At 41.3% G+C, this 288,358-nt stretch overlaps 4 protein-coding genes and 1 long non-coding RNA gene across 10 annotated transcripts in view; 4 read left to right on the top strand and 1 right to left on the bottom strand.

Annotated features, from left to right (window-relative positions):
* Positions 1 to 394: 394 nt before the first annotated feature.
* Positions 395 to 136,863, top strand: kcnab1a (potassium voltage-gated channel, shaker-related subfamily, beta member 1 a). Of its 3 annotated transcripts, none has more exons than XM_012874811.3 (14): positions 395 to 960; positions 88,109 to 88,152; positions 105,456 to 105,493; positions 118,186 to 118,265; positions 119,936 to 119,980; positions 122,155 to 122,199; positions 123,232 to 123,275; positions 123,398 to 123,484; positions 128,702 to 128,787; positions 131,905 to 132,025; positions 133,232 to 133,326; positions 133,692 to 133,812; positions 134,664 to 134,752; positions 135,035 to 135,124. In XM_012874811.3, the coding sequence occupies exons 1-14, from the start codon at positions 680 to 682 to the stop codon at positions 135,122 to 135,124; spliced, it is 1,266 nt and encodes a 421-aa protein (XP_012730265.1). In that variant the 5' UTR covers positions 395 to 679. The 3 variants fall into 3 exon arrangements, with proteins under 3 accessions (XP_012730265.1, XP_012730264.2, XP_012730266.1); XM_012874810.3 differs by lacking the exon at positions 395 to 960 and adding an exon at positions 7,620 to 8,456 and having other exon boundaries at positions 135,035 to 136,863; XM_012874812.3 differs by lacking the exon at positions 395 to 960 and adding an exon at positions 40,477 to 41,318.
* A 4,321-nt stretch (positions 136,864 to 141,184) lies between these two features.
* Positions 141,185 to 144,099, bottom strand: ssr3 (signal sequence receptor, gamma). The gene is made up of 5 exons (XM_012874814.3): positions 143,865 to 144,099; positions 142,203 to 142,329; positions 141,951 to 142,049; positions 141,700 to 141,831; positions 141,185 to 141,449 (listed from the first exon to the last, which is right to left on the bottom strand). Exons 1-5 carry the CDS (start codon positions 143,995 to 143,997, stop codon positions 141,383 to 141,385), a joined length of 558 nt encoding a protein of 185 aa, XP_012730268.1. The 5' UTR covers positions 143,998 to 144,099; the 3' UTR covers positions 141,185 to 141,382.
* Positions 144,100 to 189,177: 45,078 nt separating this feature from the next.
* Positions 189,178 to 211,613, top strand: LOC105934707 (TCDD-inducible poly(ADP-ribose) polymerase). Of its 3 annotated transcripts, none has more exons than XM_036149520.1 (7): positions 189,178 to 189,379; positions 190,483 to 191,466; positions 200,264 to 200,453; positions 200,639 to 200,826; positions 204,909 to 205,202; positions 207,894 to 208,151; positions 211,078 to 211,613. In XM_036149520.1, the coding sequence occupies exons 2-7, from the start codon at positions 190,508 to 190,510 to the stop codon at positions 211,265 to 211,267; spliced, it is 2,079 nt and encodes a 692-aa protein (XP_036005413.1). In that variant the 5' UTR covers positions 189,178 to 189,379; positions 190,483 to 190,507; the 3' UTR covers positions 211,268 to 211,613. The 3 variants fall into 3 exon arrangements, with proteins under 3 accessions (XP_036005413.1, XP_036005412.1, XP_012730277.2); XM_036149519.1 differs by having other exon boundaries at positions 189,179 to 189,513; XM_012874823.3 differs by lacking the exon at positions 189,178 to 189,379 and adding an exon at positions 190,119 to 190,143.
* Positions 211,614 to 216,840: 5,227 nt separating this feature from the next.
* The window catches only part of lekr1 (leucine, glutamate and lysine rich 1), a 157,977-nt gene continuing 86,459 nt past the window's right edge, over positions 216,841 to 288,358 (top strand). Inside the window, exons 1-3 of one of the 2 annotated variants that reach the window (XM_036149971.1) lie at positions 216,841 to 216,971; positions 255,645 to 255,748; positions 279,669 to 280,198. In XM_036149971.1, the coding sequence (XP_036005864.1) occupies positions 216,929 to 216,971; positions 255,645 to 255,748; positions 279,669 to 280,198 (677 nt within the window). In that variant the 5' untranslated portion in view covers positions 216,841 to 216,928. Of the gene's footprint in view, positions 216,972 to 250,193; positions 250,444 to 255,644; positions 255,749 to 279,668; positions 280,199 to 288,358 lie in introns of those variants that run through there. The other variant, XM_036149972.1, reaches the window with a different exon arrangement.
* LOC118566727 lies at positions 229,148 to 230,012 on the top strand. Its single transcript, XR_004933251.1, has 2 exons — positions 229,148 to 229,392; positions 229,602 to 230,012. It is a non-coding gene; the product is annotated as an uncharacterized LOC118566727 (long non-coding RNA).

The following is a 288,358-nucleotide window of genomic DNA, read 5'->3' on the forward strand; positions in this document are numbered from 1 at the left end:
TACAGATGCTGATGAAATGTGTGTGTGCACCTCTGCTACGTTTGTGTGTCTTAATTATATTAAGTATCTAAGCTTCTGCTCCCACAGTTTTAATCACGTATTTAAATAAAAATGACTTTATTTGCACTTTTTACTGTTGTGCTTGTCAGAATCCTCTTGAGTTCATGCCGTTTATTTGTAGTAATAATGCCTGCTCTTATGTTTCAGTGTCATTTTAGCACTTGTGGCTGTTGTGCACAGGTATCATGTATGCAGCGTGTGTGTGTGTGGGAGCGAGCGAGTGAGTGAGTGAGTGCATGAATTGTTGACACCCTGGCATGTTTGGCTGCCTCCTTTTAGGTCTGAGCAGGCTGTGACGAGACAAGGAAACCAGGATCTAGTTTCAGGCTGGATGAGGCTATAAGAGAGCAGAGACAACGCTGCGCAGACAAAAAGACAGACAGTCAAAAGGCACTGGGAAGAATTCAGATCCAACAGACTTCAAATATAGGACAGCTCTGAAGACGGTAGCTGACAGACCACAGGATAGTCTAAAAGCTGTCAGACGGAGAACACAGCCCGAAACAAAAGTAGAACTCCGTCAGAAGACGACCGAGGTGAAACCCACCCCTGGAAATCTAGAGTTTCTTTTTGCTCACCTGAACCCCGCTTTTGAAGGGAAGGGTCAGCCTCTCGGGTCATGCTTGCTGCCCGGAGCAGCGGTGGGGGCGTCGGGGGCCCCGGCGGTGGACACCAGCCCCCAAACGTGCACCGAAAACAGTCGGTGGCCTCCCTCAGTGGGTCCAAAGCCCACCGAAGCAACTCCCAGGATGCGAAGCGCAATTCCTTCTCAGGGAAGAAGGTGGCGCAGCAGAGGCATAAAGCAGCGCTGATCAGAGAACTGGAGACCGGCTGGTACCTGCGAATGTTCGGACTGGGCAAAGAGGAAACGGTTGCACATAAGACTGGCATGCCCTACAGGTCAGTTAAAGACCCACTGAGTTTCTGTTTTCCATCTCTCGACAGCACTGATACCGCAATCAGTCAGATTCTGTGTGCAACTAACACGATTTTGGGCTGGGGACACGGTGTTATTTATAATGACACGTGCATCGCCTCCCCCCCTCTGTCCAATCATCCATGTTGGTGTTGTAAAAGTCATGCTGGTCATAATGACCTCCAGATTGCTCTGATGTCACCTGATCTGGCTATAATGTTATTAGCCTGCATCTGTCCTGCTGCATTTGGCTGTGTTGACATCTTGGACCACCATGGTGACAAAACATGTTGCGGCTGAAGTGACTGTTTTGATTCTTGCGTGTGTGTGACTGACCAAGATGAGTTGCTTTTCATAGTGTTTCCTCTCCATTCCTCATGGTGTCTGGTCTAAAATAGTTTTTTATACAAACAGTTTTAGTTTTTTGTTCCCCTTGTCTGACCCTCTGGTTTTGGCACATCTTTTTTTTGCCTATTCAAGTGCTTCATTTGTTTTTGTCCAATAATTCAAGCCTAAAACCCAGAAGTCATCCATTTATCGCCCTGCCTGTTCCCCTTTCTCTTCCTCGTTCCTCTTTGTTTACTCCTCTCTCTTAGTTTTGGCTTTTCCACTTTAAGTAAAAACAGGAACTGGTCTAGCAGTTCCAGGATACACAAGACTAATAAAGTGTCTCAAGTAGGCTATCATCCAATTAAAAAAAATCATCAGTTCTGTTACTGGAGTAAAAGATGTCCATTTTACTGTTTCTAAAAACTAGAGTTGCCTCAACAAGCGGTGAGTCCCTTTGGGAAGAAATTAACAACTTGTAGAAGATTGGATTCTCTAATAAACGGTGAATATTGTCCAACAATGCCATTACTTTAGAGCTGAAGAAAAATTTTATACTCAATTTAGGAGACACTTCATGATTGCTAGTTCTCCATCCATCCATCCATCCATCCATCCATCCATCCATCCATCCATCCTCCATCCATCCATCCATCCATCCATCCATCCATCCATCCATCCATCCATCCATCCATCCATCCATCCATCCACCTTCTCTGGGCTCATTCTGAAGCACTTCAGGCATCCCTTGGTCGATCTGATGTTCTTGCAGGCCGCTGTTCATGAAAAAACCTCCAAAGTGTTTGAACTTCCTGCACTCACTCCTCTTGTTCTTTTTTTAATAAAAGGAGATCCAAGAGTTCATTTTAAATTAAATTTTAATATAACTGAAAGAAAGCTAAGCTACTCCTTCTTTACACAAGGCTTTCAACATCATCCAAGAGCCCTGCTGACATGTTTGCGGCTACACGGCTCTCATAACCTTCATTTACAGGCTCATAAAAGGCTTAAGAGCTTCTCATGACAGGTGCAGGAGGAGGGTGAAGATGGTGTGATTATGTTTAGTATCTACGCTCTGGATGTGATGAGATTAATGGACCACCAATAAAAGGGACTACACAATGTGAACCCCTATCAGATTAGCAAGACCTTTGCGTTCCTGTCTGTACTGTATTACACACAGAAAACAGTCAGTTCTGATTACATTATTTCAGCTCAACCCCATTGTTCTGGTAAAGATTCAAGCTTCTTACAGTGAAACGTCTGATAACAGGTCATAAAACCTCTGCCCTTGTTTAACCACAACACATACCCACACTACCACAACCCCCCCCTCCCCACCACTCCAAACAGCACACCCTAACCCTACCTAACCTAAACCTAATTGACACTTTAGCACTAAACCTAACTCCTAGGCCAGAAAAAGTGAGGACCAAAAAAAAGAAGGTCCCCACTTTGCAAGTAAAATAAGCAAAACATGTTCTCACTTAGCCTCAAGTACAAGAACACACACACACACACACACACACACACACACACACACACACACACACACACACACACACACACACACACACACACACACACACACACACACACGCTGCCAGCTCTCCTCTCTGAGACCCTGACAGGGAAGCCAGACAGCACACGATGGCTGGATATCTTCCATCATCTGAATCAGAGCAATCGCTACAATCTTTGGTTAACCAGTGATTCTGCATAAAAACTGGAGCAGAACCATAGTGTCACCCAGGATTGTGTAACCCCCCCCAAGAATAACTCTCTCCCCCCCATTTAAATGCATCCCCCAACCCCCTGTAAAAGTGAACTTATGAACTGTCCCTGATTCTTGCTGTTGTTGACATTTAGGAAATATGAATAACATAGTCTGAGTGTTATATTTTCTCGTGCAGTGCACGTTTTGGATGTTCAGTAGCAGATTGTTGTTTTACACTGTAATTTATTCTTCTGAGGTTTAGTAATAGTTCTCCTACCCATAGCAAAAAAAAAAAAATGTCACATCCCAGCCAGCTTGTTGAAAAAAATTTAAATAAACTTTGAGCGTGTCGGAAAGTAACAGCTAGTCAGATGCACACTGTCTGTTTTGGACTGTCAGCATTTTGAAACAATGCAAACTGAACTCGTTCAGACCAATGGGATGGAAAACTATGGACATAAACAATCAACGATTTCATAGAAGACCATTGTTACATTTGGTGCATTTTTTTTTTCAGGCCAATAAAGTTTGGCTTTCTTTGTGGCATGCGTTAGTTTAGCTCAACTATTACAATTTTCAACAAAGTAGGAACTATTTCAAAAACCTCATGTTGATTTTTGAGCCGGTGCTCCTTCCTTAGCCGACTCCCTCTCTGTCGATGTGATTGTAAAACTTCCTTCACTGAGACAGGTTAGCTTTGTGGTTCCCATCATGGCTCGACTTTATGAGGGGATTATTTGTCAAGAATGAATGTTTGAAAAAAATCTTTGCTTTTTGTAAATTTTGTAAGAAGTTCCAGCACATATCGCGGTGAACGGAAGCTATTTGAAAACCAGCAACACGGCACCATGTCTAAGCCTGGGCCCCGAACATTTAGGATTTATTGACAGCAAGCTTTCAGCACTCGCTTCAAACCTTTGTATGAGTATTTTTCTGTGACTGCAATCCATCACCTCCTACTGGCCTGATATGGTTTCGATTATGGGTATGGGCGTCATGGTACGGTTCAATGCGTTTCTGGAAATGCAGAGATTACATGGCTATTTTTTTTAAAAGTACAAATCCAAAAGCATTTGTGGAAAAACTCTATTTCTGCTGATCTAAAAACATTAAAGTTCACGAGGACTCAGCTTTTAAATGTTGGACGCATCAAAAAATTTGTGTGGGTTGGGAAACCTAAACTAGTTGTGGCCCGGTGGCCCAGGCCGTACTAAAGCTGTCCATGGTTCCCAGGTTAGTTTTACCCATCCTAACCAATTTTGTTTCCTCCGAGAAGAGCATGTTTGGTAAGATGGTTGAACTTGGATCCTATTGTTTGTTACAACAGCATTATGATCCCAAACACACATCCAAATTGGTCTTGGAAGGCTAACATTATACCTCCTAAAAGACCTCATCGAACCGACCAACCTGAGTGTTAAAAACTAGAGGACTACTGAAAGGAGGGTCTGTGCTCTAAGCATGTGGTTTGCTCATGACTCGCGAAGGTATATTTAACCAAATAGATTAATTTGAGCTACAGTAAACCTGATTAAAATGAATCCCAAAAGCTGTACCCTACCCCGTGTCTTCAAAAGAAAGAATGTCCCTCACGCCCATGGGTGTATGTAAACCTCTGAGCAGAACTGCATGCTGGTGTTTTTTAGCTTTTATTTTGTTGACGCATGTTCTCAGTGGTTAAAATAGGCTGCTGCTAGTTGCACTTTCTGGCATCTGTCCAATTTCAACTTGGCCAGTCTGTCAGTGCAGCCAACAATATCGCTCGTCTACAAGGCAGCGGGATTAGGTTTCCTAATACCTTTGGCACCAGGTGTGACAATGCTGTGGAAACACGACTCTGCTCTACAGAGAATAGCAGCACATGTTCCTGTGGAACCTGTAGAAAGCGTGGAGTTGGTGCCAAGATTGGCACGTTTGACTCGTGTAGCAGCCCACGCTTTTAGACTTCTGTGTGCTAAATCCACCTGTCCAACAGTGAGTGAAATAATAGGATTTTTTAACCAAAGATTAACGTGATTTTTGTTCAAATTATTGCTGAGAGGTTCCTCAGCACCTCCTAAATGAAAATCAAATAAATCCTGTACTCAGTGTTTGGTTCCCAAGCCGTTTTTAGCTTGATATTTCTGCCTTTTTCTCTGCTCTCACTCCTCTTCATTAAGACTTTGACTGTTAATAAACAATGGGATTTAGCGGATAATGTAGGCCAACGCACTGGTGTTAAACAGGAGCAGGACGGTCCCTCAGGGCTGGAGACCGATCGGCTGCATAATTATTGAAGCCACCGAGTCATATGCCGTGGAGCAAAGCCTTGTTGTTCAAGTAGACAATGTGGAAACACATTTTCCTGACACGAAGTTAACAAAAGGCTCCTGTATCGCATCATACGTTTAATTTCTTCCACTATAAGGATGTCAAGAGGAACGGTTTGCTGTTCTATTTCCATCTCACTGTGGACACGAGATAATTGTCATGGAGTACAACGATTATAACAGGGATTCACTTGGGGGTGGGGGGTGGGGGGTGTGGGGGTTTTGAAAGATAGAAAGCGACAGCTAATTAGTCTCAAGGAGCGTGAAGCTGATTGTAAAAGCTCAGGGATGAAACGTGCGGAACAATAAGCGAAGACGGAGACAAACGGGACAGAAACCTGGCTGATCTAGGGCTGTAAAGCAGGGTTCAGTTTGTTGCTGGATAGTCCTCTTCATGGCCTCCCCCCACACAGCCTCTCTGCTCTGCCTTTTTTGGTGCTCTTGTCAGCAGCTCACCTATACATATGAGCTGCCCGAAGCCAAACACCGGCAGTCATAACAAAAAGTGAGGCAAAAAAAAGCATCGAATGGGACAGAGAGAGAGAGAGAGAGAGAGAGCACCAGGACATCAGCGTCCAGCAAATTCAATTCCTTTTTCTAATAATAAAGACTTTAGTTTTTGTTATCGAGCGCCCGAATGTGCACAGCCTCCACGTGTATGGATCCCACGTCTATAAATACATGCTAAACACACTTAGGCGTTGCATAAACTCAGCTGACATCGCTGACGCCTGGCTGGATCAGTTTTTCCATCGAACCCTGCTGGACAACAGACGCAGCCGCCCCTCCCTGCTACCTCCACCCGACCTCTCTGCCTAATTCTGCGTGCTCAGATGTGCATGCACACGCTTTCACCTTGGCAATGCCAAAAAAAACCTTTTGTAGTTTATAAATATCTGTGGTGCATGAAAAAAAAAAAACAAAAAAAAAAAAGGAAGCTTGGAGGCATAATGGGGGTCATGACTGAATAAATGCAAACTACTTTTATAACTGAGAAGGTTATAAAGACCTGAAATGTGAAACATTTTGGGTCCCAGTGACAGGGGACCTACACAGCTTTCATTGCTTTTCTAACACTGAATATACATTTAGAACAGATATCACGTCAACAGTAGTTTTACTTTATGGATGGATGGATGGATGATAAATGTACAGTATATGGGTGGAAGGGTTGATGTATAATTGATTAATGAATGGATGGCTGTTGGCAGGTTGGTTGGAATTATGGATGGACAAAAGTACAATAGATGGACAGAATGATGGAAGGATAAATAGATAGATGGATGATTGACGGCGTTGGAACCCTGTATTTTGGTCCTAAGAGTCAACTGTGTTTTCAGTTTTTAGATAATAAGTTTTGAGGCTGGATATAAACCTCTAGATATCCCGTGGAAAGCCATCGGCCTCTGAAACCAAAGCAGAAACATTGATTTAAACCGAAACAGACCACAAGTGAAGGCATCCATCATCTGCCTGTACGAGGGGATTTGTAGAGAGAGTGACAGAGTGTGTCCTAACGCAGATTTCCAGATATGGGAGAATGGCATTCATCTGCATTCCTGCAATCCACTGGAGGACCAGACGTGATGTCACTGGACGTTCTCAGGAGAGGACCAATAGTGTGTGTGTGTGTTTGCGTGAGTGTGTCTGCAAGCAAAGAGAAAGAAGGGGGGGGAAGCTCCCCCCGTTTTTATTTTGGTAGTTCACATTGTTAAAAAACATGTCCTCCAACAGGGTGAGACTGCATAACATGCTGCTGGCTGTGTGCAGCTGTGTGTGTTGGAGAGTTTATTTCAGGTGTTTATTATGGACAAAACTCTGGTACAGTTTGTTTAGGAGCTGGACAGAGAAGCAGAAAGAACGGCAGGGAATAAATGCGAGAAATGAATCAAATGGAATTTATTTATGCTGATGAAAAAAAACTTTTTAGACTCCCTGCACGGCATTTCCAAAGTTTGAAAAAAAGCAAATGGTACGAGAGAAACGTTGAGAGAGGAAGAGAGAGACGAGAGAGACGAGAAAGGAAACCAGGAGATGGGAATAAGAGCTTGTGACGTCGGGAATTCTGAGGGACAAAGGAAGGATGATGAGGAAAATGAGAATGGGAGAACGGATAAGAGGGAGATGGAGGAAAAACGGCTAAGAGGAGCGGGAGAGTAAAAGAAACCAATGGTGAGAGAGAGAACGGGGGGGAGAGATGGAGGGGGTAGGTGGAGGGAGGGGAGAAAAGTAACGTCCCAGATTCCCAGGGCCATTTAACAGCGAGCAAAAACCAAGCTGGGCTTATAATGTAGTCTGGCTGAGCAGGGGGCAAAGTGACAGCATGAGTGCATGTTTTGTGTGTGTGTGAGAGCGATGAGGGGGGGGGGGAGACGGGGTTATCTGCGAGTGCATGTTGCCACTCTGTGTCTACATGTGGGGTTTGTATGCAGACAACATATGTGGCCCAGTGCATGGAGATGTATAAGTAAGGAGAAAAAAAAAACTGTTTTCCCTGAGTGGACACGCTGCAGCCTGCACATTGACTGGACTCCATTCATTTTGTTGACTTTTTTCCCCCGATTTGGATTAATCTCGACTACTTTTTTTTTTTTACTTTCATTAAATTAGAAAATTCAAAAAAAAATTTCAGTTATTTTTATTTTTTATTTTTTTTTGGGATAGAAATCGTCTTCTGTTATGTTTTCATCCAAAGCTGATGCTCACCCCCCTCTTGGCTCCACGTAGCGCTGAGTGGGCGAGGGGCCTTCCTGGATTTACCGGCAGCTTAGATGCTTGTGGGCCACACTCGCAGCAGAAGGGAGAGACTGGGAGAGCAGACGAAGTGACAGAGCGCTGGGAAGATGTACCTGTACAAAGCCACGTGCCCGGACATCCCCAACCCCAAGCAGAAGAACTCCAGGGGTCAAGGTGGCGTCGGGGTCCTGGCTCAGGGGCTGGGTCAGGGGAGGCTGATCAAGCAGGTGTCCGTGGGGCCGGGCTCACGGTCTTATGCCCCTGTGATGCTGTGGACTACTGCGAACAAAGCCAACAACGCAGCGCAGCTCAAACAGCTGGAGGAGTTCCTTAACTTCCACTCGTTGTCTCTGCTCGACACGGTGAGGAGTCAGACCGGCATGGTCTACAGGTAACCCGCTCTTTTGCTGTCTGTTGTACCTGGATTTAACTGTGTGTAGGGTGGGGCCAGAGGATGTATAAGATTTACTATCTCCAACCAAAACACATCAGATATTAATAAGTTTGAAGGAAACGTGTGCAGAGAGAGAATCGGCCGTCGTCGCTGCATTTGTTTCACGTACTGTAATGACCTTTCAACACTTACAGTATGTATGCAGCCACAACACGACACGCTGACCGATGATTTCCCTCTAAAACCTGACCGCTGTGTCTGCATCAGTACTTTAATCTTATTTTGCATGATGGTTATTAATAGTTAGAATTAGAGAGAACATAGTTTTGTATTGTTTTTCTGCTGCAAACACTCACATTGACACAAACTTAAACTTAAATCAAAATGCAAATCAAACATTAAAGTACTTAAAATGCTTTTCTCTATTATATACATAGAAATTCATACTACATTGCATCAAACATCCCCTGCCTTTTCTTTTTTCACATCAGGTTCAGCTGCCCTGTGTTGTCGATACTCCACAGAAGCATGCCTTTAAACATAATACCTACGCTGTGGCTCAAATCTTGCATTTTAAGAGCCAGAGGTTGCATAATGGGCGTCATAATCGACTGTAATCAGAATGAGAGTTCGTCGTGTCTGTGAGCAGACGCCATGGTGCTAGTGAGCCGTTTGAGTGAGTGTGACTGGGACGCTGCGGATCGCTGCTCGGCCCCTCAGGCGAGGAGGCAGCATGCAGCCGCCTTGCACACGCCGAATTGTCTTTGGTAGGATGGAAAGGAAGAGTGATTTCCTCTTTTATGACTCGCCCCTTATACTTAATTCACTCTACATCACAATGAACAGAAAAAGTTAGAAAAAAATTTAAGTTTTCTTTTAAATCTACCCGTGGAAACAGTGCGCTTGCGTTTGCAGGGGTTCTGTGCTCTGTGGTTTTAAAAATGTACCGGTGTTTTCTATTTGGAGAGGCTGCCGGCTTAACTTTTCCATAAATGACCGAATGTTTTGGTCATTTGAACAGTCCGTTCATCCCCCAGGGCTTTCTCTCAATTCTCTGCCTAATTCTGCCGACATACTTGAACGTGCTACAGCGGGTGTAATAATAACTCTGTGATTCTGTAGTTGTGCTGGCCTAAAAAAACTGGCAGCTGTTTCCATTAATGAGCAAAGAAAGGAAGGACATCTCACGCTGGATCACCCTGGTTATGGGAGCCCATGCATTGCAGATTTTCCTGCAAGAACTATGAACTGTGTGCCTTAACATTTGGGTTTATTACCATATCAGACTAACAAAACTGTCATAAATAAGTGAGGATCATTGCGAAAGACCACTGTGCGACAGAAAGAGTCCCACTGAACAGGAACGTTACATAATATACAACTCAATTACTTTTTTCTTCAGAGATACATAACAAAATATAAGATTAGCATCAACGTGTCAACATTTCTTAACCAAGAACAGAACATTTGATATAGTTTCCTTGTGTCTTTTTTTTATTTTTATTTTTTTACATGTTGGTATAATAAGAAAACTCTTCATTCTGCTATGATTTGTGGTTTCGTTGTCATATCCCAGGAGCATTTGTCGTCACCATCTGTCCTTTCAGATCCTTCTGAATGTGGCCCTGGATGCCAGCTATTTGATTGGTCGGCCTGTCAGCTCAGGTCACTAGCCTGCAGTCAGCTGCTTAACGCACATGTTGCTACTAGCTATGCAACTGTGGTTTTAAAACACATTATTTCAAAAATAGCAATGGTTGACACTCCACTCCACTCCACCCACTCCACGGCCTTCGCTCTGCTTGCCCCTTCGTCTTATTAAAGAGCTTGTCTCAGGTGCAACGGGTCCATGAGGGAAACCTAGATATCCTTTTGTACGTGGCTCTCCTCCTAGTCAGACTTACCCAGAAGAACGTCCAAAGGCACTGCAAAAACTGAACTAAAAATTTAAAACTGACTTGAAATGAGTGTATTTATCTGTGATTTGAGCAGGTAAATAAGATGAGTTGCCAATGGAATGAGATTTTTGCACTTAAAATAGGAACAACTCATCTCTATCATCTTATTTCAAGTGCAGTATATCTAATTATCTTATTTTAGCGGTCAAAGTACTCACTCCATCAGCAGATAATCTTATTTACCTGCTCAAATCAAGGACAAACGCACTAATTTCAAGACGTTTTTTTTTACTTATTTTTAGTTCTGTTTTTGCAGTGGGGTGGTGTCTATTTTGTTGCATGGAGAAACATTTCTATCCAAATGTGTCTTTCTTCTAAGCGAGGGGAAAAGGTTTAACTTTCTTTCAGCCGGTTGCTGGCAGTGCCCAGCAACAGAGATGGTGACGTGGCACTTGTCTTCAAATACTCAGATAAAACTCCGGTTTGACACTTTTTTCCTGCCATCTCCAGATGGTAGAAACGGTATAAAACGGTAACTTTTAAAAACCAGACACTTTCACCTCTCTACTTATATTTATACCCAAACTTCACCGGAAAAGCCTCCATATACCAAAAACCTTTCTTCCAGATGTGACGCGCTTCGCTTTTTGCTTTCTTAACTTATTTCTTTTGCGGAAACAGAACAACATAAGAGCAAGCAAAGCAATCATAATCAAGATTTGTGCCCTTTTGTCCCATTTTTTTTTTAAATCCCCTAAAAATGACGTACTTGCTCCCTTTTCTAGGTGTTACAGGTGTGAAAGAGCCTTCTCGCACGTTCACTTTGCTGTCAGCGGCCACGCTGCGAGCCGTGAAGACAGTTGGCTGTTGCTCAGTTCAGAGCCCATGCATTAAACATTTCCTCGAGGCTGACTTGGCCCGTGTTAATACTAATTATCTAATGATGAGGACCAGATACTGTTGCTGTGTGCAATCCTTAGTGAAGCGTTTTTTTTTTTTACCAGAGAGCGCATATTAAAATAAAAGCTCCAGAAATCGATTCTGACAGCCAGCCGGCCCGTGTACGTGTCGTTCCTGAACACCCAGCAAGGGCTCACTCTGCTCCTTCACTTTGTCTGGATTCTCATTTTCTCCCTCTGCAGGAAATAAGATGCAGCTCTTACGGTTTCCTGTGACATTTCGTTACAATATGTCCGTTATTTTTATTAACTTGTAGAACATAGTGCAGTGCCTGATATGCCTTGTTTTGTAAAACAACTAAGCAAAGAAAAAAAAAGCAGACTTTCTAGTAAAACACACACAAAAAGCAGAAACCTTGCACATCCCCTTTTAACCTAAATGCCAGTGAGGCAAAAGCACTCTGCAGATTTTTGATTACTCTCACTGAATTAAAGGGCATCAATACAATCAGCCAAGTGGAAAGATTAATCAAAAGGCCATGATATTGTTGGATAATGAGAGGAGTGCAGGGCGGGATGAGGAAGTCAAGAGGCACACAGGCCTCTAGGGGGCAGGCAGACATATTTTCAGACATATGCTTTGTGTGCTTTTGTGTGTATGTATCAACGAGCACTTAGGTTACTGAGGTTGTGGGAGCTGTGCACACACACGGCGAGGGGGTCATCATAAAATGATGTGTTTAAATCTTTAGATTGTACTGCCAAAACCTGATTTGATTGGAATTGACTGAAATCCAACGAAACGTCCTCTGTGAAGTGATATAGTGTGTGTGTGTGTGTGTGTGTGTGTGTGTGTGTGTGTGATTCTCCGACCTTCTGAATCCTTCTCAATCCCTGTGATTAAATGAGCTAAGCCTGCTTCTAGACAGCAATTTAGAGGTGACGGAGTTGATGCCCCAACAGTTGCTTCCTCCCTCGCCTGTCACTCATCCACATGCCTGTCTTTGCTGAAACATGCAGCGTTACTGCGCCGGCAACTATTCTTGTCGTCAGAATTTATCTTGCTGAAAAGTAAACGTTAAGCTATAATGAGAATTTCCAATAAAATACCGTCGGCGTGTCTTTTTGTTCCTCAGCTGTCAGATTTAGTCTTTGTTTCTTTACCTCTTTTAATGAAAAAGCTTCTGATGTCACTTTGAATCACAGACCTCTGGGAAACTTATTCTCTCTCGCTAAAAGTTAACATGAGCCTGTTGCCCTCCAGTAAACCGGGTGGCGTTAAAACTATAGTTGACAGGATGATCTGACGGATGTCAGAGGAAGTAAATCCAAAAATTAAACTAAAACCACATTTTCTGGCTCAGCGACGTGGATTTGTAACTGCAGTAAATCAGAAACACTTGTTTTAGCAGGAAAAACTGGATCAGCTTAGTCAAGGAGTCTTTTTTTGACACCCTAAACTGACAAAAAAGTCTGTCAGAGATATTAAAGGGTTAGGCTTCAGATGTGTTAAATTATTTTTTTTACAGCTAAAACCGTGAGCACATCAGTGGCTGTAAGGAGAACCCACCCGTTCTTACCAATGCCGTAACCCTTTGTTAGGAATTAACCGTACCGTGTTCCCGTCCTCCCAGGTTCTTTAGTTGTAAAAAGTGGTCTTCTCTATTGTAGACTTATTTAGTAATAAAGAGACTCTTGAAAGTCTCGTTATTACTACATAATAATAATACATAATGCAGAGGCATGTTTACACAGTACTGGACTTTCATACATAAAACCATGCCGGCAGGTCAAGATCCGGAAGCGAGAGAGTGCCAAACTCTGTTACATCAGCTTATATAGATCAGCAAATACCTGCTCCAGGATTGGTTGATTCTTTTGGGATAGGTGTCACTGTTAGCCTGGATCCAGGGATACCCACGTGTCCATTCTGCCCTGAGATAATTGTCCATTTGTTTATGCATGCCCCATGTGTGACGTCCTTGGCATCGTGAGTTCTCTGCTGCTTCCCTGTTAGCTGCCTTCTGCAGCTCCTGCCTCTGTGATCAAGCAATTCAACACAGCTTTTCACAATATTCACATGTTCTGAGACGCTGACTTTAAGGTTTCCATTGTCTGTAAGCCTTAATCATCCTAACTACAAGGAATAAAGGCTTGAAATATTTCACTTCATATCTAATAAAGTCTAATAGAGTTTCACTTTCTGAGATGAGTGACTAAAAGTGTTTAGTGCTTTTTCACCATATCTTTTTAGGTGTATCTGTACAGTGTCCCGTAAACAACCTGAGTGCTAAAAGCCTGATTTGTTGTACCTGCTAATGGTTCTGTAATGTTGTTTTTTGTTTTGTTTTTCTTCAAGCTGATAGTACTTATACAGGAAATAAGCAGAGAAAGAAGGGACAAGACACATTCAGAGATTCATTTTTTAAAACCTTGATTATTTTAATGTTCCATCCATTTTCCAACACGCTTATCCCTATTGCCGTCGCGAGGGGTGCTGGTGTCTATCTCCAGCTGTCAATGGGTGAGAGGCGGGGTTCACCCTGGACAGGTCGCCAGTCTATCGCAATTTTAATGTATATGTTATGTTAAATAAAGGTAGAGCAAAATGGGGGAAATATACAGTACCTAATTATGCCTACTCCCAATTGCCTAACAGAAAAAGAGCATAAAAACAATACAACAAGCTCTAGTATTGTATATTTGGGTTTTTGTAAATTTGCCCCTGGTGTCAAACAGAGCACACAAAAAAACTTGCTTCTGTTACTTATTATATGCGTAGACCATTATAGCTTTTCCAGTTTCTTGGTGGCTGCTTCATGTTGAACTTTAGTATAGGAGAACTTGAGCTCAATCCCTGAAAAAAAAATCTAAATTTTCTCCCAGTTTAAACTTGGATATAGAGTGTGTGATTTAATTAGCCTGTTTTAAAGAGTTTACAGTTAGGTTCAGCTAAGAAAACTTTACTAGGATGCTCTTTCTACAAATGCGTCAGTGCCTGCGGCTGCATGTGTTTGACATTCTGCTGCAGATCACTACACTGGTAGGCAATGCCACCACACAGGTCTGTGCAAACTCTCTGCTTCATATTAATCAACTTTTCCTCTCCATGGCTGTCTGACTGGACAGATCGTGTTGAGATGAAGCAATTTTGATTTCCCAATCATGGGATTGGTTTGCCGTTCAGTCCCTAACCCTCAGAGGTGAAGGAAGATGCGACTAAATCTTGTAGCTATTATCAATGTCTATATTTGCTTCTCTAGTTGGAAAAAGCATAGTATAAATTAAAGGTGACTTTATATATTACTCAGAATGCAGTTAAAAAGTGGGAAAGCAGTTGCTCCACTCACTCCAATGCCCAGGCGCTCATTGTGATGTATATATAAAGTGTGTGTAATGTTCTTAATATATCCTTGTTATGCGTGTTGAATGAGTATTGGGACGAAGGAAATTCCTTGTTAATGTCAGTTCAAGCGCTTCCATGTCATGAGCGTCGTTTTCTTTTCTTGTTTAAAGATGTGATTTGTTCTTACACATGACCTGATCTTTGTGCAGCTGTTGCATTCAGGTTGGCATAAAGGACGGGTTCTGCACTGCCTTTGATGCTACTCTTCCCAGACGCAAAACTTAAACAACCCAAACCCATGCAATGCACCAACATCATGAGAGAAAAAAATTTATTCAGATCCAACAAGGGCGAGTCCACAAGCCAGCGGCAGCATGTAAGGCACCGTCGGACAGCAGTGGAGGCAGAGGAAGTGACAGAGGACGAGGCCGAGTCTCCTGCTAAGTCAGCCACTTCTGGCATTCAGCAGGGATTAGCGGAGACAGAGTGTTTGCATTGCATAGTATGGGATCGTGACGCGTTGCAGGCGCATCACTGCTCTGTAGCATTCATAGCAGTAAGGAAACTGCTGCTGTTATTTTTTTTAACACAGCCAATAGAAATACAGACAAGGCAGATATGAGAATGTGTAATGTGTTAGAATTGTAAACCCTTTATTGGCAAATACATAGCTGTATCTGACTTTCGGTGTTCAGGAAAATAATATGCAGCTTGAGTCGTACGAGTTCCTATGTCTATTTTTTGCCACAGACAGCTGCAAGCTTTTCCTCGCTGCACTGTGTACGGTTAAAGGTTTCGTGCTCAGCTCCCCGTGTACATTAGGGGAAGCTGATGTATCTTCATTTATCACTCTGCCAGACAGACGGAAAACCCCAAACAACAAAGTCTAAAGGGTCGATTGCTTCACCTAGCTGTGGTGTGGAGGAACTTGACTGGCCTGCACAGAGCCGTGACCTCAACCCAAGAGAGCAGCTTTGGGATAAATTAGAGTGGAGACCGTGAGCCAGGCTTTGGAGTCTAACATCAGTGTCTGACCTCACAAACGTGCTTCCTTGTGGTGCCTCCCAGAACGCCTTCCCTGAAAGGTAGAGACATCATATTAAGAGTATAAGGTCACTCAATTTCCTGTATTTGAAGTTAGAGGAGGAAATGCATTTGGTTGTATAGCGTGTATATATATATATATATATATATATATATATATATATATATATATATATATATATATATATATATATATATATATATATATATATATACCATATTTTTGGCCAGTCTATAATTTGTGACCAGCAGCAGATATAATCTTGTCTACTATGTTCTGTTGCATCTCAGTTTCATTTCCTTTGCTGTCCTATTATAGGTGTTGTGAGCAGCTTTTTTTTTTTATTATTGTTCCTTGAAGGCTATCATGGGTGCCAGATCATAGTTGGCAGGCTTCTGAGGGAGGGAGAAAGAGCATGAGTGAGCACACACTAAGAGCGACACTTGAAGCTTGGACGCACAAACGTCCACATCATCCTTTATTCATCTTGGAAAACGAGTGAATATTTAACAGAAGTACTGGCGTCCTTTTTGAATACTTAATTGCTCAGACAGACACAGAAACCTACATTTGAGTGGCACACGTGTGTGCAGGTTGGCTTCTAGTTGCATGTGCACATTACATACGCTTGAGTCACTAATTCAAAACACATTTAACTGTTTTTGGTCAACCAAGGCAAATAAAAAAACAACAACAAAAAACGTAGATGTGTGTATTTTTGTCTGAGTCCAAACGACAGAAATGTAAAGAAGCAGATTGCACTGTAAGTAAACCAGTGTAGGGTGATGTCTTGTATAAATACAGGTGGGTGTGTTAAAGCGTGAAGGGCTTTACACAAAGGCCATAAGATCAACCTGGATCCTGTGACACCTGTCGCTTGAATACAAGTGATAAATTACCCTGGACTAAGAGACAGAGAGCACCACCTTCTGCTTTGTAACTGGAAAAATTGTTATTTAAAATCTCTATTAACCATTATCATGCTATTCCTTCATCAAAATCATGCCAAAGTGGCCTTTTGCTTAATTCATGCATGCTTGAGTAATCCTCATGATTACGTCTACGTAGAGTGGTCATTACCCAAACCCCTCTAGGAAGCCCCTACCTTGACCGCGCCGCTCACCCAACGACTGGTGATGTGAGGCAGAGCGCAATCTTTCTTTCTACATTATTTGAAACATTTGTTACAAATAAGTGCGGTGAGCAAAAGAGTTCAGCCCCCTTTTCTCTGAGTGCAACCCATTGCCTTCAGTCGTTGCCTGATGATTGCTGATGATGACTGAACAGAGTCCACCTGTGTGTGTGATCTAGTCTCAGTGCAGATGCAGCTGCTCTGTGATGGCCTCAAAGTTGGTTCAGAAAATATTGGGGAGGAAACGGCATCATGAAGTCCAAGGAACACACCAGGCAGCTTCTGATTTACAACTTAGCTTTAAATTAGCTTTTTAAATTCATATATGTGTAGCTCTGGTGTATCCTGTCTGTTATTTGTCCACAGTTGCACCCAGATTTCCCCATTAGGACAATAAAAGTATATTTATTCTATGATGAGGAAGAAAAAAGGTGGTCCAAATCAAAATAAGTCAGCCTTTTTTTTAACAGCAATAAGGTGCATAGCTAACTCTATTCTGAAATCAATCACTCGAGTAGCGAAAATGGAGGTGCCTGCAGCATTTAGCCCGCCACAAATGCAGTGCGAGTATTTACAGACAAAAACACGTGACAACACAGCAGTACTGTTATCAGAAGAGACAGCCATTTGCAAGCTGGGTCTCCTCCAGGTGTGCTTCTATGCTTCATTCAGTTAAACACACTGAGCTGGGATTTTTGTGTACCGTTTACCTCCTAATAATCAGTTTGAAATTGAGAACCGTTGATCTAGTACAAGAACAATTCCTGTCTAAGAGAGACTAAAACTAGCAGTGTTTCTAAGTCTAAGTAGACCAGGTAATAAGAAAAAACAGGAATATTTAACTTCCAACAAAAAAGACAAAAGGAATCAGCTATGAATCTCTGTGAATGTGAAAAAAAAACCATCAATAGTGCTGTCATAATATAAATGTGACTGTGGTTAGATGCTTTCATTTTGCCACCAAGACAAAGTCACAATATGTCACATATGTGCCCTTACATCTTATGAGCACAAGATTTAAAAATGTAAGATTTTGTCAGTAAAAGTAATACAAAAAAAAAATGGAATATAAAACAAATTAGGGATAATACTGGGTTACTGTATGGGAGGTGAAGTTTTAAATGAGAGGGATTCACTTTTTGGATCAAAGTGTATAACATTGTTGAAATGTTACCTCAAGGTAGGTTTTTTTGACCAACAAGGTCTAGGGAGGCTTATGATATTAAAATGCAAGTTAAAAAAAGCATCTCTCACTACTCGACTGAGATGAAAACTGCTGTTTTCATTGTATTTGGGATTTAATGTTAGATTTTTGTTTAAAAAAAGAAGAAAGTAGTGTCTTAATAGGACATAAAGATCAGTTTCTACAGCACTGCAGAAGTCAGTCAAAGGTCTCTGGTTCATTGCATATGAAGTGGGCTAATTCACCTTCTTTACAGAACTCCAGTAGTCAATAAATCAGCTTTGCGCTTTAAACAAAATACGGTCAAACCCTCAGCACAGCTACCAGTCCAGAAAATGCACATAGCTTTGGTGCTTCACATGGCGGCAGCGCGAGCTGACTGCTTGAATCAATAGGGCATCAGCGTGCCTTATTGACACGTTCATTCAGGAATAGTGCCAGGCAGCTGTCACTGTGGATCACTGCCTGGATGACCAGTCTCCGATGCTCTCACAGCGTACAGAGGGTCTTCTCTCTAAAAGCGTGAGCGACCTACTCTAAGACTCGGATGATCAGAGTGTGATTTCCTAAGTAAACAAGACAACATTGTCAACGCGGTTCAGCTTGATCCAGTGTCTTTTTAGGCTCCTTTAGGTTCTTTCTTCCTGCCCAGGTCTCAGGATATCACTACTTGCTCCTCCCGTTCTAGTATTTGTCCATTATTGATGAGCACAGATAACGTGTTCTTCAGAAGGCCGATCTCTCCTTGAGTCTCAATGAGGTTGTATAAGGATAACACCCCTGCAGAGCTTCATCTTACCCTCCCACATGTAGCAGGAGACGGCGCCTGGCCACGCTCTGCTTTGTGATCATTACTCTCTCAGACACACACACACACACACACACACACACACACACACACACACACACACACACACACACACACACACACACACACACACACACTCTAAGTCTATTAAGTGCTGTTCAAGGTGACTGTCGTTTCTGGCGGAGCTGAAGCACCACGGCTCTAAACGACATCCTGTGATGTCTGAGGCTATAGGAAACATCCCTATCTATAAGTGTGTGTTTAAAATGTAAGGCCTACCTCTGTTCTGTTTCATTATTGTTTTACACCATGGCTTTACTGTGATAAGTGCATGAAGGCCTTCGGGGGGGCTTGAGATTCTCTGGATCAGTGAGGTACAATTACAGGAAAACGAAGGAAGCAAACGAGGGTCCTGAGAGACTAGAAAGGAGATCAAAAGAGAGAAGCAAAGTGAAAAAAGCCAGAAGGTGTGTTTATAATGTACTTTGTAGTGTTCAACCTTCCTGTTGCCACAAGGGGGCGCTGTGGACCCACTTAATTTGCCGAAATTGGACCTATTTGTGTGTGTAAAGGATAATTTTTTTCCCCTGTAGTTTGAAAATGTGAGCCTTTTACTCCTGACGCCTCAGTGTGAACCGATGAAACTGGAGCTTCACATCTTTATGGGGGCTGCAGCATCATGTACTTCTCCGCTCTTTTATTTATGTGTGTCATAATAGCAGGCTCCGTCAGAAATGCTTAAAGTCAGTTATTCTTACTATGACACAGCCCTCTTCTCTGTGCGTTGTTTGCCAGGAGGAGAAGGGATGTTTGACCAAAGCCAGATGTGCTCCTGTAAGGTTGGAATCGGGTGAAGAGTCGAAACAAATACTTTGAAAAGTGACCTTGGAGAACTTTAATATTATTTCCAACAAAGCACCTCTGGAAAAGTTTCTTTCCACTGCAATGTTCCCGTGTTGCCCTTATTTCAACTAAACTCACTTCTTCTCCCCCTGCTCCTCAACTTCCCGCTGTTGTCTCTTTGCTTTAATATTACCTTACCCCTGATACCTGCTTATTCTTTTGTCCTTCCTCCTTCTTTCGCTCTTTTAAGATTGTTCCTTTAGTGCATTCAGTAATTTTACCAATTTATTCATGTTTTTTGGGCAGTCCTGCCCATAAGGAATAGGTTCTGCTGACTTCATTCCTCTTATTCACAGCTCTAAGCCAATACAGCAATGCAATTGTTTAAAGTTGTTTTTCTTCCAGATCAGCAATTTTCTTCACTGGCTTTTGTGTCCATGATTGTTTCTTCTTAGATTTTTGTATTGAATTAGAAGAGCCTGGACCATAGAGAGAGGGCGTGAGAATACACAGGGTAAAATGCTGACCTTGCTATAAGGGCAACCTTCACTTCTGATCAGAGGCTTAGATCCTGTCATCTTTGGAAAGAATGTGATAATATTTCAAGCTTTGGGCATTTCTAATATTTTTTCCTAGGTGGAATTACTGTAGAATAATAATAAAAAAAAACTTCAAGGATATTTAAAAACAGCATTTAAGAGCACATTTAAATTTATTGTTTATGTTCTCTGATCCTCAAGGGTCAAACTTTAACATAACGTTGAAATAAAATGCAGTTAAATGTCCATTAGCAAACTGCAGAGTAACGAGACATTTTTTGTGGTCATCAACAAGGTTCTTTCATACGTCTGGCTTGATATTTGACCAGTCTTGTTAAGAAAAAAGAAGTTAGAGCTCATTTAAACATGTTAGTTTCCTAGAACAGACTTGTCTTTTATGCTAAGTCCTTGAATTTTAAATAGGGTTCAGATCTGACCCATCACCCAGAAACTTAATATTAAGCTTTGTTCCTGTTGCAGACAGAATTAGGAAATTCGGATTTCTGATCAGAAGAATCAACCAGAACGGACGCTAAAGTTGGACTTCCCCCTCGGAAAGTCAAAGACATTTTTTTTAAGGCTGATCCAACATGGCAAGCTTCTCGCATCAACAACAGTACGCCGTGATGAAAACCCGTTTACCTTGCAAGACACAGTTGTAAGAGCGGTGTCACATGCAGCAGCTGCAACTCTTAACCGAACAAATTAAAAGTGGCGTTTGTATGCGGAAAGAACAGCTTTAAATGCCGTTCGTAAGAGGTGCTACGAACCAAACATCTGCTTTCCTGGCCGTCGCCATATTGGAATCCCGGCTTCTCTGTTTGCTTTGCTTTTACACAATTTCCAGCTCTTTGTTTTGGTTTCTGAAGGAAATGGAACGCAGCGTTAGCCTGCTTTGTCATTTCCAGAACCAGTCTAGAAGTGTGCTCTCAGGACAGTCAACTATATCCATATAACCACCCATCTAGCTGTTGATTTTTTAAAGTTGAATAATCTGGTGGCAGTTCTTGTTTTTAATTATTCGGTTTACTTTGTGCCCACAGCATAACCCTGCCACCACCGTGCTTAACAGCTGGTACAGTATTCTGTGGTACAAAAGAATCGTCCTGACTCCTTCAAAGAAATCATTGTGTCCAGACAGCTCCGTCCCTGTCTCTTGGGCCATGTGGGCTGCTACAGATTTCAGTCAGGACTTTCACCCATTTGGGTGACCCAACAGGGCAACTATGCCGCCACATATCAAAATAATGAAAATGAAATAGACAAAGCAGACTATTGATGATGCTTTTGGGGTAGGCCTTGATGAGGTGCAGACCATAAACCTGTTAAAAAAGTGTCTGGACCATGTGCCATGTTTGCTGAGGAAAGTGGTGAAATACGTGGACAAAACTATGCCAGATAAATAAAATCTATATATAAAAAACAGGTTGAGGTGCAACTTTGAAGAGACCAAGCGTTAAATGAGGGTGTATGTATATCTTTAGGCCTATATGAATAATTATAACCCTGCTATAACATAATTTAAAAGAATTTAAACACTTTATGAAAATCTTTTACGTGAATATAGAGTGGACTGTTTCATGCTTTCTGAGTTTTCTAACATTATATAAAATGATTATTTCGCTGTCAAAACATGCGCTAATGAAAGCAATCTATGTGGTTTCCAAACAGACTCGTTCGATAATTCCTGCGGGGTCAGTTGCTCGTTGCACAGAAAATTAATTGTTTAGGATGCGGTGCAGAAATTCCTTGTCAGCAAAAGAAAGTGATGAAATCCCTCATATATGAGCATGCAGGCATGAGCATACGCTAGCAAAATGCAATCATTTTGAAGGATTTAGACTAAAGCATTTTATTAAAAACCCAAACACTAAACAGAATTATAGTTTTTGTATCATATGACAAGCACAGAAAGAAACATTTGTGACTGACACATAATTTGGTTTTATTTGGACTTACAAATAATAAAAGAACATTTAATTTTAGATCTCAAAAGGTATGTTAGTGTTAAACTCAATACAACAATTACCCTTTTATGCCCTGTGCCAAAATGTCTAAACAATACCAACGGGAAGTGTCATCAAAATGTCCCGAGCCAGCCGACTATAAGCAAGACTGCAATAGATGATTACCGCTTTATTTGTAGCATTATAGCTTAGTGCAGCAGTTACTTTTATTAAACTAAAACATCAGTTAAAGTACAACCCAAAACTATTCATACTTCTTTTAGATTTAGGTAAAATTTTATATTTTAATTTTGTCCAACATTATTGGTTTGGAGTGGCATGAATCCAAATGAGAGTTTTTGGAGGAAGTTCAGGGTGATGGCAAGGAGTCCCTCCAACCTCAAAGACTTGGAGCTCATCACCAAACATGAATCGTAGAAAATGCCAGCGGAAACATGGAAACACTCCCAAGTCCACACTATAATACGAGTGAACGTTTTTCCATTCGTTATTGATGAGGGTAACAATTATTTGTGAAGACATCTTTACTCAAATGTCAATAAAAACGGTTAAAATACGTTTTTCAAAACTGCTACTCTTATCACATTTATATCTCGTTTACATTATCTTTTGAGAAATACCTGTCCCATTTCCTATCAGAAATTAATTTTTTGTTGTTGAATGAAAATCCTTTGAAATCTAAATCTGCCACGGCGTATAAGTCATTATGGGCACGAGGGTAAGTACAGTCTCTATATTGACATTTATACCACACACTTTCATTTTAGCAATTGTTATAGCCACAGTGAAGTCCCCATTAGAAGAGTTAAGTGGTTTGTAGAGATGTTAGGCCTCTCCCCCTCCTCATTACTTTCCCCCCTTTCCATTATTATCAAGTGTATTCTTATTAACACATCATGATTTCATTAGTAAAGCTAATTTTTTTTTTTCCTGCAAAGAGTGCTGGGGAATTAATTAAAACTGCAGGATGATTATTTCAAAAAGGCCTGTCACCAAAAAGTGTACTACAAAACAGATAGGTCAGTACGGCATTGTGATGCTTTAAATTTAGAGTGCTAAATATAGATATCTTTATAATTTTCCCTCTCACCGTGAATGAGAGATGTAACACAGCTGTCATTTAACTGTAGAATAAACACATTTTGATTAAAGAGAAATTAATCTTCACCATAAAATGCTTTTTTGGCAGGTTTGCGGACAATAAAAGTAAGCCCAGCAAATATAGACAGCAATGTACACATATTTAGCTCTTTTAAATATTTCCATGTTAGATAAACAGAAAAACATTAAGTAGATCCAATTGTCTGTAATAAATGCAGTTAATACTTTGTTCAACCCAACAGCTGCCTCCAACAGCTTTGCATCTCCTTGGTGTTCGTCTCTATGCCACTTGTTATTAGAGACTGAAACTAATTTTTCTTTGCTCGATCTCAGTCAGATTGGATGGAGAGCAGCCATTTTCAAGTCCTGTGACAGATTTCCAATAAGGTTCAGTTCTGGACTTTAACAGGTCCATTCTGTCACATGAATAATTTGATGTGAACCACTCCATAGCTGTTTTTAATGTATGTTTAGGGTTGTTGTCATCTAGCAGGTTTTCTTTTCAGTTTAGCATGTTTCTAGCTTATCCATCTTCCCGTTAACTCTCCTCAGATTCCCTGTCTTTGCTGAAGAATTGCCGTCCTAATGCCAAAGACAGCCCAACAGTTTTTACTTTCAAAAGTGGAGCATTACTGTTTTTGCCATAGTGCTCTGCTTCAGGGGCGGTTCTAGACAGGGGCCAACAGGGGCCCATGCCCCTGTAGAAATGGTCCTGGCCCCTGTTATGGCCCCTGTACTAAAGACATAAGATTAAATACACTTCTCATAATTATTTGCAATGGCAAAGAAACCATAACTGATTGGTTAATTTGTCCAATTTAATTTTTTTACCTATACAGTTTTACTCTAAGAAGGGTTTAAAAATTAAGATGTTTCACGTTTAGCTTTAGCCGTAATGAGTTGGGGGCAAGTTTTCAACTGCTAGATCAGGGGTCTGAAATCTGCAGTTCCAAAACCACAAGTAGCTCACTTAATATTATTACACAGTTAAATATTGCCATTTTATTGTTTCATTTTTTGTTCTGTGCCCCTGTGAAAAAAACACTGGCCCCACCTTGGCCCCCCTGGTAAATTTGGTCTAGAACCGCCACTGCTCTGCTTGATTTATATATTCAAAAAGCTTTACTAGATTTTATTTACTCGTATTTCATGCTCAATGGACACAAAAATGGCATGGCAGAAGAATGAAAAAGAGAAAGAGTTGAGACAAAATGCTGAAAAGGAGAAAAGGTGAAAAATAGAGGAGAGGAAAAGGAGAGAGCAAGATTGCAGCCTCGAACTCTGCTTCTACACCTGCAAAGACAGATATAAAAAGAACAGCAAAAACAAAACCAATAAAGTTTTACAGGTACAAACAATCAATGCCTTTATAACATCACTGAAGAATACGCAATATTATACAATACAGGATGTAAAAAGTGACAGCTAAAGCTATTGATGGGGGTTTTCTGTATAGAAGTGAATCTGTAAGCACCTGAAACCAAGCCCTGTAGGTGTTTGCGAGAGTACGCTTGTGTATTTATGGTTTATCCATAAACAAAATGCTCAATCGTGGTTGTAAAGAGCCAAAGACCAGCCCCCCCAGAGCGCTGAGGCAGGCACCGGGGAAAGCAGAACCCCAGATGCCTGAAAGAGACCCCCGGTTCAAAGGTGTCCAAGAGGGACCACAACCCGACCTACCCGGTCCATACCCGACCCCAGCCTAGATGAGCCACGGGCCCCTCCACCCGGAGATGGGGCCAACATGAGCCGAACAGTACAGACCCGACCAGCTGGCCCGCTCCTCCTCTAAGCCTCGGACTCCGGATGGCAATCGGAGAACAGGGGTGTGAGAAAGACCCCGAGCCTGCCTCCGCCTGCTCAAATGTTGTGTTGTTGCATGTTGTTCTCAAGTGCGTTTAAGGGTGGGAGGGCAAAAAGGGGGCCTCTGGGTTTTATTTAGAGGATTTGCAGTGAAGAGGGTTCAACACATCCATGCTGCACTTTTAAGATTCTTAAACCCAAAACCATGGACCCTTTTCCTTTTCACAATCATGAAATTGTTTTGGTCTGCCACGCCAATGAATGCTCTAGTTCAACGGGTGTGAATGCATTGTCCCAGCATTGCATGTCTCTTGACTAAAATATAATTTGGGTCATCTTGATTTCAGAAGCAAGCGTTCGGTGAAACTGCAGTTCAGATGTGGCGGCTTCAGACAAAGGCAAACACTCTGTGTGGCGAAAGTATGAAGCTCACAAACAAAATGTAAAAGGAGATTAAGGCAGAGGCAGTTTTTGCCTTTCTCAGTGCCAGTGCTGGATAAAAGCCGCTGCCTCCTCCCGCTCTGAGATTTTCTTGGCTTTCTGTGATTGTCTTTTCTTTTAGCTCCTCAGCCGTACAAAAACTTATTGTGGACAAAGGAAACGAAAAACATATTTTAATGTAAGTGCTTTGAACGGTCCGTATGTTTTAAATCTATTACCTTTAAATTTGAACTGCTAACTGAATCACTCATATATATATAAAAAAGCTTAAAATCAGCTAATTCTCTCTTGGATCCTCTGTTTTTACCCTGTTTCTAAAAACCTTCATCTCCACAGTAACCGCTGTGTATCCTTTTATTTCTACAGATGCTGCCTGGTTGCATTCTGGCACCTTTATTCTTTCCCCAAGTTTTTTTTTTTCATTTTTTATTGCTGCTTTTTCCCACACACATAACGCCTCCATACTGTTTCCATAGCAATGCTATTATCGAGATGACGACTTTCTCTCGTTGTTACCACTCTTGACTATCAAGTGTCCGTATCTGGAGACTCTCTGGCAGTCAGGAATGCATCCCTCGGCCACAAACAGGTAATTGTGTCGCAGGTGTGGGCGTTTGGGCCAATAGGGTGCAAGGTGTCGTCCGTCATGGCGCAGCGGACAACTTTCCAAAGAACTTCTGTCTTTCACCTGCTGCGGTGAGAAATATGCCTAAATTGCACCCTGCTAACCTCTATGATTTCAAACCAGACCGTGTTATTTCTCACCGCATCCTCTCAGCATATTCACAGCCGCGAACCTGAATGGATGCGGCCCTGATCCGAGACCAAGTGAGAGGAAGTGTTAATAAACGTTTGCACACACACACACAGACGGGGAGGGAAATGTTTCACCGCTGAAGCTCACCTACAGGAGAGGTGTGTGTGTGTAACCAGAGACGGTCCGTTTGTCATCTGTGGAAACGCATAATCTCATTCAGGTTAGTCATGTGGCTCCTGCGTCACCATGGTGACCAACTTGAGAATGTGAAACATTACGACCATTAAAGCTCATGTGCCACCGATCGTCGAACATGTTGTTCAGGGGACACTGGTATGGTACATGAACAATCCGTACCGATTATACAGGCAAATTCAGCTTTGTTTTAGCTTGTTATCTGTTTTGTTTTATTCTACCTTTTACTCCAGTTTGTTATTATTGCCACTTCCAAATAAGTTCTTGGCTAATTAGATATTTAATTTCACTTTAATAAAGTATTTCTGAATTTGAATTGAATCTAAACCCAGCTCCTGGTTCCTGTGGTTTTGTATTTTCTGTGATCTTATGCACGAGTCACCACTCAGCGAACTGTGCAGCTTAAATATTTATGCAGCCAAATTTTAGAAATACCCAATCTATTTAATGTGTAGTGGTTTCAAAGTGGTATCATAGGCCTGGCATGTTTCCTAATGAATCTGGCTTTTCCTCAATGATCTTTTCCCCCCACTTTACAACGTTGTTGACGGTGAAAGAAGTGGCTTTCCTCTCTCTGCGACATGCTCTGCAGGCTGTGCCAATAGTGCTGCTAAAGTGGTGCCAGCTGAAACTTTACATTGCCAAATTTATCGGACAAGAGAGGACTATAAAACACGCAAATGACTGAAATATGTTATGCGCAGAGTTATTAGCGAGTCATATCAAAAGCAGTACCAAGGTAGCAAACTGCTCTGCACGAAAACATCACCAGCCAGAGCAAGGTGTGAGTTTCCTGGAGAGTAGCTGTACGTTTTTGGGGCAGATTTCTCTTTAGAAACGTGAGCCTGGCCTGCAGAGGCTTCTCTAGAGACAAAAGATCTGTCACTGTCCAAAATGAGGGATAGGAGACACTGCAGCATCTGCAAGGTCATTGGGGAGGGGCTGAAGTGGGACACGATCGCAACGCCTCCTCGTTCTGATAAAAAACGGGATCAGTTATTTTACGAACTTTCAACCTATATGGTTTTCATGCACATACAGCTGAAACTTGACATTTACATACGATATAAAAACACCGTCTGGTGATATATCAGAAATGAGCTTTTTTAGGGTAGTTAGGTTTACCGATTTTCTACAAGTTCTTAAATACTAAAATCATGAGATTGGAGATTTTATTCAAATTTCTTCAAATTCAGAAATTTACATACGTTTCCTTAAAACATATTTGGTAGCACTGGATTTAAACTGCACTGCTGTCTCAAACATCCTTCACTGCAAAAAGAGAACTAATAGTAATAAGACATTTGTCCTTGATTTGAGCACGCAAGTTTAAATGATCTGCCAATGGAATACGATTTTTGCACTTAAAATGGGAACAACTCATCTCTATCATCTTATTTCATCTGTAGTATATCTCATTTTCTTATTTTAGGGGTCAAAATACTCTTTCCATTGCCAGATAATCTTATTTACCTGCTCAAATCAAGGACAAATACACTCCTTTCAAGACATTTTTACTTGCTTTTTGTTCCTTTTTTGCAAGCTTCTCACTGTCGTTTGCCAGAGTTTTAGCCCTTTCCTCCAGACAGGGCTGGTATAACTGGGTCAGGTTTGAAATCTTTCTCACACCTTTCTTAGCTCTGTGAACAATGGGACTGAGGTCAGAGCTATTAGACCGCCACCCCAAAACACTGACAATGCTTTCCTCGTGTCCCTGTTTAACTGATTGAGCAAAAACACTAAGGGGTAGACCCAGGTGTGTCTGTTCTGGTGCTGATTCCATGGTTTCAGATCCTCCGGATGGGGGAAACCTATCATTTCATGTGCAACATACTATAAAGCAATTAAAAGTTGGCACTTTTGCTTTTTCAAGATTTTATATTGCATCCAAGCGTTCGATCAACATAAACATTAACTTTACTGTGCAATGTACTTGGAAATTTCATGAACCTTATCGTGGCCCATACAATCTTTACTGGAATCACATCACGGCCAACAGTATCTGGAGATCGACGTGTCTAAGCTGCGAGCACAGCTCTGGCAGGCGGACCAGACTGAGGAGCGCATGCGACCGAGGCCTTTTGACACAAGTATAGCCTGGAGTTGACATGTTGTTGATCCCGAGGCCGAGACGTATCACTATGATACGCTTACAGATGTAGTTTCATGGGCCTGTGGTCCCCCCTAATGCAGTGCTACTCGTGCTCTGATGTCACAAGCGATCATGTCACAAATCACCAGGAGTAATGAGTGACATTCAGCTGCTTTCTTGGACTTATTTCCCACAATGCCCCGCTCATTCTGAACGTAAAACCCTCTCAGCTAGTGACAAACAGGCTCTCCAACAAAAAAAAAAAAAATAACGACCCTGTACTTATTCATAGTTTAACATCATAAAAGTAAATGAACTGATATTATCTTGGTAAAATTATTCATGTATGATAACATGGCCTACAGCAAACACACACACACATATAAGAAAGTTTGAAGTATAACTTGTCCAAGTGTAGACACGGATCATGTTCTTGTTGTGTTGTGAGGCAGGATTTTAATGCCCGAGGCTTTTTTTTAGCAGCTGATTTAAGACGCAGGATTTAGAGTATGCTTTCTACTGCAAACCCCCCCTGCAGCAATTTTTTTTGCAATATTACAAAGTGCACCGTTATAGTGGAGGAACTCTCTGACATCAGGAAAATGTGCATAACACACCAGTAAGGCACAGGATTATGGCCACCTACCTAACAGTGGGGTTGATCGCTCGTCTGGTGCAAAAGCAGCGCTGACCTGATGGACTCATGATGGCACGGATGTTGAGCCGGTTTTCCAAAAACATTTGGGACAAAATGTTCACATGCAGCCTGATATCTCCCCCCCACTTCACCTGTCAGCTGTCTTTATGTTAGGCCTGACCAGGACGTGTTGCCGTAGTCTGGAGGCGTGGCGGTAGTACGTGTAGGGAAGAGATCCATGGCGAAGGATAAAAACTCACGTTGGGCCGAGCTGCTCCAGGAAAAGCTGCTGGCTCAGCATCGCATTGCCTATTCTGGTTGTTCTCTGTAGGGTTGGGTCACCCGTTGTTTCTGAACTGCATTACCCCCCTGCCACTGACTCACATGTCTTGGTGGACATTAACGGCGGTGTACTGGAAATATCCTGCAGGTCCTGCTGTTTTTTTTTTTTTGTTTTTTTTTTTAAGAAATGTGTCAATCTTTACTTCTTTCAGCATCTCAGCTTCAAGAGTAGACGCCTCAGGGCTGCAGGAATAATCTGTGAAATTCCCTTTACTTGTCTGTGGGTTAATTCTGGAGTTTATTCAGATATTTATTAAACTTTTCAAATATACTGGAAAGGTGGCATTTGTTTTGGAGTAAAAGCAAAACAACTAGGTTTTGTTTTGACATTACCAATGAATCTAGTAATTAAATCCCCATTGTGTTTTCTTGGCAGCAGCGCTTACATAGGTATTACTGCTTCACGGCGCATTCAGCGAAGGGAACGAGATCTGTCACAGGATGAGATGATGATTTTATAATTCTCTGGAATGGTTTTGCTGTTCATTCCCTTACGTTCTGTCCTTTAATCTGTGGGCTGTTACACGCCCCGAAGGAACTCCAGAACCTTTACTGACAACAAACAAGACTTTGTGTTTACACGCTAAACGTGTGCGTATGTGTCTGTGTTTGATTCGACGTGTTGGGTCGACGCTGCATTTTCATAGTTGCAACAAATGTAGGGCGGCACTAGACAGGTGGCCAGTCTATCACAGAGACACGCAGGACAAACATGGGGCAATTTGAAGAGACCATTTAACCTAAGAGTCATGTTTCAGGACTGTGGTAGGAAGCCAGAGTACCCAGACTTAACCAAGGCGTGCACAGACACCCCAGGTCAGACCCGGAGTTCAAACCCGGGATCTGCATCCTTTAAGGCAATAGTGCTGTTGTAAAATTAGAATTTCTGTTTTTTTTTAATGTAATTTATAAGGCTGTATTAATATCTTATGTGTGGACATTTTGTTTTTAAATTGCATCACAATATAGAACTATAACCAGAGACACAGATCATGCATGGGTTTAAACATGACCTCTGTTTGAACTTGCAGACGTGCGCGTGTGGGACTCAGTCCTTTGGTAGGTCTCATATTTTTGGAGACAGTTCTGCAAGAGACAAACTTTAAGGGCTTCACTCTGTAATAGTAGTTCAAAGTATAGTGAAAGAATTACTCACAGCAAAGTTCACAAAGGAACTTGGCTTTTTTTTTTTGTTTCCTTCCAGCCTCTCTAAACTATGCATGCATAATGCAGAAAAGCCTGTGCCCTCCAGCCAAAAAAAAAAAAAAAAAAAAAAGGAGCTTGGCTCTTGAACATCTGCAAAATTGAGCTCAACTCAAAGGCAGCCAAGGATTTTAGCCAGCAAAGCAATTTCTCTCCAATTATCTGGGTGTTTTTCACTTAGCTTTACCCTGTTTTAGAGGGAATTGGTATAAGACATAATGGAGCAATCAAATGCAGAAGATAAATAGAAATAAAACCTTTTAAAACAAACTCTATTTATAAAATCGGGTCAGATCGGCCAGGAAGTAAGCTCTGGCGACGAATCCGTGTTTCGACATTTCAGGCACAGTGAAACACGGTCATAACGATAAGGTTCTTACATTAGTTGAATGAGTATTGTTTGGTTTTATTGCAATGTTATTTTTTTTTTCTTTTGCATTTGTCAGCAGGAGCGGCAGTCAGAGCACCGGGTAGGTGTCGTTTGCACATTTCAAATATCGGCTGGGTCATAGCCTGGGTGCCAAGTTCAGCGTCACCGTGTAACCGTGACAGAGTTGTCTGGGCAATGTTATAAATAATAAATAAAGTCAGCAAATCTGAATAATATGATGAATTTCTGGCTGAGCATCACCAGATGTGCATCCCTGCTGGTTTACATGTCGGTGCTGCTCATTTATTATGAGCTCAGTCAGATAATAAAGTGAGATCGCTCCGACAGGTTTTTATTCTAACCAGCAAATCCTGTCAGGTCATAATGTTCAATGAAAAGGCGCCGTGGAGAAAATCAGATTGCTGTCGTATCATTTAAAGTCAGTGTTAGGAAGATACTGCTGACTGAAAACCATTTTCACACCAAAACTGTGTAGTCACTGTATAGCTACAATTCAGTTCACCAGCATAGATTTAGGCATACAATCTGGTGTATCATGCTGATGTTTACTTGTGCAACAACTTATTGGGAACACCTACATGGTTATATAGTACCGCAGTGCTCAAGTAAAATTCAGAATGCAAAAAAGCTCCTTCCCTATCCACCTCTGTACTGACGGTGACATGGTGAGAGAAGGAAGTAGTCTTCAGGTGTCTGCTGGTCCTGGTAGACGGCATTGTTAGCACTGATCTGGCTTTTCCTGGGAACTTTGAGCTCTGCTCTCTCCTACAGAACAGCAAACTCCCCCAGGCAGCAGTTCTGATTGTCAACCAGAAGCTAATTTGTTCCTGATTAGTACATATAGGTCTTCCCTTTCGCCTTTAATATAAACATGTTAACGCCGTAATCCTCCATTTCCAGTCGTGTATAGCGTGTCTTGTCTCCCTTACTGGTTCTCTATTGTTTGTCCCGTGTTGCACTTCCTTTTATGATGGGTATTTTTTTCCACAGCACAGGCAGCCTCTGCATTATTTTATTTTAAACCATTGCACAATGTTTCACTGTTTCATATAAAAATATATCTAGAACATGGAGGAAAGAATACCATAACATTATATTTTTAGAGGGAGCCTTGGGACTCTTCTACTTTGGGCATTTTGCAACTTTCCTTTCTCTACACTGTGAAAAAGTGTTTTGAGTGTTTTTACAACACTTGGAGAACCTTTTTTTATGAAACCTTGACAATATTACCTGTGACCATTTAATTCTTTTCGAATATAGCTTCATCATTTTAAAAAAAAATACAAACAAACAAGAATGTGTTTGCATGCTGCAGAAGTATAACCCCAATGAGGGTTACATTTTCTGAATCCAGGCAAAAAATACTTACGTTTTGATGTATAATTTATGTGGAAAGAGTATAAATTGAGCGAGTAAGAAGAAATAGACTAGACTTAGACTTAACTTTATTTATCCCTTGGGATTGCTCCTTCAGGGAAATTTTAGTTTGCTGCACTGTTGTTGTCACCTTTAGCAGCCACAGTGCTTCAGTCCGTGATACGAGGAACAACTCTGTCCTTCAGGCAGGAGGAAAACTCCGATGCTGTCGTTTTAGCTTACGTCATTACATTTAGAGCGCTACTGTAAACAAAGGCCAACAAATAAATAAAATAATACTGCGTGACACAGACCAGTCAGCTCACATTGCCTCATACTCAACCTTTCCATCAGCAGCAACAGGGGAAAGCATCATTGTTAAAAATAACAACAAACAGGAATAAAAACTGTCACCACAGTAACAACCTTGTAAAAAGAGTCATTATCCGTGTTTTTTCCCTCTCTGATGTCCAAATTGTTCAGAATTTGGTTACAGACGTTAACGATCCAAACGTTGATGTGTCAGCTGAAAATGTTTCAGGTCGTCGGAACAAATTGCAATATCAGACAAAAATGACAAAAAGCAGTTTTCAAATGATAATTTCATTTACTGAAGGAAATAAGTGAACCAAAAATGCACAGAAGTCATTCCTTTGGAAGTCTTGATTATGTTGGTTTTTTCTGTTTGTTTGTTTTTTTTGGACCCGTTCAGTGGGTAACGTTCTGCTAATTGTCCTGTTGTATGACCATATTATGTCCTTTAGATTAAGGTCACAAACTGAAATACGGATATTCTCCCTCAGGATTTACTATTGGACAGCAAAATTCAAGTCTGCATTATTTATAGCAGATTATCCAAGTCCTAAGTGAGTTTTTCTTTTCTTTTCGATCTCCTGGATGTGTCGTTGATGCACTCATGGAGTAGTTTTGGTCTGGTGGCCACTCCTGAGAAGATCCTGCACTGTTGCATGTTTTCTCCGTGTGTGTGTGTAATAGCTCTCACTGTGGTTACTATGAGTGCCAAGCCTTAGGCTTTGTGAGCCTTTCCCGACAGATTGGTCTCAATCTCTTCACTCCACATCTGTCCTTGAATTTCTTTAGCTCGGGGCATGATGTGTTGCTTTTCTAAGACCCTTTAGCCCGCTTCATGTTGAAAGTCAGGTTTTATTCAACATGTGATCATGGGATTTCTTGATTTTACTAGACTAGGGAAATTAAAATCACCTGTTTAACACATGAGGTTAAGCACAGTTTGTGCATTTTGTGTTTTCACACGTTATCTATGATATTATGTTAGTTTGACGGTCGGAGACACTTTGGTATGACAATAAGCTGAAGCAGAGGAGATTCGTAAGGGAGCAGATAGAGTTGCACAGCTCTGTAAATGAGGGGACTTTTAGAGTCTTGGACACCCATGAAACGGTCAACAAGATATTTGACAAGCTTTTGAAATCTGTTTTTTTTTCTTGTAGAGACTTTTCTCCTTTCTACCCCCCCCCTTCTGTTTCTTGCTCTTCTTTAGGTTGTAATTGACGACATGCAAAGCTAGAACATATACAAATGCTCTTTTGTAGTTCCCACTGACAGTCTGTCCCTGAAATATGAATGATCTTGACTCCACCAAGCCATTAAAATAGCTAACTTGTGCCACCAAGACTCAAACCTTGCAGAAGGCGTCTCAATGGGAATTCACTGAGTTGTAAGTAGACTTTATGCTGACCAAGCTCAGCATAAAAGTCAGCGTACGCACGCAGCTGCTAAAGTAGGACACAGGCAGAGCTTTGCACTCAGAATTAGGAGCCTTCTCACTTGCTGGATACAGGTCAGATGCAGCTGAACAAAAACAAAACAGAGACGGCAATCAGGAAGAGGGGGGAAGACGGCGAGAGGCAAGAGCTGAACTGGAATAGAAGACCGTAGAGATAAACATGTATTTTACCCTCAAATGTGATGTTTTAGCAACCACAAGCAGTAACTGATGAACATCCGTTATCGTGCATCTGGTTGGTTCAAACACATTTTTGTACAAACATACAGCGCATAAACTGCGATGAGACACAGCTGCACGACTCCTCGACGCTGACCGATGAATCAGTTTGGGTTCAACTCAACTGGAAGAGCAGAGGCGAACATCACAAGCTGCAGTGAGTCAGTTTGCTGCAGTACAGACGTCCAGAATCCCACTACGTATTTTATTATATTTTTTTTCACGTTACATCTGAAGCAGACTCGCACGAACACGCAAAGGGAGCAAAGACGGCACACGTTGGCACGTTGAAGCAGCGTTACCAAAGCTGTCTGGGAAGAATTTGCTACACTGATCATTTCAGGAGGTGAGAGCTGCAGCGATCTGCAGGAAGATGAGTCATTTCCCCAAGTTTAATATTTCTCATTGTTGGTGTTGATCCAGCAAGTCGGCATTAATATTGCAACAAGTGGATCTTGGATTGATTGGGTATGAAGTTGAAGTGCAATAAATTAGAACATGATTAAAAGGTCTTGAAATTAGCTTTCACTATTTCAAGCCAAAAAATAACTCAAAGCAATATGTACATGTTTGACAGTCATGCATTTACATTGGGTAACTTTGCTTATTATAGGTTATAGGTAATAAAACCCACAGATTCTATTTACAAATTAGAACAATTATTATGATTATAATTGTTTTAATTTAGAAATGCTGGCTTCCTGAATGTGGGTGCATGTACAGCACAGTTTATATTCAGAATACTTCATCTGGGCTCCTTTTGCATTAATTCCTACATCAATGCAGCGTCTCTGGGAAGTGATAAAGGAATGCTGCAAAGCCATGGACAATGCAGACGACTCTCCCTGTGGCTCTACGCTCCTTCAGGAGTGAATGCTGCTTGTCGGGACTTTGAAGCAATCAACTGGTTCCCTTATATTGGAAATTTTTGACCAATCTGTATAATCTGACTCATTCTGACTTTGTAAAGTGCCTTGAGATGACATGTTTCATGAATTGGCGCTATATAAATAAAATTGAATTGAATTGAATTGATTTCCACGAAGTGGCAAGGAGGTCAAGCTTGCTTTAATTTCAACTTCTCTGCATTTTTGGTTCTGGTGTCTCTTATCTGCCTCTTGATAATATTCTATAGATTGTCTGTGGAGTTTAGGTCAGGCTAGTTCCCAGGCCAATCAGTGATACCAGGCATAGTGAAGCATGGATCAGGGCTTTTGGCAGTGTGGGAAGGTACCAAGTCCTGCTGGGAAATGTAAGCAGCATCTCAATAAATCTTGTCAGCTAGAGTAAGCATGAAGTGCTCTAACATTTCCTGGTGGTACGGCAACACCACCAGATGACAAAGCTCTCCAAATCATCTCTGAGTCTGGAAATTTCACACTGGACTTTAAGCAACCTGGATTCTGGGATGGTCAGCTTTTTCTCCAGAATCTCGCACCTTGATTTCCAAATAAAAAAACAAAGTTTACTTTCACTTGGAAAGAGGACTTTGAACCACTTTTCTCTTTTAGAATAGGCGAGTTGCTTTTAACACTTTCTCTGGTTCAGGAGAGGTTTAACAAAAGGGATGAGACAGATGTAGGCAATGTTCTTCAAGTTTCTATTTTTAAGGATCTTTTTAAGGATCGTCTCCCAAAGTCTGGGAATGAATGTCTGTTGGATCGCTGTCAAGTAATCAGTCTAGATATGTCAAACTTACACTTTCTAAAAAAACCTAATTTTGGGTTTTAGTCAGCCATGATCATGAAAATGAACTGAAACATCTCCTTGAAACAAACCATGATAAAGTTATAGAATATAAGTGTCACCTTCTTTAATTGAATTACTGAAATAAACTCATTTTTGGATGATAGGCACATGCATTTCCAGGGGTCTAAAGTTAAACCTCAATTCTGAGACGTTTCACAAGAAATCACAATTTTAGCATACTTTTTGGAATCACAAAGATTTTCCAATATTTGCTTTCCCAACTTGGGTAAAAGTTTCAGAATCAGTCTGTAGTTAATCTAATATATTCCAGCGCAGGTTTATCTTGTCATATATAGCTGGTTCTATAATTGTCTCATTCCAGGTTGTCGTAAAAAGAAAAACATTGGAAACGCTAATTATTTTTGTGTTTTTCACAGAAAGTATAAAGGTTTCAGAAATCACAGACTTTCAAGAATCTCCATTGAATGTGCATTAATACCGTTTAGGTTTGATCTGTATCCATTAAGTATTGACTGATGTGATGGAGTTCATTTTAAGTAGTTCAGTGACTGTGTTTTTCTACACCTGCTTGTTTTGGAAATGTATTTACAGCCACAGTCCTTTAATCGCTCAGTACGTTTCACTCCTCATTAAAGAAAGAAGCCCGCTCTGCTTTCTTGTCTGGATCTGTTTGGAGATCTGTGGAGCCATCCTCCTCGGAGAGAACAGATATTGATTTTAAATGAGCCTTTTTTTCCGTTTAGTGCAAGACTGGTCTCGAGCTGTAAGTAAAGAGCAGCAGGGCGAGGGATGCTGCAGAGGTGCAGATAGTATGAAACGTGCAGAATGTGAGAGCGTCTCTTTCCTTGTGTGTCTCAGGGTTAAACTGCTCCTCCAATGCAGCGATTTCAGGAGAAATAGCTCAGCAGAAGCAAAAGCTCATGAAGCCTCCAACAGAATCTGATACTGTCAGCTCCACAATTTGAAATATCAGGGGCTCATAAACCAGGGATCCCTAAACTTTTCAGTTTGGGGTGGGATAAAGTCTTAAAATTATGAGAATAAAGTAGTTTTTTTGTTGACAAAAAAGGTCTACCCCTTATGTTAAAATGAGAAATGTTGATCACCTTGTGAAGTTGGTTTGCTACCAGTTTCACAAATAAAGAAATACAAAACCTTTTTAGCACATCAGCATTAAATGATCTCATGTCCCCCAAGAGGTGTCTCGTGTCTCCTTGAACTTTTTGGCTCTGTTCATCATCTTGTTTATGCAATAGACCAAGACAGAGAGGTGCAATATGTCAAGAGGATTAAAAATTATAATGCATGGTTTTCAAAATGGTTAACTTAAAGTGTGGCGGGTCTCTGTTGTCCGTATGGATTTTACATCTGCTGAGAACCAATCCTCAATATAACCCTTGTTCTGTCTGCCTTCCTGATGCTGTTTGTTCGCTAATGTTTGTTAAACTCCTGAGACAGACACATTCGGGTGGACCCTCTCAATCAGTCTGGTCACCTCAGAAAGTGAATGGTTGTACAGCAGAGGAAAAAGGCTGATGACAACTGTAACTAACACATTTTAGAGTTTTTATCTTTATGATCATCTGCAAATCGGTATTGTTTACCTTCCACTTTACAATTATGTGCTAAAAAGGATAAAAAAAAAACAATGAAGCTTGTGGCAGCAATAAAACGTGAGAAAGTGCAAGAGGTATCGGTATCAGGGAGGGGATATAAAAGGTGTTAAACCACCCCCACACAAAAAAATAAATAAATAATAAACAATTACACAGTTGCTGAATTTGGGTACAATGCTTTCCCTCAAAGATTAGCAGAAAGCATAAATGAAATCTGTGGAGTGTTTCATTTTAGCTCATAATACATCACTTGGTGAACACGATGTCAAGAGGGGAGCTAGACAGCAGGGGAAGCTTACAACAAACAGGAGGGAAATGGTTTATACACCTGACAACAATCATCAGAGCACTAGCAACGGCCACAGCGAGTAAAGCAACTTGATGCTTAGAATAACCTACATACATTCTCACTGAGTAAAACAATTTCAGCGGTGCTTTTTATTCACAACGCAGCATCATCTGAGTATTGCTCCTCCTCATATTGCATTTTGCTCCGTTCATTCCAAGCTCTTGCGTATGGAAACCCAGCGGTGTTGGTATTTACCTAACATTGCTTTATCTACGACATGCAAACATGGATGAGCATACGGCCGGCCAGGCAGAAATAAAGAAAAGTCCACAGAGACCTTGCACCTTAATGCCCCAGTTATCTCAAATTGACACCCTTGCAGAATTACAAGAAAGCAAATTCCCGCCAAAGCATCTGTACCATGCATAGCCATTCGCTGTTGGAAGTTTAATCAAACACACAGATGCAGAAAACCCCTCTTCTCTCGGCTCTGCATTGCCTCAGTCCATATTTTTTTGCTGTCTTTTGATACCCCCCATCTGGACCATCCTTCCATCTCTCTATGTCTGATAGCTGCCTTTGGGGGGGGGGACGCAGGAGCAGTGTCCTATGTGGTTTTGTGAAAAGTGATTAATCACCGTCAGGACATATTTCTCTTACTCCAATATTACGTAACTTCAGTAGCCTTTGCATGTATGTCAGGGAGCAGAAATCGCAGACAACATACTGGTGACTGGGGAAGACAAACTCTGGTGATCAGAACATAAACCAGTGGTGCACATAAAAGATCTTTATGGCTAATTTGGGATCCATGGAATCAGACATTCAGATGTTTACATACACAGTATAAAAGGATCCCAAAACCTTCTTTCGTCATCTCTGACATTTGATCAGACTAAAACTTGCTAAATGCCAGAGTAATGAAGGGAAAAATGTTTTTAACTGTCTTCAAATTCATAAATTTACATAATCTTCCATTTAGCGGAAGTGCCTTTATAATTTCTATCAAATGTTTTGGGTTTCTTTCCACAAGCCGTCTGGCATTTAATTTTGGTGCATTCCTTTAAGGCAGCTTTGCTCACAAACATCTTTGCGGCTCCGCCCACAAATCATGTGTGGGACCGTGATGCTGCTGTCCACAAGCCACTTCGTCAATAGTTAGGCTCTCTGCTTTATTAAGGGTTACTGTCCATTTGGAAGACCAATTTGTGCACAAGCTTGAGTGTCCTGGTTGATGTCTGTCAAGAATACCAGAACAAACACCCAAAATTCAAGACACCGAGTTGCGTTTAAAAGGTTTACTAAAGGAGAAACCGTGATGCAGGCAGGGAACCTCTGCAGGAGGAAGTCGGTTTCAGAACCAGACTTTATTCGTCAAGTTTGTGGGTACAAACAAGGAATTTTACTTTGGATTTGTCCTTTTATTCTTCTGTGCGTACATAGCTCCTTGGTTTCTTTTGATCCTAATTTTGCTCAGTAGTTTAATTCAGTTAAACAGCATTCTATAGTGATGTTTTCTGGATATTCATTTTTATTTCTCTTTTATACATTTTTATACTTGAAGACAACTTGCCAGTCATTTATTCTATATGTGTGCAGAGTTTGCTGTTTGCTCAAATCATCCCTTTAAACTATTGTCCTGACCGTTTGAACTGATATTCACCGGGCAATACCTAACAGACCGAGAGTTATTTATTATTATTTAAGCATTAAATAACTAAAAACATTCGTAATGGTGCAACATTTTTAAACAGAAGAACGTGTCCCCTTCAGGCATCTGCAAACTGTAAAAGGTAAAAAGAAAATGAATAATGAGATTAATTTGCAATCTCACAAACGTCCTAAAACGTTTTACTGGATCTAAGGGAAAGGAGTAAGATGTAGGAACAGCAAGTAAAGCACGCTGTTTAGCGTTGAAATAAGAGAAAAGGTTTGCTGTGTGGGAATAAAAGGAGAGAATAGGAAGGAACCTGTCAAACGGCGACCGGGTACGTAACAACGAGAGGAGGAGAGAGACAGGTAGAGTGGCAGCTAAACACCCCGGCAGAGCGAGTAGGAGGGAGTTATGTAGAGGAACAATGTGTTGCTCCACGTCTCTCCTCCCTGCTGCCTGTGATGGAGCTGCCCTGCTGAAAGCATCGACCACAGAGGTGGGCCGTCAGAAAGCGCCGAGCACCCAAACGCCGAGTGGCGTTCAAGCAGAGAGAGTCTGAGGGGCCAAACGTGGCGAAACATGGGGCAAATTCAGGAAGCATGTGAGAAGTAGGAAGACGGATAAAACTGCTGATGCCAGAAGTGTGCGGGTTCACCATCCCAGGACCTGAGCGTGCCCCCCCGCCCCCATCCATCACTCCACCGCCTCCTTGCCTCATGCTTCATCTGTGCCCTGTCTCCCTCTCCATGCTCTGACCCCGTCCCCTCCTCCTTCACCCTCCTCTCCCTTTTCTCTCACATGCCACAGCTCTCGCACTCTTTCCCACAGTCAGACCAGGGAGAGCGCAGCGCCAGGATCGCGTCTCTGCCTCTCTCCGCTTCAATTTTCCTCCCTCTGCCAACCCTCTGCAAGCACTCTCTCTCTCTCTCTCTCTCTCTCTGATTTTCTCTCTGCAGCTAAAATCCCTCAGCTCGGTATCAGAGGCAAGACGCAAGAGAAGGAAAACACCAATGATGGACTAAACTGAGAATCCGGCAAAGGACCGAGGAGTCCTTGTTCTTGTCAGCTTTTTGATGACTGACCTGCTCTGCAGTCTGTCTTCTGTGGGGAGAGAATGGAAATGGGAAGCTCAGTCTGAGCCCAGAAGGATGGAGACAATTGTTGTTTTTACCTAAAAGAACAAAGTGATGAAGACGAAGCTTCTCCGAACAAACGAAGACCTAATCCACGCGCAGTGAAAACTGTCCAGAACTTCAAAAGTAAGAGGACCAGAGGACTGAATCTGAACCAAAAAGCGAGGAGACTCCAGATCCAGAGGGTTTTAAAGGTCTCTGCCAGAGACAATTAAGACTCCCGCTGCCGGTTTTCCTGCTTTCTCTTCACCCGTGTCTCCACAACTTCCCCTGAAGCGCAGCCATGCAGGTGTCCATCGCCTGCACGGACCACAACCTGAAGAGGGGCAACGGGGATCACGGCAAGCAGAATGCCACCAGCCCCAACGTGGTGAACCAGGCCAGGGCCAAGTTCCGCACCGTGGCCATCATCGCCCGCAGCTTCGGCTCCTTCACCCCCCGACACATCTCCCTGAAGGAGTCGACCGGCAAACTCACGGGCATGAAGTACAGGTGTGTGTGTGAGTCGGGGATGTGAGAGTGGGCGCTGGATTCAGTGGCTTGGAAAACATGTTTACTAGTCTACATTTTTCTTCTTTGTTTCTGTGCTCCGTTTTTTTTTTTTTTTTAATCATAAAGGCCATAACGAGTTTACACTTGAAACTTTAGCATGGAGTGTAAGGGTTTAAGAAAGTTTAGGGAACTAAAAGAAAAATCTGACGTCTCATTTTTAGGGTTTTTTTTCTATCCAAAGTTTTATTGTGTTATCATTTTATTTACAGGCTTTCGGTTGAATTTTAAAAGAAGACGATACAACAAACTGAGATCCACGTGTGCTTTTTGTAATGCCAGTCAATGAAGATCATGGGCAATAAATCTAAAATCAGTTTTCTCATGATTAAGGCTTTTGTAACCAAAATCTATACCTAAATAACATTTTTATTAAAATCTTTGCCTTTCTTGACAATCAGTTTACAAATTGTCAGATTTTCAACTCCATCTTTCTGCCTTAAAACAAAAATGTTTCCTTAGACAAAAAAAAAAAAATCCTTTTTGCGCCATTGCTTCAAACTTTTTCCAACGCCCTTTTCTGACTCTTAAACATTTTAAACGTAATCCACAGTCCTTGCTCTTACGTTTGTTACGTATTAGGAGGTATCAGATGTTTTATTAAACCTGGCCTTTGTTCAGTGCTTGTTGCCCTGCACAAGCCTGAAACCTCTCCTTCTGCCCCTAAGAACGAAAAACAGACAATATATTTTCAGAATGGAGGAGCGCTCTGCTTCTCTCCCACACACCTAAGCACTCCTCTGCATGTGTGGCTCGGAGAGACGGCTCCGCAGTGTGGGCAGAGCGTCTGAGCGTGATCTGACCTCCGCAGTGCTGGGACCTCAGCTGAGTCCTGCTTTTTGCTACTCAAGACTTACAATCTATAAACTTTTTCCACACTCCAAATGGAGCCATCAAATCAGACTTGAGTGTGAAAGCAGCCTCACACCACTATCATTAAGTGTGCTTTATAAGTGTGTTTTCTTTTTAGAATGATTGATGTTAATCAAAAATCTAGAAGCGATTAAATGTCGGCATCACAAGATGCATCCGTTAGTCAATTTCTTACCAAAAAGTTGGCCAAACAAATATATCATAATATCTATCATGTTTTTTTCATCCGGAACATGTTATTTAGAAAGCAGTAAACTTCTTCTTAATGAGTGACTTTAATCAACAAGAAGCATATTGTTGGTTCCCTCCTGGCAACAAAGCAAATGAAGACAAACGTGAATAATTTCACAGTGCTTTTCCAAGAATCCTGTGATGAACCGTATTGTGCCTACCTGGACTGGGCCTGGCGTGTCACTGTTAAAGGCTGGACTTATATTACACATTGTCTGGACTCTGAGGCCCTCCAGACAGACAGGGTGTAACGTGAGTGAGCTGCGATTCTGCCTCAGGTATAATGAGAGCAGGCAGGCAACGGCGTGCTGACCCCGGCTGCAGCTCGGTCTCTTTATATCGGTAATAACACATCCATACCATGAGAACAGCATGTTGACTCCAGCCTCAGCTTTTTATCAAAACAACACAAGCGGCACCAAATTAATCAGATTGCTAAATGCGGGATGTAACGTTCACGGTGTTGCTCTGATTGTAATAGACAAAACATTTACTGTGCTTAAAATGACAAATAGTAACAAACAAATTACAGAGTCCTCTCAGCTATTAGGAGTTTTGCTCATTAATGATGCACTGGTCCAGGTTTATTGGGCTCGGATGTGATCCTAATGTGTGTTTTTACATTTTAATAATTAAATAACTAATAATGATTAGCCAGCTAAACAGTCTTAATCTAACAAATGTCAGTCTGAGGGATGAATTCTTTAACTTTCCAACACACAATCTTTAATATACATGGAAAGATGAATCAGGAGATAGCTGCATTTTTCTCAGCTTTAAAGGAAAACTTAACAACTAATCAAAAGTATCAATTTTCCAGCAATATCTATTCATGAATCATTTACTAACCAAAAGAAAGTCAGAAACAGACAAATATAAAGATAAAAAAAATGCTAATTAGTCCATCAATACTTACTAAAGGGGAACATGTTAAAATTAGGAAACAAAGTGTTGAAATTATATTATTTAAATCGACAAGCACCTTAAATTCACCAAGCATTTATCAGTTTCTCCAAATTACAAAGGAAAGATTTCATGGCCTTGTTCATTACAGTAAATTAACTTCATTTCAGGATGGACCTTTGAGTAAAAATCATTTTAAAACATTCCTGGACAAAGTCAGAGGAGTGGGAGCTTTAGATTGTAGTCAGATATACAGCATGACAGTGTTCAAAAGGCTGAAGGACGCTTTGTAAAAGCGGTTTAAAGAGCAAATCAAAACCAAGTCCAGCCTATGCTGACTTTATGATGATGATGATGATGATGATGATGATGATGATGATGATGATGATGATGATAGGAGGGTGACTGCAGTTACAAACTTTAATCTAAATGCAGCACCATTCCTTCTGATTGTCAGAGTTGTTTTGTTTTCTGACAACGAAAGGCAAGAAATGTGCGAATGAGAGCAGCTGTTCTGGCAATCCAGCTGTTATAAAATACAGTTTGTGTGAGCAAAGGCAACAGGAGAAAGTAAAACGGATGCCAGGCAATCGGGTAATCTAACGGCATTTTTAAACTTCATGACAGACGAAAAAAAAAATGAGCAATGACTGAGAACAAGTTTGTGCTGGAGCTGTGAACTCTGCTCAGAATATCGGAGGTGAAATAGGAACAGGAGTGAACTCATTTTAACCTGGCTGGACTGAATTTAGGAGGAGCACTTGTTATTTACTATCGGATATCGTTGCCAACTATATGCTGGCTCAGTTGTCCTCTCAAACTCTCATTAAAAGTTTAGTGAGAACTGAAGACGGCGCTGAAAACGGCTCGTGATGATGGATGATGATAGGCTGGAGGCTTTGCTCTGTGTTGTGTGTGCGTAACTAAAAGCAACAAAATAAAGACAGACGGGACAGAAAGAGACAATACTACAGAGTGCACTAACGTTTCTCTGCTGCCAGGAACGCTCTGAGAAACACTCTGAGACGAGTCCCTACCGTCCCGTCCTCCGTCACTCTCTTCTCTCTTTCCCCATGTCAGTCTTTCCTTTTAGTCTCAGGACATGAACCCAGATTTGCATGACGTCTGCCTATCACAAAGGTACATGGATATTATAAGGAAGGGCTCAGGTTGAACGTCGGTGTTCTGTAACATGTCAGGATGGAGGACACCTGCACTGCTTGTGTCTGTCTCTTTAAACAGAAGCCTCCCTCCAGACGATAAATACTGGCAGACGTCTGTAACGACAAAGTGCTGACACGCTGGAATCTGACGTCCTCTACAGGACATGTCCAACAGCATGGACAGCGCTCTACTGGTCATCTGTTTTCATTCGTCGTCCCACTGTTATATATGTTGTTGCAGTGGTCAACATTTGGATAAGACCAGAGCTTCTGTTCTAACAGACTGCAGCAGAGTAGTAAACTTAATTTGTTTCTGTGTGATTTTACTGGACGACTTACTTTACATCTTCCAGAATTGTTTTATTTGCATATTTCTTTTTTAAAAACATCATATGAACAAATGTTTTCAATGGTATAAACCATCCTTAATTTCATCCAGTATTTGAAACACAATACGTTTCAGCTTTAACAGTATCTTGTAAATGTAACAGACACAAAAAATAGTATATAGTAACCCATCTAAAAGTATCATCTTGATTTATCGCACTAAGGAGGACAAAAATATTATATTTCCAAATTTTAAACCGTCTGGGATGTTATTGAATGTCTCAAATGAAGTAAAATATCTTGGCCATGTGCTGACAGACCGTCTGTCTGATGATGAAGACGTTTACCGAGAGGTTCGAATGTTATATGCTCCGGCAAATATCCTTGTCCGTAAGTTTGGATTCTGTTCTCACTGCAAAAAGGGACCTCAAAGTAAGTAAAATCTTCTTGAATTTGTCCTTGATTTATGCAGCTAAATAAGACTATTTGCCAATAGAGTGAGATATTTGCACTTAAAATAAGAACAACTCATCTTCATCATCTTATTTTAAGTGCAGGATATCTAATTATCTTATTTTAGGGGTAAAAATGCTCATCCCATTGGCAAATAGTCTTATTTAGCTGCTCAAATCAAAGCAAAAATATACCCATTTCAAGAATATTTTATTTAAATTTAGTTCCCTTTTTGCAGTGCTGATGCAGTGAAACTGAAGTTGTTTAGGTCATATTGTACATCTCTGTATACTGCACATTTGTGGGGCAACTTTAAAAAAGCCAGTCTTCAAAGATTGAAGGTGGCCTATAAGACTTTTGTTAAACAAACCCGGATTTGTGCTAGTGAACCGTATCTGCTTGTGTCAGCACTTTACCGGCTGTTTTAAGAAAGCTTATGTATAAATTTGTTTGTCGTTTAAACGAGTCCAATAATAGTATTATCCAACTGTTGCCTAATGTTAAATATAGTGCAGTAAAATACTCATCTGTACTCTGGAGACATTGGTATGATTGGCTTTTGAAAGGCTAGGAGTTTTCTTTTTCTTTTTATTGTACTTTTAATCTTTTATTCGTTTTTTGTAATTTGGACCTTGAGTCTGTAATAAAATCTATCTATCTAGTATTTATTTTACAGCAGCTATCTTTTATTCACACAGAGTTGGGTTTGGTAATGACAAAACAGCGATGGCAGTGGGAATGTATAAATAGCAAATGCATTTGCACAGCTCGTTTAAATTAACTCTTTATACGTCTCCCAACATAACACGTCTGGCAACGTTCAGTTTCAATGCACTGTATTTATATTGCACTGTAATAATCCTGAACGGAACCCAAATAGCTTAACACATCTCAGTACAACATGTACAACCGTTTGTCTAAACAAATTCAGCTTTGTACAAAACTCTGCAAAGTGGTGCAGACGCTGCCGTACGCTCTGCAGAGCTCATGCAGTCGATGTTGGGTGGTTTCTAACTTCTCTAGCTCAGATTTACTTACACGGGCGAAAGTGTCACAAAAAAAAGGAGAGTTAACGTGTGATTCCAGTGTGAGCAGTCAGAGGGGTGCCAGCGTGCCGACTGCTTCATGCAACCTCCTTCCTCAGTCGCCCCGTGTCGTGAAAACGAGCTCCGGATCAGCGTGGAGCTCAGCAGCATTTAGGAGCCATCGGAGCTGCCGAGGGACTGCAGGGGATCTTGTTGTTGCTGTTGTTCAAGGTCAGGGCTTAAAAAAAATGTAGAGGCTTGGAGGCTGGCTCGACAATTTGATCAATGATTAAATATGTACAAGAAAATTAAAACTCTTACTCAATCATGATATGTCTGTGTACTGCTGCTCACATATTCATGTCAGAGATCATAGATGTCATTTGCCTGTTGTGGCACTTTTATTGCTGATGCTGTTCTGATTGGTCAAATAGTTAGAGGTTTTGTTCAGATGTTTCAGGCTTCTTGACACATTGGGACCGCCTTCAGCAACTCCCACTTAAAACCAGAAATCTTCCTAAACATTGCGACTGAACAGTTTGGTTTGTGAATGGAACTAATAGAGGTGTGTAATTAATTTGGATTTTGATTAGCAAAAATCAAGTATTGCTTTAATAAATGCATAGTCTCGTATATGAAGACGTGCTGTCGGTGGAGGGGGAGTAGAAAACAAGCAAAGACGGCCGTAGATCTTTCTATTTGACATTTTCTGTTGTGATGGAGTACCACCCATACTCTTTGCCCAGTGAGAGGGGAGAGAAAGTAACCGAGAAAAGAAAAGGAAGTAACAACCCGGGAGAAAATGAGTCTATATCAGCTTAGCTATTATTACCAGGTGGAGTGGAGATAATTCATGAAGGGGCATGGACTCTAAACTGATGCCGATGTTGCAGGCTTTCTGTTGGACAGGGGGTAAGTTAATTCAATATAACAGTGAAGTTTGTTTTTTACGTCATGTTAGAGACAGGGCTGTGTGGTCCAGCAACTATTGGTCCTCCCGGTAGAGACGGCCCGTTTGTTCGTCTCCATCTCCCTCTCAGCAAGCATGTGGGAGGGAGGCGGAGGGACACCAGCTGGCCGGTTCACTGTCTGTAGTGCAGCATCCAGACTAGGTCTCTTTAATCATGTTTATAGTCGCTTATATGAGACCCCAAATAAGTGACTGCACGTTCAGAAACAAGCCCAAAAAAAAAAACCACGACTCACAGAATTTACAAGCGACTTTAGAAGAAAACAAGCGTTTTCACACGATGATCGTAGCTATTAGCTGTTAGCAGTAGCTAATTCATGGAGGACCCATGTTTACATTGTCACATTTATGATACTCCACGGCTTTCGTAGTGGGTATTACATGGTTAACAGCGAGGTTGTTTGTAATTAATTTCGCGCACCACTAGATGGTCCACCAGTGTGAAACTCTTACACACTGGGGCTTTAAGTCTAAATGTGTTCCTTTGCACAATTTACAAGTGGTCTAAAGTACTTCCTTTAGGTAGGTCTCTCCCACGTGTGCTCTTTAGAAAGTTTCATCATTTTCTTAGAATATATCAATTCTCTTTGTTCTCTATGTCAAAAGTATTAGTTTTTTTAAATTTAAAGCCTCAATAGGCATGTTCCTCTTAAAAATGGTTCTAACAACTAAACTGTCACACCTGGGTGTTGCAGCAACATTGCATATTTTTGACGTTCAGTCCAAATCATAAAATGTTCTGATATTTGTGCTTTAGTCCTAAGAGAGCCTTAAAATCGGTTTTACGCCCATATCCACATTACACCTCTTGAAGTTTCCTACATTTTCTCCTGTTACAACTGCAGGTTTGACTGTATTACATTGGGAGTTTTATGTAAAACTAATTGGTGGATAATTCTGAAAAGGAAGAAATATGATGCATAGTTTTGCATCAGATTTTTCAAAACAAATAACCTGAAAAGCATGCTGTGTATTTGTATTCATCCTCACATTACTCTCATGCCACCAGTTAAAATCGAGTCAAAGCAATTACCTTCAGACATCACCCAGTTAGTGAATAAATTTGAACCTGACTATGAAATTTAGTCCTGAATGAACAAAGGTATCTTGTGAATGCCTCAGAGGTTTGTAAAAGGACACAAGGAAACCAAAAGCATCATGAATATAAAGAAATGCAGCAAACATGTCAGGGCTGGCATTATGAGCAATAAGAGAAATCGCAAACAGACCCATGGTAACTCTGGAGGAGGTGCAGAGCTCCCCTACTCAGGTAGAAGAATGTTTGGACAGGGCAGCTAATCTACAAATCTGACCATTACGAGTGGCAAGATTACAGCAGAAAAGTTTTAAGAAGTGCCAATTAAGGTTTGTACTAAGCCATGGAGGGGATCCAGCAAACAAGAAGATAAGAGGAAGTTTCAGATTTAGTCAGAGCTTTACCATCCAGCAGGCCAACAACCCTAAAGATGCAGCCAAAAAAATCCAAATTAAATTGTTTAAATGATTCAAGACAAAGGATATTCATTATTTGCAGTAACCTATGGTCTACACCTAATATGTGGCAAGTCTTGAGATCTTCACCATCGGTCTCCATGGCTGAGGCTGAGCTGTTTTGCAAAGAGGAATGGGTCAAATTTCATCGTGTTTAAATCTGCAAAGCTGGCGGAAACATGGCCCAAAGACCTGCAGCTGTAATTCCAGGGTGTGGTGAGCTGCTCCACATCTAAAGTATTGTCTCAGTGAGGCTGCATACAAATGCACACACAATTTACAGATTTGTGGAAATTGTTGAAAACCTTGCATCTTTTCCTCGTCAATGTCATAATTATTAGCTGGTCTATCACATCAGATGTAGGTAAAATACACTGAAATTTGTATTTGTAATGTGACAAAGTGCAGTTTCAGTATAGATGGTTAAAAGCTGCAGAAATCCCCTAAAATTCACGCCATCTTCACTTTATACCTTTGCTCTGCAGTTTGCTGACAAACACCATTGCTCTGCTGCTTTTAACAGACTGGCAGACTCTACTTTCAACATTAAGCTCACTGTTGCGTTAAATGAATTATAAATCCTGTAGAATTTTTTTGTACTTAGACTTTCTTTGAATCTATTCTAAATATGCTATTTTTAATAACTATGCCGTATATATTTCTGATGTTGTAAGTTTGCCTTCACTGTACTGTCTCCTATTCTTATTTTTATTGTTTTTCTATAGATATTTTCTTGTACCTTTGTGTGAATCTCCATGTTTCCCATTGCCTTTAACTTTGCTGATGGTATATCTGAATGTCCCTACTAAAGGGACATTAAGGGATATTTCTATTCCATTCTATAAGACATTTGCTGCATAAAAAGGATATTAGGCTGTGAGTAAAAATAACTAAGTTAGATTTTCTTTAATTGAGAAACACCCCATCAAATGTTAAGAAAGGCTTTCCTGACTTTTCCACAGACTCCGTAAAGGTTCTAGGTCCACCTTGCTTCTTTAGATGCTCCCTCTTCAGGCGGTGCTACTTTCTAAACTCTCAAGCAGATGCTGTGATTTGGTCTTTGCTTTTGCATTAACAAGGTTTTAATGTGGTTCTGCAGTGTGCAGATACTCTAGGTGCATGTGGCCCTTTCACAGCAGCTGGCAGTGTTTTCTCAGGTCACTGCACACGTTGGCAACATGATTGCTCTCTGCTGTGTTTTAAAAGGTAGACTGCCACCCACCTGAATGGTAAATGCACTCCTGTAAATGCTGATTTGTGTAAAACATACAAACATGTACTCAATCAAAGTGTCCCTCACTTTAATATTTTTGCCAAAGTAGTCAAACTCCTTAAACCTTTTCAGACGATACGGGCAGCTTCCCAGGGCGGTATCAGAGAGGGACAAGTGGGGGTGGGGCTCATGATCACTGGTTACAAATGCATACCAAATTTCTTCCCACTCCAAAATTTATTTCAGCTTCTGCTTTTTGATTGGTTAAGGGGCAGCAGAAGGAGGGGCTCGCCCAGGGCACCATTCATGCACAAATGCAAAGGTAGGTTTTTTTCTTGCAAATATGTCAAACTAAAACATTTTTTGTGGAAATGTACTCCTCCATGGCCAATAATTTGTCTTCTTTAATCTACAATCACTGTAATCCAAATTTAAATTTTGTGGAAATTACAAAAATAAAGTCATAATATTAGGTGTACAAGATAACAAACATTAAAGGAATAAAGTCACACAGTTGTTTGCATGATCTTTTCAAAGTTCTGACACTGATAATAATTTGATGCTACTTTGCTAAAAAGATTTAATATTTCTCCATGTTGAAACCGATACTTTACAATAACTTTACAAGATGCTCAACATTCCCCATTTTAACACAGATGGAAAAGTTTTCATAAAATTACTACTTTACTCTCACAATTTTGTGACTATATTCTCATAATTTCCAAAAAGACAAAAACACAACGCCCAGCTCATCCATTGAGGGAATAATTCACTGAATCTAAAGCCCAGGAAAGCCATCCAAGCTGAAGAACATATTTGATTTACGACACTGTATTTCAGCTAAGAAACAAAATAGTGGCGAGGCAAAAACAAACAAACAAAAACAAGTTGAGTAAAACCCCAGAGAAGGAGTTTTCCTCTTATCGTTTCATGAACCCTGACGTAAAAAAACAGTTTCGCCAAGACTTTGAGCCCTGCCGGAGCCTCAGCATGTGCTGAGATGTAAAACCCCCGACTGCTTGGTGAAAACTGGACGAGCTTTTGGATGAACTAATTCACACACGGTTTATTTTGGCAGATGCCTGTTGGTGTTGTCTCTGTACGCCGCCCGCTGAGAGCTCTCGCTGCACAGTGATGTGAAAGGCCAGATAAGCAACTGCTGCCTCTGTTTCTAGAAAAAACGTGCCACACGTCGGAGGAGCTGTGAAATGAGAGAGACGATAATGAATAAAAGAGGAAATCATTGCTGCTGGTGGCGCTCCAAAACGCCAAACAACAAACGCTCCATAATGGCCCAGACCGACACATTAAAATATGCTTGTTGCCATGGTAATCACGCGCTTGGCTTTTTGAGTATTTTTACTGCGACCTACGCAGACGCCTGTTTCAGTATCTTTATGGGGACCTTTGTGAGAGTCCCTTAAAATAAAAACTATCTAAACGGAAAGCCTAACCCAAAACTTTACATGAAACACACTTTTAATCCTAATAGAATCGTTTGTCAGCGCACACATACGGAAAAAGCTGAAGATTAGACAAACTGAGCGGCTGCTTCCTTGATGTGATGAAAGCAGAATGAAAAGCGAGCTGTCGAGCGAGGCTTTCAAACAGATTCATTGTAAATTAACTTGTCAGAGCTCCTAATTTAATCTCTGACGCAGTTAACGGTTCAGGGGGTGTTTTTAAACTTCCTCTAATAAGATTAAGTAAAGGAAAAGAGTCAAGTTTAAGCAAAGTTTTCAGATAGGTGATATTTTCAGTTATACAAGAATAGACACATTAAAATAACACATGACCAGTCTAAGATTCATCATCACCATTAAATTAGAGCGACAGAAATATCCATGTTGTAACAGAGGGAGCTCGTATTTGTCGGTTTAGACCAGGGGTGTCAAACTCATTTTGGTTGAGGGGCCGCATTCAGCTTAATCTGATCTCAAGAGGGCCACACTAGTTAAATCATTGCAAGATTAAACTAAGAACTAATAAATGTGGACTTGTTGTTGATTTTTATATTAAATTAATTTCACTTTTACACAATATGTTATGAATAACCTCTGCGTTTTTAAGAAAAGTATGCGCAATTTCAACAATACTTTTACTCAGTTAAACATTTACTTGTGCATTATGCATAAGAACTGATCACAGTGATTATACAATGTTGAAAAACATTTATTCACATTTTTTGGAACTTAAAAACACTGTCCTACACGACAAAATACATCAAACAGATAAAAATTAGGAAATGATTAAAATTTTTCCACACCTGAAGCTTAATCTGCTAATTAAAACAAACGCCCCTTGTAGACAATATAGGAACTGTAGATTTTCAATTAAACGAAGTACATGTTTTTTTCAATAATTGTTTTATCATTCTCTTCCTTTTATTTCCTATTTCTTTCACCTTTTGTTTTATTTTCTTATTGTTCTTCCTTTCCTCTCCTACTTTCCCATTATAGTGTCCATATCATTTGAGATATTCCCCGCATGAATCATAATAAAACTATTCACATTCATAAATCAAGCGGAGCACTATACTGCTCCACTTGTGAAAGTCAAATCTGATGAGCTCTTTTTGGCATTAAGACAACAATTCGTATTGCCACATTGCCAGACAGGACACTGAAAAAAAAAAAAATATATATATTTTTTAATAATGATAATGCATTTAGCCAAAGGGCCGGACTAAATTGTTCGGCGGGCCGGATCCAGTCCGCGGGCCGTATGTTTGACACCCCTGGTTTAGACTAATGACTGGTTTCAATGTAAGACAATGATACAGAATAATTTAAATGATTCCTGCGGTGTGTTTCTTTCCATCAACAGTTGTCTACTGACAACATGCACAGCTGAGACAGGGATCGCCTATATGAACTGCAGAATTTCAAAAAAATGCATGTGTAGAAACTGAGCTAAAAGAATAAAACTGGCTATTCCTGCTTTGTTTACTGGCATAGATCAGATCACAAGATGCCAAAAAAAATAAATAAAATAAAAATAAATCATGCTTGTCAGCTGGCTTTAGTAAGACAGATGTCAACCAGGATTTTAAATGACTTTAATTCTAGTTGTATGCAGGCGGTTTAACCTTTTGTGTCTGAACCAAAGGTTCCCTCCGGTAACCCCTGTGCAAAGATGGATACTGCTGTGGATGCTGAAGCTGGATGATCATTTTCAGAACTTGTATGCACGAGTTTCCTCTAGAGTTACATTGTTTTTTTTAATCTCCTAGACCGCTGTACACTGCGTCGTCCCCATGAAAACGGTGTATCTCTGAGATCAACTGAGCTAAAACCAATATGAAATCATATTGGTGTAGGTTTTAGCCAAGGTGGACGATACAGGAACAGCTAAAAAGAAAGAAGTAAAAGAAAACAGTAGTTGCCATTTTGTTATTGCTCATTGGTACTACAGTAGCTGGCCAGCAGCGGAAACTAGAATGAAGTTAAAACTTTTACTTTTATAAGACAGCCCTTCAACGCATGAGAACAAGACATCTGACTCAGAACAAGAATCAAAGGGAAAGTCGGCTTCCGCTGATGTTTTTTCTTCCTAACAGCCCACTAGACACCTCTAATTTTAGTTGTCATCCTATTCACTGAATTCACTTTTGCTTTCAAGTTCAAGAAGATGGTTTGAATGGTTTGTCAGGTTTTTTTTGTGATGTAGAAGAAGAGCAATGGGAGTGACGAGTGGTAGCGCTGATGGAGATGTTAATGCAGCGCAAAGAGAATGAGCGAGAAGGTTGATGTATTGGTGTGAAAGAAAGGTCGTTGTTACCATTTTATTACTAATGATGGGGATCAGGGGGCTGAGGGGTTTAAATAATAGTCCCTTTATTCTAAGACAACATCTCATCCTCTCAGGAAACACAAGAGTCTCCCAAAAGCTTTCTGTAGTCCGTAATTAGTTCCTAATTGCTGGGTTCTCAGTTATTAGCACAAATTAGTACATCTCTAATGAGTCTTTAGAATAATCTTTTTCTGATTTACATTTTTCTCACCGGCTGGTTTGGGTGGATCTGCCAGAGAAACTGTTTAAGTAAAATTGAATGTCCTGCATACAATGTGTTTCTTACATGGAAATTCAGCTTCACTAAAGAATGATGCTGGTGCTGGTCCTGTTGTTCAAGATGCTGCAGGTTTTATTTCAAGACCAGATATGTTGAGATGTAGGCAACTTCTTTGTCTTAATTTTCTGCTTTGTGCAGCAATAAATCAAACTGCGAAAACTTGCCTTCCATATTAATCAAAAGCATAAAGATGACTTTAAAATGAACAAAGGCTCCACTGGAAACAGGTGCATCACAAGTCAGTAGGAGTGACCCAGCACTCCTCCTCCTCTAAGACACATTTATGTGGGTTACTTTCAGATGTAAAATTTTCCATTTTAATGTACATGTTATTGTATTAGAACCGAACCTCGAGGACTGGAGTTAAATACTCCTGGTCTAGATGCTTTTGTGGTTCAATCTAATAAAGTGGTTATTAGTATTTGGTAAAAAGAGATGCACTAAGAAATCAGTTATGACAGGCATTATATATACACCCTGACCAATGACTGATTGTTAAAAATGTAAAAATCTCATCTCTTTCAGCTCAGTGGTATTCATACTGAAGCACTGAAAGCAACACTCTTCAGTGTGGATGTTACTGAGTGAAGGAGACTAAAACCAGAGGAAGCAAGGAGGAATAAAGATGTATTTATAGAAGGAACTTTCTTGTGTCAACATGTCAAGACATCTCTGTCATTTATCTTGGCATCAAGAGAAAGCAAGGATTCAGGAAAGTTGCTGTCATTGGGTCACGGAACATGATGGACTTAAAGATTGTGGCTGATCATTACTAATATCAGACACTAAAGACAGTTTACAATGTAAACTTCATATTCATCTTGGTTAGATGTTACATTTACCTTTAGTTGGCCACAAAATTCTGATCTGGGCATCTAGTACTAGTATATTAGTAGTAGAGTAGCTGCATTTGACAGAAGATGGCATTACCCCAGAATACACAGAGGACAAACCATTCAGAGAGAGCAGAGACCAGGATAATTTTCATATGGAAACCTCAGGGATAATATAATGCAAAAAGCCTGTGTCTCTTCAGTCACAACTCAGGTGGATCTTGACAAGAACACAACTTCATGGTCCATTTAATGTGGACGTCAGCGCTTTGCAGTCAGTCACCCATCATCCAGTGTTGTTTTCACTCCTAAATCCGTGACTTTAAAGGACCTTCAAAAGATGAGCTGTGGAAGAGCCCCTAAGAATTTATCCTCATTGAAATATTTATTCATCATAGCTCTGACTTTTAAATATTATTCCTAGTTATTAAACGTTTTACCTTTGGTACAAAAATACAGCACATTATGCTTAATCCATTTAATGGCAAAAGAAAAACAAATAATGCATTCGACATTCATGTACGCTTATCTTGCAGAATTAAACTGCAGCACTCTTCAGCAAACACTCCTTATTTATCCACACTTTGCTCTACATAATCCTTTTCCGTGCAATGAGCGCTGCAAATACCAAGATGCCCCAATGCATTCTGGTCACATGGCGACATCTCACTCTGGTGCAACGACTCTTGATATTCCGAGATAAAACTCAGGCAGTGTCGAAATCTATGTGGTGACCAGGGTTTTGCTTTGTTAGATGAGTGTGGAAACTCCCAACATCTTGAGATACCTTAGTTCTTCTTAGTTTCCTAATTTATTAACTTGATCTTAGACTTGCTGTATCTCAGCTGATCTAGTGGACTAGCTCAACCTGCAGTCTGAGCCCAGGGATGGGCTGGTTTTCATTATCAAGGTATGGCAAAGTTTTAAAAAGTTAAGGTTAAAGAAAACCCTAAAATGTCCAATTTCACACTTTTTCTGGGCTGAAAGCCCCTTTAGCGAGAGGTCAAGAAACTGCTAGGGTGCCCCAGTGTTTCCTCCAGCTGTTTGGACCAGAGTAAAAGCAGCTGCTCATTCCCTACTTCTTGCCTCTCACTGCCAGTCAGCAAACTGAGAGAAGGCTAATGAACCTTTCCCCTCTAAAGGAATACCTATTCAGCTGATTACGAAGAAACACCTATACAGTCGAAGCTGGGAAACTAAAGAAGCCCCCACCCCCCATCAGTCTTATTAAGGTGACGGTTTTAAAGCTACACCTGCCAAGCTATGAGCTGCACCGTTAAGCCATTTACTGCATGCTGGCTACTCCAGCAGATGGGCTGGCAACAAGCTATTTCCAGCAATGGCTCCCAGTCTAACAAAGACAAAAAGACATGCTGTTCTTCGCAACAAGCAGCTAAAAAACTACTACAGATCACAAATGGTAACAAACAAAAGAATGGTCGATTCAAGCCTTAGTTCTTCCTAACTACTAAATCAAAGACTATAACACCAGGGTGTGTTCTTTGTAGCTGTGGATTCAGGCAGAACAAACCAACAACTCTACCCCTTTTAAATTGTGACGCTTATCTATCTATCTATCTATCTATCTATCTATCTATCTATCTATCTATCTATCTATCTATCTATCTATCTATCTATCTATCTATCTATCTATCTATCTATCTATCTATCTATCTATCTATCTATCTATCTATCTATCTATCTATCTATCTATCTATCTATCTATCTATCTATCTATCTATCTATCTATCTATTGGGGTCTCTCCGAAATAATAACAATTCTAAGAAACATATTTATAAAATAAAAACAAAAACTTTAGAAACATAATAATATTGGCCTGCACTTCTTTTGTTACTGAAGTGAAGTCGGGCAACTTTCTACAAGGAGTCACATGACATTAAGAAGCTGATATGGCACAAATTTGCCACTGCTGCTGCTTGTACCATTGTCTGTTCTTGACTGCATTGCAGTCTGTGATATGTGCATTCATATCACAGTACTAAAATGCTTTTCAAAACACAAGGTCATAAGAGTATCTCATCTTAATTTCCCACAGGTTTCCTCCAGCAATGCTGGGGAAAAGTTAGTAATGGAATGAATAATGTTATTTTAATGCTGTTAATATTCACATACCTTTACGGTATAATTGAAATCAGTATGAATTGTTCTACTCAGCTACAATTAAAGCTTAGCTGATTATAGCTCACTGAAGCTGGTGATGTAGTCCATTTAACCTTTTTTTGTTTCCTGCATTCGTTTAACAGCACAGAGGTGCTGCTGATGTGCTGACTGCAGAATTAAAGTGAATCATTCGGTTTCCATGTAGGACTGGAAGCTAGAAGACATAATATGCTTTCTAATTTGATGTTTTTACCCCTAAAAAACCCTGCAATGTCCAAGAGATACGTTGCTGTCCAGCTTAGACATGCAAACACACACACAGAGAAAGTGGCATTGAATGCAGATGTTTCTTTTCAATCTCCTTCTCCTTTCCTGTCTTCCTTTCCTCTTTCAGCACCCTCTTCCCTTTAGAGTTTTTTTTTCTTTGCCTAGAGCATTGACGTACTATGTGCGCTATAAAGGTGTCGCAGTGCAACGCCTGCTTAGCTCAGAGCATTTCATCCTTTACTGTTTCCTGTATAAAGCTCTGAAACCCTAAAAGTCAATGTAATGGGGTTTCTCTTATAAAAAGCGGAAATGTTAGTTTAAACATGTTTCCACCATGTTTTAGTTGATCTGCAAAGTGCACACCAAAAGGTTTTTGCTCACTATCATTATCAATCACACTTCAGCTGTCAAACGTCTTATTAAGAAGAGATTACAAATACAAAAGTATTTTCAGATAGTTATATAAGTTTATAAAATACAAGAGTATGCACATTTTTTTGCCATAAAGTCTGCTGATTTTATTTGTCTTGCATAAAAATAAACTTGTCTAAAATGTTTTGGATTTTTAAGCAGAACAAATGAATCATTTCTGACATTCTTTTGTCTTATTCTCACATCAATGGTTACATGCTGATTATTAGGCACTGAAGATAATTGCTAGTAAGGCTTTATCAATAATAAAGAAATACAACACACTTTTAAATGCTTCATCCTTGCAAGTATTACAGTTTCAATCAGAAGCCGATCGCACAATGCTTTTCTTTTTTCAAAGAGCAACATCAAAATACACATCGGGCACATTACAGGCCGGAAAAACTCATTGAGAATAAATTATATTCAATCATCTTCTTTATGAATAATAATACCTTTATGTTTATGTTGAGACAGCTTGTGTAGTGGTCTTGGGGGAAAACGGGCTCAGATTGTGCTCGTTTCTAAATGGCGGCTGCACCGTGTGATTGACTTCTGTCTGCTTGAAGATATAAATGACTATAAATGTAAAATGATCTGCTGTGTCTGTTTTAGTTGGTGGGGGATTGTTATGACAGCAGATTTTACTCAGGCTGACCTTTGTTCAGTGTTATTCATGTTCATCCGGAACATGAACTAGTTCCAAGTTCAGCTCATTTAGATTAAACCTGAATGAAATGAATGTTCAGAGTTCATCAGCTAAACGGCTAAATACAGGAACAGGCTGATTTTCATTCATTATATTTTTAGGAAATCAAGTTTAAGGGTTATTCATAGATTTTTGAGCGTATTGATAATGTGACAAAAAAACCACGCATGACAATGGCTTTGCAATAATGATACTCCATAAAACAAATACATCCGATATTTTCTAAAGTGCAAATGCATTCAGTTCCTGTCATCCATCCCTGGTGTTAACAGGTAGACTGGCACCTTGAAAAGACAGTTCCTTGTCCTGATGACCTGTGGAAAGAGGCTCTTTGGCAGTCGAGATGATCTGCAGCCTGTTACAAGAGAGCCGAAGAAAAAAAAAAAAGTTGGTGCGAGGGATCCAGCATGACGTTTGTGGCATTTCCGGTGCATCGGTCTTTATAAATGTCAGCCAGGGCAGGAGGAAGGACGCCGATTATTTTTTTTTCCGGCTGTCCTCTCAGTTCTTTGCAGGGTTTTCTTGTCTGCAGCAGAGCAGCTGCCACACCACTCAATGACACAATGTGTCAAGTTGCTCTCTGTACAGAATGTTATCATGATTTGTGACTTGTTCTTTTTTTTTAGTCTTCAGAGGAAGTTAAAGGTGTTGCTGAGCTTTTCTGGTGAGGACAGTGGTGATGATGAACCAGATCACGTTATCTGCAACGTGCACCCCCAAAGAATTTGAGGCTGTCGACCCTTTCGACAGCAGCGTCCTTGATGGTGGGCAGGGGAAGCTTGCTGCGGCGTCGCCTGCTGACCAGGGCCATTTCCTTTGGTCTCCTCCACTTTTAGGGAAATGTTGTGGCCATCACACCACCTGGTCAGCTGTCTCACCTCCTCTCTGTACAGTGTGTCATTGTAGTTACTAACGAGACTCGTCGCTGTGGTGTGAGTAAAAGTTTGTAAATTTGAGTATTGGGTTTGATTGGACCCGGCTGTGCAGATGTGTTAGCAGGGTAAAAAGAAGAGGGCTGAGCACCCAGCCTTGGGGAAAGCAGGTGTTTATTGGGATGCTGCTGGTGATTCTCTTTCCTTCACAATTTATATCTGTTCACAATTTGAACATAAAACCCCTGAGCTAAAACTCGCCTATACACTTCTTCTTAAATCCACCTCTCTCTCGGCATCAAACTGCAAAAAATATAATTTCCCTAAGAGAATCGTCACCTAAATCTCAGACTGTACAACGTAACTTACCCAGAAAACTTCTGGCAACTACTATCAAACTGTTGTACACGCTGAGTTTAGTTCCTAAAATCCTCCATAATCTGCTTAGTAATCTCCTCATTGGTGAATGGTAAAAGGAGTGAATTTATTTACCGCTTTTCTCATCATACGGACCACTAACGCGCACACATTCATACACTGATACGCAGAGCGGTAGGCAACTTGGGGTTAATGCCTTGCCAAGGAGCACATTGACATGTGACAAGGGGAAGCTGGACTCGAACCCACAACCTTCCAATGACAAGACGACACAACGAGCAACACTCGCACACATAAAATCTTTTTTTATTATAGCCCCTGAAAGCTTTTCTCATGTCTTCTCTTGCCACTTTAGTCATCTCAAAGGAAAACGAGTCTGAATGTTGACCGAGGGTCAGTGCGTGTATCATCACGCCCTGCAATGATATGCTCCACTTTTATAAAATCTTGATTCTGTTCAATAGACGTTGGACAAATAATAATTAAGACAAGCTCTCGATGGTTATTTCACCCATTCTTACCTCCGTGATGGTTCGACACGATGCATTAAGGTGCAGCTTCGTTCCTGCGTCACCTCCTGGAGACTCGGCCTGACCGAGTCGTCTGCAAAGTAACAAAAATAACTGGAAGTCATGGAAACCAAAAGGACCAAGCCTGATCCTTTGACCAAACTAGTTCTTTAACTTTTTAACTTAGATTTTTGAATTACGATTAAGAAAGAAACATCAGTATCTTGTATGTTTTCTGCTTTGACCTGTTCAAAGTCCTGGGCTGAAATAAGTGCCTCGTTGAAAATTGTTCTTTCTTTGCTTCTGTTTGACATATAAATTCACATATACCATAAACTCACACAAACACCACATTCATAAATGTAATGACAGGGGAGACCTTAGGAATATTCCTGATGAGCGAGCACTGATGAATTAAAAGTGGATAATGATGTAGAGATTATGTGTGGGTAGAGAGCTGTTAAAGGTGGAGTGAATCAGCTTAGACAGGGAGTGATGAGTGAAACAGGATGAAATGAGCTGCTTGTGGAACGGAAGGAGATCTGCAGATAGGTGTTCAATCACACACAGAGCGAGAAACTCCCTCAACTCATTCTTTAATCTGACTAAGAATGATGGGTTCTCCTGTTTCTCTTTTTCCCCTCTCCTTATTGTTTTATGTTTTACTCCTTTTGGCAGATGTTTACCAGGCAAGTGTCATCAAACTTTAAAGCGTAAAAACCTCAAAATCTTGACAGTTTGAAACACAAATAATTTTTTAAAAGTGTACAAGTCATTTCAAAAAGCCTTTGAAGAAGAGTGCATCTAACTATTTTCTGTATTTATTTATTTATTTTTTTATAAAAATAAATTTTTCATAGAACAGATTTTGTTGTTGTTGCTTATAGACAATACTTAAAAGGTTTAAGTAAGAGGGAGCTCTCTTACTCTAGACAGGAGAAGCAGCTGGGCTTGGTCAGACATACATGGATGAAGAGGGTTCAATTAGAGACCAGCATGAAGTCACATGACAGCCAAAAGTGTTAGGAAATACATACACACTCAGTTGTCCAGCATCCCCAGGGCATTGAATTACTTAAATAAATCTGATAGTTTCCGAGGGGGGGGGGGGGGGGGGGCAAAGTTGGGCTAATCCGAAAACGGATGATTTTGGGGCTAACTTTTCATTCATTGCATTATTGTTCAAACAGTTTAGAAAATGTTTGCGGACCATTTAAGCTGCCACGTTATTGGGTTTTGATAACTGTTAAGTACAATAACATTCACAAAAAGATATTTATCTGCTGTTTACGTCACTGTTCTGGCTCTCAATACACATCCACACAGACTTTTTCCACAACAGTAGCCGTCTGAAGATGTGTGACACAGTCTGAGTGAGAGCCCGTGGTTAGTGGTTTATAGCTAGCGTTAGCTCCTTCAAATTTCCTTATTCATAATCAATTTAACGGTAGCAAAGCTAACATTTTTGTGCGTCGACGTTATTACGGACACCGTCTCTACTGGGAGAATCAATACTTCTTTCAGATTCTTTTTAGCAGACGGCATTTTTCAAGTGGCTAGTCTTGTTTACAGCCAGGGTAAGGTAACTGGGTACACAAACAGCAGACCGCAATTATTTTGAATCCAAAGTATCTTCAAAGATGCAATATTTTACTCGGTCAGGGAGATCAAGACATTCACACGTTCACTATGTAGTCTGTGAAGAGGACTGCCAGTAAAGAGAGAGAGAGCCGCCTCTGATCAAGGGGATTCCAGATGTGAAACTTCTATTTCCTGTGAGCTGTCATGAAAATGGACTCATAATGAGGTTCTGGCCAGTCTCTTTTGGTTCTCTGGTGCAGTTCAGTCCTCCCATGGTTGAGTCCAACATACTGGGCTCCAAATTAATGTGATTTTACTTATAGTCACCTCTCTTAATTAAAACTATGGATAACTATCATAATTTTCTTTTTGCCCTTTCTGACTATAGATACAGTCCTTTTTTTTCAATCTTAAAATGTACCCAGATTTCAGCCAGTTTTATTTACCGGTTTTTCTTTTCCCGCAGTCCTGTCAGTGTTTGTCCGCTTCATTATCTCTCCATCAGGCTTCATCTCTAGCTCTCTGTGTTATTGTGTATGCAAGACATGTGGTTTGTCTTCTTTCTGTGGACTGCATACTGCATATGTGGATTTCAATTGACTGGTACCCCTCTAATTGTGGCCTTTGTGTATAACTTTTACTTATCTCCTGCTTTTATTTTTTCTCTCTAATGATCTGCTGTTTTCTCTCAATCCATGTTTTCCTATTTGCTGTTGCTTTTTCCGGGGTTGATAATTGGTGTGTAAGCTTCGCAGACTTACACAGAATGCCGGAATGTGAACGACTATTACACGTTTTTTTTTGTTTTTTTTTGTTAAAGAAAAAAATAACTACAACAACAACTGCAACAAATCAACATAAATATAAAATTAATCCAGTGTAAGTTTACTTTATAAAGAGCATCTTGGAGTACATTAGTGCTCAAATAGCTGCACAGTATCATTCTGTTTGTTTTACTTTATGCCTGGGGTCTCATTTCTTACCAAAAAAAAACCTAATAAAGCTCAGCTATGAGCACCTGGCTGATGCAAACACATCTTGGGACCTGGGTCCCTCACACTGTGTGCAGTGGTGCCCATCGCTGTCTGGACTAAATTTAACGGCGGCCTGTAATTAAACCACAGTCCCCCCTTCCTCCTGGGCTGCAGCAGGTGCAGTATGATGCAGTGGCAAAAACCGATTCAGTGAACGTCTGCGAGGAGATTATGAAAAGCTATTGCGCGATAAGCGATAAGTGTGCCTTAAGAGGCAGTTGAATTAAGGCTTTTTTTTTTATTACCCAGAAAAAGATTTTAATGAGCTACTCAGGGATTTTTTTTAATGCTTTTTAAAAAAATGAAAAACAAACAGCGGTCCGTTATTACTGAAATTAAAACTAAGACAATTGAAAACATTGTTTTAATGTTTTAACAATGTAGAAATGTATTTGAAAATGAAAATAAAAACAGTAGTGTTGTGAAATGCTAATGTTGGGTGATTAAAAAAACTGATTTCACCCTACTTTGTGGTCCATTACCTCAATGAGATCGAGAGCCTCTTCCTGTTTTTATCTTGTTTCTTGCATCTCAGACGAGGAGGTTGTAAGTTGACTGGAGTTATGTAGTTTCTCAACGGCGGTGTGATGCATGCTGGACTGAGTCAGCAGTCAGGCATGCATCATGTTTGTGAAGGCTGCTTGGCCTCCCATGCCCTACCAAGACGTTACTACTCATCCTGGCTTAAATTCATCAACGGGGCTTCAGCAAGTTTCAGTGAGTTAAATTCAAGAGTTCTTTTAAAAACCTTTTTAGGACCATTATAAAAATGTATTTATTATTAATTTCTGATTTTATAGTTTAAGGTTTTACTCAGTTGATAGCTTAAGCAGGTTTAATACAACTTGGTCAGCTTAAATTGGGGTTTCCTGCTCTGCATGTGATTCGAGAATATTATGCCTAGAATACCTAACTTCAGTGACATCCTATAATAATAATATTAATAATATTAATAATAATAATAATAATAATAATAATAATAATAATAATAATAATAATAATAATAATAATAATAATAATAATAATAATAATAATAATAAATAATAATAATAATCTATATTTCTCATTGTAACATACATTGAAGTGAAATTTGTCCTCTACATTTAACGCATCCCTCAGGGAGCAGTGGGCTTCCACTCTGTGATGCCCGGGCAGCATTTTGGGGCTAAGGGTCTTGCTCAGGGACCCAGGGGGGCAGTCTGTGGGATTCAAATCAGGGAACTTTTCCAGGTGTCCTGCTCTAACCACTCCATCACTTCCTAATAGACATATGTAAGTTATCCGTATCAAAGTGCACCAAGATAGATGGAGAAAACGCACAACTGGCCCCTTCCATACTCGTTGCCGTGCACTGCTTTCTCCTGCACTTTTTCCTCTTTTACAAGCAAGACAAACTGGCTGTTTGGAAATATTTGAAAATCAAAACCTTTCATGGAGTAGTATCTAAAGGACTGTTACTCATCACTCTTATTAAGGTAACGCTGTTTTAAAACAATAGTTGGCAGCCTTCAGAGAGCATGTCCGTTAGGCAGCTTAATGCAAGCTGGCTACCTGAGCAGATAATTAGGAAGCTATCTGTTGTGAGCACTTGTACAGTTGTTTAGATAGCATTTGAAATGAATCATGACAAGGAAATAAAACCAATGAAAACATTTTTCTTTTGAGTTTTTCTGTGAATAGAACAATATTGCCACACAGGTATTTTTACTGACGATTTTTGTAACATGAAAATCTTAAATCGGTCTCTTTCAGTTTTTTACAGTAATACCTACAATCAACCTCCGGAATTGAAGAGATCAAAACTGATGGCTTGTGGTGGAAAAGGTTCCTCAACCTGTGTTTTTGGAATCAGAGATTCCAAAGGTCTTTGTTCAAATTGCTGTTTTCTTAATTTGCTGTCCCGTTTGAGGCTGCGTTTTAATTTCCTTCTCACAGTCTTTTCAAGTAGGGATTTGTTGAAGCATTATTAGCAGACAGTATCTCACCTGCATCAGACAGCTATCATGTTGTCTTTGTTTTCCATAAACACAGAGTAGTTGTACTGATCTGCAGGTTAGCTGAGGATGACAGCTTGTCAGAGAGGGGCTAGGACCAAAGCAGACTTCTTAAGAAAGCTCCAGTCTCAAACACATCCAGTCGGTTTGTGTGATTTTTATGAACCTTTAAACCGTAGCTAAGTTTGCACTGGCCCCAGTGGGAGCTCCTTTACACAACAGTCAATATGTTTACACAACAGAGTTAGGGAGAGGTACACCACAATGATTTTCTCCATAGACCTGCACTATCCAATACAATTTCAATATTATACTTTTATCATGCATAAGTATTAGTTGCTTTGCTCAGAAACATTTAACGTCAATTTTCACATGTTGCATATGTTGCACAGGGAGAACATTCAAACTTCATGCAGAAAGACCCAGGGCAAGGGTAGGACTTGAACCCCGGACCGTCTTGCTGCATGGCAACAGCGCTACCCAGTGCATCACTGTGCAGCCCATATTATGTTATGTTATATCATATTATATTATCAGTTCTCTTTTAATAGTTCGCTTTGGTGCACACAAACAACTTCAGCATCAAAGAACACAGTTTGTTTTAAAAATCCCTTTTACAAAAGTAATCCTGCGCACTGGAGAGGAATGCTAAAGGGTGTCTTACAAAGAGGCAGCATGCTCTGTGATGTCTTACATGAGATGACTCGCTGTTAAACACTGTGTGACACACATACAGCCCGCTTGTGCTCACATCCATCCGGATACAGATGGGAGAATATGACAGGACCGCTACTTATGTAACACAGCAACAGTTACTCCAGCATAAATGAGGAAAATATACGTGGTTGATAGACCCGGATTAGGATTAGCCTGCATATTTCCTTACGATATCAGGCCTTTTTGTCTCCACCTGTGCCCATTTCAGTGGGCGTTGTATTTATTTGCACATTAGCAAAGGTCACCTCATAAAAATAGATTTAGAATTTGTTTGATTTTGGTAACCATTATATCATATAGAATTATATCATATAGAATTAAATATATTATATATGTTTAGATCTTTGTGGCCATTGTCAGTGCCTTTCAAAATTATTCATGTTTTATCGTTTTTGATACATTACAACTGCAAATTTTAATGTGTTTAATTGTGATTTTGTTTAAAAAAAAAAAGTAGCCCATACCTCCAATGATTAATATCTTAATATCTTAAAGTTCTAGGATTCAAAGAAACCAATTCCCTTAAGAAATCAACTGATTTTATATATGTGTATATATATATATATATATATATATATATATATATATATATATAAACCCCAACATGTAAAATGCTGTGTGGGGCAGAACGCTAACTCTTCCCATCATCTAAGCTAATCACGGTGTTAGCAGCATCATGCTGAGGAAATGTTTTTACCCAACAGGCACAGGAATCAGGCCAAAGTTTATGGGAAGGTTGATAATGCTACCTATTAAGCAATATAAGAAGAAAACCTTTTAGACCAAGCATTAAAGTTTCCTTTCCAGGTGATGGATAGCACAAACTTACAGCCAGGAGTAAAAGCAACTTGAAAATGAATGTTCACAGACACTCTCCATTCATTATCACTGAGCTTGAGCTATTAGGGCAAGAGAAAAAAAACCTGAATCTCTAGCTGGTAGAGACATGCTCTAAAAGAATTACAGCTGTAATGGTTGAGATTCTCTAAATTATTGACACAAAGGGTTAAATATCAATGGATGCCCCCTATTGGAAAACCATTATTGCTTTTCCTTCCCCATCATAGTGGGACACTATTTTGTTTTGATCTGTCACTTTCAATTCCACTAAAAAGCACTAGTTTGTGGTTGTAGCATGAACACAATTTCCAGAGATATTAATCCCAAAGCAAGCTGTTGTATTTGTCAGAATAATGGGCCTTCGCATGGCTGCTTTGACTGTTGCCTCAGTTTTAACAGAAGACTGTAACCCTGCCTTTATATTGTAAATTATTATCTGAGCAAAAATGAAATTTTTCGACAAAATGTTGATGTGATGATTAGAGAATTGTCTAGATGTAAAACGGCATCCTATTTTATGATGCTTAAGTCCCCTTAATTGGTACCTCAGAACTGTGCCAACAATCCTAAAACAGCAATAAGAAACAGTAAGAGCCTGGATAAAACTGTCCACCGGCAGACCTTTCGCTAGTATATTACAGGTTTTATGTCCCGCAGCAGTTCTGTGACATTCATTAAACTGTTCATTTTAACTGAGCTTGCAGTTTAGATACAGTACGTGTGCCATTTGTGTTGGGAATGCATATCAGTCAGCACACTTTTCACACAGTGTGCACTTATACCTGTGTGTGTAGATATATTTGAATTTGTCCTGATAGTGTCTGAGAGAGAGAGAGAGAGAGAGAGAGAGAGAGAGAGAGAGAGAGAGAGAGAGAGAGCAGTGAAGTCTAAAAGCAGTAACTTAAGGGAAATCTATTTCTTCTGCTCAGTTTCTGCAGAATTCATCGATTGTGTCCCCCTCCCTGCAGCTTCACAGCAAAGCCCTAAAAATTGTGCTGGCTTTGACTTTTCCTGACATCTTAAGAGCAGATTTAATACAGTCACTGTTGCGCTTGCAAATAGTTGTCTCAATGCAACTCACGCATACATTTTATTTCCTACATTTTCATTATTAATAAAAAAGCATTTTCCCAATCTGTCAAATTTTACTAACAGAAACATTTATCAGTTTTTTGACCAATAATCAGCATTTTTTTTCTATGTGTGCATATCTGCATTTTGATTATTTAGGCCTGCCTTATTGTAACAGTTTTCATAGGACAGCTGACCTAAGTCTGCAGATTTGTACATTTTAATATGCTGCCTTATATCTGTCTGTAGTTTTCAGGATATAATAAATGTAAGTATTGTTTTAAAAACCAAAATACTCCCTGGACAGGGTGAGAATGCAAGATGCTAAACTCTAAGTCTTTACACCGCATGTTTACTCAAGGATGCAACGCATACTTCCTTCTCCGTGATAAATAGCTCTTTGTGTTTTAGGTCAAGGCTAGCCAGTGCTTTTCAGCTGAATTCTGGAGACATTACTCTTTCAGTTCGATTTTATTCTGCAGGATTTAGTGCTCCACAGTGCAATCCTCCAATTGGCTCTGCCCTGTTGTGAGTGAGAATACATCTTCACGGTCAAGTGACCCATAAATGCTGTGCTTTTATGATTGTGTATTTCTAAATGTATCAAAAGATGAAGAGATTGCTGCCGAATCTCACAACCTTGTGATTGCAGCGATGCTTACTATTGTAACCGAGGGTGTTAGAGGACTTGTTAAGAACTTAGGGATGATAATGCCAAACAGATCATGTCAGCTGGTCCATCTCTGGCGGTGTCTTTATTCACTTCCCTTCCGCCTCATCGCACACAGAACATCCGCTTCACTTCAAAATAAGAGCATCAACATAATTAATTTACATTATTCAAAATAGGGCGGATGCTCCCAGTCTCGCCAATTGTTTAGGGGTATATTAGAAATATGTTCAAGTGGCACAAATAAAGTAAGATAAAATCTACTAATGCTTTTAAAAACACATGTCTGCACTAATTCTGACACAATTATTGCAAGGAAGGAAATTAAATGACAGTTTTATATCATGAATATGATGTGCAAATTTATTAATTTTATGAAATAATCATGGTTTTGTTCAAATAGGTTAAAATATGGCAAATGTATTACAAACAGAAGGTATTGCATTAAGGATGGATCCAGTAACATTAATCAGTTTGCCTGCAGCATTAATGTATCCCAATTTACCAATAATAATAATAGTCAAAATCAAAAAATTTCATGCTCTGTTGGTTGTAATAGTCTAACTTTAATTTCTACACCATTTGAGATGCAGCCAACAATGAATAATCAAAACTGTTTTCTTGAACAATTAAATGCTAAATAAAGGCTAGTTTTGTTAATTCACTACAATTAAATATGGCAATATTTACTTTATAAAATGTCAGTTCTCATGTTACATAGTGATTTGATGAACAAAGCAATTCAGACTCGGTGTAGACTAAGATACACACCTCGTTGCTGGCAGATTCAGTCAACAGCTGCTTTAAAAAATCCAAGTTACAAAGACACTGTCACAAACAAAGATCAAATCAGTACATAGGGAGACTTATAGCTGGTGAAGATCAGACAGGGTGAGAACACTTGTCACGAGGAGCAAAGAAGTTGCACACACAGGACAGAGCACAAACACACTCATAGGATGGGAATGAGACGAAGCACAGGTGGGACTTATTAGGTCAACATGACTGGAAGCCAGCGAGGCTGAAAAGAAAGGCAAACATACATAACTCGCCAGATGAGTTATACGTTAAGTATAAGCGCTGCTGATCACTGTCCACTGCAGGTAAGCAGCTGAGTACTCATACTGTAAGTACTTCTCAAAACCCCTGCTTTGAAAAGGGCAAGGCAAAATTATTTGAACAGCACATTTCAGTAACAAGACAATTCAAAGTGCTGTACATGAACAGAGTATGAGAAAAGTAAACATACAGAGGAAAGCACATTGCAGCAGATAACTTGGACTACAAACTTGATCTAATGATGCTTCAGTTAATTACAATGGTTTAAATTGAACATTAACAGTCAAAGGCAACTCTAAACAAATAGGTTTTAAATCTTGATTTAAGGGAACTCTGTGTTTCAGCACTTTTACAGTTTTCTGGGAGTTTATTCCAGGTAAGGTTCTGGTTCTGGGTATGCAGAGTAGATTTGAGCCAAAAAACCTTAGTGATCTGGAGGGTTGATACACTGACAACAAGTCTGTGATGTATTTAGGTGCTAAGCCATTCAGTGATTTATATTTTAACATCTATTCTCTGAGATACAGGGAGCCAGTGTAAGGACTTTAGAACTGGGGTGATGTGCTCTACTTTCTTAGTCTTAGTGAGGACGCTGGCAGCAGCGTTCTGGATCAGCTGAGAAGGTGTTTAATTGTTGAAACATAGCTTTTTCAATAATCTTACTGATAAAGAGGAGGTTTGAAATGGGCCTGTAGTTCTGCAGTGGTAATTTCTCTAAATTGTTCTTTTTCAACATTGGTTTGATAATTGCTATTTTGTAGAGACTGGGGGAAAACACCTGACAGAAGGTATGTGTTTATTATTTGAGTTAACTCAGACGCTATGACAGGCAAGACTTTAATAAAGAAAGCTGTGGGTAGAACATTATGGGAGCAGGAGGAGGTACTTTGCTGGTGTATGATTTATCCTTAGCTTTTGTTGTTTATTTGGCTGAATTGGGATATTTTGTCAAAATCAGTTCTAGTTGGAGACAACTTTGGTACTGAACTCGATCATTGATCTAAACTTTTGTATATCATCCATACAAGGAAAATAAGTTATTTCTATTTTAATTGACTTGACAAAGCACTGAAAGCTATTAGATGGCACAGTTCAAGAACCTTAAGCAGTTATCATATGTGAATCAACCATGTATGTATTCATCAGATAAAATTATAAAGGTTAAATTTTACATTACCTCAAATTCTCTTAGCTTCTGAACACACAACGTAACTAATAATTAATTATTAATAATCTACCTTGACTTCAATCCACAAGCCCAATTTTGAATCATGTATCATTTAAAACATCAAAGCATAAATATCAAACCATAAAATAGTTCTTTGTCAATTTCAGTGTAGTGTTCAGAGTTGAAAGACAAATATGAATTTATAAGTTCTTTCACACACATGCTGCTGTAGTGTAAGAAGGGAAGCCGATAATTCAACCAGACACGATGTTGTGCTTAAAAGGTTTATTGTAAAAAGATGTGGAAATGAAAGGCTGAACAGATGATGGTGGCTGAACTGGTAGATGACAGGCTGGAGACAGAGTGGAGCAGAAACCCAGGTAGTGGTTATGCACAGATGTGATCCACACAGTCCAAGGGGGTGAGACAGGAACCAAAACCAATCCGAGGTCCAGACCGGAACAACAAGCCGATGAGGTGTCCAGCGAGAGCAGGGCAAGTAGACAGTACACACAGGAAGACAGGGAGGCAGGAGGTGCACACAACACTGGAAAGTAGCTGGTGACTGACTGGCTGTGAGAGGTTGGAGTAAGAAGGCCAGGTCCAATGAGTCTCCTGTGATTAGAGCCAGTTTGTGTGAACGAGTGGAGCAGAGCAGGAGGAGGAAAACAGCCAGCTAGCCCAAGAAAACAGCAGACAGGAGGCAGGCTGCATGACATGCTGCTTTTCATTTACTGAACTTCTATCACAGAGCCATCAGCAAAAGAATATCTGTGAGTTAGCTGGTTGTGTCCTCTGTCCATGGCTGCCTTAGTCTCAACATCACCGGTCAGATCGACCCTCTGGAGCGTTTGGCGCCAAAGGAAATATGCAGGTAGAAGTGGCAGGCAGACCTTTGTCTGGATATCGGTCAGGAATCCACCTTTGGTTTTATTTTCCAGCCATCAGCCTGTCCCAGTTATACTTTCTATTTTATAAATGTAATCATGCACGATGTGGCCTCATCACTAAGTGCCTGACTTCCCGTCTGTCTGCATTAAAGTGATGTTCTTACTCACTGTTCGCAGAGGTTATCTAACTGTGTAGTCTGCTGGTCATGCACATTACACAGGGAATGAGTAGAACTGATGTGTGAGGACGGATCTTTGAGTCTACTTCTCCGGGTCCTATTTTTCTTGGAAGTATTTATATGCCATAGTTTAAAGGTTTACTTTTTAAAGAAGGCTGGTAATTATTTTATATATATAAAAAAACTTTAGGTAGAAACACATCCTAATATCCGTTTAAACTGGATTAGTGTCTTCCTGAGTCTGATGAGGAGGGATGCGCCTAGAAGCATTTTCAGTTTTAATCCAAAGGGAATCCGCTGTGGCTGTATTATTTATTTATTTAGGTTTTCAAAATCAAGTGAAGTTATCTTGACAGGAAATACAAACTCAAGGCACATTAAGGAATATATCACATTCTGCCATTTCTCACAATAAAGACCATGTTTTTGAACAAGTAGATACAGATTAGGTAACACCTGGTTACGGATTTTAACCGACTGAGAAAGGTGAGGATAAGCAATACTAGGTTATAAAAAAAGGCAAGACTATTGTTTAACAATATTTTTGAAACACTAAATACAGCAAAGTTACAAAAAGAAAAAAGGAAAAAAAAAAAAAAAAGAAAAAGAAAAAAAAAAGAAACAAAATCCCAAACGGTGTCTTAAAGACATCGTAATCAGAACTGAGTCATACAGGCCAGGTTTGACCCTTCTGTATCTTTGCTGTTTTCATACACATCTCAAACTAAATCAGTTTGAATGCCGAAAAGGACCTAAAAATATACTCTTTAGTGATTTTACAAATATAACGAAGGTTTCAAAAATCTTATTTGTTTTAAAGAATCCCTGTTAAAGCTAGGAACAGCGATTTTTCTGGAAGTTTCCCCATGTCCATTTTTTAATAACCGCACATGCGCAATAACAGCAAGATTGCTCTTCTGCTCTTAAGGGAGATTGCATCTTAAAAATCTCCCAGTCTACTCTGGTCTCTTTACTTTCTAGTGAGTCCTGCATCTTCTTCTCATAAACATGAACGCAGTTTGCTCCTTGTGACTCTCAGCCCTGTTAAAAGTCTACGGTGAGAGCAGCGGAGCTACAATGAACAGCTAACCGCTAAGCTAACCGCTAAGCTAACCGCTAAGCTAACCGCTAAGCTAACCGCTAAGCTAACCGCTAAGCTAACCGCTAAGCTAACCGGATACATAAACACTAGAAGTGCGCATGTGCAGCCTGCCAGAGGAAACTAGGGAGCGAGCACGGACACTGGCGTAACGTGAATGTGTTTTTACAGGCCCACAGCTTTCACAGAAATTTTTTTTTTAACCTCCTTTTTGTGAAAACACAATGTATTGACTACTTTCAGGATGGAAGGACGATTTTACCCAGTATTACGAAAAGAGTTTCGGAACAGGATTACCAACTATAGCTTTAAGTGTAGACTGATACTGATTAGATTTGATTAATTTAAGTATTTTAACTCATTTAAGATAGAATCCAGACACATGAAAAACTGCATCATTGACAGTGAGACATGGTTATGGTATTCTCCATGTTGTTAAAAATAATCTTTCGTCTTTCTTTTCATTTTTTTTTTTACCCAAAATTTCTCCAGACAATAAATGTCCAAGTGGCAGAGGCTTTTTTTTTTTTTTTTTTTTACTGGTTATTCAAAAACTTAATTACTTACTGCATGGTGTTTATTGTTATTTTCTGTTTTGATCATTTTACCCTGGTGTGAATCTGCATTTGATTCCATTAGCATTTTACATTGCTGCTGGGGCATGTGGATTTCCCCACTGAGGGACAATAAAGGTTATTTCTGCTCTAATTTACCAGACAAAGCGCAGAAAGCAAGTAAATGGCACTCCAGGAGACAAGTTTCTCTAAGCTGAAAATAATTCCCAATGTCAAGATATATATATATATATATATATATATATATATATATATATATATATATATATATATATATATATATGAATTTCAGCCAATAAAAGGATTTCCAGCACATTATGAAGATCCAGGCACGAAAGCATGTTGTAAAATCTCAACTTCAAGCAACTCTCAACACAACCAGAGAATCAGGGACTGCAGGTATGTATACTCACAGTCAATTTTAGAGAAACATGATTATTGCCTAAATTATTATGAATGATGTTGATTAATGTCTGGATGACAATGTTCTGGTTTATTTGAGTATTTTTTCCATGATATTCTACACAACTTTTGGACAGTACACTAACTGACCCACAGACCAGAATGAATAAGATTTGATCCAGACCGCATGGTGGGTGTCTGCCATGTGGTCTGCATGACCACATGGCAAACTCTAGTTTAGGCTTTAGCAGGACTATGCTATGGTTATGGTTGTAGAGATTCCTGAAAACAAACCTCAGATGCTCCAAGATTTGATAAGAGTAACCCTCCAAGTCATTTGCACTCTCTTGCTCTAGAGGACCAAGTACTCAATAGACCCAAAGAAAGCATCAGATACCTTACAATTAGCTTGGAGCCAACGAGAATGAAAATGCTTTTTTTCTGTGACAGTGTTGATGATCTCAGCTGAGAGGACTCAATCAGGCGGAGAAGGCAGCAAGGGAGCACCAGCATTGGCATCACAAGAGACAGAAGCGTGACTCTGTTAGAGTTGCTCTATTTTCGCAGGAGGTGTTGTCGATGATCTCTATGTTCGGCTGGTGAAGTTTTTTGTAGTAGCTGATAGCTTAAATAAAAAAAGCTGCATGCTCCTGACTTGTCTTTATGTTATTGGACTTGACTCAAGTTGCATATTCAGAAGAATACACAAATGCAGGACGCTAAAAAAAATAATGGGACTTTGAAGAACAAAAACAAAAAAACAAAATCTTATTATATTTCATGAGAACACAGGGCCAGAAGAAAATAGATGCAGAGAACCAAACCTGAAGAGGGGAACAAATCCAAAGTAGTAAACATTTGGCAAATACATGGGTTAACATAGTGTAACTTAGATTTTTAACACAGATTTAAACACAAAAAATCCTACATCAAATCCTACAAAAGTTCAGAAAATCTCAAAGCCCGTGTGTTTCTGTTTGACCTTTGTCACAATTTGTCATGTTATGCACCTAAACTACTGTATTTATGTGATAGCACAACACAAACTAGAACAAACTTGTGCAGTGGAAGGAAAATGACACCTGGTTATTAGTTTTTATTTTACAATTCTAAGTCTAAAAGCTGTAGTATGCCTTTGTGTTCAGCCCTACTTATCTCTTTAAATAAACAGAAAAACTATGGCATATCCGCAAACCTTGTAAAACAGGACAAGGAGTCTACATTAGATTAAAGACAAGATTACAAGACTGCTTAAAATTTTCCATTTTACTTTTTTTTCTCATTCAGGGTTGTAATATAATTGCCACTGTGGTACCAAATGTGACAACAGCGACAGAACCAAAGTGGCCTCTACACCACAGTGGTTTGTGCGCGTCTCTAAGTGTGCGTTTGTACTTTCCTTTTTCCAGGAACGTTTTGAAAATCTCCTTTGTTTTTCCTTATGTCGTTTAGCCTTCCATCACTGAGTCATCTTCGAGATTGTGAGGAAAATCACAACTAAAGCAGCATTTTACTCCCCTCAAACGTGGCCTTGATGTCTTTTACCTTCCAAAATAATGAAACATTAGAGTTTTTTCTGAACTTGTAAAGTGAAGGCTAGATTTCTTTTAAAATATGTGACTGACAGTCTGCAGAAAAATGTTTTTTTTTTTTTAGTCTTTTATACCTTAGTTGTAGTGTTGCCATGGGTACATGGATTGTACGCACTTCTCCTGCAACACAACCACACCCAAATTCACCTTTTCTGTTGTATTAACACAATAAATATTTGTCATAGCAGCTAGGGAAATTCAAATAAACCCATTTGCATATATATAAGGGGCAGTGGAAAAAATTTTTTGTCAAATGATGTACACAGAAATTGGTGTAGATGTTGCAACAGAGAGCAAAGAGGACAAATTATTAGCGTACAGCTGCTAAGAAATACTGTTCTGGATCCTGTTTAGTTTAAATTGCTTTCATCTCATGTACCAGCATCGCACAGCTTTGGAAAGCAGTCAAGCTCTGCAGCCAAGTGGGACGGCCTCTCGACTGCAAATATCATATCCTGGAGTTTGACGGGCTCATTTAGGTCTGAAATGTGAGGATCTTTTGCCCACGCAGCCTCCCTGAATCCCTGCACACACATCGGGGATGTGCTTGGCATTGTCTCCAATGTGTCAGCAGCATACAGTCACAAATGTTGACCACTGGTTGTTGTTTGCGCATGCGGGACGCTATTTAGAAGTTATTAAAAATCCTCTTTTGTTTATAATTTCTGTCTCTCCCTCCGTGACGCCATTAGCAAGGGTGCAAATGCTCTCTGTGAGCAGGAAGTAATCAGCATTTTGAGTACCCTTCTTAATGCAGGTTTGCCTCTGGATAGAAATGGAGAAGTACTGTACATGTGTATCTGTCATAATAAGGGGACCACCAGGACAGCGCCTGTGTTATAATGGAGCTAAAGAGATGTAGGTGGCTACATAATGATGCATTACAGCTGTCAGGGCTATGGTTTACCATGGGGCTTAATTACAGCAGTCTGCGTGTTCATGATATTTTCTTGTGCAGCCGCCATAAACCATCGCTCGCGTCCATGTTGACTTTGAGAGAAATGATCTTAGTTCTTAGCCTGCTTTCTAGATTTCAGGATTATAGAACTAATAAACCGCTTAAGAAATCTGTTTCTACTGTTTTTCTTTTAAGTACAAGGAAGACCAATATGATTGTTTAAATAATTGTTACACTTTTTACCTTCTTACACATGTCTTTTGTTTTTATGTATCTTCATCACACTTAAAACCTTTCAGATCATCCAAAAAATGTTAATGTGAGACAATGATAGCCTGAGTAAATACAAAATGCAGTGCAGGATGATTTTACTCAGGATTACCTGTAGCTTTAAATGATGATTTAATTCACTAAGGTAAAAAGTTATCCAAACTAACCTGGCACTATGAGAAAAAAAGTATTTGCCCCATTAACCTAGTAAATTATTGTTCCACCCTTGGCAGCGACAGCTCCCATCATCTTTTACAGTGCTGTGGATGAATTTTGATTAAATGTCCTGTTTAAGGTCCAGCCACAACATTTCACCTTTAAACTAGGCCACTGCTCTCCAAACCCTTTGTTTTTTAAATTAAATTTCTTCTTTTTGAGCAGTTCAGAGATGGACTTGCCAGTGTGCGAGATCCAGATTGGTGCCGCAGGTTACTGCTGCAACTAAGGTTAATTTTGTTTGTTTTGGTGTTCTTATTCATGTTATCCTGATTCTTGATTGTTTTTCCAGCTGCATTGTCCAAGTGCACTTGACTTTAAGGCCACAAACTGATGGCCCACGCGCTCATTTAGCATTTTCTGGTAGAGAACTGAATCCACAAATTTAATGAATTTCAGCAAGTCAACCAAGTCCTGAAGTGGCGAGACCATCACACCGTGTTTGACGGATGGTATTTTTTTTAATGTGTTATTCTTAAGCCCAATGTAACAAGACACACACCTTCCAAAAAGTTCCCCATGTGCCTTATCAGTACACAGAATATTTAGCCAGAGGTTTTTGGGTCAACATACGTTTTTTTTTTTTACAAACTTAGGACAAACTTTGTGGTTTTTGTTGATATGCTCAGCGATGTTTTAGTTTTGGAAACTGCCACGGACGACTTTTTAGCCCAGCTTCTCTCTTATTGTTGAATTCTGAACACTAAAGATAAGTCAGACAAGTGAAGCCTGCACTAAGCTGGCTATATGTTGCATGATTGTTGTCTGTCTTTACAACATCTGTTATCATGAAAGATCGGTTTGATGTGATTATGCGACAGCAAGAAGTCACGTAGTCTGCCTTGTACCATTGAGCAGTGTGACTGGAGAAGTTCAAGTCATGTACTTTTTTTGAAGTTGCACAGTTTGTGCCGGGCTTCAGGCGCTGGTCTGACTTGTTGATGAGCTCTTTTCATAGGCTGGGAAGTCCTGGGAAGGATAATCACTGTTTCAAGTTTTCTCTACTTGTGTATAATTGTTCTCTTTGTGCTTCGCTATAGTACCAAAGCCTTAAAAGAAATTAATTCCTTCAGATCAGGCTTGGGTTTGTTGCTTTAGAAATCCTTTTAGTCTACTTCTATGTTGACAGGCAGGTTCTACTATTCTCGTGATGGCTTCTGCATGCGGTAAGTGAAACTGAACCAAAACACGGTTTTAATCCCACTTAATGCATCATTTAACAAGGGAAATAATTTTATTTTAGATGGAGCCAAGTTGGTTCAGTAGATTTTGTTCTGCTCAATAAACCGAACCACCATTTGAAATCTGCATGTTGAATTTAGTCAAGCTTTCTATGTCTGCTATTAAAGTTTGTTTGAGGATCTGGAATATTTCAGCATAATAGAAAAGCAGCAACAGAAGAAATCATTTAGGCGGTAAATACTTTTTACCCCTACCTAAAGTGCGACTTAACTACTGCATGCAGCATTTGTGATTCCACCTCCTGCAAAGACTGGGTGTAATTAAGGCATTTCATATTCCCATGACCCAAAACAAAATAACAGACACACACGTTGATGTGTAGACACAGAGCACTGCGAATCTCCACAGACTTCCCATTACTGTTTTCGTCACAGTATATGTTACAGCTGCAGCTGAGAAGGAAAAAAAAGACGTATTGTGCTGTCTTGTCAGTCCCATTATCCTGCTCGGCTTGTCGGGTGACAGATTTTATATCTCTAGAACATTGCTCTGACTGGATGTAGGCGCTACTTTCCACTCAATAAATGTTTAGACTTTGATGGGCATGAAATAGGAAAGAGGACTTGCCGCTGAAACTGCCCTTCACTTCACAGACACAGCTCAGCTCGCACATAAAGACAAGTATTGCCACATGCATGTGCAGCATGCGAGGAAATGCATATATAATGTTGGAATGTGTCAGCGAAGTAGATCAATCTGCTGACTCCTTCTCATATGCACCAGTTTTAAGAGACAGATACTCTGTATGTTTTTTTATTTATTTCTAAAACAACAGCAATATATTTTATTGCTTTAAAGGAAATCTTTTTCACAGCGAAAATAATTCAAATTAAAAACAATATTGGAAAAACTATGGAATATTGTACATTGACTTCAGTGAACACAAGTAGGACGTTTGGGCTACAGTTTTTACATTCTTTTCTGCAGCACTATCTGTCTTTTTCAGCCATTTTTTTTATTTTTTAACACTCACTTTGATACAAACGAGAGGTAAACAAGTTATATTCCTGCAGGCTCTGACGTAATTTACAAAGTGCATGTGCTCACAAAAAAAAACGGACATTATAAACGACAATCAGGCAGCTTTTGATGATAATAGCTTTAGAGATGTACGCCTTGACAAAACTAAAAAAACGTTTGTTTCTGTGATCACCAAGTGGGTGAGATAATACGACAAGCAGTCAATGCCAAGAAATGCTGTGTGCTTTGTAGTAGCATTATGAGAAGGAATCACCTTTTTGAAATCTTAACAGTTGTGTCCATAATATTCGAAAGATGGTAACATTATTAGAACTAAGTAATCATTTAAACTAGTTCCCACATGCTGTTTGAACAATTGCACTTCCAAGAATAAGACAAATTAAATATTGGCAAATATAATCTAACACAATGGGACAAAGTGTTTTGAGATAATTAATGAAAAAGAAGATGGAATTTATTTGTCCTCGTAATTATTCAGTGTTGTACTGGAAAGATATGTGCACTAAAAATAGTTTTTATCTGACGTATTTAACATTTTTGTATCTTTTAGTTTAGATTTTTCCATTATTTAAAACCCCACAACTGTAACATGTCAATGGATGGTCATTGGATATTAGTGTTGCATTATGAGATGTGAGCTGATCTGCTGTTATTCTTTTCAACCAATCATCACTGCCATCACTAGTTAGTCTACAAAGCCTGACAATTATCCTTAGATGGCTCTTCCTTCCTCTTTACTCAGGTAATTTACACTTGAACAATTTGCTGCTACTGACTATGAATTAGTTTGTCACAGAGATTGCAGTGAACAGAATAGACTGTATTTGCTGTGTCATTCTATTACCAATTCTTCTGTATTTTAATACAGCACAAAACTCAAAAAAGGTTTGAGACTAAACATTTTGGGTGAATTGTTGCATTAATGTCCTATGAAATACACTGAACAGACCTTACCAACCTCCACGGTTCAGTAAAACCATATTTCTTGTCATTTGTGGAAGTCTTTTTTTTTTTTACCTGCTTTACCCATTTAGAGACAAAGAACTGTTGCCCATTAATCTTTGCAAAATAGCCAAAGTGTCAAGAGCGATGAGGTTATAGCTGGACTAAAGCGCAGACAGGAATGCTGGAGCCTCATGGCGAGGAGACGATTTGATGAAAAATCTAACAACGTAGAGGAATCACAGCAAGATAAAGCGGCGAATAAACTGGGTTGCATAACGTGGGATCCGACAAATTGAGAAAATGACCGGGCAGCTTGTGCAGAGAGGAAGAGATGAGAGAATAACCAGGAGAACAAATGAAGGTCATCAGATGATCATAGGTGACAAGTGAGAGCAATGAAAGCAGAGGCAGACAGGGAGAAAACGCGTATAAATAGGAACGAATCAAGAACTTAGAAAATAGCTCGTAATAACCAAAAGGAAAAAATTTAACAGAAAGAAATTAATAAGTAGAAACTGAAGGGCTAATAACTAAAGAAAGCATGATCCAGGAAGCTAAAGACAAAAACCCAAGGATGGTGATCCAAAGCTCAGACAGGTTGTATGGAGAGAATCTGAGACCGCTGCTTTTCTGTCTTACCACAGATTCTCAGTTAAATTCAGGTCAGGACATTCCAACATGTGAGTATGTTTTGATCCAGCCTCTTTCACTGTAGCTCTGGCTTTATGTTTTGAAATGCTGTTCTGCTGTTCTGCTGGGAGCTGAACCTCCCCATTCATCCACAGCTCCCATGTTTCTTCTAAAGAAAAGTGCCCCTACAGCATGCTGCTGCCACCACCATGTTTCACTGTGATGATGTGGGATGTGCAGTGTTACAATCTGGCCTCCTAAAGCTTTTATCATGTGGGCCAACTAGTTCAGTTTTTGTCTAATGTGACCAGAGCATCTTCTTCCACGTGTTTCTGGTGTCTGGCTTTCGGGTGTAATAGTTATCCTGTCTACAGATTCTCCCACCTGAGCTGAGCTGCTCCCCCAGAGTTACCACAAGCCTCTTAGCTTGATGTCCTCCATGCCTGTCTTGTCCCCTTAGCTGGATAGTCATGTCTTGGTAGGTTTGCAGTTGTACCATACTTTTGGAGTGCCCACTGGACACTATAGCTGGAGACACTGACACTCAGCTGTTAAAGAGCTGAAGAGCTCTCTCAGTGACAGACTGCTGCATCCTGGATGTTCAAAGGAGCGCTTCCACAGGTCCTTCCTCCCAGCTGCTCTTAGACTTTATAATCTCTGCTGCTCTCAACAAACTCAATGATTGTTTAAAACATGATAAGGGTTGCACGGGTTCTGATTTGATCAAGAATCATTTACACTGTCACTCAAAAGCTGATGTACATTTCCTCACTTTTTAGCTTCTCTGTGGGTCTTTGTTTGCACAATCATGCATATTGCATCTTCTTACATCTTTCTGTAAATCGGCGGCTGTCTTTCTTCTATTTTAACTTGAACATTGCATTTTTACTCGAATATGCAGTATTATTTCTTAATGATTGCGCAGCATTTTTTCTCCTTTTTGATAAGTTCATTCTCTCCTGCTTTACAGCTTAACTTTAAATTATGTTTTTATTCATATTACCTTATCTAGTTGGTAACTCTGGTTAATCCTGTCTATTTATTTATTTATTTTTTTATTTTTTTATTTGTATATTTGATAGGGACAAGTATGTTTCATGAATCATGTCAAACACTATACAACATTTTAGCTAAGGCTAATTCTCAATGCCTGTCCCATTGCCACCGTCACGCCCGAATTTCACCATAGTGGGACATTAAGGGTATTTTTATTCAATTTTATTTAAACATGAGATTTTGTTGTATAACCTAGCCCTGCTTTAAAAACTCCTCCACAGCCGTATACCTGACCTGTCGGCTGCGTTCCCTGCATAAGTGCATAACTGAAATGTTTTCAACATCTCAATTATGCACTGCTTCAAGTTAGTTCAAGTTAGTTGATCTCTAAAAAGGCCAATAAAACGCAAAGGAAAAAAAAAACGTTTTGTGGAAATCTGGAAAAAAGTTCAAAAGTTTCCAAAATACTTTGAGGGTTAAATGGGAAATAAAATAATGATGCGACTCAGAGACTCTGACTTCCTGAGGCTCTGAAAATACTGTCTTTGGTTTCCAGTAAAGTTGAGAACCAGCGATTGCTCGCAGTCAAGTTAAATGCCTCATCCAACAAACATTATAATCTGATGACAAGATTAATTATAAACTAAAGGGCTGGCTGTCGCCGCATCTCTTAACATTAAAGCCTGTTGAGCCTCCTCTCTGAGCTTCTGGGTAGGTTTTCATCATCTGTCCAGCAAGGTTTAATCTGGTTAAAATGCAAACTGAAGGCATTACCTTTCTTCACCCCTTTTAAAAAAAAAAAAAAAAAGACTGTCGAGGGGAAACTAATGGGCAAATCAGTGTCGGATCTCTGATGACGGCAGCAGAGATGCAGGATAGAGAGAGAGAGAGAGAGAGAGAGAGAGAGAGAGAGAGAGAGAGAGAGAGAGCTGTTCTGGCAGATGAAAAGAGAAGATGATATTGCCACAGCACTGGGGGTATTAGAGAAAGTCATTACTGTCCATCATCAGGCAAATGCCGACATGTTTAAGGGGAGATGAATGGCTTCATTGTTGGTCTTTTTGGAACGGCAGCTATTGAGGTTTCATATTTCACTTAATATTTGATGTATGCGAATGGCTGTATCGATGTGTGGGTTTAGTGGTGATTGACTGCTTAATTATTTGTGGCTTTAAGCGTCTGAATATCTAAGCGTCTTTTTTTAAAAAAAAAGTTTTTAAAATGAGGAAGATCACGTTTGCGTTTTATCCTCAAAGTAAAGGGATTTTATTTCCTCCCTTAAGTTGCCCTCTGCATCTGTCCGGTTAGCCTTTCTGCTTTTTTATCTTTTATAACAGAATCAGTTCTTCTGAGCGCTGGATGAGAGGATTCATAGGTCAGCAGGATGCAGGTTCACCAAGCTGCCCGGAGAGGAGTTATTTGTTCATCTGTTCCTTCAATGCAGCTGGGCGGGAATAATAAAAAAAAAAAAATGTTGACATTTGAGTTTAAAATTAAATTTCACTTTTTTCTTTACGGTGAAATAACCGAAAGTGATGTTGGTTTATTTTGTGTGTGTAAGAGGAAAGCACACTAATCATTATTTCACAAAATCCAGATTAATCACTTTTAAATCACACTATTGATCATTTGTAAACGGATAAAAAGGAGCTATGGAAGAAATTTCCAAGTCATTAAAGGAGTCACGACATCAGCTCTGAAAGTGTTCCCATATGTGACAGAGCATTGTCACAATGGGCTCCATAAATTATGAGCACTCGTAAAGGTTTACAAGTCAAACTAAAGCTCATGTACAATGCTCTCCTCATTTATTTCAGTGTAATTATTAACCCATTAAAACATAATTGTCTTTTTTCTGAATCACCAGTAGCACCCTGAAAATCTTCTTTGAGGTAAACGCCACTAAACAATTGTAAGCACACCTGGGTCACGTGCCACAAAAATGTGACTTTAAAGGTTTATTGTAGGAAGCGGTGGAGGGGTTAGATGAATTAGGTGTGGGTATGGGTCTCGTTAAGAAATGATTTCAAATCAATTTTCCACATCTGAAGCTCAGTGCTACCATCTGCTGATTAAAACACAGCGCCCCCCGTGGACAATATAGGAACTGCAGATTTTCAATTAAACAAAGTACATGTTTTTTTCAATAATTGTTTTATCATTCTCTTCCTTTTATCACCTCTTTCTTTCACCTTTTCTTTTTTTTCTTGTTTTTCCTTTCCTCTCCTACTTTCTCATTGTAGTGTCCATATCATTTGACATATTCCCTGCATGAATCATAATAAAACTATTCACATTCATTCAAGCGGAGCACTTGACCACTTGTGAAAGTCAAATCTGATGAGCTCTTTTTGCCATTAAGACAACAATTCTTACTGCCACATTGCCAGACAGGACACTGCAAAAAAAAAAAAAAAAATTTTTTTTTTTTGAATAATGATAATGCATTTAGCCACCGGGCCGGACTAAATTGTTCGGAGGGCCGGAACCGGCCCGCGAGCCGTATGTTTGACACCCCTGGGTTAGATGAGTTGGGTGTGGGGCGCCTGGGCAGACTTGCCTGGAGGAGGAGACTCAGTGTAGGAGTGCAGTCTTCAGCAAATGGCGTTTCAAAGCCCACCCGGGACTCCCCAGATGGAGCCGGCCAGAAAGAGGAGTGGAGGGAGGAAGATATTAGAAAGTATGGCTGTGGGTGACGAGATGAAGAGGAGGAAGAGGGATAAGGTGAGATGAGGCTGAGGGTGAGGAAGGGTGGGTTGAAAGAACGTGACAGACTGTGAAGGATGGGTGAACTGGGCGTAAATAGACTGCTGTGTAATCAGAGGTGTGATGGAGGCACGGCCCGTCTCCAGAGCCAAGGCTAACTTCATTTTCAGACTTCCTGGTCGCTGCGGCGTAAAGGTGACAGATGCGCCGCTTTCTCCAAGGCCCTCTTCATAATGGGAAAGACCAGTGAACATTCCTCTGAAGTAAATTAGATGTTTGTGGGTCTTCATAAGACGGGAGATGGTGACAAGAAAAAGTGCTGCCTGCCCAAATCTACAGTCACAATAATTAAAGTTTTAAACAGCTTGAACTGTGACGGACTGGGCTGGATGAGGACCTGTGTTTTTTTTTTTTTCCCTACCACACGCAGTGAGAAGGATGGAGGGGGAGGGGGATATTTAGAATGGCCGTAATTTATTACATTAGGGATCAGGAATAAAAGATTTAAGACATTTTACTAATTTTTCCAAGTAATGGGGAGAAATATACACAGTGGTATTTTTACTTGATGAATACTTTACATCCTGTTATTTATATTAAAGATAATACAGTTGAACATCATTGTCCACTTCCAAACATTGTCCTGATGATCATGTGTTGAGGCTAAAATCACCTGTTACGCTGCAGTGCTGAAGGTTTCTCTGCAGTTTTCTTCCTTCTTCCAAACATCATTGCTTTGCACTTTGCTTACCTGCTTCTTCCCTGACCTGTTCGCTAATTCACGACATAGACAGCGCTGAAACGTATCAAGGCCTGAATGGCAATAAAAGATGGTTTGGCTCTATCAGTGGCTCAAAACTGTCCCGTCGCTTTCGGGAGAGAAGCAGTTGTGTAAGCAGACATGTCTGCACGCGTTAGACCAGAGCGCTCGGACAATGACCTAAAGTTTTTAACCCCAGAAAGAGCAGAACATGGAGCAGCTCCAGCGGTGAACAGGGATTTCTGATGTCTGCGAAACCAAAGGTTTTCAGGCTGTGTTTGATGGACAGACGAGCTAACATCAACGTGTCACTTTGACACCAATCACGTTTGGGTTTCTCCCACCGACATGTCCAAATTCTCACAGAACACAGCTAAGAGTGCTTTCTTTTGTCTTTTGGCACTTCTGACCTCTGAACAAACCTAATACTTCAATTTGAAAGAAGAGCACACTTTATTAAAAAAAGAAAGGCCAATGACAACTTTGTTTTTTAAAAAATTGATATTTTCAAATTATACAAATACTATGAAGAAATGCTTTCAATACATTTAATGATTTTTATTCAGCTTTTCCTTTTTTTTTTTTTTTTTTTTTTGGTTCAAACAGTTTTATTAAGTTCCATGTCCGAAAACACAAAAATATGTTGCAAAAAGTTAAATAAAGCATCAAACCATATTTACCAAACTGTAACCAGCGCTGAACTTGGGTATGGATAACTTGAGTGCACAACACAATGGCTGCCTAAAAAAATGCATAGATTGCAAATATAGTCTATAAATGATTTATTGTGTAATTTGCCCAGTGAGGAAAAGTGTGAGACCTATCAAACCAGCATCCTGTCCAAGGATTTACAAGCACTCAGTGGTACGGCTAGTCTGCCTGTAATCTGCTGCAGTCATGAATGAATGTTGGTAACAAGGACTTTAATTTGAAGACCTAAAAATAGTATCTACTCCAGTTCTGACCCCCATTCTTACTTTGTCATGTTCTAGCACTTCCATTTTCTTCAAACAACTGGATATTTTATACAAGTGATCTACACAATAGTTGTGTAAAACATAACAACAGTGAAAGGATGCAACGGGAAGTAAGACCAATTGAAACAATTCTGCTCTAAAAGATTACATATGCCCTTTAAAATAGCATAATGCATGTTTTAGTGAAAAAACTGCACAGTTTCTGTTGTTACGATGTTTGAAGGCTAAATGTTTTGACTGTTTTGGTAAAAGCGTCTTGATTTTCACGCTGACCTTTCTTGTGTAGACGTTGTCCATCCGCACTGCAGCTGGATAATTGAATTTAAATTTGTATTTTGACTGATGAGTAAAATAATTTCAGAATCCTAGCAGCTGTGGATGAGGTGTTGTTCAATCAGCAAACCGGGTCAATGTGTGCGATGTGAAGGCCATCATGTGTACAGCTGCAGTTCTAGGTTTAAGATTTGTTTCCCATTTGAATAGAGAATGACAAAAATATGACTTTTAACACTTTTAGCTACTGGAATATAGTCGAATTACAATTGTTTGAGTAGCTCTGTAAAAATGTTCATTGAGATTAAATATCTTCCTAACAGCACTGTGTGCTGTTTTGTGTTGAGCTCTAACTATTCAACATCAGTTTTCTTTTACTGATAAAATGTGAACTCAACAGTAATTTTATAATTTAACAGTAACTCTGTATTTCCAGTTCTCAATTTATTTTCAGTGTTCTAAAAATATAGGTTCAGACCCAAGATAATATGTTATAGACTCGCTCCCCGTGGCTGCCAACAAGTTGATGAATTAGAGCAGGGATTTTAGCTTTGCACCTGTTTGAATCATATGGGTGTGTGTTAAAGGTTCATACGGTGCGCAGCGCTCAGTCCCAGCGGAGCAACATGTACAGTCCTGTGCAAAAGTGTTTATTTGCTGCAGAGAAGCCAAATAGGTTGATGGGTTTACACTGACAGTGGATGCTAAGGGTTACTGGGGGTCCTGTAAGGATTTTATTCACTTCCTCACAGATCTTTGAGCCAGTACCTGAACATTTTCAAGTGAATGTATTTTAAATGAGTTTATTATTCACTATATATATATATATATATATATATATATATATATATATATATATATATATATATATATATATATATATATATAAATTATAGTGTTTAATAACAGCACCTCTTTCAGTAAATTACATGTAGTTTTTTTCTGCAATGCACTGATTTACTATCCCTACTGTACTGCTCCTATTGTCCAGGGTGCTGGAATGAGCTCTAGTCTCCACCTGCCGTCCTGCAGCGTAGAGTAGCTACAAGAAGGGATGGATGGATGGAAGAATGCGTTGATAAAAACCCCTTGAAGCTCTATACTTGAGAACAGTAGCTTTAGGTGGGGTAACTGATAAGATTAAAAAGTTAGGTTCAGATTAAGGTCATGATTTTAACTGAGGATCGGGTTACTCAGCCCTCTATTAATGGAAGATAGAGCAGCCCGCTTACAGGAAATACTGTCTGAACTTGTGTGTGTGTGTGTGTGTGTGTGTGTGTGTGTGTGTGTGTGTGTGTGTGTGTGTGTGTGTGTGTGTGTGTGTGTGTGTGTGTGTGTTTGTGTATACTCTCTGCTCAGTGGACAGAGTGGAGAGCAAGTTGATGTGACAGGACAATAACTGTTCCTGAGGCGTGATTGCAGATGACTCGGCTCGCTGCAGAGCGCAGGAACAGATGAGAAGGGCAACTTCTGGTGGGGAAACTCATCAGTGAGTTGTGTGGCACCACGGACATTTCCCAATGAGTGGTGCTGGCAACAAAAGAGGGAAAACTACATGCGCTACACGTTTTGAAGAACAAATATTTCAAAAATGCTCTCATTCAGAGGCACGCTCAGAGATTGTTGCAGTACATTTATCTCAGCATGGAAAGCTTAAAAGAGCATAAATCATTGATAAAACTAATTAATATACTAGTACCATCCACCTTCTGGATATAGCTAAGCACATAGTTTGCAAAGGCAAATGTGGATTTGTTCTGCAGGATAAAGCACTGATCCTGCACAAATATAGAGCTCACAGATTATGTTGTGTTACCGACAAACTACTGATGTTTGGTGTGTCTGAGCCTTTGCCTGCGAGACAAAGAAAGTGGCGGTGAACTTCCTGTCCAAAAGAATGAAAGCAAAATATTTATGCCGCCATAATCTTTTGACTCTGTGTCATATCCTTTCTCTTGTGAAAACGAGAGGCCGGCTAGTCATTCTGTTGACTTTCCACTTCCACTGCATACATTTTGTGATATAAAATGTCTTAAATGACGCTACACGCTGCGAAATGTCTACGCGAGCAAACACTAATCAGCTGTCCAACCTGCCTTTTGTAGATGTGCATAGCCTGATTTATTTATTTTTTCTCTTCACACAGGAACCTTGGCAAGTCTGGGCTCAGAGTATCGTGCTTGGGACTGGGTGAGTCCTCTCTGGCTTTAAAGTTTTACACACCCTGCATCCAAGTCTTCCTCATCTCTGATCAGGCCGCCAGTTCTGCTGTCAAATATGTGTGTTTGTATCAAGGTTGTGTATGCAAACTTAAAATCACATTAACTTACAATTCAGCTTGCTTTGACTTGCTGTGTGATCTCGTTTGGCCGTCTGAAGGGATCTTCTGTGGGTTAAACTCAAAATCAGAGATTTCTGTGCCTTGTTACAGTTGCTGGTAAAAGTTTTCCCCTTATCACACAGGAAAGTCAAAACGACCACTGCCAGCTCTGCTTCAGTATTTAGCATCACTGTGGGAAGAAGACAACAGACACACACAAATAGTCCCCTGTGCACCATCCCTATTTCTGTCACCAGGAAGACATTTCAAAAACAACAGCTGAGGGATGTGTGGCTACAGAAATATGTTTAACCAAATACCTCCCGTCTCTTACTGAACGAGCTCTCCGGTGTAATGCTCAGACTTAGATGGAAAAAGTGACATGCGAGGATGTCGGGGAGGACGTAGGGACTGGAACATTTATCCCAATATCAAGATATCACTTATTGTGAGTCTGAATGGTCTGAATGGGATTTTATGAGCAGTTGAAAAGATTTTAACTGTAATTTATATCTCCAATTTTATTAACATTATTTTAAATCTACGTTCTAAGGATCACCACCGTGTCCAGCTTATTGTAGCCTGAATCATTTGTTAGGTCCTCATTTTTAACCAGAAACTCTTTGGGCCTAGTCAAAGTGGTTTAATCTTTGTGGTTTTTGTGCAACTGGTAAATAAGTGTGTTTGTTTCAATTGTTAAACATCGCAGATCAAATCACATCACGCAACACTGTCATTTTTATATATGAAATACTTTTTGTAAAATAACTAAATGTAGCCTAATCTTATGCCCCAAAAAATCTCCAACATTGGTCTTCTTCACTGTGCATGGAGGCAAGGTTAACTTGGGTCATTGTCCAGTCTTCTTTGTAACAACTCCCGCTGCTTTAAACGTTTTAATCATCACTCTGACTATAGTTATTGTGAAGTTGAGGTAGGTTTCTTATAGCTATGTCCTGAATTATAAGGACTAGTGGAAGATTTTCTGGTCCTGCACAGTTTGACAGATGCTAATTTGGCGCCCTCATCAGCAAAATTGACCAATGACAGGTAACAAGTGGTGCCACAAATTTAGGATAATCTGTTGTCCAGCCACTTCCACAGCTGTTTCTTCTTCCTCAGCCCTCTTTCACTTTTGAGAGCAGGTGTTGAATAACAAGAGCAATAACACACTTGAAGTCCTTTTAGTATAAATCCCTGCTGGGCTTTACTGACACGATTCAGCTGCAGCAAAAGCCACGCCTTCTGGCATCAACTTCCACGGTAATACTCTTTAGCCACTGGCACCCTAGGCTTATGCCAAAAACTGGCTAGCTGCCTTGTCTTTTTTATTGTTGCAGTCAATCGTCTCATTTCCTGTTTTGCATCCAAGAAACCTTCATTTAAAAGTCAAGGTGTAGGCAGCATTTCAGTGTCAGAGCTGCCAGCACTCATGAGGATCTATAACAAGCCCACATCCCACACATCAGATCAAAACTTTGCCTCCTCGTGGGACTCTTGCTTTAGCTCGCTCAGACTGGCTGACCTTCAGCGGATACTTCAGTCAGAGTCTTCGTAAACTGCTCAGACACTCGTTTTTCCTCCGTATACTCGCTACTTTCTCTAAAACCAGACTGACATCAATTAGGGAATCCAATCTGCTGCTCAACAAATGTGCAAATACACTGCAAAAACGCAACTAAAAATAAGTAACATTTTCTTAAAATTAGTGTATCTGTCCTTGATTTGAGCAGGTAAATAAGATGATCTGCCAATGGAATAAGATTTGTGCACTTAAAATAGGAGCAATTCATCTCCATCATCTTATTTCAAGTGCAGGATGTCTAATTATCTTAATTTAGGGGTCAAAATACTCATTCCATTAGCATATAAGATTATTTACCTGCTCAGATCAAGGACAAAAACACTGTGTTTAAGAACATTTTGCTTATTTTTAGATCCATTGTTGCAGTGTAAGTGCTCTTTTAAAAGAGCTGTCGTCTGTTTTCTCGGGAGCTTGTGAGGAATCCTCAGATTAGTCTGACAAAGTCTTTAAAGCTCTGAAAACAAACAGCATATCAGTTTGCCTTGCGCTTACCAGGAGTACAAAGGAGGCAGGGTTAGCATCGTGTTTATTTTGTCACGGTGTAATGTCTGGCTCCGGGGACATCTCTGAGCACCGACACCCCAGGCGGTTGGTGCCAGTCTGAGAGGTCTGGTTGGAGCTGCTCGGTGCAGAAAAGGTCAGCCTGATGCCTGCAGGCGGCCGCATGCTGCGCCTTGACCAGACATGATGCTGGCAGGGGAGACGAAAGCCAGGGGGGATAGAGTATGATGCTAAATAGGGTTTTTATTGCGTCTGTGGAAAGAGTCACGCCTGGATGGATGAGGCTTATTTGTGTGCTGTGTGGGTGGCATTAGAGCGGAGGTTTTCTTCCCATCAAAGTGTATTTTCTCTGCAACCAAGGCCAAAGGTTTTTCCTTTGCTGGTTTTGTCACAGAATTTGCCTCTGAATGTTTGAATATTTGTTTTGTCCCTGAGAGAGCAGCTTTCTGTTGGTAAGCATTCAGCTGACCTGACTAGACTGACCCACGTTGACACAGAACATTCACATCCAAACTGCGTATCTGTTGTTCAATTAGCAGCACTACTGGGACTGGTATTATGCCTACACTGCACAGTCCCTTTGAACTCATTATCAGTCTTGGCTGAAAAGCGTTGTCATCATTGCAGCTCTCCACCTACACGCTTTCCTGTTTTGTGTTGGCAAACCTACACCCAAACATGCATATGAACCAACAGTTCGGCTGAAAATACTCTAACTCTGACAAATAGACTTGTCTATGGATGCATTTTTGCAGACAAAAGGTTACTTTGGTTATTGTGGGTTTTTGCTTTCGTTTTCATTGAAACATGTATTATGCTGTGCGTTGTTTTCTTTCTGTTGAACTCCCAGTGCCTCGCAAAACTATTCACACCCCTTGAAGTTGTTGTCTGGTTACGGCCACGATGTGATTTATTGGGACCTTGTGTAAGATGCATGTCTCACATGCCTTGACTTCCATTCATTTCCAACGAACCCTAACCCTACATATGGCCTAACCCTGACCTTAACCCTAAACCTAACCATTATCAGTACATACCTAAACCCACCCTAATCCTAACTGACACCGTAATTCTAAACCTAACTCCAAACCCAGAAAAGAATGGGGGACCAAAAGACGGGCCTCCACGGGAGGCAAAGTCCGGACGGCACCAGGAAAATAAGAAAAAAAAAAAAAAAAAAAAAAAAAAGAGGATAGAGAGAGAGAGAGAGAGAGAGATAGATAGGAGAGGGCAGAGATACAGAGATGCATAGATATATACATATATACAGATATATACATATACATAATATATATATTATATATATATATATATATATATATATATATATATATGAATATATGAATATATATATATATATATATATATATATATATATATATATATATATATAACATGACAAAATGTGTTGTAGGGATATATTATAAATACTCTTGCAAAGTAATTTACAACACTGGCACTGAGTATGTGTCACTGAAACGTTTAATTTTATGGTAAGAAATTCACTGAGAGGCACTCATCAAATAATGAGCCACACATTCAGTGGCGCTAAATCATGACTCAGCAATCTGTTTCTTATCCTCGCTGGCTCTGTGAATGACGACCAGAAAATGTAACTGTCGACAGATTTGCACTATTTTTTTTTTTTTAGGAACCAAACCACAGCTGCATGATGACGCTTAGAAGGATACACTCAGCAGCTTCATTTACATAAGATCTCTTCCTCCCAGAAAACCTCCTCTCATTGCTGCTCATAATACCCTGCAGCCACTTTCCTCTCACTATTCAGCAGCCATAAATCTGGATATTCAGTTTTTATGTATTTATTTATTTATTTATTTTTATTTTTATTTTTATTAAATAGTTAATAAGAGTTGATTTTCAAAAACTTTTTAAAAAGTGACATACAAAGGGTATTGGACAGTGAAAAAATTACCCCCCATAAGCATAAGTGGTTGGAGTGGTTGGTAAATCCAATGTGCAGAAAAGGCTGAAGGTAATTAAAAGGAAACGAATTTGATGAACCCAATAACCCAATAAAACCCAAAAACAAAGAAAACTGACAAAGTGCAAAGGGTTAAATCAATTAATCAACAAATCTATCATCATCTATCACCTGTGTTTCTGTGTCGCCGTTTTGTTTACACCTGTCAAGCTAATTAAGTTGGTGCGGTGACTTTATTCTGAAATTCACCGGAACTTCATCCTGTCTAGTGTTTTCTGTTTAGCTCGTGAAATTCAGGAGTTTAATCTGCTGCAGCATCTGGTCAAACCTCTTTTAGTGGATTTTTTTCGCAGCGCTGTAAGGCCTCGGTAACTGGACCCACAATGTGAGTTGTGAGTTGACACATTGATTTTTAATTATCTGGGTTCCTTGCAGCGCCGGCACTGTAACCGCGCCACATTGAATGTGAGCCTGGTGTAAGAGAAGAAGAGAAGCTCACAGGTTCCATGGTAAAATTTAACAACATCAGTGGATGTGCTGAAAGAAAAAAACAGAAATCAACCTGAAGCTTTGGAGACTTGGTCTAACGGATTGACTGTGATCAGTACAGAACATTTTATATTTAAGGCCAGGATTCCTTTTAACTCAACCTGCCATGAAAATAAACATGTTTAACGAGAATGAAGACCGTTGCAGCGCGACCGCCTTCACAAATAAGGGGAGATGTTCCTTGTTTTCTGCGATCTAGCTACATTCTGATAGGCTAGAAATGGTTCATCTGGTGTGAATGGGGCCCAAGTTTGAGCTGCTGTGTCCGAGGAACATTGAAAAAAAAAAAACCTTCTTTATGGAAATATAACATTTTAAAGGCCTTCAGTCATTTTTCAGCAAAGCTTAAGATGAAAGGGTGGAAAAAAATCTTTACAGTTTATGGAAAATATTTAGCTTTGTTCATATAATTACTGTATTCAATAGTCTGTAGTATATAAATAAAATATACTTGCAGTATTTGAATCAGAAAGCTGCACAGACACTGAGCACATTTTAATATTCATGAAATGTTGTCATGCTAAGCACAAAACAACGAATCTCCTGTAAATCCTCCCCAAACGCATGCAGATTGTGGAAAAACACTAAACCCAGTGTCCAGATGTAATACTTAAACTACTAATCTTCCCACAGTAGTAACACTGAGGCGCCTAAACCATCTGAAATTCGTTTTTCAATGTGGCAGCGTGCTCCAACACATGGGTAGAGTAAGAAAATGATCACAGGAACTCCAGGAGCAGATGGCGAGGCCTCCACAGAGCTGAAATCCACAAAAGGACAGTGGGAGGTTCTCCAAGATGCTGACAAAACACTTTCAAAGCAGGATAAAAAGGAGGATTAGTGGTGTAATGCAAAGTTTGTCAAAAATCAATGTTAATTTAACGGCTTCCTTGCCTTCTGGAAGTACCACTTAGTACTCGGCTGAATATTACTGCATTTTAAATTCCTCTTGCTCTATTCCCTAATTGGTTAGGCTGTTCAACCTTTGGTTTGCTCGAGGCCTTTAAAAACACGTCTTGACTTTTTTTTTTTCAAAAGAATCACCTCTCTTATCATCATTAAAGTTCTTTTTCTCAAAGAAAAACATGCGACGTTAAGAGACATCCTGGACGTCTTAAAAAAAGACTTATTTACACAGATTGTCACATTTCGTTTCGCATTACTCATAACTATATCTGTTTCTCCGCAGTGCAAAAGCTTATCCCGTCAGAATTGCTTCTACTGGCGTAGTCTTTAAATCAGCGGTGTATAATGCCCGTCTTTTTCCCCCTATCATGTCCAGCTTAATGGAGAGCAGAATGGTGCTCTGGATGCTGTAGCTATGCCAAACATATTTGCTTTATGAAGGGAGGCTTTATACTGTTTAATCCCCCCCTTGACGCCCAGCCTTTGATGATTTGTTTTATTGCGTTTAAGGTATTATTCGCAAATTAAGGCCAATCTGACAGGAGAAGAGGGAAACAGGGTTAACCAGCACATAAAAAGAGAGATAGAACAGAGAAAGAGACCCTCTGGCTTTAATGGCTTTCTGTCCACAACAGCTTTCTTCTTGCTACTCTTCAGTAAAGGCCAGATTAATATAGTGCACGACTAAACCCTGTCCGCAGCTTCTCCCACCCGAGTTGTAGATCTCTGCAGCTGCTCCAGAGTTATCCACGGTCCCCTTGGTTGCTTCTCTTGTTTAATGTTCTCCCTGCCTGTGCTGCCATTTCAGGTGTTGTGGTAAGTTTTCCAGTTGTGCCAAACTCTTTCCATTATCAACAATGGATCAAGCAGCGCCCTGTGACATATTTAAAGTTTGAAACATTGTTTTGTCATCTAATAACGCTTTAAACTTCTCCACATTGTTCCCGCCAAAGTGTAGCTTCGTCTTGTTCATTCGTTCACCCATGAGCACTCGAACGTGATCGCTCTACACTGGTCCGTTTAACTTCTCTGAGCAGCTTACCACTATAAACACCCTTTTAGGATAACTCAACTTCAAAGTTTAGTTTAACCATTTATTCTTATTACGGCAGAGAAATGATTACAAGTTTCAGCGCTGGGGCTCTTACAACATAACCTGACCCTAGCCAGATTGATGTCGCTCCGCCTAGCTTCACTTACATCATAGCTCTCAACTCTCACGCATTGACCGTGTGACACACGCATTTCATCAATTGCACACGCTCACACGCATTACTTTGAAAATCTCAATCTTACAATGAAAATCTCACTCTTGAAACGCACGCGTACGGACGCATAGCGTCATGGCGGAACCAAATTGCGGTACATTGGTTTCCGCACGTCCAGTAGTAGAGGTAACACAGCTGCAAGGACCGCCGCCGCGCAAACAAGTTTCCCTCATCCAAAGTGAAACACTTGTACGGTCCGTGTCGTGTGCGAATTAAATGGTAAGTCTGCATGTGTTATTACAAACTGTAACATGAAAGCGAAGTCCGTCTAAAGTAGTGACCGTCTTGAATGGAACAACAGCGCCCCCCCCCCCCCCCCCCCCGTCAACAACCGACCAGCACCCCCCCCCCCCCCCCCGCCATTCAGACAATGGCGGCTCGTCGAGGAAGCAAGCGTTAACATTGATGCTGCTATTTCTTCCGTGTTGTACAATCTACCTAATATTGTTTCATTAAAAGAACATCAGAGAACGGCTCTGAAGGCTTTTGTTGGTGGAAACCATGTTTCCGCCTTTCTCCCGACCGGATTTGCCAAGTTTTGTTTTCCTGGGCGCGCCTATGGCGGAGCGGTTAGCCGTTAGCGCGAACCATGTTAGGAGGCCTTTAGTCCTCGACGCGGTCGGCCCGGGATCGACTCCGACCCGTGGCGCTTTGCCGCCTGTCTCCCCCCCTCTTCCTGTCAGCTCACTGTCAATAAAACGCGTGCCACTACAGCTGCAGACACATAAAAAAAAAAAAAAAAAAAGTTTTGTTTTTTCCTGTGTCGCTCTCACAGCGTCACGGGTTAGCTTCGGTGTGACTGGTTGAAATAGCACGTCGATAAAGATGACAGACAAGTGGCTTATCCAATCATATGCAAGGATTTTTGATAAGGCCCAGCCTTCAATAAAGGCAATTCCTATGGAGAGATCCCAGATGGATGTGAGTGGAGCTAGGCGGAGCAAAAGTCATATGGCTAGAGTCAGGTTACTTACAACAAAGCAGCAAACGCAACGTCCCGAAGAAGAAGTGCTCCGAATCATGGCTGCCTCAACTTTTTCTAAACTTAGACACACCCCTAAAATTGAATAGTCTCCTGACGTGATAGCTGAAGAAAGAATGTGTGGCCATGGAGACATCATCTGTGGTGAGCGTCTTAGGTGTCCAACTAAACACATCTATTCCTCACGGTACCAACGTTCCCATAATCAACCCCATTTATCAGTTGAACAAATTCTCACTTTTAACAGCCGAAATAATGCAAACATTTTAATGAACACGTTATTAAGAGTCTTCATGGGAAACCTGTGGAGCCGAATACTAATATCTTGAGAAAACATGTACCGTTTTCCTTCCACTTCACATATACTTCATATATGAGAGCAGCTGTGTGCCGCTTTATATTGGTCTGTCGCAATGAAATCACAATAAACACATTGAAGTTTGTGGTTATGGACAACACCGTTGAACATTTCAGGAGGTGTGAATATTTTGGATTCTAATACACTGTGGATGTTTTATATCAAGAGGCGCCGCTCCCTGACCCTACTCCCTCCCTCACTGTGGATCCAGGAGGAAATTTAACATTTGCTCACGTTCTGCTGACATCGGAGCAACACATCATTTATTTACTCATTTTACATCTCAATGAAGATGTAAATTGATTTCATAAAATCAGTATCCACTTGAAACTGAGTCGGTTAAGCAAAGACCATCCAGAGAAAGGAACTTGGAGGATGGACTGATTGATTGGCTATTAACAAATTCATGAGCACTTTAAAGCAGGGGCGGCCTGCAGCCACAGATAACCCACTTTTCCAGCTGACACACTGACCATGGAGTCTGCACCGGCATGCTGTTAGCACACATTTGGTAATTGGTTGGAAATAATGGAGAGATTGTTTTTTTTTTTTTTAACCTGAAAGCACATTTTAGGTTGCTGGTGAGGTTAACATATAAAAAAAGCTCATGCAGAATTCATGAGCAGTATTATCTCAACCTTTTTTATCATTTTTGCACACGCTTATAACACGTCGTTCAGGTCCCAATCTTCCCTGGATTCTTGCTGCACCGATGCGGCACTAATAATGAATTCTTAGAAAGTTCTCCAGGAAAATCCTGCAGTCTTGCAGTATGCAAGACAGCAGCTGGATGGAGCGTATCACCGTGATCCTTCTCCAGGAAAGGTGCAGAGGAGACCACTGTCCTCGCTTTGTTTTCTACTGTAAAATGATCAGTTGCATGGCAGAATGGGTCCCTAAGCAGAAAGCCTGACTGATTACCAGCAATTACTAGCTTGCTGTACTTGTATTATTCTCTAATTGTTGAAAAGTGAAACTGTTTAGTGTTTGATTTTTGAAAACTGAATGTTCATGTTTGCCTAAATCTGTGTATCAAAGTGCAACAACAATAAAAATAAGTATTAAAGATAAAAAAAACTATAAAGTTTTCATATTTCAGCTGCAGCAGTGATAGTTGTAAAGCCTCTTTTTGAACCCTCACAAAGAGTATGAGCGACTGTTGGTTCTGCTCTTATTTTCAGCTAGTGGCTTATGATGCTGCCTTCAGATTGTTGTGGTTTATAGAGTAAAATGAAGACATTTCTCCATATTGCTCACTGATTTTTGGCTAAATGTGGGGAAAAGGTAACCTGACTCCGCCAGATGGATTTGCTCCGCATATCCATCTGGAAACCTTCCGTTGAAGTAATTTTGGGAAGGGGCGAAAATACTGGTTAGCTGATTGGCCTATGTTGGTGATAGACGGGCCAAATAAACCAATCAGATCAACGAAGCATATGACGTACTAACAGCGACGACGAAAACACAACCACAAGCTCTTGCCGAAACCAGACGGGAGAAGAGCAAAAACATCTTTTCCTCTGAGAAAAGCCTCCAGAGCAGTGTTTTGCTCTTCTTTCAGTGAAGAAATACTCTGTAATTCCGATAAAACTTGCTCGATAGCCACGCAAACGCTAGTTTCATCGGCTGAAGACGCCATGTTCTTTAGACTGAACTTTCGCGATTCTCGTTGCGTCACACCTCAACCCGCCTCAAAGCCAACGCTGATTGGACGTTCGTTTGGTGAACGGCTCCAAATTTTCTTTAAGTAACCAGACTGATCTGCGAGTGAAACCTTGAAAGCTCGCAAGATCAGGATGGTCTCACCAGGCTAGGGAAAAGACTGAAATTGTACAAAAATAACTAAGAAAATCAATAAGGTGTGAACAGAACAGACAGGACAACGTTCTGCAACTGAACGGAAAATAAGTGTATGGGTGATGTTGCTGTTTATCAGAAAAACAGAAGCAGAAAAGATTTCTGTGCATAAATTCACACACTGAATAAGGACTTTTTGCAGCATTTTCTAATCCTTTTTGAAAGCTTTGTCCAGATCTTAAGGATTGTCATACATTTTTCCTAAATATACTCTGGTTTGTGTTTGTTAGCATTGTCCATCCCCTGTTCACTTTCTGTACCTAGTCTGTTTCTGAGTTTGATCCTCTCCTGCTTCCTGGACGTCCTCAGTAACCTGTGTCTTGTCTTTACATTAGTTCACCACCTGTGACTAATGTCTCACCCACATCCACTCGCTTTTTCATGTCTACCATTACAAATAGCCCTCATTAATTACTGTCAGATCCTTTGCTCAGCGTCAGCCACAAAGTCATGTTTTGTTCTTCTTTAATTAGATCCCTCTGTTGGACTTGTCCAGCTATTAATCATGATAAATGTAGAGAAGGCTTAAAAGAAATTGAAAGGATCACCAGCGGACCTAAAAAAAATCTAAGGAAGTGGTGAAACATCTTAAAAACTGATTTAGGAGCTAAGAGAAACCAAAAGCACACTTCAGATAGTTTTACAAAACTGTGTTTTAATGTAACTTCACATATTTTCAATGTGCAATGCAACTGTCTCCATAATCCTTAAAGACTTTCACATTTTGTCACAATAAGACCAAAAACTTCAGTGCATTTCAGTGAGATTTTATGTAATAGATCAGCACCAAGTAGCGTACATTTGTGAAGTCGAAGAAATTATTTTTCAAACCTCTTTGCGTGCGAAAATCTGAAAAGTGTAGCCTGCATTTGCATTTAGATCCCCTCACTTTAAAAAACCCACACATAAAACCCAGTGCACCTAATTGCCTTTAGTAGGAGCAGAGTCCACATGTGTCTAACGTAGGCATCAGTATAAGCAGCAGTTATTTGAAGGCCTCAAAGGTTTGATAGAGAACATCAGAGAACAAGCAAGCCTCAGGAAGATGAAGGAACAGGTCAGGAAGAAAGTTGTAGAGACGTTTAACGCAGAGCTGGGTTATAAAACAGTGTCCCAAACTCTAAATATCTCTCTGACCAATGTTTAATACATCTTTTATTTGCAATTTTTTTGTTGATTGGCACACTCAGCGTGAACATTGATGTCTTTGATTTGTGTCTTGGCATTGTCCCTCCAAAAATGTCATTATGGTTGCATAATGACATTACTCTTGGTTTTTGATTTGAAAACACTGTATGACACACCTGAAAACACATACATGCCAGCAAATGAATGCATTAATCAGAGAGGCAGCCACGAGGTCCATGATGAGTGGAGGAGCTGCAGAGATCCACGGCTCAGATAGGAGAACTGCATGCTGGGTGTGCATTAGACACGCTCTCCACAAATCTGCCCGTCATGGACAAGAGACAAAAACAGATCCACCGTTGAAAGGAAGTCATATATGTGGGGGAAACAAAACACATGTTGAAGAAGATGATCTGGTCTGATGAGACCAACGTGTGCAAAACCATTGAGGTTCACCTTCCAGCAGATCAACAGCCCTAAAGGTACAGCAAAGGCTACAAGCGAAGATTAGACAAAGTCCAGCCCTCAAGCTAATCACGAAAACTTGGCAATACCTGAAAACTGTCGTCCACCACTGCTCTCCACCTAATTTGACAAAGTTTTTTTCCTAAAGAAGAACTGGGAAATAGTCTCTTGACGTCTAAAGTTGGAAGAGACATGCCCCAAATAGATCCTGTAACTGCAATGAAACACTCTTCTGCAAAATATTGACTCAGTTAGGGTCAATGCAAGTGTACCTCCCACACCGTTCAGATGCTTGTTCATAAGATGCTTTGAAACCTCGTGTATCATTTCCTTTTTATTTCTGTCACAGCAAGTTGGGTAGTTTTTAAGTTCCTGAAACACTTCTCAAAATGTCTGCACCTTTTCCTTAGCTTTTAGTCGTTGTTTTTTTATGTGTGTGTGTGTGTGAAAAACTGGCAAAGAAGAGTTTGGTGATCAGGTAAATGGAAGCCCCACAGAGGGTTTATCTTAAACATGTACCATCTATCACACCCTGTTACAGAACACCACTGTGTACATTTAGGTTTAAAAAAGACCTAAAAAAACAAACATTTGCCAATAAACTACTCATTTATTTAGAATAACTTGTTACGTAAGAAACGACTGAGTTAAGTTGTATTAGGCCATAATATGATTCTAAATATGATTGCTACCAACTCCCACGGGTTCCTACTAGAAAGTAATTGAATCTTGGTTGAGTTGAACGCGTCACTGTTTTAGTAAAAGATGCAAAAAGCTCAGTGCATTAACTGAAGCTCCAAAAGCAGTGTCTCTAAGCGACACCTCCGTCTTTTTCCACCCTCAGCTTGATGCAGTCGGGACTTTAACTTCCCGTCAAACAGAAGGCTGAGCTGGGTCGAGAGGAGCGGCGGCCTTGACGTTAGAGCGCTGCAGGCCTGTCATCCCACGCCGGGTCTCAAACAAAAAAAAAAGGCCCAGAGCTGCGACCGGACTCCGTCAGCTGTGGTTCCATTCCTCCCGCTCCGGTGTCAGCTTAGAGGGATGATTGAGCCCTCGTGTGTGTGTGTGCAGGAACCCGTGTGCGCGGAGTGTGTTTAAAGGTAGCAACGCGTGTAATGAAGCCGCGCTGCAGCGTTATCAGCTCGTCCTGTAATGGCTCTGCTTCAAGCTGCATTTGAGGATAACCAAAGCTGCCATGGTTACTGGCATTAACAACGTCCCGAAGAGACGTAGCCCTCAGGCGCTGACATTGCTCCAGCCAACCGCCCCGTCACTCCTCCGGTGAATAAAACTCTGATTGCCAGTCCGCTGGTGATACATGTCAGGATTCAAAAACTCTCTGCTCCTTATTAGATTGTGGTAATGCATTATGGCGTGACAGAGCCAGTGTGACTTTAGGGTCTCATCGGTACAGAATAATGAGTGCAGCTACGTCACTGCGTCTCCTCTGGTGGGATGTGCAGAAGGGTGTTTTTGTTTTTGCTTTGCTTTATAAAAAAAAATAAAAAATTAGGAGTGGAGGTCAATAAAGTCAGAGAAAGAACAGCCTCTTTGTGTGAAATTTATTCTGCACCGGGACTCATGCGGGGTGAGCGGATAAAAGATTCAGCAGGAGGACGAAATTGGGAGCAGAACGAGAAGAGGAGGTGATTCGTTTGACCTAAAGGGTAGCCATACATATTCAAACTTAAATTGTTGCATTCCCTGAAGAAAAAGAAACAGCAACAAACTATCCCCGCCTCTTCTGCTTGCACAAGCATTTAAATGTAACGTCATTACTGATAGTGAGAGCATTTCATCTGATAAGCAGATGATGCTGACAGCTGAAGTTGCTCTGTTATTATAATTCTGTTCAGTCCATTAGGATTACATGTTAATGCTGATTTTCCGGCCTTGAAAACCCATTGTCACGTCTACATTATACCTTTTTTTTTTTTTTTTTTTTTTTTTTTTAGTTCTGCCTGAAACTGTACACATTGTTTCAACATTTGTTTAACACGTAAAATGTGTTTAAGTTTATGTTCCCTGCACAGCTTACTAGACTGACTGCAAATCAAATAGGACCTTTTATGATTTGTTGCTTGTTTTTTTTTTTTTTCATTAATGGCGTTCTTCTTGCCACTTTTTAAAAAACACAACCTTGGTGGAGAAATTGTTTATTAGTTTCAGCTTGACTATATCGCCAGCCTGAGCTATGGAGATCTGCAGCTCCTCCAGAGTTACTCTTGGCTGTTTCTCTGATTTATATAATTTATATCACTAGATGTGCAATTGTATCATATCTGTCGTTTGTTGATGAAGTGAGATTTGAAAATCTTGGATGTTGTACATAACCAATCCCACTTTAAACGTTTCCACAGCTCTCTCCCTGACTTGACTGCTTTGTTCCTTGGTCACCGGGATGCTGTTTGTTTAATAACAACCCTTTTGGGCTTTGAAAGAACAGCTGCATCTATGCTGAAATTAATTCACACACTGGTTGACTCTATCATATATATGCAGATGGATGAGTTCAAATCAAATATCGGTATTGGGGCCCAAATTATTTAATCTATATGTAAGAGATAATACCCGACGAGGTTATCAGAAATTAATGGACTATGCAGAAGCGTGAAACGTCCAACCCGAAGAGGAGGATGGCTGCTTCCACGAAGCTGTGAGAACTATTTAATATCTCTTGTTGTGACATATAAATTAAACTGTTTAATGTATAATTGAATGTTTTAATTACCATTAGAAAATAATATATTTGTGTCATCTGTAAATAACATTAATTTTAATATTTTTGAGACATGGAATATATTTGTATATAATCCATGTCTCAAAAAAATATTAAAGTTAGTGTTATTCACAATTGTTGTTGTCGTTATTGCTATAGTTGTCATTATCACTATTATGGGAATTTATAATAACCAACGTCCTGTTTCAGGAACTTAAGCTAAAGTGAATTCAGAAAGAGGTCTTCATACTGATGGTAATAACTGAATAAATCACAACAAAATAAGTGGAAAAGTCATCATTATCAACATTTATATATTTTTATTAAATACTTTTGATTATCTCTGTTCTGGCAGCAGACTTTCCAGAGACATGTCTTTTAATGCAGAGCCTAGGACACTCGGTGGACAGTTGGTCCACATTACACCTCGCTTTTCAATGCACAACATGCACATTTCCAAGTAACTACAATTACTATCAGTGCCAATAAGTTAATTACTCCATCTAGTCACATACATGCAAGAATATTTTCTTGTGTATTATAGTGTATAATACATCACATATGTTACACATTACATGATTACACTTCCCACTCTTTTTAAAACCTATTTCACTTCCTGTTATGGACAGATGCAGTATGCAATGCATAAATATGAGCTGTATGACAAATTTTGCCCACACTGTATACATTTTTGTAGTGTAGATCGTGTTACATGTATGTCAGTTTTGGTGGTTTCTTTTTACCAGGGATGCTGTGTGCATTGTGTGTGCATCGTGTTAGATACATGCATATTGTGTATGTGAGGCCTGATATCAAATAACCAAATAACCAAAATATTTACTAATTATGTAACTAGTAAAGGCTATGGAGCCCTAGAGGGGTCATCGCAAAATGTTTTGCATGTTGAGAGAATGTGCGCTTGTTTTACTACATTGTGCTCTCGTTTAATTAAATTGTGCTCTTGTTTAACTATATTGTGCACTCGTTTTACTAAATCGTACGCTCGTTTTACTAAATTGTGTGCACAATATACTATATTGTGCTCTTGTTTTACTATAGTGTGAGCTCATTTTACTAAATTGAGCTCTCATTTTAAGCATAGTAAAACGAGGGCACAATTTATTAAACGAGTGCGCTATTTACTCAAACGAGCGCGCAATTTAGTGAACATGGTTATAAAACATTGTGTGCACGATCTACTTAAACGTGGCCACAATATATAAAACGTGCACTCAATATTGTCTTGACACATGTAAACATGAGCACGTTATGGTATATTCGAGATCTTGATCTACCAAAACACACCCACAAATAATTAAAACGTGTGCTCGAATAAGTTTTATTAATTCGAGGACTCAATTAAAAGAAAACGTGCTCACAAATTATCACGACCTGAAAAAAAATATCACTTAAAGTGAGCTCTCCCGGGCTCCGTAAAAGGCTGTTGCCTGCGCTGGATTTTATTCACGGGAAACCAATTAAAACGGGCTGAATACATAGGCACGCCACACTTTTCAGATTTTTATTTGTTAGAAGAAAACCATGAATGCTTTTTCACTTCAAGTCAGCAAGGCAAATGTGAAAACAGATAAAGGGGAATAGTTTTACAAGGCACCATAAGTGATTTCATATGTCTAATGCAACAGTAATATTCCACCTAGCTTAAAATGACTTAGGTTTGACTAAATTCCCTTTATTGGACATGTTTTTTCATGCATTTTAGCTGCAATAACATATTTCTTAATGAATAATGAAGGCTGGGAAGAGATTGCAAATATATACTCTAACGTGTGAATGTCATCCATTCACACGTTAACAAGTAGCTCTCAATTTATCTGGCTCGTTTTGCTCTTAAATGGCCCAGTAAAATGAGCTGAGCAGTATTTTGAAATCATAATCTCCAAACATCCATCTGTCCATCCGTCTGGACGGAGCCAGTGTATAGTTGCTGTGGAGAGGGATGTTTATAGTTGGAGAATAATAATTACTGTGGCAGGACTCGGTAGCATGAAAGCAGAATAGTACTGACTTAAAAAAGTTTGAGTACTCTGAAGATAATGTGGCTTCTTGAGACATTTGGGAAGATAATAGTTAAAGATTTATTCAAAAGATCACTTTAATCAACCTTAACACACTTTCTAAACCAAATGGTGTAATAAATAGTTTTCCTTGGAGCAGTAAAGAGCCATGAATGTTCCAAAAACATTCTCTGTGATATATTATTATCATGGCTGGCACGAGTGTCTTCATCACATTTCTAATTTACTTTTCAGACTAAATAAATATGCTTGCAGTTCGTGATGCAAACGGGAGCCTTGTTTTGAACGTTTAAAGAAAAAGCATATTTTTCTGATTCAGAATGTGTTCCCCTTTGCTTATGATGTTTAGACAGCTTTCAGATAGCTCAGACTGTTCTGAGACAACCTGAATAGGAAGCATTTTCTTCCAGGTATGTATTCACCGAGGGATGGTGCACCGAGGATTCATTGTGTCCTCTGAAAGTTGAGGCTCGGCCTTTTGTCTGGCTTTTCCGCTTTGTCTGCGGGCCAATTTTCCACACAGATAGACACGTATTCAGAAGAAACGCACATACAGACAGGTGAGATGACGAGGTCTTCTAAATATGCGTGACGGTGGCAAACGGAAACAGTCACCCGTGAAGACAAAGCGACTAACGGGGCACCGAGGTGATCCCTCAGCACTTAGAGGCGGCTCTGAACAGGACAGGCTTTCCTCTCGGGAGCCTGACAGCCTCCATGGCGTGGCGCCACAATGCTGGGATTAGTTGTGTTTACTGCAGGATGTCAGACACAAACACAGAAAGGCACTGACACGAAGGACTGACAGTGGAGTAATGGTGATGAAATTCCCGGGTGATGAGAAGTCTCTGTTTTTCCCTCTCTCCTGCAGGTACATGGGTGACGTTTGGAGGGCAGGTAACAGACGAGGTATGGAACGCTTTCCTACATTTCTCTTGTTTGCTTGATCGCGGTATTTTTCTGTAAACGTGGTTATGTTGAACTGATTTTAGGCATGCTCTGATGGATCCTAAAATGCTAATACAGAGCAGGTAATTCAAGCTATTAATATAAAAAAGGTACACTTTATTCAAATGATTTTTGTTGGAGAAGAGAGAAACAGAAATGCTTTCCAAGGTTTTTCCTTCTTTTACTCTGACTTACAATCAAACATGCACAAAAAAAACAGCATCTGTAAGATTTTAGTCGATCTTTTGCCGTAACACATCATTATACGGCAGTATTCACGCACTCTGCCTCACAAAAGTGTTCATAAGATTGCCGTTCTGTTGCTGCTTTGGACGTAACCTTGGGTTTACTTTGATAGTGATTAATTCAATCTCTACTCATCTTCAACTTTGTAGCAGTCATTTGACAATTTGGAATCAAAACCAACAATTTAAACTGTTGAAACATTTTTCTCTTCCTTTTTTTCTCTTCTACCTTACTGTTTTTGTGTCCATTGAACATGAAATTATTAACCGTTGTGCATATATAAATCAAGGAGAGCACTCTGTTCTTAAAGCTACACTGCCAGATCGGACACAAAAAATAAAAATAAAATACACTATTTTATTTCATCAACCCTGGAACATAATCAGTAGGATGTGTAGAACGGTAACCTCACAGCACACTGCGTCCACCACCATGTTTCAATGTTGGGATGATATTTACGATAACTTTTGTATTTGCGGTCTGAAGGTCTGAAAGATTTTAGCCTGACCTGGAGGTTTTTTTGATGAAAAGGATTCAGGATGCTAACTTTCCTTCTTGGGCCGGATGCAAGCTGACTGCTGTCACATGTCGAATACGACCGCTAAACCGAAATACGCATGATCTTTGGAAGACATTTTATTTCACGGTCTGAAATTAAATCACTCTCTATAAGACTGAGATGAGAATTTTGTAATAGCCAATCTAAAACAGTGACTGTATTGTCCTTAGGCCAGCATGCAACCAATTCATTTAGTCAAGATACCCATTTCTGCCCAAACTGGAATTTTATGTTAAGTTATGGCTGCAGTGTTTCCACATAATCTTCCTTTAATTCCTATAATCTGGCAGCATCTTGCTTCCTTAACTCCAACTGTGAAAAGCAGTCTTCGACAGTTCCTTATCCTTTGACAATCATAAAACGTTACTTCGTCATCGCTCATTTACAGAATATTTCAAAATTAAGAGCATTCATATTACAGACTCAACTAGAAATGATTGCTCATGCTTTAATTTGCTCCCGTTGTTTGAATTATTTTTGCCCCTGTGAAGCACTTTGTGAGATCAATGTCTGTGAAAGATGCTACAGAAATAAAACTCTACTTGTGTCAATCCCTCCCGCAGAAAAACGCCTCCACAACGTGACGCTTTCCCATTTTTTCTCTAAATGTAACAAAGGTCATTTTAGCCAAACCCTTCGACTCTAGTTCCTTCAGACATCAGGACACGTCTCCAAAGACGTAGGCCTCTGACCCCGGCTGCAGTCACAAACTGTGATCTCGCTTCTCGTGCTCTTCGTACCTTCTTCACCTTTGAGCGGCCTTTCTACTCATGTAGGGACAGGCCTTGTTTCTCGTTATGCGCTAAAACTCGTTCGTCACGAGACACAGAAAGCTTTTCCTTCTTGGATTTGCATGCTGGCCGGTCACTGGAGCTTCTACTTCCATATAAATGTTTCAACACATGAACATGGCACCTTCAGGCATCTGGAAATTGTACCCAAGGATAAAGCCAACACTCCCCCCACGACGTCACGCACGGAAGCAGGTATGAGCTAATGCCCAGAAAGGCATCGACAGCCAGGCCCGCATTTAAGTCAAATGCTGTGAATTGGTCACCCAGCCACAAGATCCTCCCCCGATCTCTGCCAGATTGTGTAAAATACACATTAATCTGAGTTTATCCAAACTTCTGTCTTTAAATAAAGCAACAAAACCATCTAAATAAGGTCTCCCTGACTCCTTTCACATAAGGCAAATAACTTTGGTCATTCTGACTGAGCTGCAACAGGAATGATTTCATCAGATTTACTGTCGAACTGTGAAAAAAACAGGTGGCGGCTGAACTTTAGACTTAGACTTAGACAAACTTTATTGTCATTTTGTATGCACAGAGTGCATACAGAACAAAATTTCATTTGCATACATCTTGAGAATTTCAGTGAATTGCAGTGGATTACAGAATAAAGTAACTTTGCAGGATAATAAAGTAACTTTGCAGGATAGTAAAGTAACTTTGCAGGATAGTAAAGTAACTTTGCAGGATAATAAAGGTACTTTGCAGGATAATAAAGGTACTTTGCAGGATAGTAAAGTAACTTTGCAGGATAGTACAGTAACTTTACAGGAAAATAAAATAACTTTGCAGGATATAAAGTAACTTTGCAGGATAGTAAAGTAACTTTGCAGGATAAAAAAGTAACTTTGCAGGACAGTTCCAGGAGAAAGTGCACAGTGATTTCACAGTACAGCAATTGAGCTGTAAACGATGCAGGACACATGTGATACAGAGTCCAGTTTTAGCTTCAGCGGTTCAACAGTCTCTTTATTCCAGATTAATCGGATTCTCCAGAACTGCTGACAGGTATGGACTCAAGAAGACTGAATATCGGATGAATCGATAGGTGCTTCAACAAAACTATTAGTTTGCAGACGTTCACAGCTATGCACCCAGGTTATTCTAACACTGGACAGGATTTATGTCACAATAAAGGAGGAAAGTTAAGAGCTAAATTCTGTCAGTGCTGTTTTTCCATATTAGTCTTATCATAGTTTTGTTCCTAATGATGGGAAATAAACAGTTCATTTTCTCCAGCCGCTCAGTTTCTGATATGCTTTTCCACTTCAGTTGTCCCTCTTTAATACATTACTTAACTTTTCACTCAGCTCTATCTGTACAAACAGCCCATAATCTCCCTTTAATTCCTGATCTGGATTTTTTTATTCATGAAGTTCAAGGCAATTAAAGTGATTTGTTATAGTTAAGCAATCTCTTCAAGTCTTTTTTAATGACATTTTTAGTTCAGTAGCTGTTTGGTAATGTTTAAAACGTGAATGAGCCACTAGAAATATTTAGATAACAGAATAATGGGATCATTAAGCCTCCGGATCAAGATAGCTCATTCATGTTAGCAGGTATGTAACATGGGAACTGTGCCTTTAGAGGCAGAGGACACACATTATGTGTTTATATGTGAACATAGGTCCCCTTCACGGTCTTGCTGTTTAAGATTAATATCATTTGACGTTGGTTTGAGGGTCCTGGCCCTGGTCATCAGACTCTCATGTACACAACGTGACAGAAAAGAGAGCAGAGCTGATCCTGGGGGACCGAGAAAGAAAAATGCTTATGTAACAGAGTTATTTTTCCTTCCTAAGGGCTAAGTGCCATCTAGTTACACGATGCACCCCCCCCCCCCAAAAAAAAAACTGGACTTTTTTTTTCACTCCATTATTCAGTATGTCCCTGGTGCCAACACCAATGTCACAGATATTTCTCAGCCACTTTAGGCTACTTCAACAGAAGGGAGTTATGAGGGAATAGCTTGTTAGCTCACAGGGAAGCAGCGTTAATATTACATGACTGACCCGGTGCTGAAACTCGCAGAGGAAATACCAGGGGAAAGAAAGCAACACGACCAGAGTTTGTTTATTTTGGTGCAGAGGATATGTGGCTAAACAGAGCCAGTATTGGCAGCCCCGGTACTGATGTGGGACACGCCTTAAAATAAATGCATCTCTTATTGTAGAAGTTTGAACTCGGCCCACCTGTAATGAAGGTACAGTGTATGTATTTTGGGAGGAAAAGAAAACAAAAACCCAGGTGGTACCATGTCACAAGGTTGGAGCACACAGAGCGGGCTTTTTGATCATTCCTCTTTCCAAAATCTTCCCAGATCGTTCTGAGTCCTTGGTCCTCTGTTAGTCTGTCTTCTCTTCTACTGAACTGGATTCATCATTATCCTGCTGAAGGACCAAGTGAAGACACATTTTGAGTTTTCCACCAGATGTTAGCAGACACTTATTTATATTTCAAAGTGTCAAAGACGTCACGTGCTTTATGAAGGTTGCCTTTGGAAAAGAAACCAACCTTTACCATCACAGATCCTCCACCAAACCTAACCGTCAGCATCAGCTGCTTTTCCACAAAGTTGCTCTTTGTATTATGTTAAAAACTTAATCATATGACCAAATTAAGTAGCTCTAGTAAAAGTCCCACGAGCATTTAGCAAACTCTGCAGATTTATGTCTGGAAGATTTATGCCTGCCTGTTAATCAATGTGTGCTTCTGTGCTTCTTTGTCTCTCTTGTTGTGTCTCTGCTCTGTCTTCTGTAACCCCAGTGGGTCGAGGCAGATGACCGTTCATACTGAGCCCGGTTCTGCTGGAGGTTTTCCTTCCCGTTAAAGGGGAGTTTTCCTCTCTACTGTCGCTCCATGCTTGCTCAGTATGAGGGATTGCTGCAAAGCCATGTACAATGCAGACGACTCTCCCTGTAGCTCTACGCTTCTTCAGGAGTGAATGCTGCTTGTCGGGACTTTGATGCAATCAATTGGTTCCCTTATATAGGACATTTTTTGACCAATCTGTATAATCTGATTGAATTTGACTTTGTAAAGTGCCTTGAGATGACATGTATCATGAATTGGCGCTATATAAATAAAATTGGATTGAACTGAATAGGAGAGCTAATTTTTTCTTTTGCCCGTCTTCTCTGTCAAACAACCGTGTTACATGTCCTTGTCATCTATTAGCTTTTAGATAGCCTTTCTTCTCTGTACCTCCCTTTTTCTACCTCCCTTGCCATCCTCACCGCAGCACATAGTTTCCATTAATTCAGCCTTGTGGCTGTAAGCAAAGAAAATGCCTCTGTGTCACCCAGTGTTGTAGTCAAGTCACTATGCCTCGAGTCCGAGTACAGGTTCGAGTCTCCAGTGTTCAAGTCCGAGTTAAGTCCAAGTCATAAAAAAAAAATCTGAGTCGAGTCCGAGTAAAGTCCACTACTCATCCGAGTCAAGTCCAAGTCGAGTCCTTATTGATCAAGTCGAGTCCAAGTTCTGCACTAAAGTAAGCATAGCCTACATGTTTTTAAACTAGAAAAAATTCACACTCCACCACATTGCACTAATAATTTAGATATTAAAATCATACACCAAATAATATTCTAATGACATATTACATTTATAGCCTAATGATATAAAAAAAGTCGAGTCTTTTTCTCAATTTCCGAGTCAGAATGATCTGAATGTAGGAGTCAGAGTCCAAGTTCGAGTCATCAGTGCTCAAGTCCAAGTCAAGTCACGAGTCTCTAAATTTAGCTAATGACTCGGACTCGAGTTCGAGTCTCGGACTCGAGTACTACAACACTGGTGTCACCCAAGGAAAACAAAAAGCCGCGGATTGGACTCTGATCAACCTAAAACAAGATGAAGCAGAAATTAAAAGGCAATCAATATGGCCGTGTGTGTATGTGGCACTTCCATAGAATTGCAGCATAATGTTCTGTCGGGTCAAGTTTCCTCTCATCCCGTAGTTATGCATGCATATACACATTTTTCTAAGTCCTTTTATGTGTCCGTATATGGTTCTATTTTAAAATACCTGGTCTCCAGACGGAAAGTTGACATGAGTGTGTGGGTAAGCAAGTTTGCATTGCTTACTCATCCCGAAAGGTCAAACCCGGATCTATAAATTGCAGAGTGAGTTATGAAAAGCCTCAGCGTTACAGTTCTGATGCTGGTGCCGTTTGGAGTTTGGAGGGGAGGAAGCAGCGCTGTCATAAAGTCCTCTGTCGAGGCTGTGTGGGTAGGATGTGGGAGGTGTGGCGGCCTTACATCTGGGGTTACGAGGGAAAATGTTGCCTTTTATTCTTTTCCTTCTATCTGTCAAACTTTTATTTTCTATCAAGCTTTGCAGACCAGGATAAAAAAAAAGAGAAGCCTAAAGTGTCGTGGCAGCTTTTGTTTCTTAATGTGCTCACACCTGCACATTTATCAAGTTGACACAAGTTTAATGCCTTTTTTGCTTCTCGCTTACTCCTTTCTTTTTATTTGTTTCATTCAATTTCCACCATCTTGGTAACCTTTAAATAATTTTCGACCATTTGGAGCTTTGCATTAAAAAAGAGCCTGTTGTTCCATCACTGCAGTAATGATAACCCTCTGGTGCTGAGGCGGGTGCTTTTCACCTGCACTCAGTAACATGCAGAAGGGAAAACAAACACAGTTCATTTTCTCCAGCCCCTCACTTTATGATACTTTCACTTTAGTAGTCCCTCTTTCATACATTACTTAACTTTTCCCTCCGCTCTATCTGTCCCAACAGTCCAGGCCTCAGGGGCTCTCACTGAGACATTTCACATTGTGGACATTGTTCTCCATGTCCTGCTGTTTTTTTAGCTCTCTGTCCTCCTAACTTTTCCTGAAAGTAGTCAAATCCCATTAATATTCAAGCAGTTTCTGCATACTGATGGACTTTGAAAGTAATTGTTATACTAAATCTGAAAAAAAAAAAGTAAATTATGGATCATTATGCTGGTGATAGATTTGCATTACATCTTCACATTGTAACTTTGACTCACTTTGTAGCCGCATCTAAAACTTTTCAAAGGCTCACAGCAGATTTTATCGGCAAAAAGTGCACATTTTCAGCTGTTTGCAAAGACAAATCAAACAGAAATAATTCAAATGGCTCAACACAACTAATAAAAAAGTGGTTTCTCCTAATTCAGATCATTTTATACAACCTCTTCAGGACAAGCCTCCCCTTCTTACGGAGTTCCTGAGGAACCTTAGCTTGTTCTCTAACTGCGTCCATTTTGAAGTTCAGGCACAGAGCCAACAATTTTCCTAAGGGCTTTTACAAAACCAAGATAGCAGAGTAAGCCGGGATTTTTCAGGCATCCTGGCTGATTTAAACCTGGACTCGGTTTCACAAAAGCAGTGGCCATAAGTTACCATGGCAACTTCTTCTGTGCGGTTAGCCTGCTCCAGACCAGGATTAACTAATTAACTAAGCCTGGCACACAAATGTGTGTTTTGTCAGTGATTCCAGTTCTTATATGTGCATTTTGGTATTTTTATCAGGCTACATTAAAATACCACTGATTCACATTGGCATTCCTTTATCATTTAACATGAAGGTAGCCTGTACTCTTATTAACTTTTTAATCTTTACTGTTCAAATGTGTTTTTGAAGACTGATGTTTGACAGCTTGACAGAAAAGCCTTTACAGTTAAGTCACCGGTCCTTAAGGTTTGTCTAGTTTTCCCTCTGGGGCAGTGAGGAACATTGCATATTGAGTCTTTGAACTTAAGGAGCATAATGTTTGTTCTGGAGGAGTCAGCGAAACAGTGTCCTCTTGAGTCACAGAATCTGATGGGTTTTTTTTGGAAAATGGTGCAACTCCGAGCATCTTTGCTTCTTTATCAGTCATTTCTCTCACGAGGGGTGTGTGAGGGGTATATATATATATATAAAATAATCAAATTTTATTAATGTTGTTTTCTTAAAGAAGTGAATAATAATTTGTATATGTTTGCTCCCGAAACTCCTTTGCATAACAACATTTCTTAATTTTTTCAGACTTCCCTCCTGTTTTCCCTGATATTTAAGCTCCCATTTCTCATTTGCTCCTCGCTGTATTCTGTTCATGCCAAACCAACCCATGTCCATGCGTGTTTGCTGCCATGCTGCTTTTGCTTTGCTCTCGAGTCAAGCCGTTAGTTTTTCCTTTTTTTTTTGTCAGCTCTTTTCAACTCGCCATGCTGCTTCTGTTTGGCTGTTTGCATTTGTGTCCATCTCCAAGAACCTCAGCCTGAGAAGAGTTTATTTTATTTTTTATTCAACCTTCATTTAACCCGGAATGTCCCATTGAGATTAAGAACCTCTTTTTCGAGGGAGTATTGGCCAAGAGGCAGTAAAAGTTATACAATTACACAACTAAAATGCCATAAAAATTAAGAAAAACAGTCCGAATTTAAAGAAGTCATATCTAGTGCTCTCAGTCTGGACTTAAAAGTACTCAATGAAATAAGTTCAGTTAATTTCCCATCTTTTTGCAACATATTCCATGTAGACGGAGCCGAGCAAATAAAAGACCTTTTTCCCAGTTCTATGCGGGGAACCAGGAGCAACAGTATGAATCCACTCTTCTCTGTGTGATAAATTCATAGATGTAGAGGGGCAAGATTGAATAATTTAGTAACTAAAGTTGGATTTAGTGTTGAATTTAGAGAAGTGCTTTGTAATATTAATTTTATATAACTGTATAACTTTTTAGGCTAGATGTATTGTACAAATTTGACTTAGTATTTGAGGCTCCAGCAACAGCCTGTAACACCTCAGTCAGTTTCTGAAGCCACAACTTCTCCCTCTGGACCCATACTAGACGCAAAAGCTCCGTGGATATTGAGTCATTTATGTACAGGTGTTACATGAGTAGCAATTTGTGGCCTAACCGGAGCCCTCTTTCTATGGGCTTAACCTGAAACCCTTTTTCTTTTTGGTCTGTTTATCAAGTTTTTAAATGAGGAAAAGAAGAACATGTTAAAAAAGTATAGTTTAATCTAATATCCCTTCAGCTTTAGGCTATATTTTTTTATGCTTCAAATTATTAAAGCATCCTTGAATTCAGATGTATCCCCACAAGCCTAAAAGAACATTGAACTAATTATAGATGAAAGGAGGGATTCTTGGCAGGATTTGTGAGGCTCCCTCTTCTCACCAACCAAACAAATAATGTTTCTGTATGTAACATTCTGCCAAAAACTGATGTTTTATTCCAGCTAATACAGTACAAATGAAGCACAGCCTCCACTGTAAACAGACGTGCTAGGTCTGTAGGGGCTCCTGAAGAAAAGTCGCTGTCCTGGCAACTTTCAAAATCAGTTTATAGAGAGCAGGAGGACTGAAGAGAAAATCCAGTACAGCTGCTGGGATTTAGTAGCGCACCATTGTCATTAGTTATCAGCTGCCAGTTACAGCTAAGTCCAGTGTTATTCAGATCTATGAAAAAATTTCCTTTTTTATTTTTTACCACTTAGCTTTTGGTGAAATTCCAGAGTCAGTTCTGTTGAATCATGCAGACAGATTAGCCAAAAAGTTTACTATCTAAGGAAGTCCAGCAGATTGCATCGAGTCATTGACTTGCAGCATACACACCTCCTAGATGAGCATGCAGCTACAATGACCAGTCGCTTGCAATGTGTCGTTGACTTTGCAGCAATCCCTCATACCGAGCATGCATGTAGCGACAGTGGAGAGGAAAAAACTTCCCTTTAACAGGAAGAAACCTCCAGCAGAACCAGGCTCAGTGTGAACGGTCATCTGCCAAGACTGACTGGGGGTTTGAGAAGACAGAGCAGAGAGACAAAAAGAATACCGAAGCACTGATCCAGGAGTACTTTCTATGTGAGAGAAACGTACAAAAGGTAATGGGGGTAACTAGCTCCACATGTCTTCATCTAGGAAACACGGCTGAAGGCAGATAAGCTCTGAACCAGGTTTTAAGTCTAGAGGATGAAAGAGAGCACATACAGTTAGTTGTAGTAAAAGCTCAGCCAATATGTTCACAAGAGAACACCTAAAGACGGGGCCAAACGTTTCATCTATAGGAGGACATGAAATTGTTGACAGTAGAAACTCAACTGATCTGCCCCACAGGATGGTGTCACAGCTAAATGTCAGGCCTGGTGTAGCTACTATTAAGAGGGGAAAAAAAACAGAGAACACAAAGTTAAATGCTGGAATAATAGCAAATAATACAACATTGAAGACTAGTAGGAGATTGCAGCAGAGTGAGGGAAAGTGGTCTTTATGTCCTCCAGCAGCCTAAGCCTATAGCAGCATAACTATAGAGGTAGCTCAGGGTAACATGAGCCACTCTAACGATCAGGTTTGTCAAAAAGGAAAGTTTTAATATTAGTCTTAAAAGTAGACAGGGTGTCTGACTCACGGACCAAAACTGGGAGTTGGTTCCACAGGAGAGGAGCCTGATAGCTAAAGGATCTGCCTCCCATTCTACTTTTAGAGACTCTAGGAACCACCAGCAGACCTGCAGTCTGAGAGCGAAGTGCTCTGTTAGGAACATACGGGGTAACCAGAACTCTGATATATGATGGAGCTTGATTATTAAGGGCTTTATACGTGAGAAGAAGAATTTTAAATTCTATTCTTGATGTAGGTGCCAATGAAGGGAAGCTAAACTAGGATAATATGATCTCTCTTTTCCATTTTCAATACAATTAAAAGGATTTTTTAAATGGTTACTAGACAAAAGGTTATCCTCTTTCAAAATATTATAGCAGTCCTAATAGATTACCAAAGATTTGTCTGAATTAAGCATAAACCTATTGACTAGTGTTCTAGTCAACCATTACGGACACATAAAAAATGAGACCAAAAAGTTTAATCTAGCCATTACAAACGTGCAACACAATCACAGCACATCAGTACAAACACGTCATAATGCTGTCAAGCAAGATGGTGGAAACATTATGATTTTGGCTTTGTTTGCAGCAATGAGACCTACGTTATAGTCACGTTACGGGTTCTACTTGAACTCCAGCAAAACCGGATCAGCAACAGAACGGTGATCCCACACACAACAGGTTGAATGAAAAGAAATGAATCATGGTGTAGCAAAGGTCCAAACCTCAACTAGCCTGAAAAGCATGTGTTGAGACCAAATGAAAGCTGGGAATAGAGAATCTCTGGATGATTTGACATGATGTTGTAATGAAAATAGACCAAAATGTCTACACAGAAAATGTCATACAGAAAACAAATATATCACGTCATTGTTGCTTATAAGGGCTTCTAAAACCTGTTAAATTATTGGGTGTACTTAATCTTCTTCCGTTTCTCTACTAATAGAGATAGCAAATTTTTATTTTCCATGATTGATTTTTTTTTCCACCTTTGGTAGGTCACATAAAGGTATGTTGCATTAACTTCACAAGTTGTGCTACAAGCAATTATGTTAAAGGTGCCATGACGTCACTGTATAAGCCATTTCATGCAGTTGATATTGCTGCATATGTGAATTCTCCAAAGGATTTCATTAAAAAAAAAAACAGCATCAGCGTGTTGTTTTGTCAGCCCAAATGTCTTCAGTAAAAGGGTTGGGTGCGGTAATGAAATGCAGCTCTGCTAAGTTGACTTCACTCTGATTGGCTACAACCATATTTGGAAATCTGGGAGGGGGAAGGCTGTTTGCTTGATGGTGGGCTCTGATTGGAGAATTTTTTTTTATCATTTTTTATTGCTGTTAAAACAGATGTACAATGACATTCAGATTGTAGTGTTTAGCAGTTGTTACAATTAACTTGGCCATGTACAATATAACAAGAACCACACAGCATTTCAACATTTTTATATTTTTGTAAACCCCATCCAACCCCAACTGTCCCTGTGCCGGCAAAAAAATATATATATCTAAATAATTAAATAATAAAAATAAAATAGAAAAAAAAAAGGAAATTATTATCCCAAAATTAAAACTCTTTACATTGAGACTTGTTTACTAGTGAGAAGGGAGAGTAACAAGTTTATCAAAATAATCCAGTAAAGGGCCCCATACTTTATAACATCTGTTGGTCGATCCTTTCAGAAAGTATTTCACTTTTTCAATTTTTAGGAACATCATCATAACGGAAAGCGACAAATAGGGATTTGCATTCTAGAAGTATTCTCCTTCGAGGCACCAGAGTTGCAAAAGCAATAACATTTGCTTTGCTAGAAATCCCTGCATCAACCCCAAAAATAGCCTTTAAAGGACTAGGTTTTAGATGTAGGCCAAACACAACATTCAAAATCCTAAATATTGATTTCCAAAACTCTTCCAGCTTAGAGCACGACCAGAACATATGAGCTAAGTCTGCGTTGGTGGCTCTACAGCGATCACACGTTCCATCTATTTCAGGGTATATTTTGGAAAGTCTGACTTTAACCTGATTGGAGAATTAAGTGGAAAGATAACCCATTTTCTGATCTGGCCATTTTTAAGCAAAGAGACAAAGCTGACTGAGCCTGAGCAGAGCCTTTGGTATTGAGTGTTGACATTAACACGGCCACAACAGATCATATTACACCCCCAAAACCTCAGAAGAAAGACATTTGTTGTTATGGCCCCTTTAAAGAGCAAAGCAACGTCGAGTCTCAATAAGAACAGGTTTTACACCCTTATCATACTTCTGCTTGATGAATCAGTATTTCCTGTGAGAGACCATGTGTTGTTTAGTTGTGGCTGAGAGGATGCAGCTCTTGTGCTAAATGTTGTACTTGTGCTATAGAGGGTCGCTTCTATAAGAACAAGTTACATAAACGAGTTACTTTAAATATTATTCCTGCTCCGAGTGAGCCTTGCAGCTGGAAAGCATCGCTAATGACGTTAAGATAAAACATGCTGTTGCATGCTTTAATTGGTTGTCCTATATTTCAGCTTTTTGATCAGTGTTTTAGGTCACTCTCTGGACATGTTTACATGAGGAAACGTGCAAATAATTAAACGAAAGACGAACGGTTGTCAAAATAGTAAACATGATGAATGAACTGTCCCCGCAGACCTTTTCGTATTCTCTTTTTCCCCCCTTCTGTGTGTGTTTGTGCGTTCGGTCTGACGTCTTGGCAGGTTGCAGAGCAGCTGATGACCATCGCCTATGAGAGCGGAGTCAACCTGTTTGACACAGCTGAGGTTTACGCAGGCGGCAGGTGGGTGATGTGTGACTCTGCAGGAGTTTGATGTGAAATGAGCTGATTCCAATTATACTTTACATTCTGATGTCTGACTTTGGATTGCAGGTTTGTGTTTATTTGAATTGGAAATTGACGCCATAGGTTTTGAAACACGTTAATTGCAACTTTTGACATACTTGCTTGCGAGTTCCTAATTTCCTGGTCAAACAAAAGTTGAGCGTGTATTTAAACAAGCCATTCAGCTTTAGCTGTTTTCTGTTCTTTGTTTCTGAACATTTTCATTTTGGATGGTTAATGTAAAGCTAGAATTTAGTCTGTAAGCATTTAGACTAATAAAATGGGTCAAAAAAAGAATAAAAGGGTCATAGTTTAGCCTAATATACACCTATTCATATACAATGAAATATATTTACACTGAAAGGTGCAGAGTTCAGATGGACCGGGACAAAGACACACTGTCACTTTTAGCACCTTCTGAACTTACTTCCTTACTGTGATATTCCAGCCACAAACCTCAAGGTATTTCATTTGGGATTTTACATAAAAGAATAACACAACGTGCAGAAATGTATCCACCGATGCAAGAATGGCATGAAGAAAGCTATTAGAAAGCCGTAGTCATGTTCGCAATATGCACCCCATCATGTAGAGGGCCCAGAAAAAAACAAAATTAAACTAATGGGTTCAAGTATAAAGCCCTGTGTTAGGAGGAAAACTAACTGAACACACCATCCCCACAGTAAAACATAGTGGTGGCAGCATCGTGCTGTGGTGATGATTTTCTCCAGCGGGGCACTGGGAGACGGCCTGCTGGAGGCTGCAAGAGACTTGAGATTGGGGTGGAGGTTCACTTTTCAGCAGGACAACAAGTCTCAACATACAGAATGAGCTACGATGGCATGGTTTAGATCAAAGCAAACTCGCACGTTTCGATTACCCAGCTAGAGCCCAGAACCAAATCCAAACGAGAATCTATTACAGTGCTCAAGAAGTGATGTCCCCATTTGCTATCCATTTAGTCTGGTGGAGCTTGAGCTGTTTAGTAAAGAAAAATGGGGAAATTTTATAGTCTCTGGTTGGTGAAAGTTGGTAGACAACCACCCCAGATCCGAAACCCCCCACCCACCCCTCACCCCCTAAAGGTGGTCCTATAAAACCGTAACTCTTGGGATTTTAATAAGAAAAGTATTTAGAAAAAATTTACACCATTGTTTTTTTTCTTTTTTTCCCCCTTTCGGTTTATCACCGTGAACTGCGCTGTGTTGGTCTGTCTCATACCATCCAAATAATATACATTTGTGTTTGAGACTGAAGCATGAGACGAAGTGAAAAGGTTTAAAGGGTATGAATCATTTGCAAGGCACTGAACAAGGAGTAACAGATGTCATAAAAGCAATAAGGACATTCTGTTAGAATCGGTTCATTTGACTTCAGAATATCCACCAGGGTAAAAATCCCTTCTTCACTTCTCCTCTCTTTAACATGTTTACGTGCGTCACAGCGTTTTCTTTTAAAACTTAGAAACTTTGCACATGGTTGATTTCCCTTTTATGACGACAGTGACTGTTTATGCACTGTCCTCTTCCGTTTAGCGGCAGTGAATTGCAGCACTGATGTTCTGCTAGAAATGATTCTGACTTTAAAATGCAATTTAATAGCCCCGTCTCATTTGTGCTGCCTTGCAGGGCCGAAATCATTCTTGGAAACATCATCAAGAAGAAATGCTGGAGGTAATGAAGACATTAGTGTGTCCGATCGAGAGAACATTTCAGTATGTGAAGAGATCCATATCTAGAACAACGTGCATGCAGTGTCGTCTGTGAGGCACGAAACACACAGCTCTTCATCCTACATGTGAAAAACGGCAAATTTGATCCATGCTTTATTTTGTCATTTAAAGCTAAATCTTAAATCTGCCACATGTTTTCATGTTCACACATGCACAGATATCATGTCCCAGAAATGGAGCAAAACGTATTCACTGTGTGAGCATTCGCCTGCAGGCGTTTTCCTTTTCTATCAATTTCAAATACTCAATTCAGGGACTTCTTTAAGCACGCCCAGTTCTCTTGGTGAGTAATGAGCTCTGTAAGAGACTGGAAAGGACAAGTTACACGATCTGACAAACTGACATGTGGCCCATTTAATATCGCTCACCGATTTACAATAATTGAATCTTTTATTCCTTTCGAATTGTGGGACATCAAATAATAACGGGTACAGGAGCGGAATAACATTTTCCAGTTATTTCAACATTAACATCGGTTCCATTAGCAGTCATTACACATGTGCGTTTACAGCAGTGTCTGCAGTAAGTGTGGGGACTTTTAGCTGCTGCCGCTCGGTTCTGATTTGGCGCCGTCATTATGCCGCTCACAGTGGCGTCGTGTACTGGGCTGACAACATTACGCTGGTGGGCGTTTTGATGCTACCACAGTTAAGACTTACTGAAGCTGACATTTCAGACCAGGCGTTCTCATGAGGGGATTTAGTGGCGCAGGAAGGAACAGGCAGCTGAGTAAGGCCATTACCCACTTGTCTGATGTTTATGTCAATAATTACAACACAGAGCCATGAGTAGGAGCAGCCATGTATTGATTTGACCCATGCAACTCAGGTTTCTGTCCTTCAATATCATCAATACAAAAATTACGGCACGGTAAAAATGATGCCATATACAAACTAATATACACTATATATATATATATATATATATATATATATATATATATATATATATATATATATATATATATATATATATATATATATATATATATATAAAAATATATACACACATATACATATATATATATAAATATATACACACATATATATATATATATATATATATATATATATACACACATGTGTGTGTGTATATATAGATATAAATATATATATGTGTGTGTGTGTGTGTGTGTGTGTGTGTGTGTGTGTGTGTGTGTGTGTGTGTGTGTATATATATGTGTATATACATATATACACATATATTCACTTTACTTCCAGTTAGAAGAAGCATATTAGTGAAATTAAATGATTACTTTAAATGCCGTATGCATTCATAACTTTGGGCTTAACTGGTAAATATTTAAATCAATTTGAACATGCATGATTTGTTTCCCCCAGTAGATCGTTGCTCAGGCATAAACGTTTGGAAATTAGAGTCAAAATTATATGAAGGTCCCTTCATTGAAAACACAGCAATTAAACATAATTTTAGCTTCATCAGTGCGTAGGAGTTTCCTTCTGCTAGTGAAACTAACAGCTGTCATATCTGGGTCTTCTCCTATGATCTAAAACTCCAGCAATGGTGCAATGCCGTTATCAACATCCCATTCTATCTCTTAATCAGAGATTGGGGATTTTTTCTTTTTTTTTTCTTTTACAAAAACTCTTTACAAAGGAACGGTGAGATCAATAATCCAAGAAAGTAGACAGTTCTCTTCTGAGATGTAAAATAAAACCTGTGCTTGTAGGGGTGCAGGTTAAGATTAGGCGCTTTAAGAACTAAAACTGTTTTAAAACCATAAGGACTTTCTGCTTTCCAGCAAATTGTTCATATGTTTATGGAAATGCCAAAAAAAAATAAAGCTTTAATTTGAATCCTGATAAAAGGTTCTATTCTAAGAGGATTCAAGTGAAAAAGTATAAGAACCATCCCTAAAGCTTATTGCAACTTCAGAACACAAGCATTTCTCATTCACATAAACATATCTCTAGATATGCATAATCTTCTGTCTAAACAGCACATAACCCCACTTTGATGGATCGTTAATTACTTAACGGTAAGTATCTGTTGTGTGAGCTGAGAGCACAGTGAAGCACTCTAATGCTGCCTGTGTCAGTCACCAGGTCATGACGTTCCTCTTTTTTTTCTGTTTCTTTCCCTCCATAATTTTAGGCGCTCAAGCTTGGTGATCACAACAAAGCTTTACTGGGGAGGAAAGTAAGTAAATTTTTCATCTGTTAAATCATAATAATTCTCAGTGAACAAATAAAAAATAAACAGAATAATCTTTTTACACAAATTACTTGCAGAATAGTATTTTTGTCAGTGTGTGGTTAAATCTAGTTCTTCTTATTAAGAACAGCCGTACAGCATTAGATGAGCGACTATTGTTTATTTTTGAAGTTATCGCCACACTGTTTGAATCAGCCTTGAATTTCACTGTTGGAACTTGTTCAGTCCAGTGATCATTAAAACTTCACCTGTGCAGTCAACTTGATATTTATCCTCAGTGGGATTTTTTAACCTCGGAGGAAAACTGTGATTCCATGATTTCTCAGGATGTCTTGAAGACAATTATCTAACAAAAATGTTGCTTAAGTGAAGGGAAACCTCAGTGGCAAGTTTACTTGCAAGTTGGCAATCAAAATGTATAAAATGGGGAAATTAGGCCATATCGTTTCAATTAATGTTTAATGTCTCAAAGAACCTTCCGAGATGAGCTCAGCTATTTTTGTTTTTCTCTGTTAACCTGAGAATCAAGAATCAGCCGGTCAACTTGAAGAGGAAAGCTAAAGAAGCCAGATTTATAAGACCCACAGACGCACAAACAGCAACACTCAGAGAGAGGATGTTTGGCTTTATAGAAGACTCTGTCCAACTGGATCTGTTGATAAGCAGGAAATTACTCTCCAGAGCATTTTCCCTCACATTTATGCAAGTAGGATTGCAGCCTCCGTCTATTCTCCCCGGGCTGGGATGCCCTGTGATGTTTAACCCACAATAATCCACTGACATAAAACATCCTGAAATGTACATTTACGCCGCTACGGCTCTGAGTCAGACAAATGACAGACGGGGGACATTTTTAGGAGAGTTTTAGGAAAACGGGAAACCTTTCTACCAAAAATATTCAGATCTGTTAAAACTATGCACAAAGTCCACAATAAAAAAGTTCAGCTTTTACTAAATCTATAGACAAATTACAGATCCCTGACTCCGTTTCTAATTTGTAATGTTTTTGCTTTTTAGAGCCGAGACAGAAAGAGGATTGTCAAGGAAACACATTATCGAAGGTGAATTTTTGACTTCGGTTTCTTGAGTTTATTGTAAGCTCAAAGGCAAAACAAAAAAGAAAAATCCCTCTAACCTTCCTTTAATACCTTCCATTCAGTTTTATTTTTTATTTGACTCTCAGGTCTGAAAGGCTCCCTACAAAGGATGCAGATGGAGTATGTAGATGTTGTTTTTGCCAATCGCCCAGACAGCAATACTCCCATGGAGGGTGAGTCATCTTATCAATATTCATCCATCCAACCCAGAAAGCAATGAAATCATAAGAATCTGTTTCAAAGTGAAAACACTGTGTAACTTCAGCTCCTCTGCTTTGAAGAGCAGGATCGCCCTCTTGTCCTGTTAAGTTGTGGCTCTGAAGGTTTCTGCTGGTCACGGTGTTCTTGGCATAAACCGGTGCACAGTTGAAACGTACGGAGTTAGTGTTACACCAGGGATAAAAGCCTGAACATTACGACCAAGAGCTGCTCTTAAACCGTCTTGTTTCTTTACCAAAACAGTCCGCTGAGGTGATTACAGCACTGCCATGGCAGCCTGACAAGGACTTTCAGAGTAGAGATGAAAATAAACAGAGAACAATGGATTAAAGTCTTGTTTTTATGTAGAGATTTCTTTTGTTTTGTTTTTTGTTGCTTTAACTTAAAGATTGAAAGTATAGACGCTGTTTTCGCCTCTATTTATTCTGGTATATCCTCTGGGAATGACCTCAAAGTAGATCTTCTTAGTTTTGGGGGATTTCTCTGGACTGCAAGAGCAAATCTAAAACCTCTTCTTGATCTCCAATAAGACGGAGAATGTGTGTACAGCGTTGAAAAGTAACATCTCTTCTTACATTTAATAAGGTGTACCAAACTTATTGATATGTCTGCCGTTAATACATGCCAAAGTCTGTTGTCCACAGGACAGCACATAGCCTTCTCCTGTAGCATTTAACAAGACTGGAGCATACACAGGAAGGACTTTTTCACCATTTCTCTTTGCTCTCTAGGTCATCTAGAGTCCCAGGTATTATCTTATACTATCTTTCCTTAGTTCAGGTCTGAGGCTGACATGGTCGTCAAAGGAGGAGGATTTTCTGTCTGGTGAAACCCTTTATGTGATGATTTGTTTTAGATGAAAATCCTGCTGAAATCTATTTTACAGGAAGATTTGATGAGATTTTTGTTTAAAATGTCTTAGCATTTCCTTATTATATTATATATGATGCCAAATTCGAGTTCTTAGGGTCAGTGGAAGAGGAACCAGCTGAAAGGAAAAAGTGACCATGAGGTGTTTTTTTTTTTACATATATTTATCCTTTGTTTCCAGACATGCCAGACCCACCTGGAAAAAATGTGTTGTCTCTGGGCCACATCAGATTCATACCACAGGGAAACAGGAAATCATGGATTAATAACAACATAAACTTCAGTGAATTAATGTGTAAAGAAATTTCAACTATTTTTACTGGTTATGAATTGTTAGTGGAACCCATAATTGTGGCAACAGTTATTAATAATAAATAAATAAAAGTATTTTTCACCCATGGGAATAAACATAATGAAATTAGAGGTTGTATTTTTTTTTTTCAAATTAGTAAATTTGTTTCCAGTAAAAAATCGTATAATGTCAACACTTTTTACAGCTACACCAGGGTGCCAACAATGGCGGTGGGATTGTATAAGCCCATGATCTACCTTAGGCGAGTAAAAACTAAATAAATAATAAAATATGGTATTATTAAAGTGCTCCAATGTGGCTTTAAAGGGAGGAAAGATTAATGTCAGTAGTTAAGTTTTATCATCTTCCATAAATGTATTTTACTACGCAGTAGAACTAACTTCATGTTATAGATATGGACCCTACATTTTGTGTTTTTTTTCTCCTCTTTAGTGGAGCTAAAAATGAAAAAGGCATGCAGTGCAGATGTGAATCCCCTCTCTGTTTCAGTCTGCAGATAAAAGTTACAACTTCCCTTTAGTATCTAATTAAATCTCGCTCTCAATAGATGTGCTTGTTTTATTTTTTGACTCTTTATGCATTATAAAGGCTGATCACATCATCTTCTGAGATAAGAAGGCTATAAACACGGAAGTTAGCTTCTGTTCTCTCGCTAATGCATTTATTATGGAGGAGACTCAACAAAGTAGCCAGGTGAATGAGAGCGCACAGCGCGGCACGCGCACACGTGCGCCCAGATTTGGCCCAAATCACTCTCTCATGAACTGATTAATCCAGTCTATAGGTGCAACGGCAGTAAATAGAGGATAACTCATTTTACATGTCGGACCATTGTAAGGGCATGTATGGGAATGAATATAAATACTATTTAACTTCAAAACTTGCACTATGCACCATTAAGAAAAAAAATGATGTTAATGATTGGTAAATTAGGTTACAATAGATGGATCTGAGGCTACGTTCACACTCCAGGGAAATGCGACCCAAATCCGATCTTTTTTTTTTTCCGTCTTTTTCCGCCAATTCCGATCTTTTACTCCCAAAGAAATTCCATTTGTGCCACTTCCGTATGTGTGTACTAATTCAGATGCATATCAGATATTTTTCAAAGAGTCTGCCGTCTGAACGGTCATGATGCATTTTACCTGTTTAACAGTGAGAGTCACTGTCCTGGCTCTCACTACACAACCACACACAGTAGCAGCAGATACCACTCAACAAAAGACCATTGTTATTAGCTGTGCTGCTTTCTTCTTACCTTACTTTGTCTTGCTATGAGGTGGTCTCTATACTGTTGGCTCCCAATGCTCAACAGCTTTTTAATAATAGCAAGGAGAGATACCGGCCATATTTTCCCCCCAAGTTTTTTTTTTAAAAAAACTTTAGTGAACACTTCTAGAAACAATTACATTCCCCATTACTTCCATAAACAACGGCCTACCTTTGTGACGTATCCTTCTGTTATCTATGCATGCAGAGACACATTTAATAGTAGTATGAATGGCCACCCCCAAAAAATCTGATTTCAGCAAAGAATTGGAATAGAGCATCAAGATCTGCAGTGTGAACATAGTTATACTGAATTCACAGCCATAAGAGCTTGGTGTTGTTGGAGGACCAGGCCAAAAGTACTCAATCTTTGTTAAAAGCCAGACCTCTCTTTACTATAGAGCAGTCCAAACAATTACCCGATTAAGTCGGCTGATAACCGTTTGACCACTAGGAGGCACTTATAGACTGTGTAAAACATTAAAATTTTATTCACTGGTGGTCAAGTGATCCTATTAATCTATTATCTATTAACCAAGAAAAAGAGCCCAAGGCCCAGTCCACACAAAAATTAGTTTAGGTGTTTCCGTAAAGGTATTTTGTCATTTAGGCTGTGCGTCCACACGGACCCAGCGTTTTAGGAGAGCGTAAACGATCATTTTTGAATGGATAGCTTCGCCTCTCCCTGTAACCCCCATGCGCCTCATCCATAAAAGACAAACATGGCTAATAACATAACAAATCATGCTAAGGGAAATATTGCCATATTTAGTAGTGTCGTCTGATTCTTCTTTTCGCTCTACATGGCGCGTCCCCTGCCAACTCATGTAAAGATCCTGTTGAACATGCGTAAAAGTTTGTGTCTGATCCTCCGCCATGCAGCTATGTTTACTCACATCCTAATTGTTAATGAAAATCTACTGTGTCCGTCTTCATGTGGACGGGCCCAGGGCAATGAAATCACAGCCAAATTAGCGCTGTACATATCAAACTTCCTCCCAATATAGTTGAACTACATGTAACCAAGTACATGATAAGCGATGCACATACTCCACACATAGGACAGGGTTTGATATGTCAAAAAATGAGCTTATTCTTCACAGTTAGACCCACATAAAACAGGTTTTTATATAAGGCAACATGCAGTACACAACATGTGACAACAGTTTTAAGAACTGAACTATCACTTGGTGATGAATTTAACCCAATCCTGTTTTTTTTTTTTTTTTAACATTTCCACCTCAAAGTGGATTCAAATGTAGCCAGAAAGGTATCTTTACCTTAATGTAGTAGTTTAAATATGGTTGATGGTATTACATTTATATGGAAAAACTGCTCCTGGGAGTTGATGGCGTTTGGGTCTAAACACCTGATTGTGGAAACTGTATTTTTTTCTTTTTGTGGTTTAGCTGTGTGAACTGTGGTTCTGAAACAAGAACAAAGGCTTATTCCTTTTCTTATACCCGGCCGTCTTATTGATTGCTTTTGTCCTGCACATTCCCCCCCACCACGAGCTCCCACTGGTCACTTCCTCCTTCGAACATCAGAGCCGTCGTGTTGCTTTCCGCTGACTTGTTGTGCCCTCTCCCTCCTCCCAGATCGTCCGGAAATTGTGGCAGGTTGCATTTAAATGTGAACCCAGCAGCACGCTTAGCAAACAAAGAGAAAATGTCAGGAGGGCAGGGCGAAGGGTTGGAAACAAACAGCGGGAACAGAGGAATTGGCGTCTTGTTTTATCGTAGCATGTTATTTCCTTTTGCCAGGATACAGTTTGGGGAGGCAGGTTGTTATTTATCACTCGCTGAAACAAAAAGAAGAAAAACTCTTTTTTAGCTCTTGTCAGCTTTTAAGCTTTTTCTCTTCTCCCCCTAAAATTCTGTTGCTAATATTTGTTGTAATCTTAGCTTTATTGCTCCACCTTACCTGCTGCCTTGCCAAGAACCAGAGTCCTGCCACAGTGACTGATGCACTTATAACTGGGGTTAGCGCCTCATAATGATGAATAACCTTAATGACGGCACTAATCTGAGTTTTTGTTGTTAATTGCTCTGTTAAAAAAATGCAGCAGATTGAATTTGATCACACGGGCTTTGAGTATGTTGAGTTTGTTAGTTTAGCCCCGGGTTGCTGCGGTGTAGCATGAACCATTTCCACGTATTGGTATTTTTCTTAACTTTTTACAAAAATAGAACTAGATCATGAGCTGCTGTTCTGAAAGGATGGGCATTTCTACACACATTTGACCTTTTCCCTGTCATTGCGTTCTGTTTTCAATCATTTATCCCGGACTGCAAAGCTTGCACGGATGAAGCTCCTCCTCCATCATTGTTTCACGGGTTTAAATCATCTCTGTTTTGCTCGGCCTCCCCGTGTCTCTTGGATATTGCTGATTAAGAGCGTGTTGCCTGCCTGTAGACAGGTAACATCAAACACCCTGAAGATATTCTTCTCCTTTCTATATCTCTGGGGGAGAAAAGCAAACAACCCAGATGTATTATGGTGACAGAAATGCGAATCGTTACTTTTCTCCTATCGTGCCTGGAGTTCCTCTGAAGTGACTATTTGATGCTGTTTTATAAATCTCAAAAACCGAGGACTGACAGTGTTTATCCTGAAGGAATGTTCTGTTGCTAACGCTTTATTTGGCTGATTACATCAGCCAACCTGCTTCCTGTTTATCCAGCTGACCGGTGTTATTTAAAATGTGCTCTTTCTGCAGAAATTGTCCGCGCTATGACCTATGTGATAAACCAAGGCATGGCCATGTATTGGGGGACGTCTCGGTGGACCGCTATGGAGATCATGGCAAGTACTGCAGTTCTTTAGCTTCTACGTACATCTCTCCAGGGGATTCTCTTGAAGAAAATAAAATAACAATAATAAGATCTAATATCCACACAGTGGGGAAAATAAAACCAGTACACATCTTCGTCATGAGTGTTAAGGTTTACATTCTCAGTTTAATCTTTCTGTAAAGTTTGCACCACAATATAATTAAAGCCTAACGCTGCATTTACAGCTGTATTCTATGGAAGATCAGGGTCATTGTCCAGCATTAAAATGGCTTGAAAGGCTCCACCTACAATACTTTTTTAAAATCATGCATGTTTTTCACTTTAGAGTACATTACAAGATGATGGTTGTTACTTATTGAGCCTCAGAACCTTTAAATATTGAGCAGGTCCCTGGGGTCCTGTGAACAGGTCCAGCTGCTTTTGCCACATTAGAGGCTTGAGAGGAGAGAGTTTTTAAACCATCGCCCCGGGACTCTGAAACTCTCGTCCGCTGTGTTTAATGAACTCTGGGTTATTCTTTTTTTTTTTTTAAATAGAAGCTAAAAACCTAACTTTTTTTAATTGCTTTTGGCATATTTGTATTATTCATTTGTATTTGTTCATCTGTGCTATGTCTTGAAAGGTGCTATATGAATATATTATTCTCTCTCTCTCCCTCTTTTTTTTATTTTTTTACGTGTCCCGCAGTGTAGCCCTAAAAATTTTGATTAACTTTCAAAAGTGGAGCATAACTGTTTTCAGTATAGTGCTCCACTTGATACGTATGTAAAAAAAACTTTATTGGACATTATTTTTGGGATTATTTCGAATACAATACACACAGAAATGGAAACGGAAAATAGAAAGGAAGAGAGAATGGTGAAGCAAAAATAGAGCAGAGAAAAAAATACATTCTAAGAAAACATCCTTGAAATCTAAAAATTAGCTAAAAACCTAACTTTTTTAATTGGCTTTGTTATTTATTTGTATTTGCTGATGTGTTTTATCTCTTTCTATCTGAGTATATTTTACTTATTTGACCTACTGAATAATCAATAGCATAATGCTAAGGTTGTCACTTTAGAGCCATTGAGTTTGCATTAAAATCATAATGCGATCAACCACAGAAAAACTGGATATTGGCATTAAGATGTGCTGTGGGAACACATTCTAAATCTCAGACTACACTTCTGAGGGAAGTGAAGAAAACAAGCGAGATAACTTTCTCCAAAGGAGGAGTCCTAATTCCATCCCATCAATTATTGAGCAGGCATTTTTCACCTGGCAAAGGTCACCAACATGACTTGGAGGAGCAGAGCCAAATGTCAGGAAACAAAGACTTTGAAGTTGTGGTCAAGTTCAGGACTGGATTTATGAGCCATGGCATCCTCAGGACCCACTGCCCAGTTACCATGCACTCCTGAATATTGTAAAGTACTTTTTTCACGTGCAAAATTACTTCCTGCACACTTTGTGGGACCTTCCTCATAGCCAAACATGAACCCTTTTTTTAAACATTAAAATATCTCTTCAACAGAAACGTTGGAGATTTTTTCTGAGTTCTTGGGTAAGAAATAAGATTCTGGGTGCAGGAAGCGGAGCAACAGGCCCTGTGATCGGCGCGGGAAGCCTCTATCCAAACATCTTAATGCAGTCAGGGTGGAGAAAAGACAAGAAGAAAGCAGGTGGAAGAATGAGACAGAATGGAGGATTATTTCAGCAGCAAGGAAGAGACATTTCAGCCTCGGGTTATTGTTGGTTACACCCTGCAACCGGCTGCCCTGGATCGTTCTGGGGAGACTATTTAGATCTCACATAATGTGGTGGTGGCCTTGTGTCACCATGCCACACGGTCCATCCGGGTGAGCAGCAGATTGACAGAGGATCCGTCGCTTCATGAACTCAGATTTTCAGGCAGAACGGACAATTTGCAGTGGGTCGGGGGATTCCATTCAAAGAGAGCCACCAGAAATGATCCCTGGTGCTGCCACGAAGGCATCAACGCAGCTTTGGATGGAAAAGGCTCCAACCGAGGGTAACGCCGTACCAGTCGGGGACTGGCAGCCCCTTATTCGGTCGTCTGGGCGAGGCTGTTTGATCCTGAAGGAAATGAAACCCGCAGTGAGCCTGGATTTTCTGGCTGATTGTGTGCCTGCGAGGCATTATAATTAAGGGGAGGACAACCCTCCGTTTCTCTGAAGGTCTGAGATCAGAACACCCATCTCAGACTCCATCCTTCACGCCCTCTCTGTGCACGCAGCAATCTATCCACATCCGTGCTCTCACTGAACGGGTGCTTATATCTTTGAATAGCCCGAGCCCCGATGACAGCTCTGTTATTTAGAAAGCATCCGTAATCAGGGGCGGGTTAAAAGGGGCGTCGGAGTATACGTGAGGAGGCAGCTGCTCTCTGTATATGTGCTGATGCACACATGATCAGGCTGGAGGAATAGGTCCCAGACTGCAGAGCAAGAGGGCAACCGGTAAGTGATGGGCTGGATGGGGGCAGGAGGCAAACACATAAAGGCTGGTTTAAATAATCAACCCTTTTACTATGAGCGTTTGGGGTGAGAGCGTCCTTTATCATATTTCAGACTTCCCGGGTCTGACGGCCAGGAGGAGGTGACCGAAACCTGCAAGTTAAAATGTTTCTACAGTGGGCTTTGCAGGGTTACAGCTAGAATTGGGTTAATATCAGGGTTAACTGTGCAGTTGTGATGCTTCACAGCGAGAGCTCGTACAGATGGAAAAACGTGGAGGTGTGTGTCTGGATGCTTTCTCCTGTGTTTTCTTCTTAAAGGTCACTTGGAAGAATAGATAAGAATAAACACTTCTAGGTATAAGAGCTTTGATGTCTCAGAGAATCAACAGGGAAGATTGATCGACTGCGAGCTGTGGCCTTGCGCCCACAGTATATATATATATATATATATATATATATATATATATATATATATATATATATATATATATTTATTCCTGTACTTTCTTTCCTCTCTTTTTATAAAGCCTGGTCTGTGTATTTTCTATTTCCCTCCTTACTTAAATAAGGATAACATAGTTTGGAAAAACATTGCTTTGTATTCGCTTTCACATTACAATGACCATCCGTTTTCTCTCCTTTTTCTCCTTATATCCAAATCACCAGGAGGCGTACTCTGTGGCACGGCAGTTTAATCTGATCCCGCCGGTGTGTGAGCAGGCAGAGTATCACCTCTTCCAGAGGGAGAAAGTGGAGGTGCAGCTCCCTGAACTCTATCATAAGATAGGCGAGTATACTTGTGTTAATGTGCTATGTAAATGTATTTTTGCTAGACTGACCAATCCCAGATAACACTGCTGATAAAAAGACACTTTTTTTCCATTAACTTTCTGGTAAAATACGATAGATCCACCAAGAGCCAACCCTCAATCTTTTTTGTGCAGCATGTGAAGAAAAATAAAGTTTGAGAGGTCATGCCTTGTTTTGTTGCTACTGTCGTTTATTTAGATCGTCCCAAACAAGTTTTGCCTCCCCAATACCGGTCCAGGTCACCTAAGATCAGGTTTTTGCAGCGACCCAGACTTCATATTAAAAATTAAACCCAATCAGTAACATGCATATGCTTAAATGATGTCCTAAACAGAGTTTCTGCCTGGCACCCTCAAAATGCCGCTCCAATAGGAGCCTAACCCGGTGGAGACGGCCACTTTAATGTTCTGAAATGTTACGTAAAACAGCTTCACCTTTTATTTCTATTGTCACAGTGGTGGGACGTGACTATAGATATCGTCTTCTGTTTTTTACTGTTATGTCCCACTTAAATGCCTCAGATCAAATAAATTCTCACATTAGACGAAGGTAACTTAGGTGAATTAAAAATGTGGTTTTCAAAACGCGTTTCATTTGTTAAGAGAAATAACTTGAAACTGACCTGCTCCTATGTTAGAAATTAGGATGTATGGAAAAAAACCCTTAGTTAAGTTATTCTGACTGACCACGTTCTCTAAACAGCTAAATTCACCTTCAGTCACCACAACAAGGCCGGATTACTGCCAGACCTTAACAAAACCAAACCTTCTTCAGAACATGAAGTAGGCTAACGGGTTTCTAAGGAAATACATTGACAGAAACAAGGTAACTGGTATCTTTCAGTCTGGAAAGAGTCACAAAGACCATTTTAAGGCTTCGGGACTCCAATGGACGACAGGAACAAGTATTATCCACAAACTGAGCCTCAGCCTAACAAAAGCGAGCCAGCAACTCTTCCAGGTAGTCACAACATAAAAAAGAGAGACTGGGCAAAAGTTAAACGACATTCTGACGACCTGTGAAACTATTCGTTGGACCGATAAGTCATTCACCCCCTTAGATCAAAATATCAACACACATTATTCCTGAAAAAGCTCTCAAACGTCTCTTTGGCGCTTTCTTTTTTTCCTCTTCAATCAAAACTCCTCTTGCTTGACTCCCGTTTCAATTTCCCTCATCACAGGAGTCGGAGCGATGACTTGGTCACCGCTAGCCTGTGGCATCATTACAGGAAAATATGAAAATGGCATCCCCGAATCATCAAGGGCCTCCATGAAGGTAAGCCCGGGGGTCATCTGCCCCGCTCTTCTCTGCTCTGCAGAGGCAATGATCCTTAACTCATGCACACCATTTACTGAAGCAGCAGGGAGAATCTCAAAAGTAGCCGACAACAAAGGATGCCTAAAGTGTTCAACTGCGGAGGCTGTTGGTATTTTGTCATTTGGGACTAAAACGTTGGAAGAACTTCCAGTTAAACAGCTTTGAACTGGGAAACTATGCTGATCTTGGTGTTAGCTCCCTAAGAAGTCCCCGGTGTTAATTGTTCGTCTTTTTCCCCGTTCTCACCCTGATAATCCAGGTATCTGGAAATGTCTTCCTGTTCTACTCATCAGTCTTTCTGTCTGTCCCGTCTCTTCCGGCAGTCGTACCAGTGGCTGAAGGAGAAAATAGTGAGCGAGGATGGAAGGAAGCAGCAAGCCAAGCTGAAGGAGCTCAACCACATCGCAGAGAAGCTGGGCTGCACCCTGCCTCAGCTGGCTGTGGGTAAGACTGTGAGGCAGATACGAGCGTCTTAAACCGCATCGTGAGACGTGGATTTTACCCAGCTGGTAGTGACTGACTCCTCTATGAAAGTACAGACATTTTAAATTCATTTCTGTTTAGTCGTGCATCGCTAACGTCGCAGGTTTACACCTCTTAAGAAAAGCAGTGTTGTATAGTAACAAAGTATAAATACTTCACTACTGTACTTAAGTATATTTTGGAGTACTTTATACTTTCCTCGAGTATAATTTTTTTGATAACTTTCACTTTTACTCCAATACATTTTCAATGTTTGGTTTAGTTACTCGTTACTACAAAAAAAAAAAAAGAAAAAAAAAGAGAGAGAGAAAGAGAGAGAGAGAGAATTTGTATAGCACTGACCATACTTGAAGAAGAAAATCTTCTGTATAAACTTGGTCTAAATGTTTCCTGCACTTTGTTGTTTATATTATTTTAAGTGAATTTGACCTTCAAAGTTTACCAAAATGTAAAAAATGTCATTCAAACTGCATTTGCTCTGTTTTACTTTTTACTTGTACTTTTCATTACATTACTTAAGTACATCTATTTTTACAGTAATTTTCATACTTAAGTACAGGACATTTCAGATACTTTAGAACTTCAGTCAGTGACTTGGACTTTTACCAAAGTCATATTTTGGAGAGGTACCTATACTTTTACTTGACTCTGAGATTTCAGTACTTTATACAACACTGAAGAAAAGTGCGCTAACCCCGCGGAGATGGCTGAATCCAGCCGAAGGACAGACTGCATGTACATCTCTCTTAAGCCAAATAATGTTCAGTGCTCAGTCATGATCAAGGGTCACTGTTTGTTGTGATTTCCTCCAGCATGGTGTTTAAGAAACGAAGGGGTGAGCTCAGTCCTTCTGGGAACATCCAACCCTGAGCAGCTTACCGAGAACCTCGGGGCCATACAGGTAGAGAGCCGAACCCACCTCACAGTTTTCATCCGTGTCGTTTCATGTGCTAATTTATAGCCGGTACCTCTGCTGCGGTCAGGCTTTGAATGTCGAGGCTGAAAAAAACAGAGACTGTAAGGAATCGGGCTGAAACTCTTTACAGACGGACGGATGGATGGCTGGATAAATGAAAATGGCCATTCTTGCCATTTTTTAATTCTTGACTACCATTCTTGCTTCTCTGTGCCTCACTTGACTCCCTGCCTTCAGGCTCACGTACAGATTCTCTGTTTGGTCCAGGTCCTTCCTAAGATGACCTCTCACGTCGTGTCAGACATCGACCACATCCTCGGCAACAGACCGTACAGCAAGAAGGACTACCGCTCTTAGACCCGGCTGCTGGACCCGCCGGAGGTCTTCTGCCAGCAAACCTAACCGCGCCTCTACCTTGAGCTGTCCTCGGGTTCAGCGTTCAGACACACAGCTCTCTCCTTGGACGTGCCTCGCCAGCCACACAGACCACTCCAGCCGGAAAAACGGACAACTCTGCTCCGCCCCAAGCATTGCGTATTCTGTAACCGTCTTCAGTCGAGACTTTTCCGCTTCGATCCCCCCTCTCAGGTGCAGTCCAGCTTGGACGTTCTGCTCAGACGTCCCGCCGCCTCAAACGCAGCTCGCCAGATCAGAACCTTCCATCGGCGATCGAAGGCACTTGCTCAGGCAGCAAGTGCGCACACATATACAGTATTTTAACTATGCAGAGCTTAGAGTAGGTCAGACTCGTTGACGCGCTTACATCGTTAAAACACTCGATCCGCCGTTAGACGAGATTCAAGTTCTAATATTTAGTCACGTCCTCAACTACAGCTCATCTTTAGAGACGTCAGAGTTTGCATCAACTCCAGTCGGCTCACAAAGACAAAAAGGCGTTGCAGAGCTATCTGAAATTAAAGTGCCTTCTATAAGAGCACCTTGATTTATTCATCGGAAAGCATACAAGTTCATTACGGTCAAAAACCTCATCACCCTTATCCTGGCCTGTATTCACAGCTCATTCAAGCACAAAATTCATATTGGGAGCCTGTTTTGTTTTGTTCCACAGCGGGACACGCCAGTAGAGTCAGCTTATGTAAAAAAAATTAATTGACAGACCTCAGATGAGTGGACGGGCAGAGGCCTCGGTTGCATGCTAAACGAGACACTTATTCACTTCTTTTATTAGTATGCCAAACAGCATGGCAAAATAAATTACCATATGCGCTCCGAAGCCTCACCTCCTTTTGTCAGAGGCGCCCGATCATGTCCTGGGATGAAACGTCTCTCGGCAAAATGCAATCTTTACCAAACGACAAGGTGACCCGCTCCACCCTGAAAATGAAGCTTTATGCATATAAATAAGACCTCCACAATCATCAGCGCCAGTCATCTTTTAAAATGCCTTCTAAATGTAATCAATCCCATATTTACGGAATAGTAACGATGAGTAGATAACGCTGGCTGCAGATCCCCTGAGTATTGCAACCAACAGATGCATGTTTCTCTGCTACAGTGTGCCTCTTTTCTTCTTTTTGATACGTTTTTTTGATCAGAAATGCTGCGAGCGTGCCTGCTGTGTGACGCTGGTGAATGCCAGAGGACTGTGGTACCAGAAAAACACAAATAGCTGGACTCTGGTAGGAGGGAAGAAAAAAAAAAGGGGGCAAAAGCGAAGCATGTCGCCCTCGTGAGGAAACGTTGAGAAACTGCAACCAGGTTTCGAGACACGAAAACTAAAGCGGGTTGTTTTGAAGTCACAGTGGAAAAAGTGCAGGATTTTGAACTGAAGCAGCATCACTGATTTCTTCGTGGAACATGGACCTTACTGATGACAGCTTATAACTAAGATGTTTATTTTAAAAAGAGAGAAATAAAGACTGGTTTAAATCTGCCTGGTTATGGACAGAGAAAAGACTTGTGGGGTGGGGGAAATCTTCAAATCTATTTTGGCATTTGAAAAGCAAAGTATGGCTTGTTCGAAGATGTGAAATGTATATAGAGGTTTACGGCGAACCTTGTAACATAAGTAAACTACCAAGAGGCGAGGGCTTTCCTGTACTGTATGGCAAACCTATAAATGAGATGTAAATAGAGATGTTTTGTTGCTCCTTTTGCAGTGTCTCTGCACTTGCTGCAGTCGATCCATCCTCCTCCGTCAGAGTAACTCCACAACCCCAAGGTCTTCATTTTTCTCTCCTGAAGGACGCCTAAACACAACACGGGCAACATTGATCATAGTTTCCCAATTGTGACTATGAGTTACCTTTTTATTTAGTGTCCTGAACCCCTGATCGTTCATTTTCTGACTTTCAGTAGTTCGTGGCTGTTGCCTTTATGTGTTCCCTTGACTCCGTTTCATCTGGAGAAGAAGTCATCGTCGAGACTAGCAGAGATGTTGGCCCGGCTTCCTGCTCAGTCACCGTCTGGCCCTCGGTGCACGTATGTTGACCTATATAGGGTGCTAAATGTAACAATGTAACGAAAGATTTTCACATCCGGCACCCCATAGACTTACAGCTCAGTCAGCCTCTACGTCTCAGTTTCGACCGTTTCCGTGCTTGCCAAGCGGTTCCACTCTTTGAGGTGAGATGAAAAGCAGCTTGTGTCTCAGAGCCCACGTTGAGACCTCTGTCTCAGCAGGATGAAAAGACTCGGACTATTTAGATGTTTCCAAACGAAGCCGTTTTGGGGAGAACGGCCTCAGAAACAATATTTATTGCTATTTTTCCTTCTGTGGGAACAGCAATTGGTGTGAATGTCTAATCGGCTTGATGGTAAAAGTGTCACGAGAACTAGGCATGGGCGAGTTGCACAGACTAAAGAGGTTTTGAAAAGCTAAAAAATGTTCAAAACCTATAAAATCTTCTTGTCACACTGTTCCTGCGGTTTTTAATGGTATTTAATGGCATCCTAGGGAATATGGGATGGAGTGAGCAGAATTGACCCAGTGTCGCCCCTCCCCCACTTGTTGGTGATCAGCTGGCTAAAAGAAGGCTATGGGCTATCCCCTGATTTACAGGCATCCCTCGAAGAGACTTTCTGGTAATCTTTACGCTGCTCTTGATCGAAAACTAATTAGACTTTCTGAACACTTTGCAAAGTTCTTTTGAATTTGGCTGCTTTTCCACAAATTTTCAGTCCAGTGCGTTCTAAATACAGTAACTTTGAGCTATGAAGTCTTCAGACATAAAAAAAAGACCTCTCCTTAACACGTGGTAAGAACTAGGGGTGCAACAATACATTGATCCATATTGATATAAAATTAAATAACATTTTATTAAATGAGTAATGATCCAATTACATCAACACAAAATGAAAATATCGGTCCACAATATGCCTTTATTATGAAATTCAAGCATTAGACTATAGTGAACAGCTGATCTATTATTATTATTATTATGATTATTATTATTGTGGTTGTTATCCTTATTCTGATTTTAAACATAGAAGAATGCAGTTTTTTATTTAAATGCCCAATACCTGTAAGAGCTTACCCATAAAATGGTAGAGACAGAGAGAGAGAGATTTTTTGTGAGTTGATATCAATGTGAATATTGGAGTTGGATATATAAATCGCATCAATCAGAAATCACAACAGACTCTATTATATCTGCAAATATTGTATCATCATCAGTCAAATCGACATAACATCATATTGTGACAGAGCTGGTAATTTACACACTCCAAATGCTTTTTTCTTGAAATTGGTGTTTTTGTCCTTGATTGGAGCAGATAAATAAGATTATCTGTCAATGGAAAGAGTATCTTTGACCCCTAAAATAAGATTATCAGATATGCTGCACTTGAAATAAGATGATAGAAATTAGTTTAAGTCATAAACGAAAGACCTTGAGAAAGTTGACATGATCAAGAAAGTCTGGATGATTAGAATTAAATTGGAAGACAAATCTGTTCAGGACGATATTTAAAGTCTGTGTTAAAGTCATCATGGCGCTCATTGGTCAGTCAGACTATGGCGGCCTGGTAGTGCCCTACTGAAGAAATACATTCAGGGAATGTGTTTCAATACAAGTCATTAGATGGCCTATATGACTCTGAAATGCCATGTTGGAAAATAATGAACGTTCATCCACATTATGCCAATATAATGTTTAGATTATTGTTTCTACAGAACGTTGTGAGAACAGATCAATGAGAACCAAAACTGCAGCCCCACCCCCCCCCCCAAAAAAAAAGTAAAGATTGACAATTTTCCATGGCGCAAAGGAAAATGCAAAGATGAAAAAAAGGTAAGATTGAAAAGGATGAGATGCAGTGTGAGTACTAAGTTTTAAGCCTGGCTCTGAGAGAAAAAATGTCTTTCAATCACCGAAAATGTTAGCGTCTTCTGAAGCACCAAGAAGAGAGGAACACCTTGTTCCGAAGACGGCAGCAAACTGGATTAAAAAGCATTAAGGCCCTAGAAAAGAGCTAATATGGGCTATTTGATCTGATGGCTGCAAGAGCAAATGGATGTCAGCAGTAATGGGAGACAAAATGGGATAAATGAATTGATCCAATAAAGCCCCCCAACTTTGTTTCTGTTTCTACCGTGATCTAGATGTTGGGTCTATGCGACAAATTTCTCATTGTTGTTCCTGTGTGACGTTTGAAACATCCGTGTACCGTCTTCTTTGTTGACGAGTGCTCTCTCTGTAAATACTCTATATGAATGTGTGACAATAAATACATGCATTGCCAATGAAAACAGAGTCTTTATGTTAAGCAAGACGAAACGCAGCCATGGGAAAAATAAAGTTTCCATTACTTTCAACAAAGATACATGAATAAAATACATGATGCAAAACTCTTATAGACTCAACGGTTCTATAAGACGGTTTTCATGAGTTGCATCATTGAAGGCTGGACTTTAACTGGACTGATTGCGACAGCTTGATTTGTTTCTTTTGTAGCCATTCTGTTACCATTTTCTATGTCATTGGCACCACTGCCTGGCTGACGACCCAAACACAAGCTTTAGGCCGTTTAAAAGGCGGGTTTAATGTTTGACCCAAGAATATTTAGCTATACAGAGTTTATGGTCGTTTCCACATCGCCTGAACCTTTCGGGCCGTGATTTACAGCTTGCAGAGTACCAGTCGCCGAGGACTGGAGTCCGGGATCCCTGCTTTTAAATAGCTTAGAGTCAATGCTAAAGTCTTTTTCTAATTTTCCTGTAAATAACTGTATGATTTACCATTTTGGGGGACATAAAGTGTGATGTTTTTTTGTTTTTTTTTTGCCATTTCTCTGAACATTGCACAAGCACTGAAATACACTCTGGGTTTGGCCTTTGCCAGAACAGTACCTGTCTGACTGAACTGTTCTGGGTGTAAAACTTGGTGGTGGTGGGGATCCTGGTGTAGGGTTCTGTTTCAGGAGCTGGGCTTGGACCCTAAATTAATTTAGGGGCCTTTGTGAAAGCAATTTGGAGATGGCTCCTTCCTCTTCCAATATGACTGTGCACCAAAGATAGGTTCATGGATGAGGTTTTTTTTGTAGATGACTTTGACTGGCCTACACAGAGTTCTGAACTAAATCTAACAGAACACCTTTAGGGTGAATTAGAGCGGAGACTGAGAGCCAGGCCTTCTCGTCCAACATCAGCGGATGTTGTTCACAAACGCCCTTTAGGAAGTGCAAAAACTCTCCAAAACCCCGTGGGCAGCCTTCCTAGGAGTTGAAGCTGTTATAGCTGCAGAGGCAGGAGAAACATATTGAACCCTGTGGATTAACACTGGGATGTCTCTTAAAAGAACAGTAATGACACCTAGTGGTTAAAACCGGAACAACAAGTCCACGATGCCTTTCACGGAGACCAGCCATTATTTACTCAACAGTCTGTTGTTGCTGTGAAACTCCACTGAATTTTTACCCGTGCAGAATAGGTCTGTGATGTTTTATTCTATAATCTATTTCTGGTCTTCTTTTCTCGCTGGCTTCCATGTTAGCAGACTGCTGCTCCTTTGCCAAGATAAAATACCAAATACTGCGCTCTGTTTTGGCAACTCTAGTATGATTGGCTCAGGAGCCAGGAAGTAAACACGGGTTACACTCTGAACCGAAGCAGCTCCACACCGTACCTCTGGGTGTGAAAGGAGAAAAACTTGACTAAGACATTGTTGATGGAGAGGACTGATTGTTTATAGGGAATGTTACTTCCATCCCAGGTGACAAATGAGAATGATTTAGGTTGATTTTACAGTAAATATCTTACTTATAGCTCCTTTATATTCATATTCCAGCTAATTAATCCCTCCCAATGTAGAACAAAGACCTTTAGCATTGTGTCGACACCTATATGCTTCAGACCAGTTAACAGAAAAATATGGAAACCCCTTCAGTCTTATTTACAGATTACGGTGATCCAGAAAAGATTTAAAGTGATCTGAATGAAGAGTGCAAACACACAAGTACAGCTGGCTGCTTTATTTGTTACAAAAAAACGATTTCATGAAAGTCAAACACGGTATTCTGAATCCCGACTCAGACCACATGCCTAACCTGTAAAAAAAAAAATTATTTCCTGGGTCCTTTTTACCCTCCCTCCACAGCCAATCCCACCCCATCAAACGTCATCCCTCCAGCTTCCTGTGCACTTTTCGTCTTGGTTCACTTGGAGCCGGTGGAAAGCAGAGCAATGAGTCCTGAGGAGGCACTGATGGACAGGATGTAGTTGCTGGAAAACAGATAGTTAAGGCGAACACATGGTCTCTGACTGCATATACAGGGAAGGACAAATGAAAGAAGATTATCTACAACCTGGACCGATTAGATGCCCAAAAATCAGCTCAAAACAACCTAAACAGTCTTAAAGGCTGACTCTTGCTTGTTTAGCAAACAAATCATGAAAAAAAGGTGTTTTGATTCTGGCCACCAGAAATCTCTCATACAATCAATGCTGAAAAGTCATTTGCCTGGAAGGATACACAGTGGGGTTGAAGTTCTTGAGCAAGAAGAAGGAAGCGACGATGACGAGCACCAGGAAGAGAGTGTTGTTGTAAAAGATGGAGAAGGTGGTGGCTTCATAGTCGGCGACCTCGTTCTTCTTCCACAGGATTCTGGAGAGAGGAGGGGAGATCTCAGCGTATGGTTGTTTCACTACTGATGTCTAGATAAAGTGCATTATTGTTCTTTTGAATGCTTTCATTCATAAACTTGTAAAAATGTCGTGCTTCACCTCTCATCCTTCTCTTTCCGAGACATCTTGCGGTTGTCAGCCTCAGACAGCTTCCTGGTTACCTCCTTGGAAACGGCATCCTCCCGTTTCTGGGCGACTCTGAATAAAAAAAAAATAATAAAAAAAAAAAGAAGATAGCACATTTACCCAAAACAGTACTTCGAAGCAGATTCGCTAAGCTACACCCATTCTTTCAGCTTTTCCCCTATATTGTCCCCCATGGTCACACTGGGCTGTCCTGTTCATCCTTACTTGTGTTTGAGGACAAACTTGACGTTCTTGTAGGCAAAAGCCACCAGGTATGTGCTGACCAGAGTCATTACAGCGTACAACACCGCAGACTGGACAAGGTCCATGTGCCAGATCCTCCAAAACAACCCTGTGAGGACGCAGAAAACAAAGATCAGGACAGGTTCACACCTCGCCTTAACCCTGTAGGGACTACACTTGTAGTTTATGTGCTACGCAAACACAAAGACGTGCATAATAATGAAACAATATTACCAAAAGAAAACGCAAAAAATGTGGAGTGGTTTGCACTTGCATTCAGTTCCCCTGAATCAATAACTTTGGGTGTCTGACTTTCCTTCTAATGGTCGCCTTTTTGTTGTCTTGCAACAAAACATAAAAACTCTCCTGTCAACAGATGCTCCCACCTGAGCTATGGATCTTTACAGCTCCTCCAGAGCTACAGCAGGTCCCTAAAAACCTGATTGACGCCCAGCTCGCCCTGTTTTTAAACGATTATTTGCTGAGACGTTAAAGGCATAAGATTTAAACTTGTCTTATTCGTTGTACCCAACCCGTCCGCTCCGTTCCCTGGTCTTCACACTGCAAAAACAGAACTAAAAATAAGAAAATTCTTCTTGAAATGAAAATATTTTTCATTTATTTGAGCAGGTAAATAGGACTATTTGCCAATGGAATAAGATTTTTGCACTTAAAATAGGAACAATTCATCTCCATCATCTTATTACAAGTGCAATATGTCTAATTAGCTTATTTTAGGGGTAAAAATACTCATTCCATTGGCAAATAATCTTATTTACCTGCTCAAATCGAGGGCAAATACATTCATTTCAAGAAAATTCTACTTATTTTTAGTTCTCTTTTTGCAGTGCATCACGCAGCTTTTTAAAATCGCTGACCTTTCTAACTAACATCCGGGGCAAGGCTGGGCGATATGGACCAAAAGTAATATCTCTGTGTTTAGACTGAACGTCGATACGCAATATTTATCTCCTTTTCATAAAATAACAATAAATAGGCGTCTCTAAATCAAACCATTTTTTAACAAACAGCTGTAGATGAAAATGAGAAACTCCTGAAAAATAATCTACTGGAAATACATGGAAGTATAATTCTAACGCAACATTGACCTATTCCATATAAACGACTTTGGGAAAAAGAGAGGCAAGATGAGACTAAATCTTTTTCAATAAGATGTCTTATTGATATTTTAAGAATATCGATACACTGCCCAGCCTAACTCTAAGGTCCTCAGAGGACAGCTGCATCTTTACTCAGCTGGATCTTATTTAGGGGCACCAGACTAAAGAAAGCTTAAAACAAACACACACACTTCAGATTAGTGTGTGTAAAACAGAGACCATTTGCCTTCCACGTCACAACTTTGCACAACCTCATGTTGCTTTAATCCTAAAACAACACTTAGAGGTTTGTGTTTGTGAGGAATGTGGGGAAAGCTCCAGGTGAATGAAAACCTTCCAGGCTCCCGTACAAGAAAAAAAAAACAATAGTTTTTAAGCCTTCCTGTCGCCTCTAATATTGATTCCTTTACTCTAATTCTTTTAAAACATTACGTGTCGTTTTACCTCCCTGTTTATACTGCCCCGCTCCTCCGGTGTGAGCGGACACGGTTAGCAGCAGCCTTGTTGTGTGTGTGGTACTCACAGATGGGGATGGCGGAGACGATGAGGGCATTGCCGTAAAACAAAGCCGTCGACTTGGCCGACAGGTTCCTGCTGAAGTCCTGCAGGAGGAGGTCCTCCTCGGACTGCTGCTTGCTGCTGCCTTTGGGGGGCATTTTTCTTCTGACAGAGGCCGGTCTGCGAGCTGCTCCGAGGCGGACAGAAGGGGACTGACACGTCGGTGAGCGAGAGAGGAAGGAGAGAGGGACGCGTCAGCATAAGCCTGGAACTACAAACACTCACTTCCTGTGTGACGCCTGCTGAGTGCTGCCCCCTGCTGGGAGGAAGCGGACCTGCGCGTTCCGTGCTTGAGCAAAGTTTCTTTTGAAAATATAAATTGGAAGTGGACTTGGTTACTCCTTAAAAAATACTTAATTAACAACAATGTAAGAGAAATTTCTTATAAAAATATTCATAATGTTTATCCTGTTTAAGTATTTTTGATAAAAAAGATATAAATGGGATTTGGACCCAATGTGTACTTTTTGTAAAAAAAAAAAAATAATAATAATAATGAAGAAAAGGTTATTCATCTTTTTTGGGATTGTAATTATACCAATATATTTTGAAGAGATATGTCAGTTTTTTTTTCATCAAAGAATTATTATTGCACCTCCAAATATTTACAACAAAACCCTAATTTCCGGATTTTATTATCTTCTATTAATATCTATATAGAATCCTTAAAATTCAGTTCAAATGTTAAAGCCATTCAAATCATAACTGCCCTTAAAGAATTGCAACCCTCGAGCACAGATTTGATTTTGACATTGTAAAATAATTGCTCTGCTCTGTAAAGCCCTTTGATGTTGTATCTGGTTGTAATTATTAATGTTCTATGTTGTTCTTGTATGTTCTTTTTTTGCAATAAAAAAAAGACGATCACATTTAGGCCCAGGACTGCACAGGGTCTTGCTGTTTTTTTTTGTTATTTTTTTTTCAGAAAACCAAGGATTTGAAGACAAACACAAAATTCAGCATCTTTTGTATTGGGTTTGCTCTTAATAAAAAGAAAAAAGAAAAAAAGGAGGTTCGGTGTAAAGATTATGAGCTACATCTTGCCTAGATGATACCTTTATCCACTTTATTCCTGTGACGCATATAAATTCTGTGCCGGACCTCTGGATCAGCATTCTTACATGTAAACAAGTAATGTCTAAGAAAGCAACCGCTGGTTAAACATGTGGGATTGTCAACTTGTCACTGTAAATGGGATAATGTTTTGGTAGTTAAACTTTCGATTGGGAGTGTGATGTGGACAATATGATGGTTCACTGCCCAGGGTGGCCTCCCGTCACGGGCGCCATCGCTGCCGTGAATTAAAAATAAAATGTTCTGTCCGTTTTCCGTTGTTTACTCGTGAGAACTTTGCACCGTTGAAGCGCACTAAAAATATATGATTCCAAAGTGCTGGGCTTAAACTATAGGACTCGATAGGGAGGAATATGGAGTATTTCATCATCTATAGTTCTAAATCGGCAATATCTAAACGGGTAAAACTTAAAGTGGATAATAATATTATACCGGGGTTCTTTTAAATATAGTGTGAGCTTGAACAAACTTTTATTTTATTTGGCAAAACACAAAACTGGTACATTCAGTTTGTTCAAATCTTTTATTTTGGAAAGAGGACAACCACAACGACTGAGTGAAAACACAGCTCCGATTAGCAAATTCATTGTGTGACCTGATCTTAGTAGAAACATCTTTTCACTTTTCATACTGTTTTTGTTTTTGTCAACCCTTGTTATATTTCCAGGGCTAGTTGTTTTGTAAAATACTGGAACTACAATAAAACCTTCCTTCCAAACCTTTTTCCACAAACAACGTGGCATCTATTAGGTACAAGCCAATTAAACAAAATTGCTGTCAGATTTATTCCTTTTTTTTCCATTCTGAAGCAACTCTTTGATTCAGATCAGGTCTGTTTTTTTGAACCACGCTCATTTAACCAGGCCTGGACTTTTTCTCAGCAAGGAAGGGCCTGTGCATGTTTAACTCTACTCCTAAGTGCAGACATGTCCGATAGCTCCGTCTGTGTTACAGTCAGGCTCCACTTCTGTAATAGTCGGGCTCTTCCCCTGCGTGAAGAGTGTCCTCATGCTGAGACACAATACTGGGATTAATTATGTTATTCAACTAGTGTGAACTTGTAAAAGAACTATCCCCAGGATTTAGAGCAGTTCTGTAGTACTAGACCGACCTGCCCAGATTAAAACCAACACCTCCACAGGCTATAGACCCATGACGACAGAGCCTGATGCACTGCCTTCTCCTTTACGTCTCTAACCGCACTGGCAGCCATCCTTTCCTATCCTGTCAATCTACTTTCAGCAGTAACCAGGAATGAGCCCTGCTGGTTCTTCCTCTTCCGCAAAGGCTCCCTGGCCCGTTCTAGATGGGGACGTCTGGGCCCTGTGGTGAAATCAGGTACCCCTGCAAGTCATCCAGCAGGCGGATGATGCCAGTGTAAGCAGTTCTGAGTGATCTGACACGACACCCGTGTGCCTCTGCGCCTGCAGCTAAGTTGCATTTACCCTCCGACTCTGCGGGGCGTGGTTCACAACGCAGAGGTCATCTGTATGGGGATGTGGCCAAAGGATGTCCACTGTTATGCCTCGCTATGACTGCCGCAGTCTCTCAGTGCTCTTATTGAAACCAGCTGATCGCAACCTGTGACGGCTTAGCCTCAGCTTACCTCTCAGAACATCTTGTGCGCCGCCAGATTCGGTTTCCCCCCTTGTTCCCTACATTTCCACGGTGCCTGAAGCACAAAGCATTTGTGCGTGAGGAAGCATTGCTTTAATAAAGACACTGCTAGAAATCATGCAGAAACTTGACAAACAAAGAAAGAAAAAAAAATGTGGCAGATAACCTCCACGTTTGTGTGTAGCTTGCCACCAAACTATTATCATTTGCACTGGTAAAAGTAGGTCACTAAACCCAGAGCCCTAGTTGATTCGATGTGGCATTCACATTGAAAACTGCAGTCACGCTACGGTCCTGTGCCGAAGAAAATCAGATAATCAAGCCCATATGCAAGGGTACTGATTTTAGAGCGCCAGGTTTGTACGTATCCGTAGCCGATGTTTGATTTTCTTCTGCGCTTTTAATTCCAGAACTCTTTGAACACGACTTCCCCGTAGTATTTTCCTGGGTAAATCAGTCACACGCAGTCGCAGGGATTGATTTGGTTGTCAAAGGTTCACACTTCAGCCACCAGAGGTCAACATCTCCTCAGACTTGCATGATGGTTTGGCCATTAGTGCATTGCTATATCAGGGAGTTTTGACTAACTAGAAATTCAAGCTGTGTGCCCTGCAAATCAGGAGAACGCCGTCATACAACCAGCTGCTTTGATTTATTATTTAAAGCCTCGACTACCAGGTCTAAAGCAGAAATAGCTCTGAGATACAAGTGGGTAAAAGCGCACTGCACCTCCGCCGATAAAACGATGACGAGCAGTGGGGGTTCTAGACCAAATTTAGCAGGGGGGCCACAGTGGGGCCAGTGTTTTTTCACAGGGGCACAGAACAAATATCGGGGACTTTATTGTCATTTTGTATGCACAGAGTGCATACTGAACGAAATTTATTTTAATATATTATTTTAATATATATTTAATATATAATTTTATATAATTTATATAATATATATATATATATATATATATATATATATATACATATATATATATATATATATAATTTTAATATATTAAGTAAGCCAAAGAGCCAACGGTGGCTCTGGAACTGCAGGTTGCAGACCCCTGATCTTTTCTCAATACAGCGGGAGCTTAACGTGAAATGGCTTAATTTTTAATTATTGTTATTTTTGTTATATTTATTTTTTTATTATTTTGTTATTTTATTATTGGGTAAAAACAAAAACGAAAAAAAAAAATACAACTGATCCAAATGACCAGTCAGTCACGGTATCTTTGTCAGCATTTATCATCCTAAGAAATTTAATATCATGTCTTTAGTACAGGGGCCATAACAGGAACAGTTCTACAGGGGCACAGGCCCCTGTTGGCCCCTGTCTAGAACCGCCCCTGATGACGAGTAAAGTTCCCGGTAAATAAAGTGCCTTTTATCTCTACCAAGCGGGTTTCGGCAGAGGGTTTACGCAGCGAAGACACATACTCGGTTCGCTATTTAAAAGTCCTCTTCATCACGTTCTCCTCTGACAATCATGTCACATTCCACGGCGTGTGTCTGAGTCTGGCCACGCCGTCATAAAAGCCAACCTATTGAAGACGGGCCTCCTCAAGAGTCCCTTCAGCTACCTTATCTCCCCATCAAAGCCTGTCACATGCCTGCCACCGGGGACGTTTGGGGGGACTGGGGGGGGGGGGGGGGGAAACAATGAAGAAACAGACAGAAAATGTGTTCTGCTGCTGCGGCTGACACAGCGCTTAACCCCCCGCTGGGCTATTTTCCTCTTGCTTCCATGAGAGCGGGCCGCACGCATGTGTGACGGAGCGAGTGCATGCGTGTGAGCGGCAGGGAGGGCAGGTTTGCGTGATGTCCCCGTCTTTAAATGGGGACAAGGCTTAGGGATTATCTGTTCACTTCAGGGGTGCAGAGAAGGAGGCAAAGCGGCGGAGCAAGGGTGACGGGGGGGGGGGGGGGGGGGGTGAGGGAGATGCCAGCAGCACTGCCAGCCCTCTGCCTGGCAAGACTGGCAATCCCTCTTCCCTCATGTTTATGTCTGCCTGATTACTTTGGCTTTGGTAACACCACAGACATAATCACCAAAGGGCAAAAAAAAAAAAAAAGAGAAAAAACACACACACACACACATAAAGTACTGCCCGCACCAATTTGCAGGGAACAATGAGAAAACACACATTCAAGTCTGGATTTCTCAGACCAGCCAGCCTGGTAACGTTTTATTTCATTGCACCCTTAGGAGAATTGGACATATCAGAGGAGTAAATAACTTTGGGGTTGTTCTTTGAATGCCTGAGGCTAGCGTGGACTATACATAGGGCTGGGCGATAAATCGATTTAATCGATTAATTCGAATTTACAATTCTTTAAGATTTCATTTTTGGAAAATCTGGATTTTATTTTGCCAATACACTCATTGGGTTTCCATGAAAAGAACAGCATGTGATGCTCAATATATGTTTAGGCAAATGTATTGTCAAAATATTGTTAAGTGGAAACTTTTTTTTACCATAATACGAGGTACTTCATTTACTTATTAACTTTTTTTTAACTTAGTTTGATGTTCACAAGTGCAGTGAAGCCTGTTCTTAGCTCAATGTGTAATACCACTAGCAGCAAATGTTTTGTTATATTTTCATTGTTTATAATGGCACGGCTGCCATCTTGTTTTACAAGCATGTTTCACAGCTTGTTTTTAGTTGCACTTTGAATTCAGGTCAACTCCCTGATGAAATACTTGACATAAAAAGCAAGGTTTTAAAATAATTTATTTTTATGAAACAAAAAGGAGGAAAAAATCGATTAATCGGATTTGGTATGATAAAATCGCACTGCAAAAACGGAACTTAAAATAAGTAAAATGTTCTTAAAATAGGGTGTATTTGTCCTTGATTTGAGCAGGTTAATAAGACTATTTGCCAATGGAATAAGATTTTTGCACTTAAAATAGGAACAACTCATCTCCATCACCTTATTTCAAGTGCAAAATGTCTAATTATCTTATTTTAGGGGTAAAAATACTCATTCCATTGGCAAATAATATTTTTTACCTGCTTAAATCAAGGACAAATACACTAACTTTAAGAACATTTTACTTATTTTTAGATCCGTTTTTGCAGTGCGGAGATTTATTTTTTAATCCATATCGCCTAGCCCTAACTGTACACGTTTCAAGAGTAGTACACGGTAGTGAGGTGAAGGATACATGGCAGTGAAGGAAAATGCTTAGATGGGAAACCCGTTCCTTGTAGCTCCGCCTGTACGTTCAGGGTCATCGCCCTGCTGGGAGGTCAACCTCTGGCCCGGTCTCACGTTTTTTTGCTGCCTTTCGCGGTTTTTCTTCCAGGTGTGCCGTGTATGTAGCTCCATCCACGCCCCTGTTGAATAAAAGCACACCTTGCACCTGATGCTGTCATCCTTTTATTCAGTTGGAGGAGGGTTGGTTCTGGATGTAGGTTTTTTTTTTACGATTGGTTGCATTTGGCATCTAGGCACAAAAAGTTCAAGAGAAAGTTCAATTTTCGATTCAGCCAACAAGAGCAAGTTCCTCCCCGTGTCTGCTGTGTCCCCTGAATGGCTCCTAGCAAACTTTATTTTATTCCTGGCACGTATTTTGCAATGGCCAGATTTGGGGAGTGCCCAGATAAAAGTTTGACATACTCCCTTACCCGAGTTGCAGATGTCTGCAGCTCCTATTATCATGGGCATCTGGGTTGCTTCTCTCCGATGAATCCTCGCCTTACCCTTCCATTCGCTTTTTGGATGCGGGACTGCGAAGTGTTCTGTGAGATGTTCAAAGCTTGGGATGTAGTTTTAGACCCACTTTAAACTTCTGATCCATGTTATTTAGCTCAGGTTAGGTGCAACTATTTGTATCAAACCAGGAAAAAGGGTAGCACAGCGAGGCCATTTAGATAAACACAAGAAGGACAGAAAGAAATGTTCGAGCTTATCGAGTATGACCAGTGGGTTTAAAATATTAAAGAGTGATGCTTACAAAAGCTGATTACTTTCACAAAGCTTCGTATATCATGGAAGTCCCCTGCTAGGACCATTTAACAAATGGTAAACAGCATTTATGAGCATGGCGTGTGGTCAGACGGCATCCTCTGCTCCCGAGGGATAAAAGGGAAAGAAAGGCTTATTAATCTTTTATCGCAAACATGTGTCATTAAAAGGTCTCAAGTTGGAGGTTTTGGGGGGTGGAGTTTCTAAGTTATTAACTTTGGAGTTAGCGGGGCCTTGTGCGTGTGGGAGGTGGGGTCAACCAGGTCAGCTGTCCTGGGCCTGTGTTGGACAGGCAGGGGAGGGGCGAGGGATCCAACCATGAAATTATTATTTTCAAACTAGGCCTCTTTGGGAAGAAAAACATAAGCCTAACATTCACGGTGCCTTGCAAAAGTATTCACCTCCGTTTACCTATTATGCTACATTCCATCCTGTCATTTAAATGTTTTTAATCCTTTTTAGTGTGATGGATAGAGACTAAATCATCTCAGTTGGTGAAGTGAAATGACAAAAATAGTTATTATGCTCCAGTGGCATTGGCAAACTCAGCAATTTCTGTCAGAGACCTGCTTATTTATCTTTATTAATGGAAGTTATGGGTCATTTTTGCAGCCTGGCCAATGCAAATAGCTGTACTGCTTTGTGACTTGCTCTAGACGAGTGCAGTACAGTAACTTCGCCACTGTGGGGGGAGGGGAGGGGTAGTAAGATAAGCCTAGACCTTTTTTGTCCAGAAAACACAGGCCTTCTTAATGTGAGAACAACACCTCCGCTGTTTGGCCTTTACCTGTGGTCTGGAGCATGATGAATACTATTGATAAGCTCCTACAAGTACAAAACTTAAAGTTTACTGAGGGCAATAGGCTAAAAGCCATCTATATTATTAATAATATTATGTAGTTTTAATTGTGGCAAAGTGGAACATTCTAGTTGTTAGAAACCATTGTTATATGCTAAAGGAACCCATAAATGTGTTATACATTTTTAAAGGGTTTCTGGGTAATCTAAACAACAGCTTTAAAGGTATATAGCCAAATTATATGCCTATACCAAAAAAAAATTCAGTGGATTATGATAAAATAAGGCTATTTACACCAGGTGTCCATCCAGATAGTGTTTTAATAATCCTTTTTGTGCCTAAATAGAACCCCAGCTACGGGCTCGATGAGCTGACATGAACAGACGTGGCGCCATCTACAGGCGCTACTGCAGAACTATTAGAAACCCAGATGGTCGCCATTGGTGCAGCTACTAAATAAGTCCTGACCGATTTGACCGTTCTGCAATGCCTCGCGGAAAACCGACAGCTCGGCGTGGTCGAAGACCAACCTGACCTATACTCCTGCTCTAAGTTCAAGTGAGTCCTCCCCTGAGCCGCCTACCACAAAACTGAGGAAAATTACAGCTCCTGCCAAACGCAAAAAAGGACATATTATCACAGTAAGAATGTTTTTCAATGACATAAATAAAAGTCCAAGGCTAAAACCTTTTAATTGTAGGGAACAAGGGGGGAACCGAATCTGGCGGCGCACAAGATGTTCTGAGAGGTAAGCTGAGGCTAAGCCGTCACAGGTTGCGATCAGCTGGTTTCAATAAGAGCACTGAGAGACTGCGGCAGTCATAGCGAGGCATATAATTTTAATCTATCTATCTATCTATCTATCTATCTATCTATCTATCTATCTATCTATCTATCTATCTATCTATCTATCTATCTATCTATCTATCTATCTATCTATCTATCACTGTTTTTAGTATCTGCACTCTTTCACTTTCTGGTGTGACAAGGCCTTGATTGTTCATCAGGGCCTAGAAAACATCCACCCACCCGTTCAAACATGGCCGGCAGCCTTGTACCCACCCAATGCGTCTCTCGTCTCGCGGACATTCGTTCAGACGCGGTTCCACGTGACGCTTCTCGGCGTCTATCTTACGCCCGTAAACGTGCTGCGGTGGAAGCGGGCGTGGAAGGTGGAGCGCAAGCAGGGAGGTGAGCAAGTTGGGATTCCTCTCAAGAGAAGAGAGGAGGATGAAACGGAGTGAGATATTCGTCTTTTCAAAGGATGCCAGACATGTGTTTACACTTTCTGCCCACTTTCACCATAAATAGTTTCCTGAGCCTTGGGCTTGTGTGCTTGCATGTTAACCTTCATGTGACTGTGGGACTGAGACAGAAACAGTGTGGAAAATGTGGCGGGTTGACCGATTTTAATTTACTTCTTCATTAATCAAGAATTTTTTTTTAATATAAGGATTTTTCACTTTATGAAAATTCACAGACACAGAGCTGAAACACACGCCATGTGTCATTTATTACAGATTCACATGGTGTCAACAGAAACGGCTGTACCCTAAAAGATAATCATGAAATCATCATTAAACATCTGCCACTTGGGTTTGTTTGCCTCCATCCAGCAACAGCTTCTCAGAAAATCCTTTCTGGACCGGCCGCAATCTTTTGTTACTGGGGCCAATTTCTGGGAAATTCTTGGAATCCACGGAGCACCAGAGGCCGACTTATTTATACATTTTCAGGCATCAAAGTTTGAATTTATCTGGTGGGTCATTGGCTTTATCGTGAGCTCTGTTTAGGAGCTGATAACAGGAGTGATGACATGTGAGTCATGTTGTAGGTGTTGAAGTGCAGCTGGAGCCAGATAGACAATTATTTATCGGGTCAGCTAGACCCAGGCACGGAGATTCAAAGCTATCCAGACTGAGATGACTTTCGCTTCCAGGGTTGGCAGAGTTATGGTGACCCTTTCAGGCAGAGCTCGGTCCCAAAAGAGAGGCTCGAAGGCTTCCATTCCTCCGCTGTAATATGGCCCAGATTTCACGGCGTAGCCATGCAGAAACATGCAGATAAGAGCGCGCTGCTGTGCTTCAACGTGTGGCTATACGCGGAGGGATAGCCGTTCGTCCCAGTGCCTGTCTCTGTTTTTAGACAAAATGACAGGAATGTATAGCTCCAAATGAAATTGGAAAAAAAAGAGAACACTTTTCCCAGAACTCTGTGCGTGTGTGTGTACGGTGAACCCATGTGGAAGGACGCGAAGCTAACCTGCTGCCAGCTCGGCTTTCCTAAGAAGCAGAGAGGGAGCAGAAGATGTTGACATTTTCTCAGTGGAGGGAATCTGCTGCTCCATCTGCATCCGAAAAGGTCACTGCGGCGGGTTTTAGAGCGCAGCGTGCCTCCCGACCGCGTGTGCGTGGGCCGCCGTGACCGCCAAAAGCAATGTGCTTAATGCGACCGCCTTTCTCATCAATTGCGTGTGAAAAGAGCAGAGGTGGACTATAAGCAAAAGACGCTGGAAATGTTGGGCATAGCACAAACAGAATAGCAGGAATCCTCCCCCCCCCCTCCCCCCCCCCCCCCCACCACCACCACCATCACCACCACCATCACCGCTCTCACCAAACACACACATGACATTCACACATTCTTACTTTGAAGATAGAAGCCTATATGGGGATTAAGCATGCAGCATTTCAGGTTAACCGCGGCTAAACAGATACTGAATATTTTCCTCTTGGATAGGAAAGACTCCCACCTACCTCTTGAGACAATGAAAAAGGACCTATCGGTTATGATGTTTCTTATGTTCCCATATGATTTATTTTAACTTTGTTTCTTTTCCAAACCAGACAGCTCAGTTAAATGCTTCAACATGTCAAGCAGTGTGCTGTTTGCCGTTTCCTTTGCCTGTTTTTAACAGAACATGTGGCAAAGACAAACAGCAAACATGCTTTTTTTAACCCAACTACCTCATGTCCTTGGATTTTTTTAGATGCTTCTTTCAAATATATAAATGTCTGCGAAATGCTTGTTTGTCTCTGCTGTCACAATTCTTGACCTTTAATGTGAATTTAATGTGAATTGTCGAAAAAAATCAAACTTCTAAAAAGCTAAATTTGTTTGTTTTTTCCATTTTTTTCTACCTGCTTCAAAGAAAGTGAGCGTGCAATATTGTAATTAAACAAAGTAGTCAGTTGTTCTGTAGGAAAGGGTCATGTAAATCATTTTAGATCCAAAATGGGTTTTGGACGCTTACCATATGAAGGGATGGTCGTCCAGTTTACAGATTCTTTTTGGGATCGTGTGTAAAAAAAAAATCTTCTCAGCAATAAGATCAGGATGTTTGATGTATTTAAAGGTATGGTGGATGATCTTCTTTCTGCTTCGAGTTCTGGGGGGATCACCTTATCTATTGGTTGTCCCACAGGCCAATCATTGTGACGCGCTCACGTAACGCCAGTGTGCGCGCTCGCTAACTAGTTAGTTTCCGCTTGCTGGCTGCACATGCGCACTTCCAGTGTTTATGCATCCAGTTAGCTTCAGTTCATTGTAGCTCTGCATTTGGGAGATTCTTTCATGCGATCCCCCTGAAGGGCGGGGTCGTGTGCCTGCGTAGTTTTTAGAGACGGTCAGGGGCATTTCTTAACTACATATGCAGGGAAATCGTCCTCTCCACCAATAGCCGATTTAAATAAATGCAGATTTGGATGCACCAAAGTCTGTTTTTTTTTCTGTAGAATTACTGGATGTTGTCCTGTTTTCTATTAAATCAAAGAAAATCTCAAAAGTGCGCTTATTCAAAAGAAAAATTCTCCAGCTGTACCTGAACTTTAATTGTAAGACGCTTTCAAGAGGTCTGTAATAATTTTGTTCTGATTAAACATGAAAGGGGTCCATCTGCATTATTATCCCTGGGACTAAATCAAAACGTATCATGTTTTACCTTTCAGCTTTAGGTTTATATTCCCGACACAATGTCAAACGAACAAATAGCCATCGTACAAACATCAAATTCAGATGGAGTAAGCGATCGGAGACATTAGTTCCTGGTTGTCCAACATGGCGGTGAGGGCAACTGATGGTAAGCTGGTCTGAAACAGATAGTACTGCTGCCAGTGATTTTCAATCCTGGTCCTCTGGACCCACTATCCTGCATGTTTTAGTGATGAAGACGCCTCTGCAGCCCTTGATGGCTGCTGAAGAGGTAATGCAATCATTTGATTCAGGTGTGGTGGAGCGGAGACACAACTAAAACATGTAGGACGGTGGGTCCAGAGGAGCAGGGATGAAAAACACTGCTGTAAAGTGTATTCAGATGTTTTTTTGTTTGTTTGTCTTTTTGCAGGGGAAGGCTGCAAAGTAATCAGACAGACAGATGATATAGCTTTATGGAAGCAGATTTGATGAGCAGGTTTCAAAACATGTCACCTCCCACTCGTTGCGGCTTCTGTCCTAGTCTATAGTTAAATAAGCACGCTACAGCCTGGTAGTTAAAGAGCTCTCATGATCCACACCGAGAGCGAGCCTCGTTTGTCTCAGTAGACCTGGATTCCTCCCTAATGATGCACAAGCTTTTCCCGGTTTTGATGATAATGCATGTATAAACAAAGCTCAGCTCAGCGCTGTCACAACGCCTTATTGATCTGTAAGAGACAAATGTAATCAGGACGAAACACGTTTGAAGGGTGGAAACCACAGGTTCAATCCGACTTTACAGACTCGGTGTGAGGGCGTTCCTGGCTTTAAGTCAAGCTCTTTCAAGCTGGAGGTCAGCAGTTTCTGACGCTCCTGGACAAGATGTACTTTTTTTTTTTAAGAAGTCAAGGGATGTTGCATTGTAACATCTGAGTGTTATAAAGAAGATCCTGACCTTTTCTTCTCACTAACTAAAATAACAGCTTACTGCCTTGTAACAGCCATGGATGAGGGCCTCGCTTATAAAGGTCCCATTAAGGTGGAATGGATTAAGCAAACACGGAGGAGTGGAGTTGGGTCTTTCACACGTCCACAGAGTACAGAGTGTTCATTTTATGTTTTTAACATTTTAATTGAAGCCTTTTGTCGAAGCAAGAGGCACCGAGTGAACAAACAGCTCTGTGGCTGCAAACGTCTTGTGTGGAGAACGTCTCTAATGTGTTTGTGCACGGCACACCAGAGCATAAATGATTGGACATGTGGCTGCAACACATGTGTGAGATAACAAGAATTCCTCCAGGACTTACTGTGTGTTACATATTAAAATCCAGGATCAAAGCTGTGCAGCTTTTTCTGCTGTTGCTGCACACCGCCTTCCTGAATCTGTGAAACATGCCATGAATTTAACATCGCTTGATCTAAGTCTGGTTTTTTTTTTTGTTTTTGTTTTTTTAGTGCGCCTTATGTATTATTCATTTCATAATACAGCATTGTTCGATTCTTTTCTTAATTTTAATTCCTTCAGCTTAGTTTTATTTAGTGTATTTTTACATTAAAGAGTCTGTGCTAAGGTAGGAATTTAAAAAACTTCGATTTTGAAATGTAAAAATATTCAAGGATTGTTATTTTTCTGTTTTTCTTTTACAGTTAATGCATACCAAGTCCTGAACTTGTCTCTTGCACCATCCAACCAAAAACCATTCTGAATTCTGAATCTTCCTCATTTTTGTCTAATGTCCTTTTCTAACGTCCATGCTGTTTCAGACTTTTGAAGATACATTTTTTTTCTCTGTTTTTACCAGCGTGCACAATACTGTGACGCAATGAGTTTTATTCCAGGATAAAGTGGACGATGTGTGTGGTTGGATCCTGCCGTGACAACCTCTGTTAGAAACTAGCCCTGATTGTGTTTCAGTAGATGTTACTTTATTCAACTTTTTCTTTGATAAAAGTTATGGGGGTTCTGGAGTTAAAGTTTTCTGAAATCTTTAGAACGTCTTCTGTTCTCGTGTCTTTAGCTGTTTATTATCATTAGTGTGCTTTGTTGTTGTAAAAAGCTCCCAGCTCCCCATTCATTCACTCACCTGATCCTTGTTCCATTCAGAACCTCTCTGGTACTTTTACTGGTTTCCTCTCTGGAGCACAAACAATCTGACAGTCACTGTCAGATTCCTCCCGTGACGCTCCTGCTGTGCGCAGGGTCTCTGCCTGTTCCTTACGTGTTTCCCATATTCCTTTGTGTCGTTACTTTCTATTTTAAGGTCGTCATATGGAAAAAACATCAATAAAAAACATCAATAAAATACCATTTGCATGAGTTAAATATTTAAGGCTGTACAGCAGCTGTTTTAAGGCCACAGAAATCTGTTTTTGTAACCTGCAGTTCCCTGACTTGTGAGCAAACAAATCAGCTTGTCCCTGCAGTTCAGATATTCTCTGTGCTGGACAAGATAACCATGTCTCCACATTTTCTCTAGAAAAAAAAAAAATCCCGTTCTCATGAGACACAGCAGAGAAACTGTTCGAATGTGCCTTAAAGTTTCACGCAACCATTCGCTACTTGTCGAGCACAAACTGCACGGCACGATTGTTTTGAACACGCGTAAAACTGTGAGTTTAGGGACGCTGTTTGCTGCTGATGTTCCCACTTTCAGTATGTGTTGCATGAATCCAAGTTCGTGTAACTTTCTGTCCGAAAGGTCTGTGTGAGCATCTAGCCGAGACAGGAGCTGAAGGTCTCATGAAGAGCGCTGTGCGTGCCTGCATGTGAGCGTGCTGCTGAATCAGATGCCAAATGCAGAGTGGACGAGGCGGGAGAGTTGTGTAAGGTGAATGTGTGCTTTCAGCAGCAGCTCTAATGAAATGTGAAAGCCCTTCACGTCACCTCTGCCTACTCATATCAGTACTGAATCATGTTTCTGTCCTCTCTCCCATTGTCTCACACACACACTTTCCCTCTCACATGTGTCTAAATGCACATGCGTGCTGTGTTGGCGTGTGAAACAGGCAGGTCAGAGCCCCTCTTTGTCTCCTCTGTCCTGCGAGCCAGGCTTTCCTTTGGTATGTTGATAATACAGCTGGCAATCCGGGGAGCTTCCAGACACTCACGCATGCATGCATGCAGACAGAGGCACGCTAGGCATGAGGTCTTGAAGCTGCTGGCGTGAGGGGGAAACACCAGGGTCTTGCACCAGAACAACAGAGCCTCCCTGACATGCACCGAGAAGTAATATCAGCATAACAATCTGCTCTGACTGCGTGCAGACAAGTTTAGAAAAAATATTATTCATAAGCCCCGTCTAGACTAGACAAAGATTGCAAATCATTTTTAGAAACGCTAATATGTTTTCTCTGGATATCATAACAAGTAACATCTTCTGAAGTCATTCACCATGCATCAGCTCCAATGACCCATATAAAAAAAGATATTTGTGGACACACAGACCTGATTCTGGTGGACCTTATCTGCTGACCCTTTTCCAGCAGAAAATGCAGACATCATCCGCAGTGATTAATTCAACACGAACACCGGCTCTCAGGCATCGCCGACCTTGATGTCCATGTTAGCGGCTACGGTGCAGTCGATGTCTGGCTTTTATCATAATAGCCTACTTTTACAGAAGTCGCCCTTGTTTTTCAGAACACAAGTATTTTCGAATGTGTCCGTGTGAACAGCTATGTTTTGTCAAAAGCGCTAGAAGGGATCTGGGTTACAAGATCTTAGAAACTCAGCTTTAACGCATTTCTTTGAATGTTGATCATCAGCCACAAACAGACAGAGATGATCACAGGATGCAGGAGCTGTATATTTGAAGCGACTTTAAGAATAAAGTGTTTTGTATTCATTTTCATGGTATTTGATTGTGGGTTTTTTTTCCACAGTTCAATCTTGACTCATCTGATTGCTCAGTAATTTCTAAATGTGCTAAATGGTCAATAGGATTTATGTCTGGACTTTGATGACTGAACCATTCTCACACATGAATATGATTTGATCTACACCGCTCTATTTCAGCTGTGGATGTATGTTTAAAGGAGCAATACGTGATATTTCACCACTAGGTGGGGCTTGAGTACTGTCTGTAGACCAAAACAAGATGTTTATCAAGCCACGCCTCTCTCTATCTCCACTCTGGCTGCAACCCGGCACTCATTTCCCTTCCCCTTCTCACCCGTCACCTCGTATGCACATATATGCAAAGGATAATTTCACAGCAAAACAGCATCACCCTTCAGAAGAACATGTCTAGTGAAGAAGTAAGTAACTCATAACGTTATAATACTGTCACCAACAGAATGTTTTAATCCACTGGACGTGCCCTCCACCATTTTGGGCTCAACACTGCCCTTGAGGTGTCATTTTGTAGACAGGAAGGGGCTACGCCCTGAGTGGCAGCTGTTCACATGCACGTACATGCACGCGCGGCTGGCCTGACTATATAAGCAAGAGTCTTGACAAGCAGCATTCACTCCTCTTAAAAGAGCGTAGAGTCACAGTGGACTGTCGTCTGCTTTGATGATGGCTTTGCAGCAATCCCTCATCAGATCAGATCAGATCAGAAATACTTTAATAATGCCAGAGGGAAATTACTGCTTCAGTACAACCGCCATAACATACATCACAAACATTTCGGGAGTGAGACGATTTACTGAGGCCATGCTGCCAAGGACACCGCCTTACACGGTGCCCACAGGGCACTGCCATTGACTCTGTGGAAAGATAGGAGCCACACTAGGAAGGGAGAGGGAAAAACACATATATCACACTTTATCCTATTTACCAGGATACAGTTTGAGATATCAAAAACCTTAGCACGAAAAGCACAAATAAGACGAGACACATATAAGCAGAAGGTTAACATTGGAGACATGTAACTTCATGAGATAAATGTGCGTCAGTAGTGTGTGCATGTTGTGTGGATTTTTGTGTGTCCATGAACGCAGTCCAGCAGGTAGTGTCCTTGATGTTGGAAAGTTTTTATCATTCGCGCCCCAGCTTAACGCATCCACAGATGTCCGCGGGGGAGGAGGGAGCGGGGGGCATAGTTCTGGGCCAAATCGCCATAACATCCAGGGAAGTTTTAGATAGTGGGAAAGCCTAATTAAAATACACAATTTGTTATGAGAAACAAGCTGTACCAACTTTTCCGTTGGTACAGCTTGTTTCACGTCCAGATTTGATCCCATCTTGCCTCTGAGTTCAACCACCATAGCCAGTCTGCGTTCCAGCGCATCCAACTTACAGTGCAGCTTGTTCAACTTACTGTTCTGCTCATTCACTGCCTTAGTGATCGCGTCATAAGCTGCCGGCAGCCTGATCATTGCCATATTTGCCACCAACAGTCTCTGAAGTTGCTGATACATCAGAAGTCCTCCGAATCCAAAAAGAAGAAATGCAAGTATCATGAATACAAACATGTATACGTCTTCAACGTCCTTGATTAACAAAATCGAAAGACACACCGTAGAACACTTCCCCCACAGGTCCAAGATGTATCCAGCGAGTCCTATCGGGACACGCAGGATCCCCTGTTCTCTGCCTTCCAGTTGTAAAAATGTTATCAATAGCATTAAGAGACCAGCTGATGAGCACAAAAAGACAAAAACCATGCAGAAGCAGGAGAGGGGGGGGGGAGCCCAAGAAGCAAGGAGCTGCTTGGGCTATATATCATAACTATAACTATATCATAAAGGCTGTATTTATATTTTAAGTTGAAGTGAAGGTGGCGTTATTTAAGTCTAGAAATGTGCTATAACCCTGATGGTGTTGGGTGGGGGGAATATATATATATAAATATATATATATATAAATATATATATATATATATATATATATATATATATATATATATATATATATATATATATATATATATATATATATATATAAAATATGAATGGAAATCAGAGCTGGAAGTCTCAAATTTTAAAACAGAATAAATTATTGCTTTCATTTAGTTATTTTATTAATCTTGTGGGTCTCTGACTATGGAACGCCATTAAACTCTACTATAATTAAGTGCAACAGTAACTTTCCTGACAGCGCCACATACAGCGGCCTCCGAAAGATTTTCTGCATCTCCTTCGTTATTAAAAAGCTGCCATTGGCATGAAAATGAAGAGCAGCACCAAGAAATTGTTCAGAACTGAGAGCGTCCCATCCTTGTGTTAGAAGACCAATGTGTGGGTGGAGAATATTGAGATTAACCAATCACAGCAGCGAAAAATGGTAACACATGAAAATATATTAATAAAGAAATGATAACACATTTAATCGTGGTCTGATCAGTCTTTCTCGACAGATTTCTGTGGAGTGTTTGCGCTCCAGTATACAGGCTCCTCCAGAAAGGACACGGCTTTTCCAAGGCTTTCCTTGTGCAGAACTCTGAAAAAACTCAGAGTTTGCCCAAACAACCCTGCTTGGTAGCAGGGTCTTTTGCACATTCTTTAACAACACCTTTAAATTCACAAAGCAAATCAGTTCAGTTATCAAGACAAGCTTTTTTCTTGCCTTTATTCTTGCCAAAGTAAAGCCTTATGTTGTTCCGAAGGATTTTGAAATATTCATCTATGTTTTTATATCGACACGCCCAGATTATTGTAATTCCCTATATGTCGGTTTCAATCGGTCATCGCTTCACTGCTTGCATCTTGTACAAAATGCTGATGCTTGTCTGTTAACAGGAACAACAAAAGAGGAACATGTAACTCCAGAACTGCTTCACTCCATTGGCTTCCTGTTCATTAAAGGATTTATTAAAAAAAACTTCCTCTGGTTTTTAGTGGTCTTGCCCCAGCATAGTTAAAGGATCTCATACACCATGTATGTAATCTCTCTTAAATTAAGAAGATCTGATATTGACTCATTCACGTGCTCTGTGGAATCTTTCTCTTTCTTTTTAACTACTATCAATTGTGTTGTTTAAGCTGTGCAGCCCTTTGATGCAGCTTGGTTGTTGTATAGTGTTACATAAATAGACACTGACATTGACAGTAATACAGTATATTTTTTCTGTTGTCAGGATTTTTCACTTTACTTGATGAAGAATATGTATATTTTTAAAGGCTGAGATGCTTATGCTATCAAAGACAAGTGAGGACTTTGTAATGACGTAAAACAAAGGGATAAGCCAGGAAAAAGTGGGTTGATGGTGCTCAATATTCGGTAATATTATCAGAATTACATGGTTTCCTGAACTCTTACAGCGCTTATTCATACAGAGATTGAATTACATACCTATGGACTATATTTACTAAATAAGTGGCTATAAGAGTAAAGGAGACCACGTTTTCTTAGGTTTTTCTTTAAAGAAGAGTTTCATATCCGTGCAGAATTTTCCTGCCGTTTCACAACTATCACTACTACTTTGTTCTGGTCTATCAGATCCCCACAAATTACATCAAATCTTATGGTTTTAAACAGAAAAAAGGTGAAATGGTTCAACGGGCATAAATACTTACACAAGGCACTGTAGGTTTCGTTTTCATTTTGACTCCCAGTGTCTGCCAAATTACTCGATTTATCTCTGAAACATTATCATTTAGTCCCACCTGCCTTTCTCTTCCCTCCCCTCCTTGAGTTTCAGCCTCTGCTGTCTGGAGAGAGGCCATCCCATCGTCTCCAGCCCTATCTTTCCCTCTGTCATCCCAACTCATGTTTCCCCTTCCTTCTTCTTTACTCGTCATGTCCCCCTTGCTTGTCCCCCTGCGTTACCGAATATCCATCGGTAATGGATGACAAGTACACAAAGACATCCCGGAGGTGGGGTTAGAAGCAGAGAGAAATGATTGGTAAGAGAGGAGGAGAATGGCTGGTTTGAGATGACATTTCACTCGTACTGACTGAACAGATCGGGGGTGGGGAAGAGAGGGTGAGAAAATGAGACATTCCTCCCTGAAAAGAAAGTTTGTCAGAACGGTCACTCAGACAAGCACATGCACAGATATGACAACGTTGACCGAAAAACAGCTTGTTGCCAGGATAGATTGTTCATTTACGGCTTCCCCTCTGTGTCTAACGCCGGGGATTAAAACCATCCACACATGCTTTCTTCTCTGCATTGTCCTGGTGTGTGTTTGTTTGCATGGCAACCTCCAGCGGGGTGTTCAGCCAATCGGCAATATGTTACATATAAAACAAAAGGGGGATGAAGCTACAGGTGAAAGCTGGAGTGCGCTTTCATGCATGTGCGCTCATATTCTCAAGCGGGCACGCTGAACACGTTTCGCCCGCAGTTTATTTGTGTGTTTGTTGGAAAGCTGACTCACGGAGTGTCTGAACTTTATCCCCTGTTGACTCCGCACAGGAAGCATGTGCACAGCGGTCGTCCTTTGTTTTGAAGCAGGGTTTGAAATCAAATCAATCACCTCATTTCCTGGTAAGAGGAAATGGTGGCAGAGCAGAGAGGACACGAGGACCACCGGGGGTACACAAGCAGATGGGAGGGAGAAAAACAGCGTTGGTCTTTTTTTTTTTTTTTGTCACGACGGAGTGCGGTAAGTAAGTGTGGGTGGCGGGGTAGGCTAATGAATGACACACTGTCCTCTTTCAGGCAGTTCATGACCTTCTGAGGATAAACACACTCCCTGCTGAAGTGTCCTTGGGTAAAGCAATAATTCCCACCTGCTCTCTGGACGTGGTGTTTTGTGTTTTAAATCTGAACTCCAGCTGCTCTTTTCCAGGAAGCAAAATATGTTTTGTTTTTCTCTCTACAGGAAGACAGAAACTACCTTGTTCATTTGCTTGATCTATATTACTACCATCCTAAACTTGTGGCTTTAGCATGTCCTCGTGCTGTCTTGTTTTTTTTTTGTTTGTTTATTTTTGTCCACTGTACATGTGTTTCAGACAAAAATGTTGTCGTTCAGTAGCTGTTCAGTTCGAGTCAATGTGTAGAAACCCTCCCAAACATCAGTGCTGCGCAGCTATTCGGCACCAACAGAGTGGCCTGGTCAGAGGTGGAGTCTCTTGAAGAGCTGATTTGTCCCAACAGAGTAAAAACCATCACCAACGTTGAACACTTGAGAAGACTCTGTTTGATAGAGTTAGGATGTACACTTACTGTGTGAAAAAAAACACAAAAAAAAAACACCACATGTTTTAGATCAGGAGAAAACATTTTGTGCTTGGTCATATTTGCTTGTATGTGTCCAGTGGACATTTGAGCTAACATTTGGGTCTGTTTGTGTAACAGAAATGTGTTTGAGGTTTTTTAAACTGTTGTTGGCAGCTAAATCATGGATGTTAGTTCTTTAACTCACTAAACATTTAACGTGGTCAGTTTTAATTTAACTGTTTGTCGTCGTTTTGATGGGAAAAGTTAATCCCGGACAGGTCGTCACGCTATCAAAGGTGCCAAGGTAAACAGATTTAATACTTTACATGTAAGTACAATAGCAAAAACAACAGCTTGTCTCCACTGGTAAGAATTTTCAGGCTGACGAGCAAATGTAGTTGCTACAAGCCACTCGTTAGTTGTAAACACTGGATGATAACTTTTTTTTGAGTGGTAGTAGAGGTCTTATTACACAAAAATATAATCTGCTATTTAATTCCGGTCAATCTGCTCCAAGGTCCATTAGCAACTTTTTCTCCTCCATCGAAAGCCATGTGAAATTATTATTTTGTAAATAAATGACGAAATTTTCTTTTGCTGCACCGTTGTCTCCTGCCTTTGGTTGTTTTCTGACTTTGTATGTTGACTGACATTCATGTCTGCACATCTAAGCTGCCAGGGGTGGGACTTTGATTAACAATTATGATTAATTAATCTGATGGCTGCAATCGGAGGAGAATCTTTAAGAAACCAATTAGAGAGCAGCATGAAGTTAACCTTGCCTGCAAGCTGAATTCTGGCTGTATTTGTGTATTCACAAACATACCAGAATCCATCTTGTCACAAAGCCACCTCAACAGTTTGAGAACGGGTTGGCCAATCATGCTGCAGTATTATGGTTTAAGGCGGGACACACAGCAGTGATGAAAGCAAGAGGTGCCGAGCCCACAGCTGCTGCAATCACATCTGTTTAGTCAGAATCCACAATTTCTTCTTTGAACAAAGAACAGCAAGAAGTGCCTTGAGCAGTGTAACTTGTGCTTTTTCATAGCACCTGCTGCTTTAACATTTCATTTAACACCTTGATTGGCTAAAACCAACCTTTGGCATCAAATCCATTCCTCAAATGGATTTGATGGTAGCAGATCCAGATTGATAATGTGTAGAACTAAAGCAAGAGTGTTGCACATTATGAATCTGGTTTGTCAGGTTAGGATGTGGAAGCCAAAAAGGTTAGGATGTGGAAGCCAAAAAGTTACAAATATGCACACGCACTCGTTTGTCCAGCATCCCAAGGCATAAAATACTAAAATTACGACACCTACACAGAAAAATAAAGCCAAAATAGAATGGGAATGCTGTAAAAAAAAAAAGACTCAGATACATTTTCCGAGATAACAAATGTGATAATTCCTTTTTATTTCCTAATTTATGTTTACAGTGTCTACATTTTTGCGCCTGAGTGCCCCCTATTGATAAGTGACAGCTGTTTTCAACAGTGGGTTTCAAATCTTAGTCGTAATTGTTAAATGCAGTTCCAATGATCATTTTTTTATTTTAGAAATGAACAAGTGGTCTTACTTTTGACAACAAACCTCTCATCTGCACTGAAATCTTCCTGCGCGTCCTGACAGCAAAGCCATGTTGCTGTAACAGTTAAGAAAAGTTATTTTTTCAATCCATCAGTTTTCTATTAACAGAATGAACACTAAGTAGCTCTATCGGGATATTTGTGGGATATGTGTGCCTGTTCGTCCCTCTGCTCCACAGTCCACTCTCTCAGTCCACCTTCAATGTTGGAGAGTATGTTGTTATGCTCACTAGTAACATTTAGGAAACTGTATATATGCATGTCTATTTAGGCAAATTATGAGTCTGGGACAAGCCACTGCTCCGAAAAGAATATCAGTAGAGTAACACAGCGTGCAGCTTTCCCTTTAGCTGAGGAATGTTGTGGACTGCTAGGGACTCATCCCTGCAGCTAAGGCCGTATCATGTCACATCAGGGGAGACAGGTCAGGGGACCACCTTTAAACAAAAAGTGATAAGTTTCACGGGGGAACTACCCTCCCCCCACTTGGAGCAATCTGACCTTCTTCCATTGTACCCTATTCTATGCCCACCTTTCATCGGCGGTGTCACGGCAACAACAGACAGTCAACATAACCAACGGGATCCTGGGATCTGATAGGCTGCCACCACCGTCCACACCTCTTCTTCCTCTTCACCTATGACATCAAAGCTCCCAATGACACTCAATCCATCCGTCATCTTTTTAGCAGCCTCACACAGCAGCGCTAAGCGAGATAACAGCCTAGTGGAAAAGCAACCCCCTTGGAAACATAAGTCGAGAAAATCCTTGGCTGTCTCCAGCTAAATGGAAACAAACGCTGTCTATACTGGAAAATGAGGTTTATTCAGACAACACGGCTTTTAATGCAAACTTTCAACGTTAAACAAAAGCCGTGTTGTATAAATATCCAAATAAACTGAAAATTGCAACAACAAAAAAACATATGGTATACACATTATTTTGTACCTAATTTTGCTTAACATTGGTTGTGTTGATTCAACTGGAGTAGCATTTGGCTCAGGTCTGTATATTTTAGCAAATTGGAATTTTTCAGGACTTTTGTCTCCGTATGCATTTTAAACTAAATAATCTATGTTCCTTCAGCCTTTTGGTACCACTGACTCTGATCGCATTTTTGATCAACCACCATTACACACTGATTTAAATTTTATACTGTCTTTTCTATTCCTTTGTGTTGAAATTGTCACGATGGGGGACAGATGGACCCAGTATTCAGCCGGAGAAGAGGTACGTTTTTAAGAAGGTTTATTTCCAAAAATAGGAACCCAGAACAACAGGCAGGCAAAAATGAAGGGCAGGACAAAAACAAGGCTAGTGGTAAATGAACAATCCAAGGCAAAAAGGCAGGTAGTCAGAGCAGGCAGGAGAAACATATAAGAGGGAACAGGAAATGCTGGACAAAACTCACGCATGGGCATGGAAAAAACAATGATCTGGCAGAGTGCAGGAGACAGAGGCAGGTATAAGTAGAGGGGTGAGCACCAGTGGCGGCTGGTGAAAAAAAAAAATCTTGGTGGGGCTGGCCAATAGATTTCCCTGCCTTGCCCAGTACATGCATTTAAATTAAAAGTTGGATAATTACTACAATTCCACAATAAGCATTTAATTAATAAAAAAAAACATTGTTCACAAATTATTATTTTGGAGGTTTTGCATTATTAATCCTTTTCACAGACTCATGCCAGAGGGTTTGCATACATTGTACATGTACGTATATTATTACGAAACGAACGTTTACGTCTTGACTAAAATATATATCCTAATTTTTTATTTATATAATTATTTAGGTAGAACAATGACCAGTGCAAAATTAAGTTGTATTTACCGGATATGAAGTGTAGACTGCAAATTCTGTCATGGTATGAGGGCTCCCCCAGTCCATTGGGATTGTCTGCCAGCATCCTTTTCATTGAAATTATCCATTTCTTTCTTCGTCCTTCGGTAAACGAAAGAAACGTACATCCGACGACTTGGAATGCCTCTGTGTGCAACCGGGAGCACAACAAGTGGTAGGCATTGTTTAGATTCCAAAAATAAACTAAAAGTTTGCTCTAATTCACCCGTTTTGTCACGCTGGTAAGCGAAAACAGTGACCCGGATGTAGCGCGGATGTAGCTCGTGACGTCACGCGTGAACTGGTCTATGCACCTATCACTGTGCAGCAGGGGCACATTTTCCCTAGCAACAGTATACGATTGGTTATTTGGCTACACTTGTGGGGCGCCTTGAGTGATAGCCCCAAAAGAGAAATGATACGTTCTGTTGATGGAAATGCACTGTTAAATGAGAGTCAATTGGTAGAGTCAATTAGTAGAAGTGTTTTAATAATTCTTATTACATGTAGCCACGTACTATTAAGTAAAAACTGACATTAATATTACTTTTAAAATCTATATATATTTTGACTTTTCCCCTCCACATCTAGGGAGGGCAGCGCCCAAGCGCCCCCTATGGGCCAGCCACCACTGGTGAGCAGGTGAACAGAATGAAACTAATTACCAGAATGGGTGGAGCTGATCAGGGGGGGAAAGTGGCTGGAAAAACTGAAGCTGAAGCTGATTGGATGGAGACTGGTGAAGGGGAGTGACAGAAGGATAAATAGGGTGATGACAAAGAGGTGAAAGAATGCTGGCTGGTGAACTGAATAAAGGGTGGTGACAGAAGTGATCGGAGCAGGCCAGAAGAACTGATAACATAAAACAAAGTACAAAATCAAACCACAACAAAACCCAAATTGTGACAGAAATCCCATCAAAATGTCAAGTTTTGTTGTTTTTCCCCTGGTGCACATTGCACATATAGGATGGAATAAAAACGCTTTTTAATACTTCTTGAGCAACTTTGCACAAATAATATTTGACTCCCCTAGGTGGGTCTTCCCATATTAATATTTATTATTATTATTTAATACAGTTCAAATGTTAAGGACTGATGTTAATAATGGCATTCATGAACAAACTTTGTTAAAAAGTGTTTTATATAATGTTTCTAGATAGACATTTCTTGTTCTCCAATGGAAAAAAAACACAGTTTATAGTATAATTTGGTAATTATTCGATTTTCCATGTTTGCTCTTTGAATAAATACTAACCACAGAATAAAATAAAATAGACTTTATTATTTTTAGGTGGAGATTGAATCCCATCGTAAAAGTTTCGAGTTGATCTTCAGAAGGATACATTTTCTGGATAAGCTTTGAGACTGATCTGATAAGCAGTGAAATTGGTTGCGTTAAAGTCATCAGAGTCATTTTAAGTAGCAATCTGCTGCAGGAGTACTCATGCAATAGAGCCATGTGTTGGAGCTTCTCCTGTCTTCGTGTAATGCTTAAGTACTTGCAGAATTCACTAGAGAGCTGCTGCCCATATGTAACACAGCTGCAATAGCACATGTGCATGCACAAATAGCGGTGTTTGTGCACACTACATATGGGAGATAGAGCCACCGGCTGAAAAACATTAGAGCTTTCTAATGAATGGACGCATTTTTCCTCCACCACAGCATTCAAAATAGAAAACGCTGTCAGTTCAGCAAGCACAAAGTACAGGTTTAATTTGCACGCGGGGTTCACATAAAAAGGGAAAGAAGAACATATGCTCTATCTGATATATTGCCTGTGTTCCAGGTAAAATAGTAGAAGCTGTTCTGACATTGTAAATTACTGATATTTTGAGCCTGTGTCATAAAATGGAAACCTGATGTTTTTTCCTCACATTCAGTGCAGCACTGGGTTCCTGCACATCTTCCACTTCAAAATTCAATCCAGACTTTCTTCAAGCTGCTAATACTAATACGTACAGCTAATAACTCACTTTTTTTTTTTTTACATTCTGGATATGTGAGTACCAATAAAATGTGTGGGAAGGTTTTGTAATCTTTGACCATTTAACAAAAGCAACACCCATAAAACAACACAGTGATTCTGCATATTCAGCAGCCTTTTTGGTAGCTTTTAGAGCTCATGTCAGCATTATTTCCAAATTAGTAACAAACTGGACAAATCTGGAGTCCGTTGTCATACAGTAAATACGGTTCCTATCAAGTAAAGTTTTGGGTTGATGTGTCACACCATTTCTCGGTTTGTAAAAATAAATAAATAAACTGCTTTAGTTTTCTAGCATCTAGGCTACACCAAGTTCAACATCTGCATGCCCAGTCTAAACCGTGGCCAAGGGGCCCGAAAGCAGTGAGATGGCCCTTTATTGGATTTTTGAATCTAATAATAATCAGGAGGAGCTTAAAGAGGAGCAGATCCCATGAGGCAGATGCCAGATTGTCACTCAGTATAGTAATCCAATCTACCTTTGCAGCATTTTCTTGTTCTCCTTGTTCCTTCTCTAATTAAAGTTTGCCCTCTTTTCCTACAGGAACCTGTTCCATGCTTGTTCCCAAGTTCCCTGGTTCCAGTGTCCTGCTTCTTGGGTCAAAGGAAGGATTCCCCAGAGATCACCATCATTAATCTCCTCATTACTCCTCTGACTTTTCTCCTGCAAACAGCTTAGTGCACACTCACCTGCCTTTCAACCCTCCAGCACCATCCGCTCCACCACGCACCTCCTCCTGGAGATAAACAGAGACCCTGCATTACTGATCCACCCAACACCACCACCTGCCATTCTCAGACTCTATGGGTTAGCTCACCTCTTCCTGAACTTCCTCATTTACCTTTAACAGTCAAAATCTTGTTTCCTTCTGTCAATTCGTTTACCTCGTTTCCAACCCAGTTCCCCTTATCTCTCCTCCTCAGTGCCCAGCCAGAACCTCACTAGGAACCCAGAAAATCTAGTTCCTCGTCAGTCATTTTCGATAAACATCCATGCTCTGTCTGTAATTTTTACGAGCACGAGAGTTAGACCTAAAAATAAATATGACATAACATAAGTATCCCTTGTAAATGTTATGATTACGGTACTTGTCCGTTAGTTTCTGTGGTAGCCGATCACAGCACCAAAGAATGAGGACAAAACAAGAATGATCCAATCTGCTGGATGACTGGAAATAATCCTCTAAGGACCAAAAACACGGCTTAAACTGTGTTTTGTGGTTGTTATTTGGATATCTTTCCCTAATAAGGCTTATGGTGAAACCCATTTTCACTCATAACTGTTATATCAATAGAGATTTAATTGAAAACTTGTCTCAAGAAGAAAAAAAATATCTAGTGATTTCCTGTTTTAAATCACCTCCAGAATAGCCTCCTTGCTCGTTTTAATGTAAAAAGAAAAATTGTTTCATGGTTTAAATGGGTAAATTGTATTTGTGGAAATTCTCTTTAAAAAAAGAACCATGTTTGTCATGTCCCAAAAATAATGTTACGACAACGGATATCAGCAGAGTTCCTACCTGCTTTGCATCTCAACTATGTATGAAGGCACACAGTTTAAGTAAATAACACTTCAGCGTTGCCTCACAATCAACGCCTGAGCAAACACAATCCCCTGCTAAACTGGGCTTCCACAGACGTTGTTGGACATGTTGAAAAATTCTGTCGTTTTGGAAGATTTGCACTGCAACAATTTGCCTCCTTTGCTCAATTACACAACAAGTTTTAAATTCAACAAATTGTTTTTCTAGTTTTTACAAATTAGAAATTATGATCGTCAGAATATAACAGATTTTAAACAACTTCCAGAACGTAACAGCTGTTACACACTTCTATAGGGACCGCCAAACTCTAAAAACATAATTACTAGTTCTGTTAAAATATTGACTGGTGTTAATATTAGTGCATAGTCCATTAAGATAGCCTGGCAGAGAGATTTGGGTGTACAGATCAATGATACAGTTTCGGAGGAGAGCCTCTGCAGAATACGATCCTGATCTGTGAATGTGAGACACAAGTTAATCTAATTTAAGACAATACATACGCTTCATTATTCAAAAACTAAAATTACATCAGATTTACCCCAACAATTTCCCCTCTATGTGATCGACGTAAATCTGCTGAAGGCTCTCCAGCCTGCCTCTTTTGGTTTTGTCCAAATTTATATAATTGTTGGGGGAGGGAAATATTTCTGTCATTTTCCAAACTACCTAATAGTTCAAGTCTGATCCCAACATAGCTTTGTTTGGATATTCATTGTCTCTTCTTAAATGTAACCTCCCAGGTCAAATTACTGTCAGATATGAAACGTTAATCGCTAAGAGGCAGATCTTTAGGTTGTGGAAAACGAACACTGTGCCCATATTCAAGGAATTAACTGGGGTATTGCATTTGGAGAGACTCGGATATCATATAATGGACAAACCTAGGTAATTTCAAAACATTTGGTAGCCATTCTCCACATCTATATATATATATATATATATATATATATATATATATATATATATATATATATATATATATATATATATATATATATATATATATATATATATATATATATATATAGACTACATATATATTATGTAGTCATTGTAGCACAATGACTACATAACTATATAAAATGCACTCACTAGGCACTTTATGCAAAGTTGGACTGCCTTTATCTTTAGAACCACCTTAATCCTTCGTTGAGCTGATTTGACAAGGTGTTATTTTAACAAGCAACAATGTCGAGGTATTTAAACAATGCTTAGTTGGTCATGGTCCAAAATGTGCCAAGAAAATATGCCCCGCACCACTACACCACCACCAGCATGAACCGCTGATTGAAGGCAGGATGGATCCACGCTTTCACTTTGTTGACCCTAAATTCGGACCCTGTCCTCTGACCAGGCAAAGTTTCCCTTCTGTTGCTGTCCCATTATGGTGATCCTGTGAGAATTGTAGCTTCAAGTCTCCTATTTTTGGTCTTCTGCTGCTGCAGAACATCTGCATTTAGCGTGTTCCACAACACGCTAACTAGTCGTTATTCTTGTAATAACTAGTTATTAGCGCTTCTGTTGACTTTGTAGCATCGTGAACCAGTCTGCCCATTCTCCTCTGACCTCTGTCATTACTCAGGCATTTTCATCCACCAGGGAATGCACTGGACGGTCAACAAACAATGTCACACTTTGTGATGCTAAGACCATACAACAATATCTTCTCAACAAGTGTAGCAGAATCTCAGCTCTGAAAAGATTTCAGAGATCCAAGAGACAGGTCCGTGAAATAATAATATGTCTCTTAGATAAAGATAAAAGAACTATTCAAATATACACTATTGTCAAATTGTAGTTTACAAGCTGGTGTTAAAGGTAAATAAGTGATCTAAACCCCGGCATTCAGCAAGGTTGTGTAACCTGCTGCGGTTTTATCTCATACCAAGGCAGAGTCAGAGAACGAAACCAAAACAGCACGTCTTCCCCACTCACCCCGTCCCTAAACCCACATAAACAAACACAGTCACCGGACACGTGCACAACAGCGCTGCAGTCAGCTCTGCCAGGAAAATTACAGCAGGACAGTCTGTCATTTAGCGATTAGAACGAGGAAGGCTTAATGCAGGGCCTGACTGGGAAAGGAAAACAGCAGAGTCACGCCACGGGAGGGAAGGGTGACTGTCAGTAAGGCACCTTACGCAAAGGGAAAGGGAAGGGAAACACACGGACCCTTGGAAACAGCAACCTTAACGAGTCATCAACTATCTTTTGTAAATGGGAAGAAACAGGAATGTGGGAATCTGATAGCGCCGTGAAGGACACACACACAAGAAGCAAAGCTATAAAATGTAACAGTTTAAATGCCGCAGAGCAGCATAGGAGATTAAAACCTGAAAGGTAATTTATGTTCCGCAAATTTATGTTCTGCAAATGATATGAGGGGAGAGCAGATAGGGGCGGGGGCTCACATCTCCAAAGCTGGAGGAGGAGGGCCAGGAAGGTGTCTGCGACATTCCAGCCTCCGGACCTGCTGGGCTAGTTTCTGGGTCATTAACATTCCTCCTCTCCTCTCCAATGCCATGGTTTCTGCCCGGAGCGACGCTCTGGCTCACGTCCACCTCCCTCTTGTCTACCTTCGCTCCCCACGTCTGTTATCTCCCTGCTGCAGAGCACGCTGCCGTCTCTTTCAATCCAGAAGATTAATTTCAACTAAAACTTTTGCCTGGACTTCTCTCAGGCTGCGTTGTTTCCGTCCCAATCATTTCTTCCCTTCCCTTATTTTTTTGTGCGTTCAGATTTGACACAATAATCTTTCCTTGACAGCACACATCCAGACAGTTCTCTGTTGTTTTAGTCCTCCCCGGATCAAAACTACTTTCTCCTTCAGTCTCACCACCCCCCCCTGTGTTCCCGCTCCTTCCCGACAGATCCTGCTTGGCAACGACTTAAGGAGTGTCACTTCTGTTCAAATCAGAGATTATGAGGCAAACAGGGTAAACGACAAATCGGGCTTAACTCCTTGCCTCCTGTTGAAGTTTGTTTTGCCTACAACAATAACCACAACAACAACAGTCGTGACCGTAAATAGAGACGGGCCTTCGGTTTCAACCGTCACTTGCACAGTAATTACTCTAAAAACAGCAGAGCCGCGGCTAAAGTTGATTTAAATGACAAAATACCCGCACTTTCTGATGATGACTGCAAATACCGACGGAGGACCGTCATATCTCTTTTTGTCGCAACACAATATGGGACAGCGGATCAATGAAGCGGTTCACAACGGAGCTGGTATGGTCAATTTAACGTTATAGATTAAGATTATCAGGTATTCACGTACACACAAGTTATAACTACAAATTAATTATACACATTTCATATTTTTTCATGTTACAACCCCAAACTGCCCTGTAAACCGTTGGGATGTTATGTAATCACACACGTTGAGTAGTAACTGTGAGGAAGAAAGACAATGAAGACATTTACTGTGATATCGCTCTAATTTAAAATCCTGTGCAACCAGTTGCTTTCAATAAATGCTTGATGGAGTCTACCTGTGTGAAATTTAATCTCAGTGTAAGACTAGCTGTTCTGTGAAGGCCTCAGAGAGCATGAGATAACATTAGTGAACAAACAGGTCCATGAAGACCAAACAGCGCTTCAGACAGGTCAAATATAAACTCACAGAGAAGTTTAAAATAGGGCTGTGTGGATCAGGGGTTCCCAAAGTGGAGGTCGCGAAACACCTTTTGGGGGTTACGAGATGATTTCATGCTGATGTGCTAAAAAGATGTAGCATTTTCTTATTTGTGAAACTAATATCAAAGTATAACTTTACAAGATTACCCACATTCCTCGTTTAATGCGGAGGGGAAGGCTGCACTTTTTGTAAGAGTTCCTACAAAAATCTTACTTTATTCTTGTAGTTTTATGACTTTACTCTCAGGATTTCCAAAAATAAAGAAAAAATATTCCCCCTTGCCAAAATGAGGTCGTCAGTCTCTGCCACTGGTATTTTGGGGGTTGCAGGCTGAAAAGTTTAGGAACCCCTGGTGTAGATTGTCGCAAAGCAGCATCCCAAGCAACACTTATTGAATTAATCCTCCGAAAACAAAAAGAGTACGGCACAACTACAAACTTACCAGGACATGGTCGTCCACCTAAACTGACAGGCGGGGTAAAAATGTGAGGAGCGTCCAAGAAATAACGCTGAGAGATCAGGTGGGAGATCCTGTCTGGTCTTTGTGGAAGAGTGGCTACCACTTTTCAGTCATATATTCCTTGTCAGTTCTTTCCATTACGCCCTCAGCTTTGCTCTCAGCATCTCCTCGCAGCTCTTCCACAGCTCTGAGGTTGGCTTGTTTGTTTCCCGATGCATTTATTATCTTTGACAGTGTTGTTACATGATTACGGTTTTCTCTTTTTTTTTTCACGAATCAGCCAGTTGACCATGATCATGCTATCCCTTTAGGTATGAAATACTGGTCCATATTATAAAGAGCAAATCACAAACAAAATTAATTTAAAAAGAAAAGTATAAGATTAAAATCATCTAAGAAAATCTCTACATGTAAGAATTAAAAATGTAAAAAAAGTGCTCAAATCATACCTGCCGGAGTCTGTTGCTGCTGCCAGCGTCCTGTGGGACTCCCTCAGCTTGCAGGACGCATTATCTGACGCTGTTCCAAAATTAGAAATAAAATGACCCGAAACTTGTATTGACTGAGCTGCTCCTGCCACTCCCAATGATTGATCAGCTGTAGTAACAGCACAAATATGCAAAACAGAGGTGCTGCACTCAGGATTTCCATGGTAGTTTTCCTCTATTTCCTGGTCTGTTCCGCCCTAGTCATTTCTGTCCAATGGGAGCAACGATCCCGCATGGCTTTGTTTTACAAGCTGTAGTTAACTTACAAAAAGTACAATGTGAAAGCAAACTGCAGCAAAAAAAAAAAAAAAAAAAAAAAACTAAACTAAAGTCCGGAACAAACAGTTGGACCAAATGATTTTAGGACTACATTCTAAAATAATTTCAGGGTGTCCTGTAGTTTCTGGGACCAGGATGCTTTAAGTTCTACTTTGTTGCTGAGGAGGAGTATTCTCCAATAAAGAGAAATGTAGCCGGGTTGACATGCAGCAGGTGTTCAGTTAGACCCTAAAACAATCCAGCAAGATTGTTTTTCACACTCCCCACTCGGGGGTAATCGTTGTCTTGCAAAGTGAATTAAGGTAGGTGGAAAAACCAAAGTGAGACAGTTCACATAAAAACTCACCTGTTTTTGGCTTTTACAATAAGAAATTCAATTCAATTAAATTTTATTTATATAGCGCCTATTCATGAAACATGTCATCTCAAGGCACTTTACAAAGTCAAAATCAATCATATTATACAGATTGGTCAATATTTTCCTATATAAGGGAACCAAGACAGACAAAAAAGCACAGAAGCACACATTGATCCAGTAATCTGTTCTACATTAGATGATAATAGCGGGTGATCTGTCTTCCCTGTATGATGTCACAGCTAACAGAACGCCAGACCAGGTGTACCTACTATGAAGATAAAAGAAAGAGAGCAAAAAGTTAAAAGCTGAAATGATGACAAGCAATGCCAAACTGGAGAACAGTAGAACTCAGTAGAGTGAGAAAAATAGGCCCTGATGTCCTCCAGTAGCCTAAGCCTATAGCAGCATAACTACAGAGGTAGCTCAGGGTATGAGCCACTCTAGTTATAAGCTTTGTCAAAAAGGAAAGTTTTAACATTAGTCTTAAAAGTAGACGGGGTGTCTGCCTCACGGACCAAAACTGGGAGTTGGTTCCACAGGAGAGGAGCCTGATAGCATCTTAGAATTGATAAATCCTAAAAAAAAATAATAATAATAAAAAAAAAATGTCCGGAAAGTAAAGTTACATTTTCACTTATCCTCTGGTAACTCTACTCCAGTTATAATGAACAGGCAACTGTATCTACAACCAAAGCTTTCAGAAAGAGCCGTGGGTAATCATAGACGTGGCCTGCTATTCAATGACATTCATAAATGGGAGGCTTTGGTGAAATAACCCAAGACCCACTGAGCCACAAGCACACACAAAACTCCCCCCATGACTAATCTCCCACACTGCTCCCCCACCTCAGAATAGTCTGCCTTTGATCAAAATACATTGTCAAGGCACACTGGGTGACCTGTGTGTCCGTGAGCGTGTATGTGTGAGGGGGAGAGCCTGAAGACTGTTGGGGGGTGCGAGGTCCTAACCTGAAGTGGCGGATATTGTTCTGCTACTTCCTGCCCTCTAAGCTCTGACCCGGGGAACTGCAGCCAAAAGAGCCTTTTGTTTGGCTGACCCTCGGCCTCTCCTCTGCCCCTCCCCGTCTCCCTTTCCTCTCCTTTTCTTCTTCCTCCTTCTCCTTGAACCTCAAACATACACTAATGCCAAACTCTTGGGACTGATCATCAAAGCGACCACCAGAGCACACACTCACACAAACACTCAAACGCACACATGCATTCCTGCTTTTTGGCAGCAGACAGCCCTGAAACCATGCTTTGAACCTATGAGAAAGAAAGTCATTCTCACCTTAAGAGGATTCACACAGATTACATGTGACTTGAAGACAATGCTTTGAAACCTTTAGTTTTATATCTCTATACGGGCTCGGAGTATTGCAAAGTGTTTGGACAAATTGAACTTTTTTCCAAATTTTCTGATATTGCAGTCATAAACTATTGTATCTTGTTGGTATTTCAAGTGATAGACCCAGAGTGGCTGGAAACTGTTTTCATAAATAAAAATCTGAGTTTGAGACCTCTTTACACCGAACTAAGCTCCAATGCGACCAAGTGCTAAATTGCTAAATGCAATCTGCTGCTTGTGAAACATGAAGTTTAATCCCAGAGTATTTCCAGCTCTTCTTTGACAGCCTCAGAGTTCCTTAGAGAACAAAGAGTGAGCAGACAACATCATGAAGACCAAGTAACGGGGTAAACGGGTCAGGGAGGACGTTGTGGAGACGTTTAAGGCCCCGTCCAGACGACGCTGGGTTAGCCTGTTTCTGACTAAGTAGTTTGTTTTGGATGGGGGTTCCATCCAGACAAAGAGGCGCGAGGTGGTGGCAGCATCGTGCTGTAGTGATGCTTTTCTTCTGCAAGAAAAGTGAAAAGGCAGGGAAGCAGGGGATACAAGGAAATAATAGGAATAATGAGGCTGCAAAACAGCTGAGACTGGGGAGCAGTGGTGGCTGGTGGAAAAAACATCTTGGTGGGGCTGGCCAATAGATTTCCCTGCCTAACCCAGTACATGCCATCAAATTAAAAGTCGGAAAATGACTACGATTCCACAATAAGCATTTAATTCCCTTCTCAGAATCAGCAGCTTACAGATACATTCAACCATTTACAGCTATATTAGGTCTTATTTTGGGAAGGAACAGTATTAAATACAACACTAAAATTCAGTATTTGTCACCAAAGTAGGCATACACCATACTCTACTGTCATTATCTTCAGCCAAACAGTTTCACAATGACACAATGGGTTTCACAAAACAACAGAAACACAACAGAATCTCAAAATATGAAAAAAAATTATCAACTGATAAAATTATGTACCTGATACAATGTTCACAGCACCTTCCAAAATCCTTTCAACATATAGCCCGATATTCAAACTCACTTATTACATGACAAAATGTGTGTGTCTCTTTCTGTCGTCGTCGGCGTAATCTCTACGTCACTGCCTGACTGACTGCTAGCTACATTACTTTATGTTAAAACGACTTGCCATATACTTATATCACTGTAGGGCTATTATTCCAGTAGCCCCAAAGCCATTCATTTTGGCGATGCTGATTGGCCAAATATTTATAAATTTTCCCTAGCAACATTATATGATTGGTTATTTCGCTACACTTGTGGGGCTCCTAGAGTGACAGCCCTACGGGAGAAATGCTACGTTCTGTCGGTGGAAATGCACTGTTAAATGAGAGTCAATTGATAGAGTCAATTAGTAGAAGTGTTTTAATAATTAATATTACATGTAGCCAGATACTATTAATTAAAACTGACATTAATAATACTTTTGAAATCTAAATATATTTTGACTTTTCCCCTCCACATCTAGGGAGGGCAGCACCCGAGCGCCCCCTATGGGCCAGCCGCCATTGCTGGGGAGGCATATCAGTCTGGAAAGTCGGCGGTAGAGAAAGATCTCAAAGGCGGGACTAACGGGGTCAGCGAAAACAGGTTAGAACCGATCCGATAACTACAGATGTGGCACAAACTCCAAGCAACGCTCTCGGATGCAGCTGATAGAGCAGCCAGTTGTTGAGGGTTTAAAGATATATCCTGCTCATTCGGGACACAATAAAGGGCATCACTAAAACATGGCTCTGTTGCGGCCGCCATCTTGACTGTTGTGGTTACAGAAAAGCACTGCTGCGTTATGGGTAAAGACTGACGCATCGTAAACTCCCACATTCCGCAGTGCAATTGGTCTGGTAAGTTCTAGACTGGAGAGTCTAAGCCTGCCCAGACTGAAAAGCTGTGTACTGAATACACATGGCTTAAGTCAGTCTGGCTGGCCAGGCTAGCCCAACCCAGCCAGAGCTGCAGTGGAATGGTTTGGATCAAAGTGCGTTCATGGGTTAGCATGGCACAGTCAAAGTCCAGACCTAACAACACCAATCAAGACTCTTTGGTGAGACTTGAAAACTGATGATCTCAGACTTTCTCTGTCCACTCTGATTCATTTTCCACCCTATATTTATGCAGTACTTTGAGCTGCTGTGGCTCGTAAAATCCTAATAAAATACAAGCAAATTTAGCTGCAACATGAAAACATGTGAAGAGGTTCAACTGGCACAGCTACTTTTGCAACCTAAATGTTGCTCCAGATTTGGTGCAGATATTTAATTCAGCTTTAAAGTTCCGACGAGTTTAAAAATATCGAAAACAGTTAAATCTAAAACGGACATTTATGGTGTATTGAAGAACCGTTGCATTTTTATTTTCCTGTCAGTTTGAAGCTCGCTACTGCCATATTACCGTCATCTGGCCAAACTTTCACTTCATCCATTGCTGTAGTTATTGATATTTCCCGCTAAGGGAAAGGGGGAAAAATCGGGATGTTTTTTACCCTCTGGTACTTCCTCAGACTTTAAAACCACAGTCCAACAGCAGACGAAAAAGCACAGTTACACATGCCACCACGTGTGACCGAGCTCTGAAAATGTTCAAGTGCACACAGCTCAGTGCAGGAAAGTTAATGTCTTTAGCCTTATGCAATTACAGGTCTATAGTCAGCCAGGAATGCATGTACAAAACTAATTACTCACACACACACACACACACACACACACACACACACACACACACACACACACACACACACACAAAATAAACAGAACTAGAGCTGGTATTTTAAGATTTCATTAAGTCCATTTAAAGGTGAGTTCATGCCATTGCCCTGTAAGTTATTTTAAGTTGCTGTGCTGCACTCCTGTTACAGACAGAGGAAGAGTGTGAACCCTTTACAGCCAGCCTGACAGCTGATGTCACATGGAGCATTATGCTTTGTGCTTTAAGAGCGAGTTCAAGGTGTGCCTTATGCAATTAGTGCGAGGAGTGATCCTGAGCCACGCTGAGAGGAGCCTCAGCAGATGAGAGGGATTCCTGATGTCACTGAGCTCCATCAGGAGGAAGGAAACACCATAATGGGTCACAGCACCTGTGCCCCCTTGAGCACTTTGAGACCATCAAACAGCTGACTGAACTGTTTGAACTCGCTCAACTATTGTCTGACTTGTTGCCTTCTCTCAATTTTCCAATTTGTCTTTTAAAGCTGAAACTCACGTGGCAGAGTGTCATTGCGGCCGGACATACACACGATCTCACAAATTGAACAAATCCTAGTTTTCATTTCCACATTGACTGAAGAATCCATGGAGACATCACGGTAGGGGACGAGAACTTCAGAAGACACAAACTGATTCTGGATAAACACAAACGGGAAGATTTCTCCAGTCAAATATGAAGGCTCACATACTACATTCGCTGCAACAATTTATGGATAGAGCTTTCATGAGCCTTAACTATGAATAAACAATGAAAGTCAAAATCTGGACATAATGTCACACCCCATCTGTGCTCCACTTAAAAAATGCGTTAAATTTGCTAGTTATTTAGCTAATTACCCAGGCTATTTTTAGTATAAGCCAATAAAGCCTTCCCTTGAAATGTAAGCGTTCAGACACAACTGGCTGTCATACGTGTGACTGGTTTAGTAGTTCCACGTGACAGAAATCCCAATAAATAGTTTGCTTTGCATATTTTAAGGCTGATGCCAGCAAATATTCAGACTTATATAAGAGTCTGCCACTCCAGTGGGAGTTTCCGTTTTTTTTAATTGTCTAAGAATCTGAAAATTCAAATTCCAAGTACACATGTAATCAAGCAATAAATAAAGCACAACAATAATCGACTTGATGTCAAAGAGGCTCATTCGACAGCCCCTTTCAGATCATTTATTTCAGTTCGCAGTCTGAACATGTTTTCGCTTCAGCAACAGCTTAAAGTCCTCCACATCAACCAGCGATGTCAGGCTGACCTCACCTCTGGATGTAACCACAGCTCCACAATAACTATACGCTGTACCTTCATGCGTCTCAAGAATAGAAAAACAAATGGTGTCAAGAAGTTCTGCTGGAAGTTTGTTCTCGCTTCAAACAGCCGACGGATTGAGTTTAATGGAGAGATACGATTAAAAACGATAACAACAGCCGAGGCCGCCTTAGACGATCCGCTTATATCCATCTAAATGTGAGAAATGCTTTGAATCTAATACAGATATCACGTTGGGGATAAAAACGCCTTTGCTTGTATTTAGAGTACTGAATGCCCTGGACTGATGGCATGAGCTAAGCCAAACGTAGGGGAAATGCCAGGCGTCTTTTTAATACATGCTCAGAAGAATGCAGCGGGTTCTAGGTGACGCCCCTTCGACTCCGCAACCCCAGCCGCTCGTTCTGAAAGCAAACACTGTCTGGTAGGGATTTTACTCAATGTACGTGCACGGATGGCAAAAGCGATCCCAAAAGGAGGGTTTGTGGTTGAGAGTTGATCTAAGATCTTCCCACCCAGTCCCATTTAATGGCTGTCGGCTCTGACAGAGCAGCAGATAAAGTATCCTCCCTCCTGGTGTGTTAAGTGGGTTGTTGAAGGAGGACCCGAATACAGGACAGAAGAGGGAGGAAACAAAAGATAACAAAAGATTTTAATGAATCCAGGAAGTTGCTGCAAAACCGAGGCAGAACTTCAGGCCATGACCGGCAGGGAAACAAAATAAAAAAAAAAAAACAACCACAACATACAAGCAATGTAGGATGGGAAAATAGGGACTATAAATACACATCAGGGCTGACAACATACAGGCTACAGGTGAAAACAATCCGACAATTACAGGGCAGGGCAGGGAAGGCAGGCAGGACTCAACATGCAGGGGCAGAACCTTTCAAAATAGGACAAGAACTAACAAAAGGCTCGGAGATTGCAACTAAAACCAGAAAACCAAGACCGGCTACACAAGTGTTACCCTGTACAAGGAAAAGATCAAATGCAGTTTTATACAATTACTCCAATATTACCCTTGGATGTGTTCATATAATTAGAGGTTCTCTGTAAAGACATTCTATCTGTCTTCTCAATACATAAATAAAAATCCAGGTGTATTTGAAAAGATGAAGGAAAGTGTTCCCACCCTGCTCTACTTGTATTTCAAAGCCATTACTTTTTACTGTGTGTGTGTTTAGTTGCAGATGTAGTGTACACTGCACGCTGCAAAATAACTAATTGTTAGGATACACATAAGCACATGGAAGCTGTGTAAGGAACGATGGCTTCTATATGCGATCATAAAGATACCATGACTTACTGGTATACGTCTCTACATTTCATGCTTGTAAATATAAAGTTTCCATCTAGCCCGTCGTTAGTTGGTTCAAAAAGAATCGGACGTCAAACCGAGAGCTCTTTTATTTTCGCTTTTCTTCCACTTAAAGTTATTAGACAAACTAAAAGGTCATGGCTGATGTCAAAGGCAGGTTTAAAGACGCGGAGAAGCAATTTCAGTCTGGCATAAAGATACCAGCTGAATCACACAGCAGCACACCTGCTCTGGGCGTTGGAGCTTACACATATCTGGAAGATTAGTCATAAAAAGCAAACCGTCTCAGGTCATTCACGGTGCTTTCTGTCATGCCAGCAAAGCTTAGAAGTAATTAAAGAATTATCTTTTGTGGGAAAATACCCCCCCCCACCCACCCACCCACACTCACTCAACCAATGATTCAGTTTTAAATAGCGCGCTGAGTGACGGAACGGAGGGTGCATTCTGCTCGTTTCAATTTAGAGTAAACACCAAGCTTACATTAGCGGGTTAATTAGTCAGGATAGCTGCCGTGGAAACAAGCCCTTCCCAGCAGTAGTTTTAACTGTCACTTAATAAGTGAGTGCCTGCCCCTGTTTTTCATGATTGGAAATATTTCCAAACAGCCAGATTTGTTCTTCTGCTGTAGTGAGGGAAAGCTATGACCTTCTTCCAGCCGGTTAACTGCCACATCACAGCAACACATAGGGGAGGGGCAGCTCTGCATTACTTTAAGCCCCAGAAACCTTTGGTCACCCCGCACTTTGTCGGCTCTCTCGTTAAAAGCACTTTAAACTTTGGGAATGGCATCCCTGGATACTGGATACTGCCCCATGTCTGCCACCAGAAACTAGAGTGACATAAATGTCATTTGTCCTGGCTGATTATGCTCAAACCGTTGGCTGTTTGTTGATTATATTTAAAACATTTATTCCACTCCTGGCTGATTCATCGAGTTTTATGTCAAGATACTTAACCACAGTAAAACTTCAAGACATGACATTGTGCGTAAAATTGCATTGTCGTTGGTACCTGAGTTGAATGGGAACTGAAGGGTGTGCTGAAACTATGTGTCAGTGGCACAGAAAGCACCAAGCCCCAGCAGAGCATATTGATGTGGTAACAAGTGTTCTGACTGCCATGCAGAAATGACGAGGCAGTCTCCTGATCGGCAATCGCTAATATTTTCTATCTATGACAGCCCAAGCTGTGATTTTCACCTGAGCCTAACCAAGCAGTTCTCTTGGCCAACTGCACAGAAACTAGTGGAAAAGGTGAAAAATGTTCCACCTGATATATCAAGGTTATGCTTTGGCCATGCAGGTTTAAATTAACCTGACTCTAGCCATATGTATTTCGTTCCACCTAGCTCCACTCATCCATCTGGGACCTCTCCATAGGAATTACCTTTATTGAAGGCTGGGCCTTATCAAAAATCCTTGCATATGATTGGATAAGCCACTTGTCTGTCATCTTTATGGACGTGCTATTTCAACCACTCACACTGAAGCTAACTCGTGACGCTGTGAGAGCGACGCAGGAAAAAACAAAACTTTTTTTTTTATGTGTTTGCAGCTCTAGTGGCACGCGTTTTATTGACAGTGAGCTGACAGGAAGAGGGGGAAGACAGGCGGCAAAGCGCCGCGGGTCGGAGTCGATCCCGGGCCGACCGCATTGAGGACTAAAGGCCTCCTAACATGGTTCACGCTAACCAATGCTATCCAATGCTAACGCTTGCTTCCTCAATGTGAGCTGCCATTGTCTGAATCAGTCTCATGTCACGGTCACTTCTTCACTACGTCACATCTATGAAACTCCAGCCCTGCGTCCTGATTGGCTGGACAATAAAATTGGTTGGAGAAATCACTTTCTATGGGAGAGGTCCCAGATGAAAGTGAGTGGAGCTAAGCGGAGCGAAATACATCTGGCGAGAGTCAGGTTAGAAAAATGTTCCACCTGATGCTAAATAAACCAGTAATTTAGCCAAAGCCTCATAATAGGGGCTCACATTTGTGCCATTTGAACTAAATGCCCATCATCGACTTTATGCCACCTCTGCCGTGTCAGTTCTACAACAAAAACGGGTTTCGGTGACGACAAAGATGTAACCTGACCTTATGCCATTAACACTTCTGAGGGGTGTCGTTAAATGGGTGTGTGTTACTCATAGAATCCATATAAGATATCACTAATGAGTCAGACTGCCTACAATTACGCAGTGAGCCTCTCATCGTTATTCACAACAAGTTCTGCACGTTCAGAACCAAGTAAGTCCGTAAAAATGTAAGATGATGTTTCCCTGCCAAGGGTCTGCTTAGTAAGATAGACGTGAGTCGAGACTGAATGTCTGTCATTGTACTTCTGTAATGTTCTGACATTTAAACAGATAACGCTCAAAGGCTGCTTTAGATTCATTACACCCACAAGTTTGTTTGGCTTTTTAAGTAAAAAGAAAAAAAAAAAAAACACAGAATAAAAAAACAAAACAAAAAGAAAACACCCAGGTTTGTATTTCGGGATATGATCACATTCACGTCACTGCCCTGACCTTTCACCTCCTTTTTTTTTTTTTTTTTAAAAGGAAACAAGAGATTTACCTGCAGAGACCGGTTTAGCCCGACAGCAAGCGCCTAAGCAAGAGAACGGCGGTGAACGTGTGTGCATAGCTGCGCTTCGGCAAATAGATCTTTTCATAATACTACCCAAGATCTCTAAAGCACATTACATTCTTTGTTTCATCTCTAAAGATATAATAGTCTTGTAATGTTTCGTGGGGTTGCAGCTTTATACCAGCTTTAATTAGGGCACTCCTTCTCGCACGGATTAAGGGATCTTGGCAGTGCTTGTTGTTTCATGTGCTGCCATCCCGTACGGAGTCAGCGAGACACCAAACTAGCTGGAGTTGGCAGACAGGTCTCCCTCTTTAAAGGGCGTCCTCCGAAGCCAGTCATGACTTGAACAATGGGACGTCGTTTTGCTTGTCAGGCTGGGCGGAATGCTCACGATTCACCGGTATGCAAAAAGGGCAATTACTCCCACCTACGTCAGCAGCCCAGCTTTTTAGCAGCCAGCCTGGAAGTTACCGGTGAATAAGCATCATTGGGACGGCTTTGTTGGCCCCAGTATTTGTCAAAAAGGTGTTGTCAATTTCCTGTAAAATGAGTCATGCACGGATCCTGAAGGCGAAGGATAAAATGTCTCAAATTCCCTGCTGTTTTGTGGTCAAAATAGAAATCTAAAACCTGAAGAAACAGAAAGTTAAAGGGAGCTCCTTGGCATCCAAATAGGTACAAAGTATATAATGGTTATTGTTTTTTTATGTGCAGCGTACTAAACATCAATCCTTGGTGTTATACCCGAGCCTGCAAAAAAGTATTTATTTTGCAAACGTGTCGAAAGATTTGCCAATGCCCCGGGTGACTGAGAGTCTTAGCCAGCCTGCAAACGTGTGTGCTGAATACATACCCACATAGAAAAGTCCACTCTTTAGAAACTAGAAACTGTCGAGCACGCTCAAAAGATGAAACTGAGGCCGGAAGCCGGTGCAGCACAGCAGGTTCCTAAAAAAATACTTCTGGTAAAACAAGCAGGCGAGAACAGCTGACTCACTCAGTAAGCGCTTCACTCCTTCATGGAAACGAGGCAGATGGGCCGCACTGAAACAAAATCAGCTTTCTTAATCAATAGCGTGACGTTTGGTTAGAGCACCAGTGTCTCAACAGGTTTCATGTTTACTTCCATGAGAGAGAACCCCGATTGATAACACATTCAAATGGTTTCATTGGAGTTTCACCTCCTTTTAAGAAATGCGATGAAACACAACAAAGCTAATTTTTCTTTTAATTTCTTCATTTACTATGTGTGTTTTTTTTATATGTATAAAATGCTCTTTTTTACTATTAATTTGCTTTGTGTACATCAGATATGTGTAGTTCTCTTTAACGCAAGGATATTGTGCTGTTTTATGAGATAGTATTAGTCTATTATACCATCCATGGATTGTAAGGACAGTTCAATGAGAGGCTTTATCTAACTTTATGGAGGACATGGTCAGGTGACGCCCCCCTCCCCCGCCTGTTGCTACACACAGCTGGTCAGCCGACAAAAAGAAGGCTCCTATTGTTTTCTCTGGCTTGCAGGGAGGACAAAATTTGTCTGTCGGGAAGTATTTCTGAAAAACTGTCATTGTAATGCTGCTTTAGGACCAGTCATCTATGACAATGCCTTTTATATAGTCACCTACAGGCAGATGGCCCACTAATTAAATTGTCAATATCAACATTGTGAAGCAAATTGGAACAATGCGATAAAATACTCTCCATAAAAAAGTGTGTTTACTTGAAAATTAATAGCAAACACATGTCACACGTTACATTAATATAAATGTATTAATTAGTAGGCTCTGTATTGTAGCCACAGTAGACATAATTAGCGTTGTTCTGTCTTTTCTGCGGTTTAATTTTAAGACAACGTGTAAATACTATGACGCTGTCAAATATTTTTATTAAGATTGTGGTCAAGGAGTGTTGCTTAATCTGACCCACAATGCATCTGGTCAGGAAGTGTAAATTCACTTTGGGAGGGATGTTCAGATATTTGGGTTATCAGTATGTTCACTTCATTCCTATCTAAACCTAAAATCTACTGTCCAGGGCAAATTATAATGCTGTTCACCATACTGCTTTTCACTGTTAAGCAGTAATGATATCTTTGCTATTTTGCCATAACTGCTTTGTTTCCTTTGAAGGTTTTTTTTTTTTTTTTTTTTTTTTTGCCATGTAACAGCGTATCCCAGTTTGCTGTTTATGGAGTACTTCATATGTAAATGCCACCGAGGGGCTCACTCATATACAAATATACTCTTGTATATTTCTTTATGAGATACTTCAAATACATTAAGAATAAACATAACACGATAAAATACAATCTCTGTGTGTCAAAATTCTTAAACAAAAATTCAACATCTAAATGTTACGATCACCTCATACTATTTCAATAGTTATTCAAATGTTTCAGTCTGTCCCAGCCTGTCACAAAATAATGTAAAGCGCAGCGCACTAAATAGATTACAACAAATGATCAGTTCACTTGCACGGCACATCTACCCAAACTAGAATAAACTTCATCTGCATCGTTAAAGGGGGAAAAAAGCTGTCATATCAGAAAAGAGACAAGAACCCTACAGCATAAATGACACATTTATATGCATATATATATATATATATATATATATATATATATATATATATATATATATATCTCCATCCAATTTCCAACAAGCTTATCCACTGTGGGGTTGCGAGGGGTGCTGTCAATGGTCGAGGAGCAGGGTACACCCTGGAAAGGTCGCCAGTCCATCACAGTATATATATATATATATATATATATATATATATATATATATATATATATATATATATCTATATATATATATATATATATATATATACATACATACATACATACATACATACATACATACATACAAAAGACGAAGACATAGTTAGATCGGTGCAAACTTGTATGGTAATCATAATGGGCACTCTGACTTTTAAGCGTTCATCAGAGTGACAGGAAGGAACTGCTATTATTTATTGTTTATTGTGTTATTTATATATATATATAATATATATGTATATGTATGTGTGTGTATGTATATATATATATATATATATATATATATATATATATATATATATATTATTTTGTGTGGAATGTTCTAAATATGTATATATATATATAAATGTTTGTATATAAATTATATAAATGTCCACATATATATGTATGTATGTATGTATAAATAAATATATATATATATATATACACAGTATCTATATACAGTATCTATATACAGTATATATATATATATATATATATATATATATATATGTGGACATTTATATAATCTATACATAATTTATACATATTAAATGTATACATTATACGTTTGCAGCTTCTATCTGCGGCCACCAGACGACTCTGTGCTCGCGGCCGGTCTGCAGCGAAGCTCCGCCCCTGGCAGGTTGGTGGGCGGAGCCTGGCGGTGCAGAGCCGGGGCAGCCAGGCAGAGCGTCTCTCGCTGCGGCTGTGCTCACTTCTTTTGTCGGTCGCGTTGCTCCTCTGCGCCTTTTTTTTTCCCCCGTCAGTCTCGCTCGAGAATACAAAGGAGATAAAGAAGACGGAGCATGAGAGCGACGAGGGGCAGAGCAGAGGGAGAGCAGCGAACCAGGTCCGGCCGCGGATTCTCTTTCTAGTCCCGGCTTGCTTTATCCGGGCTGGAGCCTTTCGTCCGATGTGCGCACTGGATTTTGACCGCCAGAGAGTGTCGCGAACGGGGGGAGAGGGTTGGACTTTGCCGTGCAGGTAGGGTTGTGTTCGCTTAGGCGTCGGAGGATCCGGGAAACGTGTTTTGAGGGGAAGGGGACGTACATAGCAGCCGCAGCGCTTCACCGCTGCTGACTATTTTTATTTATTTATTTGTTTATCCTGCCGCCCGTAAAGCTGAGCGGAAAGAAAAGCGGCGTTGTTCGGCCCGTGGAGTGAGACGTCCTCGGTGTTTTGTGTTGGGTCTCGGCGCTGCGGTAGCTGCCCTCCTTGTGTGTGTGTGTGTGTGTGTGTGTGTGTGTGTGTGTGTGTGTGTGTGTGTGGCTGTGTCAGCTGGAGCCTACGTGCGAACTCGCTCGGGCGGTGATGTAAAAGCGGCACGTAGTCGGCCGGAGCCGCGTATCGGACTCCGGTGATCAAAATATAGTCCCGGGGGGAGGGAGGCAGCTGGGTCTTTTTTTTTTTTTTTTTTTTTTTTGTTAACTTTTGATTTTATCGCTCCTGTGCGGATACGCAGCTGTAATTTGCAGGCATGACGTTAGCCGGAGAGCAAAAAGACTTAAACGTGGGGAGGAAGAAAAAAAAAAAGAGGAGGAGGAGGAGGAAGGGGGGGGGGGTTCTCGTTTGACATGATTAATCTGAGGCTCAACTTCCCTGCAGCGGGATTAGGTAATATTTTCCCGCTTCCATTGGCCAACCTTTTCCTGCTTCCCGAGCGAGAATGGCTGTATGAGGAGAAACGCGGCGGTGTTGTTCCTTTTTTTTATTTTTATTTTATTGTTATTTTAATGTTCGGGGTCACTTTCTGCAGCTAGGTAGGCCGGTTTCGCTTCCGCGTCGCGCGTCAAGGCGGAGGTTCTCCTTCCCAGGAAAGGAAAGCCGGGGGAGTGTTTGTCAGGGCAGCATATTAATCTGCGCGATGACTTCACCTTGGAAACTGAGATTATAGGATTATCTGCTGAGGACTACCTCTCTCTCTCTCTCTCTCTCTTTCTCTTTCTCTTCCAGGACCGTCCGGGTGTAGCGCGACGACATGGACCAAACTTTGCACATCCTCCAGAAATCCGCGGACCGGGTGCCGGCCGGGATCCCCCTGGACGTGAGCCTCAACATGGACGCAGGGGGGGACTTCGCGGAGCAGCCCATCGTGGGGCTCTCGGACAAAATCCCGCTGGTGAAACCCTATTTTCGCAAGAAGCCGAGGAAGCTGGACCCCAAATGCATCCACCGCGCCCTGGACCCGATCCTCACCAGCCTGCTGAGCACCGACACGCTGGTGTCCGGGGACGGGGTGTTCGTCCCCCGGAGCCAGCCGGGCAGGACTCCGGGCACGCTGTGCGCCGCGGCGGTGGTGAAGCAGGGCTGCGTGGGCCAGGTGTGCCTCAAGGACCCGGGGGCCGCCGAGGACGCCACGGCCGCCGCCGGGGTCCAGGGCTTGATGAGCCGGGACGTGGACGTGGACATGGCCGACGCTACCGCGGAGCTGGAGGAGACGGAGGGACAACAGCGGAAGGCCGGCGGCGCGGACCCCGTCACGCCCCCTGAGAGGGACACGCCCCCCGCCGGTGCGCCGCAGGTGCCCCGCCAGGAGGGGACCGCCGTCAAGAGCGCGGACCTCCTGGCCTCCGGCGCCGGAAGCGCTCCGGCGAAGGATCCCTCCGCCGCGCGGGACCCGCAGCCCCTGCAGCCGGACAAAGGCGTGCTGTTTCAGAACAAAAGCGAGGAGGCCTCCCTGGACCTGGTGTTCGAGCTGCTCACCCAGCTCCAGTACCACACGCACCAGGCGGACTCCGTGGACATCTGCGTGGACTTCCTGCAGGGACGGTGCGTCTTCGGCAACGACTGCGCCCACCACCACACCGTCCTGCCCTACCACTGGCAGATCCGCAGGAGCGGCGCCCAGACGTGGCAGAGCATGGCGGACGAGGCCCAGGAGCAGCTGGAGAGACTCTACTGCAACCCGGACCAGGAGCAAGTCAGGCTCAAGTACCAGTAAGTGTCCACGCAGGAGGCCGAGGCCTCTCCTTGTTGTTGTTGTTGTTGTTGTTGTTGTCCAGAGAGGACACGTGTGCAGCCAGAAGGAGGTTGTCCTGGTGTGACCTAGAGTGGAAAGCCCACGGGTGTTGCTGCTGGTGCAGGGCATCACCGCTAAAAGGCAAAAAAAAAAATCAGCTAAAGGCTTTTATTCAAAGAATGGAGCACGGTTGTCCCCAAATGTTATAAATAACAGGGGCCCAAACAGTATATAGAAGAAATGCGGGTTAAATTTAGGTGTAATTTGTAAATGCGTTATTGTGTTGTTGTTACTATGTTGCACCTGATGAGATAACACAAGAGCAACAGAGCGGATGCTAGCGGCTGGCCAGGTGGCAGCCTTTCAGCCGCAGCCTCAAACAGAAAAGGGCGAGCTGTGGGCGGAGCTCCTCGGCTTCCCACGCCACGGCCAACGGGAAACACCGCCAAGCCATTTAGTCTCTCGTGTGAGCGAGCCGGAGGGCGGGGTGGGAATCACCTTTCAGCCTCCTGCGCCGGCAGTGCGCAGCAACGGGCGAGGTGGTAGCGACTGGAGGAGACAAGCGTGTCTGATTTTTACTGCACGTCTGTAAAAGTGTGTGGCTGCACATTTATTTTTATTTTTTATTATTATTTTTTTGCATCTGTTTGAAGGCAGCGGAGCAAACTTGTTCCCGTCCGGTGCAGTGTGACATTGCGGTGTGGGTGTGCAGCGTATCTCCCCCATATTATGTTCTTAATGATTAAGAACAAATAGGTGTTGGTGACATAGCAACAGCGGAGCGGGAAGCTCATAGGCTGCCTGTAAATTACCGGAGTCTTCGCTAAACCTCGGCCTCACTTCCCCCTGCGGTTTCACCGCCGGCCACGACCTGAAAGCGTCGGCTCCCCAGGCTGTGTGTGTGTGTGTGTGTGCTGCAGTCAGTCCTCCGGACAATCTGCCCCCCCCCCCCAAACCCCCAAAACCCCCAAACCCGGCCCTGCGATTGGCCGAGGCAGAATTTACAGCCCCCGTGAACTTTCCTGACCCCCCCCCCCCCCTCCTCCTCCTCCTCCTCCCCTACAGATGCACTTTGTGGTCAGTGACACGGTCTCCCTCTGCAGTTGCACAACGCCGCGCGCGCGTCCGCCCTCCCTCCTTGCGCACACGCGCCCCTTAGCGTGCGGGCGCTCGCACGAACCGGGTGCCCAGGTAAACCGAGCGGCTCGCACGGCTCACACGCAGGCATGCCTTCTAGCGGAGGGAGATAAGCCTCCCTTTTACTCTCTGTCTCACGCCCAGGAGACGCTGTAACGCTTCAACCCGCGGCGGGGTGACACGGAGCAGCATGTGCTTCCTGTGGAACTGAGCGCCGCGCGCACAGGCAAACAATGGGGCCCCTCAGCCAGACTCTGACCTTATTCCGAACACGCGGCCCTCTCTGCTGCCCGCGCGCTCCCATTTCCCAGAGATGTCCCGCAAAACCGGGATTTTGCGTTTTTTTTAGCCTGGTCATTGTTTACCGTCGTATTGCCACAGTCGGTGACGCGTTATTTCACCGTTATCTCCTCTTATCGACGCGAGATGCTCTCCGTGCCTCTTGTTGTTGTTGTTGTTTTGGTCTTAAAAGTATTCACTTATTTGCATCCTAATCTATGAGTTTGACATCTTGGCTCATGTTTCCAGCTGGAGCTGCACTCAAAGCTCACAGACATCAGGATGTGCACCCAGATATTATTTAATTTTATTTAAAGTTTGTCTCACACAGTCACCGCCTGCCTTGCTCGACTCAAGCTCAAGCTTAGAGTAGAATGTCCCAAACATGCAAACATGTATGTCTGCGTGGTGGATATTTGTTGTTATGGTTAATGGGGATGTTTTTAGTGTGATAACTGTAATAAAAGTGACTATTTTATTATTTTTTTTTAAAGTCCCTCGGTCTTTCCTGCACCGCCTCTGTCGCTGATTTAGGGTCCGGAGGCCTTGTGCAGGGGTTACAGTACCTGGTGCAGATTTGGGCTGTGCAATTTTGCCAAAAATCTAAATTGCGATATAATTTTGACTTTTGTTTGCGTTAGCCACAAGTAACAAAAGTGCCCTGTAGATAAAGATGTTTGTACACAATGGACTATTTAAAACAAGACATGTACTGTTTGTATTAATCAGAATATTATTATTTAAGAGAACAGGTTGTTGAGTTGGACATCAATCCGTTACATGAAGTGCAACCAGCTTGACCAATACTTAATGCTATGGTGAGATTCCTGAAGGTTTCTGGTAAATATAGTATGGTTATATAAACTCTAAAACGAATAATACAATTAGATTATCTCCCTGCTGCAACTCTCTTCCCTCCCATGCGGAGGCAAACTCACTTTAAACATGTTACGACACCTAAAGGACGTGCCTTATCCATTAATTGTTACATAACCAACAAATTGCAGAGGGCCGCCATTTGGAAATGGCATTTTTTTAAAATTGCGATTAATTGTGCAGCCCTAGGGCAGTTATGGGTCATATTATTAGTCATACGGTTATAGGTCATATTTCCGCTCATAACGCTAAGTTCCAATAAACGGGGCTCCTTGGTTATAAAGTGCGTCGGCGCTATTTGATGTCTGCGAGTATTTGGCTCATCAAAACCACTGGTAGCTCTCCATGGTGAGCCACGGCAGATCCCAGACATGCGGACGGCTGTGAGGTGCGTACAGGATCAGAGCTTTGTGTGGACAACGTCACGCAGACAGTCACTGCTACCATGCGATCTGTATCGTATAGTTACTGTAACTTTGATGCGCAGGAGCAGGCAAGCACAGCGCAGTGAGCCGTGAAACGTTTTCAGCCAGCTGACTGGCGGTGCGCAGCCACCGTTGGAGGGAGAGGAAGCGACAACAGGGATGATGTGACTGGAACTATTAGCGGTTTTAAACGTTTTCTAGTGTCGGTGCTCGACTGAGGAGTAACCTGGCCACCTTTACAAACTCGCCTTAAAACCCACTGCTATTCTTTAGCTTCTGTCGCTAGCGAAACTTAGTTTTCATTTTAAATTGGTTTTATTGTTTCTTGTAAGTGTTTCCTTGCCTCATCTTTTTATTTATTTAGTTAACTTTTTTAAATGGACGTGTTTTTAAGCGCTTTGTAAACAAAGACAGTGTGGCAGCAGGAGAATAAATGGTTGGGTCCTCCTGCTGGACGCCAGCGCTGCCCCTCCTTCAGGGAATCTGACCGTGGTTGTGTAGCTCCCACGCAGGAGTTAGGCTGCAGACCTGCGCCTCCACCAACGCAACACGGAGGCATCTCCAAGCGACGGGCTCGCCGGCCATGTAAAGGAGAGCAGATGGCTCGGGAAGCCTCTCTGTCGGTATGGCAACCCAGGGCTGTTTTTGCCTTCTCATACTGTGCAGCGTTGGTGGAGGGAGGAGAAGGGGGGGGTATCTGCATCTGTTTAAGTGCTGCATTGTTGCACGTACACTAGAGCGTGCGTCCTGCCTCGAGCCTTTCTCCCCTCCTTCTCCTCCTCCTCCGTACGCGTGTGATCCCCAGCATCACGTAATCCCGTCCATATGACGAGCAGCCACGGAGGGGAGGGGAGGGGGGGGGACTAATCCGGGTCATGCGCGAACTCAGCAGGAAGGAGGAACTCTGAACGCCACGGTCGTCCCTTCTTAAAGTTACATCGTAACAATCCTTCGTTTGTAAACTCACTTTGTCTCCCGTTTGCTGACGCTAAGTGATCCGCGTCCCACTTTACTTTCAGCAAAGGCTCAACCTACGGTCCACCGGAGCTCACAGGAGGAGAATACACAAGGCCGGGTTATACATAGCCGCATTCATGGCTCTGTGTGTGGTGTGTGTGTGTGTGTGTGTGTGTGTGTGTGTGTGTGTGTGTGAGCGCTGGAGACAGATTCTTTTGTCAGCCATGTGATAAAAGCCTTGCTTGTCATTAACTGACATAAAGAGTCACCGAGCACCAAGGGCAGAGCGACCTGACACCAAGGTGTGTGTGCGCGCGCGAGAGAGATGTGTCTTTGTGTTTATATCGCCGGTGGTTTCCAAGTTACCTCGTTACCTCGGGTAAGAAATAATAAAATGCAGCAAAACCCTGGATGGGTGTGTTGACTGACGCGAGCCGACCCCCCCGTGGGAAGGGAGGCTATCAGCCCGGGTCCATAGAGCGCGTGTGTTTTATCGGCCGCGCTGTGTCAGACCGGTCATGGCGTGATTCAGCGAGGCGAGGCCTGGGTTGCCCTGCCTCCTTTTTAGTCACACTGCCTCCGTCTCTCTACCATTTTTTACCCCCCATGGGTCTAACGCCACCTTTTCTGCTCCTTGTTGGTGTTCTGTTTGTTTTTTGCTTGTTTCCCTGTGACCTTTCCAGGTTTTAGAGCACTTGAAGAAGTGTTCAGATCTGGAAAAGCCACTTTGTTTTCTCTAATCGTTGTTTTTTTTTTTTTTAAATATCCCCCCCAAAAAAATAAAATAAAATGTCGTCTGGGTGAGATTTGGTAACACCCGTGAGCCCCTGCGACGTGACAAGCGGCTGAGGTATGCAGCACCTGAACAGGAAGCAGGCAGGAGACGTCAGACGCTCTGCTCCGTCGCATTGAAACGGCTTCGGATGAAAGGGAGTCGGTGCAGCAGGAGGAAATAACACGAGCTCGTGACATCAACCAGCAATGCCGTGTGTGTGTGTGTGTGTGTGTGTTAGACTTCGTCAGCAGATTTGGTTGACTGGGTGACTTATCTAGGCGTGACTGGATGAGGTTTGCATGTGTGTACATGAATCTATCTAAAGATTGTGTGTGTGTGTGTGTAAACGGGTGCTCACATTTTCTTTCTAGTTTGTGACAGTCACAAGGGCATAACCTATGGTGGTATGCAGGTATGTGTGTGTGTAGCCGTGAGAAAGTCATCACTCTTTGTGTTCGGACATGTAGGAGCCATTTTGAAAGTGGAGTATTTTATTTTATTTTTTTTAAATCCCAGGATACGGTGTTGCTTTGCACATTTCATCCCCCCCCTCCCCCTTCACACACCACTTTCTAAGCTGCTGGTTGAATTTATCCGTTCACCACCTTGGAGGCACTTCTGCTTAAACGGAGAGCAAGCCGACGTTTTCAGCAGGCTAGGTCTCTCGCTCCGCCTTTTGATCGGCCCCGACATCAAAAGCCCTGGATCTACGTTCACCTAATTTAACCGGTGGAATTTTATTTTTAGGGCAGTGCAAAGCGAGGGAGGGAGGGAGGGAGGGAGGCAGGACGCAGTGGAAAAGCTTTTGAAAATCATTGTCTGACCTCTCCGGAGAGCTGTCTTTGTTTGACTGTGTGTCAGTGAAACGAGGGTACAGGAGTGTGAGAAACGGAGCTCATCAGTGAGGTGGAGAGGTCGCCTGCAAATGTGAAAAGGTTCACTTAGTCATAGTGAAACTGGAACATTTGTTCACACACAAACACACGGGTTTGTCTTTGAAGGCCGGGGAGATGCCACATCGATATGAGCTAGGCACAGGATGGTATAGGGAAAAAAGCAATAACAACAAAAAAAGAGATAAAATAGAAATCAGAACATTCAGAACATGTGTTTGAGGCGCAGCTCTGACCATTTTATGCTGTTGGATAAAGAGCCCTGAATCCAAACTCAACCAAATATTTACCAGAACTGTAAGTTTACCAAAAAATGAAGTAAAAAGAAGGTTTGCTCTTTGAACTCTTTGAAAGGGGCGGAGCATTCCAGGGTCTGCGCTTGTGATTGGTTGGGAGGGTTTAATGACTGTAGCATTAACTTATATGATGGGCTAGAATGCAGAAGGAAGGAAAACTGTTCTTCTAGTGAACTTGTTATTGGCCCTTTTTTTTTTCTATCATGCCACACGTCTGTCAATGTCATTACCCAATTATCATCCAGAACTTGTTAGGCATACCGATGCCATGGTATTAATTTGCTTTATTTAATACAGCAAAGCTACAATTCCTCCTGCTGCTTCTCACTTAACCCAACAAGTATTTGTTTATAGCGTTTATTTGTTATTGTAGAGTAAGAATTCAAATGTAGAGGTTTCCAAGTGCTTTTTGTTGTTGAACTTTTATAGTATTCGGTCGTTTCGGCTCTGTGTAGGTTAGCCTGCCAGCGGTGGCTTTGAAACGCCGCCGCCTTTTATCGGCGCAGCGGGTGGCGCTCCTGTAGTTCCTGCGTCCTGCTTGCTCTTAATTGTCATGACAGAAATGTTTCTGAACTATTTCTGATCGTCTTCTTTTAGCCAGCTGACCAGCAACAGGTGGGGGAAGGGGGGTGGCACTTTGTTCCTCTCAGCTCCTCCCAGGCGACATGACGTCCGGGTTTCTTTGCTTTCTGACCGGCTCGTTCTGGTTCTGTAAGCCACTCCTAATCAATTCTCTACGCCTCCACTAAGCCCCGGCGTTTTGGACCTCGTCTTTGCACGAAGACAAACCCACTCCTGCGTCCTAGGAAGGGTTCTGCAGTCGCCGTTCAGGTGCCGGCCGCTCGCCGTCTCTCCCTTCCTGAAACAAAAGAACAAAAATCAGTTCAATCCAAGAGGAGCAGCGAAATGGGGAACATTCTGCAGTGTCGCCTCGGCCTCTTCTGTTCTCTTATAGTTAAGAAAACAGAAGGAGAAGTGGAAGGTGGACTGCTTTTTAAATTTTCAAAAGTTTTTTGCATGCGAAGCCACATTTGCAGCTTCCTGCTTGCCTCACCTGCATCTGTCGGGGCTCTGAAGCCGTCTCCACAACCCTTTCTCTTCTGCTTCTGGGTTCAGTATTCAAATGAGCCGGCGTGTTTCTGTCTCTCCCATGAAACCGAAGCGCCCCTCCCATCACACACAGAACAGAAAACATTTTTCGGCCACCGCCGATCTGCCGAGCCCGACAGTCTGCGACTCGGGTTTTCAGTCACGGTTGTGTTTCTGCTCGTGCTCATCAGGCAGCCTCCAGTTTCACTTCCTGCGACGGACAGACGCGGTCGCCTTATGACTCGGCAGAAACGCGGCCGGCGAGAGCGGGACGTCCAGCTGCTGTCTGTAAATAGATCCGCACGCTGTGAGGTTCTGGGAAAGCGCCCGGTGCCGGAGAGCGGCGTTTTGTCTGGGCGCCGGGGAACCTCGGGTTGATGGGTAATTACGGCCGACAGGAAGGGAAACCTAATTGGTGTTTGCTGCGTACCTGTAACAACACGAGGTTTCTCTCCGCTGCGGGTGGCGGATTAATAAACGGGTTCAGGTGGAAAACGTCTCAGACGGACACGCCTTTGACATGACCTCCGCTTGCTTTCTCGTTAAAGACGTCAACTGAGGACAGGCGGTGTGGCCTTCTGCTTTGTGGCTCCGCTCGGCTCTGACTCTGATAGCCACGCACGCACGCCACCAGATTGATTAAAAACATGTGAGGTAAATGATTGCATAAGATGAAACTGCAGAGAGGATTGTCTAGGTCTGCCTTTAGCCAGCCGTAGTCATACGCTGTGAGGGAGCAGGCTAGAGGGAGGGAGGGGGGTTTAGGGGGTTTAGGGGCGACCGCTCATGGTGAGGCACGGTGGCGGCAGCGTCATGCGGCGGGGACGCTGCTAACCATATACGGCGCAGGGCTCAAATACGAGTTGGAGGTTCTGGAGCGGCCGTAAGGAAAGCCTCATCTCAGTCCTCTGGGTGAGGATGTTTCGCTTTAAAACTTGCTACTAAAGCAAGTGCCAAACATCCGAGGGGGAACTGCTTTTTACATGCAATGCATTTCTGACCCAGGAAGGAATTAGCAGATGGGACACACACACACACTCGTGCACAACGGGGTTTCTGAGGGTCAAATAGGGTTATGGGAAAGAAAAGCTTATCGACAAAATATAAATCATATTGATCGATATTGATAATTATCAAAAGAAAATTTCAAAATATACATTTTAAGTGCAGCAATGACCATTTTATGCGGTTGCTTAATGACCTATTTTTCAATAAATGCATTCAAACACAACCCTTTAGTCAACCAATGTTTTACGAAAACATTAAGAGGACACGCGCTCTCTGAAGTGTCTGAAGGAGCTTTCCCAGGTTTGTGATTGGTTGGGAGGATGCAGTGACTGTAGTATTAACCTACATGACAGGCTAGAATGTAGAAATAAAAGTTATTTTATTGAACTTTTCATTTGACCCCTGTTCTTTTTTTATATTGAACCAAACGTCTATCGATCGATATATATCATTATTGAATTAAGGTCCCGCCCTAGGGTCAAAGTGTGCATGATAACAGCGTCACGTCGTAGGAGGCGAGCCTTCGCTGAGCTCACCGGTTGATCCCTGATTTCCACAGTTTTTTTCTCGTGGCTGTTCCCAGACTTCAGTCCGTCTCGCTGGGACTGCATGTGATGTGACAGAGCAACACTAGATACTGCCCCCCCCCCTCTCCCATTCATCTAATGCCTCTAAATAAATGAGCAGGTACTGGCTGAATGAATGGGGCTGGCCGCTGTGTAATCTAGCCTCAGTGTGATTACAGCTGTCCTGCGAAGGCCTGGCAGGAACGTCATTGAACAAACAGCATCACGAAGACCCGGGTTGCCGAGTGACACCACTTTTAAATAAAGGACGAATAAATATTTGCCATTTCGTCTTTTAGCAGGAAGGTCACCGAGCCGCAGCTGTGAGGCCGATCGGCGCTTTTATGTGTTTTTAGTTTTGTTTTTTCTGACACGGACTGCTGCCCCCCTCAGTTGCTTCCCTGTTTTCTTTTTTTTTTTTAAATAAATTTAATTTTTTTTAGAAAATCAAACCTTTGCTTCTCTGTTTTCCAGGGGCCGGGTGTTCCTGCTGGAGTTCGCCACCATGCGAGTGTGCGACCTGGAGTTCGACTGCGTCCGGCGGCTGACCACGCCCCCCTGCCCTCTCCCCGTCCCCGCCGCCAACCCCAACGCCGCCCCCAGCTGTCACACGCTGTGGAAGTACTACTGCAGAGATAACTTCGGCTGGAGGGAGTACTCCGAGGTGAGCGTCCTTCCCTTTACGCCTGGATCACTTCAGAGAAACAAACACTCCCAGGGGGGGTTCTGTCATCTCCCACTACCTCTGTTTGGGTTCTTCTCCCCCTTCTAAACGCCTCTCCATCACGTCCGCTGGCTCCGTGTAACCCCCCCTCCTGCCTTTTGTCTTCTTCTCTCCCCCCGCTGCAGCCGGTGGTGAAGCTCATCGAAGAGGCCAGTTCGAGGGGTCTGAAGGAGGTGCGCTTCATCACGCTGCAGAACCAGTACATCCTCAACATCAAGGAGGGCTTCCAGCAGAACGCCGTCTTCGGCTTCAGGCGGCAGATCAAGAAGCGGCCCATGTTCATGTCGTCCGTCATCCTGACCCCGCACCTCCAGTAAATATCACAGTTTTACTCCTGATCCTGTCGGTCCCGAAAGTAGCTCATTGTTGCCCGCAGACCAGGAAACAGGCCTTAGCTCAGTGTATGAAGAGCGTTTGGGGCGGACGGTGTGTTACTGTGATCGCAAACTCCTTTTGCTGGCCGCGGCCCCTTTTTGAATCGCCTGCTACCGCTTTGGTGGGAGAAACCTTCTCTGTGGCTTTCATCTCCAAATCCCTGCAAAAACAAACATCATTTCCAGCAGGTGTCAAAATAACACGTCGGCATTTCTGCCACCATCGCACCGCAGACTCTATTAACGAAAAAGGCCTCGGCAAATGAGGAAAGTCAGGGTTTTTTTTATTATTGTTTCATCCGGTGATGCTGCAGCTTATCTGTTATGTTGTTGGTGACCTTTTTAAGAAATGTGTAAATGTTTGCGCTACGAGCCCTGGTGTGGTATAAGGAAATGGCACGGGGACAAAAGCTCCTGTGATTATTTCTGATGAGGCTGGCAGCTACAGTAATCGCAGCGGCAGGTATGCGTCGCTTATTGCCGGATCTCATTTTCCTCTGCGTCACGTGTCGGACGCGCTTGCTGCTTCTACACAGACGTGAGGAGGTTTTAAACCCGCAGCTGGTGAATCGTGAGGAGAAGTGGTCAGTCCTTCATGCAGAGGTGAAGCTTAGAGACTTTTTGTTCTCACTTCAACTTCCCATTGTACCGTCTGGCAGGTCAGCGCTATAATTTCTGTCTTCCTCCTCTGTGTTTTCACAGAACGTCAGGTTTTTGGGTGGCTGCACTGTTGCGTAATTCTCACCGCTGGCGTTCTAATGTGTGACGCTCTGTCTCCGCGGGGCTCTCTCTGTGTCCCCCCCCCCCGGCGTCCCGGCTCTGTTCTTTAGGGAGGCGCAGGCTCACATGGGGCCCCAACACAACGCTGATGTCAGTCAGGGTTTGAACGAAAGGCTCTCAGAACGCCGCGTCCGTTTTCCGTCCGTTTCAGAACGCGCCGACACCCGGAGCTGAAGCGACGCTCAGATTTTTATGGCACGTCACACCGTGGTCACCGGGACGCAGGTCGCTGCAAAGCACGCCTACAAGCAGGCGGGGCGCTGGCACGTGAGAGCCATACACAAAACGAGCCCCGACTGGAGGGATTAAGTTTGTTCTCACACTGGTTTTGCTTCCCGCCTTTCTAACGGAGTAGTGAGGAGACGTGCCTGCAGCACTCTGCTCCGTCTCACTTTGGAAACGAGTGATACTCGATTGGAAACAAGTGGAGCCATTTCAGCCCATTTGCAGATTCTCTTGGTGCAGAGCAGGTTTCCCAGAACGAGCTGTGCCCACCGGGCCGGGACAGAGAGAGACATGGTGGGGGGGGGGATGACCCAGGTAGAGCAAAGAGGGGAAGAGACACAGGAAGGGAGGGTGAAAGGGAGCGCAGCCGGAGAGGATCTACATAGTTTCCAGGGCTCTGGGATACAGATCCAGACTCCACGGTCCAACTGTGACAGCTGCACCAGTGTCCATCCCACCTCATTGGTTATTTTGGTTTGTTTCAGAGATTATAAAAGCCCAACGTTCAGTTTGTCAGAAAATAAAAAAGCTGGATTTCATAATGCAGACATGTTGCCCCACTGTCTTCTCAGAGAGACGTCTGTGGATGTCGGCCTGCAGACAGTCAGCCACGCTCCCCACATGTATGTGGAGCCAAGCAGAGGTCTTTTGTAACAAAGCCGGGTGTTTCACTTAATAGAAAGTTGGGTGGAGGGAAGAAGTGTGGTCAAAAAAGTTTCTAATGGCCAATTAAGGTGTGAAGTTTCCACAGTCAGTGATGGTTTGGGGAGCCACGTCTTGATCCACTGGGCTGCATCAAGTCCACAGTCAGAGCAGCAGTCCTGCGTCCCTCTGTCTCTGCTAACACGCTCTGTACAGAAGCTGATCTCCTTTTCCAGCAGGACCTGGCTCTTTAATGACCACAGGACTACTGAGGGCTGCTATAGAGGGTTCAGTGGTGCCAGAAAGCCCCCAAAGTTCCCAGCATCAGTGTTAACACTCTTATCGAGTTGATGCTGGATGAGTTAAACTTCGTTTTTAGCTCCCTCCCTGCCTTTGCCTGCTATCCTAGTCCCTCCTCCTCCTCCTCCTCCTCCTCGTCTGTCCCTCTCATTCTAGCCTGGCTCCATCATCCTTTAGTTATCTGTCCCTTTTCCTTTCACACTTGTTTTCCGCTGCGGCCCGTCTGTGAGCTCCTCAAAGCACGAGCGGCGGGGGGGAGGACGGCGACATGGACTGCATGGGAGGGGAAGAAGGGAGGGAGGTTGGTGGGCGTCTGCGACCGGACCGAGATAAGAAAGAGTGGGCGAAGGAGAAAAAAAGCGACGAGAATAGCTGTCACACTACCTCAGAGCCTCTCGATAACACACACACACTTTGGTATGGATGATAGAGCTAACAGCATTTACACTTAGAGGGTGATAACTTGACAGGAAAACTACTGTTACCGACTCAAACGCCAGACGTAGTGGAGGATTTTTCAGCTTTTTTTATCACTTCCATGACAGCTCCGCATTTTCCTGTCCCCTTTATCCCCCTCCTTCCATCCCTCCAGTCCTCCCCCGTTCTCATCTCGTCTCGTTTGGCGTCTGGGATTCATTTTCACACAATCCTGCTGCCTGTTGTCGTTTGGAGGCTGCAGCGCCGCCAGCTGACAGTCAACAGGGCAGCGACCCCCAACCTGCAGCAGACGCAGGATTTTTAGGGACCGCTAGCGACTGCAAACAAATTAGGGAGCGTAGCTGTTGGAGGCGGTGGCTGTAGACTTTCAGCTTTCTTCTTCTGGTGCAGCGTTGACCAGAGAAAGACCCCATTCTGCTTGGACTTCGTTTCCAGCTCAGGTCGGGAAGCTGCGTTAGCGGGACGCTGTAGCGTGCAACCTAATGCATTTGTCGCCCCACGATGCGGCAGAAGGCGTTTTAATTAGGAGCGGCGTATCGGAGCAGAGTAATCGTTCCTGATCCTGCCTCTGTTGGTTCGTGTGTCGATGCGCCGCTGGCAAATTTGCACAGATTTACGACTTGGTGTTCGTGGATAACAGGGAAAGAGAAACTTTTTATTAAAGTTTAAGAAAGCTGTTTAGTTTCCCCACGTGCTCATGTCCCTGTAATAAGAACTAGATCGCACACAGCGCCATGCAAATATTCAGACATTTTTATACAGTAATTAGTTAATTTGCTCTTACTTTTTTGGTTTGTTCTTATATTTGTTACCGTTGTGTGTACCTGCATCACTTTGCTGCTGGTACACCTGAGTTTGGCCGCTGTGGGACAATAAAGGATCCTTTATAGGGATCCTGTGTGATAGACCAGCACAAAGTAGTGAATGTTTGGGAGGAAAATCTGAAAAGTGTGGCCTGCATTTCCGCTTGTTTGTCTGAAGCGAGAGAGGAATGTAATTTATTGACAGTGCGACCAAAGCCTCAGCGAACCGTCAGACAGCCAAGGAAAGATGCACTCAGCTAAATAAAATGTATTCCTCAGATGGAAAACCTGCTGGAGTCGGGCGTGGGGGGCAAATGAAAAACAATGGCCCCCTTTTCTGACTATTATTTCTTCTTTTTTTTTAAACGAAAGCTACATGAAACGAGTCAAAGCGTCCCTATCTGTTATTTCGCCACTTGCTGCCATCTGTTCTGCTCTGACTCTGAGGTTCAGAGATGTTTGAGCGTGTTGCTGACAGCAGCAGCAGCAGGATCTCTGAAAAACGCTGCTGTGACGTGACCTAGCGACGACCGGGGACCTGCGCGCCGTATCTTACCGTATTTGGGGTTACGGTGATTTATAAGCAGAAGCTGCACGTACAAACGGAGTATTGCTGGGTGTGTGAAAAGAGTTTCAGTGGTTTTCCCTTATTTCCTCTTCTTCGTTGTCTGGCAGAAGTGACGAATTCATTGCTCAGCTGCTTTAAATATAGCAGCTATTAACCCTGATTGCTGCAAAATAGGTTAACGGAGACTCTCTAGTGTTTTTTGTGTACTTTTTTTTTTTCCCCCACTGAGGTGCCTGACGTCATCTGCTGTTCTTCCTCTCTCCAGGACTTTGGGCGGCCTCTCTTTACCCGCTCTCCCCTCCCCGTCCGCGCCGGCGCCCCTGGACGCCTCGCCGCCGCTCCCCCTCTCGCCGACGTCCACCAACCCGCCCAGCCTGTTCCCCGAGACGTGGCTGCCGATGCCCATGAGCCAGGACTTCCTGCGGGTGCCCGTGTCCCGCGAGGACCGCAGCTACAGGACGGTGTACAGCCTGTTCCACAAGACGGTGTCGGAAACCAAGTTCAGGATCATCAAGATCCAGCGCGTCCAGAACCCCTTCCTCTGGGAGAAGTACAAGAGGTGGGAGTGGCTTTTATTTCAAGCGGGAGATGCTTTAGTGTCTGCGGCGAGAAAGTCGGCGTCTAAAGGGTTGTGGTTGTTTTATTTGAAACGCCTGAACTGTTCATGGGTTCCTGCGTTTGGTGACCGCTGGTCCCTGACAAACCCCCAAGCTGCAAAAACAAAACTAAAAATAAGTCAAATCTTCTTGAAATTGGTGCATTTATCCTTGATTTTAGCAGGTAAATAAGACGATTTGCCAATAAAATTAGATTTTTACACTTAAAATAATACAACTCATCTCTATCATCTTATTTCAAATGCAGGATGTCTAATTATATCATTTTAGGGGTGAACATACTCACTCCATTAGCAGATCATCTTATTTACCTGCTAAAATCAAGGACAAATGCACTAATTTCAACAAAATGTGACTTATTTTTAGTTCTGTTTGTGCAGTGTTCTTGAAGCATTTATTTTTAGGGTGTCGGCATAAAGAGGGTTTTGATGAGAAACGCCTCAGAACCTGCTGCTGGCCAATACCTACGTAAAAAAAAATCTAGAAACATGCCTTTTATAACCATCAGAGGCTTTTTTTTCCTTTTTTTGTTTTTATAAATGATAAAACTTCAGACGTGAAGGTAGAAGTCAGACGACTCAGACGTGAAAATAGGCCAGACGGTACCAGCTGTGTGGGACTTCGTGAGAACGGCTCGGCGGCGGTGTGTGAACGCAGCAGATGTGGAGATGTTTGGTGACGACAGTGTTCCTGTTGTGAAGGCAGCGGGCTAACCGCCGTGGTCTCCTCCTATCAGCTGCCACAGCTGAACCCGCCCACACCGACCGGCACCGCGCGGTTTCGCAATGACTGCCGGTGTGCCTTTCCGTGTGTCTGCTGTTGCCACCTCTGAAAGCGGTGCCCCCCTCACCAGCGCTCTTCTCGGTTTCCTTTTCCCACGGTCTGGCTCCCCGCAGCGAAACCATCACTTCTTGTTTGCGCGACTTCATCCGCATGCGATGGGCCGGGGCGCTGCGAGCCCAACTGGGGTAGTAGGAAGTGAGGAGCGTGCGAGCGAGCAGCGCTGTGCGTGCAGTGTCATGTCGCAAAGCCGCGGCGCCGTGTGAGTTCACGCGTGGGTCACAGCCTCCGTGACTCCACTCGTCTTCTTCTCTGCTCCTCTTATTGATCTGCTCCTGTCAAAGAGGACGAGGAGAAGCTCCAATGGTTTAGCTTTGTTGTAGATTCAAAACTGAAAGGACTGTGCGAGCCTCTCTTTTTTTTTTTTTTAAGGCTTTTAAACAGGTGCATCTCAGTAATAGTTCCCCAGTGAAATTTAGTCAGTTCAAAAAGTGAAATTCCTCCTGACTGCTGAAACGTCACACTAGACTGCAGGTCTTTCCTCTGGGCCCATGATTTCTACATGAAATGCAAAGTCGGCTTTTATCTCGCGGGAGGACTTTGGACCACAGTCTGTTTCCCGGCCTCACCCCGCCTATGCTGCGTGTGATGTTGTGACAGGTGCAGGAGTGGGCCAGCCCACTGAGAGCAGCAGCTGGGGCCCACGTAGTCCTGGCTGCGTGGGGGGCTCTTGAAGCGTTTATTTTAGAGATCCACTCGTGAATCTCCCACCAACCTCTGAATGGGCTCAGCTTCACGGTCCTCAGGGCTGCAGTGTTTGCTGGTGCACTTTTTTCTACCGCACTTTTTCCTTCCACTCAACTTTTCATGCAGCACGTGCTGCTTTGTGGCCTTTTGGGACGTACCTGCCTTTGCTGGAGGTGTCAATGATTTTCTGTCAACTAAACAGGCTTTATATAAAAAATAAATATAAATATCTATACATTTTCTGACAAACATAATTTTGTAGTTTTCATTTTTTTTAGGCCACAAATGTCAAAATCAAACCAATCAGTGCGTGTAATGAATTTGTATCCTAAGACTTTTACTTTCTGAGATGAATGATTTAAATAAAGTACGTTATTTACGGTATTCTGATTTGAGGTGACGCTGTTAAGTATTTCTGCAAATGGTCGGTTAGGTTCTCACTACATTGCAAAAACTGACCTAAAAATAAGTAAAATGTTCTTAAAATTTGTGTTTTTGTCCTAGATTTGAGCAGGTAAATAAGACTATCTGCCAAAGGAATTAGTATTTGACCCCTAAAAAAAGATAATTAGACATCCTGCACTTGAAATAAGATGATGGAGATGAGTTGTTCCCGTTTTAAGTGCAAAACTGTTATTCTATTGGCAGATCATCTTATTTACCTGCTCTAATCAAGGACAGATACACTCATTTTAAGAAAATTGTACTTATTTTTAGTTCCGTTTTTGCAGTGTAGGAGAAAAAACCCATACACTGCAAAAACGGAACTAGAAATAAGTAAAATATTCTTTAAAATGAATGTATTTGTCCTTGATTTGAGCAGGTAAATAAGATGATTTGCCAATAGAATAAGATGTTTGCACTTAAAATAAGAACAATTCATCTTCTTCATCTTATTTCAAGTGCAGGATGTCTAAATATCTTATTTTAGGGGTCAAAATACTCATTCCATTGGCAAATAGTCTTATTTACCTGCTCAAATCAAGGATAAATACACTAATTTTAAGAATATTTTACTTATTTTTAGATCCGTTTTTGCAGTGTATCTGCTTACATTTAGCGATGATGGCCCCCTCTGAAGTGTCTGCCTCTGTGTGCTCCCACAGGAAGAAGGAGTACATGTCGCGGCGCATGTCGGAGATGGACCGGCTGCTGAGCGAGCGCCACCTCTTCCACGGCACCTCCGCCGACGTGGTGGAGGGCATCTGCAAGCACAACTTTGACCCGCGGGTGTGCGGCAAGCACGCCACCATGTTCGGCCAGGGCTCCTACTTCGCTCGCAGGGCCTTCTACTCCCACAACTTCTCCAAGCGCTCACCCAAAGGAGTCCACTGCATGTTCCTGGCTAAAGTCCTCACTGGCAGGTGTGTGTGTTTTTTTTTTTTTTGTTTTTTCCTCTGAACAAGATGGTTTTCATTTGGCAGAACAGCACCACTTTCTTCCACTCGTGGCATTTCCTTGTTTGACTCTCTGCTTTTCTAGCCGACGCGGCTTTGAAGGGATCTGGATACATCATAGTTTACTGAATGCTAAATCAAGGCCTGATGTCTCCGGGGTTTATTGGGCTTTGCGTGGTTTAGTGTCCTTAATGAGCAGTTCGCTGTGTTTGACAAGTCAGTTCCCTTCAGGACGTTCCTCTTTCCAAACAACTTTTCCTTCTTTTTTTTGACCCCGACTCTCTCTCTCTCTCTCTCTCTCTCTCCCCTCCCCCCCTTCGCTTGGCTCTTGCCGATTAAATTTACAGAACACATCAACATTAATTTGGATCAGGAAAATCCTGAGGTTCTTTTCCATAAACCATCTTTCAGCCGGGCCGCGCTACTCCCATTCCTCCAAACAAAAGTCAAATCCGCAGGCGCACATGTAAAACAGCTGATTTGGCTGGGCCCATCATACATCAGCACCTTTGTTATGCCGAGGCAGACAGTCCGTGGCGCGTCCAGGGGATTGGGCAGAGGGTTTGGAAACCAACCCCTTCCCCTTCCCTCAATCAGACGCACACAGGAAAGGAGAGTTTCACTCCACGCCTGGGTTCAATCTGTTCCACTTAACAGGCCAAGACTTCGCTCTCATACTGAGGAGAGCTTCAGGCTCCACATCTCTCTTCGTGGTGTAGCAGGGTACCTTTGATACGGGGACCAGGGTTCAAATCCCGGTTGAAAAGTTGTAGTCGCTTGCTGCGGTTTACCCCGGAATAAGGGAGCAGCCGTCTCTACCCTTGCCTTTTGTCTTTAACTAGTCGTCTTACTTCAATACGCTTTTTTTTTTTAAATGAGAACTGGTTCCAAGACAAGAAGTTACACTGCAAAAATGTATCTAAAAATAAGTAAAATGTTCTTAAAGTTAGTGTATTTGTCCTTGATTTTAGCAGGTAAATAAGATTATCTGCCAATGGAATGAGTATTTTGACCCCTAAAATAAGATAATTAGACATCCTGCACCTGAAATAAGATGATGGAGATGAATTGTTCCTGTTTTAAGAGCACAAACCTTGTTCCATTGGCAAATAATCTTATTTACCTGCTCAAATCATTTTACTTATTTTTAGATACATTTTTGCAGTGTACAATCCATTGTTTCATTTCATGCACATATAATTCCTGCAACCTTCACTGCAAAAATGGAACTAAAAATAAGTCAAATTTTCTTGAAATTAATGCATTTGTCCCTGATTTGAGCAGGTAAATAAGACTATCTGCCAATGGAAAGAGTATTTTTACCCCTAAAATAAGATAATTAGATATAATGCACTTGAAATAAGTTGATAGATATGAGTTGTTCCTATTTTAAGTCCAAAAATCTTATTCCATTGGCAAATGATCTTATTTACCTGCTCAAATCAGGGACAAATGCATTAATTTCAAGAAAAAAATTACTTATTTTTGTTCTGTTTTTGCAGTGTTTGCTTTTCGGCTGTATTTGGGCTTGAAGCTCATGTTAATCACACTAATTTCTGTCTGCAAAGTTAAGAAATGATTTTATTAGGAGCGAGGTTGATGAAAGGGTGACTGATTTACAAAAATCTAAATCATCATTTGATACGGGGCACAACGGGCCCTGAAAGTGAATAGTGATAGCAAAGTCTCCAGTTCAAATAGGAGTCCGTAAGGCGTGGAGCTGTACGGCGATTTGATCAGTGTGGAGGACCAAGTCAGGATAAATGTTGAGAGGTATTATGGCTGCAGAATAGCACCTTAGCCAGAGATCTAAACGCGCTGCTAGCCCAGGCTGCACATAGCGCTGCATGAGCACCGATGACAACAACGTGTTTGTCAGGGAGCTGAGGCTCTGCAGCGCTCAGAGAGCAGGTCTGATGTCTCTGCTAGTCAGCCAGGAACTGCTCCTTTAAACCGAAGCAGAAGTGAATGGAAGCAGCTGGAAACCTCACTTCTGTTTGCGTCATCTCTTTCAGGGTCCGACTGTGCTGTAGCATAGCGGTCAAACGTTAGTGCTAAAGTGTGCCATACCAGATAAACTCTGTACACCCGTCTTCAGTTAGTTCCCTCACAACCACAAAGTTGGTGTAAGGTCAGTAGTCAGAGTGCCTGAACTCATTATTCTGTTGTTCCTTCGGCTCAGCTACTGAGGACAATGAAACAAGACTGATGCTAATAATCGTCATGGATGCTCTTCCGTTTAATTAAAAAACAGCATTTTATCCTTGTAGAGAGCCTATAAAAGTAAAAATCATGGCTAAAATAGTTTTTGTTTCCTCTGAGACTCAGAGATAACACCCACGGCTGCCTCCACGCTCTGGCTGTAGACTTTGGGTCGTTCCTTCCTTTGAAGCCTTGTTCCTAATTGTTTCATAATCCTGTGACAAAAACAGGTTTAGCATGGAGAGACAGTTTCTGCTTGGTTGTAAGAGCTCCTTCCTCTTGCCTATTTACTTTCATAAACCTCGCCCCAGTTCCTGCTTAAAGGGTCTTTGGGGAAAGTAAAAGAGCTCACCCGCCATCATCCATTCAGCACCGTTCTGTTTAAAAGGTCTTTTCTGGTTGTTAAGGACCTAATCCGTGTTTTTGTTTACGGTATTGCTCTGATGTCACGTGTGCTCCTGAGCCACGAGTCCAATTGTGTTTTATTTAGGTTTAGTTTCAACATTCTTAGGTTTTCTGGCTTTAAAATGTATTTTTCCTATAAAAAGCATATGCTTACAAATGTACATTTAGTAAAATCTCGTTTTAACGAGCAAATATTTGCGTTCTAACTTATTTAAAAGGTGCCTTTGGTTCCTGCGGCGATCTTGGAGCTCGACTAACCCGCTCTTTGTCCTCTCTGTGTCTCCAGGTTCACCGTAGGAAACTCCTCCATGCGCAGGCCTCCACCCATCAACCCCCGGGACCCCTCTAGTGACCTTTATGACTCCTGTGTGGACAACTGGATGGACCCCCAGATCTATGTCATTTTTAACGACGACCAGAGCTACCCGTACTTTATCATTCACTACGAGGAGGTACCCAACACCGTCGCCATATAAGGCCTGCATCAGGACTTTTTTGGTGTCTGTACTGGCAAAATACTTGAGTCGCAGTCTGCACGTGCTCCGTTAAGGCGACCGGCGGACCGGGGTTTCGTGAAGTCGCTAAAGAGACGCATTAAAAACCAAATGATCCACGCCAGCTCTTTTTGGAGTAGCACGGTCCGGCGCCGCGCACCTGGTACTTCACACACGTGAACGCAGGCTACGTCGACCGGATTCAGGCGGACCGGACCGGCGTCCGACCAGATTAAACTGGACTAAACTGGATTGGCGGGGGGGCGTTGAGACCTGAGTGGACTCGACGAATCAGGATCCCGCGGACGTTCGTCACCGAGCCAAAGCAGGTTTGATTTGTTTTCTTGCTTTGGAGCAGACGTGGGATAAAAAAGAACCTTTTTTCCCTTTTTATTGTTTCGGACTACCGTGTACATGAACTTGTTGAGAGGACAAACGCTGTCGGAGACGGTCGATCCCTTGCCTGTACTGTGAACGAGCAGCTAGTGAAAAATCCGACTTTAAGGAGTCCGAACTCAGCCAATCAGAGGCCTCATAGAGAAGTCCTAGTTCCTTTCACCCAGCTTCCTGCCCATACATGTTTTATTTAAACTCTGTGCTGCGTGTTTGAACCTAGTGGACGCTGATCTTGTGGCCTATTCATCCAGACAATGGAGATGAGTCTCACTGTAAACCTCCTGGAAGAGGATTCCCATCAAGCTGCTCCCGGTCGCACTCTTTTATTATCTTTTTTTTTTGTTTTTTTTGTACCACCCCTTTGACGTCCCGCTACGCTCTGGTTCCTGTCTGCGGGGGGGATTGACGAGTGGACGCCTGGGCTCTATGCTGCTGCAGCGGGGCTGTGCTGTAGCTTTTTGTCAACAAATCAGCCCAAGCTCATCTCTCTTTGACCGCGCTCTCGCTCAGAGACAACAAACCTTTTTTTTTTTTTTTTTTTTTTTTGGTTCTGTTCGTTTTTGTTTTTTCAGACAAACTGTACAGTTGTTCATTTTTTTTGTTTATATTTGAACTGTGTGCCTTTTGTTCATAAAAATGTTTATTTATGTTAGTTTAATGTAACATTGATTAAATAAAGAAAAATAAAAGAGCAAAAGACCGAACAGCCGACTTGTGCTTTGTTTTCCGATCAGGCTGATTGAGAGAATCACGTTGTTTACTTTTTTTGCAGACTTTACCATAAATTGGGTGTTTATCAACCTCATTGATAGCTACTCTTGCAGCATCAGGTCAATATTTTTTTTTTTATTGTGGAACAATAAAGGTATTTCCTATCTTATCTTACTAGCTGAAACCTAAAAGCTTGAAATTGACTGATCAATTACATTGAAAAGAGCTCCGTACGCTCATAACAGCTTTTATTGCACTTCACACAAACACGTCAGGTTCGCCGCACATTCTTCTCAAAGGAAAACCAGAAAAATAAATAGGTCACATTTCCCACTTTACAAGTGAGGAGAAATAATATCAAGCTGTTAAAAAAAACAACAACCGTTTTTTTCTTTTCTTTACAAACTGGTGTTTAATGTTGAGACTAGAGATGTCTGAAGCTTTCCTTTATCACCAAACTAATGTGCGGTTGTTTAACCACTTGTTTCCCAGACCTGCTTCACGTGGCTCGTTGCTCTGAGTCGACCAACTTCAGGCACCTGTGAGTCCGTTCCAGCCCAGAACGATGGGACTCTGCCGTTCCTCCGCGTTTCCTCAGCGTTTCTAGGCCTTACCCCAGAGACGGCGTGTTTAAAGGGGCCTCGCAGCTCCAGGGTTTGGGGAGGCCGCCCCATAAAGTTAGTCTAGCAGGCCGGAGTCTATCTGATCCCTGATGGGTCCCTTTGGGGGTCGACGTTTTGCGGCGCCTCTTCAGCATACGGCAGCGTGACCTTGACGTGTTTTCGGTTTCGACAGATCCATGATTCCTGATATGCAACAAACAGCAACAAAAAAAAAAAAAAAAGCATCCCTACAACATGATGCTGCCTCCACCGTGCTTCACATTGTACTCTAAGGCTACGTTTACACTGCAGCCTGAAGTGACCCAATTCCGATTTTTTTTTTTGCCCATATGCGACCTGGATCTGATCTTTTTATGACAGTCTGAACAACACAGATAGGATTTTTTCAAATGCAACCCAGGCCGCTTGGATATGTGGTCCTGAATCCGATACGTATCTGATCTTTTCAATTTATCCGACCTGTATGTCACCGATACTCGACAAACGTCACTATTCTGCGTCCTGCTATGCAGAAGCGGGAAGAGAGACGACACCAATAGCGGACTACAATGAGGAGAGCAGTCAATGGAGGGAAAGCTCCGGTTAGAAAATAAATTAATGACCGCAAAATGCGCGCCAGCATTATAATCCATGTTTACTTCTGTAAACACTGAGGACGCTTGCTACGTGTGACATCATCGCGTCCTCGAATGCGCATGCGGGACACTTCAGTTGAACGCATTCAGTTCACACAGGAGATCACATACAAGTCGCTTATATTTGGAAATGTGAACGGACACGCAAAAAAATCCGATTTCACAAAAAAATCGGAATTGAGCATTAAGACCTGCAGTGTGAGCGTAGCCTAACTCTCGGCCCCCAGTCGGCGTTTTCTTTTCCCCTCAGTGGGACTTTACTGAAGCTTCCTGCCAGGAATGCGGCTTCACACGGGTGTCTTGTCCCAGCTCCCTGTACACCTTTGTCTTTGCCTTTTTGAGCTCTGTGCTTTATTTATTCAGACGTTTTTCTCTCCCGGCCCGCCTGGTTTTGGTTTCCGTCTGGACGCGTTTCACATCCTTTTTTTCAGTGGAGCGCTCCAACCCAATCAGCTGCTTAATCAAAGTTTGCTGCTGTTCTGAACAAACCCACTCTTTCTCTTTTTCTTTTTTTTTCTCAGGGTTTTATTTCGAAGAGATGAATGCGCCACGGCCAGCGTGTGCAACCTTGAGCCTTTTTATAAGGCTTGACACCTGTCCACATGATCAATGACCCTCGCGGGCCGAGCTGCACCTTTTTTCATTAATAGTTTAATGACACAGAACCAGCAGCCTTCATGCCACGGCTGTTTGCTCTGTTGGTTTCCTCTTACTTTGTTAAACCTGCCAGGGAACGATTCAGCATGCAGGAATGTTAGTTTTATCTTAAACGGCGATCGATCTGAGCCGCCATGTTGGACTGCTTTTATTTTTTTGAACTAAAGTGTCCAAGGGAACCTTTTTAGCGTTTGGTGTTTTTTTCCTCTGTCGAGGGTTTCTCCAGTGTTCAGTCGATGCTGCCGGACCTTAAGCTGCTGGATGAGAATAAAGAAACAATCTTATGTTCACCTGATCGGCGTCCTCAGACTCGTGCGAAGCGGGGCGTTCTCTTCCCAGCAAGGCCGATCGATCGGCGTTGATGTTGCGCATACCGACGAGCGCAGGATGCAGACTCGGGGAGACCTGCTGACGCAGAGAGAGATTTGAAAGGTTTACATCACGTTGAGTGGACGTCCCGAGGCAGACTGCAGGCTAAAAGGGACAAAGTAATTAAAGCAGGGAAGCTGGCTGGCTGTGGATGTGGGAGATTAAAACGGCCCATTGTGGGTTTTGGTGTCGTAGGCAGTAAATATCCCCATAACATGAAACATGGAGGCTCTTTTTTTATATGTTTGGCTTTGCATTAGATTATACGAGTCATGCCGTGTGTGTGTGTTATTTTTTTTATCTTGATCAGGCGGAGCAAGGCTGCTTCTTCCTGTTCTAACGCAGTCAGGTGGCTCTCAGCACTGTTGTAATCTGGACTATCACTTGGCATGACTGCAAAAGAACAATAGATGCCCTAAAAAAAGTACCTCCGCTTCAGGAGAAGGGGAAGCCTTACCAAAATCACGCATTCCAGGCACGGTTACACCATCCGAGCATTTGTTCCCGGCCCAGAACGACGGAAAGGCCGGCTGACCATTAGAATCTCTCCGTCTGCCGCCACAACACGGCAGTGCTTTTTTTTTAATTTAAGGGCTGCAGGGAAAGCGGCTGAATCGCTTTAGGATCACGCTTTCCGGCCCGCTTCCATGTGATTCACTTCCCGCTTCTACGAGAAACGCCTCCCACCTGTGATATCTGCCATCTTATCTGCTGACCGAATCTCCTCATCAGCTTTTCATTCTTTCAACCGGGCTTGTTGTTCTGGTCCATGACTCACACTCTTTTTTTTTTTTTTTTCTTTCCAAGGCCAAGCTGCCTGACCTTTGTGTTTACTTTGAGATCTTTTTTCAGGCATGGGGTCTGATGAAACAGAAGGCGGGCAAAGTGTTTATTGAAGACGAGGTCAGCTGCTAGTTCTCCGTCGGACAGGCGGAGCTCAGTCGTGTGCCGCTGCCGATTCCTGTGTGCGTGCACTCCCGGTCTGCATGAGCGCCGCTTCCATGCACTGCAAAAAGGGAACTAAAAGTAAGTAAAAGTTTCTAGAAATTAGTGTATTTTTCCTTGATTTGAGGAGCTAAATAAGACTATTTGCCAATGGAATGAGTATTTTTGCCCCTAAAATAAGATAATTAGATATCTTGCACTTGAAATAAGATGATGGAGATGACTTGTTTCTATTTTAAGTGCAAAAATCTTATTCCATTGGCAAATAGTCTTATTTACCTGCTCAAATCAAGGAAAAATACACTGATTTCAAGAAAATTTCACTTACTTTTAGTTCCCTTTTTGCAGTGTGCAGCGCTATAAGGATGCGTCTCAGCCGCTGGTTTTTGTGGGGTGGGCCGATAACACAACGTCCGTGATTTCTAAAAAAAAACGGGACTGAAACGGGCAGGTTGGACCTTTGCGTTGATTTTTTACTGTTAAATTAGCCCCACTCATAGTTGAATAAATGTCCTGTCATAGGTCTTCCTGATATCTTCCCACCCTTTGTATCAAAAAGTGAGGACCTAATTTTAAATCTGATTAGCTATTGGCTTGCTGGATTGCTTGGCCGTGTCCCGAGTTTCAACCACCCGGCTCCTGATCTAAGCTGAAGCAGAGCAACGGTTCGACTGACGGCTAAAAACAGACCCTCAGCATTGACGGCGCCTCCACCATGCCGGGCCGTTGGTGCTCCTAACTTTGACAGCCTCACCTTGACTCCTTCAGCCTTATTGTCATTGTGGTCAATAAACCGCTGACCATAAACCGTTCCTCCAGAGCCTTTCTCGCTCGTAAAGATCGAAGTCGTATAATCAGTCCGCCCTTAAAAATGAATGACGGCCGTGCTGACGATCGCTGACTGCGACTGTGCATCCTGCTTCTTTATGTCGTATAGCCATTTATCTGTGTGCCTGCCTCCTCTCCTGCTGATGTGTGATGCACTACAAAAGCAAAACTAAAAATAAGTCAAATCTTCTTGAAATGAGTATATTTGTCCTTAATTTGAGCAGGTAAATAAGGCGATTTGCCAAAGGAATGAGATTTTTACTCTTAAAATAGGAACAATTCATCTCCATCATCTCATTTCGAGTGCAACATATCTAATTATCTTATTTTAAAGGTCAAAATACTAATTCCAATGGCAGATCATCTTATTTATGTGCTCAAATCAAGGACAAATGCACTAATTTCAAGATGGATTTTACTTATTTTTAGTTTCCGTTTTTTGCAGTGTGTCCACTCCGTCCGCCTGTTTTCTGGACACGATGGCCGCTGATCCGGAGCCTATAGAGGCAGAACAGAGGAGAGGTACGCCCTGGCGAAGGCTCCTCTGTCAGGTTACACAGACGAGACGCGGCGCCAAGAGTTGTGTCTTAAGGTTTATTTAAATTCCAACATGCGTGTTCTCAAACTGTGAGAGGAAGCTGGGAAAGGCCCCAACGTCAACTCTGGACTTGTGGCTGAATTTAGCCAGAAACGACGTCTAAATGGCACCGTACGCCTCCTGGTAGTTTACTAATCCTGGAGCTGATCTGGGGATTTGACTTTTTGTTGCCTGTCTTTTCTTTCGGCCGTAAATCCGCTGCTCTCTGTTAAGGCTCGCTGGCCTTAGTCCGCCCTGTGGCGTGCCGAGTAGGGCTGCAGTACCGAGCTTTGCCCTGACAGAAGCTAGCAGCAGCAGGAGGAGTTACTGTCTTCTCTCCGTGTCTCCTCTCTGAGCTGCGTGCCTTTCTGCCTCTCTCGTGTGCATGCAAGCTTGCACAGGTTGCCCCGTGTTTACCCCTCCTATCTCTGTCTCGCTTTTTCCGTCTCTCCCTGCGTCGCCCTCTCCTAATCTCTCTCGCAGCCTCACCTGCTCTCTGTACTTTGCTTTATCGGTGTCCTCCTCCAGTTGGCACCCTCACTTTGTCTGCTAACCACCTTGAGCCTTTTCTCTGCTGCCATCTTTAAGGATCCTACCCCCTTCCCCTTCTCGCCCACGGCGTCCGTACGATGGTGAGTCATGCAGCAGGCGCTGGCTGGGTTTGTTTGCCTGACTGCCCTCCAGGAAGTGCCGCTGACACGCTGACAGCGCCGCTTGACCTGCTGGCTGATGTTAGGAGAGGCGAGACGTGGTAGGAGACCCATCGGATGATGCAGAGGAGACTCATGAGACGTGGTCCAGATGCAGGGAGGGGGGGGAGATGAGCGCGTTTAGAAACCCAGACTGTGCCTGTGAGGGAAAGATAAAGTACGGCCATCGCGCTTTAAATTGTCGCGTGTTTATATCTTGGCCAAATGTGTGCTGGTTTGAAGGAACAACTAATTGGAGACCAGGACTCTATAGGAGATGCAGATCAGCTCGAAAGTTTTTTTTATTTTTTAAAACGCAATTCGGTTTCATTCTACAGCCTGTTCAGAAGTGGACCGCACAAACAAGCAGAGACACATCAGAACTAATCGCCGTAATTAAAGTTTCCAGTTTAGATTATGTGTTTGAAAAAGGGGGGAGGGGGTAATCTGGAGAGAAAGGAGACGGTTTGACATTGATTAGTTACGCGCTATTCAGAGCCGCTTTTGCAAAAAAAAAAAAAAAGAAAAAAGAAAAAGAAAAAGGCGTATTGTGCTTTCTCGCTGATAACCCAGCACCACGCGTCCAGTAAAAGGGACAGGGTTATTTTTTGTGAACTGTGGTTTTGTGGAGTTTTAATTGCTAAAAGCATCCTACAATGGAGGCCCAATTAAAAGAGAGGGGGGGAAAAAACAGGAACACGGATGCAATAATGACCTTAAATCTGACTTTTAAAGTCATTTATATGATATTTAAAACCACAAGAATAACTTGGTATCACACAGTTTTGGGATATGAATTCAGTATGATGAATTTTAAAGACATAATGTTGCCTTTAGAATTGTGATAAATAAAATAAAGTTAAGTTGAGATTGCTCTCCATTCCACAGTAAATACTACGGCCATTAAAGCAGGTAGTGGTACGTGTCAACATGTGGGCAGGTCAGAAACAACAAAATAAAAGCAACTAAAATCTGGGATGCCTTCTAAGGGAAGCCCAATAGACCCGTTTTAAGCTTCAGGTCCACAAAGCTTTACAGATCTTTAACCCCCCCCCCCCCCCCCCCCCCATTGCATTAGAGGGTTTTCACCATGAAGACCAGGTTGCTCTGCAGTCCAGCCATCAGAACTTCTCACAATTTGCCCAAACTGAGACAATTCTGAGCCCCAGCTACTGCTAGTAAGATACTGACTGCTAATGGGCACTCCACAAAGCTAATTAACCCCATTAGCAGAACTCAGGTAAATCTAAAAAATGTTTTTATTAAAGGTATTATCCGCCTTCAAAGAAAACACAGCTTCAGCGCCATCGTTATCTTTCCTTTTATTTAACATCCTAAGTAAATTGTTTCTGTAACGTGCTTTGCTGCCATTTTCTATGCCTGAATAAAAAAAAAAAACATCTGCTGTTTACTCTGCCAATGTGAACAGTCAACTGATCCCTGCTATGTGTTTCCATTGAACGCTGATGCCCATCGTCGCGTGTGCGCAAAACAAGAAGACTGACAAAATGATGATTTCCTGTCATAAACTAACGTCTTTGTAAAAACAGTGTTGTTAAAACCTTCGCTCCTCACCCATAAACTCTTCACAACTTTGATTTTACCGCCGCAGACTTAAGCTTTTTATATCGCTCTAATATCCCCGGCATTAACACGAACGCGGCCATGCGTGTGAGGATCCGCATGCATGTGTTTGCCTTTTTTTTTTTTATTCTTCATACACGTAGCCACACACACACACACACACATGCACATGCACATGCATCCTGAAAGGCCCGAGCTTTGGTCCGCATTAACCCAATAACTCATAACTCCTCTCTCACACGCATGCAGCCGTGTAAACACCAGGCCTGCACGCACTCCCGCACACGCAGAGATGCAGACAAACACGCCCGCTTCCCCCATTAAAGCCCGACTGACTCCGTGCTCCTCCAACCATGCCCAGCTGCATCCAATGAACATTCCCGGTGCCGTCTTCCTCCCTCCCTCCCTCCCTCCCTCCCTCCCTCTGTATCATTTCAAATTTCGGCTCTGAGCCCTAAAGAGTGCGAGCGGCCAAATATGGCATGGCTCGTGGTCACGAACTCTGCTCGACCCCTCTAAAGCTGCGAGGAGAGCCGTGGCCTTTGACACCCCGGCCCGGGGCTCTCTCTTTTTTGCGTGATCATGAAAAGAAATGCGACATGCATGCGCACGCTGTTGCACATAAGTCCAAGCTAGGGAGTTCATGACCTCTGTGGGGCTAAAAAAAAAAAAAAAGTAGAATAAAGAGGGGTCATTTGGCTAGCTTTGCATTCACTTTTATAGCTTCCTGATTTTCTCCGCCACATAGCTGTTTGTCCTCTTTTTTTTTTTTTTTTTTTCCTGTCTGTTCGAGTTTATGACTTCCTATTAGTGCTGTTAAGCTTTTAAAATAAGGGGAACTTGCTCAGTGTGGACTTCCAACCTGTGATCGCTCATAACTTCGTGCAGCCAGGGTTTTACTGCCGCCTGTAGCAACAACAGGATGGAACTGGGTGATTTCCCACAGGACGACACTAAATTCACACATGGTGTTTTTTTGACACTTTGATGGCATGGAAAATGTCTAACACTACAGGTGACCCATGAAATCCTTACTGGATTAAAAAAAAACACGAGTTGTTGCGATTGTTGCGATGTTGCAGGACACACGTGACAAACAGGTAACTCTCGCCCCTCTCTGGCGTCTGGCTCCTGTTTGTTCTCTCTTATTCATTATGCATCTCGCTGACCGCGCTCCACCAGGCCCTGCTGTCAGCTCCTGTTTACCTAATTGGGGTTCAGAGGACGTGTGTCCAGCAGGGGAGGGAAGCGGAGGACGGGAGGCGAGCGTGAGGTGACGGAGCGAGACAAAGGGGGCCCCGGTGAAAAGGGCCTGTTAGGAGCCGAGGCAGGCGGGAACGCGCTGCGCTTAAAGTAAACACATTTTTTTTTTTTTTGCTGCTCTGTTGTGCACTGTACGGGAGATCAGAGGATGGAGGACGTTCTGCAGCGTCGGAGAGTCAAACTTATGTTAATATGCATCTTGTTTCCATCTGAAGGGTCTAAAAGAGGAGAGACGGAGTCTGCTTCAGTTTTGAGACATAATATTTATGCTGTACATGTGTGATGTCCAAAGTGCTCTTTTTTTTATCTTTAAAGGGGCCTAGGCATGTACTATCAGCGTACAAAAGCACGAAAAACATTTATTCTTGTTCAAATAAAATGATTTACAGTGAGCATTTGTCCTGATAGCGTTTACTTATTCCTTTTTGAGCCTAAAAAGAACTTTACACCGGGCGCGATCAGCAGACATTAACGTGGTTGTGCCATCTGCTGGCCGGCAGTACCGCGGCGCTGTCTGAAAGGAAGATGGCGACAATCGACGCAGCTACCGTAAAAGCCGGTAGACCGTCCTGCGGCGCGTCGCAGTAAAGAGACCAACATCATCTACAGGGTCAGGGTTACTTAACCTCTTTGCTTTCGCTCCTCCGCTGGGCGATGCTGAATTACTTGGGCCCCGTTTCTTCTCATTGTTTACCCATTGAGCGCATATGTAATATCGTACCTTCGATCACGTGATCTTGTCATGGTAAATATACACGAAAGCGCTTTGTTAACTAACTAATAGTGCAAAAACAAAGTGTGAAACCGAAATGAAATATGATAAGCGAACAGATTATCAAAATCATTTAATCGTGCCGCCTTTGTATGCAACCATAGTCAGCCACTGGCATCGAAATTCGTTCCAGAACGTGACCTGACCCCTCTTTTCTCTTGGAGGACCGTGTAAAAACAAGCCATAGAAGTCTACAGGATACTTAGGAACTTCTCAGGTCCTACTCTTTAAAGTTCTCCAAGGTGAATCTACCTAACCTGACCCTAGCCAGATGTATTTTGCTTCGCCTAGCTTCACTCACATCCATCTGGGACCTCTCCATAGGAATTACCTTTATTGAAGGCTGGGCCTTATCAAAAATCCTTGCATATGATGGATAAGCCACTTGTCTGTCATCTTTATCAACATGCTATTTCAACCACTCACACCGAAGCTAACCCGTGACGCTGTGAGACCGACGCAGGAAAAAAAAAATTTTTTTTTTTTAAATGTGTTTGCGGCTCTAGTGGCACGTGTTTTATTGACAGTGACCTCCTTACATGGTTCGTGCTAACCGCTCCGCCATAGACGCGCCCCGGAAAACAAAACTTGCCAAATCCGGTCGGGAGAAGGGAGAAAATATTGCTTCCACCAACAAAAGCCTTCAGAGGCGTTCTCTGATGTTCTTTTAATGAAACAATATTAGGTAGATTGGACAACACGGAAGAAATAGCAGCATCAATGTTAACGCTTGCTTCCTCGATGCGAGCCGCCATTGTTATCAAAACAGTCTCACGTCACGGTCGCTTCTCCACTACGTCACATCTATGAAACTCCAGCCCTGCGTCCTGATTGGCTGGACAATAAAATTGGTTGGAGAAATCTCTTTCTATGGAAGAGGTCCCAGATGGATGTGAGTGAAGCTAGGGGGAGCGACATCCGTCTGGCTAGGGTCAGGTTAGTATCTACCACCAAGTCAGGAATTGGGAATCAGTTATCTTCATAATCGATGCATCTCCGCAGACAGATGCAGAGCTTGGAGCAGCTGCACGAATTCAGCTTGCACGGTTTCGGTGCTGAAAAGGGGACTAAAGATGAATTACCTGGATCTATTTCATCGAGCAGCCTGTGTCAGTGGCTCTGTGTGTGATCTAGTAGAACCGATGGGCATGCTCAATAGTAGGCTCCTTGAAAACGTGCACTAAAATCTGAGGTGCTTGAAATATGTAAAAAGTTGGCAAAGCAAAGTGTTATTGTATGAAAACTCAGACGGGATGTTTTGGTTCGCTTTGGCCATCTCCAGAAAAAAAAAAAAAAAAAGGCTCGAGTTGTTCAAAGGCATCCCATTTGGTGCAACGCTGCACTTTGAAGGTGAATTCAAAGCTGTGGAAACGGGCCCTTTTTCTCCCTCTCCTAAGCACACAGCAGCGCTTTGCTTTTCAAGCAACGCGCGCGGCAGCATTATTTAAAGGCAAAAGAGAGGCAGGTTGCCTCTTTTATTCTCCAGCGTAGATAATGTAGCCTTTTAAAGGAGGACAGACGGGGAAAATTGACTGCAGCTGCTTTATTCTTCTCTGTGCGCTCGATAACAGTTTAATCAAATTCTAAGGGTGTTTGTTCATACGTTGGGGTTTTGAATCTGTGTGTGTTTTCAGGTGCGTCGGCCTGTTTGAAGGACGAAAGGTAGATCGGATCGTACGGGGGAGTGAGTGAGCATTTAAACCAAGCTAAAATGAGGGTCTGATTGGCGTTCCAGAGCATAAACATCATCAAGTACATTCAAACTCGTTTATCTAAACACACAGCCTTAAATATAAACAGCTATAAGTATATTTTTTGCATTTTTACGCCACATGTGAAGCTTGTATCCTCTCATGAAGCGCTCAGTTTCAGTGGTGATCATTTTAAATCGAGGTTGAACTACAGAAAACAAGGTGGCTACACTGAATTCTGACTGTATTTTTAATTCATTCCTTTTCTAAGCACATCGCTCGTTATAACCTTTAAAAAAAATCAGCGTGAAATAGGAACACACCTGCCCACTGATCTGAGTCACAGTGAATGAACACCATCAGTCCAATCTCATCTTTACGCAGAAAGGTGTGATTATTCTCTTAAATACTTTGAAAAGCTGAGAGACCGACACCGCCGGCAAAGTGTGGGTATCTGATTTTGATGCGCATTGGGATTCCATCTTGATTAATGTTGCTACTTGGTCTTTGTGAAGCCCGGCTCACGGTGAGTCATAAACCTGCGGGACAAGACCCAGATTCAAAGGGATTTCAACGGGGGTGACGGCAGTAATGGAGCTTCTGTTCTCCGCCTCGCTCCCATTAGTACCTGCTGTGCTATGCTGGATTATATAAGTGCATAATGTGTCGTATCCATTAAATCTGGGGCTCCCAAACTTTTCGGCCCGCAACCCACAACATAACAGTGCCAGAGACTGGTGACCCTCTTTTAGCAGGTGGGATTTCTTTTCTTTCTTTTTTGTGTGTGTGTGTGTGTGTGGGGGGGAGAATAAAGTCATAAAATAAAGAGAATAAAGTGGTATTTTACAAAAAAGCACAGCTTTCCCCGTGTAAAATTGAGAAACGTTGAGCATTTTGTAAAGTTCTATTTTGGTATCAGTTTTGCATATATGGAAATGCTGAATCTTTTCTAGCACATCAGCATCGAATCATCTCGCGACCCCCACAGGGTTCAGTAAAAGGATGTGGATACATAGTTTTTAAGTATTTTACAAATAAAAACTCAAAAGTATGGCTTTCCTTTGTATTCAAGGCCGTTTTTATTCCTTCTAATAAAATCCAGTGCAACCAACCAACTGACCCCAGAAGTCCCCTAATCAGCCAATCGAGTCCACCGGTGCGTGACAGCAAATAAACTATGGAGAGGAAAAGGCTATTTGACTCTTTAGGTGTCTGAAGCACGTAGAAACATGGCCCCCAAAGGCTTGCAGCTCTAATTATAGCAAAAGTGTTCACTCAGGTGGGCTCAATATAATCTTGCCTGCGAGACGAGCTCTCGCGGTGTTTGTGCGTTCACCAACACACGAGAATCCGTCTCGTACCTTTCCATCTTCATCCGTTTGTGTCCGAACCCAAAACAATTTCTCATAACACCTATAATAGTAATATCTTTATTGTCATTGAAACATACATTACAATGAAATTTGTTCTCTGTTTTTAACCCATCACCCTTGGGGAGCAGTGGGCTGCAATGTGTGGCGCCCAGGAAGTGTTCTGGGGTTAAGGGTCTTGCTCAGGGACCCAGAGTGCAGGCGCTGGGGATCGAACCGGGTACTTGCATCCTTCTCTGAGTGCGCTGCTCTAACCACTGGGCCAGCTTAGTTGGCCTAGTGGTTAGAGACTTAGCTCGGTAGGTAATTAGCTACCGACTTAGCTCGGTAGGTAATTTCGGGTTAAGTGCCTTCCCCTTGTACAGCGACATGTGGCAAGGGGAAGCTGGAATCGAACCCACAACCTTCTGATTGCCAGATGACTACTCAACCCATCAAGCCACAGTCACCCTACCTGGTATAATTACCTGGTATAAGTACCAGGTATTTTAATTTGATACTGTAATTGGCAAAAACCAACCTTTGGTAGGCGGGCACTAAGTGTCGCTTCGCCCAATCAGTTCTGCTGATTCAATGGGAGCAGACCCAAAGTGAAAATGTGCAGAACTAGAGTGCTACACATTATCAGTCTGACTGGCCAGGTTAGGCTGCATTCAGATAAAGGCCACACTTTTCAGATTTTTGCTCAAAACCCTTTTGGTCACCTTTTTTTCCCCACTTCACAATCATGCACTACTTTGTGTTGGTCTATCACATTCAATCACAAAGAAATACACCAAAGTAAGGGATGAGATATTCAACTGGAGCACCGGCCGCTTCTTCAGGTTGCTCTTTAAAAACTCTCAGTAAGTGACCAATACTTCAGAATGTATAGTCTTACTTTAAAGAACAAAAACATCCATTAAATTTTCCCCATCACCTCTTTCTATGAAAAGTTGCTCATTTTCATGTCCCATTCCACAGTTTTTTTGTTTTAAATATATCTAACCCAGCTCTGACACTCTTTTCATCCAGACGTATATAGAGTCGTAGCCATGCATCACGTTGTGATCATGTGAATGAAAAGCCACGGCCCCGAAAGCTTGCAGCTGGCAGCACTTCAGCTCGGCGCGGCCCCTGCGCTCAGCGCCGGCTCTCATTCCCATGGCAACATTATCAAGACTTCAGCAGCCGTGTGGCAGCTGTCTGACGTGTTCCAGTGAAATTGCCATTTAACATCGCCGATTTGAATAAAGATTCCCATCTTGTGCATTAACAGAGGAACATGTGGAGCTGAGGGGTGAGAACATGGTGTGCGGCGGGAGAACAGCGTGCAACGGAAGAGAGCGGCCCGGCCGTTGTGGGTGTTCAGGAGAGCTTACGCGTGGGGATTTGGAGTCAGAGAGGAGCGGCTCGAGGGAGGAGGCCAGAAGGGCGAGAGCCAGCGTGGGCTCCTTCTGAGTGTATACAGGTGGAATTAATAGGAGGCAACAGGAAAAGACAGAGTGTGTGTGTGTGTGTGTGTGTGTGTGTGTGTGTGTGTGTGTGTGTGTGTGTGTGTGTGTGTGTGTGTGTGTGTGTGTGCACCCTCCTGAGGCCTCGCGGATTAGCCGTTCAAAAACTCACACACACACAAGACTAATATTCGGCCACAATGCATCTTTTCTATCTCCTCTGTGCTCCTATACGCGCAGTTCCAACAAACGTTTTCATGTCCCACGCCCAGAGCACGTAAAATCTTCTCCGCCCTGCATGAAATCAGGCCTGTGTACACTTTTAATAATTAAACAAGACTGTGACTAAATAGCGGCGGCTGCTGTGTGACGACTGTGGCTCAGCACACCCATTTCGTCTTCCTGTTCTGTCCTGATGTGCTCCTTCACATAATGGCTAGCTCGGGCTGTTTTAGGACAAAGTGAGTTAACTTCAAGAAAGGAACAGCTTGATCTCGGTAGTGAACTGAAAAAAAAAAATACAGGACAAAACTTTTTTTTTTTTCTCCCCCTCAGGCATCGGTCAGTCCTGAAATTGTGGTTTCATTTTTATCCCTCAGCTTTTCTTCTTAAGACAAGTAAGACAAGATGAGATAGGATAAAAATTCCTTTATTGCCCCCCCCCCCAAAAAAAGGGAAAGTTGGGGTGTGACAGCGTCAAACACAGTTATCCACAATTATTAGCAATGAAAAGAGGAAGAAGAAAAGGAACAAACTAGTCTAACTCGAAAGAAACACCAAGAATAGGAGATGCATAGTAAATATTGCGCAGTGTAAAATATTTAACAGTAAAAAAAAAGACTCCAGCCTATTTACATAACGCGGGATAATGCAATATGCAATGTGCATGACAGTGCAGCAGCATCCTGAAGCAGCTAAGTTCACCGTAGCGTCTGGGAACAGTGTAAACGACTAATGACCGGATCAGAACCCGTGCAGTGCTGCATGATGTGAAGTAGCATTAAATATCAAAACATCCGAGCAAATGTAGTTCAATAGCGCAACAAGTCTAGGCTGTTGTCTTTTACTGTCTAAAGACTGAACTATCAAGTCAGATACTGAAATGGTTATGAGAGCAAACCCGTTCTAATGAGCCTTTCAGACAGGAAGTGATGCGGCCACCGCTGCACTGTGAAACCCAGACTGCATTCAAATACATCTAATTATAGCTCCTAGCTCTTGTCCCTTGACTTTTCATGTGGTCAACAGTAAGAACTCGTGGGGAGGAAAGGAGCCTCGGACTGCTGTGCTGATTTCGGACAGCCTTTAACCATGGATGACGTGAGCCAAATCTGGGCCTACAGCCATCCGACAATGCACTACAAAGTCAGCGCTCTCTTCCCTCTGGACATTTTTATTCATTTGCGTGAGGTGGGCTGTGTTTATACATCATGTCAAGCAAAGGATTGTGGGATTCCTTTTATAGCTCATTAGTGCCGGTAAGGGGCATCGCGAGGCTCCTACGCTACAGTAGCTGTGAGAGGAAGCATGCAGGCTCCTTTTCCTACCTCCTTCCTTACTGACTGAACTTATCATGGCGACCGCTGACACGATTCCGCTTTGACACAAGAGTCCATACCCAAAAGACTTATTTGGAAGGAGACCCGCTGTTTTTTTTTTTTTAATTCAATTCAATTGAATTTGTTTATATTCATATAGGGCCAATTCACAACACACGTCACGTCAAGACACCTTACAAAGTCAAATTCAATCAAATCATACAGACGTGTGCCATGTCAAGGTCAAACTTCAGCATCAATGAAGTTTACAATAGAAACTTAGCTATCCGGCAATAAGCCGCAAAGACCAAGAAGCAAAATGGAGGAGAAGCTAACACTGTGTGTGTCTGAATTCCCTCGAACTATAAGACACCAGTCTGTGATCGCTGCCCCTGTGGAACCAGAGCTCTTTCACGAGCCAGAACTCCCAGAGCTGCACTCTGGATCCGAAAGGTTTCTTGGACCCACGGCCTCTTCTTCCTCGCTGCTAATTTTCTTCTAGCCAGCAGAGCTAGTGCTAGCGCTTTGCTGCCGACACAGCAACCAAACAGATGACGAGGCCCGCGAAGTGGTGCATTCCAGAGGCGAGACATGCAGAGAGCAGAGGGTCTGAGGTAAATGATGCTGAAAAATCCTGATTCTGGCTTTGCTTTTATTCAAAAGACGGAGAAGCTTGGAGAAGAGGTGAAGGCGGCGTTCAGATTCGGACTAGATTACTACTATAACAGGGTCATAGGAGGATGTCGTTTATTCACCTCAGCGAGTACTGTATGCTGGTTGGATATAAATATGGGCTTTCCTGGGAGAGAGAAAGAAGGAAAGAGAGAAAGAGGGGGGGTCGTACGTCTTTGGGAGGAGGGGGCCGTGGGTGTTTGTGTACGTGCAGGCCTCTGTGTGAGCTCCGGTTGGAGGTGGGGACGAAGCAACAGGATGCACAGCCCTTGAGGAATGTGTGCAGCTTGTTGGCACGTCTGCGAAACTCATCCTACCCTCCCCTTCCCTTCTCCGTTTTCTTTCCTCCGTCTCGTCTTTGCGCGGTCCCCTCTTCGCTGTCCTCTCCGTACGCGGCATGAGTCACACACACACACCGGGGGGAAGGAGACGATGTGTGGGCCGAGATAGGGAGTCAAATTAAAGAGAGGCAGAAGTGGAAGATTTCTATTTCTTTTTTTAGGATGTGAGGGTATTAGGGAAAAAAAAAAGAAAAGATGACCGAGATTAATTCCAAAGGAATGACGAGCCAGAGAGAGAGAGAGAGAGAGAGAGATTGAGGCTAAACGGGTCAGAATGTGTGATCCTGTTATCACTCCCTGCCCTTAAACGCCTCCTGCAGCGGTTCAGAGATGGCATTTCCATGTTACTCGCTTTACATCTTTCTGCCGTCGCATGAGTCATATTTACCCAAAAACATCGAGGGAGCTCTGAGTGACAAATCGAGACTCACGACTTGAGACATGATGCCCTCCTTGTTGTCACAGGCGATTATCTCTCCATCCTCTGCACACAGAGGAATCCCTGAAAAAACTCTGAGCTTTTGTTTCTGACTACATCAGCCAGACCTTCGATTTTACATCGTCTCAGCTCAGCAGCACCAAAAGGATTTTTTTTTTTTTTTTTTTTTTTCATTTCTGATGTAGCCTTGGGCATGTTCTCTTCCCGTTCATTTCATCCGCATTCTTTTCCCATGTTAGAACGCTGCCTTCTTCATTTTCGCCCTCACACGCCCCCTTCCTCTCTCCTCTGTGTCTCCTCGCCCCCGGTACCCCCCCCCAAAAAAAAAAAAGCAGCTGCTCTCCATTTGTCCTGATTATTCTGGAAAGCAGAACAGAACACACCGTGTAATAGAACAGCACAGAGTGCACTTCACGCACTGCATGCTGCGTACTGTAGCTGTGCATGGCGAGCCAGTCGCAGCAGGCCCGCATTCCTTTAGCTGTTAGCTGTCAGCCGGCTCTGCGCCGCGCTACAGTTTGGAGAATCGCTTTACCTGCGGAGCTTCCATCCTCTGATGTAAAGAGCTGCGGTAGTGAGTGTTTATTTTTCATTGTAAAGACAGAGAAATAGTAAAAGTTAATGAGATTTTTTTAGTATTAACTTCATTAGTGACTACGTCAGCTTTCATGCCTCCCATTGTGGATGTTCCCATGGTTGCCTGATTACTGACTGGTCTTACTCAAACATTTTTTGACAGTTTGATTTAATCTGTTATTCCTTCGCATCCTGTTTTTCTGCTAGGCGGCCCGTAAAACCAGAATTTGTTTATTCTAGTCGGTGGTGACATCACTCAGGATCTGCAACACCTCAAACAGCCGGTGTCCTGGGTGTGTGCGGTCCCTCAGAGTGCTGCGGGCCGTCTTGTCACGGCAGGTTCTCAAGAGGTCCTTCTGGTCCTTCCTCGTTGCAACGCGGCTCAAGCCCCATCAGATTTGGGGAAGAGCATCAATCTGATATTAATTTTCAATTCTTACTTGTAGAGAAGACGATGTATCGACAGGATTTAATTCAAATTCAAAGAGTGCTAGGCCTCACTTTTTGTAATGTTATTTAAAAAATAAATAAATAATGGAAATCTATGTACCATTAAGTCTTACACTACAACATTATGCATTGTTTTGTCTTGGTTTATCACATGAGATGCCCCTCCCCCCCCCACCCAAAAAAAAAGACTTTGTTTGTGGGTGCAACATGACAAAAATGTAAAAACCTCTGTAACTTTATGGCAGCCATAAGGAACATCCCAGCAGGTACATTTTCACATGTTTTTTATTAAGGTTTCATGAAAATATAATGGCTTTAGTTTCACTAAAGTTTTTTTGGTACAATTGAATTGGGAACCTAGTTAGAGCTAGGCGATATGAACCAAAAATAATAGCTCGATATGTTTTAGGTTGAACGCTGATATGCAACATTTATCTCGATATGTCTTTCTCTTCATAAAGTAACTATAAAAAGGCGTCTCTGAATCAAAGCTTTATCGCAAATGTCTCAAAGGCATATTTTTGAAATAACAGCTGTTGATAAATATGAGAAACAGCTGAAATATAACCTACTGGAATACATAAAAGTATCATTTTATTGCAACATTGACCATCTTGATGTAAATTATATAGTCTCTTATATCTCTTTAAAAAATCTAAAAAAAAATGTAAAAATCGCGATTTAAAAAAAGTAAATCTTGATATTAGGGCTGGGCAAGTTAACGCGTTAATTTCGCGTTAATTCATTAGACTATTAACGGCGATATTTATTTTATCGCGCATTAACGCATGTTGCTCACATGCTTTCAGTCAGTGTCAGTCAGCAGGCGCGCTGACTGCAGCGCGCTGTCACGGCAGCACTCCTCCTCCCCCTCCCCTCTCGTACATGGCTCAGCGGCGCCAGCCAATCAGCACGCAGGCTCAGCCTGGCCCGCCCACTCAGCTCTCACACAAACTTAATACACAAACAGCTGAGAGAGACCGCAGCAGCGAAAAAACATGAACAGGGGAAGTAGCACCGTTTGGCTTTATTTTAATACCGTAAATGAAATCAAGCTGTATGTTTTGTAAAAAGCCGGTTCATTTCAGTGGAAACACAACAAATTTATCTAAGCACGTGAAAAAACATGAAAACGTTGAGCCACAGAAACGGAGAGAGGAGACGAATCTTCTCTCACTGCCCCGACAGACCCACAGACGTCTCTGACTGAAGCGTTTCAGTCCTCCAGGGAACATCCAGGTAGATCAGTGGATGGATGGATGGATGGATGTTACTGGAGCCCACACATAACATGTAATTAAGACCTTGAAAGAACCCAGTACATATATTAAAAAGTGTTATTTAAGATAAGATAACATTAGTTAATTCTTTTTTTATCCCACGACGGGGAAATTTATAGGATTAAAGCAACAGGCAGGTGCACACAACACAGACAAAATTACATAAGGATTGAAATATATAAGAGGTGGATTAGCGAAAAAACACTGAACATAACATTATTATTATTATTATTATTATTATTATTATTATTATTATTATTATTTACTTGTAATAATAAAATAAAAACCACAAAACCCAAAAGGTCAACAGTTTCATGATACATCAAGCTTAGGGACTGGCTAATATACAGCAGGTCAAAAAAGGCCATATTTTGGCTGCAGTGCTTGCTGTTCTCTTATGAAGAAAAGACCAACTAGTGCACTAAATTCAATAGATGGGTTGAAAATATCCAGTATAAAATAAGTGCTACAAATGTTACAACACTTTTGTTCATATGGCAGCAGAACATTAAAATAAAAGTGCTCTTTACACTACTTTTGAATTCATTCTTGGAGTTTGTAAATACAATGCGATTAATCGCGATTAATCGCGATTAATCAGGGCGATTAATCACGATTAAATATTTTAATCGTTGCCCAGCCCTACTTGATATATTTAAAATCTCGATATATTGCCCAGCCCTAGAACATAGCGGGCCACTAGAGATGTTGAGGTAGCACTTTAGCTAGCTTTAGCTATCCTTTATTATGATAAAGCAGAAGAGACATTTTTGCTGAGTTCCTCAGTTAACATCCAGCGTTTCAGTTATGGATGATTGCCTTTGTCCAGCAATTGATGCCTGAGAGGTAGGGTACATCCTGGACAGGTTACCAGCTGCTGCTAAAGACACGCATTCATTCATGCGCACATGCAAGCACACATTTATAGAGAAAAGCAATTTAGAGAAACCAATCAACCAGACATGCATGTCTTGGGACTGTGGGAGGAAGCCAGAGTACCCAGAGAGAACATTCAAACTCCACGCAGAAAGGCCTCAGCTGGGATTCTAACTCAGGGTCATCCCGCTGCACCGTGTAGCCCTAGCTAACATAACTAATCATTATTAGCTCCATTTACACTGTTAAACCGATCCATGCCGAGCTCGGACCGAGCTTGGATCAGTTATCTATGCCAAGCTTGGTTCTGACGACCGTTTACACATCACGCTAGTACGGGTCCCGGCCTCCTAGTGACGATCTATGGTACTACTGCTCTCTAGGATTGAAGGAAGGAATCAGCAAATCAAAATGGCGGTGCCCGTAACATTCAGGCAGTTATGCTTGGTGATACGTCGTTGTTTGCGGAGAGTCAGGCGAAGACGGCAACTTTTGGTGAATTTACTTGACAGAGTCGGCTTTGGGAAGTGGATAAGACAAACGAGCGTCTAATCGGGATTTAGAGACGCAGGAAACAACGACAGACGCTGAGGTTCATCACACTGCTAAGCAGAATCATCACTGGAAATCGTTTGGCACGGTAAGGAAGCTAGTATTTTTATAAATGTCTGAAACCGCAAAATTAGTCAGCTGACTGTAAGGAGATGACGCGGTCTGCTCATGCGCTCTTTGTTATCTGAGAACCGTGCCACTGAAAAACCGGGTCGAGCCCACTTATCGAACTGGTCTGCATTTAGCGCAGTCCGGTTGTGTTTGGCTCGGTTCAGTTCAGTTTGCGATCCATTTACACTCGATCGTTATCTCAGTTACCGAGTGCGGACTGGTCTCGGCACGGTTAAAAAGGGGTAGTGTAAACGGGGTAATTATTGTCTCATTCACAGAGTCTGGATGTAAACAGGCTCGATTAGCAGATGAGGAGCAAGCGTTTAAATGTTCAATTTTTCCGTCATTATTTTTCCTTCATGCATTATAAAGGAGCTTTTTTTAGAGTGTGCAAAAACCAGTCATTTGGTGAACAAAACATGAACACAGACTCCAGAAACTATCTCTGGTTATATCCAGCTGGCCTTTTCCTGCAGGGATGTTGTTGCCTAACCCTAGGGGTCAGTGGGCCAGAGGCAGGATGCACACAGGACAGGTCACCAGCACATTACAAGGAAACTGGGAGACATTCAACCATGTATGCGCACACAGCCAGGGTCACTCTAAATGGTGGGCAGAACCACTGCATGAAGATGAAAACGCCGCACAGAAGGGCCTCAGCCAGGGTTTTAGCCGATGTCTTTCTGGCTGCAAAACAACATTCCTAGCAACGGTGCCACCGTGCAGAGCTGACAATTAGGTTTTTATTAGCTTATCAAAAAGATTCTGGACTCAGAGGTCCTTCATCTGTGTTCTGAAAACTTCTCGTTTGATGGGATGGGGCCATGTTCAGTTGTCCCCCGGTTTCGAATGTGTTGCCGGACCTCTGTTGATGAAAGATTCAGTGATTTTAATGCAGGTCCACATATGTTAGAGTACACTTCATGGTTTTGTCCTGGGTCCATTCATCATGTCTATTCAGAAGAAGGCTTTCACAATCGCAAAAGGTCACACAATTTTAGAAACTGAAGACTGCATGGAAGATTTATTGACTTTTGTTCAGTTGTGCCTCAAAACGCAGTTGATCAATTGCGAAATAAATCATCGATACCTTTTTTTTTTTTTTAGAGAGTAATGTAAAAACACGAGAGATTTCAGAGACGTCAGAGAAAGAAGGGCAGAAATGTGCAGGCTGTTTGTTTGTCTGTTGTGCGGTCGGTAAATGTTTGTTGCCTGCTCTCTGGTAACGTTGGCAACCGGCCTCGGAGGCGTCACAGTCCCCCAATCATCTGATTCTGCTTTAGCAGTCACGATGCTTTGATTGAGCGGCACATATTGAGCCGCCTCATTGAGCTGCACACATGTGCACACGCGCTGCAGTTTGACAAGGCGCTGAAGGGGGCAGGGTTCCAGGTTACTGGTGTGTTCACACAGCTTCAGCGTCTGGTGAATATACAGCGCACACCCAGACCATAGGGAACATTCTCGCTTTTCACTCAGAGGCTGGGGGGCTTACCTGGTTTGTCCCGCTTTTAGGCCAAACTGTTGCTTCAGTATGTTGTGCAGGGTTAGTTTCAATGACCCCAGCTTTTTGTGCTTTCAATCCAGCTGCTGTGATATTTGCTTCCAAATTCAGACGTTCCAAAAGACGGGCCTATAGCCATGTTGCTCACATTATAAGACTGTGAAAGCGTGCTCAAATAGTTTGTTTTCAAAGTATGTTTGTATGTACATTCTTTTATCTGTTGACTAAGGTGATGTAAATGACTAATCTCAAGTGTTTAAGTGTTAAAATGAGTTTGGTATAAATATTGACCAATTGGAGATAACCTTGACACAGTGGTGTGTGTGTGTGATGCAAATGCTGTGTTTAAATGTACTGTTGCCAGCAAACGCTTTGTTAATTAAATCAATGTGCAAATAACGACTGTATGACAAAAGATTCCCATGTAGCATGTGAAATCATGATTTCTTTGTTTACCTGTGGTCCTTCTGAAAGAACTATATATATATATATATATATATATATATATATATATATATAATCCGAGAAATATACAGTTATTTATAATGTATGCAACAAGTTCTGCAGCTTATCCGGCTGGGAATCAGTCCGGCCCGTACCCATGGTGTACGTCGCCTCTCGCCTGTTGACCGCTGCATTTGGCCGGATCATCTGTGGAGGAAGCCGTCAGCTAATCAAGTTACCTGAGTGAGGTAAAGTTTGCCACTTGGCTAACAAGATGGATTATTTAGCAGGTGTTATTTAGAGGTAAAAGTAATGGGTCCAGAGCAACAACAAGTAGTGGACTGTGCTTTCTAACCTGAATAACTTTAGCAAACTGAGCGACAATAGATCGTCCGATGGATCAGACCACAGCGGCCATTTGTCGCTCCCCATGCATCAATGACCCTGAGGTGTTTACAGTTCATCACTGTTCCTTCTTTGCTCCCGTTTTGATGGACACTGACCAAGAACACCCCATAAGTGCAGTAGTTTTGGACATGCTTTGACTAAGCCTCACAATACGTCCCTTGGCATATTCACCTGTGCTTGGCCTGCCTCTAACACAAAGACGTTACGGGCAAAACGTTCACTCGCTGTCTGACACGTCCCTTGAGGATATATTGTGTGGTCATAATGTTACGCCTATTTGGTGTGTGCAGGCTTCTGTAGAACCGGCTGAAGAAGGAATTTAATGTTTCAGTAGAGACTTTAAGCCTAAACCAGGCTTCGCGCTCTATGATAAATTGGCCTAGTGGAGCGATGTAAGAGTCCATTAATGTGAAGCGTTGCAGACAGATTGTGCACTAAGGTCGACATGAAAAAAAAAAAACAATAAAAGCCAACAAATCTCCTGTAATAGCTGCAGACATGCCAGTGCCATCAGCCTGCATTTGCCGAAAGCGGGCGGGCGAGCCGTGGGCGTCGTTGGCCCCGGAGTTCAGACGATAGAGCTCCGGTCCGTCGTCCTTCTCTCCCCCCTTCTTTCTGCCGCTCTGATTCCCACCTCTGCGTCGGTGTGAGTCCGCTCTCGGATCCAAGGGCGAGCGAAAAAGGGAAACTGCAGCAGGTTGTCAAGGCAACACAGGAGACCCCTCTGCCGTCCGCCCCCTCAAACACGCACGCACACAGGTACGACGCGTAGCCGGGCAGACTGCGTGTCCTGTGCAGAAACACGTCATCGCGCACATTTGCAGCGTGGGACGGAGCCGAGGAACCTTTCACGACTTCAGCGGACGAGTGGGCGACGCCGTCCGACGGAGTGTCACGAGTTTTCTTTTGGTGCAAGGCCTCGCTGGCCTCGTCCAGTTTTAGCGCAGCGCCCAGTGACGACGCATGAGTCACAGGGTATCCATCTTCAAGTTTACGGGAAGCTTCTTAGCTCAGCTTTCTAGCAAGAAATTCACCATGAGAGCGCTCCTCCTCTGAAACCCCCGCGTGTGTGTTTTTCCGACGCCGTCTGCCCGTCTCGTGTGTCATTCATGCGTTGTTCTCTCAAAGAGCCCTGACACAGTTTTAATAGCTGGGCGTGCCCACGCTTCTCATGCAAATGCGGGGAATAGCAACTACAAGGCAAAATCAAGACAAACATTCAAAACAAATGCCTAATTAGTAGCTAGGGGATTCAAATGGAGCCAACAGCACCACGAGGGAGGGGGGGCGGAGAGAGAGAGAGCTGGGTCACTGAAGGGAGAGGGAGTGACATAAATGTCAGGTTTTAAAGATGTGTTAATATGCACTTTGTGGTAGGCTACAGAAGTGGCCTTGGTGGCTGGCGTGGGCCGGCTTTTGTGTATGTTGCTCCCATCAGCTGCAGTGCGTGAGTGCAGCGTCAGCTTTTTTTAATTTTTTTTTTATACGTCTGTAAGTGTTAATTACCTACAAAATGAGGCGAGCGTGATCAGCCCGGAGGAGTGGATGTGGAGCCGCTAAAGTGCAAACACCTTTGCCCGATCATGCAAAAAAAAGGATCAGACTGACGCTGTCGAGTTCGCTTCTCGCCGGTGGAATTAACGATCAAAGGGTTATCATATGATGTCGGATCGCAGCCCGGGGTGAATTAAAAATTAACGTGCCAGATGTTGCCAACGAAGGGCCGGATTAGTCGGGGAAGTAGAAGGCGACTGCACAGGAAACAGGCTGACCCTGAGCCCTTTTTTTAAGTCTCACCATAGAGGTTTTTAATCCTGAAACTTTCAAAAACGTCTGCGTCGGGTTAGGAACATTGTTTTTTTGCGTGCGTGTTGGCAGCTTTTGTTATTTGCTCCGCAACAGTTAAAATAATACGCGTAGGAGAAGAGAAACGGGTATGTTTGTCCACAAGCAAAAAAGGCCCCATCCGTGTAAGCGCTGCAGGATCCCGGTGCTAATTAACTCTCCCCTGGTTCCTGTCAAGTGTAATTTACTTGCTCTGCGTGTGTGTGTCCCCCCGCAGAACGATCTTGATTAAGACACACACCCCTTTCAGAGGGCCACACCAACGTCTTATCACAACGACGAGGAAGCGAGGAAGGAACCGTCGACGCTGTCACATGCGAAGGGAGTCAGCCATGTTTTGCTTCGGGTAATTTCCCTTCTCAGGTCTTGGGCATTCAGGATTTAAACATTTCTTCACACTCGATGAGAAAGGATCCACCCATGATGGACGCTGGGTGCAAGATCAAATGTCAAACCGTAAAAGGACTGTTTCCTCCGTCAGGCACAAGGTGCAGTTTATTGGAGATGAAAAAGTTTTCAAACCCCCAAAAATGTTCTTGCTTTACATCCTCCAGGTTCGGTGTAGTCTATTGTGATTTTATGTTATACACTGACAGAAAGCAGCACATAATTGTGAACCGGAAGGAAACAATAAGTATTTTTAAAATCAAGTGTTGCATGCATCTGTGTCGCTTTTCCTCTGCTGCCCCTAAAGGAAATCTAGAGGAACTCATTTGCTGGAGAAGTCACCATGATTGGCAAATGGAGTCCCTCTTTGTGTATTTTAATCGATCCAGCTGTTCTGTAAACGCCTCAGAACATTAGTAAACAAACAGCATCGTAAAGACCAGGGAACAATGCAGGGTTGGGGATACAGCAGGGTTAAGTTATAAGACTGTCACTAAATCTAAATGTGTCACAGCATAATGTTCAATACGTCATCTGTACCTCTAAAGTCTGAGAACTGAAAACCTACATTCCACCTAAAACGACAGGCCGGGTAACAGCCTGAGAGGCAACCAGGAGGCCCGTGTAAACCGGAGACAAGTTGCAGAGATCCACAGCTCAGGTGAGAGAATCTATTCACAGAACAACTTTCAGAGGCGAGCTCCACAAATCTGGCCTTTGAAGAAGAGCTCCGAGAACAAAGCCGTAAGACGTCCTGTTTGCATTTTACAACAAAGATCCATACGTTTCTTGCACAATTTCACCGACTCTGGACATCCCTGTAGGGGAAAAAAGATCTGTGAACGCGCGTTTCGGGTTGTGTCACCGTCAGTGACATCAAAGTCCCTCTGAATGACCCGAATGCTGATCCGCTAACAAAGTTGTCCCTCGGTTTTTCATGTTTTGCTGCATTTGCAAGCAAACTACAGGGAATGTTTTTGGCCTACGCTCAAAACGCAACGTGTGGCAGTGCGCACCATGGCCAGGGTGAAAAACGGTAGCGGCAGTATCGTGTTGCGGAGATGCTTTGTTCAGTGGGGACAGAGAAGCTGGTCAGAGTTGATGAGCAGAGGGATGAAACTGAAAACAGGCAGCCTGCTGTGAACTCAAAGAGAGGGAAACATCCTGAGTTATTCTTGAGACAAACTGAAGCATATAACATCTCCTTAACAGGAGAAAGAATCTAGGAGATGCTTCAGTTTGCTTAAGTTTGCTGTTATGAAAGGCTGATGAGGGAACAAAATTATGCAAAATGTACAATGTAGTGCAGAAAAAAAGCACAGATAAAAGGAAGAAGTCTCGTAAACGTGTGAAATATAGCTAGAATTATTGGCGTGATTGAGTTTGTACTCTTTCCTTCTTCAGCGTCGGCCCAGTAACCCCAGTCAGGACAGCCACGCAGGATAGAGATCAGGCTGAGATAACAGACTAGGGTTGCTTTTCAGACACCAACACACACTGACGCACAACCAAAACAAATATGTCAAATTCAGATTTAGATTAGGGTAACCAAAAATGTGAGAGTATATTACTTGTTGCGATCCACTCTTGACTTGGAAAAGGAGCAGTTAAGATCCTCACTAATTTGATTTACCATGTGCAACATTTAGAAAGAAGTGATGCAAATTAATTTAAAAAAAAAAAAAAAAAAAAAAACAGCACAGACAGTTAACAAAATGTCACTAAAGGAGCAATAAAGAGGGACGTTCTACAAATGGCAAACGTGTGAGCCGCTGTGACTCAGTTATCGGTTATTATGTTGAATATCTAGTGTCAGCGTTTAGCGCATTATCGCCAATTACCTTGTTTACTGCTGTGATCCGCAACAAGGAGAAGTCGCTGTTAGTTAATTGACTGGAACGGCACAATAAAATTAAAAGACCAGTCCTCCGAGAGCACTTTACCTACTGAGTGTTGGGTATTGAGATGACTCTAGGTTCACTTTATGTATGATAATAAACGGTTACGATGAGAACATTAAAGGATCCTGGCTGCTGGATGCTGACTGAGGCCAACAGCTCCATAAAGTGCACCATAATCTGCCAAATCGATTTCTTGTTATGGGCCCCGATACGTCGGGAAATCTCTGGTCCGCTCTCTGTTTTTCTTCGTAACATAGAGACCGTCATTCCTAATGTTACTGCGGACAAAGTCTACCAATAGAGATGTAAAACACCAGCGCGCTGGATTTGGAAGTAACATTTGTTTGCTGGTAACCCATAATTTTTGCTCTTTGCTTTGCTGACGAGAAGCTTTATTGTTAGTATCCATAAAAAGATACCCTTGCCATGAAGCCTACAGTACCAGACACTTGACTGACACCCGTGGTGAAGGTTTGTAAAAAAGCCTTGAAATAGATTCATCTTTTGTTGCAGCAGCATAATCACCCGCTGAACCAGCGGCACAGTTATTTTGACCCCTGACAATCTCTTTAAAATCAGTCTGACTAAGGTGTTTCCTTTTTATATATATTATATGCTCCTTTTTTTTCATGTACATCAGAGTTTCTATTAACGTTCTAATTAATAATCCATCCTTTTTTGTCGGCCTGTGGTATAAATATGATGTAGTATGATGCTGTCGGCCTGTTGCCGTTCCAGAGGTCCTGGGGGCCCTGTTAAAGTGCACGGCATCATAAAATCTTTGAAAAAGTAAGATATTTTCAATAAAAATTTAGTGGCATTTATACCCCTAGTTTTTTGACTGGGGGCAGAAAAAATCAGATTTTATCTTCTTTCTGCTCCCTTTTGCTCATGGGAAATGTATGACTGAAAATTACTGTTTTTGTGAGTTTTGCCATGGAGCAATAAATAATTAAATCTAAAATCTGAATTAAACTTGTGGGCGACTGTGAATAAATGAGTTGAGCTGTTGTCTTACAGTCTTAAGATTGATGGTTCTATTTCAGCTTTCCTTTGCCGTATGTCAATGTGTTCCTGTGCAAGTTGCCTACCGATCTGTATATTAGGAGGTAGGGTATTCTCCAATCTTATAACATCCTATTATAAGAGTTGTCCTATTACCCGAAGGAGGTTGTACAAAGAATTAACAGCAAAGGTAGGAATATTTGTGCCAGACGTCATTTTCTGAAAAGGTGAATATTTCTTATCGTGGGATTGTTTTCCCCCCAACTGAATAAATGTGGTGTACTGAGTCACTGTCAGATTATGCTATTGTAATAAAACAAAAATAATCACATTGAAGTTTGTTTTTTTTCTTTTTTTGCACATTTTTACCACAGGTACAACAAAATCTGACCAGAAAATCCAAACTACAATTACCATCATGTCACTACTTTCTTTTGTTGTGTTTTGAAAAGAAGTCGGAGGGTTTTTGCGTGCCCATAGGGCAGCATCTTTATTTTGAACCGGTGTATAAGTGCTGCTTTGGTGAAACAGCCTCCAGATGTTCGGAGCTAACATAATGACACACTGCACCCTCAGCTGGTTCGCAGGACTGTCAGAGTGAATTTACAAGGCGACGGATTCAGAGACCCGTCTGAACACCAAAGGACAGCTCCGCCATATGTGCCGCGGTCCACCACCGGGTGAAAGGTGGCTTTTGTGTTGTCACTCGTCACGGCGGCCGAATGTTGAGTTATCGCTTTGTAGACGTTATTCCGCTTGGATTTCCCTGTGGGGGTTAATGTTCAGAACGGAGTGTTGATGGAGGGAAAACATGAAACCCGCTCTGGAATTTACGAGCTGCGGATGAATGTGCAGAAACACAGTAATTGCTGCCCTTTAACTCCAACCTTTCCAAGAGGGATCGCCTCCGTCTGCGTGTGACGTGTGGGCTCCTCTCCTTCCCCAGAGGTCATTGTCTGTGGATCCAGACGGCTCCCACTCAGGTTCTCAGTGTGGCTTCACTAATCTGCTGTAATTACGTCTCTCGCCCGGCTCACTCCTGTCCGCACACATGTATCGACTCCCCTATCTCTCCTCTGTCCCCCTCTGCCTTTTGTTTCCTTTTTCTTCCTCTCAGGGGACTATAGTCGTAGGCGCCTCAGGGTATCAGGCTGTGCATGTGTGAAACGAAGTTACCCATGCGATGGGGACGTTAACCATGCCAACATAAAGCTCCAAGGACTCCCTCCTAATGATACAGGGTGGGAGAAAATGCCTTCGTGACTCGCCTTAAAGTGAAAGGGTTTCCTAGTGCAATAAACACGCACGTCCTGCTCGTCACGCAGCTGTGACGCATCGATTGCGTGTGTCATCGAGCCATCTCGCCTGAGGGGAGGTGTAGGGATAAAGTGCTTCGGCTCGCAAAGTAAATGCACGCCACCTGACTGCCTAAATGTGAGGTAAGTTCAAGGCAATGTTTACAGATAGGAAAAAAAAATTACCTTGGGTTCTTTTAATCCCAGATAACACTGGGATCAAACAGTAAACCTGAGGTAAGGCAAGTTTATTTATATAGCACTTTTCAGTAAAGACGACCCAAAGTTAGTTACCCAATAACCTAACACTTAATGGGTAATTGTATGAACGTTGGATCAAAAGTAGAGGTTTAGCAATGGTTTCAAATGCATCATACCAAAGCTAATCACCAGATTAATTAAACAGGGGTCCAAACTCATTCCCTATATTAGTAGAACTGATCCAGAAGAGCTTTTCAAAATAAATATACATCATACCTACAGCATCTGCCCCAACAGAAATATCCTGTGCAATTTGTCAAATCTATAAACTACATGAATGATGAGGAAACCAGAACATAATTCATTATTTAGCAGAATGTCAAAGCTTTACATTTGTCATTTGTCAGATGCCTAATTTAAGGTTAAGTTGTAAATCAGAAGAGACTGAACTTATCAGAAAGAGGAAAATGTTGCACAATTAGGAATTGATAATATGACACACTTGGAGAAAAAAATGCAACATTCAAGTTAAATAGAGCAGCAGCCCTCAAACTGGGGTCCTCGGACCCCCGGGGGTCCGCAAACAGCGGGTTGGATGTCTGTGAAACGCATGCTGTCAGGCCTGAGGAGGCAATGCTGAGGATGCCTCGGGGTTGAGCTAAGTGACACAATGGACAAATGCTTAACTCCGTCCACTTCATTAAGTCAGGTAAAAGCCAAATCAGCTAAAATTAGGAAGAATGACAACAGTTACATCGAGTTTGGCTTTATGGAGAATGAGGAACTAATCTTCACCTAATCTACACCTAATAGTAGGTGTATTTATATATATATATATATATATATATATATATATATATATATATATATATATATATATATATATATATAAACAAAATACTATCAGTATGAGGATTCTAAAGGGGTCCCTGTCCAGGAAAAGTCTGAGAACCTCGGAACTATGGGTAAGACAGATTTACAGAACAATGTCAGCAATACGCATGATTGTACAAGCAAACACCTTAGAGAAGCTAAAATCGTGTGCAAATGGACATTAGCACCTGAGATCAAGTGATCCGATCAACAGCCTGTGGAACCATTGACATGTTTGTAAACAGTTATTGATTCTGCTGTGAGCAGCAGAGATTATAAAGTCTGGCAGCAGTTGGGATGAAGGACCTGCAGAGGCGCTCCTTTGAGCATCCAGGATGCAGTAGTCTGTCACTGAAAGAGCTCTCCAGCTCAGCAACAGCTCCATGCATGGGGTGAGAAACGCAGGCTCCCACACCCTGCCCTGGGTCCAGGGGGCATCCTGGGACAGAGCTGGTCCTCCTGATGAGCTTATCCAGACGCTTCCTCTCAGCTACAGATTTATAGAAAGCGTTGGAAACAGAAACAACAGAAATGCCAAGTGTCAACGTATGTATACACAATGCGTGTTCAACTAAAGAGCAGCTCAGCTAAAGCTACAGGGGCCCTCTGTACTTTAGCCCCTCAAAGCTAATCAAATACACAACCCAGCAGCTCCAAAACACTCCAGGACAATCACCAAGCTGTCTGCCTCAGCAACACGGCGATGGTTTTTGGTTCACTAAAGCCTGCTGCTAAAGTTACGTCATTCATTTAGTAGACGGCTCTAACTTTACCTTTAGCTTTTAGCAAATAGCGATGGGCGGTGCTCCCGTAGATACGCTATCATCTTAAGTCTGTTGCCTCCTCTGGCTGCCACAGTCTGTATGGGGAACTCACTTCCTCCAAGCTGTTGCCGAAATGTCCATTTAGATGGGGGGAAGTTTCAGATATTTACCGCCTTCAGCCGTCATACAACCTGAGCCGCTATATACAAAGGTACACAGGAGGAGGGGTCATGATACTGCGGTTGCACATGGCCACCTCCACTTTCTCTCTTACTAGACATAAAGAAAAAATGCTTGTATACCAGGAACGGTATGATAGCAATATTTTTTTGTGGTTTTGAGACTGTTGACTTTTTCCTATTGTGATATACCATGAAACCGTAACTAGCCAATGCCTTTTCATATTAATAGCACTTTTTATCCCAGCATGCCACTTTCGAATGTCTGTTACTCCTTCACCTCACCCTCTTATATGAAATCCCAACATGATAAAACTTCTGAAATTCATCTGAGATTTGGCTTTTCCACAGATAGTCACCTTATTATGTCACTTACAAAATATCTCCAAAACCCTGACCCCTGTTATATTTGACCCTCCCTCTGTGATATTCTCAATTTTTATAGAGGACCATGGCGCAGGGAGGCATAAGACCTTCACAGATCCCGTCTTTAGCCCAATTTCTATTTCATTTTAATATTACAATTAATATTTTTCATGTTTCTTTTCTTTTCTATTATGTAATTATCTATTCTATTATGTAATAAAGCCTTGTCACATGAGGGTTACGTTATCTTCTGTTCACTACGAGCTACCTATTATGCAGAAGGAAATCAAAGTCTATTCCAGGAAACAATTGCTTGTAAACATGTTACCTTTTGAACCTCATTGTGTCACATAGGGTTTTGGGGAAGTTCATAAAAAAACAAAAAAACAGTGTATTTGCATACTATCAACAAAAGAAAAAAGTGAACATTTCTTTTTGCTGACGAAAACGAAAAGATAAAAACATTTGCTGGTGTCAAAACGATCTGAAACTACCTGGATTGGATCTAACCTCTAGCTGTTCAATGCTTTTATTTTTTTCCTTCTAATTATAGATCATTGTAGTGGTAGATATATGCTGAGCTGAACTTTGTCTGACCTCATGACAGTTTTCATTTATAGAAAAGGCAGGTCGGTCCTACAAGACAAACCAGTTCCTTTCCCACAAAAAAACACACACACACACAAAAAAAAAAAAAAGAAAACTCTGTGGAGCGTCTGGCCTCCGTGTCAGTGCGTGTGAACCCCGCTGAGCTCATTAAACTGTTAATATCGCTGTCTTCCTCCTCGCATAACCTCAAACCTCACAAGATATTGCATGCTCACTGGCTCAAACACACAATCCTCCTCTCACACATGCAGGCACTCACTCAAACACACATGCAAAGCCCTGCAAAGCTTTCCTGACCAAATGCATGCCTGACTGACTGCTTACACACACACACGCACACACACACACACACACACACATTAGCACAAACGCATGCGCGCACACACAGGACTGCTGCACAGCACTCTTATTTAAACTGATGTGAGTGCTGTCACGACATCCGACTAGTCCTATTTGTTCCACAGAAGCCTTGGCGTGAGAGAGCAGGGTCACCCCACAGGCTCTCATGCAAATCCATTCAGCACACACACACACACACACACAGGGCATACACACACTCTCTCAGACACACACGCATGCGCAAGCATTTAATAGTCCTTCAGATAAGCAAAAAAGACAGAAAGGCATACGTGCAAGCACTCTGAAATGTCCAAGCAAAAGGGAAAAAGGAAAAAAGAAGAAGAAGAAGAAGAAGCAACGGTCTGTGGGACAAAATAAAGCCGCTGAGAGGAACTAGACCATGAGGGTCAAACAACACACAGCCTCTCAGTGAAACTGCCGTCATGTCAGTTTTCATTTCCAAAGCACATAACATAATAATTAAAGATTACCCTGGTGATTTCTGGTGCTCACTACTGGCCTCAGATGGTGGCAAAAGCTTACTACACGTAGACAAAACAATGCAAACCATTATGCTTTATTGTTTTTTTTAGCCGAGAATATTTTCTCAAGAACCGGCGCAAGCTGTTGTGATGTGAAGAACTCAGTAATTTACATGATTCATTTTGCAAGCGCAGGTAATGAAGGAAGTGTCTCTTTGCAGTCGTCAGTCAGCGTTGACACAAGAAAAAACATACACTGAAATGCTTTTCTCTTCCCCTCTACGGAGCTCATTAGAACGGTTAAATGGATTTGATAAATGTACAAGAAGATGACAAATTGAAACGGAAATGTTTTGGCAAGGAGACGCTTATCTGCCGGTTACTCGATGCAGCCAAAGTTACACAATGTCACTCAATAAAGCTTGTGTTACAAATAATAGCTTTATTATTAGTAAAAGCTACTGTTAATCAATAAAGTTACTCAATGCCCACCTGGAAACTATGGATGGACTTTCAAGGACTCCATTGTTCTGTTGGAGGCCTTGTAGGTCAGTGATTGCTGTGGCTAAAGAGATATAATTATGTGTGCCAGTTTAAAAATTGGAATGCTGGTTATCTTTATTTTTGCTGGTCTTCTGCCGTAGGTATGCTCAGTCTAAAGCAAACTCAATGGCCGTACTCCTGGTAGTTCATATACGTAAATGGAACATAAACCACCTTAGGACAAGGCCTGGTAACCAACTCTGAACTTTGATCACATCTGATCCCCAGTTGAGGCTTCAGCGAAGACAACTATGTGGACCTGAAAGACAAAGCATGATGGGAAAATCTTCAAAGGGATCCTGTCTGGAATCGTATTACAACTCCACTTTTAACATAATAATTCAATCTCAACTTTGGAGGGTCCTTGTAATTAAAAAAAACCCTCTTTACGTGTCCGCACAATTTTTATCAACTTTGTTTTTCTTTCCCACAGAAAGTATTGCCCGCTGGATGGTTCTGTGTGTTCCTGTGTCCTTTTCCTGAATGAAGCCATTGACCTGCCTATCTTTGTGCCTTCTCTTTTTTGTTTTTCCCCATAAAAAAGTGTTCCTGACTCAGCATTCTAGGTATGCTTGTGTTTTTCTCGTAGAGGTAGTCACCGAAGCACTTTCAGCTGCCGCAAACTATGTCGTCTATGTTTTTCTTTTGCGTAGAAAGTATTCATGAATCGGCGCTTTCGAGTTCAGCTGTCTTTTTCCCTTTCGTGCCTTGCTACCTATCTTTGTTTATTTTTTTTTCTATCGCATAGAAAGTTTTCCTGAGCTGTTGCTGCCGTTCGCTTTGTTGTTTTTTTTCCCATAGAAAATACACCTGGCTCAGTGCTTTGTATGTATAGTTGTGCTTCTCATCTGGAAGTAGCCACTGAAGGAGGTTTAGTCCAGTCAAAGGGTTCTCGTTACTTACCATTGGTTGATTGGTTTGGATAAGCAAGTAAATTTCAATGCAGTTGATTAAGTTTTCTTAAACCCATAACTTTTTTAAACCAATTTTCATGAAATGAGCCACAGCATTTGACTGTATTGTATTATAATGAGGATTTAAATGGACTTTATGTAACTGCAGACTAACTGCAAGACTATATATCGGTGGATTGGCTTGGAATGGATTGATGTAAACTGAATTTTAACCAAACTAGGTTTAATCTAATCAGATTTAAAATGTACATTTGTTTTGTAAAGTGTCCTAAAAGGACATTTGCTTTAAATGACTGTTCTACCGATAAACTCGCGTGAAGGGAAATTGTTCTGCTGCGTAGAGCGGCTTCTCATTCTGGATGAAATTACGCCAAAGTTCCCCGCGGACGGGCTTGTGTCAGGTCCACAGACGGCGTTCTGTTTCATGACGTCACGGAGGCGTGAGTAGCAAGCAGTTGTTTCCAGAGGTGGGCTCACTTGCGAGCTGGTCTTGTGAGACCGAGTAACACAATCCCAACTGAAGACACTAACAGCTCTGTTCGAGGAAATGTGATTTTGGGAAGTTTACTGTGTGCGTGAATGAGTCCCTCCGGGCCCAAATATGTCAAGCATAACAACATTACTCATTTAATGCCAAAAAAGATTAGTGGGTCATATTTAGCCCCAACTCCCCGAAAATCTGGGCACGCACACGCAAACACAAACACACACACACCCTATTGACTGTAGCCCTTCCCCCCCTCCTCCTCCTTTCCCCCCTCTCTAGCAGACACATGCACGCAAGCTCACACTCAGCGCTCTTCATTATGCACTTGCCCCCACACAACATAGCGTGCCGGAAACAGACTCGATGCGTGCCAAACTCCTGGTCCCCGCAGGCTCAGTGCCCCTAAAACACTGGATGCACCTTTCTAAATTAGGTTAATTTGCCTTGGCCACAGACACTGTGCAAAACACAGTCTAGTGGTTTGACTAAAAAAAAATAAAATAAAAAAATCCCAACAAGGAACTAATTAGATTGTTTTTCAAAATGAAATATTCCTGATATGATTTTGACTGACTTCCACGACAGGAAAAGCTGTTCTGTATAGTTTTGAGGGAAATTATTCAATTCAATTAGTGGAATCTGACTGTTTTTAATTGCTTTTGGATCTGACAAGAAAAAAAAAAAAAAGGACACAAACTCTGATAAACCTCAACATCATCACAATGATAAGGCCACCGCTCATTTTAAAATGCCCCTTTTAGTTTTTATATTCCAGGATCTGATTAATTTCACATGCTTGAGGAAAAATAAAACAGATCAATGCGCGAGGGGGCGAGGGAGTGGGAGCTTCATGGTCTCGAACTGAGCACATAATTTTTTTTTTTCCATCTCTCGTCACGTTTCTGAATGAGTTTCTGCCGCTGATGGAGGACAAACAAAGACAGAAGGGAAGGTGGGCTTGATTTGAGTGGGGGCAATTTGCATGAGAGAGCCTGCGTCTGCATGATTCATTGATTGGTCCATAAATAGCCCAACACGCTTCCCAAATGAAGTCATACAAAGAACCGTCTCCCAGGGAAAAAATTTGAGCAATAATAAAACACGAAAAGAGGCAAAAACGAAAAATCACAAAGACCTACAGGAAAATTAGATCATACTATCATAAAATAATACAAAGACCTCTTTCTAGATGCAAAAATATGAACTGCTAATGATAAAAGGGCAAAAATGTTTGTCAAAGGACATTTGTTAGGCTCCCAGTTCCATGAATCAGTTTGCCCTGTAACAGCCCCTACAGGAATGTCTGGCTGCTCTTTCACATTACTTCTGAGGGAATGAATTAAACGCACATCTCAAACAGAGCATGCAAGCATTTTCAGGTCACATGGCATGACTTCATGGCGTTGCCTGTTTCCTGGAAAGATCAGGCTATCTGGAAACCTGTTTTCATGACACCATCCAATGGTAAATTAAATTATTAGTAGGATCTTTCTATAGTTGTTTGATGACCTCCATCACTTTATTTGCTAGATACACTGTTACTTTGCCATACAAAGCTGTGACCCCTCAGTGTCTATTAAGGACCATGTGAAGCCTCCAGCTGCCAAGGCATAAAATTGAAGTAATGAACCAACTGAGGCTCCTATCCTCTGACAATAAAGCGGCTGTTTGCCAGTTAACTGTTGCTTGAGAGGTTAATGTGGGCTGCTTCCACACCAATTGCAGAGTGGACTATGAGATGATTTTACTCTTTCGTTTCATTAATTTATTAATTGTGGAATATGTGGGCATGTCTAATTATCATACATGCCAAAGGAAAACTCATTTGACCAAACAAGACGAGGGATAGTGGCTGCCTGGGAACGTTTTTCTTTTAAAGTCAATGTTGCTATAAATTGAGATGAAATAGAAATAAGGCAATTCAAGCTATAAAAGTATTGCTATTAAAAGATACACAATCAACAAAATACACAAAGTTGTTATGTTGACATTAGTACTTGGCTTTATTGTGAGGTGTATAAACATGCGAGGCTCTAAAGCAGATTTATGTAACTTTGTTATTACCATTTCAAATAGCCCATTGTTTCCTAACCTTAGTGCATCAATGTGTTTTATTCAATGTAAATACCATACTTTAAATGTATTTTTTTTTCTAAAAAATAAAATAAAAAAATCTACCTATCCTTTTTGTTTGTTTACAGAAACATGACAATTCCAGTAATTCAATATGCTCAATTGGAATTTTTATTGGGGTGTGGAGGTACTATCAGAGCCAAGGAAAATCAACATTTAATGTCCACCCTTATTTTTTCAGCACAGGCAGATGTAGTGGTTCTCTTACTATTTAATTTTTAATGTGTGTGTATATATATATATATATATATATATATATATATATATATATATATATATATATATATATATAAAACGAATGCTGTGGGTAATTTCAAACCTCGTATCATGTAATAAATATTCATTAAATTTCTCTAAGATACCGGATCAATCTTAAGTATTTTTTTTAATTTATTCTTAGGAAAAAAAAAACACACACACACAATTTTGTTTTTTCCATCCCGTATATACAATTTTGTAAGTTTACAGTAGCTATACATGTAAACATTTTGGAAAATAATAAATATTCGAAGGGGTTTCTTCACCAGGAAATTGGAAGAAATTAATAATAAGAAGAAAATAAATCAAATTGCAACAGTGTGTTGTAACATGCATTTTGACTTGGAAACCAAAAATGTCCACAGATCTAATAGAAATGGTTTATAAGACCTGATGAAAAGAAAGAACTCATGGATATATTAAATTTCACCCAAAAATACACAAACTCAAAAATAAATTCAAATAAAATTCAAAAAAGGCATAAAAGGAAAAAAGTCCAGAGACTTTTTGTTGTTGTTGTTGTTGCCTGTTGCAGTTACTATTTCGTAGTTTCTAACAGTGTTTAATAGTTTTATTAAACACTGTTAGATGAAACTTCCGGTGGAAGGATGGCTCCCAGCATCCTCAGCGAACGGAGCCGAGAATGCGTGCTTTTATTTTGCCGAACTCGTAACATCCCGTGCCTACGTGGCTCACCGTCACGCGCTTCTCTCTTGTCTGCTGGTTACGTCGTAGCCATAGCAACGGCGCAGGGAACTCTTCCAGTCTGTTGACCTTTCTGAAGTCTTGTAGGATTTTTTTTTTCTTTTGCGTCTTTCGCCACAGGACTGACAGTAATAATGGGTAGGTCGACGTTTTGTTGTTGTTGTTGTTGCATCTAGACAGAAGTCACATGACTCCGGTCTCGTATGGTTGCAAAGAAAAATGTGTTTTTAACGCACTGATTTAATTGATCAAATCTGTGAAATGCCTCGGTTCATCAATTAACCCAGTTTCGGCTGGGTCTCTCTCTTTTTGTACTCAGTGTCTCAAGTCATTTAACGGGGGGCAAAAGTCTCCAGACATCAATTGAATCTTAACAGGAGGTCACTTTTCTTTTTTTAAACAGAACTTTGAAAAAGAATACTTCACAATAGTCAGTGTGAGGGTCCACTAATATATATATGTATATATATATATATATATATACATATATATATATATATATGTATGTATGTTATATATATATATATATATATATATATATATATATATATATATAATATATATATATATATATATATATATATATATATATATATAATATTATATATATATGTATGTATATATATATATATATATATTATATTATATATGTATGTATGTATGTATGTATCTGTATATATGAATGTATGTATATGAAATCCAGAGAAATGTTGGGTGCGCTTGTATTCAGCCTCCAGGTGTGCAGGTTTGCACTTCCAGAGACTGATCTTTTGAAAATGACTGAAGCTTACTCAGATCACAGAATGTCTGTGAGCAGCAGTTTTGATGTATTGCTACAGATTCTCAATCAGATTTAGGTCTTGACTTTTACTAGGTCACTCTAACAAGTGAGTATTCTTTGATCGACACCATTTCATTGTATTTCTAGCTGTGTGCTAGAAATACAACAAATGTTTTTTTGTTGTTGTTGTTGCTGTTGCTGGAATCCTTTTTGCAACATACAGAATTGCCCTGTAGGACCGGATTGACTTAATCTCGATTGCCTTCACTGTCCCACCAGCATGTTCTGAAGCTAACATATGTTACGGTTTGTTGTTTAAATGGGGAAACGGTTTGCTAAAGGTTAAAGGTAGTCTAATTAGAAATAGGCTGTGTGGAGGTATTACTGCAGCAGCTCTCCCTGTGGCATTATGCATGCCTACACTTAGCCAGCTCAAGACAGCCACAGAGTAACGCATGCAATAAAACGCACCTCTTTAAGGTGATGGCATTTCATGGTTTTCTGTCACATGGAGCACTTTGCACGTCGCCAAGCAAGTTTGATTATGGTTTTACCTGATCAGCGCACCTTCTTCGTCATGTTTGCAGTGCCCCTTACATGGCCTGTTGTACTTATTAAACAGAGCTCCTCCAAGTGTTCTTTGAACAGTGACTTTCTTCCTCCCACTCTTATATAAAATCCTAAATTTGTCCCAATAGCTGACCTCCAGGTTCTCCCACCTGAGCTGTGATTCTGTGCAGCTCCTCCAGAGTTATGGGGCTTTAGAGCAACTTGCCTGAATAACGCTCTCCCTCCTGGTCCCGTTTAGGTCGACTAGGCGACCTCGTCTTGCAGTGACGCCACATTTGCTCCCTTTTCAGACGATGATTTACCCTTTGAGATGTCCAAAGCTTGGGATGTTGTTGTATGACCTCACTGTGCTCTAAATGTCTCCACAACTTAATCCCCGACCTTTCCTCGACAGAAACCCGTCCGATACATAAGTGTGCCGCACGTTTCGGGTTTTTTAGTCATAAAGAAGTAAAAGATAAAGAAATAATGGAAGACCATGTATCAATTTCCATCCACTGCAGAATGATGGCCTACTTGGTGTTGGACTGTCAGATAAAATAAAAAATAAAACACTCTGAAGCTTGTGGTCATGGTGTGACCAAAACGTAAAAAAAAAAGAAGTCATTTTGCAAGTCATAGTGGAGCCGCGTTTCAAAGCCGCAGGGGTGAAGTTTTTTTTTTTTTTTTCATGAGTAAATTGTATCACACAGCTCAGGCTGGAGCCTGTTGTGGACGTATACTCTCCTTGCTTCCTCTTATCCTTAGCGTCTAAATGACTATTGCCCCTCAGCGCCTCTCTTCTTACCCCAAGGCCAAACTGCGGACCCTCAAGTTGTATATTCATGCGCGCGTCCCTGCAGAACAGATGAGCTTGCCTCTTGCTTTCGCTCTTTAGAATGATAAATGGCTCGGCCGAGACTAAAACAGATGATATCACAGGGGAAAAGTTGTCATGCAAAATCAGCCCCTCCGGTTTTGAATCCGTCTAAAAATGACGGGCCGGCTTACTGCTGTCACAAAGCGTGACTAATTTATCTGTGCCGCGTGAGCCAAGCAGTTGAGGATCTAAGCTGCGCTTTTAAATGCGGAGCCTGGAGACAGCAGGGGGCCCAATCAGGATATTAGAGTGCGTGAGCAACGAGGCCTCCTCCTGATTGGGCTCGGTTCGCGTGTCCCGCGTCGGGGCGTGTGAACGCGGAAGACACCGATGCGGTGGCTGTTTCTGATACGTCCCACCGTGTCAGGTTCCCAAATCAAAGGGAACCTGCATTTGTCTGAGCGATTCTCAGATTTTTATGGCAACGTCTGTCCTACCGTGCGTGCCGTTCACATCGCTGTACATTTCGGCAATGTTGTCTCACTCTGTTTCCATCTGGTGCTTTGTGAGGGCCTCTCCATTCACTAAAAACGCTGATGGATGACTAACCTGAGAGTGTGCACCAGCAGATAGACAGAAATAGGCCAGGCTCAACTTGCGTGCGTGTTTTCCTCCTTGCTCCTGTGGTCACGTTTCCCACCACACTTATAGCCACTGTTACACCGAACCATTACGCAAGCGCTTCGTCTCAAGTGTGTTTTCTGTGTACAGTTACAAAAAAAAAAACGACATGCATTTTAAACGACTGGACTATAATGATGAGCTCTTTGCTGTTAAAGCAAAAGGTCATCTTCATTCCCGGGGGCTATGCACAATAATGGTTTGTTCTGTAGAGAGAAATCACAGCCGCTTTGTTTCTACGCAGTGTAGGGGTTTCCTACAGTAAAGGATATTTTGATATTTATGGTTTTTAAAAAAAAAAAAAATGTGTAAAGTCAACCCACGATGTTCAGAATGTACTGTGATATGCTATATAACCACGTGACTATTATATTCCATAAGAGGTAACCATTAAGCGTTAACATTTCACCTGACACCAGCAGTTTTAAACTGATAATTCCCATATTTCTGAAACGGGTTTCTCTAAAGGAAGACATGAGCAGTCAATATCTTACCTCCAAACGTTAACCCTATTAGCGCCTTCGTTCAAACAGCCATCAGTTCTCCAGCCTACGGCTATTCAAAGAGAGGCAGATACAAAAGTACATGTTTACGATCTAAAACCATCTGGGTCAGAGAATAAATATATATAAGGAGTGGAAAGATATCATCGCTGAGGTATCAGTGTTCACAACGTGAATGTGGCAAAGCAATGTTTAGAATGCAATAATAGCTGGGCCATATTTTCCCAAAGTGTCAAACAGGCCGGCACATGACGCAGTCAGCTTGGGGCTACACGTCGTCCTACATTACCTAGACCACTCAGGATGTACTCCAGGATCCTGTTAGTGGACTGCAGCTCAGTCTTCAACACCATCAACCCAGACATTCTCCACCAGAAGCTCACTGAGCTCACAGTGCCGGTGTCTACCGGTCAGTAGATCAGCTTTCTGGTTGACTGGCAGCAGCAGGTGAGGCTGGGGACCATCTTCTCCTGCATAAGAACCGTCAGAACCGATGACCCCCCCACCAGGGTTTTTCCCCACTCCTCTTCTCCCAGTACGCGAATGACTGCATCTCATCTAACCCACCTGTGAGATCACTGGTCTGAGCCAGGACAGCGATGAGGCTACATACAGACGGGAGGTGGATTGACTGGTCCAATTAGAACCACCTGAAGCTTAAACCGCTCAAGATTGGCGGCACGGTGGAAGAGTGGTTAGCACTCTTGCCTCAAGGTCCTGGGTTTGAACCAGCAGGGACCTTTCTGTGTGGAGTTTGCTTGTTCTCCCCGTGTCTGCGCAGGTTTCCCCTGCCACTAAAGACATGCTGGTCAGGTCGGCCATTAGTGGCGGCGTGCTCAGTCGCAGCGGCTCAGGCTAACTCTTCATCTGATCTATGAAATTTTGTTTTATGTACCTTGTATGTATAATGACAAATAAAAACATCTTATATATATCTATGTTTCACTGTTTGTTTGTAGATGTTGTCAGTATTATGTTGTGCTATTTTAAATGACTATCACTTTGATTTTTAGAGGTACTTTTTAAAGGCCCATCTAGGGACAAGCGCTGCGAATTAGCTGTTGCTATTACACTATGACACTGTTTTGTTCAGTTTGCCTATGTCGATGTGTGTCTGTCCCTACCAAATAAACTTTGAAATGAAATGAAATCTTATCAAGATTATAGAGGTGATGGTGGACTTCTAAAGAACAACCCCATACTCCCTTACCAACCTCACTAACTCTGTGTCTACTGTAGAACAATCCTTTCTCATGACCTAAGCTGGTCCTCACAGACACCGTCCAGAAGAAGGCCCAACACTATATATATATATATATATATATATATATATATATATATATATATATATATATATATATATATATATATATATATATATATCTATATATATATCAGAATCAGAAATACTTTAATAATCCCAGGGGGCAATTGTTGATATATATATATATATATATTAGTAGACCCTCACACTGACAATTGTGAAGTGTTCTTTTTCAAAGTGCTGTTAAAAAAGAAAAGTGACCTCCTGTTAGGATTCAATTGTCATTAATTTGCACATTTACTTTCCATACCTCAAAGGAGTAAAGCCGACGCCGTCTGAGCTGTAATGGGGTGATAATCACATTGTACAAGTCAATTTACACATGTGGGACATGATTGTCCCCCTTATCCTTTGTGTGTATCAAAATCCAGGGGCACTTATTTTACTATCCAAACCCTTATTCCTGTTTGTACAAACAGTTATTAGTTTAATACAGAACATGCTTTTTTTAACACATAAATTATTGATATGTTTCAAGCTTTTGTTTTAGTATAATAGATTCTGTGTTAATATAGGCAGTAAGAAAAATGTACGATACAACCTTTGAAATGGTAACTAGCTTGGTTTGGTGCTGGAAAATGGCACTAATCTGTGAACATAATTCAGCATGTGTTTATTATTAATAGTGTTGGAGCATCAGAAGAAGTAGATTGTTTCATATAACTAATCTGCTTCTTCTAGGAGACAAAAAGGAGTCCATGGAGGCAAAGCAAGCCGAGGACGAGCAAATGGAGACCCTTCTTCATTCCTCTCCGGTTTACCCGCTGCCTGAAGAGATAAAAATGGTAAGCACTGTTTAAAGCTGTTTTTCTTTTTTTTTCTTTTTTTTTTTAGATTCTTCAACACATTGATTTTTTACCACATGTACTTAGCTGAGGACACACAAATGTAAATCCATTTCAGAGCAGACGATACTAACACTACGCATGTTTTCAAAAAATGGGCTTATTTTTTATTACAAGTGAGAAATTTAAATGTTCTGAGTGTTTCCATGCCACGGCAATTGTGCATGCTGCAGTGATCCATATGATTTGAATAAGAAACGGGATAATGTCTCCTCTGGTAAATCTTCCATCTGCTGTAAGACAAAGCACACGCAAAGTATCATAGCAACAATGGCATGTTGCTTTTTATCCCTGCCAGTGTCAGGTGGTAGTTGAATATCCCCATATGCTATGCCATATGGTATGGGTATAAATTTTCCAGGAGTATTTCTTGCTTTTCTTTTTGAACTAGTCTACATCTCTCTCTGGTAATAAAAGGCACAAAGACCAAGGTTTCCAGGAATAAACAGCTGAATAAATGATAGAAATGCATTCGTGGATTGACGGCATACATTTGAAAATGTTTTTCTCTTCTACATCAAAAACACTTAAGACCAATAATAGTTAAACAAAGCCTTAAAGGCCTACAATTGAAGAGTGTGGATCCTCTGTTACTCTTCCCTTCTTTTGCCTTTCGCTTTGATTGACCCCAAATAAATTCCAGTTGTTCCAGGAGGATTTATTTTTTTACATTTTCAAGCATGTAACAGCAAAAGCCATGGTCTGTAGACAGCTTCCAAGGCAGCAGAAGCATCTCATAGTCTAAAGGCATTAGTCAGAAGAAAGGTTTGATATACTTTTTTAGGCATCAGGTGTACATTATCATTATAGACAGTGAATACTGTCATCAACGTGTGGAGAAAATATGCAGTATTGACAATCACCAAGAACTGAGCCCCCTTCCAAATATCAGTCACTGCTTAGCCCAAAGGTTTTAGCCAAATATTAATTAAATTTTTCAACATCAAGACCCAACGCATGTATCTAAATCAGCGACAGAATGGCTTCACCAGAAGAAGATTAAAGTTTTGGAAGTGCCCAAACCTTTATCAGGGAAATCCGAGGGGAGATTTGAGGAGGGCTGCGCACAGGAGATGCCTTGGCGGTCCGAGTGATCTGATCTGCCGTGTGCCGTGCTGATACACTCCCACCCTAAATAACGGGCGCTGCGATAAAAATGAAGAGATACTTCAACACATGATCAGTTTAAGGGTGTGCATACTAATGCAGCCAGTTGACCAAGATGTTTTATTTCTCATAAACATTGCAAAACAGAAAATGTCTGGTCATGTTTTTTTCACAGCACAAAAAAACAAGGGTGTGTAGATTATTTTTTTATATCCACTGCATGCAGGATCCTCCGTGGAGTGTGGTACTTCTCGTTTTTTCTCTCAATACTCCTTTATTCTGCTAGTTTTCAGACACATCATTTCTTGCCATTAACACATATTGTCAGGACAAAGTAGGCAGAGAATAGGAGACGTCCAACACATATTACATGTATCGCTTTATACTGAAGTAGTGATGTAGTAGAACTGTGACCGGCACAGTTCTACTACATCACTTTTTTGGCTCTACAATGAAGGCGTAATTTTTAAAATCTCACATTTGTGTGGGACATGGCTGTCTTGATTCATATTTTATGGACAGCCAGACGGAGCTTAGGCAGGTTCTCGTCTTCCTGGCTGTGTGAGTGAACTGTTTTTGTAAAAGATGCTTTATTCTCAACTGGCCAAATCACACTGAGCCACCTAAGGTCCCAGCAAAATGTAGCAAACTCCATGTTTACATCGCAATTGCAAGGGTTTTAACAATTCTAAAGACATTATTTCTTACTATGGGATTTTCTTCAATTTCAAAAGTAGAATGTGAGATTCTGCTGCAGCAAAAAATTATGAATTTATGAAAAAAACGTTTTTATAAATCTCCAATACCAATAATGGTGTAAGGGTGCTATTATGACTCCAGCTAAAACAGTAGGCTGTACTGAAGAATCTGTGGAATCCGAAGCTTATTCCTTGCCAATTATTTCAGTGCAGCGACATTATCATTTTAATCTCTTTGCAATTTGCAATTATTGACTTGAAAGCGAGTTTTTTTTTTAATAACAAATCTCATGGCACGTCTGAAGAGCTGCACAGAATGAGCGAGACCTGTTGTTCGGTGCTCGGCACTCTCTTTCCTGTTAGCTGTCCTACTTCCTCTGTCTGGTGCTCTCTAGTAATCTCTGGAATGTCTCATTGAGGCCAACTCATGGCTGGGAACAATGCAGCGGCTTTTATTATGCAACAATAGCAATTTCAACCCCGTGGACACACAAATCCTTCCTAGTAGTTACTGTAGTTGCCCCTGTAACACAAACAGTGAAAAGACAATAAAAAAAACATTTAGGGTCTGTTCTCTCGTCCATACTTGTGTCTTTGATCCTGCTGCTGTGCAAAAAAAGTCAAGAGGGAGAGAGAGAACTAAAATGAATATCTGGTTTAGTCTCAGGACCTTATTTACCTCCCTCTGTCATCTGCTCAGATTCCGGTAGATACTAAACTGAGGATGTTCAGATCTTAGCCTCCTGCTGAGTGCACTTCAACACCATTTATTAGAGGAGGTTCAGGTGGCTGGGGTCGAGCGGAGAACACAAAATAACAAAGGAAGTGGGCACTGTGAGCTCAGCGCCGTGGGCAGCACAGCACACTGGTCGGAGTGGGAGGCAAGGAGGAGGTGGTGTACTAACAGGCCCATTTAAGTGCTGTTAATCCTGGTGGGCTGGGAAAGGGCTGGCACTGAGGTTTAATGGTGGGCTGCTGAGAGGGAGTGCTGCGGTTACAAACACACACACACACACACACACACACACGCCATACCCTCCACCCACACATTCAGGCACTGACTCAAGCACATATATTTCCTCTGAACTTTCATGCCAGTTTATTGTGGCTACACAGCGTACTCCCTCTGGGATCTAGCCGAAATACACACACATATTAAAACTGGGACTGACAACGCCAACAATGCAGGTCTTAATGTCAAACGACTTCTCTCCTGCGTTGCCAAGATCAACAACTGGAAGTATTGCAAACTCATCTCTCTTCAGCGAGAACATTGCGTAGAGGGAACTAGCTGCTGGTTTTCAATTTTATTTATCCGTATTTTAATACATGCAAATGTTATACCTGTAAAGGTATGTTAGAATTATGTATGTTACTCACACAGCAATATTTGTGTTGCCATTTAGCCTGAATGTGTTGAGTCATCGTGAAAGGGTAGTCAGTTTGTGTTTCTTAAGGGGAAATGAGCAGTTATAGTTCAGCAACCAAAGAATATGATCGGACTCTGTTATGGACTATAAACTTAATGTGCTGACTCATGGGTAATGTTGATCTTAGCAATGTATGAGTCCGTGTCACTGAGGACCTCTACCAAAATAGGGATATAACGGAACACATGAATTAAGGCACAGTATGTACCTTTGGTAAGTTTTTAAAATGAAATCATAACAATTTTGCCAAAAAAACTTGCTGAATTTATTTTCCAAAAAGGAAAGATAAAACATAGAATATGCAACTATTGAACTATTAACTGTGCCTGAACTATACTGTTCTTGTTTTCAGATTATCATTACTACAGAGTTATTGAGGGCGACGGCAAAAGCACTGGGCAAGTTGTGGAAAACTAGCGAGTACTTCCTGGTATAATTTGATGGCTAAAATGCTGATGAGGAGGAGCTTCATATCATGGCTCTATAACTCTCAGCTTGTGCTTGAAATTCTTCAGTCAATTTGGCCCTTAGTAATTCTTTAACTCCATTTCATATCCATGCACTGTCATTTTGTTCATTTTTACTTCCGTTTCATATCCATAAAAACTATTTCCTATCCTTGTGCATAGCCATTGTTGTCTATTTATTATAGGAGATATTGAACAAATCAAAGATTACTTTAAAGGAGCAATAAGTAAGAAATCTACTGCAAAATTAACCAAAATCATTCTCGTGTGTCACGCAGGATGGAAGTAACATTCCCTATAAACAAATAGTCCTCTCCATCAACAATGTTTTAGTCGGGTTTTTCTCCTTTAAAAGTTAGAGGTATGGTTCGGAACTACTTTGGTTTAGTGTGTAGCCCATGTTTACTTCCTGGTTCCTGAGCCAATCATATGTAAGTTCCCAGGATTCCCAAAACAGAGCACAGCATTTGGTATTTTATTTTTGGAAAGGAGCGGCAGCCTGCAAACATGGAAGCCAGTGAGAGAAGTGGACCAGAAATAGAAGAGAATACAACGCCATAGACCTATCCTGTGGAAGTAAAAATTCAGTGGGGCTTCACAACAGCAACACACCGTTTAGAAATGGCATGTTAGATTGTTGTCTTTGGCAGGCTGTTGTTCTGTTTTGAGCCACTAGGTGCCATTATTACTTATTACTTATTCCTCCTTTAAATTGTTGTTTTTTCAAAGCAGGTACTAAACTACCCCCTGTCGGATATGAACTGGCACACGGTTCATGTCCTGTAAATAACTCTTGCTTTTATTACCCCACAAAAGTCAGGTATTACACCATGGGGATTAGGTTTAAAAAGAAGAACCACATACCTGTTCCCTTTTAAGACATTGTTCCTTAATGTTACACGGTTTGACACTTTCATCTTGTCAGCTTGTCTTTCCTTCTTTCTGACATTGTTGCAAGATTTTTTTTTAAAACCACTGATAAAATCACCCATGGTTAGATCTCTTGATAGTGTCTGACTTTGAAGAATACTCTTAAAGAAGGTTGGCAAGAGAAACTGGAATCTTGTATAGCTTTACACCAAAATAGACATATGTATTGAATCGTAATAAATTGAAATGAAATTAATTGAATTGAATTTATTTGCCTTGTTTGTACATTTTTGATACAGATACATGTACCTTTACACCCCTACGATTAAAGAGTTTTCCCCAACTTACCAAACTGACATTCAAACTTAGAAGACCTTTGCCTATCTCCTTGGCCAGTATTCAAATCGCTATGTGGCTGATGGGCAAGGTATTTTTACTGGGAACACCAAGCAGGGTACACCATAGGCCTTTCTCGTGCACCTCTTGTTCTTTATGAGGTATTGTCACTATCTATTCAGTACTTTAGTGTCACAAACTCAGAGGACTTCAAACACATTGTGTAACAGAACAAGACGTACACTTCAGACACAGAAAGGCAAGCTCTGTGTAAAGGAGCCAGAAGAAGCAGAAAGAAGTAATTGAAAAATGAAGCAACACTTATTTTTGTTAATTTTGAAACGTGACCTGTGAGAGACGCTCTGAAACACAGCGGAACAGCACGAGATGCTCACATTTAAACAAGATCAGAGAGTAAGTCTAGAGCCACAAACGCAGAGAGACAACAGAGAGCGTCCCACTGAGTCTGTAAGAGCTGAGCGATTCCTCTGAAGTTTTGCTTGAATTGAATTCGCAATCCAATGACAAAGCTACCACTCGCAACTGTATAAAGTCCCCTGGCAAAAATTATTTAGAAGCATAATATTTAAATGTATTCTGATCAGACATAGTTTATCATAGCTGTAAAAAAATACGACCTGAAAACCACGGTTAAAATAGAGGTGTTTTTACCATGGTGAAGATTTTTTTAAGATATACGAAAGACTCTTTTACTGAACAAGCTTTTTATCATTGCCAAATTTCATGTCTGGGAAGTTTTTTTTTTTGGAGCTTATCTTGACAGTCAACAATCTTGTACAGTTTGTTAGATTTAGGTAATACTTAGCAGAGTTAGGCCATACTGGAAATTACATAAAGGTCCTCTAAATGCAAGCAAACTATAAGAGGTCATGGATCTAATATTATTTGTGCATGCAAAACTGACTTGTTTAGTCCATTTCTAATGGTTTTCTGTTGGGTGTTCACCACTGTCTAAGTCATGGGGCTTTTCTAGCCCCCACTAAATCTCAACAAAGTTTTTGCTTATTATTTTGTTACAACTTTCGTTGTTGCTATTCTTATTTGTCCCATTCATTCATACTGTTATATACTTAGCAACATTAGCCTTGCCGTCTCAAATATCAAAGGCAGTGGAGGAATGGCGCCTCATGATAAACCTTTCACCATCTTTTATACAACGACAGGCAGGCTGCCCTCTGAAAGAGTTCTGCTTTTTTGGCCACAGAAAGGTATTAGTTGTCACAGAGAAGACATGACAGGAACTTGTCAGTGATAAAAATTAGTTATTTTCTGCTTCTAACACCATCGTTTGTCCAAATATGACCACTCCACTGCATTTGGTGTCATTTCATTTGGGTCATCAATGTTTAATGATCTTCCTGAGGAAAAGAGGAGAGGAGGCAGAAGCCTTCTGTTCTTGTAAATTATACCATCGTCTCCAGCTCTCCTTTCTTGCCTTGTCTCCACCTTTGTTTTTCCTGTATTCCCCCAGTTCACCTCTTCTCTAAATAATAGATATCTTCACACCTGAATCATTCCCCCGTTTTCCAGGTGGTCTCTGGGTCTTGGCAGCTCGTGTGTCAAGTCTGGTATCGTAATCCGCTTGTCTTAGACTTGCTCCTTTACTTTCCCCTCTTTCATTAACATCTTTTTCCTCTTTGGCTTCTGCATACTACTCTGTCCATTTTTACGGGAGGGGTTTTCTAACGGAAGAAAAATGAAAGCAAAGAGGGTTGGGTTCGTGAGGTGATCTGCTGTGATAAGTTAGAGGCAGCAGGGGGATTATTGTACAATATTTTCATAGGTGTTGTCTGGGTCCGGGTAATACATGATGACAGTAATGCAAGACGGTTCATAGGTCGCTGCAGGGTCACTCTGGGTTTTATGAGACAGCTGCTAGACCTGACAGGGTAGCTGTTTGGTTTGGATGATGTGCTGCCATTACTCAGTGACCTTCTGAGTTACTATTGAGGAGTAGGATTAGAAGAAACAAGACGACGGGTAAACCTCATCTGAAAATGGCACTTATTTTTGCGATAAAAACGCAAAAATAACAGAGAGAAACAAGAGCCGCAACTTGTTCCAGACATTTTTTTAGGCTAGCTTAACAGATAGTTGTTGAATTAAAAGATTTCAGTGATTGTTCATCTATTGATTTGATCAGGATGATTAAAAATGAGACTTGTGGTCTTCCTCTTGAGTAGCTTATTGCTGGCTTTGATACTAACAGCATTGATATCTCATCTGTAAGTGGCTTTGGATGAAGGCATGTACCAAATGCATAAACATAAAGGTAAACACCAGCAGTTAAACATCTGTCAGCAGGCAGCCAGTAGCAAGCAGCGGGACATTTATGACTATTTTATCCAACATTATTATGACTTTCTGTTTGAACTATTTGTGGAACGAGATTAAAAGAATGTGTCTAATTAGTTAGAGGCTTTGAAATGTATTCATAATTTTTTAGTGAATTCTTACGAAGTATCAGTAATTGCTTGATGGCTGAACTAATAAATAGACATACATTATAAAATGTAGATTATGATAACATACAGCATTTTTACCTCAAATTCTTGTAAACAAGAATGCTGAGGCTTTCATGCAGTGGTTAATCCAACCATAAGGGTTTAAATGTCAGCACAAGTAAACCAGCAAATTTATACTTCTTATTCTTCTAGGTCGGGTAAATATTTCTACATTTTAAGGTTTCTGTCATTTAGTTCTATATTCAAAAGTGATCAACCTCTCTGTTGACTGTCACCCCATGAGAGTAGAAATGGCATTTAAATCTGCTATGTGAAAACTTTTTTTTTTTATGCCTCAAACCCTCAGTCTGAAGGGTAAGACTGCGTTTTAGGTAAAGGGAAATAAAGTAAAAGGAGAAAAAACTTTCTGGATTGAAAGTTTGTTGTTATAGCAACACTAACACATGTTCAGCTGTTTCTTTTTCCTCCCTCTCACCTTGGCAGGATGTCTCATTTGACCGCTGATATTCCTCTGCTTTAAATTTTAAATCTCGGGCCTCTGTAGTAATAATCAGCTTTTGTTTATTACCTCGTTTTTGGAGTTTAACTGCAATTGGAGCACTTTATTTCCAGAGGTGAATGGAAAAAGATCAGATATCAATTTGTGAATATTTCTTTCCTTTTTTTTAATAAGAAATGAGCATTTAATGGGGTGTTAAATGATGGTAGCCTATTGTCTAAAACCTAGTGCAAATGTCAATTTTGTCTGAAGTTTCATAACTTAAGGTTAATTTGCAGATGTGTTTTGCAGATCTTGTTCTATAGTCCTGCAGAGAGACTGTGAAGGTGGAAGAAGTTGCTCCTTCATAGTTCTGATGAACGATCGCTTATTGTTTTCAAGAATGTTTTATTGTTGGGACATTTTTTTTATCCGGTGTTTTCACAGTTTAAATGGGTGCTTTTTTGACATTTATCTATACACAATGCTTTCCGCGTTCATTCATAAGGATGTTTATAAGGCCTAAAACAAATCCTGCTTATATAAACAAAGATTTCTTTATTTTTAAGCACCCCACAATTCCTAAAACTCTATGTAATAAAAAACATCTTGAATTTTTTAACGCTTTAAAGTTATGAGAGCGTGAAAGAACTTTTAACTTGTAACCTACAACTTCCTGTTTTCCTGAGGAGTAAATATGATGGAAAACACAAAATAGCTTCTCGTCTAAGCTTTTCCAACCTACAGTTGGTTGAATGGATGGACACCTCTTTACCGGGGGAGGCTGTACCTCCTAACTTTAGAAATATCTCTCTCTGTGTTCTGGGGTGTCTGGAAGTCATCAGTAACCAAAGTCCATCAAAAGGTCATCAGTTGCTCAGTTTACTGCAACTCACTCAGTCTTCAGGCTACATTTGAAGATTTTAAGCTTCTGTGAAACGTGAAATCAGACTCTGCTCTTTTCAGTCTTTAGAAGAATATGTTCAACACCAAAGGCAGCTTTTTTTCTTATGCTCAAGCAGAATCAGTTTTCTCTCTCGTATGTCATAAAATCTGATCAAGTAGTCTGAACGGGAAATAAATAGTTAAAAACAATTTCATTGACTCAGAACCTTCATTAAAAATAGAAAACACAGGGCAAAAAAGAAAAGCAGACAGACAAACACACACAGCTCAGATAGGGTTATCTGTCCAGGGCTCTGAAGTTCCTGTGGCATGCCGTGCCGAGCCATGCCTTGCGAAGCATGGTCCAGTGGGGCCCACGGAAGCACATGTGTTGTCTGCTAAATCTGATTAATGTAACAGACTACATCATCCCCCTGTCTTTTTGTTTTCCTCTGTTTTTCCACTGGTTGGCTTGCTGTCCTGTCTTCATCACCAGTCTAGACTACGTCTGGCTTTTGAAACCTTTGCCCTGAAAGGAGAGCCTTCCGAGTATAATCCTGGGTTTCTATGGCTGTGATAGCAAAATGTATATAATGTGATGATGTCTTTGTTATTAATGATGTAGGAGTCAAGTTTCGGACAGTCTGTGCTGTATTGCCCTCATTATTGGCTCTTCAGATATACTTATGTAGCTTTCAGTTAGAGCCCATCAGTCTAAGCATCATAAGCCAAATTTTTCATCAATTTACTCGCTTTTCTAAATAAACAACTCACATATCCAGCTGCTGATTACACTGTAGAATATTGTTTAGATCAACTTCCCCAAAGGTAGATGGGATAGTCGTTATGATATTTATTACTTGTATAGCACAATTAATTATTCACTCATAATTCAGTGTTTCCAATAAAGGGAAAAAATAAATAAAAAGTTTCAGATAAGAAATCCAAATGTTAGGGTGACAGTAGATTTTACACATCCCATAGATGGAAGAAAGTGAAGAATGTCATTAATCTATAGTATTTGATTGAATAATTCCTGAGGAGTCACCCACTCCGTCAGTGTAAGGCAGTGATATAAAGAAAAACATCATTAGACTCTCTGAAATATTTCTCACTTTGTGTCGCGGTATCAGCCATCTTTTACCTTTATTCTTCTGGCCGCACTCTCCGATCCTCGGGCCAAAACCTTCTGGAGGTTCCTAAGATCCGGTTTAAAACTTGAGGGTAGCTGTCCTTCTCAGCTGTACCCCCAGACCGTTGAATACCCTGACCTTGTCTCTCTGTGTGGCCGACTGTTGAATCCTTTAAAAAGCAGCTGAAGGCACTTTTATTTAGAGAAGCGTTTACTTAAATGTACGTGTTTTTGACGTTATCCTTGTAAGCTGTGCTTGTGATATTTCCATTTGGTATTTATTACACTCTGTAAAGCACTTTGTGATTGCAATACCTTTATTGTTCCACAAGCGAGAAATTCAAGTGTGACAGTGGCAAAACACATCGATAGGATAAACCAGAGTTCTACATTAGATTAAGGAATAAAATGGTAAAAAAAAGCTAATTTTAAGTTAAGTTGTAAAGTAGAAGAGAAGGCACTTATCAGAAACTTAAACAAATATTGTGCTATTATTAATTGATAATATGGCATATTCAGGTAAAAATGCATTTGTTGTGTAAAAAATGCAATATTCAAGTTAAATTGAGAAAAGACAGCAGCTGATTTACAGAACGATGTGAGGAAACTGCAATTTGCATGACTGTACAATTCTATTCTAATTTATTTGTTTCTATCAAATTGTGTGTCATCGGCATATGTATGAAATTTAGTAATACATGTAGATGTTGAATATGAATTGCCTAAGAAAAGAGTTATAAAGAACATAAAAATCTAATCATTTGTTGAGATTAATCTTTACCAAACAGTTAGCAACCATTAAAGCACTTCCACTCTATAAATGATTATGTGATCAGTCGATGTATAAAGATCCAGTAACATCCAGTCTGAAGTTTTTAATGCTTTGCACGTAGACACATATCGTGTAATAAACTGTGTGGGCTTGATGTTGTGGTTACCTGAAAAGAACGGTCTACTTTGGGTTTTCCTTAGAAGTTTCTTACTTCTGCTATAAAAACGATACTCAGATTGGCGTAACAATCACACACTTTGAATGAGATTCAGCTGTTTTATGAACCCATGACCTTCATTAAATGAAATCAGTTCCATATTTGAAATTATGAGGTCAAATGTTACAATTCTAAGTTAGTCTCAGTTACAATTAGAGTCAGCAAGGCATTTTAAAAGTTATTGGATTTTTTTTTTCTCAACAGATATAACCATTAGGAGGAGAACTGCAGTAAAATAAATGGTCTATTTAATGTGGCTAATTTGTAGGTTATTTTTTCCTCACAGAAAACCTGTAGTGCGCTGTTTGTTTTACAGACTGACATGCTACCTCGTGCCTTTAATTGCCAGCTTGTGTTTCAAAACTGCATGATTTTGAAGAGAGTCAGAATTCAGGCCATGACTGTATTTGCTTTTTATGACCTCCTCGTAAAACATTTTTAAACAGCCAACTTCTTATTTTAGGGTTTTATTTTCTGTCAGAGAAAACGTCTCCCCCCCCCCTCCCTTTTTAGGCCAGCTGACTGTGAGTGAGAGCAACAAGTATTGGACGAAGAACATTATTGTATGATGCGTACAGCTGGAAAAATCTCCAGCCCTTTTCTTGACATCTCCTTTCTAGATTTTTTTTGAAGGAATGGTACGACAGAAAGTTGAGCAATTTTGAAATACTGACCCTTTTAGAACCAAGGTACACCTTGAAACAGGAAACGGTCGTCTCCTACTTGACAGTTACAGTGCAGATTACATGTGCTATGTTTCTGTATTATCAATGTAAACAGTGTTACCTATTATGATTTAGTAAGTAGTTTCTCTAAAGAAGAGGCGGTTGCCTCCTAGGCTGACCTAAAACTTTGCTATTCAGTTGTAAATTGGGAAGCTATAGTAAACAATATATGTTGTTGTATAAAATATACTAAACAGATTGATACAAATGTGAGCAAGTGTTCCCAAATCCCCCTCCCCCCAATGACACGCAACATGATGGAGATGTATAGACCCTCGCCTGCCAGGTATTCTCTATTGTTTGTGCCCTGGAATGCCGTGCCTTTCCCTGGCTACTCTTTGTATGGTAGATGATCCATGGTCAAGGCTGCCATAGAATATTCTGTGTGAAGTAACTACCACAGCACTTTTCTTCTTCTGCCCAAAATAAGAGTGAAGTGGGCTAACAGGACAGGAGAAAAGCATTAGGCAATATCCAAACAAATGAAGAGCAAATCATAGGAGTAAATACGTGCAAGTACTGGATATTTCACTGGAAGTTTGCTTGGTTCGGATTTGTATTTTTTCCTTTCCAAGCCCACTGGCCCCGTAACCTCTTCTGCATATGTTACAAACCTCTACATCTCTCCTTTGTCTGGTGTGCTGACGCTGTCGTGACTCATTTGTGTCGGTGTCAGATGTTTCCAGTGTCTGCCGTCCGGACACTCCCGTCTTTGGGCATGTTCGAATGGCAAACGGCAATATGATCAGCACCGACACAGTAAAGAAATGGTCTAGTTCACTGTTCTTTAATTCACCCACTCCACAAGCCGGTGAGCTGTCCGGTCACTCTCTAGAAATTATAATCCCCCCCCCACACACACACACACACACTCTCCCCTCACTTCCATCTATCCCTTGTGACTTTTACTCCCATTTCCCTTTCGCCCATCCACTTACGGCCACATGCAAAAGCACATTTACCACTAGATTTCCAGGCATAAAAGCCTTATTCGTTCATACAAACACGCACTGAAGGAAGTTACTTGCATATGCATGCATGCGCTCACTTATAAATACACTGACATTCTTGTCACAAGATGTGTGTTGCACCATGGGATCCAGATGAGTGGAATCTCAGCATTAGTTCCCACTTCACTGAGCGCTGCGGGGGGTTCATCGTCGCGAAATGAAACAAAGCCACGGTCACGAAACGACTTGTCTCGTTTGTGCGCACGGTCCAAACTACACCAAGACATAAGGATGTACACTCACCTGCAACAGATGAAGATATGAAAAAAGAACGTGTGACAGTTTTGTCTGTTTAGAGCAGCTCTACGAGCTCTCACACACTGTTACATAGCAGAAAATTTATATTTATTTCAGCAAATGAAGGATAAAAACACAGACTAGTCATTTAACTACTTACTCAATACCTTTCCTAATTGGTTGCATGATCAAGTGGATCTGTGATTTAACATAGAGAAAGTGAAGCCGTGTGAAGTGCCAGATTAATAGATGAAAAGGACAAGCCATTTGTTGGACTGAACAGAGGGAAAATTGAAGGAAAATCTGTGTATAAGGAGTAATTACGATGTGAGGGCGTTCCAGTGGCTTTGATTTTTTTCCCTCTCCGAGTCCACCATCCTGTCCTCATATCAGTTGATCAGACTTAATCCTAATGCCCTTAATCCTCCAGGCAACCCCCCCCCCAAAAAAATGCCTAAAAGCACCCCCACACTTCATTGCATCTTCGAAGTATTTAATCACGCACTAAACTACACTGTTTATGATTTATCAAAGTGTAGTTGTTATAAAGTGCTACCAACTACACCTGCATTACTGCCTGGTTGTGAGTCCACTGTATGTTTGAGGTTTCCCCACCAGCCACCAATAAATTGACATGACCGTGCTCAGGCATAGGAGATTAGCAAATTTTGACTTTATGACCTGCTCTAGATCATTGAAATGAGAGGTGACGATTCATGTCGAGATACCTTATTAAATTTATCTTCACTGAACAGAACAAAAAACATTGCCAGACCCAATTATTGGCACGCATTACAGTTTTACTGGGCACTTAATTTGGAAGAAGATTTGTATGTCCCGACATTATTCCCGTTTTCTAAATTTGGTATCTGTACGTCTGTCAGTTATATATTTTTTGCAGACTTAATTTTTCTAAGCCTGACTTCTGTTGATATACCAGCAGTAAACTGCAGTGAACTAAACCATACATGTTTATAAATGGGCCAAAAATTTGATCTTTGGAATTTTGAGCCTGGAAAAGTCATTTACAATTAATTAGAATATTTTTCAACTGGTAATTTATTTCATTAACTCGATTCACTTAATGAAACACATTATTTAAATGAATTACACACAGCCTTTATTTCTAGGGATGCACAATATATCCGCATTAATATTAGTATTGTCGATGTTAGTCAATGTTTAACACATCGTATCAGTACGATAAGTAAAACTGGGCCCCTATTATTAACCAATGTTTATTTCCAGCTGGCTGTCGTCAGTATATGTTTTTTTGGGAGTGATCAACCATGTAGTAATTGTTTGGTCATTTGACAGTGATAGTGATGCAGTGCAAAGAAGCAATGTCAGCGGTGTGATCGTTATTTCAGTGTCAAACGGGTAGGGAAATATATATATAATAGTAGTAAATATCATTTGTCAGCCATAAAAACAATAATAATATTCAATATTGATATATGCCTACATTTTCATATCAGTGTGTCCCATTTTTATTTCTGTTAAATAATGATTTTCCGCCTACAGCTAAAGAAAACACAACATTTAAGATTAGAATATTACATTAGACCAATAGAAAAAAAGATACTATTTTATTACAGAAATGTCTGCTTAATATTCGGAACGCATATTCTAATTTGTCTATAAAAAAAACAGCCAGTTTTGTCCTCTGAACATTTTTTTTAAACTTCTTGGACCTGCATTGTCGTTTAGAGTTCATCTGTAAAAAACAACAACAACACACACTTTGACCGTTATCCCATTTTTTTTCACAGTAATATAGTGGGTCCTTTTTCCCCAATTCTTCAAATCAGCATTTATTACTATTTGAAAATAGCTTCCAGTAAATGGCAGCGAAGCAACCTCACATCATGATAGAGCGAGGGTGCCCATATGTTCTATATGCCTGGCCATGTTTGTGCATACGCCACAGTGTGTGCACAGTTGGAGATTGAAGTTTAAGTGACTGCCTGCTTGTTAGATCAATATTGGTAAAAGCATGCACGTTTGAGTGCATTTGGACTTGGGGGGTGGGGGGTCTAATGCCTATTCACGTGTGTGTGTGTGTGTGTGTGTGTGTGTGTGTGTGTGTGTGTGTGTGTGTGTGTGTTTGGTGACTGAATGTATGTGCGTGCAACATCAAGGATATGTGTTCGTGACAGTGACCCACTTCTGGTGTTTTTCGGTGAGCCAGATGGGTCACGGCAGCTGGAGCTGAAGAGGCGGAGGTGGAAGAGCAGGATGATGAGGAAGAGAGGGAGGGAAAAGGCACATGTTAGGAGGAGAGGGGGGGGGCTGGAGGGGCTACGATGAGAAGACAAAGAGGAGGAAATGGGATGCTGTAAGGAAATTGAACATTAGGGAAACAATTAGGAAGCGCTGAATGAGGAGGGTTACTGTAAACCTGTTCGTCAAAGTGAGAAGACTGTTGCAGATTTCTGTGCACTTTGTCTTTATAACAGTTTCTCCTTACCCTTTAGTACATGGGGGGCAATAATTACAGATCTTTGTATACGTGCAGACACTGGAAATCACTGCATAAATTACTTATGTTTCTCATCCTATCAGGAAGCCAGCCATCCATGCCCCTTCACCCCCTTCTACTTTACTCTACTCTTCCTCCTAAATGTTTCAGGCAGGGCGTAATAGCCCCTCATGTTTAGTTCATGAAGGAGAAAGGCATTGTGGAGAAAGCGCAGACTGTCAGCAGACTCCAAACGCAAATACCATCACACAGAATAGACTGTTTAGCTGTTAGGTGCTGAGGACTAACGGGGGTGATTTACTGGTTTGATTTGAGCAAACATGCATTCATGCTAGAGGTGTATTTATTGTTTGCCGAGGCTCCCTGTGACTATAGTTGTGTATGAGTCTTAGCTTAGGCTCTGTCTTGGCCTCGGGGGGACTTTTGCTCTCTTTTACTCCTCTGTTTGTCCTCATCACTATATTACTTACAACATGAGCTTCCCCACCACATGTTACCTCTCAAACCACACATGTTTTTTTTTTCTGCTTCTTTGCCTAGAAACCAAGAGCAAATCTGCGCAGTAAACACCAAAATCCCCCGACCCCCAGTTCCAAATATTCCTCACTCTTTCCCGCATTTATCCTCGCTTCTTCTCACATGCATGCGCTGAAATCCTGTTGTGGCAACACATCGCCTTATGTTAACCTGCTGAGGACGATTTAATATACTTCCATTTTACACTTTTCTTAGTACAAATGCCTGCCAATTACAATATCTAAGAGGCTGATGTTAGCAACTTGTTTCATAGGAATATCATAGAAAGGGGTGTTTCTAAGTAGTTTTTACTTTGTTTGAGAACATTTTTAAATGGTTTAAGCAAAGCAATTTGTTGAATGTTTTTGTTTCATAGAAAAAATGTCAGAAAGATTCCATTTAAAAATGAATAGCATCATATATGCAAAAAAAACCTCAGGTCAGGTCAGGTCAATTTGTGTACTTTATTTTTAAAATCTGTTTCTGTGGAGACTGGACCCGGGCACATGGAGAGACTTTGTTGACCCGAGGAAGTTGCATTAATTTCTTTGGAAGGTCTCTTATCTCCCTCAGCTAAAGAGAAACTCTACTTCATTCATATTCTCTGGACAAGGGAGGATATTTATTATATGATTTTGGAAAATAGTAAATTACTTGTTACTTTTGGTTTTAAACCTTACCTTAGAACTTCCCTTCTGATTTGAAAATCAGATTATTGCTTTAAAATCATAAATAAGATGTCCTAGGAACAAACTTGTGTAATGTTTGGGTGTTGTTTCCAACACTAAGATATTGCTGTAAAGGCAATCTTTAAAAATTCTGCTATGAATTTGATGCCAGCCATATTTGCATCACTTGCTAACTGGTGTATTAAAATCTGTCTGTTGGATAATAGGTAAGTTTTGTTTTTAGAGCAGCATTTCATGCTGGTGCATCAGAACCAGCTACTACAGCTTCAAAATGCGAAAAGGAAAAAAAAGAAGAAGAAAAAACAGGAGCAAGTGGGGAAAAAATAAAGTGGGCATTTCTTTTTTACCACTGCCATTAAATTCAAACAGGTTCTTTGTCAGCTTATCAAAAGTTTAGGACTGTAGCAACAAAAAAGTTCAAATTTGTCTTTCATGGCATTTTCTGTCAGACATTTAAAATGTCATGACCCTCTGATGGCAAATAGAAAAAAGGATTTCGGTCTTGTTGCATAAGCAAGACCTTTTCCAAGTGTTGGACACAGAAAGGAAGTCATTCTGTTTCTTGTCTCTGACAAGAAACTATTCTAGCTGGTTCTGATGGTTAGCAACATTACTGGCAGGGCAAAGAGATCCCTCTAAAGACGCTTTTCAACGGCGCACGGTGGAGAAGGCTTGATCATGATCTGAGGAGCTTTTTCCTTGAATGGAACAATGGAGCTTCAGGTTGTGTAAAGCCGGGCATACACTGTACGATATTTTCAATCATTGTACCCAGATACAGCTCAAACTGTACGACGAAACCGCAGGGTTTAAAAGTTCCCTGCTCACGGTATATGTTCTTACATTTTACGGCCCGATGCTCTGATGCGTACAGTAGTACAGTACTGCTCACACTGTACGTCTAAAAACCACACGTCAGACTCAGCCCCGTAGAGAGATGCCGCTTGTCAGACTCGTCTATCTGGAAGCCAAACATAAACAGTAGAAGAAGAAAAAGAAGGAAGTGTCAATGCTCATTGTTAAATATGAGGCTTACTAAAATGAAACACGCTGTGTTGGCAATTCTACGAGTTGCTCCTCCACCTTTGTTTGTGCTGTGATCATTAGATCTTTAAGCAGGACCAAGCCGCAGTTCACAACAGCTGTCTGATCGAGGACATTTACCAGGAAAAAAAAAGACCCCTTTCTTGAACCATCCTGATCTACAGCCTTCTGATGGAGGTTTACAAAAACACATGTCAGTTCTAGATTCTGGATGCCTTGGTGAAGCCACCGTTACCACATGGAGTAACATGCCAACCAGCCCACTGGAAACCGTCACAGCCAGAATTTTTAAGCAAAGTTCTGGCTGTTCACAGCTGAGACATTTTTTTGCACTTTTAGTTGAGTTGAGTTTTTTGGGGGGGACTATGGCATTAAATCTGGTTAAAGTCTAGCAGAGAAAAATGCTTATACTATGGTCCTAATATTTTTATTAGGGGTGGGTTTTTCTTTTCTTTTTTTTGTGATCCCTTCCCTGACAGACGTATTGCCTAACAGGCCAGGATGAGTTTTTTAAAATGCTTTGTATCACAACTTTTATTGTTATTGCGGCATATACAACAAAATGTTGTGATGAAACTTTATTTGACATCATCTGTCCTTAAAGGACTGAACTAAAGGTGGGGTTAGCGAGATCAAGGGGTGCCCTGGTGTTAACATGTATTTTTCCGATGTGTGCTCTTCACTGACATCATTGGTGTGTGCGACTATAAATTGTGGAACATGCGCAGTGCCGTTGCGTGTACCAAAATAAAAGAGAGGTGATGTGTCCCTCGTGGCGGCTCAACTGAATGCAGTAGAGTGAAGTTATTCTCCGACTTTTCCCTGCCCGTACGATGACAGCGGCAACACCCGGACTGAAAAAAAGTTGAAGACCACTGGTCTATGTGATTATATCCTTTTCAAAAATTTAATCAGATTAAACAGCACTACGCAGATACTCAGTACACAAGTAGCTATTTTACCAAATACTTTTTTAACCTTGAGTAATGTTTTGGATGACTATTTATTTCTACTTTAATAAAAACATATTAAAGTAATGCCATTTTTACTTGAGTGCACATTTTGGGTCCTCTACCCTCATCGGCTCCTGACGCAGTGTCAGGGTTTGTCTCGGTGGACCAAAGTTCAGGCAAACATCCAGGAGACAGTGAACTGGCAGGGGTAGGAAGAGAACTAAATCTAACAGGGGAACATGATGAATGGACAGACATGAGAGAATAACTATACTGAGGATGGGCAGGAAGAAAATAAAGGTCTAACAGAACTACTAAACTAATAATGAACAGAAGCTGACTAACAAAGGAACTGAATCTAGTAGATACAAGAATAAACTACTAAACTAATAAAGAACAGAAAGTATCTGAGTATCTGAACACTGAAAAATACTAAGGTGCAAAAACATAAACAGGATCAGCTGCAGGATCCCCAGGGAACTACAAGAAGTAATCAAACCCCTGGGGATCCTGACACATGATAATGCGGCCCGAGATTCTGAAGGTAAAAAAGACTGTTGTAAGCATTACTGTGATAGATGCTAATGAGATGATTTAGAAAAATGTTGATTTATTGCTACTGACATCACCATAGTTATATTTAACAATAACAACAGCATCACATCATTTTCTAACACCGTGCGGCCATATGTTACGGTTTAAATTCAGGAAGACTTATCACCCAAGCTTACTCAATATCATGCCTCCCTCAATAATAATGCCTGAGATTCCTCTTCCTGTCGTTTTGTCAGCCATCGTTGGTGGAAGACAGACTGCTGCTGTCTTAGAGACGGGAGGCAGACATAATGAGCATCGTTTCCTGATGTAGATTGGCAAGTTGCTAACATTGACGGTGGAAGAAGTAAATGTGATCGGCGAAGAGATGGAACGACACCTTATGTTGTGTCCCCTGTCACTCAGTTGTCACGTCTACGGCTTTTCCCGTCCAGTGTTTATTCGATCTGTTTTGACTTCTAATCTGTCCAACCTGAGACTGTTACTTACCCGGAAGTTTAAATATGCATAAGAGTCGGAGGTAGACACACGTACTTTCGCACACAAAGCAGAGGCTTCCTCGTTAAAAAATAGTCAGTGGAGTAGAGACTTTTAAGAATAATGTATATTTGAGTTTTCGTTATTTTTCATTGCTAAAAATATCCTAATGTTCAGAGAAAGGCCTCTGCACTTTCGGGGAATGAAAGTTCTGCTCATTTTTTTTCTCCTGAAGCATCTAAGCTTTGTTTGTGAGTTTATTTCACCGTGTTTACATCATGTAGCAGTCTGCTTGGAAGGTTCTGACATGGAAGCTGTCGGTATGTCAACCACCCATCAGCTGCCTCTGAGCCACGTACTGTATCAACCTGAAGATGAAAGCTTGAGGGAAAGGATTTGTTCCTTGAAACACTGAAAGAAGTGACAGGTCCTTGGAGGGAGTACATTGACACGCACAGAGAATGATAAATCATTTGGGAGACAACAGACGGGGCGACGACAATATGTGGAGTAGGGATTAGAGGATTTACTTTCCTCTGTTTTGAACTGCTGACAGTAAGATGTTGTTTTTGACAACAACATCCGCACAAGATTCCAATGAATAACAGGACATGTGTGTGTGTGTGTATATATATATATATATATATATATATATATATATATATATATATATATATATATATATATATATATATATATATATATATATATATATATATATATATATAAACTATATTTTATTTTCAAAGTAAACTTCCTTTTCATTCTCAGATGAAAGGGAAGGTATTAATATGAAACATTTCCCAAAATTCTGTGAAATTCAGATATTTATTTTGTAAACTCTAAAAGCCTCCTATACTTTGTGTTTGTGCTATGTTGTTTTGTATTGTTTTTTCAAAATGCTGTGATTTCAGTTTGAAAACGTACAGGTAAAAAACCAACAGCTGTAAACTGGGAACCAAATACATACAGTGAGGCAAAAAAGTACTAAGTCAGCCACTGTGCAAGTTTTCCTACGTAGAAAGATGAGAGGTCTGTAATTTTCATCATAGGTACACTTCAAATATAAGAGACAAAATTAGGAAATAAATCCTGTAAATAGGATTTTTAAAGGATTTATTCGTAAATTATGATGAAAAATAAGAATTTGGTCAATAACTGTTATTTTAAAATGCTCTATAAATAAAGGGGGTATGATGTAGTAATAACAAAAGTTCAACTCAACTTTGTAGCATAACTTTTGTTTGCAATGACAGAGGTCAAACATTTCCTGTAAAGACGCAGTTCCACTGGCCCGCCCATTTCCCCCGCCCTACTCGGCTCCTCCACGCTCAGAATGTCTCTGCCCGGTTTAGTGATTCCACCAGCCTAGAAAGGCCTGGAAGAGGGAAACGCCTAATGGGCGTTGCTTTAATCACCATCCCCCACCCCTTGTTGATGTTTTAAAGAAATCTAAAAGAAATGGTAAATTCTTAAAATACATAATTCTAAATGAAACATATATATATATATATATATATATATATATATATATATATATATATATATATATATATACTGTGTATGTATATATATATATATATATATATATATATATATATATATATATATATATATATATATATATATATATATATATATATATATACTGTGTATATATAAAATGTTTCTATGACTGTACATGGACCATTGTCTTGGATATTTTTAAGGAATAATCCAACTAGATAAATATCCAAATTTACACCTTTATATGAGATCTTTTGCATTAGCCATGGTGGGAGTTAGGACAACACATTAATTTTCGTAGTGTGTTACTGATGGTAGCCTTTGTTACTTTGGTCCAAGCTCTCTGCAGATCATTCATCAGGTTCCTCTGTGTAGTTCTGGGATTTTCACTGTTCTCATGATCATTTTGACCCCATGGGATGAGATCTTGTATGGGATCCCAGATCGAAGTAGATTAGCAATGGTCTTGTTCTTCTTCCATTTTCTTCCAGTTGCTCCCATAGTGGATTTATTCACATTAACCTGCTTGTCTGTTATAGATTAACTTTTCCCAGCCTGGAACAGATCTACAACTTTCTTCCTGGTGTCCTTCGACAGCTCTTTGGTTTTGGCCATGGTTGAGTTAGAGTCTGACTGTCTGAGGCTGTGGACAGGTGTCTATTATACAGATAATGAGTTCAAACAGGTGCCATTAATACAGGTAACAAGTGGAGGACAGAAGAGCTTCTTAAAGAAGTGACAGGTCTGTGAAGGTCAGACATCTTACTTATTTGTGTGTGACCCAATATTTATTTTCCACCATAATGTACATATACAGTAGATTCAATAAAAATCCTACAATGTGATATACTGGATTTTTCCCCCATCATTTTGTCTCGCGTAGTTGCAGTGTATCTATGATAAAAATGACAGCCCTCTCGTCTTTCTAAGTAGGAGAACTTGTACAATCAGTCGCTGACTAAATACTTTTTTGCCTCTCTGATTTGCCAGTGTGTAAAAACAAAGCATTAAATATTGGCATACCATAATTTTTTTTTCCAAGGCTCCTATGTTTGTGTTTTTACTGCTCTTATTAAACAACTTTTACGGGGAGGGGGGTGGGGTTTCTGTGCAACATTTTGCCGCAACATGTTTCTTAGAAAGCGCCGCATAAATTAAGTTGACATTGACATTCCTCTGTGCCCCAACCAACAGCTTGTGTTGGCTAAAAAGGTTGGAATCACAAGATTTGAATATTAGTTTGTCAAGAGTGTCATACATATTTAGTTCAGTTCAGAATAAATCTGTCAGAAAAGGGAATTCATCATATTGATTTAAGAACAAAAATTACAGGTTTAAAAAGAAAAAGATGATTACATTTATACATTAAATGCTCTGACCTTATAGAAACTGTAGAGTAGGTGCATCGGTTCTGTTTAAGATCTTTAAGATCCTTTCTACGCAGCATGCTTTAACAAACTTTACACAGGCTCATGTTTAGCTCATTTTTAAATCACCTGGTCTTTGCACGACAGCGTGTTTGGAAGCAAAACCAACAGATTGCTGTTGTTTGCAGTCTTTGTTCTCTCATTGTTGGTTAAATAAGGATGGTTTTGTTGCCAAAACAATCATTTCCAATATATCCATTGCACATCTTTTTCAAAACATAGATCTTTTTTCTTTATTAATTATTAATATTTACTTCTTGTCCCCCAATCAAATACTTCCATATTTCATAGCGTAGGGTTTTCCAAATCAAGTGTTTTAAAAATGAAGTTTTGAAAGGGTCGAGCTTAACTGAGATTAATAAAATGTTCAGGATGTGAGAACCACGGAAATTATTGTATAATAGCAATTCTTGTGAAACAGTCATTCAGCTAGATACTTATATATGGCATACTATACACTCACCATCCACTCTATTAGTTATAACTTGCTGGGACTTGGTTGGACCCCCTTTGCCTTCAGAAAGAAGGCTCTCAATTCTTCATGGCGTATATTCAACTGTCTGTCAGAAATATTCTTGTGAGATTTTGGTCTATATTGACATCGGAGCATCACACAGTTGTGGCAGATTTTTCAGCTGCATCTCCATGATGCGGATCCCAGTTCCAAAGTGTGCTCTGTTGCGTTGAGATCAGGTGACTGGGGGAGCATATCTCCAGAAACCAGCTTCAGATGAAATGAGCTTTCTGACATTGTGCATTAGCCTGCTGAAAGTGACTACTGGAAGAGGAGTAAACTGTGGTAATGAAGGGATGAACAAGGTCAGCAGTAATGGTCAGGTAAGCTGCAGTGTTTAAATGATATAAATATCCCCACGCCATGACACCTTCGTTCCCAGACTGAGCTGTTGATACAAGGCAGGATGGCTCACTGCTCTCGTATTATTTCTATTACCGTTGAAGTGTTGCAGTTGATATCAGGACTTGTCAGTCCAGGCAACGTTTTTCCAAGCTGTCATCATCCTACGCCAGAGGCGAACTCAGGAAGCAGCTTCGAGACTGGCCCACATTGCGCCTAAACAAAGACGATGATAGTCAGGCTAGATTCGCCCTTCTGGTCCACCATGACCACCTTTCAAGGACATTTAAAGTGGACATCGTTACAGTTTCCAGTTCTCAACCCCATTTTCACATTGTTTAGACTGCAGTGTATTTTCTACGTCTATTCAGCAAAATGATGTTTGTAGGGATATGTGTGGGTTTTTGCAAGTCACCTGTCTTTCAGCAACGCTTCGCATTCAGACTATTAAGCAAATGGCATCTTACAATGATATCCAACAAGTTGTATTTTTTTTTCTCCTCAGATGGAACGCAGCGAGACGGTGTGCCGTTACTGCGGTGTAAGCTACCTGATTTTCCACGAGTTTCATCAGCTCCGCTCTCAGGTGGCTCAGTTAGAGGCCGAGCTGCGGGACCTGAAGGAGACCGCCCAGAGGGAGAAGGCCCAGCATGAGGCGCTGGAGCTGGACAGGCTGGAGTGGGAGAGGGAGCTTCAGATGCAAATGCACAAACAAGCTGATCTCAGGGCGAAAAATGCCAGAGAAGAACTGCAAAAAAGGAACCAGGACATGATGAAATATCTGAGAGAGGAGTCTGAAGCAAAATGTGAGAGATTGAAGAAAGAGATGGAAGAGGGGTATCAGAACGTCATCGAAGAGAGGGAGAGAGAGCTCAGAAGGGAGCTGGGAGACTTGGCAGTGGAGCAACTGAGAAAGCAGAAGGAAGAGCTGGGGAAGAGCGCCGAGGAGAGAGAAACTGTTCTGAGGGCTGACCTTCAGAAGGCCAAGCAAAGTTCAGAAGACCTGACGAAAAACCTTGAACAGCTGAAAAAGAGGTGAGTTTTGTCAGCATTTGAATTCCCTCCTTACTTCCTTCACCTTTTATGATAACATATGCCAGGCTTCAAAGGGACTGTCATCAAGTGAGTTTAGGCGATAAAACCTAAACTCTTAGACCAGCCAATAATCTCACTGACTCCTGAATTCATGTGTCTGTTTGATGAAAACTTTGTTTTCTGCAGTCGTCTTCCACTCTGTGATTAAACACAAAGATGGGAAAAGGAAACTTTGTAGAAGTTCAGTCTGAAACTATTTTACTGCTCACAGCCTTAATTAAGCTGGGAAGTATTTTTCATTTTTGCTTAAAAATTTAAAATTGCTCTTAAATGCACAGTGACAAGCATAAAGGATATTGACAGTGTCTAACTTAATATTTGAGTTTATTAGTGCAAAAAGATTCTAAAAAACATCTGATTTCATATTATCCATGGAATCTTTCCCTTGATTTCGTTTAGGGTAGTGGAAATAAGCAACAGTAAAGCTTTTGTACTCTAAAAACATTTTCAAGCCAGGCATGAGACCCTTTCAACATTTGTCAGTATTACAGTTTAATGTAGTTATGGCAACCACTCAGATGCGGGTCTGGAAATGTGAAAAAATCTTGTGCCAGTTCAACTTGATGAAGAACATGTTCTACGTTTAACAAACATTGGTAAAACCGGATTTGTTTATGTTTATCATTCAATAGCCAACCATTCTGATATGAGTTCACAGGTAAGAACTGGTTTTCATTTATTTGTCAAGTCTTTAATAATATATAATTTCCAATACTTATTATGTCATCACAAGCAAACTGAGTGAAATTATTATAGAAATAAGGTTGTCAATGTTTTTATAGTGGCAGATTTTAATGCTCTACAATGCTGATCTTCCTCTTGAGAAAATCTGGATTATGTTTCAGCATCACTGCTGCCTTGTAGCAAGAAGGTCCTGGTTTCAATCCTAGCCCGGGGACTTTTCTACATGGTGTTTGCAAGTTTCCCTGTGCACACATGGTTTTTTCCGCCAGGTACCCCCGGCTTCCTCCCACTGTCCAAAAGCATCATGGTTAGGTTAATTGGCCTCTCCAAATTTGCTTTTGGTTTGTGTCTGCGCACACATGATAGTTTGTCCTGTGTGTCTCTGTGTTACCCTGTGATAGACCGACAATCTGTCCAGCCTGTACCCCAGACAGCAATATATAATGTAACTCAGCATTAATCTTTTATTATTGCTTTAGAAACAATAATATGCAAGAGATGCCTAACGTAAGTTATATCAGTCGTACTTCAATTCAACTGTGCTGAATATAATTGATGTGAAAAAGTATTTGCCACCTATTGTTGGAAATACAATTCACTGATTACGGAGTTATTAATAGAGCACAAGCACAAGAACGTTTCTCCCTTAACGGCCCTTACAAATTTGTAACGTTTTTGCGCTTTTGTCACACTTAAAGGTGCTATAAGTAAGATATTTACTGTAAAATCAACCTAAATCATTCTCAGTTGTCACCCGGGATGGAAGTAACGATCCTTCTAAACAATTGGTCCTCTCCATCAATAATGTCTTATTCAAGTTTTTCTCCTTTCAAGCCTGAAGGTACGGTCCGGAACTACTTTGCTTCAGAGTGTAGCCTGTGTTTACTTCCTGGTTCCTGAGCCAATCTTATGAGATTTCCCAGGGTTCCCAGCACAGAGCGCATCATTTGGTATTTTATCTTGGCAAAAGAGCAGCAGCCTGCAAACATGGAAGTCAGTAAGAGAAGCAGACCAGAAATAGAACAGAATACCACATCATAGACCTATCCTGTAGAAGAAAACATTCACACCAGCAACACACCGTTTAAAAACGCCATATTAGATTGTTGTGATTGGCAAGCTGCTGTACCGATTTGAGCCACAAGACTCAGCATTACTTATTTCTCCTTTAAGAGTTTCAGTTCATAAAACACGTTAGTACCACAGGTACCAGTGCAAGTACTAAACTTAGTTTCTAAAGGAGGACTTCATTTATTAAGCAAAAAAATTATATCAAAAACAACAAAACCTGGGCCTATTTGAAAACATAAGTAGCTCTCTTAACCTAATAACTGGTTTTGCGACTTTCTGCAGCAACAACTGTCATCAAGCATTTGCAGTAATTGCCCATAAATCTTTTACATTGCTGTAGAGGAATGTCGACCCACTTTCCTCTGAAGAACCATTTGAATCAGCCACATCAGAGAGTTTTAGAGCTTGAATGGACTGTTTAAGGTCATGCCAGAGCATCTTAACTGGGGTTAGGTCCAGACTTTGATTATCTGGTGTACTTTGGATCATTGTCTTGTTGTGTAACCCAGGCATGCTTGGGCTTAGGGACAAACCAAACCTTCCTCTATGTTTGACTGTAGGTATGACGGTTTTTCTGAAATGCGGTGTCAGTCTTATGCAATACGTAACAAGATGCATACCTTCCAAGGCAGAGCCTTTGCCTTGTGAGTGTATAAACTTTTTTCCCCAGGGTCTTTTGGATCATTATGACTCTGCTTGGGAAATGTTGTTTTTTTTTTGTCAGTAGTGATTTTGGCCTTAGGACTCTGCCATTAATTGATAGGCCCATTGTGAACAGCCAGGCTTGTCTTTGTTGGCATATCACAACAATTTTCTCAATAACTCTAGTATGCATATAAGTGCTAAAGAGGCATGTTTTTAAGAGATTTGATATGTGTTTGGAGGAAGTATTAAATTTTTTTTGGACTTTTTCTTTTATTTGCAAGACTGAACTTGCTGTATTGTGGAAACTTACCAGTTTTCTAGCTAAATGTGCTGCAGTTAGTTCAAGTGTTAATCAGAAATGTTTTCTAAATTGTTCTAATATTTGACCTTTCATTGATCCCGGAAAAGGCATTCTTCAAGTGTCACCTAAAATGCCACAGAGGATTACCTCTACCATAACTTTAGCCTCTTTTAGATTCTGCTGCCAACGCCTATTTTAGCAGGAAGACTTTCTCTATGTGCTGTGTTTGGTACCTGACATGAGTATGTGGGGCAGCTGAATGTGAATGGGAGTGTCAGAAAATTATCTGTCTCAAATGTCTTCTTGATTGATTCCTTTAAATGTAACTATAATTAAGGATTTATCACTATGAAGCAGTGAATGGAAAATAATGTGTGAGTCTTGCCTGGTTAACCTGTTTTGATCCACTATTTAATAGTTGTTGCATTAACAGGCTTTTCAGATTGAGCAAAGACTGAACATACAGTGGCTGAAAATTAAGTGTGAGCACTGGGAGTGAGTGATATTTTAACGTTGGCCACATCGGCTGCAACCCTACCAACGGTAGGCCCATGGGGATTTTCCTATTGTTGTGTGACATTGCTATGGAAACTAAAATTAAACCACTAGATCTTCTGGTCTTTTCTGTTGGTAGGGCTCAAAATAGTCGGCATTGCAACAGTACGCTGTGTTCACAGGTGACACATTTTTGTTTTACGTAATTAGAGGTTTGGCAAAGAGGCATTGATGAGTTATAAAATATTAATAATAATATTTTATGGAATGTGTATCCATTTTAAAATCTTAAAGTGCCACAAGAGGTAAAAAGTAAGAGAAAATAAAACAGTTTGCCACACCGTGACCATGTGAGCTCTGATATCTCAGTGAATTGCGAATAGAAATCTCATTTATAAAATAGAGATCTGCTCTTTCTCATATTTCTGTGGGTTTTAGGAAAAACTTGCAACTTGTAATCGTATTTAAAATCCTCTTTATATGATATATCCTATTTAAATCATCCTCTGTTCAGTGTGCTCTAGGAGTTGTCATTTTCATATTGTCTTTTGCCAGCTGATCCACATAAATTGACATTTGCAAAACTAGTCCCACTGTAGCTCCTGATACTTTTAAAGTTCTTATATATATTTTAAAAAAAATTATGTATTTGATGAGTTTGTACATGATTTTTTATTTCTTGCAATTTCTTTTTAAGTTAAGACACTTTAATATAAGCTGTAACTATTTTTGCTTTCTAAATGAGATAGATCATTTTGATGTGATTCAAAGGATTATTTTGTTTAATTAAAAAAAATACTTAAAAAATCTTTTGTGAAAACATTGTCTACCTTTAAACTGATACAATTTTCTTCAAAGCAAGTTATTCATTGCAAATTTTTGTAAGTAAATATCTCAAACCCTCAGATCCTCACCTTTAAGCACCACCAGACTTTTTTCAAATCAGCCTAATCTGTTCATAAACAATTGTTTTAATTCCCCAACTACTAAGGTAATGTATCAGGGGAACACAGCAGACTCTGGGAAGTCGCCTGATTTATAAACGCTGGCAGAAATAATTTCTAAACAAATCACAATGGCCGATGAGTGCATCTGTGTTTGTGTACATGAAGCAGGGCATTTATTCTCAAAATATATTAGCTTTTTATTATTGTAACAAGGTTTTTACAGATTTCCAGGAACTTGACATCTAATAAATAGGAAAACCTCCTTTGTGTTTGTGCATGTTTGTGTTTCCCACATGGTGACGGATATTATATGTGCACATGCGCACGTGCACGCTCTCAGATGAGAGTTGAAGATTTATTTTGTCCGTTCAGCATTTTTCAAGTTTTGGTAATCAAATAGCAGATGTCTGTACACAAACAGCCATCAAGGGCTAAGTTATACAGTAGGTACTGTGAAAAATGTAGGAAATGTTTGCACGGCATGACTCACAGAAATGCTATGAATTACAGGCGTTATCTAAAGTCTCAAACTGTGACGTGTTTCTGAGGGCCATATCACACAAATTTGTTGAGCAACCCCTGCACACACACCAGCTTTGTCACACAATATGGAGTCTCAAGTAATTTTTTTGCACGAGGAAAAGATGAGAATAAAAACTTCAAAACTGAAAACAATGATTAATTTCTTGTCTCTAGGCCACAAGCAGCGTTTAGTTTTATCTTCTATTTAGTTATGAATGCATTAGCATATACTAATGTTAATAACTCTCAGAGAAGAGAAGATTTTTTTTTTAATAAACTGAGGTTTTGAACCTTAGTAGGCTACGTGCTGGCTATTTTACAGAAGGCAGTTGTAAACCACTTAACCATTTGTTTCCTATTTCAGATGGTTTCAACTTTTTATACAGTGTGTATACACATGTGCAAAAAAATATCACACTTAAGATTTACTAATAATAACAACATATAAGCCTGTTAAATTCTAGATTTGGTTTTATTATACATTTTTATTGGATTCCCCCAGATACCACAATACCAGCATTTGGCTCGGTATCTTTAGTATTGTTGACCCATTATAGATATTCAGCCTTTATTTTTGCAGTGTTGCTGTTGCGGGTGCCACAGCTGGTGTGCTCTTAACGCCCAGCTGGACGCGTGTTATTATGTGCGTACAGTAAACTGGTGCGCCAGTCCGCTCTGGCATAATGTAAGCTGATTATCTCTCCCTGAGATCTCGTCTCCTATGTGTCCAAGGAAAATAAACAGATAAACAAGCATGGTGGAAACTGGGGTGTTCAGGGCCTTAAAGCCTGATTTGACTTAGGGGGTCAAAGTTCAGGCAGAGGTAATGTGTTATGACACAGGGATGCATTACAGGACTATTAAAATCACAACAAAACATGCTTACTGTCTATCCCACTTTTCTTTCAGTTGTTATTTAGGAATTTGTCACCACTTTGCTGCTATATGATGTCATCAATAAAAGTGGCAAGTTAAACAGCTGATTTCTCATGTACAACGAAAGCACATCAGATTTTATGAATGCCATGAATGTTTGTTTCACTTATACATATCGGTTTGTCACAGTCACTTGGTATACATTTATATTTTTTTCTGAAACAGTTATTGACACTTCTTTTATTAGCCATTTTCATAACGACTACAATTAGATATATCTACTTTTCCATTTAAACATTGGTTGATCCTAGCTAAAAAAAACAAAAAAACAAATGTGGGACAACTAGGATGCTTAAGAGGGGCAACACGGGACATAGTACCAACACTATGATGACGTCATACCCTTTAATTTAACGCAGATCACACATTACATTAATCAATTTCTGCTTCGCCTGTGAGTGCACGAAAAAGAATTAGCACAAATTTATACAAAAACAACACATTAACCTTTTTGAAGTTTAATAAAGCCATCACTTTAACAATATTTCTAAAGTTGTTCAGAGTTTATAAAAAGATATAACTTAACAAGCTTTTACAGTTTAACACTTTTTAAATGTTTATCAGAAAAACGTTATTAAACTTTTGTGTTAAATATTGTTTAAGTCAATCTTGGCTGCTTTTCCCTTGTCTGCCTGGCAACTATCTTTGGGTTTGAGTAAAAATGAGTCCATAGAGCGTTTCTTGTGCGACATAATGCTCCCCTCCGTGTGAAACTGAAAAACAACTTCACAAAAAGCTCTCTGAGAATCACCTTTCACTGGCCTCACCCAGTTATAAACCGCTCCGTAGTCTTTGTTGCAGCTGCATTTTCTTTACTAGTTTCCCAGATGTTCTGGATACATGAAAATCATTTTATTGTTTTTTAATTTTTTTAATTTTATGATCAAATGCAGGAATTTCTTTTTTTAGAAAATCTGAACCACAGACCTGTACAAATCGAGAGGACTGTTGAACCTTTTTAAACATTTGTTTACTCGTGTAATTTTCTGGTTTTATCCTGTGTAACTCCAACACGTTGAGAGAAGGAACTTTGACATATTTAACAGGCTGGCTGTTGTTGAAGAACCTGACTGGTAGCTCTATAACTATAACAGGACAACCTCCTCACAAAGCAGGCCTAGATAAAAATGTGACCCGTGTGTGTGTGTGTGTGTGTGTGTGTGTGTGTGTGTGTGTGTGTGTGTGTGTGTGTGTGTGTGTGTGTGTGTGTGTGTGTGTGTGGAGCAGATGAAAGCAACTTGAGTGTTGAGAGTGCATTTAAACTTGATTTTCAAATGTCACCTGCTAGACAAGTTCAAACACAGACTACCTGGAGATATTTTGATCTGTCCATGGGAACAAAAGATGCAGAATAAAGGAGGTGGAGAATACATATACCATGTTTATAAACGGTTAAATGTCCTTAGTTTGAATTTTCTTTTTTTTACTGTTCACAATTTTCAACTTTGTGCCGGTCTCAACGCCTATTAAGACTTTGTAACCCGTTGCTCACACTGACTACGGTGCGGGTTGCGGTCCTGATCCAGTTCTGGTTTTCCGCAAACCCTCACTCACACTGCTTCTAGGGAAACAGCGATCAGCTGTGGCTCTTGTTGCGGAAAGGGCGCTCATGAGAAAGAAGTTCAAATGGTTCTTTGTGTTGCTGTCCCACATTAATGATTAAAATACAGCTATGGATTTTGTTTTTTGGGGCAAAACTCGTTCCGTGCGCATAAATATCCTATTTCGCCCTCCAATGGCCCTTATGTTTCCATGTGTTTCTGTGTTGCCATTTTGTTTACACTAGTCAAGTTAGCGTAAATTGGTGGGGTTATTTTATTCTAAAATTCACTGGAACTTTATCCTGTCTAGCGCTCGACGTTTCCTGTTTGGCTTGTCAAATTCGGGAGCGTGATCACCTCAAGGACAGGGGCTGCCTATTGGAGCTGACCACTGAGCTCTATTTATTCACTGGAGTGCGCATTGGCCGTATATAATACATGTTGCTGTGAAGCCACCAGCCGCCATATTGGTACTCCCTATTTTCCTCCAGTAACTAGGTAATATGTGCGCTACAGCATCAAACAACGAGGATTTTCTCATGTTCAGGGGGGGCTTAAAACTGTTATGTTATGTACTAAAACTTCCAAGTACTGAGAAAGTCATGTGCTGAAATATTTTGCATGTTATTTATTTATATATATACGGTATATATAAATAACATTTATAAGTATATAAATAACAATATACAAAAACATATATATACATATATGTATACACAGTGTGCGATTTGCAAAAAAAACCAGAGGGGGGGATCATTTCAAAAGTTTTATTAATGAATAAAAGTTTTATTAATAATGGTTAGCTAGCAGGGGCTCTTTCAGGTAGCTAGCTAGATCCAGTAGGTTAGACTTTTGTTTTTAAACTTGCGCCATATACTGTCGGGACTCAGGAGTGGGTATTAGTTTACTTTAACCGCTTTGAGCAGAAAACGTAATAATACTCTTTAAATACAAACAA

This window comes from Fundulus heteroclitus, chromosome 18, assembly GCF_011125445.2.
Source record: "Fundulus heteroclitus isolate FHET01 chromosome 18, MU-UCD_Fhet_4.1, whole genome shotgun sequence".
In the NCBI taxonomy this organism is placed as follows: Eukaryota; Metazoa; Chordata; class Actinopteri; order Cyprinodontiformes; family Fundulidae; genus Fundulus; species Fundulus heteroclitus.

Excerpts from the sequence above, each read along its gene's own strand:
- kcnab1a (XM_012874810.3), top strand. The coding sequence starts at position 8,173 with ATGTACCTGTACAAAGCCACGTGCCCGGACATCCCCAACCCCAAGCAG. Across the intron at positions 8,457-88,108 it reads CAGACCGGCATGGTCTACAG|GAACCTTGGCAAGTCTGGGC; the intron begins GTAACCCGCTCT and ends CTCTTCACACAG. Across the intron at positions 118,266-119,935 it reads GAGGTTTACGCAGGCGGCAG|GGCCGAAATCATTCTTGGAA; the intron begins GTGGGTGATGTG and ends GCTGCCTTGCAG.
- ssr3 (XM_012874814.3), bottom strand. The coding sequence starts at position 143,997 with ATGCCCCCCAAAGGCAGCAGCAAGCAGCAGTCCGAGGAGGACCTCCTC. Across the intron at positions 142,330-143,864 it reads CGTCTCCGCCATCCCCATCT|GGTTGTTTTGGAGGATCTGG; the intron begins GTGAGTACCACA and ends GCGTCCTCACAG. Across the intron at positions 142,050-142,202 it reads AAGTTTGTCCTCAAACACAA|AGTCGCCCAGAAACGGGAGG; the intron begins GTAAGGATGAAC and ends TTTTTTATTCAG.
- LOC105934707 (XM_036149520.1), top strand. The coding sequence starts at position 190,508 with ATGGACCAAACTTTGCACATCCTCCAGAAATCCGCGGACCGGGTGCCG. Across the intron at positions 191,467-200,263 it reads CAAGTCAGGCTCAAGTACCA|GGGCCGGGTGTTCCTGCTGG; the intron begins GTAAGTGTCCAC and ends TCTGTTTTCCAG. Across the intron at positions 205,203-207,893 it reads CTCTGGGAGAAGTACAAGAG|GAAGAAGGAGTACATGTCGC; the intron begins GTGGGAGTGGCT and ends GTGCTCCCACAG.